The following is a 226,095-nucleotide window of genomic DNA, read 5'->3' on the forward strand; positions in this document are numbered from 1 at the left end:
AATCACACAAGATCAGGTGATAGTCAAACAGGTTTATTTGGAAGCACTAGCTTTCGGAGCGCTGCTCCTTCATCAGGTGGTAGTGGTCCATAAACACCTGAGGAAGGAAAAGCGCTCCAAAAGCTAGTACTTCCAAGTAAAACCTGTTGGACAATAACCTGGAGTTGTGTGATTTTTAACCCAGTTAATGATGATTAACAGTTAACTACCTGGCTTTGTTTACATTTTGGACAAAAACAGGTTGCCTCTGACTGGCTACGTCGTTACCCTGAGAAGTGAATCAGCGATGGCTGTCCCATATTTTCTGGAGTGGACACTTTCTAAAGTGGAACTAGAAACTTGTGTAATGTTGTTTAAAAGGCATTGCTCAAGCTGATCCCTGGCAGCTATCTTCACTTTCCTTCCAAGTGGCAAACCTGCACCTAATATAATTTTTTTCAATAATCTGGAGTAGTAGCCAAGTAGTAGTCCAGAGAGTGGTGCTGGAAAAACACATCAGGTTAGGCAGCATCCAAGGAGCAGGGAAGTCGATGTTTTGGGCATAAATCCTTCATCGGGAATGAGTCCAGTGAAGCCAGTGAAACACAATCTGACTGTATTCTCTTTATAGGTGATATCAGAATCAGAGATGGGTTGCTTCCCTCTGAATCTATTAGTTAACTCCAAATAAATTTATTGAAGGCTAAGATTAAAGCAGAGTGTAGTCCCTCCTGACGTTAATTCCAGTTGCAACTTCATGGAAGATCTGGTATTTTTTAATAGAAAGGTTATAGTTTTACAGCAAAACAATTACATTGGTATCTCAAAGAAAATCTCAGAGAGTGGGAGTCAAGGGTTGTTTTTCAGACTGGAGGCCTGTGACCAGTGGACTGCCACGAGGATCGGTGCTGGGTCCATTGCTTTTTGTCATTTATATAAATGATTTGGATGTGAACATAGGAGGCATAGTTAGTACGTTTGCAGATGACACCAAAATTGGAGGTGTAGTGGACAGTGAAGAAGGTTACCTCAGTGTACAACAAAATCTTGATCAGATGGGCCCAATGAGCACTGGAGTGGCAGAGGAAGTTTAATTTAGATAAATGTGAGGTGCTGCATTTTGGTAAAGCAAATCAGGGCAAGACTTATACACTTAATGGTAAGGTCCTAGGGAGTGTTGCCAAACAAAGAGACCTTGGAGTGCAGGTTCATACTTCCTTGAAAGTGGAATCTCAGGCAGATAGGATAGTGAAGAAGGTGTTTGGTTTACTTTCCTTTGTTGGTCAGAGCATAGGAGTTGGGAGGTCATGTTATGGCTATACAGGACATTGGTTAGGCCACTTTTGGAATATTGTGTGCAATTCTGGTTTTCCTGCTATCAGAAGGATGTTATAAAACTTGAAAGGATTCAGAAAAGATTTACAAGGATGTTGCCAGGGTTAGAGGGTTTCAGCTATAGGGAGAGGCTGAATAGGCTGGGGCTGTTTACCCTGGAGCATCAGAGGCTGAGGGGTGACCTTATAGAGGTTTATAAAATCATGAGGGGCATGGATTGGATAAATAGACAAAGTCTCTTCCCTGGGGTGGGGGAGTCCAGATCTAGAGGGCATAGGTTTAAGGTGAGAGGGAAAAGATTTAAAAGGCATCTAAGTGGCAACACTTTCATGCAGAGGGTGATGCATGTATGGAATGAGCTGCCAAAGGAAGTGGTGGAGGCTGGTACAATTACAGCATTTAGAAGGCATCTGCATGGGTACATGAATAGGAAGGGTTTAGAGGGATATAGGGAAAATGCTGGCAAATGGAACGAGATTAATTTAGGATATCTGGTCAGCATGGATAAGTTGGACTGAAGTGTCTGTTTCCATGCTATATTAAGCCCACAATCTTATATCATTCATATCCTCATGAATTCTGTTCAATAATAATGCTATTATTACCAGAGCAACCAACCAGACAGAGACAAAGCACTGAACAATTCTAATCTATAGCTCCAGTTATTTCAGAAGATTGATTGAAACTCAAGGCTTTTACTGACAATGGGAGTTATTGCCAAGGTCCTACTGTCCCAGTAGAGAGAGAAAACTGGTAGGTAAATTCAATCAGAGACTTACCACACCTCAGTCAAAGCTGAGAAGGTTAGAAATCACATGACACCAGATTATAGTCCAACAGGTTTACTTGGAAGTACACACTTTTATAGTGCTGCTCCTTCATCAGGTAGCTACCTGACGAAGGAGCAGTGCTCTGAAAGCTAGTGCTTCCAAATAAATCTGTTGGACCCGATGTTGTGTGAGTTTTAACTTAGTCCACCCCAGTCCAACATTGGCTCCTCCTCATCAAAGTTGAGAAGGCAGGATCTCAATGGTAACTTTAGCCCATACAGGAATCGAACCTGCACAGTTGGTATTACTCGACCAGCCCGCCAACTGAGCTAACGAGTAAACACCCATTATCACTGAAAACAAAATGCTGAAAACTACAGCGGGTTAGGCAGCATTCATGGAGAGAGAGCAAGCTAACATTTCCAGTCCAGATGAGTCTTCATGATAAAGAGTGATTTAGACATGAAATGTTAGCTTGCTCTCTCTTTCAATGGACTCATTGTGACCTCCAGTATTTTTTGTTTTCATCTGCATTAATTTTCTAGAACAACTATTATCCACCTACATGGAAAAAGCCAGGGAGTGTGACTGGCTTTGTCACAGAGAGAGAGAGCAGAAACGTTTGGCCGATTTGGCCTCCCTCTGTTTTGCAACCATTCGGCGATGAGATGATTCTGTGAGAAATGGATGCACAACTCCGAGGAGTTTCTGCTTCGCCATGGAAGAAGTGCATCTCCCATCTTGCCCTTTGACAGTTCCCAGAGGTGCATCGACCTGTAAGGCTGTGTGATCTAGGTGTAGTGGCTGCATCCAAATTGAATGGAGCCTCTTCTAAGCCACGATGCATTTGAGGTTTGAGTCAATCAGATGGCCTTCCAACCAACGTTTTCATGTTTGAGAACAGAGTGCCAAACAGTCCACTCTTTGATAAGATTGTTGATGGGCAACCTAGCTAGACCTGCTTCCTCGCCCATCTTCTTGACAGGCCGGTGCTAATGTGGTACCTGGACTGGCATGTCTGTCAAACAGTCCCACGTGGAGGATGTGCCCGCACATAATCTCTGATGGAACCAATGCAGGACTGTACAATGGGTGCGGTTCCAATGGATTGTGAGCCGCGAAATAGCAAGTGACAGAAAGTGAGGATTGCAGATGCTGGAGAGTCAGAGTCGAGAGTGTGGAGCTGGAAGAGCACAGCAGGTCAGGCAGCGTCCGAGGAGCAGGAGAGTTGACATTTCCAGCATAAATCCTTCATCAGGCATCATCGGCTCCAGCCTGCAACGTTGATTTTCCTGCTCCTCGGATGCTGCCTGACCAGGTGTGCTTTTCCAGTGCCACGCTTTGACTTTGAAATAGCAGGAGACAGTGAGGTCTGCAGATGCTGGAGATCACAGTTGAGAGTGTGTTGCTGGAAAAGCGCAGCAGGTCAGGCAGCATCCGAGGAGCAGGAAAATCAACGTTGCAGGCTGGAGCCCTTCATCAGGAACCTATTTGGAATAGCAGGTCCCAGGCTTGTCAGTGGGAAATGTAGAGATTTTCCTTTAATATGTTCACAGGTAGTGGGTGTCCCTGACCAAGCCAACGCCCGTCACTAACTAACTTTGAGAGAGTAGTAGTGAACCACTTTCCTAATCCAATCAGGGGGTAGATATAATCAACTGTGAGTAAAGGAGTTCCCATATTGTGATGCAGTTCTCTATCCACAACTCAGGAACAAAGGTTAAACTGGGGGAAACTATGGCCTAAATCCGTAGATTTGATGCTTACATCTGCTGTGGTGTCAGAACCCACTCAGAGATTACCTGCTCCTGGGCATATAACTTGTTACTTTTATGGCCTGTCCACACTGACTTGTGGTTTAATGTGTTTCATTAATGCAGTATGCTGTATATAACATCATTCGTTGGCCTCTATTTAGACCCAGCTTCCCTGCAGGGTGTCTTTTAGTTTCAATCATCGCACGCCCCACAGCGCGTTTCAACAGTGAAAACGATTTCCAAGTATGCCACAAACCATCGCTGAGATTTTCCCAGCTGCATTCCGTTTCCTCAGAAATGTGTAGGAGACAAATCACTCTCTGCTGAAATATTCTCCAAAATGACTGTGTAACTAATGGCTGAACTGTAAACTGGTTAATGCAATCAATGTGCCATCTGCACTGTCAGAGGTATACACCACTAATAGTAGTTTGATGAGACTTCAGAGAACAGCGATAATGTACCAATGATGAACACTTCAGACAAAGCAGCTGTGCTTTCAACAGACATATTTTTTCTGCCGTATAACAGAAATGCTGGAAGAACTCAGCAGTGTTCAATTGTTCTGTGTTTGATTGTGCAAGACTGGTGATTGATCCATGTATGTCCGCACGATTGATTAGGTCTGGGTGCTCACTCAGAGTTGAAGTCAACAGAGAAATAGCTGGAAGCCAGGGCTGAGCTGAAAAGGGTGACATTTTGTGGTTGCAGAGATATTTAAACCTCTGCAAATTAAATTGTTGCACACTAAGAAGCGAGTGACATAACTCCATTGCTGTGATGTCAAGAAGATATAAAACCATCTATTGATATACAATACTCAGCAGTCAAGGCAACATGTGTGGAGGGGCACCAGAATTAATCGCCCCAATATTTGTGGGGAATGAGACACACCAGATTATGCATTTGGGTATTCCCTAAGAACACCTTTCTCTCATAGTCCCTCAACACTTAATGCCAGGATTAGATTAAAGTGCATTGCTCCTACATTCCAATATTTGGAGAAAGTGAGGACTGCAGATGCTGGAGATCAGAGTCAAGAGAGTGGTGCTGGAAAAGCACAGCAGGTCAGGCAGCATCCGAGGAGCAGGAGAATCGATATTACGGGCATAAGCCCTTCATCAAGAATGAGGCTTGTGGCCCGAGGGGCTGAGAGATAAATGGGAGGGGGGTGGGGTTGGGTGACGGTAGCTGAGAATGTGATAGATGGATGGGGGTGAGGGAGATGGTGATAGGTCGGAGAGGAGGGTGAATCAGATAGATGGGAAAGGTGATGGACAGGTCAGGAGGGCAGTGCTAAGTTGGAGGCTTGGGACTGGGTTAATATGTGGGGAGATAAAATGGAGAAACTGGTGAAATCCACATTAATCCCGTTTGGTTGTGAGGCGTTCTTCCTCCAGGCGTCGGGTGGTAAGGGTTTGGCAATGGAGGAGGCCCAGGACCTGCATTTCTTTGGTGGAGTGGGAGGGGGGAGTTGAAGTATTCAGTCACGGGGCAGTGGGGTTGGTTGGTGTGGGTATCCCAGGGATGTTCTCTGAAACGATCTGTAAGTTTGCGTCCTATCTTGCTGGTGTAGAGGAGACTACATTGGTTGAAACGGATACAGTAGATGACATTGGCAGAGGTACGGGTTAATTTATGTACAATGTGGGAGGACCTTTGGTGCTTGGACGCTGGTGGGAGGAGAGGTGTGGCCGCAAGATTTGCAATTTCCTGCAGTGGCAAGGGAAGGTGCCGGGAGTGGGGTGTGGGCTGGTGGGGGGGGCATGGATCTGACAAGTGAGTTGTGGAGGGAATGGTCTCTCCGGAACGCTGATAGCATTGGGGAGGGAAATATAGCTCTAATAGTGGGATCTGTTTGGAAGCGGCGGAAGTGGCAGAGGATGATGCAATGTGTACAGAGGTTGGTGAGGTGGAAGGTGAGGATCTGGGACGTCTGTCCTTCTTGCGTTGAAAGAGGTGGGGTTCTAGGGCGGAGGTGCGGGAAGTGGAGGAGATGCACTAGAGGGCACCATTGACCACATGGGAAGGGAAATTGTGATCTTGGAAGAAGGAGGCCATCGGGATTTCTAAGGTGGAATTGGTCATACTGGGGACACAGGCAGTGGAGATGGAGAAATTGGGAATAAGAGATGATGTTTTTACAGGAGGTAGGGTGGGAGGAGGCATAGTTTAGGAAGCTGTGGGAGGAGTTGGGCTTGCAGTAAATGTTTGTGGTTAGTCAGTCACCAGAGACGGTGATGGAGAGGTCCAGGAAGGGGAGGGAAGTGTCCAAGATGGTCCAGATGAATTTGAGGTCAAGTTGGAAAGTGTTGGTGAAGATGATGAACTGTTCAATCACCTCGTGGGAGCATGAGGTACCACCGATACAGTCATCGATGTAGCAGAGGAAAAGGTGGAAATGTTGCTAGTGTAGCTGCGGAAGATGGACTGTTCCACATACCCGACAAAGAGGCAGGCATAGCTGGGTCCCATGTGGGTGCCCATGGCTACCCCTTTGGTTTGGAGGAAGTGGGAAGATTGGAAGGAGAAGTTGTTGAGGCTGAGGCCAAGTTCAGCCAGGCAGATGAGGGTGTCTTTGGAAGGGTACTGGTTGTGACGGTGCAAGAGTGCTTGGAGGCCATAATCCTGGCAATCGATGTGTACAGGGTCTGGATGTCCATGGTGAAGATAAGGTGTTGGGGACCAGGGAAATGAAAGCCATGGAGGAGGTGAAGGGTGTGGGTGGTGTCCCGAACATAGATGGGGAGTTCCTGGACTAAGGGGGGACAGGGCGGTGTCAAGGTAGGCAGAGATGAGTTCAGTATTCCAATATTTGGGTTGACCATCAGGCTTTAGCTAGGGAAGGTGTAAATTGTTGAAATGGCATCACTGTTCTTTGAGCTTCTCTTGAGATTCAGATCAGAGGGAGAGAATTAAACTGATGAGTGACAGGTGGTCAGGGTCAAAATGATGGAGGTTCCTCAAAGTAGGTGAGGAGGTGGGGTGAATTTCTAAGAAGAGATTCCACTCAGGTTGTAAGCGGTCTGTTGGATGTGTAATTCAAGATGTGTGAGGTAAGCATGGGTCAGTTTAATAGTTACTCAGGAGTTAAACAAGCGAGTGAATCATCCAACTTTTCTGGAGCATACTGAATTTCTTTAGAACCTCAATTAAGTTGAATTTATTAACACGTGTACCGAGGCACAGTGAAAAGCTTTGTCTTCCAAGCAACACAGGCAGATCACAGAGTTAAGTAGCATAGATAATAAATAATAGGTAAATAGTGGCAAATGTTAAGAGTTTGTGAGTCCATTCAGTATTCTAACAACAGTAGGGTAGAAACTGTTGCAAAACTGGCTGGTGTATCATCTCCCTGATGGTAGAGGCTGTAGAAAAACATTGCCAGGGTGGGATGGATCTTTGAGAATGCTGGCGGCCTTTCCTTGACAGCGGGCCTAGTAAATGGATTCTATAGACGGGAGGCTGGTCTTTGTGATCATCTGGGCCGAGTTCACCACTCTCCGATCTTGAATAGTATAGTTGCCATACCAGGTAGTGATACATCCAGACAGAATGCTCTCGATGGCGCACCTATAAACGTTGGCAAGGGTATTCGCCGTCATGCCAAATCTCCTCAGCTGTCTGAGGACGAAGAGACCTTGTTGGGCCTTTTTAACCAGTGTGTCCACATGAATAGTCCAAGAAAGCTTGTTGTGGATGACCACTCCCAAGAGCTTAACACTTTCCATCTCTGTGCTGTTAGTGTGTAGGGGGGCATGAGTAACATCCTGCCGAAAGTCAATAATAAGTTCCTTGGTTTTGCCGGCATTGAGAGCTAGATTGTTCTCAATGCACCATTTTTCCTGGTCTTCCATCTCCTGTCTGTAGTCTGTTTCATCACCAGCTGAGATTTGACCAACTATTGTGGTGTCATCAGCAAACTTGTAAATGGCATTAGTCTGGTATTTGGCGACGCAGTCACGGGTATACAGTGAGTACAGTAGGGGACTGAGTATGCACCCCTAGGGGGCTCTGGTGTTGAGTGTTAGTGAAGATGCAACATTGTCCCCAGTCTTCGCTGTTTGTGGACTGTGGGTCAAGAAACTGAGGATCCAGTTGCAGAGAGTGGGGCTTAGTCCGAGATCACTAAGTTTAGTAATCAGTCTCGATGGGATAATATTTCTGAAGTTTCCGATTTATACGGAGATGTTCAGATGGTCCCAGGTTGGAATGAGGTCAGCCAGGTGGACCTCAAAAAATATGAGTTCTCTGATTGGGCCTGTTAACCTGATCCAATCAGGGAGTCCTGGCTGACAGATATAAACGGGAGTGTCAGGTGTTCTGCTCACTCTAAGAGCTGGCTGTGAGGGAGCTGGGTGGGTGTCACGTGCTATGTACGTATAACTAAAGGGTGACGAGATGTCAGTCTTTATGGAGTTATTTCACAAGGAGTAGGGGAAATGCCCAGTGGAAGATTCAAATACCCTGCTGATCCTTTGGAGGGCACTACAATTGGGATTTTGTAGATTCTACGCCTGTCTAGGGTATTGAATGTCTGGACATCGGAAAATCTGACCACTTGTAATTAATAAACAGGCACTCTGGCTAATACAGAACAAGACGTTTTCCTTACAAATCTTATGAAGAACAGTTGTTCCTGCTAACTACACTCTCTGCTGTAGTGAAGATATTCATAGAGATCGATACTTGTAGGAGTGATTGTAGAACCTGGGATGAGTTGATATGTTTGATAAATTACACTTCACTGCTGTATTTGGGTCTCAAAGCAACAATTTAAATTTTCACACGAGGGCATGGTGCTCCACCTAGTGGCGGGCATTAGCAGGCTCGATATTTTCACATTAACCTGTCAATATTTCTATAGCTTACCCCTGTTAATGCACTGACGTTGCGCGATACGTATATTCAATTGCGTGCAACCTAGACAGGAGTCAGTTCACAGGCGTGGTCTGAGACGTCACTCCTGATCGTTTCTAATCCACCTCTTCAGAGACGATGTGACACAACTCTGGAACCAGGTGGGTATTGAGTCGGGACCTTCTGGCTCACAGGTAAGGATACTGCCGTCCTACCCTTAAAGAATGCAGCTTAAAGTAAGTATCATTGTTGAGACTGTGAGTTGAGACAGGCCTTGGTCTGTTGAGATGTTTGCATTTGTTGATGCTATTGCTGCAGAAATATACAGTGGGAAAAAGTTGCCCCTTAAGTCACTTTTAAATCTTTCCCCTCTCACCCTAAACCTATGCCCTCTAGTTTTGGACTCCCCTACCCTAGGAAAAAGACCTTGACTATTTACCCTATCCATGCCCTTCATGATTTTATAAACTCCTTATAAGGTCACCCCTCAGCCTCCAACAATCCAGTAAAAACAGCCCCAGCCTATCCAGCCTTTTCCTATAGCTCAAACCCTCTAAACCTGGCAACATCCTTGTAAATCTTTTCAGAACCTTTTCAAGCTTAACAATATCTTTCGTATGGCAGGGAGAGCAGAACTGAACAGAATATTCCAAAAGTGGCCTCACCAATGTCACAACGTGACCTCCCAACTCCTATACTCAATGAACTGACTTACAAACGCAAGCATACAAAAGGCCTTCCTCTCTACCCTGTCTACCTGTAACTCTGCTTTCAAGAAACAAGACATGATTCAGAGATGTTTCTCATCAAGGACAGAGGCAGGGAAGGATGGGTAGGGAAGGGGAGAAGAAAGAATAAAAAGGAAGGGATGTGATAGCCAGGTGATTTGGACTGCAAGTGATGATAGTGTGAGGCTCCAGAAGATGACAACAGAACAAATAAAAGAACCCAAGACAGATCTAGAGGAGCTGTGAAGGTCAGCAGCAGCAGCAGATCCATTATCAGTTTTAAAAAGAAGAGATTGCTGGAGAAACTCAGCAGGGGTCTGACAGCATCTGTAAAGAGAGAAGCAAGAATTAATATTTCTGAAGAAGGGTCACTAGACTCGAAAAGTTAACTCTAGTTTCTCTCTCCACAGACATTGTCACACCTGCTGAGTTTGTCCAGATTTTTCTGTTTTAAGTAATTCTTTGTTCTATTTATTTATACCTACAAATATGTCCATAAAATGAACTTGTTACAGAGACAGCAGTGAATGCACTAGTTCTCAGTGTTTATATAAAGGTAGCTTATTTGTAGTACACAAACTGCCAGATACTGGGGTAGGTTTTACCTTCTACAGTTAACAGCCACCTTTCTGTAAGACCGAACCCACAACGTTAACTCTGCTTCTCTCTACACAGATGCTGCCAGACCTGCAAAGTTTCTCCAGCCATTTCTTCTCTTTATTTCGGATTACCAGCATTCACGGTTCCTTTAATGTGAACTACATTCTACTGTCTGAGTAAACGGCGACGGAGATTGTGATCTGAAATCATTGAGTCTGGAAGGCTGTATCAAAAGTTGGATGGCTGTGCCTCAAGCTTCTGTTGAACTTCATTGGAACAGCACTCAGTGACTGAGAGGAAGGTTAGAGTGCTCTCAGGTTGGAGAATTAAAATGACAGGCAAGTGAATGCTCAGTATCAGGCTTGTTTGCTTTAAGTCTTAATAGAAATCAAAGCCCATTTCCTTAATGCAATAAAAGTAAAAGATTGCCCCCTTGTGAATGTTCCACATCTCAGCTCATTCCCAGTGTGTTCCCTCGGTATATTTTATATTACAGGCAGCTGTCATGAAGCAGGGAGTGAATATAGTTTCCAGAGAGACAGCAGCAGTATATACACAGATGGAAGAACAATGAGACTAGTTGCTTTTGGGCAGTTCGGAAACCTGATCACTTTGGGCAAGACAAACAATGGTGTACATGAAAAGGAAGCTCTGAGGATCAGAGAGACCTTGTTGCGCATGCTCTCCGGTCCCTTAGGTTGGCGGGACAGATAAGTACACACCGTGGGCGGCACGGTGGCACAGTGGTTAGCACTGCTGCCTCACAGCGCCAGAGACCCGGGTTCAATTCCCGCCTCAGGCGACTGACTGTGTGGAGTTTGCCCGTGTCTGCGTGGGTTTCCTCCGGGTGCTCCGGTTTCCTCCCACAATCCAAAGATGTGCGGGTCAGGTGAATTGGCCATGCTAAATTGCCCCTAGTGTTAGGTAAGGGGTTAAATGTAGGGGTATGGGTGGGTTGCGCTTCGGCGGGGCAGTGTGGACTTGTTGGGCCGAAGGGCCTGTTTCCACACTGTAAGTAAGTAATCTAATCTAAAGTAAAGTGCTGAAGAAGGCATTTGGGATACTTGCCTTATTTGTCAAGGCATAGAGTTCAAGAGCTGGGCTGGGAGTTTATGGTTGAATTGTACAAAACTTCAGAACAGAAACAGGGATTGCTGAAAAAGCTCAGCAGGTCTGGCAGAATCTGTGAAGACAAATCAGAGTTAACATTTCAGGTCCAGGATGACCCTTCCTCAGAACTGATGGTAGCGAGGAAAACATTGGTTTATCTGCAGAAGGTAGGATGGGGCGGGGGGGTGAGGGGGTAAGGAGTAAATGATAGGTGATTGGGGATAGGGCCCAAAGACAGAGAAGAACAGTTGGACTGACAAAGGAGTGGTTAACCATCTGACTAGGAGAGTGAATAGCTATTAATGGTGACTATTAGTGGCTAACAATGTGTTGTATGTAATGGCAGACTATGTGACCACAAGTAGATACGTGTGGCGCTGGAAAAGCACAGTAGATCAGGCAGCATCCGAAGAGCAGGTGAGTTGATATTTCGGGCATAAGCTCTTCATCATGAAGGGCTTATGCCCAAAACATCAACTCTGCTGCTCCTTGGATGCTGCCTGACCTGCTGTGCTTGTCCAGCGCCACACTTTTCGACTCTGACTCTCCAGCATCTGCAGTCCTCACTTTTTCCTAATGTGATCACAAGGCCTGATGTGTGAGGGTATGGCCTGGGGCATGGCAGTGTTCAAGCCCTATAATTATTGAGCTTGATATTGAATGTGGCGGGCTGTAGGGTCCACAAGCAGAAAATGGGATAATGTTCTTCCCATTGTTCTGATCTTTATCCATTCTTTAGTTCACTGACTAGGACATACAGCATAGTTGCATTATTGCTTGCTATTACATGTCACAGTGTCTATTAATTTTTGTGACTAAAATTAGCTAACCTGCTAGATTGGGTCCATCAATGGAGATTTTCCAACAGTCACTTACACAGCAGCACAGGAAGTCCCCAGGTTACAACCGAATTCAGTTTTTTACCACTGTTCGTAAACTGAATTTGTGTGTAAGTTGGAACAGAAACGGGTTAATTAGTCCACCTGTTCGTTAGGACGAAACATTGTACGTAACTCAGATTTTTAAAAATGAGAAGCCAGAGGTCGGATGGTAAGTACGGGACATTCCTGTACATCAATACCATCGAAATGATAATAATTACATTTCCCCCAACTCAAAAGGTTTGATCGCTACTGTTCTGAAATGTGGCCTCAAGAGACACCTTCCTTCATTAGGATCAATTGTTGACATTAAGAGCAGAAGAACAAATTTCGAGTTGAACTGGAAGAACAATTAAGCAGTCAATTATAGTGATTTCCAGTTCTCTCCACGTTCTCAGTTGTCCAAAGAATCCAGCCAAGCATTTCCAACCAAAGATCCGTGAGCCCAGGAGTACCAGAACACTAATAGACAGGAGAGGTGAGACCTGTGTGTGCTCCATGCCTATGTTGTAACTCAAACCGCCAAAGGAAAAAGGTATTTTTCTTCAAAAATTATTTAAGTGCTTCTCCATGCGCAGATATTAATCCATCAATTGTAAGTGTGTGAACGCCTTGTGTGAACATTGCATCCAGTAGGTTAGATTAATACTAAATTATGGGAATCACAAGGTCAATAAGAAATGACACACTCTGGAAAATTTCGCGCTGACCGACACGGTGGCTCAGTGGTTAGGACTGCTGCCTCACAGTGCCAGGGACCCAGGCTTGATTCCAGCTTCCGGGGAATGTCTGTGTGGAGTTTGCACATTCTCCCCGTGTCTAAGTGGGTTTCCTTGAGATGCTCTGGTTTCTTCCCACAATCCAAAGATGTGCTGGTTAGGTGGATTGGTCAAAGTTAAATTGCCCCATAGTGTTCAGGGATGTGTAGGTTAGGTGCATTAGTCAGGGGTAAATGTAAAGTAATAGGGTAGGGGAGTGGGTCTGCATGGGATACTCTTTGGAGAGTTGGTGTGGACTTGTTGTGCCAAATGGCCTATTTCCACAATGTAGGGATTCTATGACCCGTCAGGCTATCAAAACCAGTCCAGGAAATTAGGCAGACCAAGTGTTAACCCATAACAAACTTCTATACGTTCCCACCTCTGCCTCAGCCAAGAATTGGTTTAGGTTCTTTATGAAAAAATCAGAACCCACCACAACAGCACAGGATATATATACCAGAGGCTCACTACTCCATGGGTAAATAAAGAAAAATCCTATTGTTACTACCGTATAATTCAAACTTAAACCCACAGGCCAAGCACAATGCATTAAGACCGAAAACAACAAACGCTGGCGATCACAGCCGGTCATGCAACATCTATGGAGAGAGAGCAAGCTAACGTTTCCAGTCTAGATGCTGTGATCTCCAGCACTTGTTGCTTTCAATACAGATTCCAGTATCAGCAGTGATATGTTCCTACAATCCATTAAGAACTGGAATTCTTTCTCAGTCACTTCTGTTGGACAGGACACTGACTTGCGAGACCATCTGTCTCTTACCAGCTCTGAGGAGAATGCTTTCTTCTGGAGAGATGTTTTCCCGAGCTGGACCCCTCACAGATGTGGGCTGATTCAGTCTTCTGAAAGCGGAAATGTGCTTAAAAGTGGTAAACTCACTATTCCTCAGAGAAATGTTTGCAACACAAGGTGCAGATTTAACCATCCGAGCAAAGGCACACAGAAAAAGTAATGGCAAAGAAAAAGGGCATTTTAAAAACTGGGATTGAACAGCTAGGTTCAGCTGTGACTGATTCATAGAGAGCTGCTGTCCTATTTCTAACTGCAGCAATTCCATTTCTGATAATAGAACCGAGAGAATGTGAGGCTCAGCCTCATTTATTAGCACTTGTTAAAATGGGACCAAAGTATGTAGCAATTTACAGAAAGATTATTATGCCGTGGGGTTGGGGAGGGTGGTTGTGGAGAAACATTAATCATTTGACCAGTCACCTGCACTTGTCTCAGACAGAGTTAGAGTGGTGTAATTAGCTTGTGAAATACCAGGCATCGGGAAATGATGAGAAAATAAAATGCATTTAGCAATAATAAGGAGGCCAATCACGTCCATCAGATCAATACATCAAAAAGATAATAAGGTGCAGCAGTTGGTTAGACAAGTGGGGTTCTGGTGATAACACAGAACAATTTAACATCTCACTTTACGTTGGTGTGCATGTGAATGCGTTATAATTTTAATATAGCACTTTACATTTTTATTGCAACAGTATGCCTTATTTTGTTCTGACTTTCCCTGCATTTGGACCGGTGCTGATTTTCTTTCACTCAGCTGTACGAGGTGGGAGAGAAAACATAGCGTCCATTAAGGTATTATGACTGGGATAAGATTTTAAAGGCGTGCTGAAAAGAGAAACACATTGCAAAAACTTTTCGTCTTGAACTCATCAGGATAAATGCAACAATGCCAAATTACAAAAAAAAAGTATGCCAATGTATACCACAGGTCAAAAGGATGCTAATTGGTTGGCATGTCAACTCTGATTGTTCAAGGGATTGCCATGGGGAACGAAATTGAGTATGTAGGCTCCCCAATCTCCTAAATAATGCAAAATAGGCAAGAGATTGAACCCAATCCTTAAGTTTGAAGAGAATAGGGCCCTGCAATTAGATGTTTGTCACTCACAGCAAGTATAAATTTAGATTAGATTACTTACAGTGTGGAAACAGGCCCTTCAGCCCAACAAGTCCACACCAACATACAACCACCCAGACCCACTCTCCTACATTTACCCCTGCCCCTAACACTGCAGGCCGTTTAGCATGGCCAATCCACCTAACCTGCACATGTTTGGACTATGGGAGGAAACCCACGCAGACACAGGGAGAATGTGCAAACTCCACACAGTCAGTCGCCTGAGGTGGGAATTGAACGCAGGTCTCTAGCACTATGAGGCAATAGTGCTAACCACTGTGCCACCATGCCACCCACAAAATGAGCCACCTGACAACTGATTCTTTTAGACTGGTTGTTAATGTACCTATTAATACATTTGGGATTATTCAGTTAGTGTTGCTATAACATGGAGTTACTTCCAGCATGGAATGTTTTGCTTTGAGTTTTACAAGAGTTTTTTTAAAATTATAGTCCGTACTCTGCCCAGAGAGATGTGGTGGTTTTTTGTTGAGGTTTGTCCCAAGCAGGTCATGACACAGGACTCTGTGCTCTACAGTCTGTTCCCTGGGACACACACTAAGAAACGCAGAGGACCATCAACTCAGTGAAATGTGCTTTTTGGTCCACCACTGTCTTCCAGTGTAAAGAGGAGAAAGTGAGGACTGCAGATGCTGGAGATCAGAGCTGAGAGGGTGATGCTGGAAAAGCACAGCAGGTCAGGCAGCATCCGAGGAGCAGGAGAGGAGACGCTGCATTCCTGATGAAGGGCTTATGCGCGAAATGTTGATTCTTTTGCTCCTCGGATGCTGCCTGACCCGCTGTGCTTTTCCAGCAACACACTCTCGACTTCAGTGTAAAGAGTTGAATGAGACCGAGCAAACTGGCACATTCCAAGGTGCAGGACCAAGTGCTAAGGGACGCTCGGGGCAGCCACCATCAAGGCGCGGGGGGGCGCGGGGGGGGGCGGGGGGGGGGGGGGGGAAGACCACCATCTCAGGTCTTTCTACTGAAGTATAATGAGGGTCTGTTCAGTTATCAGACCCACTCATTGCCTCAATGTACGTAAATGGAGTCCTGCATGAATAAGAAATGCCTTTGGTTTTGCAACTGCAGAGAATGTAAACTTCAAATGCTTGTTTTTCTTGGTATGCAAAGAAAATACAGAACTGCTTTACTATCTATGAATATAGATAAAGGTATTTTGTGAGTGAAGTATTTTTTGCAACTTTTAAAAAAACTTGCAAACATCCAAAGGAACATACTATTTGATTTGAACAGCTAGTCACTGAGACATTTGACCTACATATCTGAAATCTAACCAGCACTGATATTGCAGAATTATGTGGTAGACATAATTTGGGATTGACTGCACATTTTTGGGGATTGACTGCATCACCTTACTGATGGAGGAAGCCACTTGCGTAACTTTATTTTTATTCACTTGTGGGAGTCTGGCAGGCCAGGATTTATTGTTCATCCCTAGTTGCCTTTGAACTGAGCAGCTTACTAGGCCATTTCAGAGGGCAATTGAGTGTCAACCCCATTTCTGTGGGTGTGGAGTCACAGGTAGGCCAGACCAGGTAAGGATAGCAGATTTCTCTCCCTGGAGGACATTAGTGAAACAGATGGAGTTTTTCCGACATTAGTAGGTTTTTAATTCCAGATTATTATTGAATTCAAATTCCACCAGCTGCCCTGGCAGGTTTGAACCCCAGAACATTATCTGAGTTTATGGATTAATAGTCTGACAATAATACCATGAAGCCATTGCCTCCACTGCTGGCAATATAAAATGTAGCATTTGCTCAGAGCACAGCAGAGGGACTGCGGGGAGAGTTCTTTGTGTTGTGAGGAATGGAATTTACCTGAAGGCCATCCATTTGTCCTACTTACAAAATCAATAAAGTCCATCAGGTGCTGGCACACTTCATGAGTGAAAATTTGCAACAGTAATTATTTACTGTTCTTTATATAAAAGACACTTTAAAATCCATAGATCTACTTTTGTTCATACTGAAGCAAAAAAAACGTGCTATTGATTTCAATTGATCCAAGCACCAATGAAACTTTGTAGGGCTTTCTATGGCACATTAACAAAACAATGGCCACATTTTATTGTTTACTAGCTTATAACTACTGTGTGCTTAGAATGATATAGCTCGTTGAGCTGAGCTATATATATAAAAAATTGATTTTTCATCAACCTGTTCTCAGATGCTATTATACACCATTGGAACGAGTGGGACTTGACCCTAGGTCTCTTGGTTCTCAAGGTAGAGATGTTACCACAATGCTATAAGAGTCCCAGCTTGATACACATTGCATGCTCTGCACACTGTAGATAAGCACCTTATATACTCGAGTCAAAGTTGAATTTTTTAGACTATTTGAAGGGTTAAGTTTATAGAGTTGACCAATACATGGAAACTACTTTGGAGTGGCTGCAATTCATGCTACAGCCCAAAATATCACTATCATTAGTAAAAGCCCAATTGATCTCTAAACAAATAAAGAAAATAAAACACAATGAATTGCAGTAATTCCACAAATGCGACAGAGGAACTGAGCTCAGCTGAGCTGTACACAAAGGGAGGTTGCCACCTGTCTCTGACTTGATGTGTCTTAAAAGTTTGCACCAAAATCTTCCATTTCCCTCCATTTTCTGTCATCTACTACTGTTTTAGCTTTTCAAACAACATTTTACACTTCTATTTCTGATAAAAATGTCTGAGAACAGCCTAGCTGGGCAGGCCATTAAACCCTTTTGCCAGCCCCACGTCATTGCGGAACCAACAAAGGCAGAAAGAAATATCCCTTTCTCAGAGTTGCCATCAACCGGAGTGAAGGTCTTGTTGCCGCGTAGAGGTCTTCCTTGCCTTTGGCGTCCAGGTATTCCAAAGGCCAGGTAGGTGGTCTGGTCCAAGAGTGGTGGTCTTGGCCTCAAGTGGCCATCTTTATCAGTGGAGCATTCCAGCCTAATATCCAGCAGCCCAGCGTGGTGGCCTCATCCTGGCTACATCTTCAAGGTATCCCATCATTCCTCAGTGGGTTTTCCCCAAGCCCAGGCGCCATTAGCTGAACTGTGATGAACTTTGTCTTAATTTTACTTCTTTTCATTATTATGTTTGACCTCTGTCATTGATGTAGGGTGATTTATAAAACTTTTCACTGTATTTTTCATGTAAAAGTACACAGGACAATAAATTTCTACTCTACTCCATTCTATTCTCCCTAACCTGACAAGCACAAAGTGAACCTAACAGCCCACTGTTCCTGAGAACGCAAATAGTTTACTTCAAGAAAGCTTTATTTCATTTGTTCAAGGGATGCAAGTCTTTCTGGTCTGGGTCCAGCATTTATTACACATCCCCAGTTGCGCTGAAGAAGGTGATGATGGGCAACTTTCTTGAACCACTGCAGTCCTTGACGTGTAGGGACGCCTACAGTGCTGTTAGGGAGGGAGTTCCAGGATTTTACTCCAACAACAGCAAAGAAATAGCAATATATTTCCAAATCGGGATAATGAGTGGCTTGGAGGGGAACCTGGAAGTGATGGTGTTCCCATGTGTCTGCTGCCCTTGTCCTCGTGGTGGTATAGGTTTGGAAGGTGCTGTCAGAGGAACCTATTGCCAGTCATGAGACTTGAGTCTCTTCATTCACTCTGGCCCGGACAAGTCAATTATGAGATGAATGGAATCCCACCAAAGGACTTCAGTTAGACATCAAGGATATCACTAAAGCTGGCGAGGATACAGATGAGATTTACCAGGATGTTGCCGGATATGGAAAGTTTTATTATAAAGGAAGGCTGGATGCGCTGGGACTTTGTTGCTGGAGTGTAGGAGGTTGAGAGGCAACCTGGTAAAAGTTTATAGAATAAAGAGATAGGGTTGATAGCCGCTGTCTTTACCCTAGGGTTTCAAGACTTGGAGGCACATTTTTAAGGTGAGAGGAGATAAATTTTAAAAAGATTTGAGGGGCAAATCTTTTACGAAGGGGGCGGTTCATGTGTGGCTGAGCTTCCTGAGGAAGTGGTGGATGTGGGTACAATTACAATGTTTAAAAAACATTTGGATAAGTACATGAATAGGAAAGGTTTGGAGGGATATGGGCCAAGTGCAGGCAGATGGGACTCGCTGAGTTTGGGATTATGGTCAGCATGGACTGGTTGGACCGAAGGGTCTGTTTCTGTGCTCTATAACTCGATGACTCTTTCAACATTTATTTGGTTAATTCAGAGACAGAAAAATAAAACAGCACCAATGCTCCTATGGACTGTTCAACACTTAAAATAAACATTTTAAATATGAAGTAGGTGGGAATTTATATAATTGCCCCAAAAGTCACCCCATGCTGACTAGTTTCTTATCACCCCATGCTGACTGTATTTCCTTATCACCCAATGTTAACTGTAGTTTTTTGATCACTCTTTATCATTGACTGCAGCAACGAGCAATCCAGACTGTGAGAGCCAGTGAATACTGAACTACAATGATTTGTGAATGAAGGAACGGCAACATGTGGGAAATCTCTTTTACACACTGAGTGGTTAGGATCTGGAATGCACTGGCTGACAGTGAGGTGGAGGTAAATCCAACTTGGGCTCTTAGAGGAGAATTGGACAGTTATCTGATGAGAAGGGAAAAGACAGGGGAGTGGGTTAAGACAAGTTGCACTGACAGAAAGCCAGCAAGGACCCAAGAGATCGAAGAGAGCGGAAGGTTTCTATTATCTCAGATTTTATGATGAAAACTAATGGATTTGGGAAGTTTAACTCTGTCTCTGTTTCTCCAACGATGCTGCCAGACTTACAGACCAGAGCTTCTCGCATTGTCTGATCAAACATTTAAAAAATTACTATATTTATGTTTTGTAAGTGCTACTTGGACAATTAAGACTCCAATTTGGCATGTAGAAAGGGTGGATACCTTTCTGGTAAGATGGGCAGTCTCTATATTACGTAAGGGCTCAAAATATACTACTTGTACCTTTTCCCCAGGGTGGGGGGAGCCCACAACTAGAGGGCATAGGTTTAGGGTGAGAAGGAAAAGATTTAAAAGGGACCTAAGGGGCAATATTTACACACAGAGGGTGGTACGTGTATGGAATGAGCTGCCAGAGGACATGGTGGAGGCTGGTACAATTACAGCATTTAAAAGACATCTGGATGGGTATATGAATAGGAAGGGTTTAGAGGGGTATGAGCCAAGTGCTGGCAAATAGGACCAGATTAGTTTAGGATATCTGGTTGGCATGGACACGTTGGTCTATTTCCATTCTGTATGACTCTATCTGAGGCATGTATTCACCTGTGCATATGGACAAGTGACCTATCTCTGGCCTGTGACCACCTTGGCAAAGCATTGTCATGCCCAAATTTCTGGACCTGTGTGTTCATGCCTCTTGTGTAAATAGATTTCTATAGTTAAAAATCACACAACACCAGATTTAGGTCCAACAAGTTTATTTGGAAGCACTAGCTTTCAGAGCTCCACAGTGCTCCGAAAGCTAGTGCTTCCAAATAAACCTGTTGGACTATAACCTGGTGTTGTGTGATTTTTGATTTTCTCCACCCCAGTCCGACACCAGCTCCTCCAAATCATAGATTTCTGGAATATACTGTGCGGTATGTATATATTATCCAAAATACTCTTACCATTGGTTAAAAGACAGCAGGTGAGCAACATCTCTCTCTTTAGGTCGCTGCTCAGGTTTTGTTAAAAAACTCTTTCACAATGCGGGCTTCACTTGTTAGCACAGCATCACCCATCCCTGTTGAACATGGTGGTGAGCTGCCTTCTTAAATGGCTGCAGTCTGTCTGAAGTGTGTCAGTATACACACAGTGCTGTGAGGGAGAGAGTTCCAGGATTTTGACCAGCCTCTCTGACAGAACGCAGATAGATTTCCAAGTCAGGATGGTGAGTGGCTTGGAAGGAACCTCCCAGTGGTGCTGTTCCCATGCATCTGCTGGCCTTTGTAGTAGAGGCTGTGGATTTGGAAATGGCTGCTGTAGGTGCCTTGGTGAGTTGCTGTAGTGCATCTGGGAAATGGCGTGCACTACTGTCACTATTGTGCATCAGTGGTGGTGGAAGTGAATCTTGAAGGTGCTGGATGGGGTACGAGTCAAGAGGTCTGCTTTGTCCTGGGTGGTGTGGAGTCGAGGGTGTGGTGCTAGAAAAGCACAGCTGGTCAGGCAGCTTCCACAGAACAGGAGAATCAATGTTTCAGGCATAAGTCCTTTATCAGGAATGGTGTCAGGATATGCCAAAACATTGAATGTATCCAAGAGGCAGCTAGATATAGCATTTGGGACAAATGGGATGAAAGGTTATGTGAAGAAAGCAGGATTAGGCTGTTGTTGTGAAGTTCAAGGTGTGTACTATGCCTTTAAGAGAGAGTGAATGCTGTTCTGATTAGAAGCATCTGTGTCTATGACTTGATGGCAGTCCCAGAGTGCACTGGAAAATTGAAAATGTACAACATTTCGCTGTGAAATGGATATCTGAATTTTGGTTGCTGTTTTGACCACATTTCGATTTTAACAAATAAGTTTAAATTATGCCCCAGGATACTAAAACCCAATCAAGTTTGGATTTAAAGTTTTGCCAACATCGAAACAATGAGACAATTCAATGTTGGAGGGGTGTAAAATGTGGACCTTTTGAAAATTGGTCAGAGAGCAACTGCTGTCGAAACAAAAATGCATGGAGAGCTAACATCTTGCTCTCTAAGAATTAGGAAACACTCTCTATCAAAGGTACCTTTTCATGTGAAACATACTCGCAGCTACAAGAAAGAAGACAACCCAGGGAGATCCTCAGCCAGAAGAAGCAAGACACAGAAGATAGCAGCCGCTGTGTGGATTTGAAATTAAGTTGATGTAATTTTAATAAGTGTGTTATTGGCACAGCACATTGTGATAGAGTTAGAGGCAGATAATAAGCAGTAAAGCGAAACAGGGCTTAGAATTGTGAATAGTTGTTTAATGTTCATTTTTAAAGTTAAAAAATAAATTGATGTTATTTTCTTTAAGTCACGGAATTTGGGAGTTCTCTGTCACTCATATTGTGGGAGTGTTGCTGAACAAAGAGACCTTGGAGTGCAGGTTCATAGCCCCTTGAAAGTGAAGTTTCAGGTAGATAGGATAGTGAAGAAGGCTTTTGGTATGCTTTCATTTATTGGTCAGAGTATTGAGTACAGGAGTTGGGAGGTCATGTTGCGGCTGTACAGGACATTGATTAGGCCACTGTTGGAATATTGCGTGCAATTCTGGTCTCCTTCCTATCAGAAAGATGTTGTGAAACTTGAAAGGGTTCAGAAGAGATTTACAAGAATGTTGCCAGGGTTGGAGGATCTGAGCTACAGGGAGAGGCTGAACAGGCTAGGGCTGTTTTCCCTGGAACGTCGGAGGCTGAGGGGTGACCTTACAGAGGTTTACAAAATTGAGTGGCATGGATAGGATAAATAGACAAAGTCTTTTCCCTGGGGTGGGGGAGTCTAGAACTAGAGGGCATAAGTTTAGGGTGAGAGGGGAAAGATATAAAAGAGACCTAAGGGGCAATCTTTTCACGCAGAGGGTTGTACGTGTATGGAATGAGCTGCCAAAGGATGTGGTGGAGGCTGGAACAATTGCAACATTTGCAAGACACCTAGATGGGTATATGAATAGGAAGGGTTTGGAGGGATATGGGTCGGGTGCCAGCAGGTGGGACTAGATTGGATTGGGATATCTGGTCAGCATGGATGGGTTGAACCGAAGGGTCTGTTTCCATGCTGTACATCTCTATGACTCTAAGACTCTAAGTGAGCTTTTCTGGATGTTTGGTTTAATTAGCAGAGGGGTTCGCCTCTATGTCATAACTTTATTGAGTTGGATGACCAGCCATGATTGTGATGAACGGTGGAGCAGGCTCGAAGGGCCGAAAGGCCTCCTCCTGCTCCTATCTTCTATGTTGCTATGCTTCTTGAGTGTTGTTAGAGCTATGTTCATCCATGCAAGTGGGAGGTATTCCATTACACTCCTGACTTGTACTTTGTAGACAGTGGACAAACTTTGGGGAGTCCGGAGGTGAGTTATTCACCACAGAATTCCCAGCCTCTGACCAGTTCTTATAGCCACAATATTTACATGGCTAGTACAGTTCATTGGACTAACTGAATAATAATGCAGAGAACATCCCTTAATTGCCATCTCTTGGGAAAAACAGAAAACTTCCACTTTATGACACCTATTGGCAAAGTTGAGAACTCATCAAGAATCCAGGGATGAAAACAAGTCTAACTACCTGTCAGCATGCCTGTGCTTTCTCAAGGCAAGTATCATGCATCAAATGAATTTCCATTGATCCCAAGAAAATAATTGAAACATTTTGAGATTAGCCTAGGATCAGACACAGAAGATTCGGGTAGCATTGAGTGGTACGCATTGCTTGTTCTTGCTCCTGGTCCTTACGTGCTATCTGGCTATGTAGCAATTTAATGAGGAATAATCCTGCCACTTATTGCACATCAACCAGTCTTTAACTGTTCGGACTGGCAAAGATCAACACTTGAACATCAGGAACATCTCTATTTGGCCACTTTACCTACTGAAGGAGAAAGAGCAGATTTTTATAAGCCACCAACCTTTGGAAACAAGAGTTAGGTAATTATTGAAGGTAGCCCAGTAATGTAAAAAGATAAAGTCTCCACGGTTGAAGTGTTTAAATATCAGGCTGTCAAACTGGCAGGAGAAAGTGAGGACTGCAAATGCTGGAGATCAGAGCTGAAAATATGTTGCTGGAAAAGCGCAGCAGGTCAGTCAGCATCCAAGGAGCAGGAGAATCGACGTTTCCTGAAGAAGGGCTCATGCCCGAAACGTCGATTCTCTTGCTCCTTGGATGCTGCCTGACCTGCTGCGCTTTTCCAGCAACACATTTTCAGCTCTGTCAAACTGGCAGTACTGCATGTAGAGGCAAAATTGATACCAAACAACAAATTGTGGATTTTATAAATTATTGAATTTTTCTTACGTATTCAATAGTATTCCATTTAGCAATTTCTAATATCATTACATCATCATGTGCATCAGCCATATAAGGAGGCCATTAGTTTAGAGGTTTGTCAGAAAGCCCAGAGGTGAGGTATCTGCCAGACCCCAAGCTCCGAGAAACTTAGATGAGTCTCCAAGGAAACTGTGTTGGAAGGTGCTTAGGATCCTGAATGACCCATGTGGTGATGTCGCAGAGCTGCACATTACTGGGTGTACATATCACAGAGTGGGAGCGGTTAAAACACTCTAAGAATAGGCTCGAAAAGGCATTGGAATGTGAGGCTCTTTGAAAGACAGGCAGAGAGCACATAGACTTGAATACTCAATGAAGATAGATTAGTTATACCCTAGTGAAACAATAAGTCAGAGTGTTGTATATGATTACCATGAAAGTAGTGGTTAGCATGAAAATGTAATAAATAATGTTACTTTGAAATATAAGCCTCAATCCTTACCTTCTTGGTGACCAGACATTTAAGTGTATATAGTGTGGCATCAAACACACACCAAAAGGTGGTGTCTGAGGTGGGATACTGGATCTATCAAAGATGAACCAGCACCTCAAGGGATGTTTCGGTGCTGTTGCAAGAAGCTTGAAATTAAAGAGACAAATTGGCTCACAAGTTGTGTGTGTGTGTGTGTATCTATGTGTATGTGTGTGTGCGTCTGTATATATGTGTGAGTGTGTGTGTGTGTGTGTGTGTGTGTATGTCTGTGTGTGTGTGTGTGTACACACATGTATGTCTGTGAGCGTGTGTGTGTATGTATGTGTGTGTGTATGTGTGTGTGTACACGCATGTATGTCTGTGAGCACATGTGTGTGTATGTGTGTGCATGTCTCTCTGTGTGTGCGTATGCACGTTTATGTCTCTGTGTGTACGCACAAGTGTATGTGCACGTGCGTGTTTGCTTGTTTGTGTGCACGTGTATGTGTGCGTGTGTGTACACATGTGTATGCCTGTACGTATACGTGTGTGTACGTGCGCATATGTGTGTGTGTTTAGTTAGTATAATCCTAAAAGAGCAGAGCAGGTCAGGCAACATCCAAGGAGCAGAAGCATCAAAGTTTCGGGCGAAACGTTGATTCTCCTGCTCCTCGGATGCTGCCTGACCTGCCATGCTTTTCCAGCACCACAGTTTTCGACTGATCTCCAGCATCTGCAATCTTCACTTTGTCCTGTGTGTGTGTGTACAGTTGGAATCTCAAACCTCAGCTGAAAGATAAATGCTGATCTGTCCAGCTAGCTATAGCATATTATGGCAAACACATCAAAGAATTGGTAGAGCTCAAAGCTGATTTTATTCAGGCATAGTTCGTGCATTATTTCTGTCACATTCTGTCACAAGTTTAGCTGTGTAATATCTTGGTGCAAATGAGTCTTTGGCGTAATCATCTGTAACAAAGTGTAAAAGAACTTTCATTTGCATGTGGCATTCACATCCTCATTCAGTTCCATTGCGTTAGCTGGTAATAATTGAGGCACGGTCAGGGAAAACTGTCCAATGCAAATAATAATCTGCCCTCTCCTCATAGGTCAACAAGTGAAAAGGTTGTTAAAGGTAGAATGTTGGTCAAGGTCTCACAATATCCAGAATGAGCTAAAATTATTCAGCTGACAATAACATTCACTCAGAGAAATCAGCTAAGGTCAGGGAGCATCGAAATATTAAATATACCCTCTGATTTCTTCAAAATATCCAATTAACTTAAATACCTAGCAATCCACTGCTAACCTCAAACCTTCCCTTATGATTCGGGTAATTTACTTTGCTGGCTTGCATGAGAATAATGTAGAGATCGACCTTTGTAATTCATTAAGATTCCAACTATGGGTGATCCGAAGCTAATGCCTAGTGTGTGGTGTTAATGAAGACATCAATGAGATAGCCCACACCATTGGCAATGTAAGGTCATAAGACCACTGGAACTATGAAAAGATGGTTCTCTGTAATAGCCTCATGTAAAGCCTTGTCCCGAAATAGTTACAAGACTATATGTTTGATGAAAGGTTAAGTTTACCAATAACCTGACCTCCTGCACTCTCTATCAATTTTGGACACAGACTACAACTCTATGATACAAACTAGTAATCTGAAGCTAGTTGATAGGTGATCAAATTAAGGAAGTTTTAAATGATGACAGAAGTTGATAAGGTGGCTATTTCCTCTTCATGGTGACAAAATGTCAAATTGGAGTGAAACCATGTGAGCATGATGTCAGAAAATGTTTCTTCTCACAAAGGGTTTTGGAAATCTGGAAATTTCTTTCCCTCAAAGTACAACTAACTTTTAACGCTCTCGGACCAACTGAAAACTTCAAAACTGAGACTGAAGAATACTTATGAGGCAAGGGTATTAAAGGCTTGATGGAATTAAGATGCAGATGAGTCTAGATTTAACTGAATGTTAAAATGGGCTTAATAAATAGCATGGTCCATACCTCATCATATATTTCTGTGCTGCAACCTGAATCATTAATAATTGTTAGAGATGAATGTCATGCTCATGTAACTCAATAACCAAAGATGGTTTAACTAGGCTAGGAAATTCCCTGGATAACTTGGACAGGTTTTCCATTGCATTTCTGATGCACTTATGCCATCAGGTCAGATGCAGGCCCAGGTGAATCCCTGGCATACCAGCAGAATGGTCTGGGGAACATGTTATATTCCTTGACAATGAGCTACGTTTAGTCAATCCCAACAAATTCATTGTAACCTATTCCCGAAAATTCACTGAAAGAAGAGAAAGGATGTGCATTTTTTTAAGAGCCTTTCTTGAAGTCAAGTCAAGAGAAAAATCAAATATCGCGAGGAGCTCGGCATAGTTCAGGACAATGCCAGAAACCTCCGAAGCCTGAAGCCCCCTAATGGACGTTTACCTGTCCACAGGGGAGGAAACAGGGGACTTTGAGACTTACACTCCTTTTGTCTGTCTGATTGAATATATTCATCCAAAATACAAGACCCAACTCTCCAAATGTTGCAAGAAGTAGGAATGAAAGGTTATCCCAAAGGCATTAGGGTCACACAAGTTGCCAAAGAGCACACTGAGCACAAAAAAGCAAACTGACAGTTCAAGGCATATTCCGCAAAGAAAATAGAGTCATTATCCCAAAGAGAGAGGCAAGATCAATACAAGCCACTAAGGAACTGAGTCAAGTCTGAGGAAGGCAAGCACTTGTGTCCTATTAGTCAAACAAGAGCTTGCAAAGTACAGAACTTTCTTTAATTTCAAAAATATATTTAGTTCATTAAAAAGTCTTTATACACATACATAGTCACTGAAGAGGTTTGGTTCCATACAGTAGTATATGAAGAGGTAAGCAAACATTGGAGTCTGACTCTATCCAACAAACAAACCCAAGGCACTTCTTGCTTGTACAAGATACTGTTGACATACATTCGAGGCACCAGGAGGGTCCAAAAACTGAACAGGCCCCCATTTACCTTTAGCAGGAAGACCTCAGACAGTGGTCTTTCCTCACACTGCCTTGGCAGCAGCTGCTCCCAACTTTAGTGCATCCCTCAGCACGAAGTCCTGGATCTTGGAATATTCCAGTCTGCAAAACCCAGTCAGGATCAATCCCTTGCTCTGGAAGATCCACAAGTTTCGGGGTAATGAGCAAGTTAGAGAGCCCCTGACGACATGTGACATCCCAGACAGATCATTGGATGAAGCTGGGATTATACCTCTTTGAACTCATTGGAACTTTTCTTTTTTTAAATTTGTTCAAGGGACTTGGGCATCATTAGAGGGCCCAGCATTGATCACCCATACCTTAATTTCCAGAAAGGATTGAAGAGACACAGGTAGATGAGACAGGCAGGAGGCTGGAAGAACAGAACAAGCCAGGCAGCATCAAGGGCTGGTGAAGTCAATGTAATTCAGTTGCTGTAATTCAGCATCTGCAGGTTTTTATGTCTCAGACCAGGCAAGGATGATGATTTACCTCCCACCATTCCAGACAATATTTAGTGGGCTCTTACCAGAATCTGGCTGTGGTCGCACATTAGGCCAGCTGTCTAAGTCTTAGTAAATTCAAAATCCACCATCTTCGTCTCCATGGTGAAATTTGAGAACATGTCCTCAGATCGCTGGCCTGGGGTTCTATATTACTAGGCCAATGAAACTACCACCACACCATCATCACCACCTTTCCTGTTGGGAACTGCTTATCTTTATCACCACAGATACCTAGTGCCACCCGATTCTCGAGCTGATCAGATTGTCGACACTTTTATTCACCTTTTGTAATTAATAAGGCAATCCATAGAAATCACACCTGCCAGTGCTTTGCAGATTAGATTAGATTCCCTATAGGTACGGAAACAGGCCCTTCAGCCCAACAAGTCCACACTAACCCTCCGAAGACTAGTCCCATTGGGACTGACCCAGTCCCATTCCCCTACCCTATATTTACCCTTGATTAATGCACCTAAAACTATGGGCAATTTAGTATGGCCAATTCACCTGACCTGCACATCTTTGGATTGTTGGAGGAAACCAGAGCACCCGGAGGAAACCCACGCAGACACGGGGAGAATGTGCAAACTCCACACAGACAGTTGCCCAAGGTGGGACTCAAAACCGGGTCCCTGGTGCTGTGAGGCAGCAGTGCTAACCACTGAGCCACCATGTCGCCCCCCCCCCCTCGCCCCCCCAACTTGTAAATGGGCAAATTTTAGAGGTGCTACTGAACAAGATTCTCCGTTTTCTTCCCAAGTCTTTGAGAAGAATGGTAACATAAGCTTCCCTCACACCTTGAACATGACATATGACACGATAGCAATGGGTCTTCAATCACCACATCAGTCTCCAGTTATACTGATGGGCTAAGGGTGCGTGCATTATGAGTTTGTTAAAGAGTCATTTGCAAATTTTTCAATGCATTTCAGGCAGTAAACAGGAAACGTTTGGGACTGATTTACAACAATAATGGCACAAGGGAGAAAGTAAAGGCCCCATCACTGGGACCACAACTGATTGTGGCAGTGAGTTATGTTGGTAAAGGCAACTTCATCTGTGTATGTCCCTTCACTCCATTTATTGACTCTTTCTGAGCTTGCTTTAAGGACTAAAGAAGGATTCAGAGAGCTATTAAGTTTGGTACAGAGTCAAGGATAATGGTCTAATAATCAGTTGTTCATCAGGAATGGATTAACTCTGTGGGTTGGTTTGTTTTTTTGTATTCATTCACAGGTTGAGGGAGTCACTGGCTCAGCAACATTAACTGCCCATCCCTAATTGCCCAGAGGGCAATTAAGAGTCAATCACATTGCTGTAGGTCTGGAGTCACATGTAGGCCAGACCAGTAAAGTTAAAAATCAGACAGTTTCAGGTTATGGTCCAACAGGTTTAGTTGGAAGAACTAACTTTCGGAGTGCTGCTCCCTCAACCACCTGATGAAGGAGCAGCACTCTGAAAGCTAGTGCTTCCAATTAAACCTGTTGGACTATAACCTGGTGTTGTGTGATTTTTAACTTTGTACACCCCAGTCCAACACCAGCACTCCCAAATCAAGACCAGTAAAGGACATTAGTGAACCAGATGGATTTTTTTCGACAATCGATGCATGGTCATCATTAGGTCCTTAATTCCAAATGTTTATTGAATTTAAATTCCACCATCTGCCATGGCAGGATTCAAACCCACATCCCAGACCATTATCTGGGTCTCTGAATTATCAGGCCAGTGATGATAGCACTAGGTCATCGTCTCCCTGGGTTTACATGTTATGAAGCAGAGGAAACCTTGTAGGCATAAGGCATAAAGCAGACTGAGTGGCAACATTATGCACATGGTGGGGGGTGGGGGGTCTAGTGGCGTAGTAGTGGTGTCACTACCTCTGAGCCAGGAGGCATGGGCATATGTCCCACCTGCACTGAAAGGATGTGACAACATCTCTGAACAGGTTGATAAGAAGAATATCTGTATTGGGAAACTGGGATTCTTGTGGTGGTATCCCTACCTCTAAACCAGGAGGTCTGGGTTCAGGTCCAACACTGCCCTGAAGGTGTGTAGTAGCATCTCTGAACAGATTAACTGGAAACTATACATACGCAATAAATGGAATTCTTAAAGGTATAGTATACACACAGCAACCCCTTCCATTCCAAAGTAAAGTTTCTCTATGTACAGTACAGAGCCTGTGCATCTTTGTAATGTGTAAGTAAATTGATTTTTTTTATTCATTCATGTGATGTGGGAGTCACTGGCTGGGCCCAGCATTTATTGCCCCTGTCCATGGTTGCCCTTGAGAAGGTGGTGCTGAGCTGCCTTCTTGAACTCCTGCAGTCCACCCGCTGTGGGTTGACCCACAATGCTCCTAGGGAGGGAATTCCAGGAGTTTGACTCAGTGACAGTGAAGGAACTGCAATAGATTTCCAAGTCAGGATGGAGAGTGGTTTGGAGGGGTACTTGAAGGTGGTGGTGTTCCCATGTATCTGTTGCTCTTGTCCTTCTAGGTGGAAGTAGCTGTGGGTTTGAAAGGTGAATTTCTGCTGTGCATCTTGCAGATAGTACACATCTGCTGCTACTGAGCGTCGGTGGTGGACGGAATGGAGGCTAAGGGATGTAATACCATCAAGTGGGGGCTGCATTGTCCTGGACAGTGTCAAGCTTCTTGAGTGTTGTTGGAGCTGCACCCATCCAGGCAAGTGGTGAGAAGGTCCAATCTCATGATGGTGACCATGTCTGGAGGAACTGCCAACTTTTCACTGTTGCTCCTGTTTGTGCTCAGCATCACGTACAACTGACTGACTGTTCATGGGCTACACTTCCAAAAGGCCATCCACAACTTGATTTGCAGAGCAGCACCAGTCCCTGATGAAGGGTCAAAGCTGAAATGTTGACTCCCTCGCTCCTCAGATGTTACCTGACCTGCTGTGCTTTGTCCTGTGCCACACTTTATCAACTCTGACCTCTCCAGCATCTGCAGTCCTCACTTTCTCCTGGAGCAGCCCATTTCCTATTCCTCCTCCCCAAACACCCTGAGCAAATGTTTAATCCAGCAGGTAATCACCACAAGCTGGTCAGGTGAAATAACACAATGCAAGGCAGGACCCCAGAACTTCCTTCATGTGCTCTTCTTACCCTCAAAGCAATGTAAAAATATTCCATTCTCCCAGTTCCTGCATCTCTGTCTCATCTGGTCTGACAATACCAACTTCAACAAGGGGACCTCCAAAATGTCCACCTTCTTCCTCAACCTAGGATTCCCCAGCACCGTAGTTGACAGGGCCCTCGGCTTGGTCTGACCCATCTCCTGCACTTCAGCCCTCACCCCTTCTCTTCCTGTTCACAACAGCGATTGGGTCGCCATTGTCGTCACCTACCATCCCATCAGCATTCATCCAGAGTCACATTAGCTGCCATTTCTGCAACCTCCAGTGAGATGCCACCATCAGATACATATTCCCTTCCCCATCCCTGTCAGCCTTCCTCAGGGACCATTCCCTCTGGAACACCCTGGTCCATTTCTCCTTCACTTCCAACACCCCATGGCACCTTCCCCTGCAACTGCAGGAGCTCTAACACCTGTCTGTTTACCTCCTCCCTCCGCAGGATCCAAGGGCCCAAACACACCTTCCAGGCAAAGCAGCACTTTAACTGCACTTCCCACAATCCAGTCTACTGCATTGGCTGCTCACAATGTGGTCTCCTGGGTGACTGCTTCACAGAACATCTATGTTCTGTCTGTAAGTCAGACCCCGAGCTTCCAGTTGCCTGCCCCTTCAACTCCCCACACTGTTCCCTGGCTAACATCTCTGTCTCAGGCTTGCTGCAGTGCCCCAGTGAAGCTCAGTGCAAGCTGGAAGGACAACACCTCATTTTCCACTTGGGAACACTACAGCCTTCTGGAATCAACATTGAGTTCAATGAGTTTAGGGCTTGAGATGCCCTTCCCAAGCTTTCCCCCATTCCCACATACCAGGCCTTGGCATCACATGGGCTGTTACCACACACTACCCATTGTCAGTCCCTAATAGTCCCCATGAGAAACTAATCATTCCCCCAGACTGACCTTTACCATTACTCGAGGCAGAAGTGGGTACTGCAGATGCTGGAGATTAGAGTCAAGATTAAAGTGGTGCTGAAAAAGCACAGCAGGTCAGGCAGCATCCGAGGAGCAGGAGAATCGATGTTTCGGGCAAAAGCCCTTCACCAGACATGATGAAGGGCTTTTGCCTGAAACATCGATTTTCCTGTTCCTCGGATGCTGCCTGATCTGCTGTGCTTTTCCAGCACCATTCTAATCTTTACCATTACTCTGTTTTTCTCTCTCTTTGGGTTCCATCTCCAATTAATGTTTACTCTCCCACACCCCACATAAAAGAAAAAATCCTTTTCCTAGCCCCCATCAGTTCTGAAGAAGGGTCACTGAACTCCGAAATGTTAACTCTGATGTCACTCCACGGATGCTGCCGGACCTGCTGAGATTTTCCAGAAATTTCTTGTTTTGTTAAAAGTAGAGTTGAACTGTCGTAGACCTAATAATCTGCCAGTGGGTGTGCTGTTCACCGGCACAATAGAGTGGGGTCAATCTGAGTGTAAGGCAGCAGTGATGTCTAGATAGAGAGGGACTAGCATTGTTTAAAACCACAGGCAGATACTGGTTAAAATTAGGGCCACCCCATCCTAACATACAGATTAGAACATTTGGAAAACACCCCAACCACAACGATGGGGATATAGCCAACATTCTGTCCCAGCCACAATGAAGGAAACACTTTTTAACTTAGTGTGATGAAATCCGAGACTGGTCTATAAAAGACAGGCTACACACAGGACGAAGAGGAAATATCACTCCTATGGCCTTGAAATCTCTGTTTATTTTGTGTGAGTTAATGCCTGCATTAAAATAGCAGACAGATGAATATCATATGCATATGTTCAATAGCTTGCCCACTATTACTGCCAGGGGCACTTTCGAACTTTCAATCTTTTCAAGGGATATATTTGCATGAAAATACTCAAGGGGATATTACTCTTAAAAGTACATAATTACATTAATAAGGAATTTGACCGCAAAATGCTGTATTCCAAAAGGAAATCTCTTCCAAGATTTAAAGTTGGCCTTTGCCATCTACATCTAGCGTTACAGCTCGCTTGTCGTGAAGCGATCGCATTCGGTCTGTGACAGGTATATACCTTGGGTTAGTGGTTAATTGTCTCGTTTAGCAGTGGGCAATTATAATCAGATGATGGTATGTTTGCAGACCAAACACATTTGCTCAGGTCTGTCAACAAAACCAGAGGAGAAACTCTCAAACAGGAAATTCACAGGCAGAGCGATCTGGTGGGCAGGGCACAGCGAGGTGAATCAGCTGGTTGAGTGATTTTACAAACGAGAGTTCATTTGCACAAAGCTTTGATTCATTCAACAAGGAAAAGCCTCCTTGCAATGTCACCTCCTTTACTATTTTCACAGTCTCCAAAACTCGCAAGCCAAAAACACGTTCGGTGAATCATTACCATGGACAAGTTTCCAACCAGTGCTATTTTCAATGCTAAGTCAGCATAGATTATTCCATTCATGACCTTATGCACTCAGGTGACTGGACAGCAGTGTTTTGTACTGTTGCCTCAGTGCTAACAAGCAACACCGGAGATGTTAATCACTCAGTACATGCACTATTTTAGTGACAAGTGTTAGACTAATTAAATAAATTAATCATACTTCGCTTTTTTTTAGATTCCACATCCTCTGGAATATTACAGACCCTTTGGCTAATCAATGGACAAACCAAATGGCCAAGGGAATCATTGCCTTGTAGCCGTCAGTTGTTGCAAACATTGAGAGTCATCAGCCGACTGGTCGAGTGTGGGCTTCAGATGGAGTATAAATGGGACTGTTTGTGCTCAGAGCTGCACTCCAAGTCAGGTTTCAAATGGCCCCATTATACTGCAGCTGGTTGTGTGACTCTGTCATCACCCTTGCACGAGATCAACATCAAACCTGGCACACGGTTACACACAATGCCAAGTGTCTTATGAACAGAGAATGCTTTCCACCCACTCAGAATCATAGAATCCCGAACAGTGTGAAAACAGGCCATTTGGCCCAACAAGTCCACACTGACCCTCCGAAGAATATCCCACCCAGACCCATCCCCCCTACTCTATTATTCCACATTTCCCATGATGTGATTCACATGGACTTCAATAAGGCATTAAACAAGGTTCCCAATGGGAGGCTGGTTAGCAAGGTTAGATCTCATGGAATACAGGGAGAACTAGCCATTTGGATACAGAACTGGTTCAAAGGTAGAAGACAGAGGGTGGTGGTTCAGGGTTGTTTCTCAGACTGGAGGCTTGTGACCAGTGGAGTGCCACAAGGATCGATGCTGAGTCCACTGCTCTTCATCATTTATATAAATAATTTGGATGTGAACATAGGAGGAATAGTTAGTAGTTTTGCAGCTGACAGCAAAATTGGAGGTATCGTGGACAGTGAAGAAGGTTACCTCAGATTACAACGGGATCTTGATTAGATGGGCCAATGGGCTGAGGAGTGGCAGATGGAGTTTAACTTAGATAAATGTGAGGTGCTGCGTTTTGGGAAAACAAATCTTGCAGGACTTATACACTTAATGGCAAGGACCTAGGGAGTGTTGCTGAACAAAGAGACCTTGGAGTGCAGGTTCATAGTTCCTTGAAAGCAAAGTCGCAGGTAGATAGGATAGTTAAGAAGGCGTTTGGTATGTTTTCCTTTATTGGTCAGAGTATTGAGTACAGGAGTTGGGAGGTCATGTTGTGGCTGTACAGGACATTGGTTAGGCTGCTTTTGGAATATTGTATGCAATTTTGGTCTCCTTCCTATCAGAAGGGTATTGTGAAACTTGAAAGGATTCAGAAAAGATTTACAAGGATATTGCCAGGGTTGAAGGGTTTGAGCTATAGGGAAAGGTTGAATAGGCTAGGGCTGTTTTCCCTGAGTGTCGGAGGCTGAGGGGTGACCTTATAGAGGTTTATAAAATCATGAGGGGTATGGACAGGGTAAACAGAAAAGGCCTTTTCCCTGGGGTGGGGGAGTCCAGATATAGACGGCATAGGTTTAGGGTGAGAGGGGAAAGATATAAAAAGGGCCTAAGGGGTAACTTTTTCACACAGAGGGTGGTACGTGTATGGAATGAGTTGCCAGAGGATGTGGTGGAGGCTGGTACAATTGCAACATTTAAAAGACATCTGGATGGGTATATGAATAGGACGGGTTTGGAGGGATATGGGTCAGGTGCTGGCAGGTGGGACTGGATTAGATTAGGATATCTGGTCGGTATGGACGCGTTTGACTGAAGGGTCTGATTCTGTGCTATGCATCCCCATGATTAATTCACCTAACCTACACATCCCTGAACACAATTTAGCATGGCCAATCCACCTAACCTGCAAATCTTTGGATTGTGGGAGGAAACCAGAGTACCCGAAGGAAGCCCACGCAGACACGGGGAGAACGAGCAAACTCCACACAGACAGTCGCCCGAGGCTGGGATCGAACCCGGGTCCCTTGCACTTTGAGGCAGCAGTGCTAACCACTGAGCCACCATGCCATCCTTATTGCTGTTTATATCTGTCAGCCCGGGCTCCCAAATTGGACCAGATCAACAGCCCCAATCCGGGAACTCATATTCTATTATATTTACCTGGCTGATATCATTCCAATCCCTACAATGATGACTACAGGGTGTCCCAAGTTCCTTTGTAACTCACTGAAGTACTTTTAAAGTATAGTCTCCACCAGAATGTAGGAAATCCAAGAACTGATTTATGTACAGCAAGTTCCTACACATAGCAATGTGATCATAACATTCTGAAAGAGAGATGGTTGTTGCTTGAGTACAAAGCTGTGTGTTAGATCTGAGTGGAAATCTCAATGTCACTGACTCCACTGGATTGACTCAGGAGATTGAAAATTCCAATGGACCATTACCCAATGTCTAGAAAACACTGACAAGATTCCCAATGCTTGGTTAGATTCACAGGTTTTGGAGGATTCCATCTGTCGTACTTTAATGGTTAGCGGGAAGTAATACCTACTCTAAATCCTAGCTGTCTATAAAACTGACCCTGTCCCCATTGCCTGGGTCACCAGTGAACTCCAATCCCCGACTATCCTGTCTGCCTGGTACCCGCGGGAATCAAACATTCCCCCCAGCCTCTCCCGAGCACCCATCGAAACCAACATCGCCGCTACCCCCCCTCCACCTCCCCCCCCCAACACAAGGCACAAGACCGACTCTTTCCTGACCACCAACCCCATACATACCACCCCCCTCCCCCAGCAACAAATCTCCATGGAGCTGACACATTCTCCTGGAACTGACACATCCCGTAGAGCACCGTCTCAATGTGCCCACCCCAAACCACACCCCCACAACCACAATGCCCCTGACACCCTCTCAACTCCAGTCTTCGTCCAACCTGTTCCAACTCCATCTCCTCCTGAATCCCCATAACCCCTTCCCCAAGAGTGCAAGCCTTGACAGACCCCCAATTATGCCCCCCACCTACTATAAAAGCTCACCTGTGTCTCTGCTATCTTTACTTCCACCCACTTGGCATTGTACCCCTCATTTACATGGCACCTCACCCCCTCATCCAATCAGCACAGTGGAAAAAGAGGCATGGTTTCTGTGCCAACCCTGCCCACCATTGCCCACACAGGTTCTTGGTACATTGCTTTGATTGGGAAGGTTCCTGGCCCCGAAGTTTAGCCGGAAAACTCCTCCAAAGGTACGTGAGTGATGTTTAGTCTGATCTGAGTTGGAGAGAGGGATTCCAATTTGAAGCTGAAGTTTATTTCTTAAATGTAAGCTCAAACAGCGAAATAAACTCCTCCTCTATTCAACAAAGTAGCACTGTAGGATTTTTTTTAACATCCAACTGAGAGGGAAGGCAGCGGCTCTATTGAACACCTCACCTGTAGTGCACCTCCAACAATGCTGCGCAATGGCTGGGGTAGCACGGTGCTTCAGTGGTTAGCACTGCTGCCTCACAGCGCCAGTGACCTAGGTTCAATTCCAGCCTCGGGTGATTGTTGAGTTTGTACATTCTCCCCTGTGTCTGCGTGGGTTTGCTCCAGGTGCTCCGGTTTCCTCCCATAGTCCTAAGATGTGCAGGTTAGGTGAAGTGGCCATGCTAACTTACCCGTAGTGTTCAGGGATGTGTAGGTTTGGTGCATTAATCAGGAGTAAATTTGGTGGAATGGGTTTGGGTGGAATACTCTTCAGAGGGTCAGTGTGGACTTGTTGGGCTCAAGGGCCTGTTCCCACACTGCAGGGATTCTAAGAATGCAGCCCTCCCTCAGTGATGCACCATACTCGAATTCAATGTAGGATGAGAAAGGTGTAGACATCAAAGCTGTGTAATGCTCTTCATATCATTTTTACAGGTTTATATAAAAAATGTATGTATATATTATCACGAACACTGAATTAACCACATGGACAAACACAAATTGGAGAACCATGGGTCCATAATGTGTGATAAACATTTTGTGAAGTTATCTCAGTAAATCCACCTAATTGATTTGGCCCCAGTACACTGCCCCCATTCTATGCTGATCACAAAGACCTCTGACAACGATTGCTTTATGTAAAACAGAAGTAACTATTTATTACTGACAAAAAGTACTCTGCAAAATTCCGGGAATGGCAGTGAGACTAACTTGAAACCATGAACTATTACCCGAAAATCCTCCTGTATCCCAGAGCCAGCACTTAAATCTGACAGGCAAGGCAAAAGGTGAGTAGTGGAGGTTAGTTATTATGTCAAAGATAAAAAGAGAGTAGGGTAGTAAGCCACAGGACTCAGAGTATTTGAATCTCAGGCTGGCAGTTCCATCCTCCAACTGTGCTAAATCCCTCTGAGCTGCTCAGTTTGGTGATGAGAGTTGGAAGCTTTGAAAGAGTTACTGAGTTGGGTTGGGTCCTTCTTCCGGGTGTGGTATCCTTCCAATTGGACTATCAAAATATGGCTTCTCCCTGAAAATGTTCTTCCACTTCAACCTTTGCCGCTCCAGTCACAGTTATCTGTTCTCCTGCTTCTGGCAGTGCCCCCCCCTGGTTCCCGAACAAGAGGGCACTCACGGTGTGTCTCCTGTCGTAGGGCTGTGGCTTCTCAGAGCTCACTGCTCAGGCCCAGCTGCCGACTCCTCACCGAGGGCTGGAGGGTTTGCCTTCACATCTCTGGCCGGTGGACAATCCCAGTCCATGTTGGTTCTTGCTGTGTCCGAGATGAATTCCCCAGCGTGGGGTGTGGGGGAACCGGATTGAATCCTGAACCTGATACAGAATCGGATCAATTTTCAAAAGTAACATTCAAACTTAATTATAGAAGGAAAGGTAAGGAAGAAAGAATAAGGTAATAACAATATTTAACATCAGGATAAAATATGCTGGAAACACTGAGTAAGCTAGGCAGCATCTGTAGAGGGAATGATCAAGTTAATGTTGCAGGTTAATGTTTTTCTCATTTGAGCCTCTCCACCCTTTCCAGCATTTTCTGTTTTAAAGTCAGAGTTACAGCACCCACAGTATTTTATTTTGTACTTGCTCATCTGTTGTTGAATCCTTGTGAATCATACAATGTGGAAGCAGGCCATTCAGCCCATCAAGTCCACGCCAACTGTCTGAAGAGCGTCCCACCCAGACTGCTACCCAATCCCTGCATTTCCCATGGCTACCCCACCTAGCCTACACATCCCTGGAGACTATGGGGAATTTAGTCTGGCCAATCCACCCTAACCTGCACATGTTTGGACTATGGGAGGAAACTGGAGCACCCGGAGGAAACCCCATGCAGATACGGGGAGAATGTGCAAACTCCACACAGGCAGTCTCCCGAGGGTGGGATCGAACCAAGGTTCCTGGCGCTGTGAGGCAGCAGTGCCAACCACTGAGCCACCGTGCCACCCAATCATCTGAAATATACTCAGAACCATGTTTTTCCCCATCTCTGCCACTCCCTCTAGTCACACAATTCACCGAGACCTCCATGTTTCTCTAACTCTGGCCTCGTACACATCTCTGATTATCTTCACTCCATCGTTGGCAGCTGAGCTCCCGGGTGTGTTTGCTCTAAATTCTGGAATTCACGCCCTAACCACCTGCAGTCTCTCCTTCTTCAAGACACTCCTTATCATCTATCCTTTTGATGCCAAACCTTGCTTAGTAATGCTTCTGTGAGCCACCTTGGTGTTAAAGGTGCTATATAAATGCAGTGCATTGTTTTAGTTCTCAGAATCACGAGCAAACCTTGCAATGGCATAGGATAGGTCTGATCATTAACCACATTTATGAAAAGCTTTCCTTTTCAGTTATCCTTGTATGAAAGACATGCATGAAACCATTAGGACCTGATGCCATCCTGTGAGACTAATTGAAAATGCAGAATCTAAAACATTTCGAATAAAATTCAGCAAAGATTCAAGCAGAGAATTGCAACTGCTCACAGATATTGAACTCTGAGAACTGGAGAAGGTCCACATTTTTTAATCTTGGAGGGAGTCAGCATAGACCTGATGGTACAAGTGGTTATCATCTGTGCTTCTGATCCTGAATACTTTGAAGCTGATTGAAAACCAGTTAAAACTGACCTATATCCAGTTGCCACGTAAATGGTCCCCCTATTCACTTCTCCTCAATGTATCCAGCACATATGTTACACATGAAAATATTTGAAAACGGCTACAATTGTGGGAGTTCTCACTGTGACATTTTGGGGGCACCCCTGCCTCTGAGATGGAAATGCTGGGTTTGAGTCTGTTGTGAAAATGTTAATGCTGGAGAATGTATTAGCTCCACCCAGTCTAGAAATGTGAAAAGGGCTTGAGTAGTGAAAGACAAGATATCGTTGGGCCTTGGAGAAAGTGAGGCCTGCAGATGCTGGAGATCAGAGTCGAGGAGTGCGGTGCTGGAAAAGCACAGCAAGTCAGGCAGCAAGAGAATCGAGGTTCATCACGGCCTGACGAAGGGCTTATGCCCAAAACCTCGATTCTCCTGCCCCTCAGATGCTGCACATATGTTGGATCTTGTCAAATAAGGCTCCATATCCACAGATGCCCCAATAGTCTTGGTGACACTGTCCAACTTACTAATATAAATTGTACCTGACTGTATTGCTCACTTGTAATAAACTACTCCTTTCTTCAGACACAAACTTCTTTCATTAAGACTCACCTATAGCTTCTCTCTGCCACCAAGTAGGTCCTTAGATCAGATCAAAGGAAGGTGACGGCGGCAACAAACTACCCCAGGCATAAGCTGGGAGTAGTTGGCAATGCAAAAACGCGCAATAGATTCCCACTCCTGGACTTGACAGATTCCCACTCCTGGACTTCACAGATTCCCACTCTGGGACTTGAGAGACTCCCACTCTGGGACTTGACAGATTCCCACTCCTGGACTTGATAGATTCCCACTCCTGGACTTCATAGATTACCACTCCGGGTCTTGACAGATTCCTACTCCTGGACTTGAGAGATTCCCACTCCGGGACTTGACAGATTCCCACTCCGGGACTTGATAGCTAAGGAATGTGTTTTCACAAAGTGGCCAGAGAGATTGAGTATCAACCTGCAAATGGCCCCAACACCAATAATACATACTAGAAACAGAAGAGAGTCTCTTTCAGCCACGTGATGGAAAGGGTATTTGGCACGTTATCCACTACACAGAGTACAACAGGTAAAAAGTACAAACACTGTGGATGTTGGGAATCTGAAACAGACACAGAGAATGCTGGAGAAACTCAGCAGCTCTGGCAACATATGTGGGGAGAGAAACAGAATTAATGTTTTGACTCTGGTATGACCGTTCTGTCAGGCTTGAAATGTTAGTCTGTTTCTCTCTCCTCACATGCTGCCAGACCTGCTGTGTTCTTCCAGCAATTTCTTCTGTTTGTTTTATTTAAGAAATACATGTTGCCACAGTAGCCTGGACTCCCTGAGTGAACTGTAATGCACTGCCTCTGTACTGAATAGCAAATATCACACAAAAATTCTTCTGGAATAACAGTATAAAACAGATGTGAGCAAGAAACAGACTGAAAGCTAATCAAGTGGTTTGTGAATGTCATTTTGAACAAACATTCACTCTTTAATCTGACTCACAGGCACCTGTTTGTGAGTCAAGTTAAAAATACAAGATCGAAGTCAAATTTCTTAAATTGTGGGTTAGTCCAAAACTAACAGTCTTAAATATGAGATAGTCACTAATACATCCAATAAGGACTTCAGGAATACCTTCTTTCCCCACAGACTGGTGAGAATGTGGAAGTCGTGACCACAAAGACTAGTTTGTGAATAGCATTGATGTATTTAGGGGAAGTTAGAAACACAGCTGAGAGAGAAATGAATAGAAACATGTACTGATGGGTGAGATGAAGAGGGATCGGAGGAAGCTGGAGAGAAGCACGAAAGACGGCATAGGTTAGTAGGCCTAATGGCCTTATTTATGTTCTGTAAAGTTTATTGGTGAAATTTAGTAAGTAGCACCTAGGTCCTGTTCTGCCTCATTGGGGCAGCATACTGAAAATCACACCTTGCTGTTCCCAGAGTCATCAGAAAAGTTAATTCCCCAAGTTACCTGACTTTCAGATCCATGTTGACAGAAATCACAGACCGCATTTCCATGTTTAATGAGAATAACTAATTATTACAAATTAATGGATTCTCCTCTCAGAATCATAGAATCCTATAGAGTGTGGAAATACACACTTCGGCCCATCAAGTCCACACCGACCCTATGAAGAGTAACCCACTCACACCAATTCCAATACTCCACATTTCCCCTGGCAAGTGCACCTAACCTACCCATCCTTGAAAACTGTGGGCAATTTTAGCATGGCCAATCCACCTAACCTGCACATCTTTGGATTGTGGGAGAAACCCCACGCAGACACAGGGAGAATGTGCAAACTCCTCACAGTCACCTGAGACTGGATTCGAACCTGGGCCCTGGCACTGTGACACAGCAGTGCTAACCACTGAGCCACCCCTACAGGTAAACAATTATGAACCATTGGTAGACAACTAAAACTCTAACCACCTTATAATCTCTCCTCTTTATGCATGTAAATACAGAGAGACATAGGCAAGAATAAATAAAGCATGGGTACTGTGGATGGAGGGGAGAGAGTAAGAAGGCAGTTCATAAGCTTTGCAGAGATGGTTCTTGTGATGATCAGACCATCTCAATCTTCCTTCTCCAGATGCTTCTATTTGTCTACAGAAAGCGCAGAATGATCAGTTCACACTTATTGATGATGTGGACGTGCCGTTATTGGATTGGTGTGGACAAAGTCAGAATACACATGACACCAAGCTATAGTCCAACAGGTTTATTTGAAATCACAAGCTTTCAGAGCACTGCTCCTTCCCCCAACAAAGGAGCAGCACTCCAAAAGCTTGTGGTTTCAAATAAACCTGTTGGACCTCAACCTAGTGTAGTGTGACTTCTGACTTTGTCCACACTTAAAAAGGTCTCCAACGTGTTAATTAAAAGTCAGTGTTTACAACTACTGCTAAAGTTTTAACAAGATGGTTTTCTTCAAGTGATTCAGAGCTACAGATCAGCTGGATTACTTAACTGGAGTTGGAAGAAAAAAATTAATAACATTATGTACACTTGTAATATTTGAAGGCTTTTAAGAGTTTAACTTCACAGTCTCCCTTCAGTTTTTATTTCCTTAACTAATTTCTGAGTTGCAATGGGCTTTATGGATATGTTTTAAACAGTACAATACTACTCCCGTTGAACTTTAACTAACAGGAGAGTGCTGGTTTACAAGAGGTGTGGATAAAAGGATAGGAATTGTCAGTAAGTCAGGGAGAGAGCAGAAAGGAAAGTAAGTCAGGCACCAATGAAGGTTATCCACTTATCACCGCTGTGAAGTGGTTTACCCGTGAGTAGTTTTGGGATTTTGGAATTCCCCTTTTGCAATCAGTTCACCCTCGAACACTGAGCTAACACTGGAGAAAGATCAGCTAGGTATGCCATCATGTAACAAGAGTTGACCCTGACTGAGTGTTACAGACTGACACATTCTGAAGACCAGGACTATGTGCTGGGGGACACACTAAAGCCTGAGGCAGCTGCTACCAAGGCCCAGTGGGGAAAGACCACCGTCTGAAGTTTTCCTGCCGAAGGTAAACAAGGGTCCATTCAATTATCAGACCCTTCTGGTACCTCAAATATAGTCTTGCATGTGAAAGAGATGCTCTTTAGTTTGTTGGATTGGGTCAAAGTCCAAGGTTTGTTTGTTTCTTTGATATGCTATTGTACAGAACCAAACTGCAGAGCAGACTTGATGAGCTAAACGGCCTACATTTTCTGCTGTGTCTTAATATGTTGAGTGGCTGATGCTCGGCTTACAGTTGAGGAGAACTTTGGAACCATTGCCTAAAGGAGCAATGCCAGCAAGTTGCCAAAGCTAACCCCATCAATAACCATGACCACAAGAGATTCCTCCAGCTGGACAACATGTCTCCCTTTCCACTGTCAAAAGCCATCTCTTCCTGGACAGTGAAGGAGCGATTTGAACAGCCTCCCACCTGAGAGAGCCTGGCCTAGCCAGCATTGGTCTGCTCAGGGATAGCAAGATGGTCTGAGGGTGCATGACCTTCATCATGCTTGGTGACTTATTCCTCAAAGTTCAATCTCAGTTGTTTGAACAGTGAATTCTAACACTCACTAAATAAAGGAATTGCATTTATATTGTGCGTTTCGCAACCTCAAGACATCCCAACATGGTTTATATTGTTCAAGTGTCTTCACTGGTCTAATCTAAGACAGTCACTCATGTTGGATATTGCACACATTCTATGAAATTTCACCCTGAGCTACAATGCTGGAACAGAGTTATTTAAGCATTTAGAAATTTGTTGTTACTTGTATTTGTGAAAATGCAGTAAAATGTGTATAAGATGCCACAAAAACAGTGCCATTTAATTGCACAAAGTATACATAATAAAAAAAGAGTAAGTATCTCCAAATGCCAATCCTTAAACAAATCTGCTGAGTAGATTATGAAGCCACTGTTTAAATTCAATCAGACATACTCTCATGCTCACTCACATGCATCACCACACACTTCAGCTACACACTCACAGAAATAGCCACTATACACTTAAATGCAAAAAGACACTCACACCCACGCTGATAGATGACACACTAAACATACAGTCATAGGCGTGCACATACTCTTGGAAACATACATTACACACACACCCTCACACACATACAAACACACAGACTCTCTCACACACACACTCTCACACTCATACAGACACACACAAACACACTCTCTCTCTTTCTCTCACATGCACACACACAAACACACACTCTCTCTCAATCTCACACACACACTCTCTGTCACACCCACACACACACTCTCACATACACATACTCGCTCTCACACACACACTCTCTCGCACACTAATGCACTCTCTCTCACACACATACACACGCACACTCTCTCGCAAACACACACTCTCACTCACATACACACACTCTTTTTCTCTCACACACACATAAACACACACATACTCTCTCACACACACATTCACATATACACACACACTCTCTCACACACACACTTTTGCTCTCTCACACACATGCACTCAGGCACATGCAAACGCACAAACACACACACACTGTCTCTCTCTCTCTCTCTCACACACACACACACTCTGTCTCTCACACACTCTCTCACACACATTCTCTCTCATACACACACACTCTCCCTCACACATACGCATTTTCTCACACACACACTCTCTCACACACACACATTCTCACACACACACAGACACAGACACAGACACACACACACACTCTCTGTCTTCATGCGCACACACACTCTCACACACAATCTCTCACACACACACTCTCTCACAGACACACTCCCTCTCACACACATGCACACACACAAACACACGAATGCTCACACACACAGACGCACACCCTCTTACAAACACAGTCATACAAACACACACAGACATACAAACACACGCAGACATACAAGCACACACACAAACACACACACATACAAATCCACTCTCTCACACATACACAGACACTCACACAAGCACACACACTCACTCTCTCATACACACACACACTCCCTCCCCTCACACATGCACATTTTCTCACCCACACACTCTCTCACACACACACATTCTCACACACACACACACTCTCTCACAGACACACTCACAAACACATAGATGCATACACACACACATGCACACACACTCTCTCTCTATCTCTATCTCTCTCTCTCTCTCACACACACACACACATGTCACAGGGTCTCAGACACACTCAGATGTAGTTAACATGAGTGCACACATACACAGCCAGGGTATTTGTGGACATGGACTTACAGCACACTTGCCCCCACACAGAAGGATATAGCACACTCTCACAGACACAAACACAGCACACACTCATTTACATTTCCACAAATAGAAACGGTCACAGATGTACTCACACACACCCTGCATACATGCACACACACACACACACACACACAGAAAACCAATATTAACCCCCGCTAATAAACAAACGTCAACATTAGATTTAACTGTTTCTTCAACAGAACTCTTGAATCATTGGCCAGTCCTGATCTGAAGTACGTTCTTTCCCTCGACCCACCTAAAACTACTAAAACAAAATAAAAAACTGCAGGTGCTGGAGATTTATGAGAATCAGAAAAATGAAAGTCGCTGGAGAAACACAGCAGGTTTGGCAGCATCTGTGGAGAGAAAGACAGAGTTTCAAATCCAGTGACACCTCATCAGGCACTTACTCTGTTTCTCTCTCCACAGATACTACCAGACCTGCCAAGCTTCTCCAGCAATCTCTGTTCTTGATGGGTTCACTTAAAACTACCTTACATTTTTGAGCCAACAAAGCTCAACTTTCTAGCCTATAGATGTAACCTGAAATATTTTAATTAGGCCATAAGTATACTTTAGAGGATGAATATAAATAAACATTTATAAACATGGCTTTGCACAGTAGGATTTAAATACGTATTTGTACATCTCCTGAATTCAGTTACAAAGGTGTTGAATTTAATAATACCTTTAAGTGTGTTGAACATTTAAGAATTAGTTGCATTATATCAAAAAATTATTTTAATATAAGAAAAGAAATTACAAAAATACCCAAAGACATGAGTTTGTCTGATAAAGAATACCTTTCCGAAGAACTTTTAGGCCACTTTTGCAATTCTGCTCTCCCTGCTACAGGAAAGATGTTGTGAAACTTGAAAGAGTGCAGAAAAGATTTGCAGGGATGTTGCTGGAGTTGGGGTGGGGTTGTGGTGCAGGCGGGTGAAGAGCTATAGGGAGAGGCTGAATAGGTTGGGTCTATTTTCCCTGGAGCGTCAGAGGTTGAGGGGGTGACGTTATCGGAGTTTATAAAATCGTGAGGGGCATGGATAGGGTGAATAAATCATAAGGGGCATGGTAGGGTGAATAGCCAAGGATTTTATCCCCAGAGTAGGGGAGTCAAAAACTAGAGGGTATAAGTTTAGGGTGAGAGGAGAAGGATATAAAGGGACCTAAGGGGCAACATTTTCACGCAGAGGGTGGTGTGTGTATGGAATGAACTGCCAGAGGAAGTGGTGGAGGCTGGTACAACTGCAACAGTTAAAAGGCATCTGGATGGGCATATGAATAGGAAGGGTTTGGAGGGATATGGGCCGGGTGCTGGTGAATGGAACTGGATTAAGTTAGGATACCTAGCCGGCATGGATGAGTTGGACCAGTGGGTCTATTTTAGTGCTGTACATCTCTGTGACTCTATGGCAATGCCCCTTCAAACTTTCACCATGCCTTCACATTTAAACATCAAGGTAATGTTCATTTGCAATCACTCAGTGGAAAACAGCACCATCTAATGGTGAACGTTATGCTCGTTCAAGACTATGACCAAAGCAAGGTTTGTTGATTTACCTTCTCTGAAAGGTGATTAATAGGTTTTACATTGATGGGTTGAAACCATTTCCACAATTTTTCAATGAGGTGCATGGATGATTTCAGTGCATAAATGAACCTGGAAACTCGTGCACAGCAGTGTAGTGTGAGGTGAGACTGCACAACACTCCACTGAATGCAATATATCCAATTTTTGTTTGCATTCCAGGGAAAACAGATCAGAACTGCGGTGGCAGTTGGACGAACCCAGATGTGGTCCTGAGATTCCTGCTTCACTCGCCCATCTCACTTCCTAATGATGCAGGTTTAAAACTGAGGAGGGCTGTTACTGATTTAACAGGCAGGTGAGAGTGACAGGCAGCACTGGGACCTTCTACGTAGCCTGTGCCAACTGCTCAGACGCCAAGTACAATATCTACACGCATTTCAGTCGCATTTACTCTAGCTTCGCCACTGTAAGCGGCTGCACTCAGTTTCCTTCCAGGACTGCGAATGTTATCGCTCTGCAATTCAATAACGTCATCTCATGGTGTGTTCTGAAGGAGAAAGCAGCTCAGTTCATACCGCAGACACTCAGAAGGTCGCCAAAGAGACGGAAGACATAAGTCATTCTCTTCACGTCAGTCTCTGCGTGGAATGAAATAGTTGCACAACACTTCAGGGACTGGAGTTGTTCTGAATTCAAAGCCGTTCCTGTTCTAGTTCCACATGCTTCCTATTTTTGCACTGTATGAGAATGTGTTAGCGCCTGTCTGAGGAGGGTACAGATTCCAGCTCCTGCAACAACTCATTCCAGTTTGTGGCTTCAACCTCACCAAGAGCACTCATTCCTCACTTTGCCTGAAAGGGAGAAAGATCTGTAATCTCCTCCCACACTGTCATTGCACTCTGTCAAAGGTCTGGTATTGACCCCATTGACACACGTCTCAGTGGTTAGCACTGCTGCCTCACGGCGTCAGGGACCCGGGTTTGATCCCACACTCAGGTGACTGCCTGTGTGGAGTTTGCACATTCTCCCCTTGACTGCGTGAGTTTCCTCTGTGTGCTCTGATTTCCTCCCACAGTCCAAAGATCTGCAGAGCAGGGTGGATTGTTCATAGCATTCAGGGATGTGTAGGTTAGGTGTATTAGTCAGGGATATATGTAGGGGAATGGGTCTGGGTGGGATACTTGTCGGACAGTTGGTTTGGACATGTTGGGCCAAATGGTCTATTTCCACACTGTAGGGATTCAATGTGGCCTTTCAGGCTAGGCCTCTGTGTTATGATTACAGAAAGTCAGCTAGTGAACGATAGAGCTGGAGCCGATCTTTACACACTGATGTAAACATTTATTTTTTATTCATTCACAGGAAGAAGGCGTCACTGGCTAGGCCAGCATTTATTGCCCGGCGGTCAGTTAAGAGTCAATTACATTGCTGTGGGCTTGGAGTCACATGTAGGCCAGAACATGTCAGGCGAGCAGTTTCCTTCCCTAAAGGACATTAGTGAACTCGATGGGTTTTGTTTTCCCAATAACTGGCAATGGTTTCATGGTCTTTAGGTTCTTAATTCCAGACATTCTTTGAACTCAAATTCCACCATCTGCTGTGGCAAGATTTGAACCTCAGTCCCCAGAACGTTACCTGGCTCATTAGGTGAGCAGTCCAGTGATCATACCACAAGGACATTGCCTTTCCCTTTGTTTAGCAGTGATACACTTTACAAGCATGCATCTCTGAAACGACAGCAGGAACGTCAATGCCTGACATGTGCCTCCTCTGAGCGAGAGAGACAACTTACTTCAGGGACTGACTCTGAGCTGACTGGCCACAGGCAGTACACATGTAAATAAAACGTGGCTCGGATAGTGGCCTTAGTGCAGTTATTTCAATCTCCCTTTTTCTACCTTCACAATCTCTGTACGATCCTAAGTGTAGGAGCACGAGTGACTCCATTAGCTGTGTACAGTTAATTTACAGTTCACATACAATTCTAGTCCTCTGACCCCGCAACTCTCTGCCTGCTACATGCCAACAATGCTTGCCCATGCCCTGCCCTTCAGCTCCAGTTAAAATTGGACCCATTGTTTCTCTAAAATACACACATCGGTATTAGCAGAATTACACCACTCAGCCCTTCAAGACTATCCCACCATGTGACAGAATCAAGGCTGATCAGGTTGCTCCATGTTCCCAACCACGCCTGACAACATTTCACACCTTTGCTCATCCAGAATCCATCCACCTCTGCCCTTAAAATATTCAGATACTCTCCAGAGCTGCAAACAGACCCCAATCCTCACTGATTTACTGCACCTAACCCAGTCTAGAAGCATCCAACCCCGCCAAGGGAATATCACAGGGAGGGTTTTATTATTCATTCATGGGATGAGGGTGTCATTGGCTCGGCCGGCATTTATTGCTCCATCTCCAACAGTTGAGAGTCGACCACATGGCTGTGGGTCTAGAGTCATGTGTAGGCCAGACCAGGTAAGGATGGCACATTCCTTTTCAAAGGGCATTAGTGAACCTGATGGGCTTTCCCAGCAATCAACAATGGCTTAGATATTGGGTGGCACCGTGGCTCAGTGGTTAGCACTGCTGTCTCACAGCGCTAGGGACCTGGGTTCGATTCCAGCCTCAGGCGCCTGTTTGTGTGGAGTTTGCACATTCTCCTTGTGTCTGCGTGGGTTTCCTCCCACAATCCAAAGATGTGCAGGTTAGGTGAATTGGCCAGGCTAAATTGCCTATAGTGTTCAGGGATGTATAGTTTAAGTGCATTAGACAGGAGTAAATATAGAGAAGGAGTATGGGCTTGGATGGGATACTCTTCGGAGGGTCGGTGTGGACTTATTGGGCCAAAGGGCCTGTTTCCACACTGTAGGGAATCTAAAAGTCATGGTCTGGAGTCTTCAACCCAAATGTTTCTATCTTACAGACTGGAAGCAACTTTGAGGAATTTTGTGATTCAAAGATGTGGGAATGTGCATTAATAGCATTTCTAGTTCTGGCCCACCCCATCTGAAAAAGCATTATCATAGAATCATATGGTGTGAAAGAGGGCCTTTGGCCAACTGGGGCTGTACTGACAAAAATACATCCAGTCTACACTAGTCACACTTGCCAACCCTGGGCCCATAGTTTTGAATCAATGGCACTTCAAGTGGTCATCCAAGCACTTCTTAAAGGTCGTGAGGTTTCCTGCCTTAACTCCCCTCCCAGGGAGCGTATTCCAGGCCCCCATTATCCTCCAAGTGAAAAACTATTTCCTCAAATAAACTCTAAATCTCCTGCCTTTCACCTTAAAATAACACTCCCTTGTTATTGACCCTTGACTAAGTTGCTTTCTGTTCACTCTGTCCAAGCCCTTCATAATCTTATGCACCTCACTCAGGTCTTGTCTCAACCTTCTTTGTTCTTTAGAGAACAGCCTGAGCTTATCCAACCTCTCTCCATAGCTAAGGTGATCCATCCCAGGTAACACCTTGCCAGATCTCCTCTGCTCTCTCTCTCTCGTGCGATCACATCCTTCCTGTTGTTGGTGACCAGGACTGCACACTGTAAACTAAAACTCTGTACAGCCCCAGCATGACCTCCCTGTTCTTATAACCTGGGTTACAGCTGATGAAGTCAATTACCCCATCTGCCTTGTTAACCACCTATTAGCTTGATCTTCAAACTTCAGGGATCTGTGGACACACACCCCTCTGAGCTTCCTGGTAAAGGTTTAAGGTGAGAGGGGGAAGATTTAAAAGGGACCTGAGAGGCAACTTTTTCACAGTGCATATATGGAATGAGCTGCCAGAGGAAGTGGTGGAGGCTGGTACTATTACATTTCAAAGGCATCTGGATTGGCACATGAATAGGAAGGCTTTAGAGGATTATGGGACAAATGCTGGCAAATGGGGCTAGATTAATTTAGAATATCTGGCCGGCATGGTCGAGTTGGACTGAAAGATCTGTTTCCATGCTCTACACCTCTATGACTCTATGAGTATGAGAAATTTCAAACTATGTTCGTGTCAAGTTGTCCATGCAGAAATATATACCAAATGGAAACATTTATTGAGGATTCTACCTGTACAATTATATAAAGGGATAGTGGCAAACCAATCAGAGTGTGTGACAATTGTTTTCACTGGCATAATGATCTTGTCATTTCGATCACAAGCACATTTTGACAAGAGTCATTGACTTCATCTTAGTTCATGGAGGGAGAAAAATCTCCGTGTCAGAATTGAAATATCTCTTAAGCTGACCACATTATGTGTTATTTCCACCATACTACCTGCAAAAGTGGATTGCAATTCATGTGAAGAACATCTTAAAGTAGATTCTCTTTTGTTTCGCAACATATCGTGAAGGCATGGGTCCTCAAATTCACAAGGCTAATGATGAGATTCACAGCACTCTTTGAAAGCTCAGTGGGTCCTGGTCTATTGCATATCACCCCAAGCCCAGTTCAAGGTGCCATACTCAGGATGAAGTTGAACCTAAGGCTGAGATAGTGAAGAAATTAAGCGTCATGAGGATGAGGCAGGAAAGTGAGGTTAAGGATTATCTGATCCTTCATGATCTTTTTGAATGGCAGAACAATTCTGATGGGCTGATTGGCCAACTTGTGCTGTTATGTCTGTTGGAATATTGTGTGCAATTCTGGTCTCCTTCCTATCGGAAAGGTGTTGTGAAACTTGAAAGAGTTCAGAAGAGATTTACAAGGATGTTGCCAGGGTTGGAGGATTTGAGCTACAGGGAGAGGCTGAACAGGCTGGGGCTGTTTTCCCTGGAGCGTCGGGGGCTGAGGGGTGACCTCATAGAGGTTTACAAAATTATGAGGGGCATGGACAGGATAAATAGACAAAGTCTTTTCCCTGGGATCGGGGAGTCCAGAACTAGAGGGCATAGGTTTAGGGTGAGAGGGGAAAGATATAAAAGAGACCTAAGGGGCAACTTTTATCACACAGAGGGTGGTACGTGTATGGAATGAGCTGCCAGAGGAAGTGGTGGAGGCTGGTACAATTGCAACATTTGAAAGGCGTTTGGATGGATATATGAATAGGAAGGGTTTGGAGGGATATGGGCCGGGTGCTAGCAGGTGGGACGAGATTGGGTTGGGATATCTGGTCAGCATGGACGGGTTAGACCAAAGGGTCTGTTTCCGTGCTGTACATCTCTCTGACTCTCTGACTTTATGTCTCATGGATTATAATCCTCTTCTTACGATGACGACACCAGTGAATGTATTCCTGTGCTGCTGGAAGTACTGGAAACCCCACTGAGGCACCAGTGTCAATTTAAACCTCTTCAGAGATCTTACAACTGTGGAGAGCTGTTTAATAGAATCCTCCTCTCCCATATACATGACATTACCCATTCCATTCCAAAAGACCAGGCAGTAGTCTGCAGAGGCATCCAGCACACCCCAAATTAAACCTGAACCATAAAGGGTTAATTAAGTTATAGAACAAACTACAACTTCCTCCAGAGTATGGCAGCTTGAGGAAGGCAAAGTTAGAAGGCTCCTTCTATCAAGGGCTAATATCCATATTATCTCCTTTGAAGCGATCTGCAACATTGAAGCCATTCATTTCCTATCTACAGCCCTAAGATCCTGCCTGCTCTCTCAGGCAGACTTAGGAGATCCCTGACACTATTTCAAAGAAGGGTGAGGGATTTATTCCCAGCGTCCGAAATAATAATATTTCTCCATCTGGGTCAGAGAGACAGATTTCCTGATGGGTTTCACATTGCTGTTTGCAAGGCCCTTGCTGTGCACAAACTGATTTCCTCATTACTTACATGGTCGGAGTACTACTCCTCGAAGGTACTTAAGCTGTTCTAAGGTCATAAAAGGTGCGATATGTAAAAATGTAGATCTGTCTTTGCTAAGAATGTAGCATCGGAACCTTTATACCCACGGGATGGCGGGAGTCAGGAACTCACTGCCTGAAAACATGGTGGAGGCTGAAACGCTCATTATATTTAAGAATAACTGCATGCCAAAACATACAAGTTTATGAGCTAAGTGCTGGAAAATGGGATTGAAATAGTTGGATGGTTATTTTTGAGTGGTGTGCAGTCACAATAGCTGAAGGACCTTTTTTCAGTGCTATAGGTGGTCAATATGATGGCTCAGCAGTTAGCATTACTGCTTCATAGTACCAGGTTCAATGCCAGCCTTGGGTAACTGCTGAGTTTGATTTATTGTTGTCACATGCACCAAGATACAGTGAAAAATGTTGTTTTGCATGCTATACAGGCAGATTGTACTGTACAAAGTGCTTCAGGATAACAGAACAGAGCGCAGAATTATGCGCAGAGAAAGTGCAGAGAGAGAGAGAGAGAGAGAGAGATCAGAATTAATATTTGAGACGTCCGTTCAAACCTCTGATAGGTTCGCAGGTAAAGGGACGACTGGAAAGTGGGAAGCCTTCAAAAATGAGATTACAAATCCAGAAACAATATGCTCCTGTTAGGGTGACGGGCAAGGTTGGCAGGTGTAGGGAATGTTGGATGACTGGAGAAATTGAGATTTTGGTCAAGAAGAAGAAGGAAGCATATATCAGGTATAGACAGGAGAATCAAGTGAATCCTTAGAAGAGTATAAAGCCAGTAGGAGTATACTTCAGAGGGAAATCAGGAGGGCAAAAAGAGGACATAAGGTAGCTTTGGCAAATAGGGTTAAGGAGAATCCAAAGAGGTTCTATAAATGCATTAAGACCAAAAAGGTAACTAGGGAGAGAATAGGGCCCCTCAAAAATCAGCAACGCAGCCCATGTGTGGAGCAGCAGGAGATGAGGGAGATACTAAATGAGTATTTTGCATCAGTGTTTACTGTGGAGAAGGACATGGAAGATATAGAATGTGGGGAAATAGATGGTGACATCTTGAAAAATATTGACATTACAGAGGAGGAGGTGCTAGATGTCTTAAAACACACAAAGGTAGATAAATCCCCAGAACCTGATCAAGTGTACCCAAGAACTCCATGGGAAGCTAGGGAAGTGACTGCTGGACCCCTTGCTGAGATATTTGTATCATCGATAGTCACAGGTGAGGTGCCAGAAAATTGGAGGTTGGCTAATATGGTTTAAGAAAAGTGGTAAGGAAAATCCTGGGAACTATAGAGTGGTGAGCCTGACATCAGTATGGGGCAGGTTGTTGGAGGGAATCCTGAGGGACAGGATGTACATGTATTTGGAAAGGCAAGGGATTAGGGATTAGTCAACATGGTTTTGTGCTTGGGAAATCATGTCTCACAAACGTTATTGAGTTTTCTGAAGAAGTAACAAAGAGCATTGATGAGGGCAGAGCAGTGGACATGATCTATATGGGCTTCAGTAAAGCATTTGACAAGATTCCCCATGGGAGATTGGTTAGCAAGGTTAGATCTCATGGAATAGAGGGAGAACTAGCCATTTGGATACAGAACTGGCTCAAAGGTAGAAGGCAGAGGGTGGTGGTGGACGGTTGCTTTTCAGACTGGAGGCCTGTGACCGGTGCTGGGTCCACTACTTTTTGTCATTATATAAATGATTTGGATGTGAACATAGGAGATATAGCTACTAGGTTTGCAGATGACTCCAAAATTGGAAATGCAGTGGGCAGTGAAGAAGGTTACCTCAGAGTACAATGGGATCATGATCAGATGGGCCAATGGGCTGAGGAGTGGCAGATGGAGTTTAATTTAGATAAATGTGAGGTGCTATATTTTGGAAAGGCAAATCAGGGCAGGACTTATACACTTAATGGTAAGGTCCTAGGGAGTGTTGCTGAACAAAGAGACCTTGGAGTGCAGGTTCATAGTGCCTTGAAAGTGGAGTCTCAAGTAGATAGGATAGTGAAGAAGGCGTTTGGTATGCTTTCCTTTATTGGTTAGTGCATTTATTGTAGGAGAGAAAGTGAGGACTGCAGATGCTGGAGATCAGAGTCAACAGTGTGGTGCTGGAGAAGCACAGCTGGTCAGGAAGCATCCGAGGAGCAGGGGATTCGATGGTTTGGGCATAAGCCCTTCATCAGGAATGTGGGGTGGGGGAACGGCGCTGAGAATAAATGGGAGGAGGTGGGTTGGGGGGAAGGTAGCTGAAAAAGTGATAGGTAGATGAAAGTGAGGGAGAAGGTGATAGGTCGGGACGGTTGGAGCGGATTGATGGGAAAGGTGACAGACAGGTCAGGAGGACGGTGCTGAGTTGGAGGCTTGGGACTGGGATCATGTGGGGGGAGGTCCAATGAGGAAACTGTTGAAGTCCACATTAATCCAGTGTGGTTGCAGGGTCCTAAGGCAAAACATGAGGCTTTTTTTCCTCCAGGCGTTGGGTGGTAAGAATTTGGTGATGGAGGAGGCCCAGGACCTGCATATCCTTGATGGAGTGGGAGGGGGAGTTGAAGTGTTCGACCACAGGGTGGTGGGGTTGATTGGTGCGGGTGTCTCAGAGATGTTCGCTGAAACGATCTGCAAGAAGGTGTTCTGTCACCCGGATGTAGAGGAGACCACATCAGGTGCAACGGATACAATAGACAAGTGGTGGTTTGGCGCACTGACCTCTACACTGCTGAAGCCAGGCGCCAACTTGCAGACACCTCCTCTTACTGCCCCTTCGACCACAACCTCACCACCCATCACCAAACCATCATCTCGCAGACCATTCACAACCTCATCACCTCAGGGGATCTCCCATCCACAGCCTCCAACCTAACAGCCCAGAACCCTGCACCGCCAGATTCTACCACCTACCAAAGATTCACAAACCTGACTACCTCAGTTAACCCATTGTCTCAGCCTGTTCCTATCACAATGAACTCATCTCTGTCTACCTCGACACCGTCCTGTCCCCCCTTAGTCCAGGAACTCCCTACCTATATTCAGGACACCACCCACATCCTTCAACTCCTCCAAGATTTTCGTTTCCCCGGCCCCCAATACCTCATCTTCACCATGAACATCCATTCCCTGTTCACATCTACCCGCCATGACGAAGGTCTCCAAGCTCTCCGTTTCTTCCTCTCACGCCATCCCAACCAGTACCCTTCCACCGACACCCTCATCTGCCTGGTTGAGCTGGTCCTCACCCTCAACAATTTTTCCTTCCCATCTCGCACTTCCTCCAAACCAAAGGGGTAGCCATGGGCCCCACATGGGACCCAGCGATGCCTGCCTCTTTATTTGGTACATGGAACAGTCTATCTTCCGCAGCTACACCAACACTATTCCCCACCTGTTCCTCTGCTACATCGATGACTTTATCTGCGCAACCTCGTGCTCCCGCAAGGAGGTTGTTCAATTTATCAACTTCACCAACACATTCTGCCCCAATCTCAAATTCATCTCTGATACCTCCCTCCCCTTCCTGGACCTCTCCAACATCATCTCTGGTGACCAACTAACCACATACATCTACTACAAGCCCACCAACTCTACCTAGACTACACGTCTTCTCACCATACCTCTGGTAAAAATGCCATCCCTTATTCCCAATTCCTCTGCCTCCACCACATCTGTTCCCAACATGACCAATTCCTCCTTCTTCCAAGATCACAATTTCTCTTCAGATGTGGTCATTGATGCCCTCCAGTGCACCTCCTCCACTTCTCGCATTACCGCCCTTGAACCCCACCCCTTCCAATGCAACCAGGACAGAACCCTCCTGGTCTTCACCTTCCACCCAACCAACCTCCATATACATCGCATAATCCTCCGCCACCTCCATACAGACCCCACCAACAGAGATATATTTTCCTCCCCACCCCGATCCAGAGAGACCATTCCCTCAGTGACTCCGCAACATGTCCACGCCTCCCACCAGCCCACACCTCACTCCTGGCACCTTCCCCTGCCACCGCAGGAAGTGCAAAACCTGCACCTGCACCACTCCCCTCACCTCTGTCGAAGGCCCCAAAGGATTTTTCCACATTCGACAGAAATTTACCTGTACCTCTACCAATGTCATCTACTGTATCTGTTGCAATCAATGTGGGCTCCTCTACATCAGGGAGACAGGGTGCCTTCTTGAGGTTTGTTCCAGAGAACATCTCTGGGACACTCGCACCCACCAACCCCACTGCCCCATGGCTGAACACTTTAATTCCCCTCCCACTCCACCAAGGCCTTGCAGGTCTTGAGCCTCCCCCATTGCCAAATCGTTACCACCCGATGCCTAGAGGAAAAATACTGTTGGCGGCATGGTGGCTCAGTGGTTAGCACAGCTGCCTCACAGCACCAGGATCCCAGGTTTGATTCCAACCTCGGGTGACTGTCTATATGGAGTTTGCATGTTCTCCCCGTATCTGCGTGGGTTTCCTCCCACAGTCACAAAGATGTGCAGGCCAGGTGAATTGGCCATGCTAAATTGCCCATAGTGCTAGGTGCATTAGTCAGGGTGGGTTACTCTTCGGTGGGTCGATGTGGACTGGTTGGGCTGAAGGGCTTGTTTCTACACTGTAGGGAATCTAATCCAATTAATATTCCACATTGGGACCCTGCAACCATACAGGATCAATGTGGATTTTAACAGATTCCTCATTTTCCCTCCCCGACATTATCCCAGTCCCAAGCCTCCAACTCAGCACCGCCCTCCTAACCTGTCCATCACTTTCCCATTTAACCACTCCACTCCCCTTGACCTATCACCTTCATCTACCTATTGCATTGTTAGCCACCTCACCCCCAACCCCACCCCTTCCCATTTATCTCTCAGCCCCCTTGGCCAACAAGCCTCATTCCTCTTGAAGGGCTTATGTCCGAAGCGTTGATTCTCCTGCTACTTGGATGCGGCCTGACCTGCTGTGCTTTTCCAGCACCACACCTTTGACATTGAATACAGGAGTTGGAAGGTCATGTTGCAGCTGTACAGGACATTGGTAGTCCACTTTTAGAATATTGTGTGCAATTCTAGTCTCCCTCCTATCAGAAGGATGTTGTGAAACTTGAAAGGGTTCAGAAAGGATTTACAAGGATGTTGCCAGGGTTAGAGGGTTTGAGCTATAGGGAGAGGCTGAACAGGCTGGGGCTGTTTTCTCTGGAGCACCGGAGAATAAGAGATGACCTTATAGGGGTTTATAAAATCATGAGGGGCATGGAGAGGGTAAATAGACAAGGTCTTTTCCCTGGGTTGGATGACTCTGGGCAGAGGTTCAGAATGAGAGGGAAAAGATTTAAAAGGGACCTAAGGGGCAACATTTTCACACAAAATGTGGTGCGCGTATGGAACGAGCTGCCAGAGGAAGTGGTGGAGGCTGGTACAATGACAACATTTAAAAGGCATCTGGATGGGTATATGAATAGGAAGGGTTTAGAGGGATATGGGCCAAGTGCAGGAAAGTTGGGCTAGATTAATTTAGGATATCTGGTCGGCAAGGACGGGTTAGACCGAAGGGTCTGTTTCTGCGCTGTACATCTCTATAACTCTATGACTCTGTAACAGTGGGAAGAAGCTGTTCATGAATCTTGTGGAGTTTGCATCTTCTCTCAGTTCCTGCTGGGTGCTCTGGGTTTCCTCCCACAGTCCAAAGACTTCGAGGCTCGATGGATTCTCTAAAGGTAAACATGCAGGTTGAGTCTGTGATTAAGAAAGCGAATGCAATGTTGTCTCTTATCTCAAGAGGGTTGGAATATAAAAGCAGAGATGTACTACTAAGACTTTATAAAGCTCTGGTTAGGCCCCATTTGGAGTACTGTGTCCAGTTTTGGTCCCCACACCTCAGGAAGGACATACTGGCACTGGAACGTGTCCAGCGGAGATTCACACGGATGATCCCTGGAATGACAGGTCTAGCATATGAGGAACGGCTGAGGATACTGGGATTGTATTCGTTGGAGTTTAGAAGACTAAGGGGAGATCTAATAGAGACGTACAAAATAATACATGGCTTTGAAAAGGTGGATGCTAGAAAATTGTTTCCGTTAGGCGAGGAGACTAGGACCCGTGGACACAGCCTTAGAATTAGAGGGGGTCATTTCAGAATGGAAATGCGGAGACATTTCTTCAGCCAGAGAGTGGTGGGCCTGTGGAATTCATTGCCACGGAGTGCAGTGGAAGCCGGGACGCTAAATGTCTTCAAGGCCGAGATTGATAGGTTCTTGTTGTCTAGAGGAATTAAGGGCTACGGGGAGAACGCTGGCAAGTGGAGCTGAAATGCGCATCAGCCATGATTGAATGGCGGAGTGGACTCGATGGGCCGAATGGCCTTACTTCCACTCCTATGTCTTATGGTCTTATGGATTGGCCATTGGAAATGCAGGGTTATGGGGTTGGGCTCTGGGTCTGGCCGCATGCTCTTCAGCGAGTCAGTCTTCAGAGGCCTCTTTCCACACTGTCGGGATTCTATGATTCTTAACTGCTTAGGCCAGTGAGGCATGCAAATAACAAAGAGCAATTCAGGTTGTGATGCTTTGTTCGCAACGAGCAAAGCTCAGAGGGAAACAGTTTCCATTCTAAGCTAGGACATCATGGGTTTGAGTTCCACCTTAGTGAGTTGAGCACATGAACTCCACTGAAATTGTAAGTGCCGTGCTGAATTCTGAACTCTCAGAGACTCTGTCTTCCAGACCAGGCCTTCATCTGCCACCAAATCGATGTTAAAAATTTCCCAGAACTCACATAAGAGGATTGGATGTGTCCTGTCCAACATATATCCCTCAGGCTGAAAAACAGATGCTGTTGACTTCGTCATTGTGGGCCGCACCTTGCTGTGTGCATTGTTGGCCGCAAAACACTTTGGGGTATTCTGAGGTCATGAAATGCTTTTATTTCTTGTCTCTTCCGCTCTCTTCCAGATGATCTTATTCCACTGAGTTATCTCTGCCACCCCTTGCCCTTAATATGAAACATATGAAAATTCCTGGAAAGAGAGACATGTTGCTTTCCATCTCCTACCGTCAGGATGATCACTAGAATGCCAAACTCCCAACAATCACATTTGAAATCTGACATTCTTGTGTTTGTCCGGATATGCATAAAACAGTAAAAGATTTGGCAACATACCTCAATAGACCTCTGTGCTCCCAAGTAACTGATTAAAAATTGGTTTAGTGCATGACGTAGCGTAATGGAGGAACTCAGTAGTAACTCCATAATTGCTGGAAATTCAATACCAAGCAAGGAAGCTTTCACACTTGCAAGAAATAGTTTGTTGACGTAAGTGTTTGTGTTGTTTTTTTTTGAGTCAACTGTTAATTGTGAGAACAAAGTACTGATGGCCATCCTGTGGTTTGGTTTTTATTATTTATTCATTCACAGGATGTGGGCATCGCTGGCTAGCCCAGCATACTTTGCCCATGAGGTAAAAACAATAACTGCAGATGCTGGAAACCAAATTCTGGATTAGTGGTGCTGGAAGAGCACAGCAGTTCAGGCAGCATCCAACGAGCAGCGAAATCGATGTTTCAGGCAAAAGCCCTTCATCAGGAATAAAGGCAGTGAGCCTGAAGCGTGGAGAGATAAGCTAGAGGAGGGTGGGGTTGGGGAGAGAGTAGCATAGAGTCAAATGTGGCTGTGGTACCGAGTTTGTTTCACGACATGGTTGAAGAGCTTCAGAGCAGAGGAAATGATCTGGGAGTTGCAGTGGGAGAGGGACTCCCTGAGATTCTTGTAGAGACAGGAGGAAAACTTGCCCATTCCTAATTGCCTAGAGGCCAATTAAGAGTCAACCACATTGCTGTGGGTCCAGAGTCACATGTAAGCCAGACCAGGTAAGGATGGTCGTTTCCTTCCCTGAAGGACAATACTGAACCAGAAGGGTCTTTGGATTCATGGTCATTATTAGACTCTTTAATTCCAGATTTCTATTGAATTCAAATGCCAGCATCTGCCATGGCAGGATTTAAACCTGGCATCCCAGAACATTACTCGGGTCTCTGGATTAACAATCCAGCAATAATACAATCTGTCTGCTGTCTCCTCCATGGCTGTGTACAGGGCTATTCAGCTAATGACCAAATAGTTCCTGTTGAAAATGTGTTGCTGGAAAAGCGCAGCAGGTCAGGCAGCATCCAAGGAACCGGAGAATCGATGTTTCGGGCATGAGCCCTTCTTCAGGATTGAGGAAAGTGTGTCCAGCAGGCTAAGATAAAAGGTAGGGAGGAGGGACTTGGGGGAGGGGCGTTGGAGATGCAATAGGTGGAAGGAAGTCAAGGTGAGGGTGATAGGCCGGAGTGGGGTGGGGGCGGAGAGGTCAGGAAGAAGATTGCAGGTTAGGAAGGCGGTGCTGAGTTCGAGGGATTTGACTGAGACAAGGTGAGGGGAGGGGAAATGAGGAAACTGGAGAAATCTGAGTTCATCCCTTGTGGTTGGAGGGTTCCTAGGCGGAAGATGAGGTGCTCTTCCTCCAATCGTCGTGTTGCTATGGTCTGGCGATGGAGGAGTCCAAGGACCTGCTGTTCTCAACTTTCATGCCCCCGAGAACACTCACTATTCCTCAAATCTACTGCTTAGACTGTAAAGCACTTCAGGACGCTCCTGACTGTTAAAAGCTGTTAAATAAACACAGGTCTCCCCTTTTTTATTGTCCTTAAATCATAGATCTGTAATGAAGCTCCCCTATTTGATGTGATGAGCATGTACCTTTCAGAGGGCACATATTAAAGTGCCCTGGAGACTCCCTGCCTCTATTCCTGAAGTCGATTTTCCTGCTTCTCGGATGCTGCCTGAGCTGCTGTGCTTTTCCAGCACCACTCTAATCTAAAAAAATAGCCCTTCACTATTTGCCGCAAGACAATATTGTGGTCCAACATTCCATGACTCTGGCAGACAGAACACAGCAAGGTTCGTATGGATCAGTCATGTCTGCATAGCCTCCCAGTTGTCATCATCTGCTATATGGTCTGAAAGAACTCACCTCACTGTTTTATCAACATGCGCTGATCCCATATATACTCTGGTAAAAGTCAAAGGTGACCCCATATATTTGGCCAAAGGATCTGGAATTTTCCATTTACCTTGTGTAAAAGCTGACCCAAGTTCTGCACAGACAACACATCAACATTTGTGAGTCAAGGTGTTACCCTGTCCATAAATGTAACGATGAGGAAATGAATTTTTGTTTCCCTGCCACTCTGTGACAATTCACACTAATTTGGCATGAAAGTTTAAGACGTATTAGGTCAGAGTCAGGTGACAACCTGCCTTTGTGTGCAGCTCAGCTGAGCCACGTTCCCCTGTAGCTCTGTAGTGGAGTACAGTCATGTTACCATAATTCATTGTGTTTCTTTTCTTTATTCATTTAGAGATCAATTGGGTTTCTGCTAATGATACAGTATTTTGGACTGTGTATGAATTTCATCTCCTCTAAAGTAGTATCCATGTAAGAGTCAACCCCATAAATTTAACCTTCAAAGAATCAGTCTAAAAAATTTGACATTTACACAAGTATATACTATATTTGGTACATTTCACGATAAACAGAACAACACACCATTTTCACCATGTTTGGGGAGAGGATCAACTGAAAACTCAGATTTGCACAAACAACCCAGGTGGTCTGGCAGCACTGCTGCCTCACAGCGTCTGGGGCCTGGCTTCGATCCTACCTTTGGGTGTGAAGTTTGCACATTCTCCCTGTGTCTGTGTGGGTTTCCTCCCACAGTCCAAAGATGTACAGGTTAGGTAGAATGGCCATGCTGATGTGCAGGCTAGATGGGTTAGTCATGGGGTTATGGGCATGGAGCGGGTTGGAAAGCTTTTAGGAGGGTAGCTGTGGAGTCAAATAGCCTCCTCTTGCACTGTAGAAATTCTATAAACTATGTTGCCATTTTGGCCAAAGTCATGTTTGGGATTGCATCAACATTATCAAATAGATGAGGCTGCCTGACACATTGCTGAAAACTATTTGAGTGCCCCCAGTAGCATCATTTACCTCCATCAGCCACAGCACTTGGCCCTTAAAGTACACTCAGGGTCTAATCCTTGCAAAGGTATGGGGTTAGATGTCCAGAACCTCCAAAATCTAATTGACTCCCAGATTACTGATCACCTCTCTAGGACTTAGAGGTACCTCTTGTGCAGTATGAAGGTGCAGGCTTGCTTCAAAGTGAATTGAGCTGTTGCACCAACCATTACAGCGTGAAAGGAGGACCACTCCCTGAGCAGTGGGCACTGGCAGATGGGCCCAGCGGAACCCTACCTGCCCGTCTCCCCACGCCATTCCACATTCCAAACCAGGGAAGGAATGATCCGTCGCTACTGATCGGTGGCTGTCAAGAGTCCATTCGCCCTGTGTGCTGCCTCTCAGCACATAATGGCTTCATTCAGCAGCCTCTGATCGAGCCTGGAAAGTGTTGGTAAAGAAATCCGACAGATTTCAGACAACCTTTCTGCACTTTGCACTGACACAGAGCTTTCTCGCTGTCTCTCTCTCTCTCTCTCTCTCTCCTCCTCGTTTCCACCTTCCATCTTCCCCCTCCCCACCCTGCCACACACCCTTTATGTTTGCATTCCAGATCTTGCCAGGGACAACATAAATATTCATCAGCTGATATTTGCAGTAGCCGCAAAGCTATAAATGGGCTAGATTACCTTCCTGTATACACCGTTACATCTACAACAAGACAGCTTCTGGTCTTTGCTTTCAGCCAAATGACATTTTCCAAAACCTCCAAAGTACTCTCCAGGGTTTTTAAAATCAGCCAAGCTTTAATGTGCTAAGCAGAAATACTGTCTGCCTTTTATTTGTCTAGGGATTACAGGAAAATATATATTACTTCTCAAGTCTTTAAACTTATTCATGCCTTAACATAATAGGCCGAAGTGTTGGCAGGTCTGCTCCCTGCATCTCAGCACACTGCTTTTCTCATGCTCGTTACAACGTTTTCTCCTTTGAAATAAAAATCAGCAAGATGTAAACCGCTGAGCCAAAAATAAAAACGCAAAGATATTTCAACCGTCTTGTTGCAGTCCACAGAACTGATTTTGTTTTAAAAAAAAACAAAACACTCAACAGAATGCTTTTTCGAAAACACACAGCACTTGGCCTTTTAGCGTTCACTATTCACTAGATTGGCAGTGAAGCACTTTGGGCCATCCTGAGATTTTGCAAGGCGCTACATAAATGCAAGTCTTCTCTCCTCCCAACTTTGGATCTGCCCACATCAGCAAAATCTACAGAATCCAAGGTGTACCTTCCATAACTCATATACTGCTATCAGCAGCAGGGGTCTGTAGAATTATTGAAATGCATGCATATGAATGCATGTTTTCCCTTTGCTAAATATTATTGTAATTGAATTGCAGTTTACCATGCAAATACTCCACCTGTTTTGTGAATTTATCGTAATGATATGAAATTTCTAAATGATCCAAATTAATGAGTTTGAGAAGCATTTGATGATGAACCCAGACTTCCAAGTCTCTGACTAACCTGACATTTCTGGTCCTATGTCTTTAACTTTGGCAGTCTCGCTCAAGTATGGTATTTGGTATGTTTACCTGTAGTGGTCAGTGCATTGAGTATAAGAGTTGGGAGGTCATGTTGTGGCCTAACAGGACATTGATTAGGCCACTTTTGGAATACTACTTTGATTCAGGTCTCCCAGCTAGAGGAAAGATGTTGTGAAACTCAAAAGGGTTCAGAAAAGATTCACAAGGATGTTGCCAGGGTTGGAGGGCTTGAGCTATAAGGAGAGGCTGAACAGGCTGAGGCTGTTTTCCCTGGAGTGTCGGAGGCTGAGGGTGACCTCATAGAGGTTTATAAAATCAGGAGGGGCATGGATAGGGTGAATAGTTGAGGGATGTTTCTCCCCGGGTAGAGGAGTCAAAAACTAGAGGGTATAGGTTTAAGGTGAGAGGGGAAAGATATAAAAGAGGCCTAAGGGGCAACTTTTTCACACAGAGAGTGGTGGGTGTATGGAATGAGCTGCTTGAGGAAGTGGTGGAGGCTGGTAGAATTACAGCTTTTAAAAGGCATTTGGATGGCTATATGCATAGGAAGGGTTTAGAGGAACATGGGCCAAGTGCTGGCAAATGGGACGAGATTAATTTAAAGAATCAGGAGGGCATGGATGAGTTGGACTGAAGGGTCTGTTTCCATACTGTATATCTCTCTGACTCAATGACTCTAAGTAGTCATTTCTTGTGCAAAGTATGATAAACTTTGTCAACTATGGGCGGCACAGTGGTTAGCACTGCTGCCTCACAGCATCAGAGGCCCAGGTTCAATTCCCACCTCAGTTGACTGACTGTGTGGAGTTTGCACATTCTCCCCGTGTCTGCGTGGGTTCCCTCTGGATGCTCCGGTTTCCTCCCACAGTCCAAAAATGTGCAGGTTAGGTGAATTGGCCATGCTAAATTGCCCGTTGTATTAGGTGCGGGGGTAAACATAGGGGAATGGGTCTGGCTGGGTGCGCTTTGGCGGGTCGGTGTGGACTTGTTGGGCCGAAGGGCCTGTTTCCACACTGTAAGTAATCTAATCTAAAAAAAACTGTTGTAGGGGAAGGCTTTACTGAGATTGCACTAAAGTAAGCTGTTAGGGTAGAGAAAAGACATAACTGATAGTTCTCTATACCCTGACCTGGGAATGCATACTTTGTGCTGGTCATCAGGTGCCCAAGTTAACTCACTCCCCTGTACTAACATTAGCAAATCTTGGTGAGCAATAAATTGATGGAGTCCTTAATATCATGGAATTGACTATTCAGTCAATGGGGAATTGATTCAGTGAATTAAATGCTCATTAAGTACAGTTGTGAATGTAGTTGAATGTGTTACTGGACTGTATCACGAGTGAAATATTGGCTCCAATAATTCTTTCTTCATTTTAAATCATGCCGACATTTTCATTCAATAAAAGAATTCTGAGTAGACTGTTTACAAGATAGAACTTTAATGATGTAATTCTCTGTGTAATTATGAGGTACAGTGTAAGCACTTGGTCATGGCAAGGATAGATAAACATGACTCTTCTAAATATCGCATCGGTATTTATGTATCTAGGCCATATGTCCTAATAACTGCTTGATTATATCTTCCAGCGGATCCCTTTAGGCAGCTCGCAAAAGGCAGACTTGCCTGCTTTTCCAGCACCACTCTAATCTAGACTCCCTAAATAGCCAAGCTTGAAGAACTCAGTGCCCTGAGGGAAGGAATTCCAGGATTTTGACCCAGTGACAGTGAAAGAACGGCGATACATTTCCAAGTCAGGACAGTGAGTGACTTGGAGGGTAATTTGAAGTGGATGGTGTTCCCATGTAACTGCTGCCCTTGTTCTTCTAGATGGAAGTAGTCATTGGTTTGGAAGGTGCTGCCTGAGGATCTTTGGTGAATTTCTACAGTGCATCTTGTAGGTGGTACACACTGCTGCTACTGAGCATTGGTGGTGGAGGGAGTAGATGCATATGGATGTGGTACCAATGCTTTTTCCTGGATAGTGTCAAGCTTCTTGAGATTTGTTGGGGCTGCACCCATCCAGCCAAGCGGGGAGTATTCCATTGCATCTCAGTTAGATGTGATTCCATGACTGGACAGTTCTTGCTAAACAATCCCAATTGTTCTAGGTATTGCGTTACCAATCTAACTACTGCCCCTTGGCATTCAATGATGTTACCATCACTGAAACTCCCACTATCAACATCCTGGGGCTATTATTGACCAGAAACTCAACTAGACTCATTACATAAACACAGCGGTTACAAAAGTAGGTCAGAAGCTAGGAATACTGCGGCAAGTAACTCACTCCCTGACTCCTCGAAGCCTGTCCACCAAGGCACAAGTCAGGAGTGTGATGGAATATTCTCCACTTGCCTGGATGAGTGCAGCCGAAACAACACTCAAGAAGCTTGACACCATCCAGGACAAAGCAGCCCACTTGATTGGCACCACATCCACAAGTATCCACTCCCTCCACCACTGATACTCAGTAGCAGCAGTGTGTACTATCCACAAGATGCACTATAGAAATTCACCAAAGATCTTCAGACACCACTCTCCAAACCCATGACCACTTCCATCAAGAAGGGCAAGGGCAGAAGGTACATGGGAACACCACCACCTTCAGGTTCCCTCCAAGCCCCTCACCATCCTGACTTGGAAATATCTTGCTGTTCCTTCACTGCCGCTGGGTCAAGATCCAGGAATTCCCTCCCTAAGGGCATTGTGGGTCAACCCACAGCAGGTGGACTGCAGCGGTTCAAGAAGGCAGCTCACCCCCACCTTCTCAAGGGGCAACTAGGGACGGGCAATAAATGCTGGGCCCAGCCAGTGACACCCACATCCCACAAAATGAATAATTTGTTAAAAAAGGTATGGTGGTGAAGAGTGCATATAGAATGTTTCCTTTATTGAAAAAGTTATTGAGTGGAAAAGCAGGGACGTAATATTGGACCTGTAGAAGATTTGGTTTGGAAATAGCTGGACTTTTGCAGAGAGTTCAGGTCACCAGAACATGGAAGGACATAATGGCTTTAGAGAAGCCACAGAGGAAACTTACAAGAATGTGGCCAGGGTTTGAAAAATTACAACTTAGTAAGATTAAGTTTTGATACCTCAGTTCTTAAAGGAATAAGAAGGACATAGCATCTGTTAGAATGTTCCAAAATGCTTCACCACTACTTGTCATGGTTGCGTTTGACAGCAAATTTGCAATATTCCACAAATTCCAATAACAAAGGTAACATAGAGCATAGAACATCGAACATTACAGCGCAGTACAGGCCCTTCAGCCCTCAATGTTGTGCCGACCTGTGGAACCAATCTGAAGCCCATCTAACCTACGCTATTCCATTTTCATCCATATGTCTATCCAATGATCATTTAAATGCCCTTAAAGTTGGTGAGTCCACTTCTGTTGCTGGCAGGACATTCCACGCCCTTACTACTCTCTGAGTAAAGAACCTACCTCTGACACCTGTCCTATATTTATCACTCCTCAAGTTAAAGCTATGTGCCCTCATGCTAGCCATCATCATCTGAGGAAAAAGGCTCTCACTGTCTACCCTATCTAACCCTCTGCTCATCTTGTGTGTCTCAGTTAAGTCACCTCTCAGACTTCTCCTCTCTAACAGCCTCAAGTCCCTCAGCCTTTCCTCATCAGACCTTCCCTCCATACCAGGCAGCATCTTGGCATATCTCTACTGCACCCTTTCCAACGCTTCCACATCCTTCCTGTAACCAGATAATGAGCTTGGTGTCGATGGTTAGAATAGCTATTGGCCAGGACAGAGCAGCAGGATGTGTCTTCCTATTGCTCTGCAATTAACATCAAATGGTGATTGGGTTCAGTTAGTTATTTAATCCAAAAGGCCTCAATTCTGACTCTCTCTGCAAGCCATTGGGATTTTCAGCTTGGCTTATAAATGGCGTGGGTGGGATATTTCAAGACTAAGGGGCATATTTTTAAGGTGAGAGAAGAAAGATTTGTATCGTCACATTTTCAAACGAGCGTAGATCACAAGCAGGTTGGTCCAACCTATTCTAAAGGATGTGATGATGTGATCAATGCTGCTGCAGTGTCGGTGCTAGAAGGTGATCCTCACATTTCAATCCTTATCCTGTTAACTTTTAAAATGCAAAACTACAGAACATTGCACAACTGCATTTTTGTTTTCTATTCTGTAACATTTGGAAGTGTTTAGGGAAAAAGGTGTGTTTGCCTTCACAGCAAATGGATTGGAAAACAGGAACAAGGATGTCTTTCTGCAATTGGATGTTACACTCCTTTTTGCAGACTAAACTGGGCATCACCATTGATGTTATGTCCCACAATCAGTGTGTCAGTATACTGTTGAGAATGACATTATCACCACATGATCACATATGAACTGAGCATACAAAAAAAAATCACAGACTCAGGCCACAATGTGCTACCTCTTGTATGATAGAATCCCTACAGCATGGAAACAAGCCATTCAGCCCATCAAGTTCACACTGACCCTGCAAAGAGCATCCCACCCCATTCCCGCAGTTCCCATGGCTAATCCGCCCAACCTACACATCTTTCGACCCATGCCAACGCAGGAAGAATGTGCAAACTCCACACAGATGGTTACCCAAGGCTGGAACTGAACCCAGGTCCCTGGCACTGTGAGGTAGCAGTGCTAACCACTGAGCCACCGTGCTGTCAGGAACTGAGTGGCTTAGGATTAGCCCAAGGACTGAAGTGGCTGCGACTGTAATGAATGTATACATGAGGAATTGTATTAATTATACTGACTCTTCCATTACCCTGTTACCAAGATCTTGTTCTACACTAAAAGAGCTATCATAGGTATTTCCCCATCAGACACAAAAACACTGCTTGTGGCAAGATCCACGATATGGTGATAGATCAACCACAATCACCAATTTAGTATGCTAGAGGACAAGCCTGATTTCTATGTGAGGTCAAATTCTGACTGAAACAGAAATTGTTGGAGAAACTCAGCAGGTCTGGCAGCATGTTAGGCAAGAGAAAGCAGAGCTAATGTTGTTGGAGAGCAGAGTGGGACTTCTTTGAGGTGGGCAATCCTGGACGAGATGTGGCACTGAGTTAAACATGAAACAAAAAGAAAATAAAGACATGCAGGCACGGGAAATCAGAAACAAAAACAGAAACTGTAAAACAGAAGGAGGGTCACTGGACCCAAAACGTTAACCCTGCTTTCTCTCTCCTCAGAGGCTGCCAATCTTGCTGAGTTTATCCAGCAATTTCTGGTTTTGGTTCTGAATTCCAGATGCACTGCCGAAATTCACCAAAGATCCTTAGACAGCACCTTCCAAGCCTACAACCACCTCCATCACGAAGGACAAGGGCAGCAGGTACTTGGGAACACCACCATCTGCAAGTTCCCCTCCAAGTCACTCAGCAACCTGTCTTGAAAATATACTGTTGTTCCTTCACAGTCATTGGGTCAAAATCCTGGAAATCCCTCCCTACCGGCATTGTGGGTCAACCCACAGCAAGTGGTCTGCAGTAATTCAAGAAGGCAGCTCACCCCCACCTTCTCAAGGGCATATAGGGATGGGCTGTCAATGCTGGCCAGCCCAAGTCCCACAAATGAATTTTAAAAATCCGCAAATTCTTCAGGTTTCAGAGTGTTGCTGAGCTGATCAGGTCCTTTTATTGAGATGGCTCTTCCAACAGCCTGAAGTGATCGGGCTCAGTCCTAGTCTCTTACATTCACTTCCATTGAGTGTCATGTAGGACAGAGAAAACTGTACACCAAGTGCTAGCTTTTAATAAGTGTAACAGCCTTCTCCCACTAGGACCTTCAAATTGTCTCAGGAGCTTGTTTCTCCCCAACAATAACAACATGATCCTTGCGCATGACACTCCAGACGCATTGTCTTCCCCATCTGTCTCCCACCTTCACTGGCACTTGTCTATGACAAGGAGTACCAGGAGCCAGCCAATGCCACCTGAATAATCTCAGAGTAGAAATACCAGTACTAGGAAGTTTGAGTTGGAGACGTGGACTTCAAATACTCTGTTCCTGATGAGAACCAGGGGACGGGAGAGGGATGTGTATCATGAAAGTCTTTCCAGTGTGCCTTCGGGAAGGTAGATTGGCATTTCTGTAGCACCCCTCACCACAATAGACAGCCAGACAGCAGTTTTACTGACAATGATGTGCAATGTAGTAATGGTGATGATCCAAGACAGCATAGCAAGATCCCACAAGCACCGTGGTGAGAATGGCCAGATGCTCTGGCCTGAATCATATGTTTCCTTTTTTCTACCAAGTGTCAGTTTTGTCGAGGTTCATGGAGGATTTTGCTCCCTGGGTCCTCACGGCCATCTGGCCTCACTAAACATCGACTCTCCTCCTACAGTGCCCCCTCTTGTCCGACTACAGCCCCAATTTTGTCACTCTCCGCACCCAGAAACACTCACCCGTCGGCGATCGTTCCAGAATGGACCAGCGTCCCCAGCATCAGCGCGAGCTTTAAAATCTCAATCAGGCAGTCAATCCAGGACTGCCCAGCATTGCTCCTGCCATTTGCCCTGGGGGCGTGGCAGAGAAGGGAAAATCAGTGTCTTGTATGTGTGGGCAGGGAGCTGGGGATCCTGCTGGATGAGCCAGGGGAGAGATGGAACATCCCCTTTCCCAGGACCAACAGAGGATGCCACAACCCCAGGCCATATCCACCAGGCCTGAGGCTCTCATCTGAGGCAGTGCACTCAAAGGAGTAGGAAGAAGGTCACTCTACCAGGCCACATGCCACCATTTTCTCTCCAATGCCCCACCCTCACTCTCTCTCTGTGATACTGTACCCTCCATCCACGCAGGCTCATGCTCTACCACTCTCACTATTGCCTGCAACATTTTTCATCACTGACCCCTCACGCATCACAAACCCCAACAGTACTGATCCTCTGTGCTCAAGATTAGAGTGATACTGGAAAAGCACAGCAGGTCAATCAGCATCCGAGGAGCAGGAAAATCGATATTTCAGGATTGAAGGGCTCCTGCCTGAAACGTTGATTCTCCTGCTCCTCAGGTGCTGCCTGACCTGCTGTGCTTTGCCACCACCACTTTAACCTTGACTCTAATTTCCAGCATCTGCAGTCCTCACTTTCGCCTGATCCTCTGCGCTGTCCACTCACTCACTCACTAGTGACAGCTCCCGGCCCACACAAACAGCTGTGGCATCCACTTCCATCAGCAACAACAGGCCTACAATAGGGCAGAGAGAGTCAAGATGGGAGGTGGGCTGCCTGACATTGGGCACCTCACACCCCTCCCATCCTGTCTCGGAACACCCTGATTGACTGTGTCCAAGCCCCTGGCCTGGGATCAGAGACCGCCCTTTGGCATGGCCAGACAACGGAGCGTGGTATCTCTCGCTGAGGTGAAACGTTACAAAAGGGCAAGACACAACAGGGATGTTGAGAGCTCAAGGTGAATGAATTCTCTGAGAGTGAGTGAAGACCCAGAGATAGATTCTGATCCAGTCCATAAGCTGGGTGTGTGTCCCTGCGGGCACTTTGTTCTTGCTGCAACATTATAATGATAGCTGCCAGTGCAGTCCAAGGTGCAGCATTGAAATGTAGAAGTATTCTGTCAGAAAGTCTAGCTGGTGCAGGGAGGAGCGAGCCCTCTTGGAAAGGGCCCAGCTTGGAGCGACTGTGGGCCCACGGATTCAGAAAGTTCCGTAAAGCTTGATGTATTAACTTTATTTCTTTCACTTCTATTTCTAAGAAGACTGCGATTTTTTTTTAAAGAATTAGAATCCCTACAATGTGGACACAGGCCCTTTGGCCCAACAAGTCCACACTGACCCCCCAAAGAGTAACCCACCCAGACCCATTTCCCAACCCTACATTTACCCCTGCCTAAGCACCTAGCCTACACATCCCTGAACACTGTGGGCAATTTAACACGGTCAATTCACCCTAACATGCACATCGTTGTGATTGTGGGATGAAACCAGAGCACCCGGAGGAAACCCATGCAGACACGGGGAGAACACGCAAACTCCACACAGTCGCCCAAGCATGGAATTGAACTCAGGTCTCTGGCACTGTGAGGCAGCAGTGCTAACCACTGAGCCACCGTGCTGCCCCTTTTTCTACTTATGTAACAAAGAAATTGTTCTCAAGTATTTTGCACTTAAGATGACACCGTGTCTGATAAAATTTTCACTGCACACTTGTAGCCCCCACGCAGGTCGTTCTGCTATAACGTGCGTTTCATTAAAGTGAAGCCGTTGTAACGCGATCAATGAATTGGGGACACTGTTTACAAAGTGCGAACTTTTAAAAGGGGTGCTCGCTGTAACACGATTACATCACCAACACTTTAAGCATTGTTTCTAAAGCGTGATTTTTCTATAAAGCACAAGAACACAACCATCGCGCTAGGGAAGAACTAACTAGACTTGAGTACATGTGACAATAAAACCTAAATCTAAATCCAAAGTGGATCAGAAACATGCCAAAGGGACCTAAGATAGACAAGCAGGAGGCTGGAAGAAAACCGCAAACATCTGGAGGTGGAGAAGTCAACGTTTCAGGTGTAACCATTCTTCACAACAACGCTGTGAGCTCCTCAGCCTTCCAGCTCTTTGACCACATGATGTACCCTTCTGCTTGTCCACCTTGGATTCCAGCCACTGCAGTTTTCTTGTCTCTGATAAGGGTTCTCAGAGGCTGGCATATGTCAGATGCCAATCTCCATGAACATGGGATGCATGTGGCTTGTGCCCATGGGAGACAGACAGGAGGCTGGAAGCCAGGCAGCATCATGGGGTGCAGAAGTCAACGTTCTGGCTGTAACCTTTACATGAGACATTGCTGTCCAACACGGAGGTTCTTCACAAACATCAGCGAAGTCAACACGAACGCGTTCTGACATCCATGTGGTGAATTCTCAGACTCCCTGGTTAGTCTTGCACATTAATGAGGCACGGTGTACAGTTTATAAGGTCATTAACAAACAATAACCCCCTCCCCCTCCCCCTTGATAAGGAACTCATCACTGCCCAGAGAGAATCCATGCTGGGAACTTAGTTCCAAGATGCAACAAATTGCCCCCATCCTCACTGTACACCTCATGTGATTCTACCAGATTTCTCACCATAGCCCACAGAGGTCAGGCCCCTATAAGATTCTGCCCTCTTTTGTTTTTAATATTCATTCATGGGATGCGGGCCATCACTGGCTAGGCCAACAGTTATTGCCCATTCCTAATTGCCCAGAAGCAGTTCAAAGTCAACCACACTGCTGTGGGTCTGGAGTCACACGTAGGCCAGACCAGGTAAGAATGGCAGCTTTCTTGCCTGAAGGACATGAGTGAACTAGATGGGTTTTCCCTCAACAATTGACAATGGATTCATGGTTATCATTAGACACTTAATTCCAGTCTTTTTTTTATTGGATTCAAATTCCACCATTTGCTGTGGCGGGATTCGAACCCAGGGCCCCAGAACATTATTTGGGTCTCTGAATGAATCAGAGGAAGGGAGAATTGCAAATGCTGGAACTCAGAGACAAAAAGTGTGGTGCTGGAGAAGCACAGTAGGTCAGGCAGCTGACATTTGGGCATAGGCCCAATGAATAATCCAGCGACAATACCATTTGGCCATCACCACCCCTTCAGCAGTGTTGAATTTTGACACAAGGCAGTCAGAAGACTCAATATGCAGATGGCTTGTAATATTACCGACTGATTGTCATCAATCTATCGCAGTCAAAACATTTTTTAAAAATACCATTTTATTGTAATATTGAGGTCGAACATTGTTAATTATTTATGAGGGAATTCAACAGACATGGCGTATTCCAAAACCCTGATGTTTCGCAAGCTTTCCTAATGACAGTGTGACAAAGCTTCAAGACGGTCTGAATGGATCCGAATGTGATTGATGGCTTTTTAATAACTGAGAATGATTCGGAGTCAAAGTTATTATAACATTCTCACTGATGCAATACTTTGTCAGATGAAGCAATAGGAATGAATTTCCCAATGTCGGTTTGTACTCCAGCCTGTGAAGCAGATCTTTTTCCATTACATTCTGACTAGACACTCAGGAAAAATCTGCAGCTGTATTCTATTCCATGGAACATATGTAAAAGATGTTTTTCAAAACTGTAAAAATGGGGTGAATTTAGTGCAAGCGTGATGGATATCTTTCTCTCTGAATTTTAACACCAGTTGTGTCCCGTACCTATGAGACACAGAATGCTGAGTTTATGACTGCAATTACATTTTGACTTCAGTTATTTCACACAGACACAAGTAGTCCTTCTACTGTTTGAAATAACTCAACGACATTGCCACTAGTCTGAATCTTAAAACCTGCCTCAGTTCTGTGAGCCTTAATACCCTGACGAAGACAGAGCAGCGCTCTGAAAGCTTGTGATTTCAAATGAACCTGTCGGACTATACCCTAGTGTTGTGTGACTTCTGACCTTGTCCAGCCCCGTCCAACACCGGCACGTCCACATCATGACCTTGTTCGACCCTGGCATAACAAAAAGCCACCCATCACAGTCCTGAAATTTTCAATCGACCCTCCAGTCTGAGTAGTTATTTCTGTTTTGTCGGAGAAAATTCCAGAATTCCCCCCAGGTGAAGAAACGTTTTTGCAAAGGTGCGATATTGGAAATTACACAAGCGCAAGCATTAACCAGCAAATGGAGAGACCTCTAAACCTGTACATTATTATGGACTGAAGTAAAGAAATTAAAAAGAAAGGGTTGAGTTAAATCAGCTTATACAATTCCACAGATCAATAAACATAGGAATGTAGAAAATTGGAATAGGAGACATTCAGTCCTTTGAGCCTGCTCTGTCATTCAGTATGATTAGATTCCCTACAGTGTGGAAACAGACCCTTCAGCCCAACCAGTCCTCCGAAGAGTAACCCACCCAGACCCATTTCCCTCTGACTAATGCACCTAACACTATGGGCAATTTAGCATGGCCAATTCACTGACCTGGAACGGTGGGAGGAAACTGGAGCACCTAGAGGAAAAACCACACAGACACGGGGAGAACATGCAAAATTCACACAGACAGTCACCTGAGGCTAGAATCGAACCTGGGACGCTGCTATTGTGAGGCAGCAGTGCTAACCACTGAGCCACCATGCTAACCACTTAACTCACTATGTTCCCAATTTCTCCATATGCCCTTTAACCCTAACATATATCTAAGTCCTTCTTGAAAGCATTCAATGTTTTAGCCTCAACTGCTTTCTGTAGCAGAGAATTCCACAGGCTACCCACTCTCCGGGTGAAGAAATTTCTCCTCATCCCAGTCCTGAATGGCCCACACCGTATCATTGGAATGTGATCCCTGGTTCTGGGCTCACTGCTCTTTAGGAACATCCTTGTAGTTTCAATGGAATCCCCACTCATTCTTCTAAACTTCAGTGAATATATGACTTGGAGGTGCAGGTGTTGGACTGGGGTGGACAAAGTTACAAATCACACAACACCAGATTATAGTCCAACAGGTTGATTTGGAGGCACTAGCTTTCGGAGCACCACTCCCTCATCAGGTAGTTGGACTAAACCTGGTGTTGTGTGATTTTTAACTCAGTGAATATAATGCTAACTGATCCAGTTTCTCTTCATGCATCAGTCCTACCACCCCAGGATTCAGTCTGGTAAAAATTCACTCCCCCTGTAGCCAGAACATCTTTCTTCTAATGAGGAAACCGAAACTGATCACAATATTCTAGGTGCACACAATACTCCAGGTGTAGACGACAAAGTGTGCATTACAGTTAAACTCTGAAGCTGCAATCATACTTTGTATGTTTGTCATTATCTAAGTGCCATATTGAATGACACAGGTGATCATGAGTTTCCAAGCATTCTTCTCACAGCAACAGTGAAGACCTCATTATTGGATGTCTGCATTGAGCGTGTCTTTCATCCTAAACCATGTGGACAGAACAGACAAGGAGAAATTGTTCCCACTTGTGAAAGGATCAAGAATGAGAGAGTACAACATTAAATTAATTGACAAAAAGAAGCAAACCAGGAATGATACTTATCAAAAATTATCAACACTTGCGCTTATCAAGTAGTTATCGATGGAATGCACTGCCTGAGAGTCTGGTAGAGGTCTAGTTCAATAATACATTCAAAAGGAAGTTAGACCCAGGAATGTTGGGCAGAACTACAGGGAGAATGGCACAAAGTGACTTGTTCCTTTGGAGAACCAGCACTGAAATGATGGGTTGAATGGCTTTTGGCTGCGCTGTGATAACTCTGTCATTTTGTCAAGGTGTTTCCTTCATAGTCAACCTTTAGCCTTGCTTCCATTATTCCCTTCCATTGGGTCAATTTGGTTCCAGTCCTTTTGTGCAGAAAACAGTCTGAAGAAGTCCATCCTTCTTCTTTTGAGAGTACCTAAGGGTTTTCTCATCCTTCAGACCTCGTTCAGTACTTTGTCACTCTGTTTTTTATCTACCCACTTTATCCTTAAAATGCAAATCCGGAAAAGGGACCAAACAAAGGATAAGGTTGATAGGAAGCTTACTTTTTGAAGAACTCAACTGCTTGCTGAATCTCATTGAGTTTGTATTTTGGATATATCAACCCTTAAGCCATAGAAGAGGGTTCATGTGACACATGGTAATGTCCATATGTCTGATCTAGGAGGCCCGGGTTGAAGGCCCATCTGCTTCATAGGTGCATAATATCTCTGAACAAGGTGATGAGAAAATATCTCAAACACTACAGGCATTCTCTGATACGTATTCACTTTAGATCAGATTCTCCACAGTATGGAAACAGGCCATTTGGTCTTACAAGTCCACACCAACCCTCCAAAGACTAACCCACTCCCCCCTCCCCCCCCCCCCAACTAACGCACCTAACACTATGGGCAATTTTCCATGGCCAATTCACCTGTACATCTTTGAATTGCAGGAGGAAACCCACACAGCCATGGGAGAAAGTGCAAACTCCACACTGACACTCACCCAAGGCTAGAATTGAACCTAGGCCCCTGGCATTGTGAGGCAGCAGTACTAACCACTGAGCCACAGTGCCACCCTTTTAGATTAGAAAATAAGCGTGAGCATGTGCACAAATTAAGGACTATGTTTCCAACTTTGACTGTCAATTAATTCAGTGATTTAAAAAAAAATCCTGACACTGCCTGTCAAAACGAGCTCAGCATTCCAATATCCCAAAGTTATGCAGGGACATGTATCTGGCAGAGATTTTTGAGCAGGTAAGTAAGAATACCTGTAGTGTTTGAGATATTTTCTCATCACCTTGTTCAGAGATATTATGCACCTATGAAGCAGATGGGCCTTCAACCCGGGCATCCTAGATCAGACATATGGACATTAACTGTAAGAGTTACAGTTAATCTCCTGTAACTAAGTGCAAGCATCTGAATTATGACAATAATTGCATTATTGATTGAACCCAGGTCCCTGGCGCTGTGAGGCAGCAACGCTAACTATTGAGCCATTGCGCCACCCCCAGTAGGGAGTGGTTAGCTCAGTTGGCAATGCATTGTGGGTTTAATTCTGGCACTGGCTAAGATTACCATGAAGGACTTTTCTTCTTAATCTCTCCCCTTGCCTGAGGTGTGGTGAACCTCAGATTAAACCACCACCAGTTGTCTCTCTAATGTAGCTCAGTGGTCCTGTAAGACTATGATAACTTTACATTTATCGATGAAATACACAATTAGTTAAAGCATTTTAACGTACATTATGACCACAGGAGTAATAGGATTAGAGAAAGACAGGCCACTCCTCCAACTACAATCATAATATCGCTGTCATCAGCAATGAGTTGCTAAAGAGTACGATTGTCCACCTAGGAAATTCCAGGTGTCACTGGTCATAGGTTTTTTTAGATTACATTATATTAGATTCCCTACAGTAAGGAAACAGGCCCTTCGGCCTAACAAGTCCACACCAACCCTCCAAAGAGTAACCCACCCAGACCCATTCCCCTACATTTATCCCTGGATAATGCACCTAACACTGTGGGCAATTTAGCATGGCCAATCCATAGATGTAGGCTTGCTCGCTGAGCTGGAAGGTTCATTTCCAGACGTTTCGTTACCCTACTAGGTAACATCTTCAGTGAACCTCAGGCGAAGCAATGCTGAACATTCCTACTTTCTATTTATATGTTTGGGTTTCTTTGGGTTGGTGATGTTATTTCCTGTGGTGATGTTATTTCCTGTGGTGTAGTCACTTCCTGTTCCTTTTCTCAGGGGGTGGTAGATGGGGTCTAACTCGATGTGTTTGTCAATAGAGTTTTGGTTGGAATGCCATGTTTCTAGAAATTCTCATGCATGTCTTTGTTTGGCTTGTCCTAGGATGGATGTGTTGTCCCAGTCAAAGTGGTGTCCTTCCTCATCTGTATGTGAGGATATTAGTGAGAGAGGGTCATGTCTTTAGTTAGACCCCATCTACCATCCCCTGAGAAAAGGAACAGGAAGTGACTTCACCACAGGAAATAACATCACCACAGGAAATAACATCACCAACCCAAACATATAAACAGAAAGCAGGAATTGTTTCGCCTGAGGCCTACTGAAGATGTTACCTAGTAGGTAACGAAACGTCTGGAAATGAACCTTGCAGCTCAGCGAGTAAACCTACATCCAAAGCCTCAACCTGAGCTACAAATCTTCTCAAAACTCACTATGGCCAATTCACCTAACCTGCACATCTTTGGACTGTGGGAGGAAACCCACACAGACACAGGGAGAATGTGCAAACTCCACACGGTCGTCCAAGGCTGGAATTGAACCCAGGTCCTATGAGGCAGCAGTGCTAACCACTGAGCCATCATGTTGCCCATTAGGTTCTGTGGGTCCTAGTGTGACTGATGAGCCCAATCCTATAGCCACATCTCTGGCATCAATTGTAATAATCGTGACATTGAATAGTGGGGCTAAGTGATTTGCATCTGTTTCTAATTACCTCCTTGTGCGTTTAACCAACACGAGAATACACCAGTAAACAACATCTGAATTGACATTAATTTATATTCCACCATAATGACCTCCACAATACTCAGTTCGATTGAATTGCATCCTTGGTGTTGGATAAGTGAGTGTAGACTCAATAGGAATGAGGGGTTACTGGGGATCTGTCATGACCAGACCGTGAGAAATGTTCCTCAATCATTATGGCTCTAGATGGGATATCCCAAATGGCTAAGTTCCTGGGTGGGGAGGGACAAACTGATTCAACTTTCTTTAATCATACGCCCCTCAGTTGTTTGCACCAATGTTAATTTAAAAAGGATTCTCTTCACAGTGGACATTTTTCTCCCTGACCCATATTGACTCATACTTTAATAAGACTCAGTTTAACCATGCTTTGTTGAATTAACACCAAAGAGTAAGTTTATTAGTTACGAAATACAAGGAGAATTAATTACATAAAACGTACACACACAGATTAGAAATAAGAGGTGAATGCAAAAAGATAAAAGTTTTTTAAATCCTGTAAAGCCTGTGAATCGTTCACAGTGGTCCAAGTCAACAGCCAGGCTTAACCAATCAAGCACAATGAGCATGAATCAGTTGCCAGCCTCAACTAATTGGGCACAGAACAATTAAACACTCAACACAGCACTCCTTTCCCTGGCCCTCTTGTGGTGCAGTGGTAGTTTCCCTACCTCTGGACTGAGAGGCCTGTGTTCAAGTCAAACCTGCTCTGGAGGTATGTAAAAACATCTCTGAATAGGTTGATAAAAAAAATTAGGTGAAGTGCTCAAAAGAGAGCAGTGTCCCTTCCTCTGAGCCAAAGTGTGAGTTGAATTCTTGAGCTTGATTAAAAAGCATTCTTGGAGTATCTTAGATTAAAGGATATTCAAGATAATAAGAGTATTAAATTTGATTAAAAGAATCAACAGGGTAAATTGAGAAAAGTTATTTTTAAAAATTGAACACTCAAAAAGGGGCTCTTGTTGTGCAATGGTAGTGCCCATACCTTTGGACCAGGAGTCCTGGGTCCAAATCCCACCTTCTTCCATTGGATTGTAACAGCATCACTGAACAGGTTGATTAGAGAAAATCTTAAATTTTCCACATAGTGATAGTGTCACTGTCTCTGAGCGAGGAGTCCTGAGTTCAAGTTTCATCAGTCTCCAGAGACATATAACAACAGGTTGATTACAAAATATCTTTAACACAGAATGTTATCTGATATTTGTCCTCTTTTCCTATTATTACCTCTTTTTGTCTTATACCCATTACCCTATGTTTCATTCCTCTCCTAATCAGCATCTCATTACTTTCAACTCTCCTCCTCGCCATCTGTCTCTGTACTTTTCTGCTTGTCTCTGTTTCTACTTATTAGATTTCACGGGGGATAGGAACAGTGAGGTGGAATGAGGTATCTAGATTTAGATTGGATTACAGCATGGAAACAGGCCCTTCAGCCCATCAAGTCCACACCGACCCGCCGAAGCGCGACCCACCCATACCCATTCCCCTACATTTACCCCTTACCTAACACTACGGGCAGTTTAGCACGGCCAATTCACCTGACCCTGCACATCTTTGGACTGTGGGAGGAAACCGGAGCACCCGGGGAGAATGTGCAAACTCCACACACAGTCAGTCGCCTGAGGCGGGAATTGAACCCAGGTCTCTGGCGCTGTGAGGCAACAGTGTTAACCACTGTGCCACCGTGCCGCCCTAACTGGACTGTAAATTGCTGTTTAAATATAATTTTTACCAGCTCTGATAAAGAACCATGAGGTCTGAAATGTTAGCGGAGATAAAGGAATGTAGAATTCGGAATACCAGCTGATCGGCCATGACCTTATGGAATGATGAAGTGAATTGAAGAACCAAATGTCCTAACTCATGTTTGTATATTTATTCCAATGCTCAAAACAATTAACATTTAATAATAGAGAATACAAACCATAGGAAGAAGGGGTAGCAGAATCATTCTGAGGAAGGGTCACTGGACCTGAAACGTTAAAACTCTGATTTCTCTCCTCAGATGCTGTCAGACCTGCAATTTCTGGTTTCATTTTCAATAATAGGAACTGCACATGATAAATCCTCCCATGTAAAACACTCTGCGAGATGGGACAAGAATGACAGAAATCGACCTTCTGCTCCCTTTGCCAATCTGAGAAAGTTGAAGACCTTTGAACCCGTCACTTGTCTGTTTATTAATTTTGGATTCATCCGAAGTAAGTCTATGCTGACGAGGATATATTCTGAAAACCCTGGGATGCAACTATCTCCTGCTCCATGCTGGAAGGACAAGGGCAGCAGATGCATGGGAGAGCTACCACCTCCGTGTTTCTCTCTAAGTTAGTCAGTGTTGTGACCTGGAAATATATCTGTGTGTAAAGCATTCCTTCAGCATCACTGAATCAAGATAGTGAAAATCCCTTCCTCAACAACAAGGTGGACGTCGCAACACCGCATGGATTGCTATGATCCATGAACGTAGCTCAACACAATCTTCACAAGGGTGGCTATGGATGGGTAATCAATGATGGCCCAGCCAGGGGCACCCACATCCTGTGAAAGAATAAGTTTAAAAAGAAATACAAAAGGGGTGATTTTTAAAAAAATCATTCACAGGATGAGGGCATCATTTATTGCCCAGAGGGCAGTTAAGAGTCAACCACATTGCTGTGGGCCTGGAGTTACATGCAGGCCAGACCAGGTAAGGATGGCCGTTTCCTTCCCTAAAGGGCATTAATGAAACAGATGGGGTTTTCCCAATCAGTTCATGGTCAACATTTGATTTTTAATTCCAGATTTATTTTTAAATTGAATTCAAATTCCACCATTAACCACAGTGGGATTTGAATCCAGTTCCCTAGAACATGACCTGGGTCTCTAGGTTAACAGTCTGATCCATTAGAGAGAGAGAGAGAGAGAGAGAGAGCTTCATTCTGACCCATTAGAGAGAGAGAGAGAGAGCTTCAGTCTGATCCATTAGAGAGAGAGAGAGAGAGAGAGCTTCAGTCTGATCCATTAGAGAGAGAGAGAGAGAGCTTCAGTCTGATCCATTAGAGAGAGAGAGAGAGAGAGAGAGCTTCAGTCTGATCCATTAGAGAGAGAGAGAGAGAGCTTCAGTCTGATCCATTAGAGAGAGAGAGAGAGAGCTTCAGTCTGATCCATTAGAGAGAGAGGGAGAGAGCTTTAGTCTGATCCATTAGAGAGAGAGACAGAGAGCTTCAGTCTGATCCATTAGAGAGAGAGAGAGAGAGAGCTTCAGTCTGTGTGGGCAGCACGGTGGCACAGTGGTTAGCACTGCTGCCTCACAGCGCCGGAGACCCGGGTTCAATTCCCGCCTCAGGCGACTGACTGTGTGGAGTTTGCACGTTCTCCCCGTGTCTGCGTGAGCCCCCTCCGGGTGCTCCGGTTTCCTCCCACAGTCCAAAGATGTGCAGGTCAGGTGAATTGGCCATGCTAAATTGCCCGTAGTGTTAGGTAAGGGGTCGATGTAGATGTAGGGGTATGGGTGGGTACGCTTCGGCAGGGCGGTGTGGACTTGTTGGGCCGAAGGGCCTGTTTCCACACTGTAAGTAATCTAATCCAGCAATCACACCACTAGTCCAGTCCCTCATAATGCTTGAGATAGCTAACTGACATATCCAATACCCAATTTCCAGTGGTGCTTAATTTGAACCAGCAGTATTGGCTAGAAAACACCAAAGGGTGGATTTTTTTTAACAGTAAATTGTGCAGCAAATTGAAATAACAACACTGAAGGACTAACAAATGGTTTACTGTTTTCATGGCGAAAATAATTTCAAACAGAGTATAATAGTGAATCAAATCCTGCTCAGAGAATTCTTGAACGTGCTTTGAATAGGCTGTTGATGACTCCCTCCAGACTTCAGAACAGGGCTTGTCTTCAGATACGGGATGTTACCCAGGGACTCCTTTTCACAAGAGACTTGTCAATTTCTTTCACACTACGACACCCTGAAACGATATTTTACATTTAATACACGACTCTGAGACGAGGACAGTGCAAATGAGTTTAACGTGGTTCTCTTCTGAGTATTGCTTAAGCTATTTGTTTTGTATTATCCCAGTTTCAATTTCAGCACAGAAGCAGACCATTCAGGCCTACATGCCTGTGCTAACACTTTGAGAGAGAAAAGCCATTAAACTCGCACACTTGCTCTTTCCACGTGGTCCCAGAAATATTTTCTTCTCAAACACCCAGCCAAGTTTCATAGGATCCTTACAGTGTCGAACCAGGCCATTTGGCCCAATGAGATCATGCTAACCCTTGAAAGAGCATCCCACCCCATCCATGTAACCCTTCATTTCCCATGGCCAATCCACCTCACATCTTGTAACTCTGAAGATGGACAAGGGAGATCCAGTAGATGTAGTGTACCTGGACTTTCAGAAAGCTTTTGATAAAGTCCCACATGGGAGGTTAGTGAGCAAAATTAGGGTGCATGGTATTGGGGGCAAAGTATTAACTTGGATTGAAAGTTGGTTGGCTGACAGGAAACAAAGAGTAGTGATAAACGGCTCCATTTCGGAATGGCAGGCAGTGACCAGTGGGATACCACAGGGATCAGTGCTGAGACCGCAGCTTTTTACAATATATATTAATGATATAGAAGATGGTATTAGTAATAACATTAGCAAATTTTCTGATGATACTAAGCTGGGTGGCAGGGTGAAATGTGATGAGGATGTTAGGAGATTACAGGGTGACCTGGACAAGTTAGTGAGTGGTCAGATACATGGCAGATGCAGTTTAATGTGGATAAATGTATGGTTGTCCACTTTGGTGGCAAGAACAGGAAGGCAGATTACTACCTAAATGGAATCAATTTAGGTAAAGGGGCAGTACAAAGAGATCTGGGTGTTCTTGTACACCAGTCAATGAAGGTAAGCATGCAGGTACAGCAGGTAGTGAAGAAGGCTAATAGCATGCTGGCCTTCATAACAAGAGGGATTGAGTATAGAAGCAAAGAGGTTCTTCTGCAGCTGTTAAGGGCCCTGGTGAGACCACACCTGGAGTATTGTGTGCAGTTCTGTCTCCAAATTTGAAGAAAGACAATCTGGCTATTGAGGGAGTGCACGTAGGTTCACTAGGTCAATTCCTGGAACGGTGGGACTTCCTTACGCTGAAACACTGGAGCGACTGGGCTTGTATACCCTTGAGTTTAGAAGACTGAGAGGGGATCTGATTGAGACATATAAGATTATTAAAGGATTGGACACTCTGGAGGCAGGAAGCATGTTTCTACTGATGGGTGAATGCCGAAACAGAGGACACAGCTTAAAAATATGGGGTAGACCATTTAGGACAGAGATGAGGAGAAACTTCTTCACCCAGAGAGTGGTGGCTGTGTGGAATGCTCTGCTAGTCACATGCTAGTGGAATCAAGGGTTATGGAGATAAGGCAGGAACAGGATACTGATTAAGGATGATCAGCCATGATCATATTGAATGGTGGTGCAGGCTCGAAGGGCAGAATGGCCTACTCCTGCACCTATTGTCTATCTTTGGATTGTGGGAGGAAACAAGAGTACCTAGCAGAAACAGGGAGAATGTGCAAACTCCACACAAGCAGTCAAGCAAGAGTGGAATCAAACCCAGGTCCCTAGTGCTGTGAGGCAGCAGTGCTAACCACTGAGCCACTGTGCCATCCCACTTATTTGTGAAATTTATTTGTAAAATTAGTATTGAATCTATTTCCACAGCTTGGTGTGTTTGCCTCAATCAGGTGTTTTAGCTGGAACGGCAATGCTGATGCTATCTCCCATAATGTAAAAAAACTGGGCTCAGCTATCATGGTGTTGAAGAATTCAACAGATGTTTACTACAACTAACCATCATGTGCAAACATGACATTCCTCAGGCCAATAAGTATCAGGGCTAATATTGAGCTACCACGTTAAAACAGAGCAGAATGCTTCCTGTAGAGTCTATTGCTTCAAGTGATCCAAGATAAGATGGTAAATATCCTCGAGTCACATGCTATGAAGCAGAAATGAATTCATGAGCATGTCTCTTAAAGATATAAGGACAGAAAGATAGAATACATCACCCTTGCAGATATTCGCACTCTCCTGCATTGTCAATTCTGCTGAAACGTAACAATGCAATTCTCTCAGGTTGGAGAACAGTTGACCAGGGAAATGAATCAAGTGACGTTTAGCTTGATTCAAAGCACACGAGATTGGAGATATTTACAATTCCATTTACAAGGTGGAAACACCCAATGGAAAACCACAGGTTAATCTTAAAATCCGTATCCATGGTGTCTCTTCTTCTGCCTGTAGTTCCATCAATGGCCACCGCCTCTGGTGGCGCTGCTGGACCTGGCAAGGTCCCCACTGTGGATCTTCTGCCTCAACCTAATTCATGCCCCAGCAGTGCCCAGACCTCATCTGGAGGTGTAGTCACCACTTCCTAGTAAAATTCCCATCAAATTCCACCTTAGTAGCTATGGAATTTAAATACATTCTATTAAATAAACTTAAAGTCAAAGAGTCATAGAGATGTACAGCATGGAAACAGACATTTCAGTCCAACTTGTCCATGCTGATTAGCTATCATAACCTAATGGGCACTTGGCCTATATCCCTCTAACCCCTTCCTATTCATGTACTCATCCAGATGCCTTTTAAATGTTGTAATTGTACCAGCCTCCACCACTTCCTCTGGCAGCTCATTCCATACATGTACCACCCTCTGCATGAAAACGTTACCCCTTAGGTCCCCTTAAAATCTTTCTCCTCTCACCCTAAACTTATGCCCTCTAGTTCTGGACTCCCTGACCCCAGGGAAAAGACTTTGTCTATTTATCCTATCCATGCATCACATGATTTTGTAAACCTCTATAAGGTCACCCCTCGGTCTCCAACGCTCCAGGGAAAACAGCCCCAGCCTGTTCAGCCTCTCCGTGTAACTCAGATCCTCCAACCCTGGCACCATCCTTGTAAATCTTTTCTGAACCCTTTCAAGTTTCACTTGTGAGGGAGACCAGAATTGCATGCAATATTCCAAAAGTGGTTAACCAATGTCCTGTACAGCCGCAACATGACCTCCCAACTCCTGTACTCAATGCTCTGACCAATAAAGGAAAGCATACCAAACGCCTTCTTCACTATCCTATCTACCTAAGACTCTACTTTAAAGGAACTATGAACCAGATCATTCTTAAGGAAGGAAATCTGCCATTCCTTTTTGGTCTGGCCTGCCACGTGGTGCTGCATCCATGGAAAAACATTGTTTCTTATCCGCCCTTGAAATTGTATAGTCAGTTCAAAAGCAATTAATGACAGATAATAAATGCTGGCCCAGCCAGTGATTCCTCATCCCAAAAATTGATTAAAATCATCCGGTAAAGAAGTGAATACTTTCTCCTTTGATAGTGGCCTCTCCTTTATTCTTGCTCTGCAGCACTAGAAGTCCCAGCAACAGGGCATGAAGAAGTTACCATAGTAACGTGGCAACCATTCTCCTCTGCATTTGAAAAATATATCTATTTCCTAGACAACTAACAAAAACAGCACCTTCTGTAAAGCAGAGGAGCAGCATAGCCTCGGAAGCACAAAGGAACATTAATCACTGGCAGGAGACTCAAGTGAACACATGCAGACATAATTACCAGAAACTGGCGTCGCTGTGTTCGGATGAAATAACGGAGTGAATTTGTCGGGAACTACGACAAGTCGAAGCAGACAGTGATGTTGACATGGTTGGGACAGGCTGGGGCTGTCTCTTTCACCCCGGGAGCCTCACCCCAGTGAATGACGTTGGCTTGCACCACCCAGTATCAAGCTAAGGCTGCCGTCGGGAACTGCAACTCACTCACAGCACAGCCCTTTCTATCAAAGCTAAGTTCAGCGTAAATCCTAAACAAGCCGTTCACTCTGTCTCCCTCCCCACAGACGCTGCCAGACCTGCTGAGTTTCTCCAGCGCTTCTGGGATTGGTTACAGCCTTCCAGTGTGGTCTCAATGATCACTCCAGACAGATCCAAACTTTGACAACCACTGTTCTGTCACCCTTCAGTCATTTCATGGAATCCCTGCAGTGTGGAAGCAGACCCGCCAGCCCATTAACTCGACACTGACCCTCAGAAGAACATCCCACCCCCACCTGCATACCCCATGGCTAATCCACCTAGCCTGCACATGCCTGAACACTATGGGTAATTTAGCATGGCCAATCCACCCTGACCTGCACATCTTTGGACTGCGGGAAGAAACCAAAACACCTGGAGGTTGTAGACACAGGGAAAATGTACAAAGTCCACACAAAGAGGCTGGAAGCGAACCCGGGTCCCTGGCAATATGAGGCCTCAGTGCTAACTACTGAGCGACCCTTTCATGAGTGAATATTAAGCTTCTATGATTCTGTGAGATCAAGATCAAATGTTAAGTGGGATGTCTGCTTATTTGTATAGATTGGAGTGATCAGTGGTACTATACACTGAATCCAACACTTGGTGTCACATTTGGGAAATCACTGGTTGGGGGTTATCTGTACAGTTCATATTGACAGCCAGTCCCTATAAGATTGATTAGTGGTACTCTATCCAACAGCGATGTTGCCCGTTGAGTCAAGAGGATGGATGGGGAATGGAGTAAAGGTGGAAGTAGGCTGTCTTTGCAATGGCGAAGGTAAGGGCTTGGAAGGTTGAGTTTGCAGATTCTGATGGAACAGGCTGGCTCAGCCCACAGCAGGGAGCATGGCTGAAACTGTGGCAGAGCTGAAAAATGTGTTGCTGGAAAAGCGCAGCAGGTCAGGCAGCATCAAAGGAACAGGAGAGTCGACGTTTCGGGCATAAGCCCTTCTTCAGGAATGAGGAGGGTGTGCCAAGCAGGCTAAAATAAAAGCGTTGGGAATGCCCCTCCCCCAAGGAAGGAGGTTAAGGTGAGGGTGGATAGGTGGAAGGAGGTTAAGGTGTGGGTGGGTAGGTGGAAGGAGGTTAAGGTGAGGGTGGATAGGTGGAAGGAGGTTAAGCTGAGGGTGGCAGGGCTGGGGAGCAGAGACTGAGCCTGAAGGCCGTGTCTTTGGTCACGCCAACCTTCAGCCAAAGGAAGTTGCGGCTCACTCAGTACTTGGATGCTCTACACAGTGGGAGTGAAGAGAAAGAGAGAGGCTGCTCTGAGGCAGACATAACAGACACATTACGGACACACGCAAAACTGGGCACCATGGCTTCAGATGGAGTTCTAAAAGGAGGCAGGCTGTGATTGAGAATTGGGAATGAAGAAAGTGCTGGATCACTGTGAGACTCCAGGGTAATGGTGTAGAAGAGAAACCATCGATGAATTTCTTTGATCATTCATGATAAGCCAACCCACCTCCAGAGAGTACACTGTTTGATGAAAATGCAAAAGGAATAAAGCTTTATTGAAAAATTCCAGGTTCATTGCATTGAACTCAAGTCCCTGAGTCTCGTAACATACTTGCACGTGTGCAATAACCCACTAGAATTCATTTTTTGCTCTTTCATGGGATGTGAACATTGTCAGCAAACTTATCAATTGCTGCCCACCTTAAATTTCCCTTGAACTAAATGGCTCATGAAGCCATTTTATGGGACAATTAAGTGTCAGAGCCATTCAGGTCTGGAGTCATAAGTAGGCCAGACCAGTTAAAGCCAGTAGATTTCTTTTAAAGGGCATTAATGAACTAAATAGGTTGTATTTAACCACAATCAACAATTTACTGAGACTAGTCATTGGTTCCCAGTTTAAATTCCATTAGCCGCCGTCTTGCAGTTTGAACCCCAGTTCATTAGTCTTGGCCTCTGATTTCCTAGCCCAGTGACAACTACCACGACACAGATATCTCTCCTACGCTGTCGGGAATGCATGAAAACTTGTCCGAACCAGTCTAACCTGCCCAGAGTGAAAAGCAAAGGGAATAAAAACCCAGGTTATGAAGTCTGACTGTTGTTATGTTTTCAAGCAAGTCCAGAACTGCCTGAGAACTTGCAAATCAGGTCAGAGCGTTGCAATCGAAATACACCCATTGCTTGCAATCAAGTAGCCATTTATTCCCAATTTTAGGGTCTCGGGCTTTAGAATTATCACACCCCAGCGCAATGGAGGCTTCAAGTCCATTGTGCTACCCATGCAGAAGATACGCTGAAAGGAATATTGGACAAGATGAATATATTAAGAGTTGTCCTTCCTGGTACTAAAAGACATGCTCTAACTCACCCTTTTCTCACCTTCACCTGGTCCACCTCTGACTCTTCCCTTTGCTTCCTTGAATTCACTGTATCCATTTCTGGAGATAGGCTGTTCACCAATGTTCACTACAACACACTAACCCCCACAGTTACCTTGACTACACTTCCACACATATGCCCGAAACGTCAATTCCCCTGCTCCTCGGATACTGCCTGACCTGCTGTGCTTTTCCAGCTGTACACTCTTGACTCTGATCTCCAGCATCTGCAGTCCTCACATTCTCCTACACTTCCACACAGCCAGCCTCTTGCTGGGACCCCCACTTCATTCTCCCAGTTTCTCCATCTCCGACACATCTGTTCCGACAATGCCACCTCAGGTGCCTCCATCATGTTCTCCTTTTCCCTCAACCGAGGATAACTCTACCACAGTCAGCAGGGCCCTCACCCGCATCCGACATATTCCCCACACTTCCCCTCCCAGGTAAGGGTTCCTCCTGCCCTCACTTTCCACCCAACAAATCTCCACAATTCAAAGGACCATTCTCAGCCATCTCTCTCACCTCCAGCAAGGTATCACTGCCAAACACATCTTCCCCTCCCCTCCACTGTCAGCATTCCACAGAGGCTGTTCCCCTCTGTGATATCCTGGCCCACTCCTCCATCATTTCCAACATTTCCCCATTCACCTTTCGCATCTTCTATTTAATCGTGGAAGGCGTAACACACGCCCATTCACTTCCTCCATTCTCACTGTCCAAGGCCCTAAAAACACGTGCTAGGGAAGCAACTGTTTACTTGCCTTTAAAAGTAACCATCATGTGGCCCTGGTGAAGACTGAGCTATATAGTCACCACAAGCATACCCTCCGTGTGTGTCGTGTGCTAAATGAGATCTAGCTACTTAAAACTGGGCATCGATGAGGCGCTGTGGGGCTCATCAGCAGCTGAAGAATTTTATTCAGCCACAATCTGTAATGCGTAGCCTGACATATCCCCCATTACCCATCAAGCCATGGGATCAGCCTGGATCAATGCAGAAGGGTTTGCAGCATGAGGCAGACCTAAAATAAAATGTGGAGCCAACCTGGTAACGTTGCAAATCAGATAAACAGCAGAAGCAGCAGATGACTCAGTTAAGCCATCTCACAACCGACAGGCCAGGTCTCAGCTCCACAGTTCACCACATCCAGCCATCAACAGCAATAGATAATTAAACAGCTCGCATGTGGAGGAGCTTCCACAACTAACTCCATTGTCAACAATGAGAGAGTCCAGCACATCAGGGCAAAAGATGGGGCTGAAATATTTGCAACCATCTTTAACCCAAAGTGTCAAGCGAATAATCCATCCTGGTCTCCTCCCAGTGGTCCCCAGAATCACTGATGTGAGTCCTCAACCAGTTTGATTCACGCTTATGCGATATCCAAAACAGTTGAATGCACTGGATACGGCAAAGGCAATTGTCCCTGACTACATTCCACCAGCGGTGCTAACAACATATTCTTTAGTATTAGTCATGCCCTTTGCTACGCCGTTCCAGCACATTGTTCACTTATATCCTGTCCTGAAAAGAAATATAGGACTAATCTAACATAGCCATCAGCCTCCTCTCAATCTCAGGCAAAGTGTTGGGAGGTATCATTAACAGTGCTACAAAGTAGCACTTAGAATCATTGAACCCATACAGCATGGAAACAGGCCATTCAGCCCATCAGATAAGTGTGTCAGGGGAATTGAAAATATGTTAGGTGGATCAAGTCCCTCTAAAGAGCACCCCATCCAGACCCACACCCTTACAACTATAATCCACCTCGTCTGCACATCCCTGTGAGGCAACTTACAGAATTTTGGATTGTGGGAAGAAACTAGAGCACCCAGGAGAAACCCACACAGACACAGGAAGAATATGCAAACGCCACACAGAGGGTGGAATCGAACCCATGTCCTCTGAGGCAGCAGTGCTAACCATTGAGCCACCATGCCACCTCACTTGCACAGCACTGATCTGCTCACTGATGCTCAGTTTGGGTTCTGCCAGGACCAATCAACTCCTGACTTGGTTACAGTTTAAACGTTGACAAGAAAGCTAACTGGTGGGCACAGTCACTGGCCTTGAGACCAAGAGCAATCCTTGACTGAGTGTGGCATCCAGGAACCTTAAAAACATGAAGTCGGTGGTGAGAGGTGTCCACTCACTGGAGTCTGAACTTGCACAAAGGAAGATGGTTCTGAGATTAACAACTCCAGGATCCCTCTGCTGGAATACCCAGGGTTGAAGCGTGCTCACAGACAAACCTCAAATTACAATGGAAACTTTTCTCATTCAGGAATCCTAAAGGGGCTTTACTCAGCAAATCCTTCAAATTAACCTGACTGCGTTATGCCCATCCATTATCAAAACCGTACGGGTTCCATTTCTTTTTCAGGTAGATATATTAGGGGATTTGAAAACACAGTCGGTGGATTGAATTAGGTTACAGATCAGTGAGGATCAAATTGAACAGACTGAATGGCCTCCTCCTGTTCCTATATCCCAAGTTAAGGCCATAAGATGTAGGAGCAGAATTAGACCATTTGGCCCATCGAGTCTGCTGCTGCATAGCTGATATGCTCCTTAACCCCATTCTCCTGCCTTCTCTCCATAACCTCTGACGAATCAAGAACCTTTAGATTAGATTAGATTAGATTAGATTACTTACAGTGTGGAAACAGGCCCTTCGGCCCAACAAGTCCACACCGCCCCGCCGAAGCGTAACCCACCCATACCCCTACATCTACATCTACATTTACCCCATACCTAACACTATGGGCAATTTAGCATGGCCAATTCACCTGGCCTGCACATCTTTGGACTGTGGGAGGAAACCGGAGCACCCGGAGGAAACCCACGCAGACACAGGGAGAACGTGCAAACTCCACACAGTCAGTCGCCTGAGGCGGGAATTGAACCCGGGTCTCAGGCGCTGTGAGGCAGCAGTGCTAACCACTGTGCCACCGTGCCACCCACCTATATGTCTTAAAGACACTCAATGACCTGGCCTCCACAGCCCTCTGTGGCAATGGGTTCCACAGATTCCCCACCCTCTGGCTGAAGACTTCCCCCCCATTTAGTTCTAAACAGTTGCCCCTTCACTCTGAGGCTGTGCCCTCGGGTCCTAGACTTTCATACTAGTGGACACATCAGCTCCAGGCCCACTGTATTCAGGCCTCTCAGTGTCCTGTAAGTCATGTCAATGATGTACAGGTTGAAAAGAGATGATAGTGCATCCAGTTTTGTCAATTGTGGTCAGACAATCTGAATATTCACTGGACAAGTATGGGACACCAAAATACCTCAGGCAGGCAGGGGGAACGAGGGAGGAAAGGGGTGTTTCATCAGTGCTGATCGACAGAGACGCACTCAATAGGCAACCATCTTTTTTTAGATTACTTACTGTGTGGAAACAGGCCCTTCGGCCCAACAAGTCCACACCGACCCGCCGAAGCGCAACCCACCCATACCCCTAACCTAACACTACGGGCAATTTAGCATGGCCAATTCACCTGACCTGCACATCTTTGGACAGTGGAAGGAAACCAGAGCACCCAGAGGAAACCCACGCAGACACGGGGAGAATGTGCAAACACCACACAGTCAGTCGCCTGAGGCGGGAATTGAACCCGGGTCTCTGGCACTGTGAGGCAGCAGTGCTAACCACTGTACTCGGCAAGACCTCTCGCTTCTTACCAACAAATACAGCGCTTTGTGTCACCATGACAACCTGAAGCAGGCCAGGCCCACTTAGCTCCACGCTGGGGGATTTTTGACATTTCATTAAGAAAAACGCAAAGCATAACAAAGCAAGGTGATTCATTTCTGGCAGGGTCAAGTCAATACGGGAAAATGGGTGTCAACCATGAAAGAGACTCAGTCTTTCGACAAATCATTTAATAGTTCAGATGCCGGGAGGGAAGTAAAATAATTATGACAGAAATTGAAGAGTTTTGGGAGGGTTTGAGTTATACGAAGAGAATGGGACTTTTTTCAGTGTTCGGGGATGTGTAAGTTGGCTGCATTAGTCAGGGGTAAATGTAGAGTAATTGGGTAGGGGACTGGATCTGGGTGGGTTGCTCTTCAGAGGTTTGGTGAGGAGTTATTGAGCCGGGGGCCCTGTTTCCACACTGTCGGGATTCTATTCTATTCTATTTTCTCACTGGAACGTTGGAGGTTGAGGGGTGACCTTATAGACATTTATAAAATCATGAAGGGTCTGAATAAGGTGAATGGCAGGTGTCTTTTCCCTAGGGTGGGGGATTTCAAGACTAGGGGGCATATTTTTAAGGTGAGAGGAGAAAGATTTTAAAAAGACATTAGGGGTCACCTTATCTTGCACAAAGAGAAGTTCCTGTGTGGAAGGAACTTCCTGAGGAAGTGGTGGATACACATTTAAAAGACATTTGGATAAGTACATGAATAAGAAATATTTGGAGGGATATGGGCCAAGTTCAGGCAGGTGGGTCTGGTTTATTTTGAGATGATGGTCAGCATGGACTGGTTGGACCGAAGGGTCTGTTTCTGTACTGTATGACTCGATGACTCTGTAAAGAATCGGAGGAAGGGAACTGAAGAAGCAGATTGACAGATAGTTGGACGAATAATATCAGAGACAGATTCATTTTTAAGCAGGATATGATTCAAAGTGCTATGTCAATATTCTTAATGCCAAGACAATTACTCACATGCCACTGACCTGCAAGAGCCAATGCTAGCTTGAACTCATCCTTGAGCATCTGCAGAACGTCACAAACACCTTCTTCCCCCTATTGTCTCAAGAGAAAGAGATGTTGACATGACTTTAAGGTCAGACACAACGGCCAAAGAAAAGGTCTCTGCTTTTCCGAAGGAACTCAACTGGTTAGAAATCCCAGTTCGGAAAGGCAAACAACTTGGGATAAAGTCCAGCTCCCTTTTGTCAGACGTGACTCAGTGCGCAACACTCTTTCCCAGGTTTCATTGCTTTCTGTTTTTGATTCCCACTCCAGGGATTAAACTCAGAACCGACTGCAGCGCAGCCAGAGGCGCAGTGCTCTGTGTGAGATGGAAAACTGAGAGGGTGCACCATCCCTCTCACGGAGTTGTGAAAGGTCCGCTGGTACCACATTGAATTTATTCCTCAGTCAACATTGCAAAGACAGCTTTGTTGGTCACCATTACCCATTTTGTGAGAGCGTGCTGTACACAAATGAACATCATTCCTTCATTACAACAGTAGCTACACTCGACCGGAAGCAAGTGTAGGCCATTCAGCACCTCTGACCCTGTTCTACCATTCAATGACATCATCGCTGACCTGTGACCTAACTCCATATACTTTTGAAATAGCCCCACAGAGGCTGGGATTCTGTCAGCAAGTCACCCATTATTTACACAAGCATAGTATTTGACAATGGTCTGGTTACCTCAGAACCAGCTCTCAGAGTGAACAGAACCTCTGACGAAGGGCTTATGCTCAAAACATCACCTCTTTTTCAGCACCACACTTTTTGGCTAGAACTTCTGAACTCCTGTTTATATGTGTCAGCCAGGGCTCCCTGACTGGACCAGATTAACAGCCCCAATCAGGGACTCCTATTCTCTGAGATTCATCTGCTCACCTCATTACAATCACTGTACCTGCCTTTGGCCCATACCCCATAATACACTAGCTTAACAAAAAAATTATCTGCCTCTGATTTAAAATGATCATTAACACCTCTAGCTCCAAACATACTCAGTTGGTTTTAAACTATTCAGGTTGTAAAAGGTGCAAAATAAATGAAAATGTTTATTTCTTTCCCCGGTGCCAGGTTGAAATTCCAATTCCAGGGCACAGCAATCTTAAGGTTGCACTGACCAGTAACTGAAGGCAAAATCGTTTCTACTACAGAATTTCCTTCTTTGTCCATTTGAAACCAGACTAGTTCTCCCTCTCTCAGCTACTGGCCAGTGAAGTGTCCAGTACTGCAGATTCCAACATTCTTCAGGAGATGAGGAGAAACGTCTTGACCCAGAGAGTGTGGAATTCTCTGCCACGGAAAGCGGTTGAAGCCAAAACACTGAAAAGGAGTTAGGCATCGTCCTCAAGGTGAAAGGGATGGCAGAGTTTGGGGAGAAAGTGGGAACAGGGAACTGAGTTGGATAATCAGTCATGATGATATTGAATGGCTGAGCAGGCTACTCCTGCTCCCGTGTTTGACGTTTCAACACTCGTAGAGGGGACAGGATGGCCTTGTGGCCTCATTGCAGGGCTGTTAATCCAGGGACCCAGGTAATGGTTGGAGGACCCGGGTTCCAAATCCTGCCATCGCAGATGGTGGCATTTGAATTCAATAGTAATCCGAAATTACGAGTCTAATGATGACCATGAACCATCTGGTTCACTAATGTCTTTTAAGGAAGGAGATCTGCCATCCTTACCTGGTCTGGCCTACATGTGACTCCAGGCCCACAGCAATGTTGCTGACTCTTAATTACCCTCTGGGCAATTAGGAATGTACAATAAATACTTGTCCAGCCAGTGAATAAAGAAAAAAGCAAGTCTTCCAGATAGCACTGAAAATAACATGCAAAAGGCGTGCAGAGCCCAATCTCCCAGGACTGAGGACAGAAGGAGAGGTTGAAGATTCTCTGGCAGCACAGCAGTCCAACCACAGGCATCCCAGGGTTTGAGCACTCCCGCTTTACCTGGTATGCCAAGCCCCAGAGGATCGGTCTGCCCACAAACACAGCCTTGGCACCTAGTGCGAGAGCCTTCAGCACATCACTGCCCTTCCGCACTCCGCCATCCAGGAAGACTTCAACCTTCCCTCCCACAGCGTCAGTGATCTCAGCCAGGACATCAATCTGAGGAAGGTGGAGAAAAGCTTTGTTAAGAGCGTACATTTACATTTCTGAGCGGTGGGCTTTGCTAAAGCGTGGTACTGTCCTGCCTGTGAGTTAGCAGGTTGGACATTCAGGTGCCACTGCAGACACCTGAGCAGATGCATCTAAACTGAAGGATAACTAAGAGTGCTGCACTGTCAGAAAAGCAGTCTCACAGATAAGACAATAAATCAAGGCCCCCTTTGTTCTGTCAGGGAAATAGCACTATTTCAAAGGATTCCTAACCAATGCTCATCCCTTCACTAAAACACAGTACAGGTTATTTGGCCATCTTCACGTTGCTTTTGTTTGGAGCTTGCTGTGCACAAATTAGCCGTAGCAATTCCTTCTCCTCTCAGCCTTCTCTGCTTTAGGGAGGATACGATGTTGGGGTGCAGAGTGGAGAGGAGAGGGAGCGAGTGGGACAGGGACAAAGGGGCAAGGCAGTGTAAAGCAAGAAAGGAAAAATGCTGCCCCCTCCACAATTCCCATCAACTCTGATGAAGAGTCATCGAGAGTCAAAACATTAGCTTGCTCTCTGTCCACGGATGCTGCCTGACCCATTGTGATCTCCAGCAATGTTTGTCTTCAGTACAGATTCCAGCCTCTGCACTGATGTCCTCCTACACTTTTGTACCTTGTTTCCCTACCCACGGGATTACCATTAAACACAAATCCAAATGGATTCACAGCCTAATAAATACCATAGTGGATCAGATGTTGGCATTTCTGTAATGAGTAACCCAATGTCTGATTGCTGATAGCTTGTCTGCCATCTCCAACGCACAAGTCAGGAGTGTGATGGAACAGTTTAATGGCTATTCCGTTGGCCTTTTTGAGTGTGTCTCCAACATTCAAGAAACTTAACACAATCCAGGTCCAGGCAGCCTGATTGGTTGTTACCCTATCCTGCACCAGTGCAGAATTGTATACCATCGAGGGGATGCATTGCAGCATCTGCCCTAAGGTCCTCCAGTAGTGCTTTCCAAAACGCACAATTTCTACCTCCTTGAAGGACAAAGGCACACGATACGAGGGAATGCCAATATTTGCAAGTTCCCCTCTGAGACACTCATCGTCCTAACCTGGAACTACATCAGGTCTCCTCAATGTCATTGGATCAAAATCCCAGAACTCCCTTCCTAACAGCACTTACTCCACATGTACTCCACATGTACTGGAACATTGCTGTGTTAGTTCAGCTGCGTTAGGCACTCACTGCCTCATGGAAGATGGGGTTTGAGTCTTGCACATATCTTGTGGGCAGCCACATGATGCAAGTTATGCAAGAACCATGGCGGCACGGTGGCACAGTGGTTAGCACTGCTGCCTCACAGCGCCAGAGACCTGGGTTCAATTCCCGCCTCGGGCGACTGACTGTGTGTGGAGTTTGCACATTCTCCCCGTGTCTGCATGGGTTTCCTCCGGGTGCTCCGGTTTCCTCCCACAGTCCAAAGATGTGCAGGTCAGGTGAATTGGCCATGGGAGATTGCCCGTAGTGTTAGGTAAGGGGTAAACGTAGGGGTATGGGTGGGTTGCGCTTCGGCTGGTCGGTGTGGACTTGTTGGGCCGAAGGGCCTGTTTCCACACTGTAATCTAATCTAATCTAAACCCTGTAATGATGTAGGAAAAGTATCTGAGCAGCAGTGCAAACCTCTAGCTTGGCATGTGGCAACACTTTGCACCTGCAACATTGTTTTAAAGACCAGCAGCCAAATGAGCCCTGACACCAAATGATAGCCTCAACAGAACCCAGAGCCCATTTATTACAAGTCCAAAGAACCATAATGTATCCATCGGTGGTAGATTGGGAGTTGGGTAAAAACAATGACTGCAGACGCTGGAAACCAGATTCTGGATTAGAGTGGTGCTGGAAGAGCACAGCAGTTCAGGCAGCATCCGAGGAGCAGGAAAATCGACGTTTCGGGCAAAAGCCCTTCATCAGGAATGATGGAGTTAACTTACTGTGGCTGGCACACAATCCAGTTGCCGCGCTCCGTGATTTGATACAAGTATCCCGTCAATTCCATGCTTAGCAGCTTCTCTGGCATCATCAGCTAAAGTTACAAAGACCTGGCAGTTAGTAACAGTAACTAAAATAGTTTCTCGTGAAAATGAAATAACAGCATCTGTACAAACATTCAGGAGGGACTGAACAAACTGCGAGAGTGTAGGTTTCTCCAAACACGTCAAGTCCTGGGAGGGAGACGTGCATTTTAACACTTGCACGATGCCTAACTTTTATTAACTTTCTACTCTACATTCTGAAAGAGGTGCTATAGGTAGCATGGTTACAACCCCAAGGTGTCAGCCAGGTTCTCTTTGTACTCTGATACTTCCATTTATCTTAATTAAGAAACCCTTCCACTGAAATGTTTTTGTATCGTTTTAAGTTATTAATATGATTACAGTAATAATGTGCATTTAATTTAATTACTTCACCATGTCAAATGAGCATGATTGATTGCTGAACTTGTAAAAGAATAATAAAATTCCGCACTAAGATGGATCATTAGACTTTGTCTGCAACACGTGCTTTTTGCATCAGTATCATGCTACGTTTTCGTTCCAAATTATTTTGTTCTTTAGAATGTAATATTTTTCTTTTACAGTCAGGGCCTAAACCTTTTCATTTGTTGCAAGTGAAGAATGAAATCGAAGGGGCAGGACACCGAGCGGAAACTCGAGACATTTGCCACCATGCTGGTTTGCAGTTACCATTCACCTCCACTTCCACTTCCTCCCCCAGCTCACCCCACTTTCCCAGAGGCAGGATGGGAACCGAAAGGGCCACCCGCTCATGGTTGGCCAATTCCAGCCGAGTTAACGGGCCATTCACAGGAATTGTCCAGGCATGGTTGGCCAATTCCAGCCGAGTTAACGGGCCATTCACAGGAATTGTCCAGCCACCAGAGACTAGGCCTGGAAGAGGCCTCCCAACCACGATCCAATGCTTCAGGCTGAGGCATTGAGCTCCTCCCCTCCCTCCCATTCTGCTTGGTCACCTTGCAACCACATGTTGCCTCCTAATCTTCATCTCTCCGCAAATATCGACCTGGATGCGGAGGCCTTTGTTTTTCATATTGAAAAAAGGAGACATTTCAGGTACCCTCTCTTTCTCCCACTCTCTTGTATTTCCTTTTTTTATCTAAACTTCAGGCTTCAACTCCTTCCAAGTTGAAGATGCTGCTTCTGGCCCTGAGAACCCACCCTCCATCCTTAATGAGATGATAACAGGAGTAGGCCATTCAGTCTATCAAGCCTGCTCCACCATTCAATACGAATAATTCAATTGAAAACTTCAATGATTTTGACTCATCCCATCACCATAAGCCTGTACATCACTGGTGGTGTCTACTTTAAACATATTCAATGACTGTTCTTCGAAAACCCTCTGTTCTAGAGAATGCCAAAGGGTCACAACCTTCTGAAATTCTCCTCATCTCAGACCTAAGTGGCAACCCCCTCAATTTTAAAAAAAAATGCCCTTGACTCTAGACTCCCTCACCAGGGGAAACATCTTAGCTACATCTACGTCCTGGCTATCAGGTGATGTACTGGTTTGATGAGATCACCTCTCAATTTTTGAAACTCAAGAGTACAAGCCCAGTTGCCCAATCTCTCGTCATAAGACTGTCCCACATCCCAGAAACAAGTCCGATAAACCTGGCTTTTGAGCACTAATTGGGCAATCTAGGAAAAAAAAATCATGTGACTGTTTCCCATCAGTCCCCCTTCTATTTGACTCTGAACCCTCTTCCCCCACACCCCCAGATACCCAAACTCTTACCCATAGTCTTTTATCCAAATACAATGACTGGATTTTGACCAAACACAAAGACAACTAGCAATACTAGACTGGGCAGTGAGGGGTGGATGATTTCATGACTGTACACACTGCTCACATTCAGACAAACTTACCGAGCTGAGCAAAACATCAGAAAAGGTATTCCAGCTCACCAAGGCAGGAGGCAAAACAAAATTAGGGCATGGTTCAAGCCAGAAGTGAAGAGTGCTGTTGGATCGCTACTCACCTCTCAAGATTCCTTTGAGAACGATGGGCAGTTTAGTCAGCTCCCGCAGCCAGTCAATGTCCTCCCATTTTATAGAGGGGTCGATAGCATCAGCTGTGTACACAGCCAACCCACTGTCATCTCCATAGTCCTTTTTGGAAAATGCCAGATCGAGTGTCTCAAAGTTTGCCATCCTGAAAACAAAACAGCTCATGTCAGGAAGCTTTTGGCTTCAGCCATTGATGGAGTACTTGAGAGGGCGGCAGATTGGAATTCAGTCATTTGACCTTTTACCTCTCCCTCAGCATTTTGTACTTATGGATGTTCTACCTTGTTAACCTCAATTTCATAGAATCCCTGCAGCCCGGAAGCAGGCTGTTTGGCCAATCAAGTTCACACTGACCCTCCAAACAGCATCCCGCCCAGACCCATCCCGCTACCCCATAATACTGCATTTCCCATAGCTCATCCACCTGGACAGCCCTGCGCAATCTAGCATGGTCAATTCACCTAACCTGTACATCTCTGGACTGTGGGAGGAAACTGGAGCACTTAGAGGGCACCCACACAGACATGGGGAGAATGTGCAAACACCACACAGACAGTTACCTGAGGGTAGAATCGAACCCAGGTCCCTGGTGCTGTGAAGCAACAGTGCTAACCACTGAGCCACTGTGCCACTCCATGCTACTACTTATGAATGCTCTATCTTGTTGATCTCAAATTCCAGCTATTTCCCCCTACTTCTTAACATTAAAAAATCACACAAAACCAGGTTATAGTCCAACAGGTTTATTTGGTAGCACTAGCTTTCGGAGTGCTGCTCCTTCATCAGGTGGTTGTCAATAGTGGCACTGAGGAAGGAGTGACACTCTGAAAGCTCATGCTTCCAAATAAACCTGTTGGACTATAAGCTGGTGTTGTGTGATTTTTAACTTTGTCCAACATCGGCACCTCCAAATCATGACTACTTTTTAATAGTCTTCCTTCCCCGAATACATTTTGCCCTTTTAAACACCATCATTATGAAATTGCAAACCTTAATGCCAGGAAACCTGTAATATTCTGTCAGAGATGATGGTGCAGTGCTAATGTTACTGAGGCCTAGGGTAATGCTTTGGTGGGCCATTGGTTCAAAACCCACTACAGCAGTTGGTGTTACTGCAATCCAATTTAGAAATCTGGAATATATAAGGATAGTGTCAGTAATGGCGACTATACCTGGTTAGACTCCACTTGGAATACTGTGAGCAGATCTAAGCTCCACACCTTCGGAAGGATAAACTGGGCTTGGAGAAAGTACACTATACGTTTACAAGAATTGTACCTGAACTTTATCAGTTATGAAGTTGGATTATATAAATTAGGCCAGCTTCTTCACAAATTTAGAACATTATGTGGTTATCGGATCGAAGTTTAGATTAGATTAGATTCTGTACAGTGTGGAAACAGGCTCTTCGGCTCAACAAGTCTACACCGACCCTCCAAAGAGTAACCCATTCCCTCTGACCAATGCACCTAACGTTCTGGGTAATTTAGCATGACAATCCACCTGACCTGCACATCTTTGGACAGTGGGAGGAAACCGGAGCACCCGGAGGAAACCCACGTAGATACGGGGAGAATGTGCAAACTCCACACAGACAGTTGCCTGAGGTGGGAATCAAACCTGGGACCCTGGTGCTGTGAGGCAGCAGTGCTAACCACTGAGGCACCATGCCACAGTTATCAGATTGAAGTCTTCAAGATATTAACAAGGAACAACAAGAGATAAAGGTAAACCGTTTCCATTTTGGATGGGGATTCTATAACGAGTCAGTATTGTCTAAAAATTAGGGTCAAACTGTTCAGGAGGGATGTCGGAAGCACTTCTACACACAAAGGGTGGGAGAGGTTTGGAGCTCTCTTCCACATTTGGCAGTGGGTGCTGCATCAATTGTTAATTTTAGATGTGAGTTAGATAATTTATTTTGTTTAGCAAAGGTATTAAGACAGGTAGATGAAGTTAGGCCATGGATCAGCCGTGATCTCGTGTGGCAGAACAGGCTCGAGGGGCTGAATGGCCACTCCTGTTCCTACATTCCTAAAATTATGATCATCTGTTGTTCAAAACCCAGAATATTCTTTAGGGAAGACAGTCTGTCATCCTGATCTGGTCTGGCTTGACATGAGATTGCAGACACACCCAGTGTGGGCAGTTTAGTGGTTCAGTGGTTAGCACTGCTGCCTCACAGTACCAGGGACCTGGGTTGATTCCCACCTCGGGCGACTGTGTCTGTGTGGAGTTTGCACATTCTCCCCGTGTCTGTGTGGGTTTCCTCCAGGTGCTCCGGTTTCCTCCCACAGTCCAAAGATGTGCAGGTCAGATGAATTGGCCGTGATAGATTGTCCCGTAGTGTTCAGGGATGTATAGGTTAGGTGTATTAGTCAGGGGTAAAATGTAGAGCAATGGGTCTGGGTGGGTTACTCTTCGGAGTATGCACAGTGTGTACTGTACCTGCCTCTGGGCCAGAAGACTGGAATTCAATCATGACTTGACCAAACAGATCAAGTTTGATTTGCAAATGCTTCAGACACTACACACTGTGCCGCAAGATCTCTTTCGTATAACTAAGTTATGTTATTATAGAAGAACTCTACATTTCTGAGCATTGGCCAATCCTTCTCATGCTTTTTGTGAAATTTGACGTGGCCAATAATTTAAAATGGAGTATTGACATCACTAAACATTGAGACAACATTTGGAATTCTATGGCAAGGGGTGGGTGTGTCAGCCTGGGATGGAAAGCAGTCAGAGCCTGTCCCATCACTGTAACTAGGGTAGTTTTTGTCTGTGCAGGTTCGATGGGCCTTTTCTGTACTGCACGTTTCTACACGTGAATCCATAACTCAAGGCTACAACTGGCACGTGCATCCGCATTTAGAAAAATGGTCACAGGACTTGAAAACATTAACTTTGTTTCTCTCTCTGCAGATGCTGCCAGGAATTCACCAGCAATTTCTGTTTCTGCCACTGGAGGGAATCGGTTGGCTCAGTTGGCTGGAACACTGGCATGGGTTTGAATGGTGCTGCCAATAGCGTTGGGCGTTCAATAATCCCTTCGATCTGGGTGGATCTAAGCTCCGCTTCCTGCAGTGGAAATGAAGTGTTGGGTTTGCCTTTTTACTGAGGAAGAATCGGTGACTGGGGGGGGGGGAGATTAATTGTGCACCACCATTTCCTTTCTGACTTTCAAATGCATCATATTACCTCAAGTGAGGGGGCAGTTTGAACTTGTTCCGCACATCCGCCAAACGCTTCCCCAGGTAGGGAGTGTCAACGGTTAGGAAGACTCCGCAGTAGCCAGCCTTCTCCGCTCTCCTCACCAGGGATTTAGTCAGCTCCCGATCCTTATAGATGTATAACTGCAGCCAACGTGTCGCACTGGGCACTGCCTCGGCCACTTCCTCAATGCTGGAGGTAGCCCAGGTGCTGAGCATCATGCCCGTGCCTAGCCTTCCACAGGCTGTTCAGCCGGGTGCACATGTCAAAGAAAAATGTCATTTGTTAGCCTCAGATTGAAAACATATTTCTCATATTAATATTCAATCTACAAACGGGAATTCTAATTGAAAATAACAGCCCCCAAGCACACCATCACTCCCTAGTCAGGCTCTCTTTGGAACATGTGGAGTTTTGCAATAGTCTACTTTCAAAAGAATATTTGCTCATTTTGTAAGGGATTGACCTGGGATGATCAGGATTAACATGTACCTAAATACATTCTCATAAAGCATTCATTCCACATAGCTCCCACATGTTCAGGCCATTACTTAAATTCAGCCATGGAATGTGTCCACAATGGAACATCACACAGGCTAACTCAGTTCAAGACGATTGTCATTTTTCTAACATACTCTAACAACTTTTACACAGACCTATGTTGGAATGGTTTCAAGCAGATGAATCAGATTGGGTGGTATGAACTTTAATTGGCAACTCAACTGGCCATTTCCAAGGCACAGAGAGATGGAGGAGGGGGTGAACACAGATAGATCGAGCAATGTCATACCGAGTACCTGCAGTGTACTGTGGGCCAACAGCAGCAGCCAGTATTATATTCAACCACAATCTAAATCTAATTCTGAATCTTTGTCCCAGGGAAGGTAAGGAGGTGTAATAAATGTTGGTGCTGCTCACATCCCTTGAGAAAGTCATTAAAAATTCAATCCTTTAAAATTTCATAGCATTAAAAAAAACTTACACTTATATAATGCATTTGACTATTTCTTAAAACATCTGACAAAATACTGTGATAAAAGAATGTATAGTATACATGGGAGTCAGTTAGCTTGGATGAATGTTTTGCAATACAGAGTGACATCAACAATGTGGGTTCAGTTCCTACACTGGCTGAGTTTACTATAAGGACCCTCCTTCTGAACTTCTCTCTTGAGGTGTCGTGGCCCCCAGGTTCAACCACCACCAATCATTTCTCTCTCTCTAATGAGAAAGCAGCCTATAGTTTGGCAAGTTTACGGCAACTTTACCTTTACCCTTTATAATATACATTTACATTTTTGGAGTTTGGATTTCAAAACATTAACAAGTGGTGTTAGCTATTTCTATGACAGGTTTACTTTTTCTGAAATGTACGCGGTCAGAGAGTCCTCCTGGAACAGTGATTAAATCCAACATTTTGTCACACAATAGGTAATCCTTATGGTATTAATGGAAAGATGTTTAAACTGTTGCGCTTACTACAGGTAGGCTTAAAATGTAAGGCCATTAGTTTTGTTTTCAGTTCAGAAGAATCTCGGGTTTAAGTTTTCTTTTTAAATTCAGTTCAGAAGACACCAGTGTTGAGTATCAAAGTAAGTTTAGTTACTCTTCTGGGAGGATTGATTCAGGCGAGTTCAGGGGATTATTTACCTCAGCAGAAGAGTTTAGTCTGCAATAACATCCAAAACCAGAATAGTTTGGTTGGAAAAGGAAAGCTTATTAGAAATAAAAATGTTGATGCACTCAGGTTTGTGGAAACATTCAGGTCATTGGAAAGGTCTCATCAAATTGTCTTCACAGTCAAAAACTAAGGAACAGTCAAGAATCAGTGACATAGAAACCTAAACATTGAGATAGGAGTGTAATTTTGCTGGGTTTAAGTTTCCATTAAGGACACTGTCAGGATATAGATTGAACATCTTTTTTACTGTGTGTTTTAGATCCTGCTAACTGTCCCATTCATTTGATTTTTTTTATAATTCTCTCTTTGGCGTAATAAACTTCTGCTCAAGTAGTGGAGTTTAAAACTAGAGGGCATATTTTTAAGGGTGAGTGGAGAAAGATTTAAAAGGGATCTGAGAAGCAACTCTTTCATACAAAGAGTGGTTCGTATGTGGAATGAACCGCCAGAGGAAGTGGTAGATGCAGGTATTGTTACAACAATTAAAAGATATTTGGACAGGCACATGTTTATTTATCCATTTGTGTGATGTGGACTTTGCTGACTGACCAACATTTATTGCCCATCCCTAGTCGCCCTTGAAAAGGAGACAGTGAGCAGTTTAGAGGGATATGGGCCAAACGCAGGTAAACGCAGGGACTAGATTAGTTTGGAAAAGGTACTCAGCATGGATGAGTTGAACCGAAAGGCCTGTTTCTATGCTGTATGACTCCATGGCTCTATAATATCTGCGTCTTTGTGTGCATTTGTTCCAGTGACAAAGTACCACCTCAATAAACCAAACAAAAACTAAATATGATCCATCAAGCCAGGTTGCAATCTGGGATCTGATTTGTTCAACAATACCATTAACTCGGATCAGAATGTGACTGAAAGCTTTTACTATTGTCTGAGAAACAGCTAATTTGAATGTGCAGGAAATTCACATAAATAGCAACGAGGCCATAACAACATTGTTTTTTTGGGAGTTGTTGTTTTTAAAAGAATAAATATTGAGCAGGACATCATTCTTACTCTTCTCCAGTCCATTGCAGCACCATCCAAGTATCTCTATACAGGTACCAGAATTCTACCAGACTCAGCCAGCTGAAGGAGCAATTCTTTATAAGAAGCTTTATGCAATGTTAAAGTGTTGTGGGTGCAACCAACTGCTTGGAATTTTTTTTTCTCTCTCTCTCTTTCCCTGGTTTCTGTCTCCACCCATTTGCCCACTCCTTTCCACGACCCTTCTGTCATCAGTATAAATACCACCTTTAACTAAATACCTTCAGTCCTGAAGCAAGGTCACTGAACTCAAAACATTGGCTCTGTTTTCTCTCCACAGGTGCTAGCAGACCTGCTGAGTTTCTTTCGTGATTTCTGTTTTTTTTGTTGTTTGTCTTGGAAATTTGTGTCTACTTAAATTGCAACTGTCTGATTTTCTGAGCCATTAGGTGCGATTGACAAGAAAATAATAATTATACACGGAAGGAAAAGCATCTGAGGTGGAGGACAGAGTATTATAATATCTTTGACCTGTCTTTGCATTTTTCGATCCCACATCCATTCTCATAGATGGCAACTACATCTTTTAAAAAATTTATTCACATGATGTTGGCATCGTGGGCTAGGCCAGCTAGTGGTTCCCTTCAGGAGTCATAGAGTCATCCACAGAAACAGACCCTTCAGTCCAATATAATCCCAAACAAAACTAGTCCCACCTGCCCGCTCCTGACCTATATCCCTCAAAACCTTTCCTATTCATGTACTTATCTGAACGCCTTTTAAACGTTTTAATTGTGCCCGCGTCCAGCACTTCCTCAGGGAATTATTTCCACATGCAAACCACCCTCTGTATAAAACACGTGCCTCTCACGTCTTTTTCAAATCTCTCTCCTCTCACCTTAAAAATGTTCGCCCTAGTCATGAAACCCCCCATCCTGGGGAAAAAAAGCTTCCATTAACCCTACGTATACCCCTCACTATTTTATAAACCTCTATAAGGTTACCTCTCAATCTCTTATGCTCCAGTGAAAAAAGTGAAAGCCTATCCAGCCTTTCTTTATAACTCAAACCTTCCATACCCGGCAACATCCTGGTAAATCTCTTCTGAACCCTCTCCAGCTTAATAATATCCTTCCTGTAACTGGGCAACCAGACCTGGACACGGTATTCCAGAAGAGGCCTCACCAAGGTCCTTCCTTGAGAAGGTGGTGGTGTGTTGCTTTCCTGAATTGCTACAGTCTATTTGGTGGAGATACACCCATTGGAGAGGGAGTTCCGGCATGACACTGAAGGATGGTGATCTTTTCCAAGTCGGAATAGCGTGTGGCTTGGAGAGAAGATTGCAGGTGGAGGCACTCCCATGCATCTGCTTTATCTTGTCCTACCAGATTTTAGGAGTTCCAGTTTTGGAAAGTGTTATCAAATGAGAGTAACTAAGTTGCCGCAAGACATGTTATAGATGGTATACACTGCTGCCACTGTCCATTGCTGGAAGTTTGAGTGAACCATTTAAGATAGTAGTTGGAAAGCCAATCAAGTGGGCTGTTTTGTGCTGGATGATATTAATCTTCATAAATGTTGTTGGAGATGCTTTCATCCAGGCAATTGGAGAGCATTTCATCAAATTCCTAACCTGTGCCTTGAAGATGGTAAACAGATTTTGGGTAAAGCATGAAACATGATTGGCACCATATTCACAAGCATCCAATCCCTCCACCATCGACGCTCAGTCGCAACAGTGTGTACTATTTACAAGAAGGCACTGCAGAAATTCACCAAAGGTCCTTCAACAGCACTCTCCAAACCCATGACCACTTCCATCTGGAAGGACAAGGGCAGCAGATACATGCAAACACCACCACCACCTGCAAGTTCGCCTCCAAACCACTCACCATCCTGTGGGTCAAAATCCTGGAGTCCCCTCCTTAACAGCACACTGGGTCTATTTACAACAGGCGGAGTGCAGTGGTTCAAGAAGGCAGCTCAGTACCACCTTCTTGAGGGCAACTAGAGATGGGCATTAAATGCTGGCTCAGCCAGCGACACACAAAGCCCACAAATAAATATTTTTTAAAATTGTAGTAAAAGTTTGAAAATGCAAAATCTTGCTTTGCAATCATTGCATTGATCATGTGGGGGAATTTGTATCTATTTTGAAAAGTATCTGCCTCTATGTAGATCATATGACCTAACAGTTGTTTTATATCAGGTATAGATTACATTCGTATGGAAACAGGCCCTTCAGCCCAACAAGTCCACACTGACCCTCCAAAGTGTAACCCACCCAGACCCATTCCCCTACCCTATATTTAGATTAGATTCCCTACAGTGCAGAAACAGACCCTTCGGCCCAACAAGTCCACACCGACCCTCCGAAGATTAACCCACCCAGACCCATTCACCTACTCCCTACTAATGCACCTAACACCATGGGCAATTTAGCATGGCCAATTCACCGAACCTGCACATCTTTGGATTGTGGGAGGAAACTGGAGAACACCCACATAGACACAGGGAGAATGCACAAGTTCCACACAGGCAGTCACCCAAGGCGGGAATCAAACCCAGGTCCCTGGCACTGTGAGGCAGCAGTCCTCACCACTGAGCCACCATGCCTCCCATGCTGCATATGTCAGATTCTCAGAGGATTTGACAGAGTAGATGCAGGAAGGTTGCTTCCTCATGACATAGGGTCTTGGGCCAGAGAGTAGATTCTCAGTGGAAGAGGTCACCCATTTAAGACAGCGATGCGAGAAAAGATTTCTCTCAGTGGGTCATGAATTTATGGACTTCTTTACTCCTGAGCGCTGTGGAGGCTGTGAACAGTTGAGTGTATTCAGGGCTGAGATAGACAATAAGGGAATCAAGGGTCATAGGGAAAAAGCAAGGGACTGGATTGGATGGTCAGCCATTGAATGACAGAGTGGACCCCATGGGCTGAATGGCTTCCTTCTGCTCCTGTGACTTATACTTTTGGAAGAAAGTCAACACAATAGTAACTTTCAAAATAGGTATTGGATGAACACCAGAAAGGGAAGTAGGTTATAAAGCCGTCAGGAAAGAGCAAGTAGGTGAAATTGACTCACAGAGCCAGCACAGGGATGGTGGAGCCAATAGCCTCCTTCTGCATTTTAGGATTCAATGATTGGGCAGATGCCATCATTCATGGTGTGAGAGAGCCACCTCCTGGTTCAACACAAGTCTCACAGTCAGGATCACTTTTACATTTACAATTAGACGTTACAGTTAGCAAGGCTGTGATTAAAAGACCTTTTTAAAGGACAGTCCATATCGAAGTGTGAACTTAACATTAGACTTAAGTTAACTGTCCTTCATTAACATATTAATTTGTGTCTTATCCATGTGTGCATTTGTATCTGTGTGTGAGTTATATGTGTGTGTGTTATCATCGTGTGTGTGTGCATCTGTGTTTGTATGTATGTGTGTGTGTGTGTGTGCATGGGTGTTTCTGCGATTGTGTGTCTGAGTGTGTGCACGTGCTTGTGTGTGTGTGTGCGCACGTGCCTGTGTGCATATGTGACTGTGTGCACATGTCTGCATGTGTGTGTGTGCATGCATGTACGTGCGTGCATGTCTGTGTGTGTGTGTCTGTGTCTGCGTGTATGTGTGTGTGTCTGTGTCTGTGTGAGTGTGTCTGTATGAGTACGTTTGTGTGAGTGTGTGTGTGTCTGTCTGCCTGTGTGAATGCGTGTGAGAGTGTGTGCGTGTGTGTCCGTGTGAGTGTGTATCTGTGTGTGCATGTGTGTCTGTGTGTGTGCATGCATGTGCGTGTGTGCATGTCTGTGTGTGTGTCTGTGTCCGTTTGTGTCTGTGTGTATGTGTATCTGTGTAAGTGCGTGTGTGTGTTTGTATGTCTGTGTGAGTGCGCCTGTGAGTGTGTGTGTTTCTGCGTGAGTGAGTCTGTGTGTGTGTGTCTGTTTATGTGTGTGTGTTCGTGTCTGTGTGTCCATGTCTGTCTGTTCATGTCTGTGTGTGTGTGTGTCTGTATGGGTGCATGTGTGTGTGTCTGTATGGGTGCATGTGTATGTGTGTGTGTGTGTGTATGTGTGTGTGTGTGTGTGTGTGAAGTGGGCCAGCCCATAATGTTAGGTGCGTTAGTCAGAGGGAAATGGGTCTGGGTGGGTTACTCTTCGGAGTGTCAGTGTTGGGCCGAAGGGCCTGTTTCCATACTGTACGGAATCTAGCCTAACCTTATGGTTACAAAACTGAAATAACAATTCTTTTATTTCTAATTAGCCAAATGAAAGCAAGCATCGCATGCAACGATAATATTCCTAGTTTCTTCGAGAATGAACTGAGACTCATATGCAGACTATGGAGGAGGATTTTAATCCTTATTTTAATTCTTTCAGAGGGTGTGGGTCCAAGCCAGAATTTATTGCCCATCCTAATTGCCCTTGAGAAGGTGGTGGTAATCTGTATGTCTGTTGTATTTGATACAGCAAAAAGCTTTCTCTGAGAGTACTCAAGCACGTACGTAATCTACTCAACTGACACATTTTGTAACAAAAAGAAAATTCTTTTCTGAGGTGTGTTATTAGTATACATTCCTGGTTTCACAGAGGATTAGTGATCTTTCCACGCTAAGACACAGTTAGGAAATTTTTCTGTTGAACCATTACTGCAAAGTCCTGCGTAATGTTGTATTTAATGAATAAAGAGACATAATTAATGGCCCAATTTATGGTTACATTTCAGATGGTGCTCACTGATTGAAAATATTTTTTTTAAGAGCCAGGCTTGGGTTATGCGATTTCGTTCAACTGCAGACATGACATTGAGGCAGTTACGTTTGTACTAAATAATGGTACAATAGTGTACCAGCCAGCTAGTTCTCCTGTGGGATCCGAAAATTGGAACATAAAGAGACAGGAGAAGGGGGAGGTCATTTAGCTCAGTAAGTCTGCATCACTGCTCAACAGTTTGAACCCAAGCCAACCTTGTGACCACGGACACTCACTCACACTTATAACTGCTGCTTGAGTCCTTGCTATGGCAATAGAGCAGTCTTTCAGCCCTAGAGAAACCAAACTGCTAAAAGAGCCTGCAGGTCCCACATCATTAGGTTAGGTCCCCTACAGTATGGAAACAGGCCATTTGGTCCAACAAGTCCACACGACCCTCCGAAGTGTAATCTACCCAGACCCACTCCGCTACGTTTACCCCTGACTAATGCACCTAACACTATGGGCAATTTAGCATGGCTAATCCACCCAACCTGCACATCTTCAGATTGTGGGAGGAAACCAGAGCACCTAGAGGAAGCCCATGCAGACACAGGGAGAATGTGCAAACTCCACACAGTCGCCCAAGGCAGGAATTGAACCCAGTTCACTGGCGCTGTGAGGCAGCAGTGCTAACCACCGAGCCACCGTGCCACCCCAGAACTGGCATGGGTTGGTGGGTTTAATTGTGATTTCCGCTGAAATAATTGCACAGATGCCAGTATCCCATCACAATTCACCCTTTATTTACATGTGCGACACTGAACCAGCTCCCTCAGAGCCAGCTCTCAGAGTGAACAGAACCTCTGACACTCCTGTTTGTATCGGTCAGCCAGGGTTCCCTGATTGGACCAGGTGAACAGCCCCAGTCAGGAAACTCAGATTCTATGAGGTCCAAAAACAGAGGGTTCTGAAAAAGCTCAGCAGGTCTCGCAGTAGCTGTGAAGAGAAGTCCAAGTTAACATTGCAGATCTGGTGACCCTTCCTCAGAACTGACGGAAAATGTCAGTTTATATACAAAATATAGGGTTGAGGCGTGGTGGGGGATTGTGGGCAGGAAGCAAACAATAGGTGGGGATAGAACCCAAAGAGAGAGAAGAACAGTTGGACAGACAAAGGAGTGGTTAACGATCTGGCTAGGAGGGTGACTAACTATTAATGAAGACTAATAATGGCCAACAATTGGTAGCGTGTAATCTCATTTACTCCATTTTCACCTTACCCGTAACTCTTCATTATATTTTCTGGCTTAACATTAGTTTCAGCTTTCATTTAATACAGTAATTACAAATGAAACTTCATAAAGGATGTGAAAACAAAAGCAAATTATGATGAGAATTATAATTAGAGTAAAGGGAAGACTTTGTAGTGCAGAGATAAGTAGAAACGTCTTCAGCCAGAGAGTGGTGAATCGATGGAACTAATTGCCACCGAAGGCTGTGGAGGCCAGGTCATTGAGTATATTGAAGACTGAGATAGATAGGTTCTTGATTGTCAAGGGTTATGGGCAGAAAGTGGGAGAATGGGCTTGAGAAACTTATCAGCCATGATTGAATGGCAGGAGACAAGAAAACTGCAGATTCTGGTATCCAAAATAGGTAGATTCCCTACAGTGTGGAAACAAGCCCTTCAGCCCAACAAGTCCACACCAACCCTCTGCAGAGTAACCCACCCACACCCTATATTTACCCCTGATGAATTCACCTAACACTATAGGCAATTTAGCATGGCCAGTTCACCTGGCCTGCACATCTTTGGACTGTGGGAGGAAAGAGCTGAAAAATGTATTGCTGGAAAAGCGCAGGTCAGGCAGCAAAATTGTGGGAGGAAACCAGAGTAAACTCACACAGACACAGGGAGAATGTGCAAACTTCACACGGTCACCTGAGACAGGAATCAAACCCACATCCCTGGCGCTGTGAGGCAGCAGTAATGACCACTGAGTCACCAGGCTAGAAGAGAACAGCAAGGCAGGCAGCATCAGGAGGCGGAGAAGTCAATGTCTCAGGTGTAACCTTTCCTGAAGAAATGTTGACTTCTGCACCTCCTGATGCTGCCTGGCTTGCTGTGTTCTTCCAGCCACCTGCATGATTGAATGGTGGAGCAGACTCAATGAGGTGAATGGCCTAATTTCTGCTCCTGTGTCTTGTGGTCTTACGGAGAAGCTCATATGTAAATTTGCTGACTACTCTGTTACAGATCCATATTCTGATTGAACTACTGTGCACCAATCTTTGCTTGGTTTTGCTACCTATAAGTCACAACTGAAAGCTATTAGCACAACAGTATGTACAGGCTGTTTGCAATCTCTTCTTGAATGTAGGTATCACTGGCAAGGCCAGTATTTACTGCCCTTCTCTAATTGCCCTTGAGATGGTAACAGTGAGCTACCATCTTGAACCGCTGCAGTCCACGTGGTGTGGGTTTACCCATGGCACTGTATGCAAGGGCGTTCCAGGATTTTGACCCAGCAACAATGAACAGGCCATACAATTCTAATTTTGTAGATAACAAGTGATGGTCAAACTCATCCATTCCAATCAAGCTACCTTTCCTTATACATTTGAGACGTTTAGCGTCTGTGGAAGAACATCTCTGACACTGTTAAACTTGAAAGGGTTCAGAAAAGATTTACAAGGATGTTGCAGGGGTTGGAGGGTTTAAGCTATAGAAGAAGTTGAATAGGCTGGGGCTGTTCTCCCTGGAGCGTCGGAGGCTAAGGGATGACCTTATAAAATCATTAGGGGCATGGATAGGGTAAATAGACAAGGTCTTTTCACTGGGTTGGGGAGTCCAGAACTAGTGGGGATAGGTTTAGGATGAGAGGGGAAAGATATAAAAGAAACCTAAGGGACAATGTTTTAAATACAAAGGTGGCGTGTGTATGGAATGAGCTGCCAGAGGATGTGGTGGTGGCTGGTACAATTACAAAATTTAAAAGGCATCTGGATAGGTATATCAACAGGAAGGGTTGAGAGGAATGTGGGTCAAGTGCTGAAAAATGAGACTAGATTAATTTAGGATATCTGGTTGACAGGGACAAATTGGACCGAAGGGTTTGTTTCCATGCTGCGCAACTCTATGACTCTACGACACTGAAACCTAACTTAATCTGTTGTCGATTCTTATTCCTTCAGCTGACTTTAGCAGATGTGTGAGAGAGGCATTAATGATTATAGTTGTCATATTCCTATTCAAGTTAATATAATTAATGTTCAGAATGATGTACATAATTCAATCAATAGCATCCATTTGATCTAAAGTCAAAATTGCCACCAGGGTATTCTGTATTTACTTAAAACTCCAAGTACTCTGAGTAATGAGGGTATTCAAATCAGATGGATTAGGATGTTGTCCAATACCTGAGTACAGAGTTAGCAGAAATTCTTTGAACAAATAGTGCTGAGCACACAAAATGAATACGTAACCATTTGTACGAAGTAAACATGAATCCAAACAGGTCAGAGGTCAAATGAAAAGGAAAATGACCTCTCCAAGTCTTGCAGAGGGAAAGATGGTTTGGGGGTGGGGGGAGGTGGGATTGGAGGTGAGGGTTTGAATACCGAAAAGACACAGAAATGTGATGGGCCTATTTTCTGATTGGCAGTGAGTGATTGACAGTAGACTTATATTTGGCCCAGAAACCTTCCATGAGCTTTCACACTGGAGTTCGCCACCAGGCAGGAATACAAAGACAAAAACAGAAATTGTTGGAAAAGCTCAGCAGGTCTGGCAGCATCTGTGGAGAGAAATCAGAGTTAACGTTTCGGGTTGACTGACCCTTCCCTCAGAACCCTCTCTGACCTGCTGAGCTGGTCCAGAAGAACTGCAGATGCTGTAAATTAGAGACAAAGGCAGAAATTGCTGGAAAAGCTCAGCCGGTCTGAGAAGATTCTGAGGAAGGGTCACTCAACCTGAAACATTAACTCTGATTTCTCTCAACAGTTGTTGCCAGACCGGCTGAGTTTTTCCAGCAATTTCTGTTTTTGTCTCTGATTTACATCATCCACTGTTCTTTCAGTTTTCATTAAGAATACAAAGACCACAGCTTTCTCCATCGAGTATCTGGCACCTGTCTGAAGTGGAACATCAGATTATTGGAGCACATAGTGAAGTCAGTGCCAAATCAGACACAGGAAATAAAGCAAAGAGAGTGAAATAATAACTGGAAGGAGACACCACATTCGACAAATCAATTTCCAGTGACAGAGAGATTATTTGGTCGTACAGATATCCCCTACTACTCGAAAGAAGAGCATTCCCAGGAAACCTTTCAGAAGCCGAAAATGGCGTAAAGAATGATTTAATTGGGAAAAGCTTCTTAAAAGTGAAAATCCTCTTCGGATTCGCGAAAACAGGTACTAATGTAGGTCTTTCATAAAAGCGAATGTTTGAAAAGATACCGGCATTTAAAACTTGACGTGTCATTGAAAGGGATTGGAATACACTGGATAAGGTCCAAGATTGTTGACTAAATGAGGAACATCATGCCATTCTCTGTCATTAAATGGTGACGGAGACGCAGTTTTTAGGAAGCTTCGGATGAACGCTGGATCTCAGACAGCAACTTTCGACGCTTTACTGCACACGTACCATCACTGGTATCCAATTTGCACTTCCATAAGCGCAAGTGGGGATAGCCTCACATTTATTTGAAACACAACCAAGTAGAGAGTGTGGAGAATGTACAGCTGCAAAGGTAATGGTTAATAGTCCAAAAAAAAAACCTCCTCAATGCTACATTAATAACAGGGGATGGAGAGCAGACATGAAAAAGCATAAAAGATGCAGAAAAGGACTTGCAACTGCATGTGCATAAAGGCAACAAATATTTTGAATTATTTACTCCTTATGTAAATATTCAAGTGTGATAGCACATACACCCAAAAGTATCTAGAAATGGCAAATGAGTGCAGCTTTGATTGATATGGCTGACAATAATCTTTGCATAAGATATTATGCAAATGATGTCTCATCTGTGTAATCTGATGTTAAATAACAACGATTGATGTTTCTTTTAAAAGAAGCCCATACTAGTTTCATTGGTATGCATTAATCTGTTCCTTCATAAGTTTAAAAGAAAAATACATCTAACATTTAGAAGCAAAGATGCTTTTATGGGTTCGGGCCTAAAAATAGTCTCCCTTTTAAGAGCCTCACCAAGTCCCATTTAATCAGCAAATGGATGGGCTTTCCTTCTCTCAAGAGGGTTATGAATCTTTAGAATCCTCTACACAAGAGCACTGCGGAGGCAGGGTCATTGAACACAGAAAAGGTTGAGATGGAATTTTTGAACTATGGGCAAGTCAAGGGTTACGGAGAGCTGGCAGTTAAATGGAGTCAAGGAGAAGACTGGAATGGTGGAGCAGAATCAAAGTAGCATATGGACTACTCCAATCCTATTTCTTACACACTTATTTTATTAAATGGGTATTACAGAAACTCACCCTCTGCAGGACAATTTATGACGAGTTTTGAGGGTGGGCCTGGTAACCTGAGCGTGATTTCTTTTTAAAATGAGTACAAACAATGGTGCAGAAACCTCATGTGTGCTGGGAGTCATTAGTGCTGGAAATTCCATGAGATCTTTGGCTGTTACGGTGAACCACACTGGAAACAATTTCCCGCCAATCAAGGAAGGCCCTGAGATTCAGCATATTTCCTACTGGATCGTTGACAATGTATGAAGGAAATGATTACGTAATGAGCATTGCAATGCAAGTCACTTTGAAAAGAACTCAGCTGACAACAACAATTACCTTTCACAGTCGCCACTTCACCTTCTGGATGTGCCATCCTTTGCATGGCAGTGGCAGATACACAAATGGGCATGTTGATTCTCTGACCCAAGACAGTCACTGACAAATCCACTTTTGACACGTCCCTGAGCACCCTGGGACATAGACTCCATCTAAGAAGACAGATAGGAGAATTAGAATCCATCTGCAGTTCTGATCCATGGCAGAACGATTTGGTACACCAGAGGATAATTGGCATCAGCTGTTGGCCTCCCATTTTGGGAGGTCGCCAATGGTTTTCCTCAGGGACCTGGAATCGAGCAGTTGCCAAGATCAATTAACATGAGTTCAAATCCCATCATACCTGGTGCGTGAGTAATAAATACACTGTAAAATAAAATGCAGATGACCCAGAGTGTTGCAGAACATGGTTGGCTCCTTTAAGGAAGGAAATCTACTAGCCTGACCTGGTCTGGCCTACATGTGACTCTGCGCCCACAACAACGTGGTTAACTCTTGATTACCCTTGGAAATGGCCAAACATGCCATTCAGTTAGAGTCATAGAGTCATAGAGATGTACAGCATGGAAACAGACCCTTCAGTCCAACTTGTCCATGCCGACCAGGTATCCCAACCCAATCTAGTCCTACCTGCCAGCACCCTCCCATATCCCTCCAAACCCTTCCTATTCATATACCCATCCAGATGCCTCTTAAATGTTGCAATTGTACCAGCCTCCACCACATCCTCTGGCAGCTCATTCCATACATGTACCACCCTCTTCGTGAAAAGGTTACCTCTTAGGTCTCTTTTATAACTTCTCCCCTCTCACCCTAAACCTATGTCTTCTAGTTCTGGACTCCCCCACCCCAGGGAAAAGACTTTGCTTATTTATCCTATCCATGCCCCTCATGATTTTGTAAACCTCACCCCTCAGCTTCCAATGCTCCAGGGAAAACAGCCCCAGCCTGTTCAGCCTCTCCCTATAGCTCAAATCCTCCAACCCTGGCAACATCCTTGTAGATCTTTTCTAAACCCTTTCAAGTTTCACAATATCTTTCCAATACCAAGGAGACCAGAACTGCGCACAATATTCCAAAAGTGGCCTAACCAATTACCTGTACAGCTGCAACATGACCTTCCAACTCCTGTACTCAATACTCTGACCAATAAAGAAAAGCATACCAAACACTTTCTTCACTATCCTATCTACCTGAGACTCTACTTTCAAGGAGCTATGAACCTGCACTCCAAGGTCTCTTCGTTCAGCAACACTCCCGAGGACCTTACCATAAAGTGTATAAATCCTGCTGAGATTTGCTTTCCCAAAATGCAGCACTTCACATTTATCTGAATTAAACTCCGTCTGCCATGCCTCAGCCCATTGGCCCATCTGATCAAGATTCCATTGTAATATGAGGTAACCTTCTTCGCTGTCCACTCCACCTCCAATTTTGGTGTCATCTGTAAACTTACTAACTATACCTCTTGTCCTCACATCCAAATCATTTATATAAATTAAGAAAAGTAGAGGACCCAGCACCGATCCTTGTGGCACTCCACTGGTCACAGGCCTCCAGTCTAAAAAACAACCCTCCACCACCACCCTCTGTCTTCTACCTTTGAGTCAGTTCTGTATCCAAATGACTAGTTCTCCCTGTATTCCATGAGATCTAACCTTGCTCACCATTCTCCCATGGGGAACCTTGTTGAACGCCTTACTGAAGTCCATATAGATCACGTCTACCACTTTCCCCTCATCAAACTTCTTCAAAAAACTCAAGTTTGTGAGACATGACTTCCCACGCACAAAGCCATGTTGACTATCCCTAGTCTGTCCTTGCCTTTCCAAATACATATACATCCTGTCCCTCAGGATTCCCTCCAACAACTTGCCCACCACCGAGGTCAGGCTCACTGGCCTCGTTCCCTGGCTTGTCCTTACCACCTTTCTTAAACAGTGGCACCCGGTGGCTGAACCAGCCTCTCAGAGGCAATCACAGTAGGGAGTAAATGCTTGTCTTGCCAGTGTAGCCCAGACGCTGCCAATGAACACTGGCTAAAAAAAAACTAATGGGAAGCACCCAAGAATTGAAAGGATGCCAATTCTTCCTTAGAAATTTCTGAGAATTAGTTTTGTTGTCACATGGGTACAGTGAAAAGTTTACAAGCCGCTACCAATGGTGCCATCTTCGGTACAAAGGTACCTGGGTACAGATTCTTAGGGAAAAATAAATAGAAAAATAAAGGAGTAAAACGTTCAGAATAACTACAGCAGTGGAGTGGAGGATCCCTGTACCTCCAGCAGCTATGGTTTTCCATAGCAACCACCAACCTGTCCATGGAGAAGGGCAGACACATAAATATTGGAACACAGTACTGATCTTCCAATCTTCAATCTTCAATCCAGTTTCCTCAGCATCTCTGGTAAAACTGCCTGAGGTTCCTGTGACTGTCTGTGCATTTGCAGAAAGACACAGGGTCATTGTCTACTTTGAGGTGAGCAGATGATGCTCCAGCTACCACCCTATTTTTATTTTTTTGTAATTATCTCTCTGCCTCAATTAATCAGATTATAGGTCATCCCTTCACCTGCTATTCAGCTGTTGACACTTTACTCACACCATCTGACACTCTTGATCACGTGAAGAGACCTATTATTCGGCCTGTCGACACTCCACTCACACCATTTGTATGATCTTCTGGTCTCTCTGCCTATAAATTCTACATGCTTTTCTTCTTTTTATCTGACAAAGGGGCAGCGCTCCGTAAGCTTGTGATTTCAAATAAACCTGTTGGATTACAGAACATAGAACATCACAGCTCAGTATAGGCCCTTTGGCCCTCGATGTTGCACTGCCCTGTGAAATCAATCTGAAGCCCATTTAACCTACGCTATTCCATTTTCATTCATATATCTATCCAATGACCATGTAAATGCCCTTAAGTTTGGGCGAGGCTACTACTGTTGCAGGCAGGGCGTTCCACACCCTTACTACTCTCTGAGTAAAGAACATACCTCTGAAATCTGTCCTATATCTATCACCCCTCAATATAAAGCTATGTCCGTCATGTTAGCCATCACCATCTCAGGAAAAAAGGTCCTCACTGTCCACCCTATCTAATCCTCTAATCATCTTGTATGTCTCTATTACGTCACTTCTTAACCTCCTTCCTCTAATGAAAACAGCCTCAAATCCCTCAGCCTTTCCTCATAAGACCTTCCCTCCATTCCAGGCAATATCCTGGTAAATCTCCTCTGCACCTTTTCCAACGCTTCCACATCCTTCCTATAATGCGGCGACCAGAGCTATACACAATACTGCAAGTGAGGCCGCACCAGAGTTCTACAGCTGTAGCATGATCTCATGGCTCTGAAGCTCGACCCTTCCATCAATAAAAGCTAACACAACTTACACCTTCTTAAAAACCCTATCAAACTTGGTGGCAACTATCAGGGATCTATGTACATGGATGCCGAAATCTCTCTGCTCATCCACATTACCATTAGCCCAGTACTCTGTATAACCCGGTGTCATGTGACTTCTGACACTGTCCACCCCAGTCCAACACTGGCACCTCAACATCAGAATGCCAGTGACCTGGGGTGTTTTCTCCTTGACCAGCTGTGGAGATGTGAATGTGACGTGTTCACCAGAATGTGTTCCTCCTCTGGAAGTGAATGACAGATGATTGGAGCCAGACGTCTCAAAATGGATTGTTTCTGCTTCCAAAACCAATTGTTAAGACTGAGTTAGGCTTCCCAAGTCAGCCTGCTCACCTGCACCAGGAGAGGTTTGCTCTATTAAAGAAAAAATACAGGTGAAGGCACATTCTGCACAACCAACATGCTGTCCACCTGAGAGTTTTGCAGCCAATTGCTTTGAAACCCTGCAGTCAACCAATATTTAAAACAGAGACAGATAGGTTCTTGATTTGTCCGGGGATCAAAGGTTATGGTGAGAAAACAGGAGAATAAGGTTGAGAAAGACGTCAGCAATGATCGAATGGTGGAGCCGAATCGATGGGCTGAATGGCCTAATTTCTGCTCCTATGTCTTATGGTCTAATAAAGCAACAGCTGCATTGGAGAGAATGATTACTTGCATGATTTTATTTGATGATTATTGCTAGACTATCTCTCAGCACATCCTGTTTACAATTCCTTCATAAAAATAAAATTACAATATTGGAATTGAAGAGAAAATAGTTTCAGTCCAAAGAGGCATGGTTACAAACGATAGCTTCAGATCTCCTATCCAAGTGGAGAAGGGTCCATTTGTTTGGGTCAGCGAGCAGGCAAGGGAAGCCTATTTAATTTTACTTTTTTTTGGACTGTGTTACATCCTCTATTGGTGAAGTGTATGGAAGCAAAGGGAGCTGCAAGTATCCCTGATAATAACCGCCTCAAAGATAGATGGATATCATTAAATATGCCAAGTCTCAGGTCTGATGCTACATTTTGGAAAGGCAAATCAGGGCAGGATTTATAGACTTAATGGTAAAGTCCTGGGAAGTGTTGCTGAACAAAGAGACTTTGGAGTGCAGGTTCATAGCTCCTTGAAAGTGGAGTTGCAGGTGGATAGGATAGTGACGAAGGCGTTTGGTATGCTTTCCTTTATTGGTCAGAGCACTGAGTTTAGGAGTTGTACAGGTCATCGGTTAGGCCACTGTTGGAATATTGCATGCAATTCTGGTCTCCTTCCTATTGGAAAGATGTTGTGAAACTTGAAAGGGTTCAGAAAAGATTTACAAGGATGTTACCTGGGTTGGAGGATCTGAGCTACAGGGAGAGGCTGAACAGGCTGGGGCTGTTTTCCCTGGAGCGTCGGAGGCTGAGGGGTGACCTTTTCGAGGTTTATAAAATTATAGGATAAATAGACAAAGTCTTTTCCCTGGGGTTGGGGAGTCCAGAACTAGAGGGCACAGGTTTTGGGTGAGAGGGGAAAGATATAAAAGAGACCTAAGGGGCAACTTTTTCATGCAGAGGGTGGTACGTGTATGTAATGAGCTCAGATGTGGTGGAGGCTGGTACAATTACAACATTTAAAGGGCATCTGGATAGTTACCTGTATAGGAAGGGTTGAGAGGGATATGGGCCAAGTGCTGGCAAATGGGACTAGATCATTTTAGGATATCTGAGAGGCATAGAGTCACAGAGACGTACAGCATGGAAACAGACCCTTCAGTCCAACTCGTGTATGGTCCAAGAGCAGGAGGGAACATGACTTGGATAGCATCTTTTCAGGCAGCACGGATACAAAGGGCCAAATGGCCTCCTTCTGTGGGCATTTCTATGGTGATGCCTTTGAGGAACTATCTCATTGTTGCAGTGGGACTTTAAAAACACTGAAGGCTGGCAATATAGTTTGATATTTGGTTGAGCAATGAGTTCAAGAGAACTATTAATTTTGACATTAAGTAACAGTTCCTTCAAGTGTGGCGTTTTGCCTGGGTCAGAAGGGAGACTCCATTTTGGTCTATAAGCCCACATTGTTAGGCTGTCATATGCTGTTAGATCGATGTCTTCATTGTTCTTCACAAGGGAGTAGTGCAGGCTGGAACAAGCAGTGTTTATCTAGGAGGTGGATTGTGTAACATTTCAGGTCGATAGCCTCGTCAAAAGTACTGACCAGTTCCTGCTAGCTCCCGACTTAAACCATCATCAGAGAGGGCAGTCCCACCATCTGCTGCTCCATCTCCTCCATGTGCAATCCTCTTCAGATAGCACTATTCCACTTCATACATCAATGCTACCGTAACAGTTCAGACTCTGTAGGCTATACCAAAGCGATCACCCTAACCGAGTCAGGCACCCAAAGCATTGCTTTAAGAGACTAGTCGCATGCCTGGTCATTATCCCAGTGATTATGCAGAGCTGCTGGGGAAACAGAAAAGTGTCATTGACCATTGATTAGAGAGGTTAAAGATTACTTACTACCCACACCTCCACTTCTTGCCTTTAAATCACCACCAAATCTCAAACAGACCATTGTTCGCAGCAAACTGCCCAGTCTTCAGGACAATATCGATCATGACACTGTCACAGCAGACGATGCAAGACGTGTCAGAAGGTCGACACGGATACCACCATTACACATGGGGACACTACTACCATGTACGTGGCAGGTACTCATGTGACTCGGCCAACATTGTCTATCTCATACACTGCAGGCAAGGATGCCCTCAGACATGGTATATTGGTGAGACTGAGCAGAGGCTACGACAACGGATGAATGGACACCGCACAACAATCACCAAGCAGGAGTGTTCCCTCCCAGTCGGGGTACAATTCAGTGGTCCAGGGCATTCAACTTCAGACCTTCGGGTGACCATCCTCCAAGGCAGATTTAGGGTCAGACGACAACACAAAGTGGTAAAAACAATGACTGCAGATGCTGAAAACCAAATACTGGATTAGTGGTGCTGGAAGAGCACAGCAGTTCAGGCAGCATCCAACGAGCAGCGAAATCGACGTTTCGGGCAAAAGCCCTTCATCAGGAATAAAGGCAGTGAGCCTGAAGCGTGGAGAGATAAGCTAGAGGAGGGTGGGGGTGGGGAGAGAGTAGCATAGAGTACAATGGGTGAGTGGGGGAGGAGATGAAGGTGATAGGTCAAGGAGGAGTGGGTGGAGTGGATAGGTGGAAAAGAAGATAGGCAGGTCGGACATGTCAAGGAGACAGTAACTGAGCTGAAAGTTTGAAACTAGGATGAGGTGGGGGAAGGGGAAAAGAGGAAGCTGTTGAAGTCCACATTGATGCCCTGGGGTTGAAGTGTTCCGAGGCGGAAGATGAGGCGTTCTTCCTCCAGGCGTCTGGTGGTGAGGGAGCGGCGGTGAAGGAGGCCCAGGACCTCCATGTCCTCGGCAGAGTGGGAGGGGGAGTTGAAATGTTGGGCCACGGGGCGGTTTGGTTGATTGGTGCGGGTGTCTTGGAGATGTTCCCTAAAGCGCTCTGCTAGGAGGCGCCCAGTCTCCCTAATGTAGAGGAGACCACATCGGGAGCAACGGATACAATAAATGATATTGGTGGATGTGCAGGTGAAACTTTGATGGATGTGGAAGGCTCCTTTAGGGCCTTGGATAGAGGTGAGGGAGGAGGTGTGGGCACAGGTTTTACAGTTCCTGCGGTGGCAGGGGAAAGTGCCAGAATGGGAGGGTGGGTCGTAGGGGGGTGTGGACCTGACCAGGTAGTCACGAAGGGAACGGTCTTTGCGGAAGGCGGAAAGGGGTGGGGAGGGAAATATATCCCTGATGGTGGGGTCTTTTTGGAGGTGGCGGAAATGTCGGTGGATGATTTGGTTGATGCGAAGGTTTGTAGGGTGGAAGGTGAGCACCAGGGGCGTTCTGTCCTTGTTACAGTTGGAGGGGTGGGGTCTGAGGGCGGAGGTGCGGGATGTGGACGAGATGCGTTGGAGGGCATCTTTAACCACGTGGGAAGGGAAATTGCGGTCTCTAAAGAAGGAGGCCATCTGGTGTGTCCTATGGTGGAACTGGTCCTCCTGGGAGCAGATACGGCGGAGGCGGAGAAATTGGGAATACGGGATGGCATTTTTGCAAGAGATAGGGTGGGAAGAGGTGCAATCCAGGTAGCTATGGGAGTCAGTGGGTTTGTAAAAAATGTCAGTGTCAAGTCGGTCATCACTAATGGAGATGGAGAGGTCCAGGAAGGGGAGCGAGGTGTCAGAGATGGTCCAGGTAAATTTAAGGTCAGGGTGGAATGTAAGTGGCTTAGCAGAGGCTGATAGCAAAGTTCAGTACCCATGGGGATGGCCTCAACCAGGACTTTAGGTTCACGTCACACTGCAGGTGACCCCACTGCACTACACAGTCACACACACACAGATCCGCTCTCAAAAACAAGCTCTCTCTCATACACCCATACATACACCTCCCACATTCACACCCTCTCATAGACGTATACCCCATTATACTCACAGACACACACACACACACTCACTCAGTCACCCCTGCACACACACATGGAAAAGTTTGTGGGGTGAATGTGTACTTGCAGAATTATATTTTATTTTGCTCAAAAACTGCATAAATCCCTGTAGGATTCCGTAAATCCCACTATAGTAATAGAATCAGTCTGACCTAACAATCTGACACAGACAGACTTTAACCTCACACCTTCAATCTGAGCATTATCTGAGTTGAGATGGCACCTAGTGTTAAATCTATCTTGAAAATGTAATTTTAAAATAGTTCTGGGATTTACTTCTGAAGGAACCAAAACTAACATGATCCTTCTGAAAGATGAATGCCTTCAGCTAAAATTGTTTAACACTGCATTCCATGGCACAGCAATCCTGTTGCTATAAATTCTGTCTTATGAGTCAGCTCCACAACCACCTGAAGAAGGAGATTTTTAATTTGATCCACCCCAGTTCAATACCGGTACCTCCAAATTCTCCCAGCAGTGACTTTCAATCATTCCTTATTAAGTGATAGAGTGGCTGGTTGGTGAAGGATGAGAGATTAGCTGTACCACACTATGGCAGTGATTATTGGTAACTCTTGTATACATGGTGTTATGGATCAGGTCAGACACCTGCAAAATATTTTAAGAAGATAGCCTAGACCCTAACTTTTCTTTATTTTTAAAGGTAGATGTGAAGTGGGTGTTCTAGAAGCGACTCATCAACTACTCAACGTTAAGCAAAACACAGTTTATTTAAACCCTGTAATTAAAATACAAACAAAGAAAGAGGAATTTAGCATACCTTAACTCTATTGGAAAATTTAACAGAATAATAGATTCAGTAACTATTACTAATTAACTGTTCCAATACAGTAACATCCCATACACACACCCCTTGGCAAAAACGAAAAGGAAAGTTCAGCCACAGATTCTCACATGCAGTTCTCCAATCCAGGAGGAAAAGAAATCAAGAGAAAATTCAGAGACAGTAACAGCCAGGAGACAGACACTAAAGCTTTGAACTCTGTTGAGACCCCAATAGCTTCTGATGCTACTGAAGAAACCAAAACCTAGAAATCTGGATCACTGTGGGAGCCAGACACACCCACTGGAGCTGTTATAAAAAACCTAAGGCCTCCCAAACTGTTTACGCAAGTCTTCATTAGCCAGCTCAGCACCTCTGCCTTACAACCTTTCTTCACAAAAGAAAACAGGACAAAATAACCTCTGAAAGTGACAGCATCATCATGATGCAATGGAATCTCTCCTCATTAAGAAATGTAGTTGGTTGTTTTTATGGGACTCTTATAGTTTCAGAAGAGCAGACTTTTGGTTACAAGGGAAATCAATCACTGAGGCAATTCTCAAAACCCTCTCGTCCTGACCAATAGCACCCACTAGGAACATATATAGTTGGAGACCTTGGTATTAGTGGCCCTAGAGTATGGGCCATTGTTAAAATTAGAATAGATTCCCTACAGTGTGGAAACAGGGCATTTGGCACAACCAGTCCACACCAAACCTTCAAAGAGTAACCCACCCAGACCTATACCCTTACATTTACCATTGACTAATGGACCTAATCTACATATCCCTGAACACTATGGGCAATTTAGCATGGCTAATTTACCTGACCTGCACATCTTTGGATTGTGGGAGGAAACCCATACAGACACAGTTGGAACATCAAAATCCACACAGACAGTCGCCCAAGGGTGGAATTGAACCCAGGTCCCTGGCGCTATGAGGTAGCAGTGCTAACCACTAAGCCACCGTGCTGCCACAAATGATGAACAATGCACTAGGAGATATGGGAAATGACTCTGCACCACTCTGGAAAGAGCTCACAGCAGAGAAGTTAAGGAATAAAAGTGTTGGAGATACTCAGCAGCTCCAGCAGCATGTGTGGAGAGAAAAACAGAAATTTGAACAAGAGTCACTACCGGATTCAAAACATTGACTCTGTTTCTCTCTAGATACACCTGCTGAGTTTCTCTGACACTTTCCGTCTTTATTTCGGATTTCCATTGTCCACAGAATTTTGCTCATTTTGTTCATGAAACAGAATTCTGTCCTTGCCCTGCTCCTATGTACCTCTGATCGAACAACAATGCAAACAGAAGGAACAGCACCACATCCTTCAGATAGTCACTTCACAGTGTTCTGTCTGGAGTTAGACACAGTTCTTAAGGCTAAAGGGATCAAAGGCTGTGGAGAGAACATGGGAACCAAGTTCAATGATCAGCTGTGATCATTCTGAAAGGTGGAGCAAGCTCAACAGGCAGGATTCCTGCTTGTATTTCCTATGTTTCTGCATTTATAAGTTCTGGAGAAGTGTCATACTGGACTTGAAACGTTAATCTGTTTCTCCCTCCACAGATGCTGCCAGACCTGCTGAGTTTCTCCAGCAATCTCTGTGTTGGTTAAATGATCCTTCTCCGTGTCAATACAATGCCAGCTCCACTGTCAGTGTTATCATCTTCGTGCCACTCTGTGAGTTGTTTGAAAGATTCACACCAGCACTCCCTTTCAGGGAGAAGGGTACAGAGCACTTTAGATTTTCTAGAAAACCAGATGGGGGCTGGACCACAGAAGTTGCTGGATGAGAGTAGTACACCTTTTATAGAAAACTTACCAGTTTCATCATAGCAAGCCCCTCCAAACTCAGCGTAATGATGACCCAATGAACCACCTTTACGACACTGGTCAAGGGACAGATATTGACTGAGGAAACCTTCTCTGCTCTCTGAAATAATCGACTGGGAGTCTTCCCCTGAGTGGGCAGGGTGGCAGGGACATCTGGCATCTCTTCCAAATGGCAGCATCAGTGACAGTGCAGCACTCCCTCTGCACTGCACCGGGCTGCCCGTTCCTTGTCAGCCCAAAGTCTCTGGAATGGTTCTCGACCTGCAACTCTCTGAACTGGAGGCAACAGCGAACTGGACCAGATCGGTTCCAAAGGCTGTCGACAACTTAATAAAGTCGGAGGGGAGAACGTTCAAGCAGTTGGGGGAGGGGATCGCTGGCAAGAAAGCATGAGGGCAGAAAGACAACCATCTGAGACAAGGTCAAGTGCACAAGCAGTAGTACCGAGCAATATTGTGGGAATGGTGTTTCAGCCATCAACACTCTCAGGAGCAACGCCAATGAAACAATATTTGTTTGAAGTTTGAGGTAGCATGAGCAAAGGAGCAGGAAGCAAAATTGCTTTAACAATATTTTGGAAAAGCTGCATTGAGAGCAGAACCCTGAGAGGAGCAGCTATTGGGCTCCAGTTGTGTCAACATTTCAGAGTTTTAATTTACTCTTCCTTTCTCACGGTGTTTGTACTTTAATCACAATTGCAGGATCAACTAAATTTACTTTTATTGTCCTTAGCTAAATGTTCATTTGTCTCCCGTTATTGGATGCTTGAAAAGGGCCAAAGTCAGCCACCAAACGGAGCTAAGACCCTTCAGGACCTGACTTGTAACTCCAGCTAAACTATTGGACAAAGTGGTTAGTAATGCACAAATTGGGGACAATTGCAACCAAACCATTTTAATGTCTGCACATGAAATTATTCTGGCCAGTATCTTACCAAGGCATCAAACTTCGATGAAACATGAAACAGGTAGTACCAAAGTTGAAGTTCAGAACAATGTCAATAATTAGCACGAAGCACCCACTGCTGTGTAAAAACTGTGATTTCTAACCAACCCATAAAATATCAAGAGAAGCTACAAATCAATGTGTATGTTTACGTGCCCAAACAGACAGACTCAAAATGCAAATTGTTTTATCCATTCAATCTTTCCTGATGTTTACTTTTTTTTAAGAAAATTGCCTTAGGTTTAACAGAATAATTTTATTTTCCGAAATGCTAACATTGACAAAATCAATCAAGAACTTCTAAAAAAAATACCTTGAGAAAGCAGCCACGTTGTCCCTTAATGTCTGTTGTTCATCTGCTCCTGAACGGTAATAATCATATACAGCTTTCGGAAGAATCTCCTTTGCATGTTGCTCGAAATCATTAATGCACACTGGTTTGCTTAGCATTCTTCTCAATTGGGTTTGTGGTACAGGCAAATACAGTCTGCCTGGACACGACAATACACTGTACTCTGTCCTCCTACATAGTTAACGTTTAACTCTCAGGTTGACAGCGGAGTACATCATTGCTTATTGACATGCCAACGCAAAAGAGAAGCAAGCATACGTTCAGCTACAGTTGCAGAAAACTTATGTAGATACATTCTGAGTAGGTAGCCCATTCAAGAGCCCCAAGCACTGGCCTCTGTTAGGTTTAAGACACTGTTGATTGCAAAGACAAGAGGAAATTGATTGTACAGGTCTGTGATCAACATCCTGGGGTTACCATTGACCAGAAACCGAACTGGACTAACCACTACCTGTGGCTACAAGAACAAGTTAGAGGGACCACGACCGTTTACACTACATATTAATGCCGTGGAGCAAGGAAGCCAATGTGCTGTAGCCAATTTTGCATACAAAATAGGTGGAAAGGCAAGTTGTGAGAGAGACACAAACAGTTTCGACAGAGATTGGTTAAGTAAGGGGGATAAGGTTGGCAAAGGACGTATAATGTGAGAAAATGTGGAGTTGTTCATTTTGGAAGGGAGAATAAAGGGACATAAATGTAGCGCCCAGAAAATGTTGATTAAAATAGAGTGACCAAAGAAAATCTTCCCATCTTCTCATAAGTCAGAAGTCACACAACACCAGGTTATAATCCAACAGGTTTATTCAAAAACACATGTTTTCAGAGGAACACCGATGAACGAGCAGCACTCCAAAAGCATCTGATTTCAAATAAACCTGTTGAACTATGACCTGGTGTTGTGTGACTTCTGACCTTGCCCACCCCAGTCCAACACCAGCTCCACCACATCACGTCTTCTCATATTCACGTGAAAGTCACTCATGGTGATCGGTTTAGTTTTGAATCTGCAATAGGAATAGATGGAGGTATCATTTGAAAAGTGTCCTGTGTAGGAGAGACAACACACTAACGTAAGCCCACATCCACCAGCCAGAATACCAACTTGACTCAAAGTGAAACAGGTTTCAATTTTGAACAAAATAAATCTTCTCCAAATCTATTGAGATGGGCATCACTCCGTTGTGTCTATAACAGATAAAACAAGATATAAGAAAGTAAAAGGTATTGGGAGGTATTCAATTCCAGTTCTCTTCAGATAATTACAGGATTTCCTTCACTAAATGTATTCCAAGGTTCTAGACGGGAAATAAGTTGAACAGGCATTTAATTTTTTTATGGACTCAACAGATTCAATGGCGTTTCTTGTGAAGAAAAATGTAAACAATGATAAAGAATGCACTTTCCTTGACAACTTACCTCATCTCTCACAAAGCTTACCGCAAGGAAGCTCAAACAAAAATTGCTGGAAAAGCTCAGCAAGCCGGGCTGTGGAGAGAAATGAGAGTTAATATTTTGGGTCAAGTTACCCTTCCTCAGAAACATAAAGGACTTTTTTTCATTAATTCACATTCTAGGTCACCATTTATTGCCCATCCCTAATTGCCCAGAGGGAAGTTAAAGGTCAACCACATTGTGGTGGGTCTGGAGTCACATGTAGGCCAGACTGGGTAAGGATGATAGTTTCCTTCTCTCAAGGACATAAGCGGTCCAGGTGGGTTTTTTAAACAATTGACAACGGTTTCGTGATGATCATTGAACTCTTCATTCCAGACTTGTATTGACAACAAATTCTATCACCTGCTATGGCAGAATAAAATCCGAGGTCCCAAGAACATTACCTGTGTGTCTGGAGTACCTTTCTCTGGATATCCCAGAGCACTTTATAAACAATAAAAAAGATTGTGAAATGCAATTGATGCTGTGATGAAGGGAATGTGGCAGACAATTCACCCACAACAAATTCCTATAATGACCAGCTAATCCGTTACTGCAAAGTGATTGAGGGATAAACATCGACCTGGGCAATAGAAAAGACTCCCGTAAACTTATTCAAATACTGCCAGGGGGACTTTTGCAGCCACGAAGAGAACTTTAGTTAAAGAATTCACCTCAAAGACAAAGGTTTCTGGGGAGCAGAAATTGCCATCAGAATGCTGCTGTCTCACAGCGCCAGGGACCCAGGTTTGATTCCAACCTTGGGCAACTGTCTGTGTGGAGTTTGCACATTCTCCCCGTGTCTGTGTGGGTTTCCTCCAGGTGCTCCGGTTTCTTCCCACAGTCCAAAGATGTGCAGGTTAGGTGAATTGGCCACGCTAAACTGGCCAGCATCCTTTCCAAGAAACCAACTGCTATACAGTCAGTTGAAAGTCTGGTGTGAGTGTTAGCAGAGGGGCAGGTAACTGGTAGAGTGGGTAGGTGGGGAAGTGAGTGCAGTCTTGCAGAGTGACTGGGATATCAGTTCTGGAGTTATTCAAGAGTTGGACGAGGTGCTTTTAGTCTAGAATTCATCATAGAATCCCTACAACATGGAAGCTAGGCCATTCAGCCCATTGAGTCCACACCAACCCTCCAAGGAGCATCCCGTCTGGACACACCCCATTCCTGTAACCCTGCTTTCCCCATAACTAATCTACCTAGCCTGTACAACCCTGGACACTATGGAGCAATTTAGCATGGCCAAATCATCTAACCTGCACATTGGGGCGGCACGGTGGCTCAGTGGTTAGCACTGCTGCCCAGGTTCGATTCTAGCCTCGGGCAACTGTCTGCGTGGAGTTTACACATTCTCCCCGTGTCTGTGTGGGTTTCCTCTGGGTGCTCTGATTTTCTCCCAAATTCCAAAGATGTGCAGGTCAGGTGAATTGGCCATGCTAAATTGTCCATAGTTGTTCGGTGCATTAGTCAGAGGGAAAATGGGTCTGGGTGGGTTACTCTTCAGAGGGTCGGTGTGAACTCGAAGGGCCGATTTCCACACTGCAGGTAATCTAATCTAATCTAATCTTTGGACTGTGGGAGGAAACCGGAGGAAACCCACGCAGACATGGGGAGAATGTGCAAACTCCACACAGACAGTTGCCTGAGGATGGAATTGAACCCAGATCTCTGACACTGTGAGGCAGCAGCGCTAACCACCGAGCCACTGTACTGCCCAACTCCTGGATCGGCATTCAAGTTAAGTGCATCAGAACTGTCCAGGTAGGTGCATGTTGGAACAGCTTGGGCCAGTGCACTGAAGGGTTCATGTGGTGCAGTGGTAGTGTTGCTATCTCTGATCCAAGAGGCATGGGTTCAAATCCCATCTGCTCCAGGACGAAAAAATATCTGGCCAAGTGCACTGCTACTTCTGGAGCACGGATTTTCAGTATTAATTATCCATTTCTAGTTTCGAGGGGGCAGGTGATGCTCAGAAACGCCTGCATTTGCAACTTCCCCTCCGAACCAGGCACCATCCTGATTTGGAACAATATCACTGCTGATTTTCACCATTGCTGGATGGAGATTCTGGACTCCCACCCCAGAGCCCTGTCAATGTACTATCCCTATTACACTGCAGCGCTTCTAGAGGTTGGCTCTCCACCATCTTGTCCAAGTCAACCAGAGATATTTATGGCCAATACGAGACACCCCAAGCAGGTGCTCTCCTCCCAGCTCCAAAATGGCAGGTGAGCTCCAGTTGGGACAGAGGACGCGCTTCAGGCATACCCACAAGTCCTCACCGGGTAAGTGCGGCATTCCCACAGACACCCGGGAATCACTGGCCCGACACCATCCAAAATGGAGGAGCAGCATCCAGGAAGGTGTCGTGCACCTCGAGACTTGACATGGAGAAAAAAAGAGGAAATAGGGAAGGGAGCTGCCACACCAATGCCTCACCCACCCCTTCCCATGACCACCGTCTGTCCCAAGTGTAACACGACCTGTAGTAGCTGCATTGGTCTATACAGCCTCCGATGGACTCACCCCGAAAGTGGCACAGAGTTATCTCCGTCTGTGATGATGACAGACAATTCAAAGGTTTTAAGCAGCACTTTTTGAGGGGTAAGGAGGCGGAGAAGTCTAGAGGAGGATATCGCAGGGCCTAAGGCCTCAACACAATTCTGGGCATGACCACCAAGAGGGAACAAGTTAACAACGGGGATGTCAAAGAGACCAGGATGTGCAGATGTGTGAGGCTGGAAGGGAGTACAGAGATCAGGAGGGCTGAGGCTCTGGAAAGCAGACGAAACATTTTGGCAGAAAGGTTGTCACACTGAGAGCGAGACAATGCCAATCTGCAAATACAGGAGTGAGGGGGCGGGGAGGGGAGTGGAGGGTGCAGTGTGGTGCGAGTTAAGAGGCAGGTGGGTTCACTCAGGTTACAAACTGGAACACCAGCCAAGGTGCACAGGGATGCTCATGTCTGGGGAGCAAAATCACGGACGAGGGCTTCCACAGTCGATGAGCCGAGATAGGGTGAAGCCGGCTGACTTGGACAACCCGCTTCATCCTCATGCATTGTACACACAAATCAAGCTGGACAGAAAAGGTACAAAAGGCATGCATTTATTGCATCTTCTGTTAACAAACTGACACATCTATAAAGACTCGCGTTGTAAAAATTGCGTGGTCGCTCCCCTCGCCAAAACTGAACACAACTCGTCATGCCACATCCCTTCTGCCTTCTCGCGAGTGTAGCTATTGACTGAACCTAAAACTCAAGTGAAAGATGTCTGTGCAATTTAACATCGTGGTGCACACCATGTCCGTCTCACCTGACTTTGCAACCTTCTGAAGCAGCGAGCTGCTCTGAGCTTCAAGTAAATCTTTCGATTAACACTGCACAGTGCAAAGAAAGGGAATTTTACAGAACAAACCACCGGTTTCATAGACAAGTGTTGCAGCCGAGAATCTCAAACTAAAAACTTAACGTGTGCCCACTGTGACACACGGGTGTAGACAGACATAAGGGCGGCAAAGTGGTGAGCACTGCTGCCTCTCAGCGCCAGGGACCCGGGGTCGACTCCCACCTCGGGCGATTGTGAGGAGCTTCCACATTCTCCCCAGTGTCTGCGTGGGATTAGTCCGGTTTCCTCCCACAGCCCAAAGCTGTGCAGGTTAGGGTGGATCGAGCGTGCTAAATTGCCGATATTATTCAGGGGATGTGTGGGTTAGGTGCACTAGCCAGGGGAATGTAGATGGAAAGGATAGGGGAATGGGTCCGGGTGGGATATTCTTCGGAGGATCGGTGTGGACTTGATGGACCAAATACTTCCACACCGTAGGGATTCACTGAAGTTCTCGCATGCCTCACACTAAATTGTAAACAAGACCGGCCAAACTACGGGCAAAGCAATAAATACAAAATTAGGCAGGTACTTCTGCACTCAACTTACAAACAAAGTAGAGAGATCCACCTTCAACATCATTCACATAAAATACAAAAGGTAAATTTTAAAATACAATTTTCCATACCCCTGCAGTAATACAAATCCAAAAAAAAATATTCTTTACAAAAATAGTGAAAAATTCTGCACTGCAGGTCCGAATTTTTCATCAGGGGATACTGAACGGTTATGTACAAATGGCAGAACCTCTGTTAAATCTAACAGAAATGCATGTATCATTGTGGCCATGCAGTTGTCAATATATTGCTCAGAGTATCAAAATAAAAGTCAACTGTTCCAAAACAGTAGTTACAATATATAATCCCCCAAAACACTGTACAGTTATAAATCTGTCCCCCTACCCAACCGACAATCTTTTAAACTTTTCCCAAATTGTACTGGAAAACTTAATATTGCAGTGTATTGCTGTATTTTAAAAGGCATCTCGATTAACGTTGCTGAAATCAAAAGCCCGGTGTCCATTTCTGTGGAGAGTCAGATCCCTCGAATATAAAAGGAAGCCATTTGTTTCTAACCCAGGTTGGAGCTGGGGTGTGAGGGCCCTGTGTTAGTCAAATCCAGCCATCCCATAACATTATACCAGCAGACAAAACATGTGCAGGTTTACAAAGGATGGTAGGTTAAGGGGGTTTTGAGTCATTGGCATAATTCCAGGAAGAGGCTTTTCCCCAAGAACGCACAAGATTCGGACAGTAATCCAGGCGTTTTGATCAGCAGCCATGTTATGGTAAGGAGAGCACAACAGTGTTCCGAGCCAATTTCTCTCCTGCTATTCGAAGGCAAGGCATTAACCCTTATGTTAAAAGACAGAAGTCACATGACACGAGGTTGTAGTCCAACAGCAGTCGGTGCGACGTTGAAAGAGCTCAGCAGGTCAGACAGCATCACAGGAGCAGGAAAATCAAACGGGTCCTGACAAAAGGGTTTCGGTCTGAAACACTGACTCCCCGCATGACCTGCGGTGCTTTTCCAGCTTCACATGACTGACTCGGATCTCCAGCATCTGCAGTCCTCACTGTGTCTTCTAGTCCAATGTGTTTATTCGAAATCACAAGCTTTCGGAACGTTCAGCGGGATGAGGGTGCAGCGCTCTGAAAACTTGTGATTTCAACTAAACCTGTTGGACTGTAACCTGGTGGCACCTGACTTCTGACTGTGTAAACCCCACTCCAACACCGGCACCGACTAATCACGGTCACAGACTAACAGGGAACAAGTGATTAGGTGCATGTGTTTGGTGGGGGGGGGGGGGGGGGGAGGGGGGTGGGGAGGGGGGGGGTGGGGAGGGGGGTGGGGAGGGGGGGGGTGGGGAGGGGGGTGGGGAGGGGGGGGTGGGGAGGGGGGTGGGGAGGGGGGTGGGGAGGGTGGGGAGGGTGGGGAGGGGGGTGGGGAGGGGGGTGGGGAGGGTGGGGAGGGGGGTGGGGAGGGGGGTGGGGAGGGTGGGGAGGGGGGTGGGGAGGGGGGTGGGGAGGGTGGGGAGGGGGGGTGGGGAGGGGGGGGAGGGTGGTGGGGGGGGGGTGGGGAGGGTGGGGAGGGGGGGTGGGGAGGGTGGTGAGGGGGGGGTGGGGAGGGGGGTGGGAGGGGTGGGGAGGGGTGGGGAGGGGGGTGGGGAGGGTGGTGGGTGGTGGTGGTGGTGGTGGGAGGGGTGGGGGGTGGGGAGGGGGGTGGGGGGGGGGGTGGGGAGGGTGGTGGGTGGTGGTGGTGGGTGGTGGGAGGGGTGGGGGGTGGGGAGGGGGGTGGGGGGGGGGTGGGGAGGGTGGTGGGTGGTGGTGGTGGGGGGGGTGGGGAGGGTGGTGGGTGGTGGTGGGAGGGGTGGGGAGGGTGGTGGGGGGGGGGGGTGGGGAGGGGTGGGGAGGGGGGTGGCAGGTCACTCAGTACAACTCCATCCAAGTGTTCACTTGGCACGGTAGGCAGCGATTTTGACCTTTCCACTCTCGCGTAAATATCAAAACCAGCACCAAGACACACAGACAGACAACAACTCCTGCCCTCCTTCAGTGCGGGCACACTCACTCCCCCTCATGGCACCTTTGAGGCCATCTTGAAAAACGTCTGCCAACCGCATCGACAGTAAACCCCACTGTTTGAATCCGATGCAGCAAGTGCGCTCCTGAATGGAGTATATACCTGGAAATGGCAAGTTAAAACATGCCAACCTTTACCTGAAAGTAGAACTCCTATTCAAAACATGAGGGGGGGGGGAGAGAGAGAGAGAGAGAGAGAGAGAGAGAGAGAGAGAGAGAGAGAGAGAGACACAGAGAGAGAGAGAGAGAGAGAGACACAGAGAGAGAGAGAGAGAGAGAGAGAGAGAGAGAGAGAGAGAGAGAGAGAGAGACACAGAGAGAGAGAGAGAGAGAGAGAGAGAGAGAGAGAGAGACACACACACAGAGAGAGAGAGAGCACGAGAGAGAGAGAGAGAGAGAAAGGGAGAAAGAGAGAGAAAGGGAGAGAGAAAGCGCAAGAGGGCAGGAGTGAGAAAGTGAGCAGGAGAGAGAGGAAGGGAGTGGAAGGAAGTGAGGGGGGGAAAAGAAAGAGAGTGCGTGTGCAACCAGGGCACTACCCCTTTTGGCCAAGGTTCCAGTATGAAGTTAGCAGGCAGCACTATTTGCTTTAGAGATAACCTCTGCTCACAGAAACTGATTTAGCAACTGAGTGGAGCACCGCTGCCCTTTTTTTCAGACAAAGTACAAAATGTGAAAACACTCAGTAACCTATAAAAAGCACTGTCTTTTTTTTTTGGAAAAAAAAAGGTTACAGGCAGAGCCTGCACATTATATTCAGTTAACAATAGATCAAGATTGTCATAGCCGATAAATCTGTCACAAAGAGGAAAGAAAAGTGAATCCAAACAAACCAAATTTCAAAATCCAAGACAAAACAAAATAGGGACAGAAAGTCCACAGAAGCACAATTCTTTGGTCGGAGTCCGAGCTAGTGGCATATGTGCCTGTAAAAGGAGACCTTAGGAATCTTCCGGGATGATTCGTTTGCGGAGCCCCCCATCTGTGTCATTGTCAGACGGCGGCTGATCTTCCTCAAAAGCCGACTCGTCTCCTGAGGGCTTGGCGTCTAGAGGGTTGTCTTCATCCTCAGGTCCTGAGCCGTGCGGTTCCCACTCGGAGGGATCCAGTTCCCTCTTCTCCAGCTCCTCGGAGTCCTCATCTTCCGCTTCCACCAACTCTGCTGATTCAGAAAGGTCAGTCAAACACACAATAGTCACTGGACTGCCATCCACCCCCACCCCCCCCCCACCCCCAATCTCCTCCTCGCCCTTCAGCCCCCTCCTCAGTAGGTCACTAACTCCCCATTGTCGTCAGAAGTCACACGATATCAGGTTATAGTCCGACAGATTCACTTAAAATCACAAGCTTTTGAAGCACTGCCCCTTCATCAGGTGAAGTGGAGGGAGGGCACAGGCACAGAATATAGTGGCGGAGAGATGATGGCAAGGTAGAACAAAGAAAATTACAGCACGGAAACAGGCCAAATGGCCCTCCAAGCCTGTACTGATCCAGATGCTCTGTGGGCAGCACGGTGGCTCAGTGGTTAGCACTGCTGCCTCACAGCAGCAGAGACCCGGGTTCAATTCCTGCCTCAGGCAACTGACTGTGTGGAGTTTGCACAATTCCCCCGTTTCTGTGCGGGTTTCCTCCGGGTGCTCCGGTTTCCTCCCAAAGTCCAAAGATGTGCAGGTTAGGTGAATTGGCCATGCTAAACTGCCTGTAGTGTTGGGTGAAGGGGTAAATGTGGGGGAGTGGGTCTGGGTGGGTTGCGCTTCGGCGGGTCAGTGTGGACTTGTTGGGCCGAAGGGCCTGTTTCCACACTGTAAGTAATCTAATCTAATCTAATCTCTATTTAAACCTGACATCGAGTTTCTAAGGATCTGTATCCCTTTGCTCCGTGCCCATTCATGTATCTATCGAGATACATCTTAAATGATGCTCTCGTGTCTATCCCTACCACCTCCACTGGCGTGTTCCAGGCACCCACCACCCTCTGTGTAAAGAACTTTCCATGCATATCTCCCTTAAACATTGCCCCTCTCATTTTGAACTCGTGACCCCTAGCAATCGAGTCCTCTACTCTGGGAAAATGTTTCTTGCTATCCACCCTGTCGACACCTCTCATTATTTTGTAGGCCTCAATCAGGTCCCCCCCCACCCCACACAACCTTTGTCTTTCCAATTAAAATAATCCTAATCTACTCATCTTCTCTTCATAGTGAGCGCCCTCCATACCAGACAACACCCTGGTGAACCTCCCTCTGAACCCCCTCCAAAGCATCCACGATTCCAGGTATTAAAGTAATGTCAACAGATACATACAAAAACCGAGAGTAGACTGCCAGCAGGCTGAATCACAAGACTTCGTAGGTAATCAAGAGTGCTAACAGATTACTGGGCGACCGCTGTATCTGCAGGTCTGGTTACTGTGGTTTCAGATACCCGCTGTTTACCGCAGCCCAACCATAGTACATTTGTAAATCCCAGAACCAGGGACCGGGGGCTGCTGGGCAGGTACGTTTCCCATTTAAATGAATAGGTTCACGGCTATAGGCTTCCGTGGTACACCTTGGAACCTACCCCCCCCCCCCTCCTCCCCCCATGGGGATGGGGGAAACTACTGTAATAGAAACGGTGTGAGTACATTATTAACGGCTGAATAACCAGTATAAGAATAACCAATGAGCTGATTAATTACGGGCAGAGAAACAATGACAAATCATTGAAAATAAGATGGGGCTAGAGACTAACTAACTGGCTGGGTTAACTGATTGGTATCAGAGTCGCAGGATAAGGGTCTAACCAAAGTAGCAAATAATCCAAAACTGTGCAAATTAATTCAGGCAGAGAGTTAATCACAAGTGATCAAGATAATGGGGTCATTTGATTACCTGTTAGACCCCCACCATGCAACAGATACCCAACATGTTATCCCAGCCAACCGGTTGTCTCGAGCCCCATCTTATTTTCGATAGCTGCTAATTATCTCGCTGCCTTAATTAATCGGTTCATAGCTCATCCCTTCACCAGTGTCGACATTTCACTCTCACAACTTGTACTTAGCTGTTGATACTCTTAACCACCGAGAGTACATTGCCAGCAGGCTGAATCACAAGACTTCGTAGGTAACCAAGAGTGCGAACAGATTACTGGGCGACCGCTGTATCAGCAGGTCCAGTTACTGTGGTTTCAGATACCCGTGGTTTACCGCCATTGCCTCTCCACCTATATACGCTGTGCCTGTGCACCTCCCTCCACTTCACTTGAAGAGGCAATGCTCCGAAAGCTTGTGACTTTAAATAAACCTGTTGGACTGTAACCTGGTGTCGTGAGACTTTTGATTTTGTCCGCCCCAGTCCAACACCGGCACCTCCACTGCAAAGCAGTGACCAATCTCCAAATCACTGTTTGCTCCTTGAACTGTTGTTCACAGGGTATACAGCGAGAGAAAGCTCTTTACTGGAAGCAACAGTCTTTGTCTGCCGGTGGACAAAGGATTCAACTCATGCGGGCACAGACATGCACTGTATTACTCCAGAGTGCAGGACACTACCACTTCTGGACAGCAACATTAGCAACATCCTGTTCCAGCTTCTGGTAACAGCAAGGACAGTTATCAACGGCAGACAGATGTTTGTTGATTCGAAGAACACATGTCTGGACATAGACAACACAGATCAAAATCATATAATCACGCTCTTCACAAGGAAAAAGTCCATTGGTCATTCCCATCCTCCCATCACTGGGGCAGCTGGATGGATATCAAAACTAGCCCCGACAATTCAAAGAGAACAAGCCAGTAAAATCAGAAAGATGTTGTGAAACTTGAAAGGGTTCAGAAAAGATTTCCAAGGATGTTGCCAGGGTTGGAGGGCTTGAGCTATTATAGGGAGAGGCTGAACAGGCTGGGGCTGTTTTCCCTGGAGCGTTGGAAGCTGAGGGGCTTGGATAGGGTAAATAGGCAAAGTCTGGGGTGGGGGGGTTCCAGAACTAGAGGGCATAGGTTTAGGGTGAGAAGGGAAAGATATAAAAGAGACCGAAGGGGCAACTTTATCTCACAGAGGGTGGTACGTGTATGGAATGAGCTGCCAGAGGAAGTGGTGGTGGAAGTTGGTTGCAATTACAGTATTTAAAAGGGATCTGGATGGGTAGACGAATAGGAAGGGTTTGGAGGGATATGGGCCAAATGCTGGAAAATGTGACTAGAATTTAGGATATCTGGTCGGCATGGACGAGTTGGACCGAAGGGACGTGTTTCCGTGCTGTACATCTCTATGACTCTGGATGTAGGTTTGCTTGCTGAGCTGGAAGGTTCATTTTCAGACATTTCGTCACCATATTAGGCAATATCATCAGTGAGCCTCCGGGTGAAGTACTGGTGGCATGGTCCACTTTCTATTTATGTGCTTAGGTTTCCTTGGGTTGGTGATGTCATTTCTTGTGGTGATGTCATTTCCTGGGGTAATGCCATTTCCTGTTCTTTTTCTCGGGGGCGGTAAATGGGATTCAAGTTTGTTGATAGAGTTCCGTTGGAATGTCATGCTTCTCGGAATTCTCACATGTGTCTCTGTTTGGCTTGTCCTTGTCCGAATAGAAAGCAGGGCATACCACCATCCGGAAACTCATTGATGATGTCACCTAGTATGGTGATGAAACGTCTGGAAATGAACCTTCCAGCTCAACCAGCAATCCTACATCCAGGACCTCAGCCTGAGCTAAAACTCTTCTCAAAATGCGCTAATCTCTATGACTCTAACTGCATCATTACAACAACACTGCCTCTGACCCACACAACAATCCAAGCAGATGTACCTTAAACAATTATCATCTGGACTTTCTGGTGTCCATGAATCAGTACACTTGGAGTGTTTTCATTAGAGGAAGTCATGATATTTTCTGTAAGGTATCACCACCTCAGATATTCCTGCCATGAGGGACGGAGAGAGAGATACAATGAGGGCAAAAGGGAAAGTGGGTCTGGGGTTGAATATTTTTGGCGGTACAAACTGGAAGGGCCTCTTTTGCATTGCAGTTTTCAATGATGCTGTGAACTGACTAGGTCATCTTCCGAGCGCATTGTGGCAGGTTCTGCTGGAGAAGTTCTGGGCCCTTATACTCATGTATGCTTCTGACTGGCACAGCCTCAATGACACAAAGGGCCTGCCTCTGTGCTGTAGGCCTCTAGGACTCTATACCCACCCCTCTCCCCAAAACACAAACAACACCATGACCGCTTAGGGCAGAGAGAGATCGGTTCTTCATCAGCGATCAAGGGTTACGGGGGGGTAAGGCAGGAGAATGAGCAACATATCGGCCACGATTGAATGGAAGGAGGACTCAATGGGCCAAATGGCCTAATTCTGCTCCTTTACCTTATGGCCCTATGCTCTCAAGGAGGAGGATAATACCCATGGCACAATTAAAATCTAACAAACTGCTTCTTAAATAAAGCATTTAGAATTTTTTTAAGAACAATCCTTTCGTTTTAAAAAAAGATTTTACTGATTTTTCTCTGAAAAAATGATAGCAGAACAAGGTACAATCACAGGCAATAAACAACTGACCTGACTGACCACCCTCCCCATGGTACAGACTTTCCCACAAAATACAAAGAGAAAGAAAAGAAAATTACAAACAACCCTAATAAATATAAACATATGGTTATGAAGTTGTAGATGTGTACCGTACCTTTAAGAGAGAGTGAAAGCTGGCGAGGATTTAACAAGCATAGAATGAACAATTGTAAAATGCAACATTTGGCTGTGAAACAATTAGCTGAGCTGTTGCTATGTTACATAACAAATTCGAATTTGGCCAGTTATTTTAATTATGCCCCAAGATACCAAAACCCAATCGAATTTGAATTTTGCTGTTTTGACGACATCAAACCATTGAGACAATCCAATGTTTTGGGGGTATCAAAATCAGCCATTTTGAACAGTTAGCCAGAGTTGCAAAGAGCAACAACAAACCTAGACGGCCTGCGGAATCACTCTCTGAAAGGTACCTGTTCATGTGAAATCTGTGCAGCTAAAAGACCGAAGAGAAGACCCAGAAAAATCCACAGAGGAAGATTCAGAGGAGAATCGACACAGCTGACTGGTTTTGAAATTTGAATGTTTTGTAAATTCTAATCAGGAGGTTTTATCATATCAGTGTATTGCTGTAGCGTAGGGGATAGATAAGTCGCTCAGACAAAGGAGGTTTACACCTGCTGGTTAATGTTCTCTTTTTTTTTCTTGGAGTTAAAGAATAAATTGTTAATTTTTCTCTAATTAGTGGGATTTGGTAGTTCTTGGTCACTGATATTTTTACAGATTACGAGGCGAGGTGAGCTGTGCCAGGTTTAGGTTAGCAGAAGAGTTTAACTCTGTGCTGTGATACTAGTTTAAATTAACAGAAGGGTTTACCACGCACTGTAACACAGGTTTAAACTAGCAGAAGGTTTACCCCGTGTCGTTAACACCAGTTTAAATCAGCAGAAAGGTTTACCCTGTGCCGTGACACTAGTTTAAATCAGCAGAAGGGTTTACCCCGCGTTGTAACACATTTACAAAGCACAGAACTATAATAAATTCAACCAACCAGAGGTAAGATAACTGCATTCGCAAAAGAAAAAAAAAAGAGATAGGGCAAGAGAAATAAACAATTGTAACAGCAGAAGACATCTCACTCTGGAACAGTTAAAAAGATAACACCCTTAGCATTTGAAAGAAAAGGGTTCCAGATTTTTGCAAATTTGTTAGGGATGCCAAGTTAGGATAATCTAATCTTCTCTAATTTAAGAAAGTATAATACAGCTCTAACCCAGAGTGTATTTGTAGGCAGAGTTAGATATTTCCAATTTAACAATATCAATCTTCTGGCCAATAGGGTAGTGAATGCTATCCTGTCTTTTTTCGAGGAAGCAAGATTAGGTAAAGAGGGTGACACCCCAAACAAAGCGGTAATAGCATTAGGAGTAAGATTTTCATCAGATACCTTAGATACGGGGTCAAAGATATCAGTCCAATATCTACTCATGCAGGAAGTGTGTCGGATAGAACGGGTTTAGATTGGTTTCACAGGTCAACGCAATATCGCGGGCCGAAGGACCTATACTGCGTTGTGATGTTCTATGTCCTATCGACTTAAAGAAGGACAAAGCCAGAACATGTGCATCTAATTTACTGGAGTTTGTTCACACCGATTATAGGACAGAGATATCTCCTGAAATATTTCTGCAAGTCGAGATTTGGTGTAGTGGGTGTGGTGGAGAATCTTGCATTGAGTAAAACCATGTTGTGCACAGACAGAAGATCTGTGCACTCTTTGTAAAATCTCATCCCATACATCACTCGGAATTAACTCTTCCAAATGTGCCTCCCAGATGGTGTTAATAGAGTCAAGAGAATCTGAACATACTTTATGGATTAGCGACTTTTGAGAAGATTTGTAGCTCACGCTCATGATAAATATGTCAGCTCGTTGAGCTGGAAGGTGTGTTTTCAGACGTTTCGTCACCATACTCGGTCACATCATCAGTGAGAGTCTCCGGTGATGATGTGACCTAAATGGTGACGAAACGTCTGAAAACAAACTTCAAGCTAACTTACATACATACTTTACGGATGTTTGAATAAATAGCTGAAATAGCCCCCTTTAATGAAGAAAGCAGTTCCATAAAGACGTCAAAATCAGAATCATTAGGAAAGGCAGTGAAAACCTGAAATGAACTACAGACAAAACAGCAAACTTGGAGGTTTCTAAAGAACTGGCATTTAAGAAGTGAAAACGTTTTACCGAACTATAGAGTCATAGAGATGTACAGCATGGAAATAGACCCTTCGGTCCAACCCGTCCATGCCGACCAGATATCCCAACCCAATCTAGTCCCACCTGCCAGCACCTGGCCCATATTCCCTCCAAACCCTTCCTATTCATATACCCATCCAAATGCCTCTTAAATGTTGCAATTGTACCAGCCTCCACCACATCCTCTGGCAGCTCATTCCATACCCGTACCACCCTCTGCGTGAAAAAGTTGCCCCTTAGGTCTCTTTTATATCTTTCCCCTCCCACCCTAAACCTATGCCCTCTAGTACTGGACATCCCCACCCCACGGAAAAGACTTTGCCTATTTACCCTATCCATGCCCCTCATAATTTTGTAAACCTTTATAAGGTCAAAGATGCAAAAACATTATCAACAGGTAAATCTTTCACAGTTTTTATTCCTAACTTAGCCCAACCAGAAAAGGCACTAACCACTAAAGATGGAGAAAAATATGATTTACCACCAACAGCGCCTTTGTCGAAAATGACAGAAAGCCAAAGTGATGTCTAAACCGAAACCAAATTTTCAGACAAAACAATTAAATTATTCGTGTAAACAGAGGTTGAAGGAAGGAGAGGTGAATGCAGTAAATCCTTCAGTGTTACCAGACGCGTGCAATTTACCTCAATAGTCAACCAATGTGGGACAGTTTCAAGACTTACATTGCGAGACAAAATACACAGTTACAGATCTTTGTCTTTCCTTAAATACAATCCTTAAGGTTTTCCAACTGCAGGCTAAAACTGTATCCTGTGTTTCCGAGTGAGATATGAACCACAGGAGAAACAAACAGATTTTTTGGAATGCACAAAAACAAAACTTATCCTAATCCAGCATTTCCACAAGGCAAAATGTAACAACAAACAAACACAATGTCGAGTGTGGGGGTGCTAATCACCTCAGGGGATCTCCCACCCACAGCTTCTAACCTCAGAGTTCAGGAACCCCGCACTGCCCGGTTCTACCTCCTTCCCAAGATCCACAAGCCTGACCACCCTGACCGACCTATCGTCTCAGCCTGCTCTTGCCCCACCGAGTTCAACTCCATACCTCGGCACTGTCCTATCCCCCGGCCCAGGAACTCCCCACATACGTTCGGGACACCTCCCATGCCCTCCACCTCCTCCAAGACTTCCGTTTCCCCAGCCCCCAACGCCTCATCTTCACCATGGATATCCAACCCCTCTACACCTCCATCCACCATGACCAGGGCCTCCAAGCCCTCCGTTTCTTCCTCTCCCGATGTCTGCAACAGTTCCCTTCCACTGACGCTCTCATTTGTTTGGCTGAACTGGTCCTCACCCTTAACAATTTCTCCTTCGAGTCCTCCCACTTCTTCCAGACCAAACAGATAGCCAAAGGGACCTGTATGGGACCCAGCTATGCCTGTCTCTTTGTTGGCTACATGGAGCAGTCCATGTTCCGTAGTTACACTGGCACCACTCCCCACCTCTTCCTCCGCTACATTGATGACTGCATTGGCACCACCTCATGCTCCCGCGAGGAGGTTGAGCAGTTCATCAACCTCACCAACACATTCCACCCCGACCTTAAATTCATCTGGACCATCTCTGACTCCTCCCCCCCCACCCCCCTTCCTGGATCTCTCCAGCTACAGTGACTAACCACGGACATTTTCTACAAACCCACCGACTCCCACAGCGACCTAGATGACACTTCCCCCCCCACCCCGCTTTCACCGCATCTGTTCCTTGGATGACCAATTCCACCTTAGAAAATCCCAGATGGCCTCCTTCTTTAGAGACCACAATTTCCCCTCCCACATGGTTGATGATGCCCTCCAGCGCATCTCATCTATTTCCCACCACTCCGCCCTCTAACCCCACCCCTCCAACCACAACAAGGACAGAACCCCACTGGTCCTCACCTTCCACCCCACCAACCTCCGGATACATTGCATCATCCTCCGCCATTTCTGCCACCTCCAAACGGACCGCACCACCAGGAATATATTTCCCTCCCCACCCCTTTCCACCTTCCGCAAATCCGTTCCCTCTGTGACTACCTGGTCAGGTCCACGCCCCCCCCCTACAACCCACCCTCCCGTCCTGGCACTTTCCCCTGCCACCGCAGGAACTGTAAAACCTGTGCCCACACCTACCCCCCTCACCTCATCCAAGGCCCTAAAGGAGCCCTCCACCTCCATCAAAGTTTTACCTCCACTAATATCATTTATTGTATCCGTTGCTCCCGATGTGGTCTCCTCTACACTGGGGAGACTGGACGCCTCCGAGCAGAGCACTTTAGGGAACATCTCCAGGACACCCGCACCAATCAACCAAACCGCCCTGTGGCCCAACATTTCAACTCCCCCTCCCACTCTGCCGAGGACATCAAGGTCCTGGGCCTCCTTCACCGCCGCTCCCTCACCACCCGACGCCTGGAGGAAGAACGCCTCATCTTCCACCTCAGTACCCTCCAGCCCCATGGCATCATCAATGTGGATTTCACTAGTTTCCTCATTCCCCCCCCCCCCCACCTTAATCCCTGCTCCAACCTTCCAGCTCAGCACCGCCCTCAAGACCTGTCCCATCTGCCCATCTTCCTTCCCACCTATCCACTCCACCCTATCACCTTTACCCCCACCTCCATCCACCCACTGCACTCTCAGCTACCTTCACCACAGCCCCACCCCCTCACATTTATCTCTCCACCCCCGGAGCTCCCAGCCTCATTCCTGTTGAAGGGGCTTTTGCCCGAAACGTCGACTCTCCTGCTCCTCGGATGTTGCCTGACCTGCTTTGCTTTTCCAGCACTACACTCTCTACTCTAATCTCCAGCATCTGCAGTCCTCACTTTCTCCTACACTAAACCAACGAATCTGTCTGGCACGGTTACAACTTCACCGTAGAAGAGAAAACTGATGAGTAAATGATTTAGTATAGTCACATGTACCTAAGTACAGTGAAAAGTTTTGTTTAGCATGCAGTACAGTCAGATTATACCATACAAAGATCACAGGTTGATGGAACAAAGTGAGGAATACAGTGACACGGCTACAGAGAAGGTACACAGAGAGCGAGATCAACATTAGATTTGAAAGTTGAGAGGTCTAAGTTAATTTGCAAATCTCTTACCTGTTACCTCATATTTTTGTTGCCTTTTGGGTGGACATATACAGTCAGCAATTAGGACTAGAAACTGGAATAATACAAAAACAGATTGATGCTGAGCAGGAAATTTAAAGAAGTGTGCATTGTATCCACTTGGACAGTCTTTTTTACAGCACTAACTCTAAGAAAGCACATCAAAACAAATCTTTAACCAAGAATAAATGCAAAGCATATCCTGAAAAAGCAGACTGAAAAATATCAAGATGTGACATCAAAAAACAAACTGCACATCGAAGAGGGGGAAACCAAGTAAAATTGTTTCATTTACAACCCAAACAGAATTCAAAATGTTTAAGCCGTCCAAAAGATTCCATTCTTCCAGTAGTTTGTTAGCACAGTACCGTCTGAAGGAAATCATCACATGGGCAATCTCATCAATTTATAAAGACCTTTAGTGAGATGGGGAAACTGGGATGGTACAGTGGTTAGCACTGCTGCCTCACAGCGTCAGAGACCCGGGTTCGATCCCAGCCTCGGGTGTCTGTCTGTGTGGAGTTTTGCACATTCTCCCCGTGTCTCCGTGGGTTTCCTCCGGGGGCTCCGGTTTCCTCCCACAATCACAAAGATGTGCAGGTTAGATTAGATTGGATTACTTACAGTGTGGAAACAGGCCCTTCGGCCCAACAAGTCCACACCGCCCCGCCAAAGCGCAACCCACCCATACCCCTACATCTACCCCTTACCTAACACTACGGACAATTTAGCACGGCCAATTCACCTGACCTGCACATCATTGGACTGTGGGAGGAAACCGGAGCACCCGGAGGAAACCCACGCAGACACGAGGAGAACGTGCAAACTCCACACAGAGAGTCGCCTGAGGCGGGAACTGAACCCGGGTCTCTGGCGCTGTGAGGCAGCAGTGCTAACCACTGTGCCACCGTGCCGCCCACTAGGCGGCATGTGTAGGTTAGGGTGGATTGGCCATGCTAAATTGCCCCTAGTATCCAGTGAGGTGGGCTAGCCATGGGAAATGCAGGGTTACATTGCTTAGATAAGGTGGTGGGTCTGGACGGGATGCTCTTCGGAGGGTCGGTGCGGATTCAATGGGCTGAACGGCCTCCTTCCACACCGTACGGATTCTATGAAAATGATTTTCAGCCCAGTGTTGCCAATTTCACCACGTAACACCTGCTATTGAGATTACCGCTGTGTCCCTAAACCACCTTCTCCCCTCCCCTCTCCCTACAATCAGACTGCTCTCCCCCTGTAAAACCCTTCAGTGTGACAGGGCTCAAGCTTACACCATGAGTGCAGGCTGGGACAGGACTCAGCATTCAGCAGTGTGGCAGCGAGGAAAACAAAATGGCATTCAAAAAGAAACTCAACCGGGTAATTCAACAAAAGTCACATGACAAAGAGAGAGAGCACGAGCAAAAACAGGGGAGAGTGTGCCCGTGCACAAGAATGAGAAACAGAGCGAGAGAGAGAGACACAGAACTCTAGACAGAGCGAGCGCACAAGAGAGTGAGAGCGCACAAGACAGACAGTGTGCAAGAGAGTGCACAAGAGAGAGAGAACTCGAGAGAGAGAGAGAGAGAGAACGCAAGAGAGTACGAGAGAGAGAGAGAAAGAGAGAGATAGAGAAAGACAGAGCATAAGTGAGAGACACATACAGAGCACAAGAGAGACAGAATGCGAGAGAGAGAGAGAGAGAGAGAGAGACAGACAGAGAGAGGCACAGTGCAACAGAGACAGACAGACCAAGTGAGACAGAGCAAGCGCACAAGAGAGAGACAGTGCGCAAGGGAGAGAAAACGCGAGACAGCGTGAGGGAGAGAGAGTGTGAGAGAGAGAGAGAGAGAGAGAGAGAGAGACAGAGAGAGAGAGACAGAGAGAAGGACAGAGTGTAAGTGAGAGAAAGAGCCACAGTGCCACAGAGAGAGAAAGACAGACTGAGTGAATGAGTGAGACACAGAGAGAGAGAGAGAGAGAAAAAGAGAGAGATAGAGACATTTTCAGGGTAGGAATTCCCTAGTGGTCAGAGTTATATTATGTGTGAATAACTACAGTTCTTTTGCAAGTTTCGAATCACAGCCTCAGAAAAAGCCAGTTAGACCTGAGATGAGGAAAACCACTTCAATCAAACAGGGTTGGGGATCCCTGGAATTTTCTCGAGGGAACACTGAGGATGCTCAGATGTTGAGTAAATTCGCGAGGGGAAGGCAATGGCCTTGTGGGATTATCACTGGGCTGTTCATCCAGAGAGCCAGGGAATGTCTCTGGGGACCTGGGCTCAAATTCAATCAACAAGAAATCTGGAAAGAAGATTCTAAATGATGACTATGAAATCGAGCCACAGGGAGGCGCTGTGGCAGCACCGTGCCCGCTTCACTATTCAGGATCACCACCAGAGGGCGTGAGAGCGGACCGCGTTCTCCTGAAGAGCCTTGAGCCAATTGGCCGCACAGCAAGATCCCACAAACCAAATTGCGGCAAAGACCAGATGAGCTCATTTCTGATTCCCCCTCAACAATACAAGTCTCCCGCTTCCAGCACGTGAAGCAGAATATCAGAGTGACAGAGCATGGGGCTGGGGCGCACATGAAAGAGGGTGAGACGACAGAGAGACAGAGACAGTTAATGATAGAGAGATAGTTACAGATACAGTGGGATACCGGAGTCATACAGGTACAGAGAGAGGGAGAGAGGGATTCAGAGTGATACAGGAACAGAGGGGGGGGCGGCGGGGGGGGGGGCTTTACAGAGTGATACAGGAACAGTGAGAGAGAGAGAGAGAGAGAGAGAGAGAGAGAGAGAGAGAGAGAGAGAGAGAGAGAGAGAGAGAGAGAGAGAGAGAGGGGGATACTGAGTGATACAGGAATGGAGAGAGGGATACCAAGTGATACAGGGAGGGAGAGAGGGATACAGAGTGACACAGGGAGGGAGGGTGAGGGGGATACAAAGTGACACAGGGAGGGAGGGAGGGAGAGAGGGATACAGAGTGATAGAGGTACAGAGAGAGGGATACAGAGTGACACAGGGAGGGAGGGTGAGAGGGATACAGCGTGACACAGGGAGGGAGGGAGAGAGGGATACAGAGTGATACAGGAACGGAGAGAGGGATACTGAGTGATAGAGGGAGGGAGAGAGGGATACAGAGTGATAGAGGTACAGAGAGAGGGATACAGAGTGACACAGGGAGGGAGGGTGAGAGGGATACAGCGTGACGCAGGGAGGGAGGGAGAGAGGGATACAGAGTGACACAGGGAGGGTGGGAGAGGGGGATACAAAGTGACACAGGTACAGAGAGAGAGAGGGAGAAAGGGATTCAGAGTGATACAGGAACAGAGAAAGAAATAGAGAGGGATACAAAGTGATACAGGAACAGAGAGAGGGAGAGAGAGAGGGAGAGAAAGCGAGAGAGAGAGAGAGAGAATGTGATAAGGCAGCACCTGGTCTGCTCAGACAGTTACGAAATAGAGGTGATGGGGAAATGGGGGGCTGGGTCACACTGAGAACAGACACACAGGAAAGTCACAGTGATGATTCAAAAAGCAGCTTTCATTTGACCTCTCCCCTTCCCCCCAGTATTTCATCCAATACCTTTCATACTTCAAAAAAAATTTCAATTTATAACCTGCACCACCAATCAACCACACTCGATGAGTCTCAGCCACTCACACATTAAACACCCCATTTCAATTCGACATTTGTAGGTATGCACTGACTTACCAGGCCGAGAATGAGGCCTGCCATTAGCGTAGCAACTGCAAAGATAACATATGAACCCCACGCTGGGATGCCCAGTGTTTCAGTCAAGTAACTGTGTATTTGCTGAAAGACCAAAAGAGAGATATGACAGGTTGAGAAACTGATTGGAAATTTACACAGAAGATGCTTATTACTCTGACCACGAGCAGCTGTAAACAATATTGTAGCATAACATTTAATCAGAAACTGTCACTAACTTTCCACTCTCTAACACAAGCGTTTAACTTACACCAGTGCCCTTCGACAGAGTTCCATCAACTGAACCTTTTCAAATACAACAGAACTGTACTTTAAAACCAGCGCTGATTGGTTCAGGGAAACCAGGTTTTTTTTAGATTTGAGGAAAGGGGCAAGGGGTTAAAGGGAATGTGAGGAAAAATTTTCTCAGCTAGAGCGTATCTGGAACTTACCGCCTGTGAGGCTGGTACAGACAGAAGCCTTCTTAACATCGAGGACGTGTTTAGATGTGCACTTGCAATGCCAAAGTATACAAGGCTGTCGGTCAAATGCGGGAAGATGGGATTCGGAGAGATAGGTGGATGTTTTTGACTGGCACAGACTAAAATAGCTGAAGGGCTTTTCTCTGAGCTATAGAGCTCTAGTGACACTAAATATAGTGGAAACACTGTACAATTAAGCATTTCAGGATATTTATTTTCTAAAAGCAACTTTAAATATCAAGATAGCCATGGGAAATGCACAGGTGGGTCTAGGTGGGATGGTCTTTGGAGGGGTAGTGTGGACACAATGGACTGAATGGCCTGCTTCCACACTGCAGGGATTCAATGATTCTCCATCATTCTGTGATAAGACGGTGCGCATTTTGAAATGCTTATCTATTTAAGATTGTTTAAAATTAAATTTGCGATTAATATAAAAGAAATACAACATATCGTTCTAATGCCAACACAGTAAAATGTTAAAATTACACCAGGTTGGCCACACTCCATCTAGTGGCACAGGTTGGTCAGTGCAGGCATAACCACCAGCACTGACCACCTTCCACCAGCAGGTGGTGCCCAAAGCCTCAGAACAGGAGAGAGAGGGGCACTGGGAGGTTTTAAAAAGGGGGACGGATGGAGGACAGGATTGGGAACAGAGGGAGCAAGGGCAGCAGCAACCAGAGGAAAGTCGGGAAGCTTCCGGACAGAGAGGAGGAAATGGGGCAAAGATCTTGAAAGCAGGGCACAGGGCGGCACGTCTGAGGCAAATAACGTGGAACTGACGCCCTTGACACTAAACAAATATAGTGTCAGAGTTTTGTTCATAAAGCTGAAACATAGAACCACTTCTGGTCACACCATCCGAAATGTTAACTCTTGACTTCTCTCTATAGATGCTGCCAGACCTGCTGAGCTTTTCCAGCAACTTCTGCTTTTCTTTCTCATTTCCAGTTCTTTCGGGTTTTTAACATTGAGCCAGTCAACTTTAAATTGGCACTGACAGAAATCTGTTCAGATTGCCAACATCCTCTTTACAATCTGGTTATTTTCAAAGCGATCGGTACACCTTCTGGTATAATCTGGCATTGCATCCACTCCCTCCAACACCAGCAGCAGTGCGTACCACCTACAAGATGCATGGCAGAAATTCACCAAAGATCCTCAGACAGCTACTTCCAAACGCACAATGACTTCCATCTGGAAGGACCAGGGCAGCAGATACATGGGAGCACCCCCACCTTCAAGTCCCCCTCCAAGCCAATCACCATCCTGACTTGGAAATATACCGTCATTCCTTCACTATCGCTGGCTCAAAATCCTGGAATTTCCTCCATAAGGACATTGTGGATCAACCCACAGCAGGTGGACTGTAGCGGTTCAATAAGGCAGCTCACCCCCCCACCTTCTCAAGGGGCAACTGGGGACAGGCAATAAATGCTGGGCCCAGCCAGCGACACCCCCATCCCGCAAAACAAATACATTTTTGAAAATTACACAGTTCTTGGGACATCCTGTTGAACACCAGAATGTTTATACACAAGCTGCCTCACACCCATCAATATATCCTTCTATTCCTTAAACCCCCACCCCCCCAGACACCAGATTATAGTCCAACAGGTTGATTTGAAATCACAAGTGCTCAACAGGAGCTTCCCCTGACGAAGGAGCAGTGCTCCAAAAGCTTGTCATTTCAAATAAACCTGTCAGACTATACTCTGGTGTCGTGTGACCTCTGGCCTTGCCCACCCCGGCTCCTCTGCACCGTCATCTTCCTCGAGCCATTCCCGAGTTCCCTCCTGCACCGGACGGAGGCGTGCCACAACGATCCCCTAGGTGTTCGCCTGGCACTGACCCACTCCCGACACTCACTTCACCCAACCGGTGGCAAGAACAAAAAACCAAAATCCCTGGCCAGAGCAGTGGGCGCTGGTGCCCTGGATTTCCCAGTCTGCCAGCAACTGGCCACACGGGGGCACCAAAAACACCACAGAGTCACACAACTCGGAAATAGACCCTTCGGTCCAACCAGTCCATGCTGACCCTAAACCCAGCCAAACAACAAGGAGACCCAATGGCAGCCAGTCCACGGTCTGATTAACTGCTGTTAAATTTATCGTCAGGAAATTACAGCCCGTTGCTCAGTTGTGTTCAGCTTTTCTTGTGGCACATGGGTAGTACTCCTCTCTCTGAGCTGGGAGGCAAAGGTTCAAGCCACACCTGCTTCAAAGGGGTAATGTAAAGTCCCTGAACAAGTTGTTTAGAATATTGTTTATTGTCGCACTTTCAGCCAGTGACCAATTCCGAGATACGGACTCCACAGATCAAAAGGTGCAGGCTAGATGGACAGATCGGTCTCTCTCTCTGCTAGTGTTTGCAAAAGTGCACACTGTGGCCCCCTGCTGGTGCCTCCCGTTCCGACAGCCTCAAGGCCCCCTTTCTTCTCTTCTTTTAACAGTTGCCAAGGTCAAACTGTGATCGAGACACGACTCAATCTGATCGCTGTCCTAAAAAATAAATGCCCGTGGAAATTTCTGACTGCAGGTAAAACTTAGATTGTGGTCAAGAGTGGCAAGTGACAGATCACCAATCTGTCCCAGACTGCCCACGTTGAAGCGATGGTCGAGAAGGGACAACGCCCCTCCTTCCTCTGGACACTAAAGAAATTCAGCATGTCCGCAAGGACCCTCACCAACTTGTACAGATGCACTACAGAAAGCATCCTATCTTGGTACGGCAACTGCTCTGCCCAGGACTGTAAGAAACTACAGAGAGTTGTGAACACAGCCCAGTCCATCACACAAACTAACCTTCCATCCATTGACTCCATCTACAATACTCACTACCTCAGAAAGACAGCCAACATGATCAAAGACCCCTCCGACCCCGGGTATAATCTCTTTCAACCTCTTGCATCAGGCAGAAAATACAAAAGCTCAAACACATGTACCAACAGCTCCTTACCCGCTGTTACTAAACTTTTGACTGGACCTCTCAAAATTTCAAATTTAATGTTGATCTCACTCTCTGTGCGCCTTCTCTGCAGCTGTAAGACTGTGTTCCCCGCTCTGTTCAATTAGGAGAAAGTGAGGACTGCAGATGCTGGAGATCAGAGTCGAGAGTGTGGTGCTGGGAAAGCACAGCCAAGTCAGGCAGCATCCGAGGAGCAGGAGAATTGACATTTCAGGCATGAGCCCTTCATCAAGAACATTGGGATGGAGGGCTTTTGCCTGAAACGTCGACTCTCCTGCTCCTCGGATGCTGCCTAACTGCAGTGCTTTTCCAGCACCACACGCTCGACTCTGATCTATTAGATTTACGCACTGTGTATGGCATGACCGGCCTGTACCACATGCAAAACAAAAAACAACTTGACATTGTACCTGGGTACATGTGACAATAATAAATCGAATCAAACCAAAACACCCGTGATTGCACCACTAACCTCCCTTGCTCTGCCAGCTCTGGGATCACAGCAGTTTTCAAACCCCCAAATCAGACAACATTTGAGAAGCACATTATAAACCCTGTGCTAAAGGGCAGGGTAACTGAAAGTTACCGTTTTGTAGATCACAGAATCCCTACAGTGTGCAAACAGGCCATTTGGTCCCATACTGACCCTCCAAAGAGAAACCCACCCAGCCCCATTCCCCTACATTTACCCATGACTAATGTACCTAACCTACACATCCCTGAACACTACGGATAATTTAGCGTGGCCAATTCACCTAACCTGCACATCTTTGGACCGTGGGAGGAAACCGGAGCACCCGGAGGAAACCCACACAGACACAGGGAGAAACTCCACACAGACAATCACCAGAGTCTGGAATTGAACCCGGGTCCCTGGCGCTATGAGGCAGCAGTGCTAACCACTGAGCCACCGTGCCGCCCCCAACCCTCGCGGTATTGGAGCAGCGGGAGGACTTGAACCCAGGTCTCCGGGTTCAGAGGGAGCGGTGTTTCTGCTGAATCATAAAAGCTCCAACTGCAATCTCTTTACTGTGAATCGGTTTTAGCAGCTACATTGACACTAATCTCACAGAAAGCTCTAAAACTCTAACAGGACTCAACAGGATAAATGCAGCAAGGATGCTCCTGATGACAAGGGAGTCCAGATTCAGGAGCGGGGGGGGGGGGGGGGGGGGGGACACTGACTATGGATACAGGGGTAGGCCATTTCAGAATGTGTTCACCCGGAGAGCGGGGAGCCTGTGGAAATCTCTGTCACAGAAAGCAGTTGAGGCCAAAACATTGAACGCTTTCAAGAAGGACTTAGATACAGTTCTTAAAGTTAAAGGGATCAAAAAGGGTGTGGAGCGGGAACTGGGGTGCGAGTTGGATGATCAGCCATGATCGAAGGGCTGAACGGCCTCCTCCTGCTCCCATTTTGTGTTTCCGTTTGAAGAGACAAAAAGAAAATTCAGAAGTTTGAAGAAACCAGGCAGGGGGGAGAGGGAACCGAAAGAAGGACCCATTGCATCAAAGAAAAAGCTGCCTGTCGATTATTCCACCCACAAATTAAATTCAAAAAAAAAGATTTGCTGTTCGACTTGTGCATTTCAAAGGCACATTCACGCTCTTAAAAAATTTAGAATCCACGTTATTGACAGATCTTAAGAAAGCCAATTGAGAATGCCAACTGTGGAATTAACCAGGGTGTGCTTACTCAATATCATCCCTTCAGGCAATGCTCTAGAGGCATCCAAACTGCATTGATTTTCAGAACACATTCTCTTGATACCAAGCATTAAATCAAAGATGTGTTGAAGAGATGAAATAGCTCTCAGAGATGGGCCAGTTTCTCTGTCTCTCTCTGTAGTTTAGTTCCATCGCACACGTCTGTACCCGGGAGTGCAGAATCCAGTCTTTGGATACGAAAGATAAACTAGACCTCATTGTACGAACCAAATTTCTAATGTCACCATTTTCCGCAAAGATCGACCGTGACGCTAAGACACAAACATCCACGCCACATTGCGGGAGGTTTTTAAAGCAGTTTTTACAACAAAGACAGAGTCCATTCTCCCTCCATCAGTTACAAAACCAACAGGCCTCATCATCAGGGCCCAGTGGGGTGAATTCATCAACGTTTCGAGATTGTCAGGTTCTGTTTTATTCTTAATGATTCACTCAGAGTCATAAAGATGTACAGCATGGAAACAGACCCTTCGGTCCAACTCTTCCATGCCGGCCAGATATCCCAAATTAATCTAGTCCCATTTGCCAGCATTTGGCCCATATCCCTCCCAACCCTTTCTATTCATGTACCCATCCAGATGCCTTTTCAATGTCAGACATGATGTGCAGTAGCCAGTGTTGGACGAGGGTGGACAAAGTTAAAAATCACACAATAGCTGGTTATAGTCCAACAGGTTTATTTGGAAGCACTAGCTTTCAGAGCGCTGCATCTTTGTGAGGTAACCAGTGGGGCTAGGTCATAGCTCATGGAATTTATTGTACAAGATAAAACTAGCTACAGGATGAAGGAGCAGCTCTCCGAAAGCTAGTGCTTCCACATAAACCTGTTGGACTATAACCTGATGTTGAGTGATTTTTAACTTTTAAATGTTACAATTGTACCAGCCCCCACCATTTCCTCTGGCAGCTCATTCCATACACGCACCACCTTCTGTGTGAAAAAGTTGCCCCTTAGGTCCCCTTTATACCTTTCCCCCTCACCCTAAACCTATGCCCTCTAGTTCTGGACTCCCCCACCCCAGGGAAAAGACTTTGTCTACTTGTCCTATCCAGGCCCCTCATGATTTTATAAACCTCTATAAGGTCCTGAGCCTCCAACACTCCAAGCAAAACAGCTCCAGCCTATTGAGAGATTTCTGGTGTTCAAGCAAGGGATAATAAAGATTTGAACGAAAAGGATTTTAACATAAGGAAGATATCAGAATCCCAATGAGAGAGACTCTCTCCAGGCTGACCCGTTTCTTCGTCTGCTTGGATGCAGGAGTCATGAGAAAAATGGAGAAAGGCCATTCAGTCCATCTAGTCTGTGCTGCTATTCAATTAGATCATAGTTGGCTCTCTGTTGCCCTGTGTAGCCCCATTACCCACCACTAGCACAGAAAAGCTTATCAATCTCAGAACCATTAGGGTACCAATGGAGACGATTGAGCCCATCTTCCCTGCACATCCCAGATTGATCAACTGAGCCCTTCTTTCAACTTTCAACCATCAGCTTTTGCCCGATACGCCGATTCTCCTGCTCCTCGGATGCTGCCTGACGTGCTGTGCTTTTTCAGCACCACTCTAATCTTGACTGCCAGAGGAAGTTACAACATTGAAAAGGCATCTGGATGGGTACATGAATAGGAAGAGTTTGGAGGGATATGGGCCAAATACTGGCAAATGGGACTTGATTAATTCAGGTTATCTGGTCGGCATGGACAAGGTGGACCGAAGGGTCTGCTTCCGTGCTGTGTATCGCTATGACTCCCAAATACCTCTGCACTGCAGCTTTCTGCAGACTTTCTCCATTTAAATAACATTCAGCGAGATCTTTCCTGTTTTACAATAGAAAGAGCAGATAGTGTCACTGCAGACAGACAGCAGGATGCAAGGACGAGAAGAAAAAGACATCAGCCAGGGTTCCGTACAATCCTCCAGCAAGGTTTGGAAGGCTATGCTCGTTGAAGTTTGTGTACCACAGTGAAGACTTGCCTGGAGACAGGGCATACAGTTAACAGAATGAGAGAGTTGGAGGGTTAAAGTGAGAGGACAGTACGTCAACAGATGTTTCAAAAGGCTTCACAGGTGATCCCAATAGATTGGCACGGTGGCTCAGTGGTTAGCACTGCTGCCTCAGAGCACCAAGGACTCAGGTTCGATTCCAGCCTCGGGCGACTGTTTGTGTGGAGTTTGCACATTCTCCCCGTGTCTGTGTGGGTTTCCTCCAGGTGCTCCGCTTTCCTCCCACAGTCCAAACGTGTGCAGGTTATGGTGGATTGGCCATGGGAAATTGCCCCATAGTGTCCAAGGATGCACAGGCTAGGCCGATTAGCCATGGGAAATGCAGAATTACAGGGACAGGAAGGTGGGTCTGGGTGGGATACTCTTCAGAGGGCTGGTGTGGACCTGATGGGCTGAATGGCCTGCTCCCACACTGTAGGGATTCTATGATAATCGCACAGATTGGATGAGGAAGACACGGATAACATATTTCTACTGCAGGGTGAATCCAGGTCGAAAACAGAAGGCCAGCAGTTAAAAATCAGAGTTGGGCCTGAGACATAACCTACAAAATGGTGGAAATTCCTCTCTCTCGCTCCAGCAAAACAATGCTGTGACAATTGAACAGAGACCTTGCTGCTTTATATCGTCATGGGACATGGGCGCCGCTGGCTGTGTCAGTATTTATTGCCCGTCCCTAGTTGCCCCTGAGAAGGTGGGGCTGAGCTGCCCTTTCTTGAACCGCTGCAGTCCACGGGTAAGGGGGCAAAGGAGATTCACCAGGGAATGAAGCATCTCAGCTAAGCAGAGGCGCTGGATAAGCTCAAGTTGTTTTCTTTCAAGCAGAGAAGGGTGACTGGGGAACGGTGTAAGATTGTGTGGGACGTGGACAGGCTGAACAGTGGGCAGCTGTCCCTGTTAGTCGAATAACAGGCGAAATCACTTAAAGGTGAAAGGCAGGTGGTTTATTGGGAATTTAAGGAAAAGGATTTCCACTCAGAGGGCAGTGGGAGTCTAGAACGCACTACCTGGGGGGTGGTAGAGAAGAGAAACTTAATTTTTAAAACCTGCACAGATGAAATAGAACATTCAACACTATGGGCCAAGTGCTGGAAAGTGGGTTAAGAGTAGATAGGTCAGCACAGACTCAATGGACTGAAGGGCCTCTCCTATAGTGTATGTCTCAATGTGTTGTAGGTTGACCCACAATTTCACAAGGGAGGGAGTTCCACGATTCTGACCCAGCGACACTGAAGGAACGACCGATATATTTCCAAGTCAGGATGGGGAGTGGTCTGAGGGGGACCTACAGTGGGCAGTGTTCGCATATATTGTCCTTCTAGATGACAGTCATCATACATCCAGAAGGTGCTGGCTAAGGAGCCTTGGTGAATTTCTGCAGTGCATGATGGGGGAAAAGAGGGCAAGTAAACGTGGCCAATGAGCAGATCAACCTCGATCTGACAGAAGGACAGACCGTACACAAAGACCTCTTCTGGAATATTGTGTCCAGTTCTGGTCACCCTGTTACAGGAAAGATATTAGTTAGCGAGAGAAGGTTCAGAAGAGATCTACATGGATGTTGCCAGGAGTGAAGGGACTGAGCTAGAAGGAAAGGCTTTGACTTTTTTTCCACTGGGAGTTGAGGAGAGACCTCAGAAGTTTATACAATCATGAGGGGCATAGAGAAGGTGAATGGCAGGTGTCTTTTCTCCAGGGTGGGGACTCCAAGACCATGGGGTATATTTTTAAGGTGAGAGGAGGGACATTTACAAAAAAACGATACGAGGGGCAAGTTCTTTCCACAGTGAGTGGTTCGTGTGGGGAATGACCTTCCAGAGGAAGTGGTGGATGTGGGTACAGTTACAGCATTTAAAAGACATTTAGATAATTACATGTAGAGGAAAGGTTTGGAGGGATATGGGCCAGGAGCAGGCAGGTGGGATTATGGTCAGCATGGACTGGTTGGACCGAAGGGTCTGTTTCCGTGCTGTCTGACTCTACGACTGAATCTCTCCTGGATCCTAACAGCGAGGACAATATGTGCACCCTCATCCTACGTTTGTTTACGACTCCTAGGCTCCGGTATCATTCAGGGACCTCCCTTGCGAATTCAATTAAAAGAAAGACATTACAAAATACAAACTTGCTGATCTTATTAAGGTTCCCGAGGACTCTGCGCCTCAGAAAAGCCACTATTCACACATCGCCTCAGACCCAGTGAGATCAAACACAAACTCATTTGACAAAACCATCAGAATAAAACACGGGAAGGAATTCTGAAGGAAATATTTAAACCTGCGCATCAGAACAGCAAAGGAGCATTTGCACCGAATTTTAGTCAGCCCCAGGGTAACCAGTGGTAAATCAGTGCACTACTTATTTTTTTAAACTATGCTCACATCAAGGCAAATGCTGGAAATCTGAAACAAAACCAGAGAACGCTGGTGGAACTCAGCAGGTATGGCATCATCTGTGGGGGGAGAGAGACAGAGTTAACACTGAGTCCAGTTTGACTCTCAGAACTGAATACTTCCCTGTGAAGGTGGTGGATTGAACCTCTTTTGGGAGAAGAGTAACATTGGGCTCAAAACGCTAACTGTGTTTATCTCTCTGCACCGTCTGAGTTCCTCCAACATTTCGTTTGCAGTACACTCGTCCTTTACATTTTGCCCAAGAGTCAAAACATCAGCTCATTTCTGGTGCAAATTTAAGATTGGTGGAGACTGGCAGGTAGCTATGTGCAGCCCGAGCTATGACAGACAGGTATCGGTCTGCAAGAACATTCCACTCTCGCAACCACAATATCCCCCCGTAAGGAACAGACGACAAAACGTGATTGTTCTTCCATACCGTCGCTGGCACTCACCCTGATCCAGACAGAGAGTCGGAAAAGACCAGCCATCCCAGACATTCTGAAAGGAAGACGAGGAAAGAACAGAACAAGTAAATTAATTGGCAGGAATGAATCATCCCCGCTCCCCCGTCTGCTAACAAAACTCTTGCTTCAGGGCAGGGCGACAGTGTTGGAATGGGTCAGCTATGGGCCAAATGGCCTCTTCCTGTGGTATTTGATGCTAATCCATTAGAGGGCGAGGTGACGGGAGGACCCCCCCTCTAAAATGGAGAGGAAAAAATTGCCTTGATACAGTTACTGTCCTGGCACTGCCTCAGGATTTAAGTGTCTCCTACAAGCAACGAGGTTGGTTTGGAAGGTGTAGGTGACACTCCAATGTACCCAGTTTGCCAATGGGATCCAAGCCTCATCTCCAAGGCTGGCACCTGTTCTCCCTGAGAAGGTGATGGTGAGCTGCACCACTTTAATGTGCTATAGCCTACTGGAGGAACAGGATTAACATATAAACTTGAAAAAGGGGCAGCACAGTGTCTCAGTGTCTTGCACTGCTGCCTCACAGCGCCAGGGACCTGGGTTCGATTCCAGCCTCGGGCGACTGTCTGTGTGGAGTTTGCACATTCTCCCTGTGTCTGCGTGGGTTTCCTCCGGGTGCTCCGGTTTCCTCCCGCAATCCAAAGACGTGCAGGTAAGGGTGGACTGACTTGGGAAAGTGCCCACAGTGTTCAGGGATGTTTAAGTTAGGTGGACAATGCCAGGGTACAGGGATAGGGATAGGGATAGGAGTGAGAGTCTGGGAGCAGTGCGCTTCGGAGAGTTGGTGTGGACTTGTTGGGCCAAATGGCCTGTTTCCACATTGTCAGGATTCTATTCTATGAAACACAACTATCCAAAGGGATGTTCAAGGAATTGACGCTGTAATTAACTAATTAGCTGTTGCTCAGGGTGACAGGTACAGACGGACCTCCTCACTAACCCCTCTTCAGACAAGGAGCACAGGGTCTTGGGTCAACAATTCATCTCAACGTCAGCACCTCTGACGGTGCCGCATCCCCCACTGACGGTGCCGCACCCCTCCCGATAGCGCAGTACCTGCTTTTCGAGCTAAACAGACTGTCGATGTCTCAAGTCCAACCCCAGTCTGGACTGACCCCAGCCAGCAAAGCATCAGGGCTCACTCCCCGAGTGGCCTGACTTGTGTGGAGTGGAGGAAATGCAACCCATAACAAGCAGGGCTGAACATACGCTTCTCTGGAAATAATGCGACACATCTGACTCACTGGCGTTAGCACCAAGTGGGCTGCCAGTGTCAAGTATTTATTTCTGCGAGCAAGAAATGAAGTCATTACACAACAGAAGACGGAGCTTTCCACCCGCTAATCGACTCAACAGCCTCCCACTTCTTCTCCTGAATGAAACTCCGGAAATCCTCCAGCATCCTTGCTCCGTGATATTTCCGAAAGACACCTTCTTTGGCACTGACAAGAGGGAAACAATGACAAAGGGTGGGTTTGAAATCTGAAGCTCGGTCCATTGAAAAAAAAGAAACAGTCGAGCAATTTCCAGTCATGCAGAAAACCACAACTAAAGTGCGGGCAGGGAGCTCAAAGAGCAGCAGCTGGTTGTAGTACAAATGAGCAAAACAATAAATACTGGAGAGTTCGCATCATGAATGTTCACACTGCGTTCACCAATCCTGCCTTCCCTGTGGTCGGGAAAGCTGCTGATCCATGGACTCTGCCTCACCCCTGGCAACTTGGAGCAACCACCACAAGAGGATTCGGCCATTTTATCCCCAGGAACAGGGAGCGTTGGTATGTCAATAGAACTGGCTCACCCTCTACAGTCTATGACAACTGTCACAAATGTCTGCCTTGACAGGAGGGGAAAACACTGATGGCTTCAACCAGATCTGTTGCAAATCACTTCAGACCAATGGGTCTTTTATGTAATCTCAAGAGATTCTGGCTGGGCCCAGCATTTGATGCCCATCTTCTCCTTGCTCTTGAGAAGGTTTGGAATGAGCTGCCTTCTTGAACCAGTGGTGTCCACTGCTGTGGGTTGACCCACAATGCCCTCAGGGAGGGAATTCCAGGATTTTGACCCAGCGACATTGAAGGAGCGGCAATATATTTCCAATTCAGGATGGTGAGGGGCTTGGAGGGGAACTTGTAGGGGGTGGCGTTTGCAAGTACCTGCCACCCTTATCCTTCCAGGTGGAAGTGGTTGTGGATTTGGAAGGTGCTAAGTGGTCACTTATTCTCGCAGGTAAAACGGACACAGGCAGGGAAAGGGAGTAGGGAGAGGAGGCATTGATGTCAGAGGAGTGCCCAATAACAAGAACCTTGCTTCAGATATATTTAAAATCAAACAATACAGAAGATTTTTATAACACTCCTCTGGAGCAGGTGGGACTTGAACCTGGACATCCTGGCTCAGGAGGAGGGGACACTACCACTGTACCACAAGGGTCCCTATGAATTTTACTGCACTCTTACACAATAAGCACAAGGCCACCGAGCTGAAAGGACGAGTCGGTTTAAGAATACGGGGATCAAGGGAAACTATCGGAGTGCCTGGAAAAGCGGATAACAACGCAAATTCTACTTGAGTCAATGAACGTTCCAGCCCCACGTAGGGACGAGAAAGGCAATCACTGTACTCACTGGTAAATGGTTGGCAAAGTGGTGACAAAGAAGCGGCCGCTCAAACCTGATTTGAAGGAAAAAGAAAAATTAGACGGTCACTGTATTTCGGTTTCACCCCCTACCAACGATCGAGGTCAGAGAAGACAATACCGGGATTCCTTTATGGCTGCACTTTCCGTCCTGTGGAGTCATGAGGTGGGCGCTTATAGGTTCAAGTGATGTGACTGGTGCCTGAACACAAACACGGCAAGCGCGATGGCAAGGGGTTGGTCAATTCAGTGCCAGTTCTTGTCCACAGCACCTGCATGCTGCGTCTCCAATGCAAAGGTCCCTTACAGAGGTTTATAAAACCATGAGGGGCATGGATAGAATAAACAGACAAGGTCTTTTCCCTGGGGTGGGGGAGTCCAGACTAGAGGGCGTAGGTTTAGGGTGAGAGGGGAATAAAAGAGACCTAAGGGGCAACTTTTTCCACAGAGTGTGGTACGTGTATGGAATGAGCTGCCAGAGGAAGTGGTAAAGGCTGGTTTAATTGCAACATTTAAAAGGCATCTTTGATGAATAGGAAGGGCTTAGAGGGATATGGACCAAGTGCTGGCAAATGGGACTAGATTAATTTAGGATATCTGGTTGGCATGGACAAGTTGAACCGAAGGATCGGTTTCTGCGCTCTAAGTCTCTGTAACTCTTAAGTCAAGATACATTTACAAAAATAAACACAATGGCGTTGTAACTGAAGATACAGGAATACAATTACACGTGGCAGTGCTGCAGTTAGAGTCGAACCTCAAGGATGGTCATGTCACAGGTCTAATTCCCATGAAATCTACCCGCTCCAGAGTCAGAAAACATTCAGATCATTCAACCGATGATGTCCACAACACTAGGTGGCGCAACTGTACACAGACTCAGCAGGGACTCCAGCCACTAAATAAAAAACCAAAAGAAATGGGGAACGCTGGAAATCTGAAACTCTGCTTCCTCTCTCCACAGACCCTGCCGGACCTGCTGAGCTTTTCCAGCAACTTCTGTTTTTGTGTGTATCCCTGGGCACACTCGCATACACCACCGCAGTAGCTGCAACTCTGACTGAACCCTTGAAGTGACTGCTCTGAAGCGACTGGTGGCCGCTAATCCCAAACTGAGCCACTTTCTTCAAAGAATCAGACATCACATGTTTTGAGTGTCTTTTTGGCTGGGGGGGGGGGAGTAAGCATGTTGGCATCAACAACTGAACAGACCAATAGCCTACTCTACAGCCAGTGTCTCTAGTCAAAGCACTGTTGTTAACAGCATGGAATCAAACAGCACAGAAACAGACCCTTCGCTCCAACTCATCCATGCAGACCCAGATATCCCAACCTAATCTAGTTCCACTTGCTAGCACTTGGCCCATATCACTCTAAACCCTTCCTATTCATACACCCATCCTTTTAAGTGTTATAATGTGGAGATGCTGGTGTTGGACTGGGGTGGACAACGTGAAAAATCACGCAACTCCAGGATATAGTCCAACAGGTTTAATTGGAAGCACTAGCTTTCGGAGCACTGCTCCTTCATCAGGTGGTTGTGGAGCACACAATTGTGAGACACAGAATTGCACACCCTTTTGCTATAAATTCTGTGTCTTACAATTGTGTGCTCCACAACCATCTGATGAAGGAGCAGTGGCTCCAAGAGCTATGCTTCCAAGTAAACCTGTTGGATTATAACCTGGTGTTCTGCGATCTTTCACTTTTAAATGTTCTAATTGTACCAGCCTTCACCACTTCCTCTGGCAGCTCATTCCATACACGTACCACCCGCTGTGTGAAAAACGTCACCCATTAGGTCCCTTTTAAACCTTTCCCCTCTCACCCTAAACTGATACCATCTAGTTCTGGACTCCCCTAGTCTGGGGAAAAGACCTTGGCTATTTACCCTTTCCGTTTCATGCTTCCTCCTACAAATCAACATTTCATTTTCTGAACAGCGTCTGTATCCACAAGCATTAAAAGAAGGCTTCTCGAAAATGTAGAGTTCGATTCAAACCCAAGTTTAAAAGATGCTATTGTTTCTGCCACACGCTCTCTCTCTCTCTCTTCAAAAGGGCTGATTAGTCGGTTTAGGATCTTCACATCAAACCAATAGATGGCTTTCCCAACTTCTCGCAGAGCAGGAAACCACTGGATACTCCATCCCCCACAATGAGGATTGCCTAGCCTCTCATTAAGGAGCTCGGAGGTCAAAACATTAACATGAAACAAAGCAGATGAGCTCACTTCCTGGAATGAGAAGCCACGTTCCCAGGATGTGGGCATCACTGGCTGGCCCAGCTGTCATTCCCCCTGTCCCTGGTGAGCTGCTCCAGTCCACGTGGTTCAGGAGCACTCAGAACGCTGATCGAGAGGGAGTCTCAAGATCCAATCAGTGCAGGATGTGTCCCGATAGGTGTCTGACAAACGTCCAGTTTGTGTCACGCCCCCAGAGCCAGGCTTCCTGAAAACAGATGACTCCCACCAGCTACTGGATGTGATGGATCCTAACACTGGGAGAAACGTTATTAACATCTCATTTCTCCCTATGGGTTAAGACTGTCATGGGCAAGGTCAGCATTCATTGTCCAGCCCTAATTGCAGAGTGCCCTGTGAGGGTAACTTCCAGGGGGCAACTCAAGAGCCAACCCCATGGTTCTGGAGTCACGCGTAGGCCAGACCAGGTAAAGATGGCATGATTCCCTTCCCTATAAAGGTCATAAAGTGAAAAGGGCCTGGGCTTTCTACAACAACCATATCTGACCGTTGTCATGGTCACCATGAAGAAGGTCAAGCTTTTAGTTCCAGAGTCTGTTCGTTTTCACCTAAGTTTCAGTTTCTCCTTTCTCCAGAAGGAGAAAGAAACAAATAATTTGTGAGATACACCAGGAGACTAAACCTCACTCTTGTCAACTTGTTCAAACAAAGGAACAGGGTCGAACCTGCTCCACCACTTAAGGAGATAAATATCACCTATATTATGGGCAGCACACTGGCTCAGTGGTTAGCACTGCTGCCTCACAGTGCCAGGGACACGGGTTCGATTCCAGCCTCGGACTGTGTGGAGCTTTCACGTTCGCCCCAGCGTCTGTGTGGATTTCCTCCGGGAGCTCCAGTTTCCTCCCACAGTCCAGAGATGTGCAGGTTAGGGTGGATTGGCCATGCTAAATTGCCCACAGTGTCCAGGCTACGAAGATAAGCCATGGGAAGTGTAGGCTTACAGAGATGGGGTGGGTCTGGGTGAGACACTCTTCAGCGTATTGGCCAATGGGCTGAATGGGGGATTCGGCAGACTATTAAATATAGTCTTTAGGGGTAAAGGTTATGGGGAGAAAACAGGGAACACCTGGATGACCATGCAGCAGGAATGGCCTGCTCCTATCTCTATGTTTCTTTGTCCAACAGAACCATGGCTGATCAAACACTTCAATACCGTCTGCCCACATTATTTCCACAACTCCCTTGGTGTACTGCAGAATGGAGCTCCAGTATATTGGTTGGATGTTCTATTGGTCTTCCCCTCCAGGTCCAATTGTTTGCCCAATGTCATTACCACCACAGCACCATAATGCGCTTCCCACAAACCGCCACTGTATTTTAACAACAGGGAGTATAGCTCATGAAGGAAGTTCTCAGCTGTGAAGCTGCTGGAGGGCACAATGCAACACAACATAAATCCATGTTCTTTGCAGAACAGTTCCCTTGCACAAAGACCTTCTAATTGTTGAGCCCGATCTGAACACAGAAACATCACCTTCCCCAGTATTTCCAACACAGCCTTGCCTAATTAAGCCAATATCACAATCAAGAGCAATTTGATCCTCAGTTTATATTTTGTACCAATTTATTTGAGATAGATCATAGGACATATCCCAATAGTCTAAGTGACCTCAATACACTTTGAAAGATTTCTCTGGATCGTTACAGTCCGCTTACTTCATTATTTCACTAGCAAACAATTTTTTTTTTAACAAGTGTTTACAAATGCAGTCTGATTAATATATTTGACTAAACAGGAGTTCCAGATTTCAAAAACTGCATTTTCATAGCGTCTATTATGACCGCCTGCTTCAGAGCAATTTAAAATTCAAGCATCTGTGGAGGTGTGACCACAGTTGTAATGCAAGAAGTGCACACAACAAGCCCTAATGAGCGACCATGAGGTAAGAGTCACAGGGTTCGACAGCACGGGAACAGGCCCTTCGGTCCTACTTGCCCATGCCACCCTGTGCTAACCATGTGACAATGACCAGCTCAGTTGGTTGGACGGCTGGTTTGCGACGCAGAGTGGGTTCGATTCTCACACCAGACCCTGACCGAGTGTTGCAGACCGGCACATTCCAAGGACCAGGACTACGTGCTGCAAGACACACTGAAGCTTGGGACAGCAGCCACCAATACGCAGTGGGGAAAGACCACTGTCTGAGGTCTTCCTGCTGAAGTGAAATAGGGGCCTGTTCAGTTATCAGACCCTCCTGATGCCTCAAATATATGTAAATATAATTTTGTTGAAGTAAGAAATGCCTTGGGTTTGCTTCCTTCATACACTACTCTACAGAACTGAACTGTTTCAGTAACAGTGTATGTGTAAGTATATTTATGAATAAAGTATATTTTTGAAATACAAAACGATGAGTTAACCATGGAGCACTCTCCTTCTCCACCTCTTCCCCCTCGCCTAAGACATGGCGACCCTCAGGTTAAACTCTCCACCAGTTGGGGACATTTTTCACTTGAGCATGGGAGGTGACCTTACTGAAGTTTATAAAATAATGAGGGGTACAGATATAGTTAATGGTAATTGTCTTTTCCCCAGGATGGGGGATTTCAAGACTAGGGGGAACATTTTTAAAGGTGAAAGAAGAGAGATTTTAAAAAGACACAAGGGGTAAATTTTTTTTAAAACACAAATGGTGGCTCATGTATGGAATAAGCTTCCTGAGGAAGTCAGCAACTTTTGTAGCTCAGATTGAGGTTCTGGTTGTAGGTTTGCTTGCTGAGCTGGAAGGTTCATTTTCAGACATTTCGTCACCATATTAGATAATGTCAACAGTGAGCCTCCGGTCAAGTGCTGGTGTTATGCCCTGCTTTCTATTTATGTGTTTAGGTTTCCTTGGGTTTGTGATGTCATTTCCTGTTCTTTTACTCAGCGGGTGGTAGATGGGGTCCAAATCGATATGTTTGTTGATAGCGTTCCAGTTGGAATGAGGAAGGACACCACTTCGACTGGGACAACACATCCATCGTAGGACAAACCAAACAAAGACACGCACAAGAATTCCTAGAAGGATGGCATTCCAACCGGATCTCGATCAATAAACACATCGATTTGGATCCCAGAAAAACAACAGGAAGTGGCATCACCAACACAGGAAATGACATCACTAACCCAGAGAAAGTTGAACACATAAATAGAAAGCGGGACGTGACACCAGCGCTTCACCGGAAGCTCACTGATGATGTTTTCTGATATGGTGACGAAGCGTCTGAAAACAAACCTTCCAGCTCAGTGAGCAAACTTACACCCAGACCGAGGAAAGGATGGATGTGGGTACAATTACAATGTTTAAAAGATATTTGGATAGGTACATGAATACGAAAGGTTTGGATGGACATGGGCCAGATGCAGGCAAGTGGGACTAGTATAATTTGGGATTGTGTTTGGCGTGGACTGGTTGGACCGAAGGGTCTGGCTCCGTGCTGCATGACTTGTGTTCCTCTGGGACTATAGCAATGTTACCTTTTCAATAACCAGCCAGCCTGTTTTGGTGATGGTGAAATAATCATTGGTTGAGATTCTGGGGATAAATCCCCCTCTCCCAACCTTAACTCTTGTTCGAAACAGTGCTGAGGGATTCTTTACATCAACTGGAGAGCATACAGGCCCTCTGTTCTCTAACCTGAAAGACTGCCCCTTCGATACAGCAGTGCTCCCTGACTTGCAATGTACCACCTCGGTTTTTATACTCAAGTGCCTGGAGTGACACTTCAAGCAGGATAGTTTTCTGCAAATTCATTTCTTAAATTAACCCAATTGACATAAACATGTTCCATCAACTGAAGTGCACATATTAAGGTTTCCTCTTTTTCTACAGAAGATTCTCAAGACTGATTAGACTAATTTGCTCATCCAGATTCTAAGAGACGCTGTATGGTACAGATTACAGCAAAGTTATTCCTTCTGCAACGTACAAGGTTTTGCAATCATTAGCAAGCACGGATACTTTCCGATTCAAGTTGCGATTATATCAAGTTGGTTCTTGTCAGCAGGACTGTCATTCTGGAGGTCTCAGAGTCATACAGCACAGAAACAGACCCTTCGGTCCATGCAGACCCTAATCCCAAACTAAACTAGTCCCACCTGCCTGTTCCGGGCCTATATCTCTCTAAACTTTTCCTATACATGTATCCATCCAAATGTCTTTTAAATGCTGTAACTGTACCCATGTCCACCACTTCCTCTGGTAGTTCATTCCACACACGAAAAGATGTGCCCCCATGTCCTTTTTAAAATCGCTCTTCTCCGACTTTAAAAATGTCTCTCCTGTCGCCCCCCTCCAGTCTTGAACTCTCCCATCCGAGGGAAAAGACAACTACCATAAACTCTATCCATATCCCTCATTAATTTATAAACCTCTGCAAGATCACCCCTCAACCTCCTACACTCCAGTGAAAAGAGTTCCTGCCTTTCTTTATAACTCAAACATTCCATACCTGGTAAATCTCTTCTGAACCCTCTCCAGTTTAATAACTTCCTTCCTATAACAGGTGACCAGAATTGGATCGGACAGTCACATGCACTGTGTTTGAAAGGGATGGAATCAAACTGCAAGTACACACATTGCAAACAATGAAAGGTTTCAAAAGATAAGTGGTTGATTTGCCATTTTGGTCAGACAAATAAGACAATTTATCATGCAAAATGGAGAGAAATGTGAAAATACTTCGGTGTTGAGGGATCAGGGTGTCCCTCAAAGTTACAGCAGGTGAAAAGGAGGAATTATATTGCTAAAGGAATGGAATATAAAAGTAGGAAGTGTGCCTGCAACTGTCAAGGCAATGAGGAGATGGTACCTACAATAGAGACAGAATCCTACAGCATGGAGACAGGCCCTTTGGCCCAAACTAGTCCATGCTGACCAAAATGTCTGTCCACACTAAACCCAGTTCCCTACACTTGGCCCATATCCTTCTAATCCGTTCCTATCCACATATTTGTCAAAATGCCTTTTAAATGTTGTTAAATGTACCAGCCTCAAATACTTCCACTGGCAGCTCATTCCATAGTGTACCACCCTCTGTGTAAAAAATGTTGCCCCTCAGGTTTCCTTTTATTCTTTCCCCTCTAACCTTAAACTGAAGCCCTCTAGTCCTCAATACCCCAACCCTGGAAAAAAGACAGAGCATATTCACCCTATCCAGGCCTCTCAATTTTATACACTCCTATAAGATGCCCCCTCAGTCTCCTACGGTCTAAAAGAAAATCGTCCTAGCTTGTCCAACCTCTCCTTATAACTCAGACCAAATCTGGGGATGATTTCCCTGGAGTGTCAGAGGCTGACGGGTGACCTGATAGAGGTTTATAAAATTATGAGGGGCATGGATAGGATAAATAGACAAAGTCTTTTCCCTGGGGTGGGCGAGTCCAGAACTAGAGGGCATAGGTTTAGGGTGAGAGGGGAAAGATATAAAAGGGACTGAAGGGGCAACATTTTCATACAGAGGGTGGTACGTGTATGGAATGAGCTGCCAGAGGAAGTGGTGGAGGCTGGTACAATGACAGCATTTAAAAGGCATCTGGATGGGTATATGAATAGGAAGGGTTTAGAGGGATATGGGCCGGGTGCTGGCAGGTGGGACTAGATTGGGCTGGGATATCTGGTCGGCATGGACAGGTTGGACCGAAGGGTCTGTTTCCATGCTGTACATCTCTATAATTAGATTATATTCCCCACAATGTGGAAATAGGCCCTTCAGCCCAACAAGTCCACACCGACCCTCCGAAGAGTAACCCACACAAACTCATTCCCCTCTGACTAATGCACCTAACACTATGGACGATTTAGCATGGCCAATTCACCTACCCTGCACATCTTTGGATTGTGGGAGGAACCCGGAGGAAACACATGCAGCCACGGGGAGAATACGCAAACTCCACACCCGAGGCTAGAATTGAATCTGAGACCCTGGTGCTGTGAGGCAGCAGTGCTAACCAGCACAGATGTTAGGCTTACTGACCCACAGTTCCCAGGCTTTCCTTCGTAGCCCTTCCTGAATAATGGCACAATCTTCACTACCCTCCAGTCTTCCAGAATCTCACCCGTAGTTAAAGATGATGCAAAAATATCAGCCAGGGCTCCCACAATTTCTTCTCTGACCTCTTGCAGTGATCTTGGATATATCTGGAGCAGGACCAGGAGGTTTATCCACCTTCATACTTTCTAATACATTGACTGTGATATGGACTGTCCCCAAGGTCACACCACTAACCTCCCCTAGTTCTCAAATCTTCATGTTTTTCTCCAAGATAAACAGAGAAATATTCATCGAGAACATCCCCCTCCTCTGCGGTTACACACACACACACACACACACACACACACACACACACACACACACACACACACACACACTTTGATCCTTGAGGGGCCCTATTCTCTCTCTAGTATATTTTTCTTTAAATATACTTTAAAAACCTCCTTGGATTCACCCTAATCTTCTCAACCAAGGCATTTTCGCCCTCCTGATTTCCTTCGGTAAACTCCTATATTCCCTGTATACCTCCAGGGATTCCCTTGATCCCAGCTGCCTGTACCTGAGCCAAACCTCCTCCTTTTTTCTGGTCAAAGCCTCAATATCTCTTGTCATCCAGGGTTCCGTATTCCCGTCAACCTTGCCCTTCACCCTCACAGGAATATATATCTCACTTCTAAAGGCCTCCCACTTGCCAGAGGTCCCTTTGCCTGCAAACCAACTACTCCGATCAATTCCTGCAAGCTCCTGTCTAATTCCAGCCTTGCCCCAATTTAGAACTTGAAGCTGTGGACCAGTTTTGTCCCTCTCCATAACTATTTTAAAATTAATAGAACTATGGTCACTGGTCCCAAAGTGCTCCCTGTCACCTCTCTCACCTGTCTTGCCCTATTTCCCAAGAGTAGGTCAAGTTTTGTCCTTTCCCGAGTAGGACCCTCTATATGCTTGAGGAAACTTTCCTGAACGCGCTTAACAAATTCCACTCTGTCTGAGCCCTTAACGCTATGGCAGTCCCAGTCTATTTTAGGAAAATTAAAATCCCCTGCTATGGCAACCCAATTGCTTCTGCAAGTCTCCCCAGTCTCCCTGCATATTTGTTCCTCTAATTCCCAATCACTATTTGGGGGCCAATCTCAATGTCACCGTCCCCTTCTTATTTCTTAGCTCCACCTACAAAGCCTCACTGGATGATCCTTCCGTTAATTCATCTCTGATTACTGCTGTGATACTCGCGTTAATCAGAGATGCAACTCCCCCTCCCCTCCTTCCTTCACCTCTGTCCTGCCTAAAGCACCCGTACCCTGGCACATGAAGCTGCCAGTCCTGTCCCTCCCTTAGCTATGTTTCTGTCATGGCTGTAAGATCCCAGTCCCACGTACCTATCCACGCTCCGAGTTCATCGCCCTTACCTGTCAGCACTCGTATTGAGGTCGATGGGATTTAATCCAACAGGCTCCCTGCCGTGTTCCAGCCTGACCCATCTCTTCAACTTAGTATTTCTGATTACTGTATCTCCTTCCAGCCTCACACTTGCCTCCTTGCTGTTGAGGATCCCTACCCGCTGCCAATCTTGCATAAACCCTCCCTTGCAGCATGAGCAAACCTTGCTGCCAGTTCTGGTCTCCTTAACTGAGGAAGGGTTTAATTGCATCCGAGGCAGCTCAGAGAAGACTCAACTAGATTAATTCCAGAGGTGAAAGGCTTGTCAAATGAGGAGAGATTGAGCAGGTCGGAGCTATTCTCAGTCATGTTTAGAAGAATGAGAGGAGATCTAACTGAGCTACATGAGATGCTGAAGGGGATTAACAGAGGAACCTTGATTATTCAGCATTTGATTATCTGAATATCGGATTATCCGGCAAGATTGCAAGTTCCCGATGCTCGGCTAAACTATGTTATCCGGCATTCAATTAACCTATCAAAATTCTCCCCGCCAGTGTCCTTTGGATATTGGAGTTTCCTCTGTAGATGGAGAGAGGATGTTTCCCCTGGTGAGGCAACCTAGAATGACAGGTCCTAGTTTTCAGATAAGGGGGTGGCAGATTTAAAGCACAGATGAGGAGGAATTACTTCTCTCACAAAAGGGTTATGAATCTGTGAAAGAGTGTGGTGTATAAACTGGAGGAGGAGATAGGCAGAAGCTTAATCAGTAAAGGGAATCAGATGGGAAGGGAGGGAGGATCTGGGAGGTGTGGTGCAGTGCATCGCAAGGGATAGCTACTGCCCTATGCCAGCTTCCTCAATCGGGCACAAGTGTCTTTTGGAAGAAGGAATCCACTCTCCCCACTTCTGCTCCCGGCCAGTCCACAGGGGTCTGGTTGCTTGTGGCCATCCTTTGGTGAAGACCGGTCCAGCTGTTGTTGGGTTAATATTGACCATGGTGGCATTAATTGTCCATTTTGGAGCCTTCATTGGCAACCGACAGGATGCCCTCCATTTTGACAGAAGCAGGATGGTGATGGGTTCATTCTCAGAGCACCCTTCCACCTGATTAAGTGCCCTCCCACCTCCAAACGTACCACACTACAGCGCAGACGATATTAGCTGCTTTATGGAGTGTCCTCCGTAGCTTAGACGTGAGCACTTCCCAAACCTGGGTACACCTTTGAATAAAAATCAAATACTAAACTGTAGTGTTAAGCAATGTACTTTTCAGCTTTGAACATTGTCTTCCTCTGCACGCAGTACCAAGGAACAGTGATTGACATGGGAGTTAGGAGGAGAAGTAGGCCTCTTCACCCAGCTACCCCACACAGTCTGATCACAGCAATCTCACCTCAGCCTCAAATCCACTTTCCTGCCCATTCCCCAGAACCCGTTACTAATTAAATAAGGAGCTGGTTAGCTCAATTGGCTGCACGGCTGATTTGTTGTACAGAGTGATGCCCACAGCGTGGGTTCAATTCCTACCACCAGCTGAAGTGACCATGAAGGACTTTCCTTCTCAAGCTCTCCCGTCACGGAGGTGTGGGTATCCTCAGTTTAAACCACCCCAAGATGTCGCTGTCCAATGAGAGTGCAGGACTATGGGCTGTTAAGACAATGGTGACATTACCTTTGCTAATTAAAAATCTGGCTCTCTCTTCCTTAAATTTATCCACAGCACTCAGGGGTAGTGAATTCCACAGACTAACGACCCCTTGAGGAAGGTGGCATCAGGAAGAGATCATCCCCTTTCAATTACCACCCACAATCCAGTTGCCCCTCCCTCCTTCCCATACAAACCTCCTCCCCATCCCAGAACCCTCCCTATATTACTTACATGCAGGGCCTTAACAGATCAAAGTTTAAGGTGAGGAGGCAGGAGAATGGAGTTGAGAAATATACCAGCCATGAACAAGTGGTGGATCTGACTCCATGGGCCGAACGACCTAATTCTGCTCCTGTATCTTAAGGGAATCCAGTGGGTGTCATTCCCACAGCAGCTACTGCTGGGGTGGGGGTGTTGAGCAGAGAGTTGCCTGGCTCTGGTTGGTCAGTAGCTCTCAGTGGGTCGGTTTCTGACCCGGATCCATGGAGAAAGTCCACAACGTCGCCTGCTATGGAGGGCAAGGCCTATGAGGAAAGGCTGAGGGACTTGAGGCTGTTTTCATTAGAGAGAAGGAAGTTAAGAGGTGACTTAATTGAGACATACAAGATAATCAGAGGGTTAGACTGGGTGGACAGTGAGAGCCTTTTTCCTCGGATGGTGATGGCTAACACAAGGGGACATAGCTTTAAATTGAGGGGTGATAGGCATAGGACAGATGTCAGAGGTAGTTCCTTTACTCTGCCTGCAACAGTAGTAGACTCACCAACTTTAAGGGCACTTAAATGATCATTGGATGAGCACATGGATGAAAACAGAATAGTGTAGGTGAGATGGGCTTCAGATTGGTTTCACAGGTCGGCGCAACATCAAGGGCCGAAAGGCCTGTACTGCGCTGTAATGTTCTATTGGCCACAAAAATACCCCAAAAGAGGGCAACATCATTAGACAAGGAGACCAACATCTCTACAAAATCCACGCCACCCTCCCAATCACCTCCAAGAGGCATGAGCATGTTAAAATCAATCAGTACAGCCACAGAAACGTTTGCAGCTCAGTCCCATCCACTCTTCGCCCCATTTGGAAACAAAAACTTCAGGACACAAACATTTCGCTAACAAAAATCAGAAACTGCTAGAGAAACTCAGCAGCTCTGGCGGCATCTGTGGAGAGAGAAAGCAGCCCTGAAGGGTCACCGGACACAAATTGTTACCTCTTGTTTCTCTCTCCCCAGGTGCTGTCGGACCTGCTGAGTTTCTCCAGCAATTTCTGTTTCTATTTCAGATCCCCAGCGTCCACAGTTCCCGAACACTGCTCCCTTCTGCCCCCTGCACACACCCCCCCACCCCCACCCCCACCCCCACCACAGGTCCTGCTTGACAATTGGTGCTATGTCGCTGCAGGAGTTGGTTGTGAGTGGACAGAGGGTCGGAGTGGTCCAAGCGCAAGGCACCCAGCCAATTATCAGCCTCAGCTTTCAGGCCACAGAACTCCTCCTACTATACAACATCCATCGACAGATAAAGAGCACATGTTGGTGGATCAAGAACCTCAGAGCTGGGGCCCCTCTTAGAACAGTGAGGGGGTGCCCTAACCTAGAGAATAAACCTTGCTATCCATCTAGACAACTCACTCCTTATCATTGAATCACAGAATCCCTACTGTGTGGAAAAAAGGCCACCCGGCCCATCAAGTCTGCACCAACCATCTAAAGTGCATCCCGCACAGACCTACCCCTCTACCTTATCCCTGTATTTCCCATGGCTCATGCAGCTAGCCTGCCCATCCCTGCACACTCTGAGCAATTCAGCATGGCCAATCTATCTAACCAGACACTGCAGACAATTTCCTACAGCCAATCCAACCTGCACATCTGTGGACTGTAGGAGGAAACAGGAGCACCTGAAGGAACCTCACTAAGGCACAGGGAGAAACTCCAGACAGACTGGGATCGAACCAGTGTCCCTCGCGCAGTGAACCACTGAGCCACCATGCTGCCCCACTCAGGGGAGAGTAGAGATAGGCCAAGAGTTGTTCGGTAGTCAGTGTTGGAAGATGGACCATGGATTAGCCTTCGTGGAAACTGTTTTATTCCTCAACAAGGTGTGGTTCATTACATAACTAACTATGGTCAGGTAACATGAATCCATAGGCACATTAACTATTACTAAGTAGGAACGTTCGCAATAGAGTAGGTCATAGAACCCATAAAGGGACGATGGGCTGAATATCCTCCTGCACTGTACCAGGTCCGCCCGACCTCAGCTGGAGAATCGTGCACAGTTGTGTCCGCCATATTATGGTGGTGGTGGTGGTGGTGGTGGAGGGTGAGTGAGTGAGTGAGAGGAGGAGTGAGTGAGTGAGTGAGTGAGTGGAGGAGGAGGAGAAGGAAGAGAGAGAGAGAGAGAGAGGGAGGTTCCCCACTTGTAAAGAGGAATGAAGAACTAGAGGCATGGACTTGATATGATGCGTAAAAGCAGCGATGGTGATGCGAGAGAAACGGTCTAACCCAGCGAGTTGTTGGAGATGTGGAATGCATCGCCTGGAAACGTGGTGGGGGTAGGTTTCGAGTGAGGAATCCTAGGGGGCATTGGATGGTTATTCAGATAGAAATGGTGCACGCGAGTGGGTAATGGCACTCGTTGGAAGAGCTGGTGCAGACACAATGGGCTGAACGGCCTCACAATCCCGTCAAACTGCCTGTTAGCATGGTCTCCATCTCTTGACTGGTGTTTGGACCCACGGCTGAAGCACTAGAGGGTCCTCCCCAAAGCCACCACTGCTGTCTGTCTCAGAGGCTGCCAGCCCACGTGCTCGACCTACGACCCCTCTACAATGCAAGGATTCACAAACCACGCCCAGAGAGAGTAAGCCACACGGGTTTGATAAAGAGGCTAACCCTCCACATACCTGGCTCCCGAGTGACATCTATCTTTCCAACATGGATGCCGAGCTCCCTGCCAGACTTCCCGAGATCCTCCCAGTCTGCCTGGATTTGCTTACACGCTGGGCACCATGGGGCGTGACTGTGGGAGGAAATGACAAAATGAAAACAAATCAAAGCATAATGTTCAAACGTGGAGTTTTACTCAAACCAGCGATCGATTCATGCCTGCCTTTTGTTTTGTAAAACCAAAGAGCTGGCAACAGGGGTAGGCCATTCAGCCCCTCTGATTTTTATAACAAACGAAGAAGCATTGAATTCAAAAGATGTGCAGATTAGGTGAAATGGCCCTGGTAAATTGCCCATAGTGTCCAGGGATGTCTAGATTAGGTGCTCGAGTCAGGGGTAAATATAGGACAATACAGTAGAGGAATGGGTCTCAGTGGGTTTCTCTTCAAAGGGTTAGTGTTGACTTGTTGGGCCGAAGGGCCTGTTTCCACACTGTAGGGGCTCTTTGATTTGGTGAGCTTATTTTATTCAAGAAGTTAATGCGAGTTGAATTCAGTTACCACACAGTGAGGTTTGACCTTAGGCCTTCCCATCATGAAGCTGGGCTCCTGCATTGCTGATCCAGGAACATTACAACCGCCACGTCCCCTCATGGCACAATCATTCCTTTTAGGTCTCACTACAAAGACACTGTCTCAAATCCAAACTCAAAGAGAGAGTCTCAGTAGCTGATCCAAATCCCAGCCCCGCTCACCGAGGACATTTGCCTGAACCAGCCGCTTGGTTCATCCATTTGTGGGATCTTGGTGTCACCATCTCAGCCAGCATTTGTTGACCGTCCCTAACTGCCCTCGAGAAACAGTTAATAGTCAACTATGGTGTGCAGGTTTGGACTCACATGGAGGTCAGACCAGTGCTTTATTTAAAAAGGGGATTAGTGAACACTTTAACAAGATGGAAGATAGAATCCCTGCAGTGTGGATACAGGCCCAACAAGTCCACACTGACCCTCAGGAGAGTATCCCACCCAGACCCATTCCCCGACCCTATTACTCTACATTTACTCCTAACTAATGCACCTAATCTACAAATCCCTGAACACTATGGGACAATTTAGCATGGCCAATCCACCTAACCTGCGCATCTTTGGACTGTGGGAAGAAACCATAGTACCCAGAGGAAACCCACGCAGACACTGGGAGAATGTGCAAACTCCACAGACAGTCGCCCGAGGCTGGAATTGAACCCGGGTCCCTGGTATTGTGAGGCAGCAGTGCTAACCACTGAGCCACCATGCCGCCCTTTGTTTTTAGAAGCAAGGCTCACAGAGCACGGAAACAGAACATTCGGTCTAACTCCTCCACACTAAACAACTTTCCCAAACTAAACGAGTCCCGTTTGGCAGCATTTGGCCCATACCCTTCTAAACCCTTCCTATTCATATACCCATTCAGATACCTCTTAAATGTTGTAATTGTACCAGCCTCCACCACTTCCTCTGGCAGCGCATTGCATACACGTACCACCCTCTGCATGAAGAAGTTGCCCCTTCAGTCTCTTTTATATCTTTCCCATCTCACCCTAAACCTATGCCCTCTAGTTCTGGACTCCCCTACCCTAGGGAAGAGACTTTGTCTATTTACCCTATCCGTGCCCCTCATGATATTATAAACCTCTATAAGGTCACCACTCACGCTCCAACACTCCAGGGCAAACAGCCCCAGCCTGTTTAGCCTGTCTCTATAGCTCAAATCCTCCAACCCTGGCAACATCCTTGTAAATCTTTACTGGACCCTTTCAAGTTTCACAACATCTTTCCAAAAGGAAGGAGAACAGAATTGCATGCAATATTCCAACAGTAGCCTAACCAATATGTGCAGCCGCAGTATGACCTCCCAACTCCTGTACTCAACACTCTGACCAATAAAGGAAAGCATACCAAACGCCTCCTTCACTATCCTATCTACCCGAGACTCCACTTTCAAGGAACTATGAACCTGCACTCCAAGGTCTCTTTGTTCAGCAACACTCCCCAGGACCTTACCATTAAATGTATAAGTCCCACTAAGATTTGCTCTTCCAAAGTGCAGCACTTCACATTTATCCAAATTAAGCTCCATCTGCCACTTCTCAGCCCATTGGCCCAGCTGATCAAGATCCCGTTGTAATCTGAGGTAACCATCTTCGCTGTCCACTACACCTCCAATTTTGGTGTAATCTGCAAACTTACTAGCTATACCTCCTATGTTCGCATCCAAATCATTTATGTAAATGACAAAACGTAGAAGACCCAGAACCGATCCTTGTGGCACTCCACTGGGTACAGGCCTCCAGTCTGAAAAACAATCCTCCACCACCACCCTCTGTCTTCTACCTTCTGTATCCAAATGGCTAGCTCTCCCTGTATTCCATGTGATCTAACCTTGCTAACCAGTCTCTCATGAGGAAGCTTATCGAAAACCTTACTGAAGTCTATATAGGCCTTGTCCCATTAAACAGCACCTCACCTTTGACGATGCACATCACAGCACTTCAATTCATAAATCAGCTCACAACTAAAACAATACAGTACTGACTGAAAACAAGAGGTGGACCATTCTCATTCACCGCTGCGGCCATACAAGTGGATGTCAAGTTTTAGGAGTCAAAATATGGAAATGGCTCAGTTTAAAAATAAACCCATTGCTCATTGCTGCTAACGTTGATGACTCTGCTTTGTAACCTGTAAAGGATGGACTGCAGACAGTATAAAATCTTTCAGCCGCACTGCAGGAAGAAGCTCACTGGGAATAATATGCTAATCGTCAAGGGGATCAACAACTAGGGAGAGCTCTCAGCTCAGAGGGATACTGGCGATATCACAAAAGTGAAGTCTCAATGCTGGGTTCTGCATCTTTCATTACCACCCCCACCTCTGAGCTTAAAAACATTTAACGACACGGTGGCGCAGTGGTTAGCACTGCTGCCTCACAGCACCAGGGACCCGGGTTCGATTCCAGCCTCGGGTGTCATGGCTGTGTGCAGTTTGAACATCCCGTGCGCGCGTGGGTTTCCTCCAGGCGTCCTGGTTTTCTGCTGCAGTCCAAAGGTGGCTGGCAGGATGTTGGAAGAACACAGCAAGCCAGGCAATATCACCAGGTGGAGAAATCGACATTTTGGGTGTAACCCTGGATCAGGATTGGGGGTGGGGGGAGCTGCAGATAAAGGGGGTGGTGGGGGCAGGATGGTGAAGTGGGGATAGGTGAAGACAGGTAGAGGGTACAACCTGGTTGGTCAATGGGAGGAATGAATCTGGTTGATGACAGAGAGCAGTGGAAGGGAGGGTGAGGGGCTAGGAAGAGAGTCAGGAGATGGGGAGGGGTATGTTATTTGAAATTGGAGAACTCAATGTTGAGTCCTCCGGCTGTAGGCTGCACAGGTGGAAGGTAAGGGGTTGTTCCTCCAATAGGCGCTGTGGTTTGTTTTGGCAATGGAGGAGGCCAAGGGTGGTCATGTCAGAAAGGGAGTAGTGTGCAGATTAAGTAGATTGGCCAAAGCTAAATTGACCATAATGTTCAGGGATGTGTAGGCTTGGTGCATTAGTTAGGGACAATATAGGATAACACGGTAGTGGAATGGCTCTGGGTGGGATGCTAGTTGGAGGGTCGGTGTGGACTTGTTGGGCCAAATGGTCTGTTTCCACACTGTAGGGATTCCACGAAAACTTAGGCTATCTTACCCAAAGATGTGCAAATCAGGTGAATTGGCCGGACTAAATTGCCGGTAGTGTTAGGTGCATTAATCAGGGGGGAAATGGGTCTGGGTGGGTTACTCTTCAGAGGGTCGGTGTGGACTGGTTGGGCCGAAGGGCCTGTTTCCACACTGTAGGGAATCTAATCTAATCTTATCTCCTTCTGGATTAGTGGTGCTGGAAGAGCACAGCAGTTCAGGCAACATCCAAGGAGCTTCGAAATCGACGTTTCGGGCAAAAGCCCTTCATCAGGAATAAAGGCAGAGAGCCTGAAGCGTGGACAGATAAGCTAGAGGAGGGTGAGGGTGGGGAGAAAGTAGCATAGAGTACAATAGGTGAGTGGGGGAGGGGATGAAGGTGATAGGTCAGGGAGGAGAGGGTGGAGTGGATAGGTGGAAAAGGAGATAGGCAGGGAGGACAAGTCCAGACAAGTCATGGGGACAGTTACTGAGCTGGAAGTTTAGAACTAGGGTGAGGTGGGGGAAGGGGAAATGAGGAAACTGGTGAATCCACATTTATGCCTTTGGGTTGAAGTGTTCCAAGGCGGAAGATGAGGCGTTCTTCCTCCAGGCGTCTGGTGGTGAGGGAGCGGCGGTGAAGGAGGCCCAGGACCTCCATGTCCTCAGCAGAGTGGGAGGGGGAGTTGAAATGTTGGGCCACGGGGCGGTGTGGGTGATTGGTGCGGGTGTCCCGGAGATGTTCCCTAAAGCGCTCTGCTAGGAGGCGCCCAGTCTCCCCAATGTAGAGGAGACCGCATCGGGAGCAACAGATACAATAAATGATATTAGTGGATGTGCAAGTAAAACTTTGATGGATGTGAAAGGCTCCTTTAGGGCCTTGGATAGAGGTGAGGGAGGAGGTGTGGGCACAGGTTTTACAGTTCCTGCGGTGGCAGGGGAAAGTGCCAGGATGGGAGGGTGGGTTGTAGGGGGGCGCGGACCTGACCAGGGAACGGTCTTTGTGGACTTCAACAGTTTCCTCATTTCCCCTTCCCCCACCTCACCCTAGTTCCAAACTTCCAGCTCAGCACTGTCCCCATGACTTGTCCGGACTTGTCCGACCTGCCTATCTCCTTTTCCACCTATCCACTCCACCCTCTCCTCCCTGACCTATCACCTTCATCCCCTCCCCCACTCACCCATTGTACTCCATGCTACTCTCTCCCCACCCCCACCCTCCTCTAGCTTATCTCTCCACGCTTCAGGCTCACTGCCTTTATTCCTGATGAAGGGCTTTTTGCCTGAAACGTCGATTTCGAAGCTCCTTGGATGCTGCCTGAACTGCTGTGCTCTTCCAGCACCACTAATCCAGAATCTGGTTTCCAGCATCTGCAGTCATTGTTTTTACCTCGTTAATCTTATCTCCTGCCTTGTCTTCTGCCCATAATGCTGCATAAATGAACAAAGCCTGCTGCCAAAGCTAAAAATCACAAAACACCAGGATATAATCCAACAGGTTTAATTGGAAGCACTAGCTTTTGGAGCGCTGCTCCTTCATCAGGTGGTAGTGGAGTACTTCCAATTTTAAACTAGTGCTTCCAATTAAACCTGTTGGACTATAGCCTGGTGTTGTGTGATTTTTAACTTTGTACATCCCAGTCCAACACCGGCATCTCCAAATCATGCTACCAAAGCTTTCAAATTACTTAGCCTTATTTTCCATAGTTAACTGCTAAACCACATCACAACCTTTAAAAGGAATGAATGCAACAAAGTTATATTTTCAGAGCAAGCCAAATATTGTTCTGAAACGACAGTGTTAATTTAGCTGTGTTTAACATTTTAGAAAAATAGGTGCTTTTTAAAAAAAACGCACATACTTGTTATGTTTTCGAAAAGGTAAACACAAAGTAAGGTTCTGTATTGTCAAGCACCAATCTTAAATAAACGCTGTGGGGGTGGAGTCACACTTGAGTTAAATATACTGCACCCACTCCATTATCCGGTTCGAGCAGATCTCTAAAAGATAACCCGTTTCTACTCTTGAGTTTTCTACACACGCAAACACAGGAATAAATTACCCATTAAAGTGATGATATTTTCCCACAAGTACAATTCAGCCTCAATAATGCAACTTGAAAATGAAGCCACTCCAAATTCCCCACATCGGTGAAACGAGAGGGGGACCTCTTCCTTGGCGCACTGCAGCAGACAAGCGCATTTCATTAACGTGTCCCCAAAAGCTGAGGCATCGGATAAACAGAATGACAAACTCTACAACAGGGCCACACTTTTCGCAACCATGAGCAACTCTAACTTTTAGTCTGACTCTTACTCCGACTGGATAAACTCTGGGACAACTAGGAGCTGCAACCTCCTGTCACTTTCAGAAATTAAATAGACTTTGTGTGGGTTGGTTGGGGTGGTGGGGGGTGAAATCGAATACCTCAGTTAATTATTGTCACATACTCAAACAAAGAAGTAAAATTCGCCCACATTTGCTCTCGAACACTTAGTCATAGGGATGTACAGCACAGAAACAGACCCTTCAGTCCAACTCGTCCATGCCGACCAGATATCCTAAATTAATCTAGTCCCACTTGCCAACACCCGGCCCATATCCCTCCAAACCCCTCCTATTCATAAACCCATCCAGATGACTTTTAAATGTTGTAATTGTTCCAGCCTCCACCACTTCCTCCAGCAGCTCATTCCACACATGTACCACCCTCAGTGTGAAAAAGTTGCCCCTTGGTTCTCTTTTATATCTTTCCCCTCTCACCCTAAACCTATGCCCTCTAGTTCTGGACTTCCCCACCGCAGGGAAGACACTTTGTCCAATTTACCCTATCCATTTTCCTCATGATTTTATAGATCTCTATTAGGTCACCCCTCAGCCTCGGACCCTCCAGGGAAAACAGCCCAGCCTATTTAACCTCTCCCTATAGCTCAAATCCTCCAACCCTGCCGACCAGACATCCGAACCTAATTTAGTCCCATTTGCTAGCACTTGGCCCATATCCCTCTAAAACCTTCCTATTCAAGTACCCATCCAGATGCCTTTTCAAAGCTGTGATTGTACCAGCCTCCACCAGTTCCTCTAGCAGAGTCGAGAGTGTGGTGCTGGAAAAACACAGCTGATCGGGCAGCATCCAAGGAGCAGGAGAATAGACGTTTCGAGCTCATTCCATCCACACACCACCCTCAGTGTGAAAACGTTGCCCCTAAGGTCCCTTTTATATCTTTCCCCACTCACCCGAACCAGCCCTGATTTTCCTCTTCACCATTACATGGCTGAACAAAAACATTTGTGAAGAGCTGAACACACTGTACCACCTCATTTATGGCTCGGTTTTAAGCCCAAAGTGTAAATGAATACATTCAGGCTTTTTCCAACTCTTGTTGTATCGTTCCATCAGTTATTCTTTGATTCTCACTGGACTACCAAGTTGTAGCCTTCGACCACACCATGCCAGACCAAGTAGATCCTCATCAGGAAACAGGACAGTGGCAACAAATCTCTCAGACTGATCTTCCATCTCGATGAGCAGTGGGGAGGACCCATCAGACAAAACACAACCATTTCAGCAGAAAACTGTTGCAAAATGAAATTGCAAAAATTTCAGCAATTGCCCAACTCTTTGATAAAATCATGTCACTTCAGTCGCTGATCTCTTTCATCGAGTCCTACAACAGAAAGACAGACCCTTTGGTCCAAACTGATCCATGCCGACCAAAATGTCCATCTACGCTGAGCCCATCTGCCTGCACTTGGCCCACATCCTTCTAAACCTTTCTTATCGAAGTATTTGCTCAAATGCCTTTTAAATGTTGTTAACCTCAGCCTCACCCACTTCTAATGGCAGCTCATTCGATATGTGTACCACCCTCTGTGTAAAACAGTTGCCCCTCACGTTCCCTTTCATTCTTCCCCCCTCTAACCTTAAACTGATGGCCTATAGTCCTCGATTCCCCAACCCTGGGAAAATGACCGAGTGCGTTCACTCTATCCATGCCTCTCATGACCTTATACACTTCTAGATTAGTGATGCTGGAAGAGCACAGCAGTTCAGGCAGCATCCAAGGAGCAACGAAATCGACGTTTCGGGCAAAAGCCCTTCATCAGGAATAGGCTTTTGCTCGAAACGTCGATTTCGCTGCTCCTTGGATGCTGCCTGAACTGCTGTGCTCTTCCAGCACCACTAATCCAGTATTTGGTTTTCAGCATCTGCAGTTATTGTTTTTACCTTATACACTTCTGTAAGAGCCTCCCTCAGTCATATAGTCATACAGACATACAGCATGGAAACAGATCCTTCGGTCCAACCCATCCATGCTGACCAGATATCACAACCCAATCTAGTCCCACCTGCCAGCAGCCAGTCCATATCCCTCCAAACCCTTCCTAATCATATACCCATCCAGATGCCTTTTAAATGTTGCAATTGTATCAGCCTCCACCACTTCCTCTGGCAGTTCATTCCATACATGTACCACCCTCTGTGTGAAAAAGTTGCCCCTTAGGTCTCTTTTATATCTTTCCCCTCTCACCCTAAACCTATGCCCTCTAGTTCTGGACTCCCCGACCCCAGGGAAAAGACTTTGCCTATTTACCCTATCCATGCCCCTCATAATTTTGTAAACCTCTATAAGGTCACCCCTCAGCGTCCCACGCTTCAGGGAAAACAGCCCCAGCCTATTCAGCCTCTCCCTATAGCTCAAACCCTCCAACCCTGGCAACATCCTTGAAAATCTTTTCTGAACTCTTTCAAGTTTCACGACATCCTTACAATAGGAAGGAGACCAGAATTGCACACAATATTCCAAAAGTGGCCTAACCAATGCCCTGTATAGCCGCAACATGACCTCCCAACTCCTGTACTCAATACTCCGACCAATGTCAAATGTCTTCAAGGCAGAGATTGATAAATTCTTGATCTCGCAAGGAATGAAGGGCTACTGGAAGAGTGAGGGTAAGTGTAAAGTATACCAAACGCCTTCTTCACTATCCTACCTACGTACGACTCCACTTTCAAGGAGCTATGAACCCGCGCTCCTGGGTCTCTTTGTTCAGCAACACTCCTGAGGACCTTACCATTAAGTGTATAAGTCCTGCTAAGATTTGCTTTCCCAAAATGCAGCACCTCACATTTATCTTAACTAAACTCCATCTGCCTAGCTCAGTCCATTGACCCATCTGATCAAGATCCCGTTGTACTCTCAGGTAACCATCTACGCTATCCACTACACCTCCAATTTTGGTGTCCCTAAGACCATAAGACATAGGATTGGAAGTAAGGCCATTCAGCCCATGAAGCCTACTCCGCCATTTAATCATGGCTGATGGGAATTTCAATTCCATTTACCCTCACTCTCCCAAGAGATCAAGAATTTATCAATCTCTGCCTTGACGACATTTAACATCCCGGCCTCCACTGCACTCTGTGACAATGAATTCCACAGGCCCACCACTCTCTGGCTGAAGAAATGTCTCCGCATTTTTGTTCTAAATTGACCCCCTCTAATTTTAAGGCTGTGTCTACGGGTCCTCATCGCCCCGCCTAACGGAAACAAATTCCCAGCGTCCATCCTTTCTAAGCCATGCATTATCTTATAAGTTTCTACTAGATCTCCCTTCAACCTTCTAAACTCTCATGAATACAATCCCAGGATCCTCAGCCATTCAACATATGTTAGGCCTACCATTCCAGGGATCATCCGTGTGAATCTCCACTGGACACGCTCCAGTGCCAGTGAGGTGTGGGGCCCAAAATTGGACACAGTATTCTAAATGGAGCCTAACCAGAGCTTTAAAAGGTCTCAGAAGCACACTGCTGGTTTTATATTCCAAACCTTGAGATAAATGACAACATTACATTTGCCTTCTTAATCACGGACTCAACCTGCAAACCAACCTTTAGAGAATCCTGGACTAGCACTCCCAGATCGCTTTGTACTTTGGCTTGATGAATTTTCTCACCATTTAAAAAATAGTGCATGCTTGTATTCTTTTTTCCAAAGTGCAAGACCTCGCACTTGCTCACGTTGAATTTCATCAGCCATTTCCTGGACCACTCTCCCTAAACTGTCTAAATCTTTCTGCAGCCTCGTCACCTCCTCAGTACTGCCTGCCTGTCCACCTAACTTCATTTCATCGGTGAACTTCGCCAGAATGCCCCCAGTCCCTTCATCCAGGTCATTAATATATTAAAGTGAACAGCTGCAGCCCCAACACTGAACCTTGCAGGACCCCACTTGTCACCAGCTGCCATTCTGAAAAAGAACCTTTTATCCCAACTCTCTGCCTTCTGTCAGACAGCCAATCCTCAATCCATGCCAGTAGCTCACCTCGAACACCATGGGCCCTCACCTTACTCAGCAACCTCCCGTGAGGCACCTTATCCAAGGCCTTTTGGAAGTATCTGCAAAGTGTTATCAGCAAACTTACTAACTATACCACTTATGCTCACATCCAAATCATTTACATATAATGATGAAACGTAGTGGACCCAGCATCGATTCTTGTGGTACAGCACTGGTCACAGGCCTCCAGTCTGAAAAGCAACCTTCCACCTCCAGCCTCTGTCTTCTACCTTTGAGCCAGTTCTGTATCCAAATGGCTGGTTCTCTTTGGAGTCCATGAGATCTAACCTTGCTTCCCAGTCTCCCATGGGGAACCTTATCGAACGCCTTACTGAAATTCATATAGATCACGTCTACCACTCTGCCCTCATCAATCCTCTTTGTTACTTCTTCAAAAATAACTCAATCAAGTTTGTGAGACATCATTACCCATGCGGTAAAAACAATGACTGCAGATGCTGAAAATCAAATACTGGATTAGTGATGCTGGAAGAGCACAGCAGTTCAGGCAGCATCTGCTCGTTGGATGCTGCCTGAACTGCTGTGCTCTTCCAGCACCACTAATCCAATATATCATTACCCATGCACCAAGCCTATGCACTAAAGAAAAAAGTCCTATCTTATTCAACCTGAGACCCTTGAGTCCTGGCAACATCCTTGCAAATTTCTTCTGCACTCTTTCCAGTTAAGTAACATCCTTCCTATAGCAAGGGGACCAAAACTGGATACAATATTCCAAGTGCGGCCTCACCAACATCCTATACAACTGCAACATAGCTTCTCAACTCCTATACTCAATGCCCTGACTGATGAAGGCCAGTGAGCCAAAAGCCTCACTCATCCATCTCACTCATCCTGTATCCATCTTATCCAGACTCTGGTTTGTCTTTGAGTTCAAGATCTCCATTCTCCTTTTTGCCTATACAGATCCCAAAGCTCTGGTATTCTCTCCCAACACATCTCTCAGTTTCCACTTCCTTCTTTACAATCTGTCCCTTTGACTAAGCTTCTGGTCATCAGACTCCACATCTCTCTAACGGAACTCTGATGTTACATAACACTCCTGTGAAACAATGCCAGAGGCTTCTTGATGTTAAAGGCACCGGGCGATTATAAATTGTCGCTGTTTCAATTTTCGAATGACGGCGCACAAAAGAAAACCCTGGTACAGAAAAATGGCAACATTTTTATTCGCACACTCTTGTTTGCACGACTGGACTGCATTTCTGAAATGCCCCAATACCACCAGACAACATGTCCAAAGCATCCTCATCGTGACAGAGCCTCAATAAAATCCATATGCTCACTGAAATCAGACAGCAGATACACTTATATCATTAAATAACTGCCTCATTGAAGATTAGCTTACAAAGCACCTTTGACTACTTTTATGCTATTGTTAAATTTTTAAAATGTTACAAAAGCAAATCCTGCACTTTGCATTTCTGCAAAGTTTTACCCTGAACAGGCTTCCTGCCGGATTATTTTACAAGAACTATCAAACACTAGCCCACTCAGCATGAGGTTATCTCCTTCCTTTGTGGGCGGCACGGTGGCACAGTGGTTAGCACTGCTGCCTCACAGCGCCTGAGACCCGGGTTCAATTCCCGCCTCAGGCGACTGACTGTGTGGAGTTTGCACGTTCTCCCCGTGTCTGCGTGGGTTTCCTCCGGGTGCTCCGGTTTCCTCCCACACTCCAAAGATGTGCAGGTCAGGTGAATTGGCCATACTAAATTGTCCGTAGTGTGAGGTAAGGGGTAGATGTAGATGTAGATGTAGATGTAGGGGTATGGGTGGGTTACGCTTCGGCGGGGCGGTGTGGACTTGTTGGGCCGAAGGGCCTGTTTCCACACTGTAAGTAATCTAATCTAATCTAATCTAATCTAAAAAAAATATCTCATCAGCGCATGTTACAGATATATATTTGTGGCAGAGCTTTTATTAAAATTACAGGAAAAGACACGACAGAGGAAATAAAATTTTAAAATGAGGTTTCCCATTTAAGGGAGAGATCAGAGCTGAAAATGTGTTGCTGGAAAAGCGCAGCAGGTCAGGCAGCATCCAAGGAGCAGGAGAATCGACGTTTCGGGCATGAGCCCTTCTTAAGGGAGAGATCAGCCAGTTTCTTCTCTCAGTGTAGTTAGCCTTTGGGCATTTCTACACAGAGCTGGGTCACTCAGCATTTCTGACCCCGAGATAGGCAGATTTTCAACGAATAAGGGAGTCAAGGGTTACTCGGTTCAAGACAGAATGCCGAGTTAAGACTACAGTCTGATTAGCCACAACGTTATTGAATGGCAGACCAGGCTCAAAGGGCCGTATATTCAACTCCTGCTTCTGATGAAGCACAAGACTGAGGGATATTCGAGCAGAATCATCAAATGAAAAACAAAGGTGGGGGGGGGGGGGGTGGAGAAAATCACAGAAGTTTTCAGCTGCCTTCTTGGTGCAGTTGATTTTGCTGAAAAACAACCCCTTTTGAACACACACTTGGCCCAAAATATTTTGAGGGCAAGCAGAAGACAGCTGAAGTAATGGACGAAGAGTACCTGACCACAAACCTTTGTGAAAGTGCAGTCCCAAGGAAGTCACTTGGGCCCTTGTGCCACAGCAGTAGCATCTCTACCTCTGAGCCAGGAGGCCTGGTTTCAGGTTCCACCTGCTCCAGGGGTGTATTATAACATATCTGAACGTGCAGATTGAAAACACTTATTATTTTGCATTCTTATAGACCAAATCTTCATGCATGTTCTGTGACAGGCAAAATACTTGAACGGGAGAAAATCTGCAACCTGCGGTGGGTGGGTGGAGAGGGCAGGCCACAAACGCTACAGGAAGGGGTTTAAAAATTGAATTTGCAATGGGGTGGCACGGCACCACGATTTACAAAGGTGAGGCAGGGAAAGAAGTGCACATCTGAGCGGAGGAGGGAAAATGCAAAGGGGGGGGAGGGAAAATGCAAAGGGAGGGGGGGGAAAATGCAAAGGGAGGGGGGGGAGGGAAAATGCAAAGGGAGGGGGGGGGAGGGAAAATGCAAAGGGAGGGGGGGGGAGGGAAAATGCAAAGGGAGGGGGGGGGAGGGAAAATGCAAAGGGAGGGGGGGGGAGGGAAAATGCAAAGGGGGGGGGAGGGAAAATGCAAAGGGGGGGGGGAGGGAAAATGCAAAGGGGGGGGAGGGAAAATGCAAAGGGGGGGGAGGGAAAATGCAAAGGGGGGGGGAGGGAAAATGCAAAGGGAGGGGAGGGAAAATGCAAAGGGGGGGGAGGGAAAATGCAAAGGGGGGGGAGGGAAAATGCAAAGGGGGGGAGGGAAAATGCAAAGGGGGGGAGGGAAAATGCAAAGGGGGGGAGGGAAAATGCAAAGGGGGGGGAGGGAAAATGCAAAGGGGGGGGAGGGAAAATGCAAAGGGGGGGGAGGGAAAATGCAAAGGGGGGGAGGGAAAATGCAAAGGGGGGGGAGGGAAAATGCAAAGGGGGTGGGGGGAGGGAAAATGCAAAGGGGGTGGGGGGAGGGAAAATGCAAAGGGGGTGGGGGGAGGGAAAATGCAAAGGGGGTGGGGGGAGGGAAAATGCAAAGGGGGTGGGGGGAGGGAAAATGCAAAGGGGGTGAGGGGAGGGAAAATGCAAAGGGGGTGAGGGGAGGGAAAATGCAAAGGGGGTGAGGGGAGGGAAAATGCAAAGGGGGTGAGGGGAGGGAAAATGCAAAGGGGGGTGAGGGAGTTGAGAGCCCAATTTGCATGGGTGGGCACAATGATTTTACAACAGGGGGAGGAGGTCGCCAATGGTTTGCAACTGCCTCTGATGTTGCCTGAACTGCTGTGCTCTTCCAACACCACTAATCCAGAAAATGGTTTGCAACAGCAGACTGGAGCTTGCAATTGCAACACTGTTTCCACTCCCCTCCCCTCCCCCCCAAAAAAAATAAAGAGATAGGGTGCAACCCAAATGATGATTCAGCGTGCAAGAGTTTCCGGAGAATGAGGGCCCAGTACTCTGCATTCATTGCCGCCCTCCTTTGCTGCTGCACTCACTTGTCACTGAGCAGGAGGGGATTCCCTGGCTGCTGCCGGGTCATTGTCCCGCCGCGCGCGCGCTCGCACGCCCCCAGAAGGAGGGGATTCCCTTCCCGGGGATACACACGGAGGGGGAGGGGGAGGGGGAGGGGGGGTTTCCCCGCCCCGCGCGCTCCGGGCCACGTTCCATTCCCATGTTGCCACTTACAATTGCAACATCCACTCGCCGCTCAGGATCAGGGTCCAGTTCGTGTCGCCCAGTTGCTCCACCGCCGGTGCAACTTCTGTCCCCGCCTGGGGCTGGCACAGGGCCGCACCGGCCAGCAACAGCAGCGGCACGCTCAAGCTCCAGGCCCCCGTGCAACCCTCCATCTTCCAGCTGAGACCCTATCTGCAACGGCCCGGAAAGTCCTGGAGGCAAGGCCCCGGGGCAAAGAAGACGCACGTATAGGTTTTTTTGGGGGTTAAAGGAAACCCAAAAGTCTCTATTTCAAACTCCCCTTCCCGCTCCCTCGCCTGGCACAACCTCTTCCTTCGCAGCTACGCAAGCCTCTGCGGGCGAGGTCAAAGTGCCTCAGAGAGTGACCCCGCCTTCAAATGTTCATTCTTGCAGTTTATGTATCCAAATGTGCCCCCTTTTTTTCTCCCAGCTCAGAAACCAATAGGTTGCAATCAAGGCACGACACAAACAAGCAGGCTTATGACATTGTGGTGTTATTGTGCATGCATTGGCACTCCTGCTGTGTCAGAAATCAGCCTTTCCCCTGCATTCCAGACACCCCCATCTGGTAGGCATGTACCCCTTCTCCACAGGCTCTCCGAAAACAGCTACAATCGCAGAAATAATTGGAAACATGCTTTATTCCCTCTCCAACCGCTGCAAGATATGCCAGGATTCTCAAGAATGTTGTCAAATCTGTCAAACAGCACAAAAGTCACCTATGGCAACTTGAGAATTTCTGATTTGGAGATGCCAGTGTTGGACTGGGGTGTACAAAGTTAAGGTCACACAACACCAGGTTATAGTTTAACAGGTTTATTTGGAAGCACTAGCTTTCGGAGCGCCGCTCCTTCATCAGGAGTACAATAAATGCTATCAATTCTGTGATTTACAATTGTGTACTACACTACCTGATGAAGGAGCAGCACTCCAAAAGCTGGTGTGCTTCCAACTAAGGTAAAAACAATGACTGCAGATGCTGAAAATCAAATACTGGATTAGTGGTGCTGGAAGAGCACAGCAGTTCAGGCAGCATCCAACGAGCAGTGAAATCAAGGTTTCGGGCAAAAGCCGATGAAGGGCTTTTGCCCGAAACGTTGATTTCGCTGCTCGTTGGATGCTGCCTGAACTGCTGTGCTCTTCCAGCACCACTAATCCAGTAAGTACTTCCAACTAAACCTGTTGAGCGAGAACCTGGTGTTGTGTGATTTTTAACTGAGAATTTTTGGCCTGCTTCAAGCAGCTGAAGTATCTGATCCGTAGATGGGGCTCAAACGTTCATCAGTTCGACCCGGGAGTGTGCATTTTGTTACCTGCCGCATGCAAACAGTCTAAGGAGTTGTTTTTCCCAGTGCCTGATTAATTTATTCCTTCATGGACTGTGAGCATTGTGGACAAACCCAGCATTTGTTCCCTAACCACCAAGGTAAAAACAATGACTGCAGATGCTGGAAACCAGATTCTGGAGTAGAGTGGTGCTGCAAAAGCACAGCAATTAAGGCAGCATCCGAGGAGCAGGAAAACCGACATTTCGGGCAAAAGCTCTTCATCAGGAATAGATCTATCCCTAACCATCAAGTCACTTGCTGGATCATTTCGGAGGGTAGTTAAGAGACCAGTGGGTCTGGAGTCACCTATTGGCCAGACCCAATAACCAAGGCAGATCTCCTTCATCCATGGAGTTGAGGGGTTTTTGCAACAATGGGCTATTTGACGATTCCAGGATTTTCATTGCATTTAATTACAGCCAGAAGCTGTGGTGGGATTTGAACCCAGGTTCCCAGAAGTTTAACCTGGGCCTTGGGATTACTTAGGAGAAAGCAAGGACACATCAGGCCAGGCAGCAACCGAGGAGCAGGAGAATCGACATTTCGGGCACAAGCCCTTCATCAGGAATGATGAATTGTCCCCATTCCTGATGAAGGGCTCTTGCCCGAAACATTGATTCTCCCCCTCAGGATTACTTGTCTAGTGGCATTACCTTCGTGCCAACATCTCCCTGAATTACTGCTCTGCAGGAGCAGAGGTTTTTTTGCCAGCCTACACATGAGACAGTTACAGCTGAGAGTACAATCACAGAGATGTACAGCACGGAAACAGCACGGTCCAACTCGTCCATGTCAAGCAGATATCCCAACATTTTTAACACTTGAACTTTTCTGAAAGTCCAGGACATTAACTTGTATCAGGCTGCTCAAAACTGAATATTAGGAGGAAAGCGAGGACTGCAGATCAGAGTTGAAAAGTGTGGCGCTGGAAAAGCACAGCAGGTCAGGAGGCATCCGAGAAGCAGGAGAGTCGGCGTTTGGGGCATGATTAATGGTGATCGACTGTCGTGACTGGAATCTGGTGAATCTTATCGACTTTGAGATCCTTGATTAATCCAGGTTAACAACCTCAATCAGGGAGCCCTGGCTGGCCAACATAAACAGGGGATTCAGAATCTCTTCACTTCAGGGTCTGACTCTGAGCTGACTGGTCACAGCCAGTGGGGTGCACAAGTAAATAAGGGGTGACTTGGTGACGGGATACTGGCCTCTGCAGTTATTTCAGTCACAAAGAGAAACAAGGAGAAAATTATCTACATAACAGAACATTAAATTTAATTTATTTTAATTAATTTATTGTCGTGTGCACAGAGGCACAGTAAAAAGCTTTGTCTTGCGAGCAATACCAGGCAGATCATAGAGTTAAGTAGCATAGATAGGTAAATAATAGGTAAACAGCAGCAAAAACAAAAACACATGTATAGACAAATGTTAAGAGTCTGAGTCCATTCAGTATTCTAACAGTAGGGTAGAAACTGTTTCAATCTTTTAATTATTATAAAGTTGCAGGGGATGGAAGTAATAACTCCTGGATTTGAATGACAAGGAGCTTAGGGAAATGGAAATGGAAAAGGTATGACAAAAAAAAAACGAGAAAGGAAATTCCAGTCAAGAAATTTACATAGGAAGTTTCTATTATCATCCAGACATGGTCATTTATGATGGAGAAGTTGACCTGAAGTTTGCACAAATGAATAATGATAGATATTATCAATTCACAATGCTGTAGCACAGAGGTGGTCCAGGCCCTTGTCTTCAGGTGAAGTAGGGTGAGATGGAGAATAAGAGAAGCAGGGCAATTGAATTGTAATTCAGGCCTGTGCCATAGCCGCTCGTTGGATGCTGCCTGAACTGCTGTGCTCTTCCAGCACCACTAATCCAGTATTTGGTTTTCAGCATCTGCAGTCATTGTTTTTACCATGGATCTTAGATCCCATTGCAATTCCTGGAGAGCGTGGGGCCTCAGCAGAAAGCTGTTCTATCATTCCTTGCTGTATGTGGATTTATTGGTAGATGTAAATTCTCACTCATTAAGTTGTTTGAATAATTCTTTGCACTACGCGTGCTCACTGTAATGTCCCTTGACCATAACTGAGTTCTCGAAGTAAGACAAAGCAGCAACTAACATTGACTTTAGTGCATCATTTTCCAAAATGTAGAATGTAATTAATTGTCAAAAATCATTAATAATAGGCAAGAATAGACAAGTTGCTTTCAATCATTGCACTGGACACAGGTAGTGCTGCTTTCAGTTCTCTTGGTTATCTTCTTAGGGGCTCAGTGGTTAGCACTGCTGCCTCACAGCGCCAGAGGCATGGGTTTAATTCCACCCTTGGGTGACTGTGCGGAGTTTGCACATTCTCCCTGTGTCTGTGTGGGTTTCCTCCAGGTGCTCCAGTTACCTGCCAAAATCCAAAGATGTGCAGCTTAGTTGGATTGGCCGTGATGAATTACAGTCATAGAGATGTGCAGCACAGAAACAGACCCTTCGGTCCAACTCCTCCATGTCGACCAGAAACCTTAATCCAATCTAGTCCCACCTGCCAGCACCCGGCCATTATCCCTCCAAACCCTTCCTATTCATATACCCATCCAAATGCCTTTTAAATGTTGCAATTGTACCAGCCTCCACCACTTCCTCTGGCAGCTCATTCCAAACATGCACCACCCTCAGTATGAAAAAGTTGCCCCTGAGGTCTCTTTCATATCTTTCCCCTCTCACCCTAAACCTATGCCCTCTAGTTCTGGACTCCCCCACCCTAGGGAAGAGACTTTGTCTATTTATCCTATCCATGCCTCCCATGATTTTATAAACCTCACTAAGGTCACCCCTCAGCCTCTGAAGCTCCAGGGAAAACAGCCCCAGCCTATTCAACCTCTCCCTGTAGCTCAAATCCTCCAACCCTGGCAATATCCTTGTAAATCTTCTCTGAACCCTTCCAAGTTTCACAACATCTTTCCGATTGGAAAGCGAACATAATTACATGCAATATTCTAACAGTGGCCTAACCAATGCCCTGTACAGCCGCAACATGACCTCCCAACTCCTGTACTCAATACTCTGACCAATAAAGGAAAGCATACCAAACACCTTCTTCACTATCCTATCTACCTGCGAGTCCACTTTCAAGGAGGTATGAACCTGCACTCCAAGGTCTCTTTGTTCAGCAACACTCCCTCAGATCTTACCATTAAGTGTATAAATCCTGCTAAGATTTGCTTTCCCAAAATGCAGCAACTCACATTTATCTAAATTAAACTCCATCTGCCACTTCTCAGGCCATTGGCTCATCTGATCAAGATCCCATTGTAATCTGCAGTAACCCTCTTCGCTGTCCACTACACCTCTAATTTTGGTGTCATCTGCAAACTTACTAACTATACCTCTTATGCTCACATCCAAATCATTTATATAAATGACAAAAAATAGTGGACCCTGGACCGATCCTTGTGGCACTCCCAATGGTCACAGGCCTCCAGTCTGAAAAACGACCCTCCACCACCACCCTCTGTCTTCTACCTTTGAGCCAGTTCTGTATCCAACTGGCTTGTTCTCCCCATATTCCATGACATCTAACTTTGCTAACCAGTCTCCCATGGGCAACCTTGTCGAACGCCTTACTGAAGTCCATATAGATCACATCTACCACTCTGCCCTCATCAATCAGGCAGCATCCAAGGAGCAGGAGAATCGATGTTTCGGGCTGGAGCCCTTCATAGGAAGGATGTTGTGAAACTTGAGAGGATTCAGAAGAGATTTACAAGGATGTTGCCAGGGTTTGAGCTATAGAGAGAGGCTGAACAGGCTGGGGCTGTTTTCCCTGGAGCTTCGGAGGCTGCAGAGTGACTTTCTGAGGTTTATAAAATCGTGAGGAGCATGAATAGGGTGGATAATCAAAGCCTTTTTTCCAGGATGGAGGAGTCCAGAACTAGAGGGCATTGGTTTAGGGTGAGAGGGGAGAGATATAAAAGAGACCTAAGGGGCAACGTTTTCACACAGAGGGTGGTACGTGTATTAAATGAGCTGCCAGAGCCGGTGGAGGCTGGTACAATGACAACATTTAAAAGGCATTTGGATAGATATATGAATGGGAAGGGTTTAGAGGGCTATGGGGCCAAATGCTGGCAAATGGGACTAGGCAAATTTAGGATATCTAGTCGGTACGGACAAGCTGGACTGAAGGGCCTGTTTCCATGCTGTACAGTTCGATGATCCTAATAAAGGTATTTTCGAAAGAGAAAAAAAGATATGAGGCACTTTGCTGTCTGCTAAATTGTGAGGAGATACTAAAAATGGAAGGTAAAGTCAACATAGTCTTACCATAGGATAGACTGTTCTCCACTGTGGAGAGAGAGAGACAACTGGGGATAGTTTCACCTGAAGTTCATCACACCTCAGGCATGGGGTGAGATTGAGAGGGAGAGACATTGTAACCTCAGCCAGTTTGAGAATTGAACCCACAACATTGGTCAACCCCAGCAAGCTATCCAAGCAAACACACTAGTGCAGGATACTGAGCATCAAAATGTGCAGTTTTCCTTGATACATATAAATCAACAAAGTGTCTGCTACATAACTGAAGTTCCTCCATTGCCAATCCAATGAAAATCACACCTTTATATCAAATGTTGTTGATGGGAGGAGAACACTGTACAGCACAGCAGGGAATTCCATCTCAATATTGGTTTCATGCAAATTGAGAAATTTGAACTAAAATAAATTGTAATATACAATTTCCCTCGAGGAGTTTGTGAAAATATTTTTGAAAAATTTGAAAGGAGAGGAATAACAACAATTGTATTCATGTAGCATTCTTCGTTGCAAGGATGTTGCCAGGGTTGGAGGGTGTGAGCTAAAGGGAGAGGCCTAGTAGGCTGGGACTGCTTTCCCTGGAGCATCAGAGGCCAAGGGGATGACCTTATAGGGGTTTATAAAATCAGGAGAGGCATGGATAAGGTCTTTTCCCCAGGGTAGGGGGTTTCCAAAACTAGAAGGCACAGGTTTAACATGAGAGGGGAAAGATTAAAAGGTCCCTAAGGGGCGACCTTTTCACACAGAGGGTGGTGCATGTATGGAGTGAGCTATCAGAGGAAATGGTGGAGGCTGGTACAATTACAGCATTTAAAAATCATTTGGATTGATTTATGAATAAGAAGGGTTTGGAGGGATATGGGCTTCAGGATATCTGGTCGACATGGATGAATTGGACCAAAGGTTCTGTCTCCATGCTGTCCAGCTCCATGACTTGTGAATGTTCTACAATTTGTGAATGTTATCAAACACGAATCGACACTGAGCAACTTGAGATTTTTAACCAAGTAAAGGAAATGAAAATAACCACAAAGAGCTGCAGACGCTGGAGATCTGAAACAAACAAAAATAGAAATTGCTGGAGAAGCTCAACAAGTCCAACAGCAACTGTGGAGAGAGATAAACAAAGCTGACATTTCGATCCAGTGACCCTTCATCAGCCAAAATGTTAACTGTTCTCCTTTTGTGGAAAAAAATACAAACATTGGTTTTTAAGGAGCATTTTAACAGAGGAAAACTTTTACAAAAACTTTAAATTTGCATTTGGTATTAATTTTCTGCTGCTGCCCATCTGCATTTTTCTTGCTGCACACACTTGTTTTTCAGTTTCTCACTTGTACAGTAATTGTGGTAAAGAAAAACCTTCTGTTAGCAGAACAAATTAATGACCGTTGGTAAAAGTCTGATTTGTAAAGTAGGACAACTACATTGTGTATTCCTGACGATATGGAGCTATTTGCACAGAACCATACAACAGCTACGAGAGAAAAACAGCAGGTTTTATTTTTATCACAGGGATTTTATTGCAATGTGCCAAAGCCTTAGTTGGATATACAATGGTTATTTCAGTGGTGCCCAAGGGCAGCAAACCAGATAGTCCAGAATGTTAGTGATGTAAAAGTCACGTGAATTGATTTCACAATCATGAAACAATAGTGTCCAAGAAACCACTCACAGTGTGATTAGAATTTGTGAGAAGGAAAAAAAATCGCAAATTGCAATGGTGTGTGCTTCTGGACTCAACGAACCACACAGAACTGATATAAGAATTTAAAAATAAACTCTTTTAAGAGAAATTCAAGGAGTACTAACAAATGCTTGAAATGTCATAACATTCAAAGCTATGGCCCTATTGTGGGAAAGTGGGTCAAGTGAAGATACATGTGTATTTTTTGCTGGTATAGACTTAGTCATAGAGTCATAGCAATGTCCAGTATGGAAACAGACCCTTTGCTCCAACTCGTTCATGCTGACCAGATATCCCAACCTAATCCAATCCCATTTGCCAGCACTTGGCCCATATCCCTTCAAACGCTTCCTATTCATATACCCATCCAGATGCCTTTTAATGCTGCAATTGTACCAACCTTCAGCACTTCCTCTGGCAGCTCGTTCCATTCATGCACCACCCTCTGAATGAAAATGTTGCCCCTGAGGTCTCTTTTATATCTTTCCCATCTCACCCTAAACCTATGCCCTCTAGTTCTGAACTCCCCCAGCCCAGCAAAAATACTTTGTCTATTTATCCTATCCATACCCCTCATGATTTTTAATCCTCAATAAAGTTACCCCTCAGCCTCTAACTCTCCAGGGAAAACAGCCCCAGTCTATTCAGCCTCTCCCGATAGCTCAAATCCTCCAACCCTGGCAACATCCTTGTAAATCTTTTCTGAATCCTTTCAAGTTTCACAACATTTTTCCGATAGGGAGGAGACCAGAATTTCAATCAATATTCCAACAGTGGCCTAACCAATGTCCTGTACAGCTGCAACATGACCTCCCAACTCTTGTACTCAATACTCTGACCAATAAAGGAAAACATACCAAACACCTTCTTCATTCTCCTATGTATCTGCAACTCTACTTTCATGGAGCTATGGACCTGCACTCCAAGGTCTCTTTGTTCAGCAACACTCACTCAGATCTTACCATTAAGTGTATAAGTCCTGCTAAGATTTGCTTTCCCAAAATGCAGCACCTCACATTTATCTAAATTAAACTCCTTCTGCCACTCCTCAGCCAATTGGCCCATCTGATCAAGATCCCGTTGTAATCTGAGGTAACTTTCTTTGCTGTCCACCATACCTCCAATTTTGGTGTCATCTGCAAACTTACTAACAATTCCTCTTATGCTCACATCCAAATCATTCATATAAATGACAAAAAATAGTGGATCCAGCACCGATCCTTGTGGCACTCCACTAGTCACAGGCCTCCAGTCTGAAAAACAATCCTTCACCACCACCCTCTGTCTTCTACCTTTGAGCCAGTTGCGTATCCAAATGGCTAGTTCTCCCTGTATTCCGTGAGATCTAACCTTGCTAACCAGTCTCCCATGGGGAACCTTATCTAATGCCTTACTGAGGTCCATATAGATCCCATCCACCGCTCTGCCCTCATCAATCCTCTTTGTTACTTTTTCAAAAAACTCAAGTCAACTTGATGGACCAAAGAGCCTCGTTATTTTTACAGACGTGTTGAAAAGACGACAAAGGATGAATTGTTCCCATTTTTGGATTAAGTGGTGGATATATTAGGTAGTGTTCTCTTACAGCTTCCCCTCCCACTGACAAAGCTCATCCAATTGCCACCCCACCGCCACCAACAAATCGACTCATTAACACATAGACATAAGTGAGTTTCTCAGTGAATCACAGACCTCGATACTGGTGACCCAGATTGCCATTGGTGGTCAATTTCCATGTTGTAAACTCCACCCCGATCCAGGTCTTCTCCTCGAGGAATCTCCTTGAGTGAGTAGGGAAGTACCTTTTATGTTCTTCTTGTGAGCTGTGGCACATAAGGAAAGGCAGCCCAGGGGGGAGGTGAGGGGCAAGGATTGGGGTTGGCTATCAACAGCCACCCGCTTGACCCTGAACCGAGCCTCTGATTGCCCCTCCACCCTGGGTCATCTGGAGACGCCCCTCAACCCGGCAGGCAGGTCACCACATTCGGGAAACTAGCCACCAATCTCCTCCACTGGGAAGGCAGATGATGAGGGAGATGGTGAGTTGAGACCCTTCAGACACCAAGCATTGAGCACCAAAGGCCCCTAATTGGTGATCGATCAAGAAGCTCACCCGCTGGCCTTCCCATTAGAGCCTGATTAAGGAGGTGACATAAAATGGGTGAGTTTCTCTCCGGGGTCAACCTGCTCAATTAGTTCCCCTTCACGCCAACTCTTTCCTGACTTCTAGAGAGGGACATTCTGGATTAGTGGAGCTAGAAGAGCACAGCAGTTCAGGCAGCATCCAAAGAGCTTCGAAATCGACGTTTCAGGCAAAAGCCCTTCATCAGGAATAAAGGCAGTGAGCCTGAAGCGTGGAGAGATAAGCTAGAGGAGGGTGGGGGTGGGGAGAAAGTAGCATAGAGTACAATAGGTGAGTGGGGGAGGGGATGAAGATGATAGGTCAAGGAGGAGAGGGTGGAGTGGATAGGTGGAAAAGGAGATAGGCAGGTAGGACGAGTCCGGACAAGTCATGGGGACAGTGCCGAGCTGGAAGTTTGGAACTAGGGTGATGTGGGGGAAGGGGAAATGAAGAAACTGTTGAAGTCCACATTGATGCCCTGGGGTTGAAGTGTTCCGAGGCGGAAGATGAGGCATTCTTCCTCCAGGCGTCTGGTGGTGAGGGAGCAGCGGTGAAGGAGGCCCAGGATCTCCATGTCCCCGGCAGAGTGGGAGGGGGAGTTGAAATGTTGGGCCACGGGGCGGTGTGGTTGATTGGTGTGGGTGTCCTGGAGATGTTCCCTAAAGTGCTCTGCTAGGAGGCGCCCAGTCTTCCCAATGTAGAGGAGACCGCATCGGGAGCAACGGATACAATAAATGATATTAGTGGACCAGGTTTTTTAAGATGGCTATGATGACCATGAACTTCCATGATTGTGTTCAGTGAAATACTGTGCTGGTGTGGTAACGCACCTTCCTTGGGTCATGAACCACCTTCATTCATTTTCCATCAAATGGCACTTCTGCGCACAAGAGTAACTGGCCAGCATGTGGCTCAAAACTATAGGGTTCTGACAAAGTAGGACATGAACGCAGGTAGGGACACGACCACTGTAGCACAAGACCTCGTATTGAATTGTTTCCATTCTGAAGAATGTTCACCAGACTCAAACAGTAGCTCTGCGTCCTTGCCCACAGCTGCTGTCAGACCCCCTGCTTCCTTCCAGTAATTTCTGTTTTTGTTTCAGATTTCCAGCATCTGCCGTTCTTTGTTTTATTTTATTGGTTTGATTTTTTTTAAAAAATGAATCTAGTGAACAACCTCTAAGTTCATCCTTGTTGAACATGTTGGCAGAAATGGATTTATTATTCAATTTATATTAAAAATAAAAATTCTAATAAACGCTTACTTTATTCAAGTATGGATGATGTGCATCATCCTTCCTTTGCATATTAGCTTGACTCTGAATCTATGTCATAGAAAAAGTCAAGCTTAGGGAGGGACGGTTAACACTGCTGCCTCACTGCGCCGGGGATCCGGGTTCAATGCCTACCTCGGGCAACTGTCTGTGTGGAGTTTGCACATTTTCCCTGTGTCTGCGTGGGTGTCCTCCACATGCTCCAGTTTCCTCCCATAGTCCAAAGATGAGCAGGTCAGGTGAACTGGCCATGCTAAATTGTCCATGTTGTTAGGTGCATTGGCCGGGGTGGGGAATGGGTCTGGGTGAGTTACTCTTCGGAGGGTTGATGTGGACTTGTTGGGCTGAAGGGCCTGTTTCCATATTGTAAGAAATCTAAACTAAGCATCACATAGAGTCAGAAACGTACAGCACAGAAACAGACCTTCGGTCCAACTCGTCCATTCCGACCAGATATCCTAAATTAGTCTAGTCCCATTTGCCAGCACTTGGCCCATATCTCTCTAAGCCCTTCCTATTCATATACCCATCCAGATGCCTTTTAAATGTAGTAATAGTACCAGCCTCCACCGCATACACTGGCAAATTTAAGCGAACTTATGAAATCTAGCAGCAAAAATGTATCACTTGTCCAGCTGTTAATTCGTATCAGATTTTTGCTCAGATCAAATTTGCACTGTGAATTCATGAGGTGGGAATTGTAACTCTCACTTCCAATTCATATTAATAAAAAGTAAAACTCAAAAGTTTTAAATATTGAAAAAAAATCAAGTCTAAGAGCCAGAAATATATTGGACATGAACCAAGGATGCAGAAAATTGATCAGCAGGAGACTCTCCAAGTGGAATAAAATTTGCATTCATTTTCAAGATAACTAAATACTCTGTGGTTGGGCTCGCACATCAAGCTGAATGCTAAACCTCACTGAGAATTGTAATTGCCCCTTGAATACCGGAGCCCAGATCTTGCTGTAATAAAAATACAGAGCCAATCAATGCTTGCTGTTGTTTTGAGGTAAATTGGACAAGAGCTTTTGGCATCAAGCATATATACAGTGAAACATGTCAGTCAGTCAGGAGGTTGTTGTCACACATACCCTATCCATTCACAGATGCACTGTTGGTGGCCTCACTGCTAGATTGGTCGCTGGAAGCCAATGCAATGGTGCCACCTTGCCATACTTGCCCAATAACTCTGCAATAAAGATGGCTGAAAAAGTTATTGTTGGTGCATTTAGGATTAAGTGCGTTCTTAACAGTGTCATAATTACCACCAGTCCCCAGGCAGCTTGGGGACTGGTGGTAAAATTAGGGGAAAGTGGAAAAGGTGTCAAGAAGGAATTTCATGCAGGAAAATCAATTTTCCTCAACCATGTAGCAAACGCCCCTTTCCCGCATTCTCACTGGGAAAGTGCCGGCTACCAAGGAACAGCTCTCACGACCCTTAGGTGTGTCAGTCAGGGGCCTCTTGCTTGTTAGGACTCTGCGAATTGGAATGGAATTTGGGAAAGCACACATATTCCCAGTTATAGACTAGCCTAACAAAAGGGCCTAAAAAAAATTGCCTTTCCTTTAGCTAAGTTTCACATGGAGTCAGGAAGAGGTGCAGTAATACAGTAGTGTACTGAGGATCTTTGGCCCCTCTCCTGTTTACCTTCCTCAGGTCTTGCACACATTTCCCAACTCAAAGCTCAGGCCTGCTGACTTGAAAAAACCTGTTCGACCCCATCACAATGTCTAATTGCAAATCACTGACATAGTCCAAGGCGTCATGGCCAACACCGTTTTTCTTGTATTCATTCAGAGGATATGAGCTTTGTAGGCTGGGCCAGCATTTCTTGCCCATCCCTAATTGCCCAATGGGCAGCTGAGAGTCAACAACAATTGCTGTGGATCTGAAGTCACACATCATCCAGACTGGGTAAGGATAGCAGTTTCATTCCCTGAAAGACAGTAGTGAACCAAATTGGTTTTCCCTGACAACCACCAATCATCAGGCTCTTAACTCCTGATTTTTATTGACTACAAATTCCACCATCTGCCATGCAGGATTCAAACCCAGGACCCCAGACCATTACCTAAACCTCTGGCAAGAGCACCAGCAGAGTATCGCTTCTTGACAATTCCATCAATGCCACCCAACACATGCTGGCATTTTGATGTGAGACCAATCTCACATCAAAATATTTTTATTTTCCTGCAATATAAATCGTTGTGATCATTTGAAATGAAGCATTCTTGTGTGTGTGTCCTGATGGGTGCAAGGTGAAAAAGCATTGGCCATGTGTCCCTGATTTTCAGTTTGTGCTTTTATCAAGGTGACGGAAACAGCTACACTAACTTTGCACAACTATCGTCCACTGATACCACTTACATTTCCAGTTGTTTTGGCAACATTTGTTGGTCCAGTTATGGTTTGTAAGGAAGCAGATTTTTCAATTTCTGGACCCTGTTATATTTCGCCATCCATAGTTTCGGAACATTTGCACAGGTTACGTGAGACTTTGTGAGGTAATTCCATTTTCAAAACAAAAATTATTAACAGCATGAATTTCCCTTTCTAAGCATAGCCCACGCACACAGTGGGATCACACAAAAAAAAACAAGTAACATTTCAAATAGATTTTATATTCAAAACCTAAAAGCCATGTAACAAGTGGAGAGGATTGTCAGGCTTGAATTACAGGGAGAGGCTGAATAGGCTGGGAATTTTTTTCCCTGGAGTGTAGGAGGTTGAGGGGTGACCTTATAGAGGTTCATAAAATCATGAAGGGTATAGATAAGGTGAATGGTAGAGGTTTTTTCTTTCGGGTGGGAGATTTCAAAGCGAGGCGGTGAATTTTTAAGGTGAGAGAGGAAAATTTTAAAAAGAGGTAATTTATTTTCACAGAGAGTGATTCCTGCGTGGAATGAACTGCCAGAGGAAGTGGTAGATGCAGGTACAGTTACAATGTTTAAAAGACATTTGGATAAGGAAATTAATAAGAAATGTTGGAGGAATATGGGCCAAGCACAGGCAGTTGGGCCTAGTTTAGTCTGGGATTATGGTCAGCATGGACTGGATGGACCGAAGGGTCTGTTTCCATGACTCTATGACTCTTTAACTTATTTTTGTCACTAGGTTCTTCTCCAAGAACAATATTTTAGCAATTTTGTAAGAGGTTGGAGTTGTGTTTCTGATTGTAAGCAAGGCTGGTTGATCACAGATGCGAACCTTAAACATTTGTGAACTTGCTGTGAAGCAGAAATTGTTGGTTGTGCCTTTTTTGGGCAGATGTTTCTGAAGCATGTAATGAGCCAGTGTTTTCAAGGATGGTAACACAGATGTCATTGTATGGCTTCTTGGAAAATTACTCACAGACTCATAGAGATCTACAGCACAGAAAAAGATCCTCCACTCTATCAGGTCCCTGCTTGTTAGGACAGACACCAAACTATTCCATCTAATTTTTCAGCACTTGGTCCATTATCTTGCATGCCTTGATAGTGCAATTGCCCATCCAAACACCTCTTCAATGTGATGAGTGTTTCTGCCTCTCACACCCTTACAAGCAATGAATTTCCCCATTCTCACCATCCTCTGGGTGAAATGTTTGCTTTTCTCATGTCTCCTCTGAACCTCCTGGCCCTTTTCCTTAAATCTATGCTTCTGGTCTTTGACTTCCCCCCCTCAGTGGTAAAAGTTTCTTCCCACCTATGCCCCTCATAATTTTACACATTTCAATCATGTCCTCTCTCAGTCACCCCTGCTCCAAGGAAAGCTGCCCCAGACTGTCCAAACTGTCTTCATAACCGAAACTCTCCAGCCCAGGCAACATCCTGGTAAATCTCCTCTGCTCCCTCTACAATGTTATCGCATTACAATCTCCTACAATGCAGACTCCAAAACTGCATGCAACACTCTTGAAATAACTTCACAGAGGCCGGTATCCCATCACCAAGTTACTCTTTGTGTACATGTTTGATACTGATCCGGCTCCCTCAGAGCCAGCTCTCAGTGTGAACAGAAGCTCTGACACTCCCGTTTGTCAGCTGAGGCTCCCTGATTGGACCAGATTACCAGCCCCAATCAGGGGATCCCTATTCTATCCAGGTCCACCTGGCTGATCTCGTTACAATCACTACAACTTCAGCTGTGGCTTCACCAACATTTTAGACAGTCCCAGCATAAACTCCTGAGTCTTAAATTCTGGGCCTCAACTAATAAGGCAAATATGACATGTGACCTTTTACCCACTTCATCCACCATTCCTGATACCTTGAAGGACTGATGTACATGCACATCAATGTCCCTCTGATCATTAGTGCTTCCCAAGGTCTTACAGGTCATCATGTATTCCTTTGCACAGACTCCACAGCACAGAAACAGGTTATTTATACTATCTCCTCTCTGGAAATGCTTGTACACCACACCATCCTCCCACAATTCCTCATCATCAGCCACAAACCACATTTCCTTCCATACCTCCACTTGGTAGCATTGGAAATTCCTGATGAAGGGCTTTTGCCCGAAACGTCGATTTTCCTGCTCCTCGATGCTGCTTGACCTGCTGTGCTTTTCCAGCACCATTCTAATCTAGACCCAGCATTGGGGATTCACCCATTCAGCCATTGTAAGCCAATGGATTTTTAGATTAGGTTCACTACAGTGTGGAAACAGGCCCTTCGGCCCAACAAGTCCACACCGACCCTCCGAAGAGTAACTCACCCAGACCCATTTCCCTCTGATTAATGCACCTCACACTGTGGACAATTTAGCATGGCCAATTCACCTGACCTGCACATCTTTGGACTGTGGGAAGAAACCGGAGCACCCGGAGGAAACCCACGCAGACACGGGGAGAATGTACAAACTCCACACGGACAGTCACCTGAGGATGAAATTGAACCTGGGTCCCTGGTGCTGTGAGGCAGCGATGCTAACCACTGAGCCACCATGCCACCCTAATTCTGTTCTCATTATAAATTTCCATTAGATAGCAATAACACTGTTATAGAATAGTGTATCCTCAAACCCATTGTTCTGAATAACCAGTTTGGTACCTAGCATGTATTCGACACAACAATTCAAAAAGAAAGCCTGATATATATAGCACCTTTCGTGACTTCAGGATGTCCCAAAGTGAAGCAACTGAAGAACCCTGGGATTATAACCACTGTCAACTCAATCATAAGCCAGTTTGTGAAGTATGAAATGACATACTAATACTGATTAATGTTACAGACTGCAACATGTACATATTGAGTCATAGAGGTCTACAGCATGGAAACAGGCCCTTTGGCCCAACCTACCCATGCCACCCAGTTTTCACAATTTAAACTAGCTCCATTTACCTGTGGTCCATATCCCTCCATACCTATCCCATGTACCCAACTAAATGTTCCTTAAATGACAGAATTGTTCTCGCTTCCACCACTACCTCTGGCAACCCGTTCCTGATACTCACTATCCTCTGTGTGAACAAAATTGCCCCTGGACCCTTTTGTATCTCTCCCCTCTCCCCTAAAACCTATGCCCTCTAATTTTAGATTCCTGTACAAGAAAAAAGCTGTTAGCTACCTACCTTACCTTCTCCGTACCTGCCAACTCCAAGTGCCCCAGCAATCCATCTTTACAATTTCTCCAGATACTTAAGTAAAACTTGTTGAGCATCTGTGTGTCCTAACAGTACAACTAACAAGCTGTTAACAGCCACTGTTGTAATTTAAGAGTAAATGTGAATGGGAAAATATAAGATGTCAAACTCAGCTACAGATATCAAACAAACATTTGATGAAAATCAGCAGCAAAAGCAATATCTGACCTGAAGCCTGAGATTTACAAATGGTTACACATTACGGTCTGACTGACCTCGATAGTATGGCTACTAACAATGATCTGTATTCATAAGTTCAGACGCAATTGGCAATATAAACAACACAACTGTGCTCCGAACCCCAGGAGCAAAGAGGGCACAAACATCCCAAGAAAGCCATTAATATCTAGAAAAATCTATTTTTGAACTTTCATCAATGCCTCTACAGCTCAGATGTCATTCACATAAATAACTCATTGGCTCAAATTTTGTGTTTGTAAAACACTAGCAAATCACGCTGACAATTTGCCTCAAGGCGGATGTGATCGTGTGATTTGCTTGCCTTCAGGGCATCCATGTGTGCCAGAAAATCAGGGGATGAAGAAAAATTACTGTGGTACAGCATGCAAGGCCTGGAGTAGTATCAGACTTGGTCTGCAACAGAATCTTTTAGTTGTTAACTGAGCTTTGAGGATCAGGCTCGGGAGGCAGTTTGTGCGGAATTTAAGCATTTGCTTGGGATATTTCATCTTTGAATGATTGCATGGAGGGAACAGAAGCGGCAATAGTGCCCTGTTTTCATGGTGCTGGGCTATCCAGGAGCTATTGCAATGTGGATGAGGCTGGAGGCTGGGAGATCCCTTTTCCATATCACCAGGCTGGGAATGTCTTCACGTAAGCATACTGAAGGATCAGTCCACGCCTTAACCTCAAGAAGATCCAAGTCCTTTACCAACCCTTCCCAGAGCAAATCCCAGTCCACCCCTCCCTTATGACCTCTGCTCCTGAATGTGGATCATATCCCTTCCCTGGGAAGTCACCTCTCATTGAAGCTGACATCAATGTGGAAAGCCAACCTGAATCCAATTGGTAAGCGTCCTCTTTGCACACCTAAAAACAAGAGTCTTCAATGACCGTAGCATTCAAACCAACACTTGTACATCCAACAGTCACCCTTCCAACTCTTCTGCACGCCTCCAAAACCTGGACTATGCAGAGTTGTCACCTCAAGGTCTTGAGATGTACCATCATCGTTGTTGGAGATGGATTCTCCACATCGCACTGCCTCCATCTCCACTTACTGTTCCACTGGCTGCCCCTCTTGTTACTCAAGTGCTCAACCTCCCCATTACCAGCTACCTCTCCAGCCACCCCACTTGTATCCCGACCGGCTGGCCTGCTTCAGAGTTCTTGTTGTCTGCTGTCCACTGTGTTGCTCTGCTCCCTCATGCAAGGCAAGCAGTACACTGCAGTGGGCACTGGGTGTGTGAGGCAGTGTGGAAGCAGGGCAGAGTCCTTATACTATTTCAGGCTGACATAGGTAGATTCTTGATCAGTCAGGGAATCACGGGTTCCAGGGAAAGGGCAGAAAGGTGGACATGAGGAATGTCAGATCAGCCATAATTCTATTGAATGGCGGAACAGGCAAGAGGGGTCCACTCCAGTTCCTATTATTTATGATCGTTTGGCCTTATTGTGCATGAGAAGTGCCCTGGACATTAACATTGTTTTGCTGGTAATAGTGAATATTGGAAAACAAGGCTCTGGCCTAGTCACCAGTAACGGGGAGCCAACTTAAGAATGAGGTGAGGAGGAATCACTTCTCTCAGAGGGATGAGAGTTTTTGGAACTCCTTGCCACAGAGAGCTGTGAGGGCAGAGTCTTGTGTATATTTAAAGCTGATATAGATAGATTCTTGATCAGTCAGGGAATCAAGGGGTTACAGGGAAAGGGCAAGAAAATGGATGTGAGGAATATTGGATCAGCCATGATCCAATTAAATAATAGAGCAGGCTCAAGGGGCCAAATGGCCCACTCCTCATCATCACAGATAGTTATATTCATAGAATCCTAACAGTATGGGCACAGGCCATTCGACCCATCAAGTCCACACTGATCCTCTGAAGAGCATCCAACCCCTCTACCAAATATTTGCCATGGCTAATCCACCAAACCTACACATCTTTGGACTGTGGGAAGAACCCAGACAGACGCCAGGAAAATGTGCAAACTCCACACAGACAGTCACCTTAGGGTGGAATTGAACCCAGGTCCCTAGCAAGGAAAGGCAGCAGTGCTAACCACTGAACCACCGTGCCATCCCAATATTCTCCCATGCAAACTGATACTGTGGCATCGTCGGCCCTGACATCAGAGGCAGTGAGTGTGCTCCCTGCAGTTGATGGGAGGTCAGCAAATACAACTTTGAAATAAAAATGAGAAGTTAATGGAACCAGCCAATTTAGCTACATTTTAAAATGTCTCTCACAGGGTTTCCTATCTCAAACCTGTAGCACACAAAGGGTGCAGTTAACCAAGCTATTGAGGTTCTCAATGTAATCTCAAGAGATTTAGCAAGCACCAGTTTCAGTTTTTACCTTTAGCTCTCCCCTCATTCTCCAGCTGGAACAATGTGAAGAAAAATGAGACATCTTTATCTATCTGTCTTGCAGTGGAGGAGAATGCCTTGCTTAGTTATTCTCAGGTTCCAATCGAAAATGATCAGTTACAACGTCTTGTCACAATCGCTCAGCTGAAATATTAGCTCTCCCCTATTCTATTAGCACAGTGCAATCTCCAAGTTACCAGCGCTGTGCACCAACCTGTTAGAAACGAAATCTGTGTGAGATCACAATCAATTACACTCAGAATTCTACATGGTTGCACCAACTGCAACAGTAATCTGTGGGGAGTTTAATTACTGAGTGTTACTTGTGTGGGAAGGAACATCTAAATGCTGGCCACATCAGAGCCAAACATTAGAGGAAACTGTTCAACCCACGCCTCCTTCTAACCAAAAGCAAAGTCATTCCACCATCAAGCACTAATCTCCAGTTTGTAATTGCTACTTATTTTCATGTTCTCTCAAAAACTGAGTCCCAGTCATTATTGACTCATTCTCTGAAGCAGATAGGCTTCTCAATGAACGCAGGGAAGACCAAGATTCACTTTCAATCAACTTGCACAGCACAACACCTCTGAGATGTCAAAACAGACTGAAAAGACTGCGACTTCTTTCACTGGAGCTTGGAGATTTGAGAGCTGGCCTTACTGAGATTCATAAAATCATGAGAGGCATAGGGAAGGTGAATGACAAGGGTCTTTTCCTTAGGGTAGGGGGGTTCAAAACTCAGGGGCATATTTTAAAGTGAGAGGAGAAAGATTTAAAAAGATCATAGGGGAACATTTTTACATGGAGAGTGCTTTGTGTGGGGAATGAACTTCCTTAGAAAGAGATGGATGTGGGTTCAGTTACAACGTTTAAAAGATACTTGGATAAACATATGAATGGAAAAGATTCAGAGAGATATGGGCCAAATGTAGCCAGGTGGGACAAGTTTAATTTAGGAACATGGTCAATGTGGACTGGTTGAACCAAAGGGTCTGTTTCCGTGCTGTGTGACTCTGTGACTCAATGTTTAGAATCAGCAAAAAAGATCCTGAAAAAAATGGACTATTTTCCGTATCTTGGGAGCCTCCCTCAACTGTCCTCCTCCACATCGGGGTGACAGGATGCCAACTTGTGGATCATTTCAGAGAACATCTCTGGGACACCATCCCACCAACCCCACCACTCTGTGGCTGAACACTTCAACTCCCCCTCCCACTCCGCCAAGGACATGCCAGTCCTGGGCCTCCTCCATCGCCAAACTGTACCCACCATCCGCCTGGAGGAAGACCACCTCATCTTCTGCCTTGGGACCCTGCAACAACATGGGATGAGTGTGGATTTCACCAGTTTCTTCATTTCCCCTCTCCCACCTTATTCCAGTCCCAAACCTCCAACTCAAAACCACCCTCTTGACCTGTCCATCATCTTTCCCATCTATTTGCTCCATCCTCCTCTCCAACCTATCACCTCCCCACCCACCTCCATCCACATACCGCTTTCTCAACTACCTTCCCTCCCTAGCCCCACCCCCTCCTCCACGGATGCGGCCTGACCTGCTTTTCCAGCACCACAGTCTCGACTCCGATCTCCAGCATCTGCAGTCCAAACTTTCTTCCTCAACAAAAGCAAACATGGAGATTGAAATTCATCATCGCACCCCATGCACCAACTCAGTTTTTTAGCCGATTGAGGGAAAGAGTGCGATAGGCACTCAAGCTCAAAGTTAAGGTCATAGCTGACTGAGCAGTAATGACCACCCCCTGTCTCAGCTAGAATGTGTTCCAGAATCTTGGACAACCAACAGCAAGAGCCTCAAAACCCTTGAGAAGTTCCACCAATGGTGTTTTCACAAGGCCCTCCAAATCCAGAGGCAAGTAAAGTGGCCCAACACCAGCATCCTTTGTGAAGCCAACATTTGTCCTTTATTCTTTCACAGGGTGTGGACATCCACTAGCCATGCCAGCATTTATTTGCCACCTCTAATTGCCCAGAGGGCAGTTAAGTGTCAACTAGATTGTTGCAGATCTGGAGTCACATGTAGACCCTAAGACCATAAGACTTAGGAGCAGAAATTAGGCCATTCAGCCCATCAAGTCTGCTTCCCTATTCAATCATGGCTAATACAATTCTCAACCCCACACTCCTGCTTTCTCTCCATTACCATTGTTCCCCTTGATGCTCAAGAACCTATCTATCTCAGTCTTAAATACACTCAATGACCTGGTCTCCACAGCCTTCTGTGGAATTGAATTCCATAGATTCTCCACTCTCTGGCTGAAGATGTTTCTCCTTATCTCCATTCTAAAGGTCTTGCCTTTACTCTAAGGCTGTGCCCTCGGGTCCTGATCTCTCCTCCCAATGGAAACATCTTCTCAACATCCACTCCGGCCAGGCCATTCAATATTCTGTAAGTTTCAATTAGATCTCCCCCTCATCCTTCTAAACTCCATCAAGTATAAACCCAGAGTTCTCAAACGTTCCTCATATGTTAAGCTTTTCATTCCTGGGACCATTCTCATGAATCTCCTCTGAACACATTCCAGGGTCAGTACATCCTTCCTGAGATCTGGGGCCCAATGTTGTGCACAATACTCCAAATCTAGGCCAGGTAAGGATGACAGATTTCCTTCGCTAAAGGACATTAGTAAACAAGATGGATTTTTAACAACAACTGACAATGGTTACAAAGTCACCGTTAGACCAGCTAGATACTTTCCTAACTGCAATTTTAAAAAGTATTCAAATGTGATGAGCTACCACGGTAGGATATAAACTTACATCCCCAGAGCGTTCGCCTGGGGTAGTAGGTTATGAATCCAGTGACATTGCCACTCTGTCATAGCAAGCTAATTGAGGCACTAATGATTCAACATCCTTCGTTGGGTTGGAAGTGTTACTGGTGTACCTAATACCTGAATTCCTGGAACAACTGTTCCACTCAGAATTTGGTCAGAAAAGGCAACCCCTAGGAGGACAATGGAAATTCTTTACAGATGACCTCAGAGCATTCCTGGAGAGGTCAAATATCCCCATCAAGACATGGGAGTCCCTGGCTGGTGACCAAAGTGGAGAAGACACATTAGGAGAGATTCTAAACACATTGAAAGACTTCATTGGGAACATACAAAGGCCAAAGTCAAAGCACAAGAGGGATTTCATCAATCTCCAAGTGCATTTGTTGACCTTACCCTTCAAGAACAAGCTGACTGTCTATCATAGAATCCCTACAGTGTGGAAACAGGCCATTTGGCCCAACATGTCCACCATCCGAAGAGTATCCCACCCAGACCCATCCCTCTACCCTATTACATTACATTTATCCCTGACTAGTACACCTAACCTACACACTCTAGGCAACTTCCCATGACCAGTTCACATGACCTGCACATCTTTGGACTGTAGGAGGAAACTGGAGCATCCCGAGGAAACCCACGCAGACATGGGGAAAATGTGCAAACTCCACACAGACAATTGCCCGAGGTGGGAATCAAACCCGTGTCCCTGGCACTGTGAGGCCATGTGTGGCCAAGTCAGCAGAACATGTAACAGATTTACCAGTCATCACAGAACCCATTGAACCACAGGGCAAACAAGCCACCCTGTATCCTGATGTACTGTTTAAGAAGAAGCTATAGCAAGTGTTTCTGTGTGCATGACTATGTGTGTCCACATGTTTGCTTCTGTCTATGTGCATGCACGTGTGCGTATGTACCTATACATGTGTGTTTGCTTCTGTCAGTGCGCGTGTGTGTGTATATGCATGTGTCTATATGTGTGTCTCTAAACAGGATTTTCTTTAACTCTGTCAAATTTTTTCTAGATATCAATTTCAAAGCATCGTATTTTATTAAGCATGTGAAGCAATTTGATAAATGTTACAAAAATAGGAAAGGAAAGCCATGTACTCCTTCTTGGGTTTGTAACATGTTTATAAGATTACTATATCTTGGGACTGCACCTTTACATTTAAGGCACTGAAGAGGGTCATATGTCCTGTATTACATTTGGCCTGATCGTAAGCTTGGGTATTTTAAATTGTTAGAGTCAAGGAAAGCTAAGATTGATTTATGGAGAATAACATATGAGGTGTTTTTATTATGAGATATTCTCCATTGGAGACAAGGGCAACGGTTTCTAGGTTTGCAAGGAGTTAGCCCTGTGTTGCCAGGAAGAAACATTACTTTCTCTAGTTTAAAGTATGAGTCACCAATGCAAAGAAAGTAGTTTTTAGTCAATAATGCATTCAGTTGACTAAAATAAATGTTTAAAATTAGATCTCCTTGTGGTCAAGTAAATGATTGAATATCTTCTTTAAAGTTCTAATGTTCTACAGGGCTCATAACAAATTTGATAAGCAAACATTTTCTTGAGACTTGGAACAAATGACTTGCAAACAGATGTCAAACCAGATATGTTTTTAGTGTTTAGCTTTCAATTGTCTTATGAACGTGACTAATTATAAGATTTCGCTGCCGGGAACTCTAACCAGTTTAAACACAGCTCACAAAACATCATGACTATCCTTTGGGATCAGCGATGTCAGAGGAAATACTCATATCCCTTAAAAATCTTTGTGGCTCCTTTCTGTCTCTTTAAAAGAATTAATAATTTTTGGGTAAGGGTCTAAAAGGGTTATGACGGAAGATTGCCTTAAGCACTACCCTTTATGATGGTCTTATAAGAATTAGATGGGAGAACAGTTTATGAAGGAGTGAGACCTAAAATCTGGGCTCTCCTTATAGTCCCTGTAACAATATCCATCATGTCAATATAGCCTGTAACTGTTTGTGAATTTGCTGTAAGCGAGTTCTTGCTCAGTAAAGAACCTTACCGAGTTAGCCATGGACATGGTTTTCCTTTATCATATTAGACGAAGCATCCCCTGTGGATCACTACTGAAAGAGGAAAGAGGGGTTTACTAATAATCACAAGTATGTACCCACAGTTAGAAGATGTACTACAGTTAGACAATTGAACACGTTATGATTTGACTGGATAGTGTATTAGTTTGAATATCACACAACACCAGGTCATAATATAACAGATTTAATTGGACGCACTAGCTTTCAGAGCATTGCTCTTCATCAGGTAGTTGTGAAGGAGTGGTGCTCCGAAAGCTAGTGCGTCCAAATAAACCTATTGGACTACAACCTGGTGTTGTGTGATTTTTAACTTTGTGCACCCCAGTCCAACACCGGCATCTCCAAATCATAGTTTGAATATGATTTGTTAACTTCATCACATATACTAAACTGGAATGCAGACTACGTGAATGTTGGATTGAGATATGGGTGAGTAACCTTTTGATTGGAAATTATTGTCTGTGGAAATAGTTGATTGGAACTTTGTTGTTGGCTTATAAACATCATCTTTGATGATGTAATAACTTTGTTTATGTAATAATGTTGTGCACCATCTTTGATGCGCACATCTCCCATGAATGCAAGAATGAACATTTAAACATGGAAACCTGAGTCTCATCTTAACTAAGAAGGGACCAAGGGTTAAAATCACACTTTCACTACATTTAAAGAGACGGTAACATGCCATATGGTGAGAAGCAGACTTGACATGTCTGCGCTCACAAGTGTAACGTTTATTCCAACCATTGAATCTAACCTTTCCAATATTCATTGCATTGTTTATGCTACTTACATACCTTTCAACAGTTTCCATTTGAATTCTGTGAAGAAACTTTAAATCTGTGCCCATCTTGTTGAACTTGTTGACACTGCAGTTTGAAGAATTTCAGCAGAAGTGGCTTTCGTTAGGAACTTGGTTCGTGCAAAGCATACAGCTGCATCTATTGATGCTTCACAAACCAGATGGTGAAATTCTCTTGACATTGGTCTGCCATATTTTACAATACTGTTACTGATAAACTCGAGATAAGGCAAAGAACTTCAGATGAATTTGACGAGAAGAGTCAGTTAACCTCTGAATTGTTTCTCTGCACTGACCTCTTCACTGACTCCAGACTAGAGAATGCGTGCAACTTATGCTGAATAGACTGGTGACTCCTAAGTAACAAAGTAACCTGGTAACAGTTGATATCTCTATTCAGCAATGAAATGAAAAACAAGCTGCCAAATTTTATGACCTTCTGAATAAATTATTACAAGAGAAACATTCAAGTTCAATCGAATCTCAGTAATAGCTGTCTAAGGACCGTCTCGTCTATACGATTAGACATTAGATCAGTTTGCCAGTACAGAATTCTTGGAATAACAGTTATTAGTGATGATGTTGATTGATTTTCTTTTATTTCTGGTGTGCTGTTCCACATGCTGATGAGGCTTTTGCTTTAAGTCCTACGAAGGGCTCATTCCCTCAGCCAAGGAATTATTTAGTAAATAAGCACCCCAACTCAATGCCAGTAAATCACATAGTGTTGGCTTTGGATAGTGTATTCAATTGGGGTGGCATGGTAGCTCAGTGGCAGCGCCAGAGACCGAGGTTCGATTCCAACCTTGGGCGACTGTCTGTGTGGACTCTGTGCATTCTCCCTGTGTCTGTGTGGGTTTCCCCACGGTGTGCTGGGTCCCTGCCACAGTCCAAAGATGTGCAGATTAAGTGGATTGGCCAGGCTAAATTGCTAGGCAGAAGTGGGTACTGGAGATTAGAGTCAAGATTAGAGTGGTGCTGGAAAAGCACAGCAGGTCAGGCAGCACCAAGGAGCAGGAAAAATCAACGTTTCAGGCAAAAGCCCTTCATCAGGAATTGCCCATAGTGTTCAGGGATGTGTAGGTCTGGTACATTAGTCATGGGTAAATGTAAAGGAATTGGTCTGGGTGGGTTACTCTTCAGAGGATCAGTGTGGACTTGTTGAGTTGAAGGGGCTGTTTCCACACTGTAGGGAATCTAATCTAAAAAAATATGCTTGCAATGTGGACTACCAATAGACTCCAAATCACCAAGGGTTCTTTGACAGCACCACCCACACCTATAGTGTGCACTATCAAGAAGGATGAGGGCAGTAGGCACTAGAGGTTAGCTTCACCTTCAGGTTAACTCTTCATTTGTTCCCTAGAAGAAGCAAACCGTCCCACATGCCCCCCACAACCTTCTCCACTCCCCTTCCTTCCCACTATGAAACACACTGTATTTACTTGGTTAATACCTGATCATTCTTTCATTGTCACAAAATCAAAATCTTAGATCTCCCGAACCAATGGCATTGTTTGAATATGTTTACCTCACATGCTCACCACCATCTCACTGTTACCTAAGCTGTTCTGACGAAGCAAAAATGGGTGATGGCAATTCTCTAGCCTGTCAAGGTGGGGGGAAGCATCGGTCATAGAGTCATAGAGATGTACAGCATGGAAACAGACCCTTCGGTCCAACCTGTCCACGCCAACCAGATATCCCAACCTAATCTAGTCCCACCTGCCAGCACCCGGCCCATATCCCTTCAGACCCTTCCTATTCATATACCCATCCAGAGGCCTCTTAAATGTACCAGCCTCCACCACTTCCTCTGGCACCTCATTCCATACATGTACCACTCTCTGCATGAAAAAGGTGCCCCTTAGGTCTCTTTTATATCTTTTCCCTCTCAGCCTAAATCTATGCCCTCTAGTTCTGGACTCCCCAACACCAAGGAAAAGACTTTGCCTATTTACCCTATCCACGCCCTACCTAATTTTGTAAACCTCTATATGGTCACCCCTCAGCCTCCAACGCTCCAGGGAAAACAGCCCCAGCCTGTTCAGCTTCTCCCTATAGCTCAAATCCTCCAACCCTGGCAACATTCTTGTCGAATGCCTTACTGAAGTCCATATAGATCACATCTACTGCTTTGCCCTCATCAATCCTCTTTGTTACTTCCTCAAAAAACTCAATCAAGTTTGTGAGACATGATTTCCCAAGCATAAAGCCATTTTGACTATCCCTAATCAGTCCTTGCCTTTCCAAATACATGTACATCCTATCCCTCAGGATTCCCTCCAACAACTTACCCACCACTGACATCAGGCTCACTGGTCTATAGTTCACTGGCTTGTCCTTACCACCCTTCTTAAACAGTGCCACCACGTTAGCCAACCTCCAGTCTTCTGGCACCTCACCTATGACTATCGATGATACAAATATCTCAGCAAGAGGCCCAGCAGTCACTTCTCTAGCTTCCCACAGAGTTCTAGAGTACACCTGATCAGGTCCTAGGGATTTATCCACTTTTATGCATTTCAAGACATCCTCCTCTGTAATCTGGACATTTTGCAAGATGTCACCAGCTATTTTCCTACAGTCTATATCTTCCATATCCTTTTCCACAGTAAATACTGATGTAGAATACACATTTAGTAGCTCCCCCATTTTCTGCGGCTCCATACGAAGGCCGTCTTACTGATCTTTGAGGGGCCCTATTCTCTCCCAAGTTACCCTTTTGGCCTTAATGTATTTGTAAAAACCCTTTGGATTCTCCTTAATTCTATTTGCCAAAGCCATCTCATGCCCCCTTTTTGCCCTCTTGATTTCCCTCTTAAGTATACTCCTACTGCCTTTATACTCTTCTGAGGATTCACTCGATCTATCCTGTCTATACCTTACATATGCTTCCTTCTTTTTCTTATCCAAACCCTCAATTTCTTTCGTCATCCAGCATTTCCTATACCTACCAGCCTTCCCTTTCACCCTGACAGGAATATACTTTCTCTGGATTCTTGTTATCTCATTTCTGAAGGCTTCCCATTTTCCAGCTGTCCCTTTACCTGGGAACATCTGCCTCCAATCAGCTTTTGAAAGTTCTTGCCTAATATCATCAAAATTGGCTTTTTCCAATTTAGAACTTTAACTTTTCTATCCTTTTCCATCATTATTTTATATCTAATAGAATTATGGTCGCTGACCCCAAAGTGCTCCCCCACAGACATCTCAGTCACCTGCCCTGCCTTATTTCCCAAGAGTAGGTCAAGTTTTCCACCTTCTCTAGTCGGTACATCCACATACTGAATCGGAAAATTGTCTTGTGCGCACTTAACAAATTCCTCTCCATCTAAACCCTTAACACTATGACAGTCCCATTCTATGTTTGGAAAGTTAAAATCCCATACCATAACCACTCTATTTTTCTTACAGCTTGCTGAGATCTCCTTACAAGTTTGTTTCTCAATTCCCCTCTGACTATTGGGGGGGTCTATAATTCAATCCCAATGAGGTTATCATCCCTTTCTTATTTCTCAGTTCCACACAAATGACTCCCCTGGATGTATTTCCAGGAATATCCTCCCTCAGCACAGCTGTAATGCTATCCCTTATCAAAAATACACCCCCCCCCCCCCTCTCCTCTCTTGCCTCCCTTTCTATCCTTCCTGTAGCATTTGTATCCTGGAACATTAAGCTGCCAGTCCTGCCCATCCCTGAGCCATGTTTCTGTCATTGCTATGATATCCCAGTCCCATGTTCCTAACCATACCCTGAGTTCATCTGTCTTCCCTGTTAGGCCCCTTGCATTGAAATACATGCAGTTTAATGTATTAGTCCTACCTTGTCCCTGCCTGCCCTGACTGTTTGACTCAATTCTGTTCTCAACTGTACCAGTGTCAGTTTGGTCTCTTTCCTCACTATCTCCCTTCCTCCTTTCTAGTTTAAATCCTCCTGAGCAGCTCTAGCAAATCTCCCTGCCAGTATATTGGTTTCCTTCCAATTTAAGTGCAATCCATTCTTAAATTAAGACCAAATGGAACAGGAGCAGGAGTGGGCCAGAGGTCCTCTCAAGATTGATCCACTATTCCATTAGATCATGACCAACCTTTAACTGAAATGCTTTTCCAACTAATCCCTTAATTCTCTTAGAGGCCAAAAATCTCAGTCATCCACGGGCCAAGACTACGATAACTCTCCTCAGACAGAACCTTCCAAATCCACAACCACTACCCTCCAGCAGGACAAGGGCAACAGGTACACAGGAAGATTCTCCCCAACAAGTTCCCCTCCAAACTACACACCATCCTGACTTAGAAATGTATCGCCATTCCTTCAGCATCACTGGGTCAAAATCTTGGAATTCCCTCCCTAAGGGCAGCACATGGACTGTAGCCGTTCAAGAAGGCAGCTGACCACCACCTTCTCAAGGGAAACTAGGGACGGGCAATAAATTCTAGCCTAGACAGAGAGACTCATTTCTCCCTGAATAAATAAAAAAATTCTCTTTTGGGGAGACTATTCCAAAGATTCACAAGACTTTGAGTTAAAATGATTCTCTTGTCAACTTAAACTAGCCGATCCTTATCCCAAGACCAAGTATCTCAGCCTGGATGCCATTGGTGGGGGAAATGGGCTGACAATTCTCCACTTTTAGTTTGCCCACATGAATGAATTAAAATGGTACCCTTGCTGGCAACATGTGTGAGAGACATATCTGGTGGAATCACGTCCAATGCCTTTGTCAGATGATTAATGACTTGAACTGCAGACTGTTAATTCAAAAAACCAAGTGTAAACAGATGTTGTAAAGTTGATGGTGATTAAAGGTCCATTTTGAAAAGGTTCCCCTTTCTCACTATAAATTAAATCATTATTCTAAGGGGCAAGCAGCATGTCTTGTCAGAGAAAATACACATTGAGAAGTTTTGTATATCCCTACTAAAACCTGTGTGTTTATTTCAGATTCGGAAACTCCTGGGCTGAATCCAAAACACTGCTAATTATGGGAATGAAAAAGAAGCACTTAAATGATATTAGTTTGCTTTAATTCTTAATTATTTTAGGCCCAAAAGATTTAGCATCAACCATCTGTCACAGTTGGTTGACATCAAGGCGTGAGTGAGGACTGCAGATGCTGGAGACTAGAGTCAAGAGTGTAGTGTTGAAAAAACGCAGCAAGTCAGGCAGCATCCAAGGAGCAGGAGAATTGACATTTCGGGCAAAAGTCCTTCATTAGGAATCGTGATGAAGGGCTTTTGCCCAAAACGTCGATTCACCTGCTCCTCGGATGCTGCCTGACCTGCTGTGTTTTTCCAGCACCACACACTTGACAGTTGATTATCAATTAGTCAGTGGACTTTATCCAAGCTACAGAAGAGGCAAAGAGGATTTGGGATAGTGTTAAGAATCGAGCAGGATTTGGTAAATATCCAAATCCTGTACAGATGAGTGATTTACCTTCAAATAGGAGAGGTATAAAAGGGGACTGTAAATTAAGGAGAAAATATATACAAATGCAAGGAGTGTGGAGGAGATTGTTCAGGATGTTGCCGAGGATGGAGTGGTTTTGCTGGGAAGAGAGGCTGGATAAGCTTAGATTGTTTACTTTAGAGAAAAGGAAGTTGAGATGTGTAAGATTATGAGGAGGATGGGCAGGATGGATAAGAAACAGCTGTTTCCTCTGAATTAAACAGTAAATAACAAGGAGGTGTTATTTTAAGGTGAACGGCACAAGATTTAGAATCACAGAATTCCTACAATGTGGAAATGGGCCATTTGGCCCAAAAGTCCACGCCAACCCTCCCAAGAGTAACCCATCCCCCTCTACTATCCTACGTTTACCCCTGACTAATATACCTAACCTCCATACTATGGAGCAACTTAGCATGGTCAATTCACCTAACCTGCACATCTTTGGACTGTGGGAGGAAACTGGAGCAAATCCCACACATCGGGAGAACGTGCAAATTCCACACAGTTGCCTGAAGCTGGAATCGAACCCAGGTTCCTCGCACTGAGAGGCAGTAGGGCTAACCACTGAGCCACCACGCTGCCCTTTAGTGGTTTGAGAAAAACCTCTTTTACCCAGAGGGTGGTGGGAGGTCTGGAATGTACTGCCTGGGAGTGTAGTTGAGGCGGGAAATCTCACAACCTGTAAAATGTACTAGGGCTAGCACGTTAAGTGCCATAATATTCAGGACATGGGCCCAGACCTGGAATGTGGAGTTGGTATAGATCGGTCAGCACAGATACAATAGGCCAAAGGGCCCTCTTAAGTGCTGTATGACTTTCTGACTCTCGAAGCTGAAAGGACTGAGCTGAAGGCTATCACTGGTTATGGGGGAATAATCACTTTGGAAATATAGAGCTAAATTTCACCAGAACTTAGTGAGGTGTCAATGTTTTCCATAATGGGCTTGTCACCATGAGGCCTAGTGAGATTTCTCATACTGTTCTCTGAAACTCTCTATATTAGCTATGTACTGCACCACTTTGACATTCAGATCCTGCTATCCCCCCTCTGGCCAGAAGTGAAAGTACTCACCATTGTCAGGACTTCCTGTGATTCTCTGTGCTAGCATTGTGTCTCAATCACCAGGTCAGTCTGGAGCTGCTCTGTATGGATCCTCTGTCTGAAGAATTACCGGGAAGATGGTGGACAGAGGCAGGTTGGCACCTTGAATTGATAACGGTGACCTGGACTGCTTGGATGGGGGAGGACGTGGTGCAGAGTTTGGCTCTGCACTTACTTTAGGATCGGGAGAGGCGATCACGTCACCAAACCCTGCCAGTCTGGTTCAAGATAGCCACCCAGGAAAGTGCCACCTCCGCAGTCCAGAGGTATACAGAGAAATGCCACAAGGAGGTCAACATCTCCACTGCCAGTGTCAGTGCAACCATCTACTCTCCGGTACCTCACACTCACTCTATCCCTAACACTGCACACACCTCCCACCAAAGCTCATGATCACCACTCTCACTGTTAAGTGCAACATCTTCCCTCACTCCCACTCACTGCACCTCAAACACCCATTCCCTGCAACCCCTCCACCCCACCACCTTTTTAACCCTGTGTGGCCCTCTGTGCTACCTACTGACTTATTTGGGACACCTCGGCTCAGTGATTAGCAATGCTGCCTCACAGCAGCAAGGACCCAGGGTCAATTCCAGCCCCAGGCAACTGTGTGTGTGGAATTTGCGCATTCTCCCCATGTCTGCATGAGTTTCCTCCAGATGCTCCAGTTTCCTCCTATAATCCAAATTTGCACAGGTTAAGTTGGATTGGCCATGGGAAATTGCCTATATTGTCCAGGAATGTGCAGAGTAGATGGGTTAGCCATGGGAAATGCAGAGTTACAGGGATAGAGTGGGGGGTGCTGGGCCTGGATCTGGGTGGGATGCCCTTCAGAGGGTCAGTGTGAATTCAATGGGCCAAATGGCCTCTTCTGCATTCAAGGGAGTCTATGATCTTCTATCACCTTTCCTCCATCTGTACCAGTGCTTGACATTTGCTTCTCACTCAAGGGCTCCCTCTCATTCCAGGAGGCCAAAAGAGACAAGATGGGTGATGGAGTGCCCGGCATCTGTCTCCTCACCACGCCTTGTGAGGGGAGGATCATTGGCTGACTGTTGTGGCCTACCGCCATTTCTGTCTAGATACCAAGACCTCCCTGTTTTGGCAACACATGCAAGAAAGATTGTCCATTGCTGTCCCGTAAGTGCACACAACGTATGTACTTATAATTAGCTGAATCTCTACCCCTTCCCTCATCACGCACTCCCTCTTTTGTGACACCAGTGGAACCCGCACAGTCTCCATTGTCCAGAGGGAGACTCAGTAAGATATTACTTCCTCCGTCTTGGAGGTAGGTGTCACAGATCCCTCAAAGAACAATCAAGACCATCTCCTGCACTCACTCAGATGGGTGCCCCGGTGGGTATTGTATCGAGGCTTGAGTCGAGAGCACTGGTTGGAGGCCACCTGACCACTACATCTCCACAGCTGATCAAGGAAGGAATGCCCCTTGGCAAACTAGCAAGCAGGGACAGTTGGAGTCCAGGATGTATTGGCGCCAGATAGGAAAGGACCCCGTGGAGTCAGCAATTCAGAGGTTCACTGAAAACCACAAGCAGACACAAGGGTAGCTGACACGTTTGGGACGAGGCCCAACTAGCCCGTTATCCTGAATTTGCCTCAGGAGAAGGTATTGAATTGAGAAAATTATTTCCAGCTGGTCCTTCGACCTTCCATTGACTTTGGTTTTCAAAATGATGGAGCTTCGGTGGGGTCCCGGGTTGACGTTCACGGCCTTGTTCCAAAGCTCTCAGAGCCTTATTGAGGGACCTGGCATCAGCAAAGGGAAGAACCCACCGAGAGACCCCCACTTTGCTCCCAACCCTCTGTCCTCCTCCCTTCTTCTAACCCCTTCCTGAAAATACCTCTCCAACCATCACTCCCATGTGACTGAGGGCCATCTGCCAGTTCCCAGCCTCAACCTGGTGCTTTACCTTCAGCAGCCACCCTCTCCCAGTGGCGCCATTTCTCAATGGAGCCACTGGCGTTTGACTGGCTGTTACCTCTTGACGGGTGGGATTTGCTCCCCCGAGGTTCCTAAATCCTCATGAAGATGACAGGCTTTTATTCCCACTTTCCCTGGTCTATTGAGTTAACTCTGATATCAGTAACCCAAGGCAGATCTAACAAGGGAAAATGTTATTAAAGCAAAGTGCACCACAAAAGTATTGCAAAAATCTCACCCAGAAAAAGCTTACATTCACAGGTGAACTTGTTTACAAGGACTGATCCAAAGCCCACTGGATTGGCACCCCATCCACAAGCATCCACTCCCTCCACCACCAATGCTCAGTAGCAGCAATGTGTGCTATCTCCAAGATGCACTACAGCAATTCACCGAACATCCTCAGACAGCACCTTCCAAACCCATGACCACTTCCAACTAGAAGGACAAGGGCAGCAGATACATGGGAACATCACCCCCTGCAAGTTCCCCTCCAAGTCATTCACCATCCTGACTTCGAAATATATCTCCGTTCCTTCACTATCGTTGGTCCAAAATCCTGGAATTCTCTCCCTCAGGTCAACCCACAGCACATAGACTGCAGCGGTTCAAGAAGCCAGCTCACCCCCCCCACCTTCTCAAGGGGGACCTAGGGACGGGCAATGAATGCTGGCCCAGACAGCGACACCCACATCCCATAGATGAATAAAAAAAATCAGACCAGACCAGAACAGGTGACCAGGTGAAAGTGAGGACTGCAGATGCTGGAGATTAGAATCAGGAGTGTGGTGCTGGAAAAGCACAGTAGATCAGGCAGCATCCGAGGAGCAGGAAAATTGATGATTCAGGCAAAAGCCCTTCATCAGGAAGCATGTTCTGTCCCAACTTATAGTCAATGATCAGTTAACCCCTTCCCTGAGCAGGCTGACTACAGTCTGAGGCAAGCTTTCTGTGTACTCTTTCCAAGTAAAGAAACTGCGCGTTCACAGTGTCCGGTCCCTTGCAAATGATCAGCTTTGACCACTAGGAAGCCTCAAAAACATGTCATCTACCACAGCAAGTTTAATCAGTTTAACTCATTGAGACTTGCTTCTGTTATCTCGTATGTTTAATTAGCTCTAGCCTCAGTTCTGGTTTGCTCCTGGTTTATGTCATCCAATCAACTCTATGATATTTACGCAACACAATTCTATGACAATTGCAGATTCCAATGAAAATAGATCCACGCTATCATATTAAAACCAGTGACCTTTCCAATCATTAGGCCATCTCTAGTCTACTTATGTTTTCTTGGCAAAATTTGAGTCAAGAGAGTAGTGCTGGAAAAGCACAGTGGGTCAGGCAGCGTCTGAGGAGCAGGAAAATGGGCATTTCGGGCGAAAGCCCTTCATTGTTGAAGGGCTCTTGCCTGAATCATCGATTCTCCTGCTCCTCAGATGCTGTCTGACCTGCTGTGCTTTTCCAGCACCACTCTCTTGACTGCTTGTGTTTTCTCCTCATTTCATTTACCTTTATTTTGGCTAACCTGGCAAAATTTGGGTGAATGGGG

The 226,095-nt window shown here is 45.5% G+C and overlaps 2 protein-coding genes and 1 long non-coding RNA gene across 6 annotated transcripts; all 3 read right to left on the reverse strand.

Moving 5' to 3' along the window:
- Positions 1 to 82,745: 82,745 nt before the first annotated feature.
- On the reverse strand, positions 82,746 to 134,957 carry hao1 (hydroxyacid oxidase (glycolate oxidase) 1). 3 transcript variants are annotated; one of them, XR_011961928.1, is made up of 8 exons: positions 128,298 to 134,957; positions 116,490 to 116,641; positions 103,309 to 103,564; positions 100,080 to 100,252; positions 98,011 to 98,102; positions 95,869 to 96,027; positions 93,896 to 93,972; positions 82,746 to 82,961 (listed from the first exon to the last, which is right to left on the reverse strand). XR_011961928.1 is itself a non-coding variant. In XM_072581459.1 (8 exons), exons 1-8 carry the CDS (start codon positions 128,432 to 128,434, stop codon positions 82,891 to 82,893), a joined length of 1,110 nt encoding a protein of 369 aa, XP_072437560.1. In that variant the 5' UTR covers positions 128,435 to 134,957; the 3' UTR covers positions 82,746 to 82,890. The 3 variants fall into 3 exon arrangements, 2 of the variants coding, with proteins under 2 accessions (XP_072437560.1, XP_072437561.1); XM_072581459.1 differs by having other exon boundaries at positions 93,896 to 93,965; XM_072581460.1 differs by having other exon boundaries at positions 93,885 to 93,965.
- Positions 134,958 to 135,560: 603 nt separating this feature from the next.
- Positions 135,561 to 191,822, reverse strand: tmx4 (thioredoxin-related transmembrane protein 4). Of its 2 annotated transcripts, none has more exons than XM_072581464.1 (8): positions 191,456 to 191,822; positions 177,221 to 177,336; positions 163,034 to 163,079; positions 161,717 to 161,845; positions 160,383 to 160,428; positions 150,351 to 150,452; positions 146,640 to 146,703; positions 135,561 to 136,906 (listed from the first exon to the last, which is right to left on the reverse strand). In XM_072581464.1, the coding sequence occupies exons 1-8, from the start codon at positions 191,617 to 191,619 to the stop codon at positions 136,686 to 136,688; spliced, it is 888 nt and encodes a 295-aa protein (XP_072437565.1). In that variant the 5' UTR covers positions 191,620 to 191,822; the 3' UTR covers positions 135,561 to 136,685. The 2 variants fall into 2 exon arrangements, with proteins under 2 accessions (XP_072437565.1, XP_072437566.1); XM_072581465.1 differs by having other exon boundaries at positions 135,561 to 136,903; positions 191,456 to 191,817.
- A 3,207-nt stretch (positions 191,823 to 195,029) lies between these two features.
- On the reverse strand, positions 195,030 to 216,204 carry LOC140482622 (uncharacterized). Its single transcript, XR_011961771.1, has 3 exons — positions 216,038 to 216,204; positions 215,210 to 215,273; positions 195,030 to 195,197 (listed from the first exon to the last, which is right to left on the reverse strand). It is a non-coding gene; the product is annotated as an uncharacterized lncRNA (long non-coding RNA).
- Positions 216,205 to 226,095: the final 9,891 nt, after the last annotated feature.

This window comes from Chiloscyllium punctatum, chromosome 11 (assembly GCF_047496795.1).
Source record: "Chiloscyllium punctatum isolate Juve2018m chromosome 11, sChiPun1.3, whole genome shotgun sequence".
In the NCBI taxonomy this organism is placed as follows: domain Eukaryota; kingdom Metazoa; phylum Chordata; class Chondrichthyes; order Orectolobiformes; family Hemiscylliidae; genus Chiloscyllium; species Chiloscyllium punctatum.

Excerpts from the sequence above, each read along its gene's own strand:
- hao1 (XM_072581459.1), bottom strand. The coding sequence starts at position 128,434 with ATGCTAAGCAAACCAGTGTGCATTAATGATTTCGAGCAACATGCAAAG. Across the intron at positions 100,253-103,308 it reads AAACTGCCCCCTCACTTGAG|GATGGCAAACTTTGAGACAC; the intron begins GTAATATGATGC and ends TTTTGTTTTCAG. Across the intron at positions 93,966-95,868 it reads TCTGGGGCTTGGCATACCAG|GGGGAAGAAGGTGTTTGTGA; the intron begins GTAAAGCGGGAG and ends TTGAGACAATAG.
- tmx4 (XM_072581464.1), bottom strand. The coding sequence starts at position 191,619 with ATGGAGGGTTGCACGGGGGCCTGGAGCTTGAGCGTGCCGCTGCTGTTG. Across the intron at positions 161,846-163,033 it reads ACTTTGCCAACCATTTACCA|TGCCAAAGAAGGTGTCTTTC; the intron begins GTGAGTACAGTG and ends CCCTCTTGTCAG. Across the intron at positions 160,429-161,716 it reads AAAGCTCCGTCTTCTGTTGT|AATGTCTGGGATGGCTGGTC; the intron begins GTAATGACTTCA and ends TCTTCCTTTCAG.